Raw genomic sequence first — 288,358 nt, 5'->3', positions numbered from 1 at the left:
CTGATGGCCAACGCCGGTGGCCAATACTCAGCACTCGACTTGGCCTTATCACTCGACAGGCAAACGGCGACAGCCGACAGTCGACAGTCGATAGTCGGCAATTTGCATGGGTCTCTTTGGCAGACGGGACACAGAGAGGGACAGAGGGACTGATATCAGGGAACTCATTACGAATGCGACACTCGCCTTGGCGTTGTGGCAACAAGTTGCAGGCCCAGGCGAGACGAGGCAGGCGTATCTGCCGCAGTCAAATTGGCAAACTTTTAGCACTCTCAGAAGAGATACTTTTTCGATTTACGGGGCGTATGAGCAACGAACGGGTCGGGTCATCAGCAGAGAGCTGTTGAGGCAAAAGCCAAAGCCAAAGCTGAAGCTGAAGCCAGAAGTTGCAGCTGCAACGGGTCTCCCCTCAGAATGAAATGCAAATTTAAGTGCAGCTGGAGCTGCTGCTGCTGCGCTGCAGTGGAAACCTGAACTGGAACTCGAACTGCAACTGAAGCTGAAACAGAAACAGAAACTCAAACAGAAAACTGGACTGGGTGTGTGGGGTGGGCGATGTCTGTGGCGATGTCGACGGGCTATAACTATGGCAATGACGTGGCCGGATCGGCTTAAAATAAATGTTATTATTTCGATAAGTTGGCGTGTTTTTGCGACTGTGCCCACATTTAATTATGCCACAAACCGGACAGCAGCCGTAGCCGTAGCCGCAGCCGCAGCGAATGGATTGGAATGGATACCAAAATCAATATCACTTCGTGCCGAGTTTTTAATGAACAATTGTCGGGGCACACAATTTTAGCACATTGTAAATAAGCAATTGAATTGGTGCTGGAACTGTAGCTGTTGCTGTTGCTGTTGCAGTTGCTGTTTCTGCAGCTGGCACTGGCGCTGTGGCTGTGGCTGGAAGTGAGTGGTATGGATATCTGGTCTCTGATCCCAAAAAACAGACCAGGCGCGAGCCTGCCGACAGTTTTGGTCGCCCCCATTTGGTCTCCCCCCCCCGAAGCCGTTCGCTTTAATCAAATTCACATTAACAACAGCAACTGCAACAGCAGCAACTTTAACTCTAACGCAGCTGCAACAGAGAAGGCAAGTCGCAGAGCAGACAGCGGTTATTGTGGGGTATGCTCGACCAGGCCAACAGCAGAGGTGCAGAGAGAGGGAGAGAGAGAGAGGCGCAAAGTCTCTTTAATTAAGATCTATGGTGCAAGCAGTTCCAATCAAAGAGCTCTGCTAAGATGTTTCCCCATTCATTTCCATTAGATTCCATTTCTCCAGTTGCCTGCAGCAATGCAAAGTGATTCCGCAGACAATTGCATTAAGCATTAATCTATAGATCTCCATAAAGATAGGTAAATAAATAGGTAGAAATTTCATACAAATAAAATGCTGCCTTGATCGATTCCACGGTACAGCGAATATCGATTGATTGGCCAGGCCCATCCCTGGCCACATGTTCGGTTATGGATTTTTATAGTTTTTCTTTAGCTTTTTGCTGTTGTCTCTGGTACACGCCCAAAAGCCAATAGCAATAGCAACAATAGCGGTTGCAGCCGCCGCTTGTTTGGACAAGTTACCAAAAATAGACCAGACCAGACCCGAGACCCGAGACCAGAGACCTGGCCAGGCCAAAGACTGAGCCCGAGACATGGATTGCTTTTTGCAATGGACAAAACATTATGAGTTGGTGGCATGGTTGCGTTGAAACTGCGGATAATTGGTGTGGTTATGAGGCCGCTAGTAATTCATAGAATACGACCAAAAGTTGGGACATTTATGGCGCTGGGCAGGGCCCGCGAAGCAAACGGAAAAGTTGGAAATTGAAAACGGAATCGAAATCGAAATGCGTTTGCGATAATTTGCATGCCCAAGGTTTGGTTGCACGCCCCAGAAACGTTGACGCCTCTAATTGCAGGCCCCCCGATACCAGTCACAGTCTCAGTCACAGTCCCAGTGCCGTGGTGGTTGTGCTGCGTTGGGCAGTTGGGGCATCAAAATTACAGGTTTATGCGTTTCCGTTCCTGCACTGATCTGACAGTTATTATAACCTGCATCCCATTAGCAGGGGGATATGGATGTGGAACCCGTAATGAACTTGTCTAGGACCCCGTACGAGTGAGCACACACACACACACATCTGGGCTGTGGGTCCGGGAGATATTGATAAGGCAGGCGGCGTTGGGCAATGTGGCAGTGGCAGTGGCAGTGCAATTTATGGGATCAACAGACCCGTTAGTGCCAAATTACAAATGGGCTCATGGCAGCAAAGTGCAAAACAGACGTGGCAATAACCAACAAGACATTAACCCGGCACGGAGTGGAGCGGTGCGGAGCGGAGCGGAGTGGTATGATTCGGCGCATGCCTCGCCGCGCCTCACACAGCTGCACTGCATCCAGAGTGCATATGCTGCATGGTCCAATAATTGCCAGGCCCCACAGTCCAGCGGGCTCTCCCCCCTGCCTACCTCCCTCCGCACCACACACATGAGAGCTGCTGGCTGCAAGGCGGGAAGGAAGCTGGAATCAGAGCCAACGGCGATTCCACAAGATACGAGTACGAGTGCAGCGGTTGCAGCAGCGCCGAGTGAACCAGCGGCTGGCCAGAATGCCAGAATGCCCCACCAAAAGACAGACACAGCGACAGAGCAGCCGACAGAACCGCCAAAAGACGGACCAACAGACAGACCGACCGACAGACCAACAGACAGACCAACAGACAGAGCAACCGTCGCTGGCCACAAAAACATAAAACAATAAAGCTGGGCGCTGCGCAAAGAATAATCGCATAAATCATGCGGACTTGCGGCGGCGTCTAAACTGCACTAACGGCAACGGCAACGAGGGCTACGGAGCTTCGTACTATCTCTGGAACGAGGCGCAACTTGGGCCACACGGCACAGTGGGCTGAGAGTGGGTTGAGCTGAAAGTTCCTAGTCTTAGAGCCACAATGAGTCTTACAATGCTCCGTCCAATAGATCCTTATTATGTTCGATATGCATTCATTAAAGTGGAAAAATTTAGGATAAGATACAATAACAAGTAATCGCAAATTTGAGTGATCTTCATTGCAATATTCTTGTATTTTTAGTGCCAATAATCCCTGCCAAATATGCCTTATTCGAAAACCGTTAGCCCACTGTGACTCGGGCAAACACTTTTCTTGCCTTAAGCCAAATTTATAGCGATCTAAGTAGGTACAAAGCGCTCATTTTGTGGCAGAAACAACGAAGACGACGACGGCGACGACAGCGGCGACTTCGTTACGATTTCGAGGAGTGCCCGTGCCCGTGCCCGTGCACCACCAACCAACCAACCAGGAGGAGTGCAACGCGATGGCAATGCCTTTGTTCTCTCTTCCACATCCACATCCACTTCCACTTCCTCCTCTTCCTCATGCCATTGTTGTTGCTTTTGTAATTTCTTTATCCCGTTGGCAGTTTCGCCTGCCGCTCTCTCCTTCTCTCTTCTGCTAAGAACAATAGAAATGCAGTGCACGAAAGCTGCGAGAGCGACGAGGCGGAGTGGTGAGCGCGAAGAAAGCGCGGTCGGAGAAAGAGAGGAGAGCCAAAGCCAGAATAAAGCCTGCGGGCTAGCGCAAGGTGCATTTATATATAAGGTAGCGAATTTCAGTCCCTTTTTTTGTGTGCCAATCTCTCTCCTTCTCTTGCTTTTGCCTTCTGTCACGCACAAACGCAACTGACACCAAATTGTAGCTAAATATTATGAGTGCGTGCCATACCTTGCCCTAATATACCCTGGCACAAATCCACCGTTGGAATAGGTGCATATGCTAGCTTTGAGAGGGGAGAAGCTGAGAGCGGACAGCGGACAGCTTTACCTCTGCTCACTCGTGCGCAATTTTCGACAGAACTTCTCCTGCCAGGGCTTTCCGTACCGCTGCTGGGCCTTTGTTGTGGTTAAGAGGTTTAGCCAACACTCGCGGGGAGCGGCAGTGGTAGCTGGAGAAAGGCGACTAACTGGGACAAAGTTTTTGGTCAGCCAAACAAAAAAAGAAAAAAAAAGAATCGCCTTAGAGCAGGAGTCGCCCTGTGCGCGGCTGCTTACCCCCCAAAAACCCTCGAAGACGCGTTCAAAAAGAGGGCAAGTTTTGCAGAAAGTATTGGGTGAGGTAAGGGTGAATCCTTCGGCGAGGGCAAAACTTTTCCTTTCCTTGATTTAGCATTCCGTCTAATGGCCGCGCAGGGAAGCGTACTAATCAGCCATATGACAAAATTAAATGCAAAGGATATGGATCGAAAAGTGAACCCGCATTGTTTCAGCAGAGGGACCGCGCAGGAGGTGGAGTGCGGGCGGCTGCCAAGAGGGGTGTTAGACAGGTCAAGCCGGTTTACAGCCGCTCCATCGCCTTCTCGTGCCGTTGCTGCGCTGCGCCTGCTCCTGCCACCGCCTCATTATTATGCGCGCATTGTGCGTGGCCCGGCAACAGGAACTGGCCATGGGCATGGGCATGGGCATAGGAATTTGTAAGCCCGGCCCAAAGCCCAGTCGAAGCCCAACATGAAGCGTGCTCCGATTCTCAATTGCAGGCAGCGTGGTGCATATGCCTCAAGGGACAATTCATGCAGCTGACAGGGAGAGCGAGAGAGAGAGAGAGAGAGAGAGCGAAAGCGAGAGGATGGAAGAGTCGTAAAAGGAAGCCGGGCAGGCAAACTGCAGCTCGCAATTAAACAAAGCCCCTTACCGGAGCTCCCTATGAGCAGCAGCGGGAGCTGGAAGCTGCAGGCAGACAATGCTCTCGGTCCAAAACTGCAAAAACCAGTACAAAACTTCATAGTCACCCTACGGGTGTTAAGGTTTGGCAGATATCCCTTACTTTTATATGCATACTAACCCCAAGAAAACTCAAAGATTGCTGATGAATCAGGTATAAGCCCCACCATAATAGCAGGAAGGATGGGGTTTATTTGTGATAGACCTGTAGATATAGGATATACACCATAGTATCAGAGTTCAACCATATCCCAGACTTTTATCTTTGAAATTGTGGAAGAATTTCTAGTTTCTGAAATGGAAAGCTTCTCCTGCTGTCTGCCAAATACTCGTATCACCCACTCGAATACCGTGTACGTGCCACACCAGACCCAACCCAGTGGCAACTGCAGCATGTTGTTAGTGGAGGGCGCGAGCGAGGCTCCCTCAAAGGACTCTAAACGCATTTCCGCCAACGATGACGATGGCCACGTCGCTTTGCATTTTATGCAAAACATCGCCTATCAGCCAGATCTAGCTCAAAACTAGATTGCTGGGACGGAGGGGCAGAAGAGGCAGCTGGAACTGGAGCTGGAGCTGGCCAGAGATCTTGACCAGCAGACCAGACCAGGCCAAAACACAAAGCGAGTGGCGGAGTGGAGGGTCCAGGTGCAGCACCAACACAGCGCTTGTCATATTTAGTTGGCAGAACAAAGCACTCGCCATAAACGCTTGCAAATCGCCGCCAAATCGCAGGGGAAACGCTTTGCTGGCTGGCATGTTGCATTTAAAGCGTTTTTAAACGCTAGAAAAACTGGCGGTGCGCGCTGGAAGGAGTTTTAACCTGAAAAAGGGCAACCAATTTACATTTCGAAAAGAGAGAACTATGAGGCCACATAGGCAACGGAAAAGTTTTTTAAAGCGGAATAGAGAGGTTAGAAGGGGAAACTTTTGGGGGGGGATAGTATGGAAATTCGTGGAATGAAAATATGAAATATCTATGGGACATATTGACTCCTCTGTTGGACTGGAAATATCAGGGAACAAAAAGATATTATGAACTTTGTGCTCACTGATTTAGACCCATTATCTTTAATGATCCCAGACTGATGGTTATCCCCTATTTGTTGATGGTATTGACACAAACTCTGCTTTTGTCCTATTAAAAAGAAACTCTTTAACCTACTCTTGCACATGACTCAGTCAGTCCCTTTATTTATCATGAAGCAAAAAAACAAAAAAAAGGAGCTGGGTCCCCGGCTTGTCCCAATTTGGTTAAAAACTTCAGATGAACTGAGGCGTGGAAAGAATTCACTGGCCGTGTCCACAATGCAAATGAGGTCCTTTCAGCGATACAGCGTACACCGTACACCGTACTGTACCACTTGTGCACACTGTTGTGGTGGTGAGGTCCGGGCTTGGGCCTGGGGCCTGGAGCTGTTTTCATCATCATCTCATCTCCATCAGTAGCCTCATCATTGTCGTCAGGCTGGTCCCGTCTACCCTCTGGCCCAGCCCCGAGGCCGTGTGGCTGGTGACAATTTAACACACAAATTCAGTGAAGCGACAACTTGGGCACAGGCATAAATTTACAACATTCCACACCCCCCCCCCCTGACAGACCTAGCCCCAGCCCCTGATCTGATGGTGCTTTAATTTTCCTTTCCTTTTTCTTGCAGTTTTCCCTTCGGTTCGGCATCGGGTTCGAATGCTTTTTTCGGGGCGCTTATGCTCAAAGTCAGTGAAGCAGAAAACTTTACAATCCATCAAATTAATGGAGCAATGTGTCACGAGGAGCACTCGTCCTCCGCACCGCCTGCTTCGATGGCTCATGGCTGGGCTGACAGCTCTCACTTAGATTCCCTCTGGTCTGGCTGGAGTGACAAAACTGCTCCTGCTCCTGCTCCAGCTCCTGTTCTGTTCCGACTGCTGCTGGTGAAATGTCATCAACTTGAAATTGTAAATCAAGCAAAAATTGATTGAGCAAAGCGCAGCGCTTAAAAAAAACCAAAGAGGCACACAGAACAATGCAGCAAAAGGACACATGGGATGTGGCAAGAAGCAGGGGGCAAGGGGCAAGGCAAAGCTTCAATCTGTTGAATGGATTTGTGCATAGATAGAAGATGCACTTGCCGTCAAGGGAGTTGGTTGTGTGTGCTCAAAGATAAAGATGGCGCGAGTCTGGGCTGACAGTTGAAGTCAAGTAATTGATTAACATTTGTGGATCATGGCTGCAAAGTTTACAGAATATTCAAACATTTTCGAAACTCTTTTGGCCAGAATTTCTTGCCATTCTCCTTTTAAAGCAAAAATCTAGTTGAAAGTTACTTAAAAATAGAATGAAAAATTACATGCACTTTTTTGTGGTCCCTCTTTTCGCCACTTTTGCTCCCCACTGATTGCTCCATCCATCTACGTCTTTGCAGCAGATTACCATTGAATGCGGAATCAATCAATACTGTTTATTTACTTATACAAGTGCTAAAAGCCCACAACTTCTCTCGGGAGCTGCAGACCTAGCCAGCCAATCCCTGCAGGCCATGACACCACAATGCAACTTTCCTGCCTTTCACCGCGGACACAGAGACCTGCCAGACAATTGCCACATATGACATACAATTAACACAGTTAATGTGCCGATGGGTCCAGCCCACATGGCAGCCAGGCAGGCAGGCAGGCAGCCCACTCCCCAACCATCAGCCAGCAACCACCACCAGAAAGTGTCTCCAGCTTGTCCAGGGAGCTGCCGCCTTTCACCAGACCCTCGAGTGGCTTTAAGGCAGTTTTCTGTGGGGCGATTGTGGCTGCAACGGCCACTGGGACATAATGAAAGTCCTACGCGATGCAACGGGTGAAAACTTTCGCAAATATGCAAATCGTCCCACTGCCATTTGCACGTACAAATGTAACGTACATTTTATAGACTTATCACGCGACACTCTGCATGGCCTGACTTTGGCTTCGGGACTGGCTCTGGGGTCTGCTCAGAGCGGTCCATAAATCTAAGCGATATGCCGCCCATTTCATCTCATTGCCGGCCGCCCACTTGGGTTTTGCAATGTTGCTGCTGCCGCTACCAATGCTGCCACTGCCACTGCTGCCTTTGCTGCTGCTCCTGCTGTCGTCGACGTCGTCACGAGTGGCAACAATTAATTTTCATACGCAGACGCAGTTGGATGGCAGATCTGGGAGGCTACTTCCAGACAGTCAGGGGCACAGGAGGAAGAAAGACGGGAGAGCGAGACAGATAGGGGAGGGACTGGGTAACTCAGGAGACAGACAGGGAGGCATGGGTCGGCAGTGGCAGCCACTGGGACAGAGACACACTCACTCCGGGAACGGATGCAGTTTGGAAGTCTTTTTGCAGGCGACAAACAAATTGCACATCGATGCGACAGAGATGGCGACTTGTGGCATTCTAGGAAAATAAATTTAAATAAACGCAAAGTCTTCTGCTTTGGCCATGGTAGTGTACGGAACTCACGTTCCCCTTCCCATTCCTTCTCCTGCTACTCCTTCCAGCAACTTTCTGCCCAAGGAGCTGCAGCTGCAGCGGGAGCGGGAGAGAATTGAAAATGCAAATTCGCGCTAAAATAAAATCAAGTGTAGGGAGAAGTGAAGTGAAATGCAGAGAAGAAAAGAGAAGAGAAGTGGCTGGGGGCCGACACTCTCTTCGGGCCACAAGTGTTTTAACAATGTTTGCATCGCACATTACGTGATTTGGCTGCCGCCCCGCCCCGCCCACACCACCTGCTGCTCCTCCTGCTGCTGCTGCTGCTGCTCATCCTCCCACTTGGTTGGTCTTTGCGTGTAGCAACATGTTCAAATTTGAATAAAACGCAATGCGAAAGCCATTGAGGGAGAGTCCACGAGAATCAGAAATACCCTGCCAAATGAAATTCTTGATTCAAGGAATAGCTCACCATTTTGTGGGGATTTTGTTCAAAAAGATTCCCCCTAGAAGCACCTTAAACGTGCGAAAATATCTGAAAGATCTGAAAGAAGAAAGAACAATATAGAAAAATTCCCAAAAGTTTAATTTATGGGCTGTGGAGAGCTCTAGGATTAAAAGCTGCTGCCAAAACTAGGAGAAAAATTTAATAAGTGTTCAAAATTCGTTTTCGGAATTCCAAACTTGATGCAAAACAGTTCCAACAGATGCTTAGATGCTCTGCCCAGACTTCAACAGACGCTCCTCTCTCTCTCTCCTTCTCAGAGCCTACAACAAAGTTGTGGCAGGGCGGGACAGAACAGAGAGTACCACCGATAAGGACTCCAAACAACCAAGTGGGTGTTGCAGCCAAGGAGCAGACTGCTGCTACTGCTGCTTCTACTCGAACCCATTGACGCCTTCGCCTTGGCTGCGTCCTCCGCCTTCGTTATCAGCGTTCCTTTCTCGTCGCCGCCGCGCCGCGCCTCGCCACGCCTGTTGTCGTCGCAGCGACACTTCGCAGCAACGCTGAGGCGGAGATAACATTCCCGGGACCCGAACCGGGCGACACTTTGCATGTCGGCAGCAGCAGCAGCAGCTTCCTCTGGAGTCTCGCAGAGTCGATAAATTAGCGGCTGCATCTTCATTTTGGGTGTCCGGGAGTGCATTAGTACCAGTGAGAGGTTGAGCTTAAGGCCTCGGCCAAAACCAAGAACAATGGAACAGGGCCGGTCCCTGGAACAGGAAAGGACTGCGGACAGAGGACGGAGGACGGGACAGGATCTCCAGTTCAGTCGCTGTCTCCCTACCACTTTGCTGAGTCATTAGAATCCGCAGCTGCGACTGCACCGGCGGCTCAAATCCAATTACAATGCAGAATCAACTGACTGTGGCACACACACACACAGACACATAGATGCTCGTGGAGCCTGGCATGGATGGAGACCTAAAACCAGTCCCCGAATGGAGTTTGATCTGCAATTTGGGCCCCAGCTTCGGACATGGCCAAAAGCCGCTGGCGAGCATTGTCCACTCCACTCCGTAAGCTCTTTTGCTTTATTATAGCAACGCTTATACAGATTAGAATAAATCAACTTGTCCCCCGTTCACCCATCCTAGACCGGCTCGACTCTCTGCCTGCAGGTTTCCTCTCTTTCTCTCTCTCTCTCTCTTTCTGGTGCTCTCGTTTCGGTTGTCCAGCGATCAGCAAACGCTACCGGCAACAGCATGCCTGCCCATGCTGCAGCTGCAACTGCAACTGCAACTGAGGGGCCACCCTATTCTCCAGATAGTTGGATAGTTGGCAGCGGGATCCCCATTAAGTGCGCAGTGCGCACAGACCAAAGGATGTGCTGCGTAGATAAGCAGGCAAATAAGTTGGCTTAGGCTGCAAAAGGAATTAATAATGCAGAAATGATGGGCTCCACTGGGAATCGGAAATGCGAAATGCGAAATGGAGTAATGAAAAACAAAAAAGAGGGACCCAAGCAAAACAACTTTTAACTGATCTGAAATGGGTTCGGGGGGCTTGAGAGGGGGGCTTCTTTCTCACAGGAAAGAAAATGGTAGAGACTTTCCACGGCTTTTACAGAATGTTCTCCATAAGCATTTGTCTGCGGGATTTGATTACAAATATTGCCACTAATTAATAGTTGATGCTTGATTAAGTCTGGAGGCGTCTGAGGATAGTCTGTCTCTCTGTCTCAGCAAAGTCTTCATTAAAATTAAGAAATAAATTTGATTTGTGCATACATACCTCATATAAAGGAAGGACAGTGTGAATAGGTTTCGCTCGTGGAGCCCCCACCTCTCGAAGCGCTCTCTTCTGGTTAAGTTGTTCCCCTTCTAAAACAAACAATCAATCAATGAAGAACAATCATGGTAGACGCTCAGTCTTTGCATATTCCAAAGTTTAGTCATACATTATATATGTACGTTACCTTACATTCTGTGTGTTTCCACCGTAATCCAATCAGTTCTTGCCGTTCCTTAAGCCACATCCCCCCACAGCTGCTTTCGTGTCAGGGGCTTTTGTGAAACATAAAGTTCAACACTTCCCGTTCGAAGCGAGGCAAATCTTACAAATTAAACGCATTCAAGTGCAAGATCCAGGAATTTTGATTGGGTCAAACGGAGTCAGAGGCGCGCGGTAGCTGAAAAATGCCATAACAAAATGTGTCAAGTGCCAGACATAAATGCCTAAGTAAGAGCGCGACCAGGCCGGGCATCGTCTCCTTGGCCCAGAGGCCTTGCGGCCTTTTTGCTGTTTGCTCTTGCCATTCGACATGCGGTGGTGCCGCGTTCTCGTTGCCGGGTTGCCCGGCTTTGCCTGTTAGCAATGCCGCGCGCAGTGGATCGGCTTCGATTCCGCATGAAACAATAAATTTTCGGTGCGTCAGTTTTTGTGGGGCTGCTGCCAGAGCAGAGGATCGTTGTGCCCTTCGCCGAGGCCTGGGCCTGGAATGGGTTCTGTGCGCTTTCCAATTAAAAATGCACAATTGGGCTGGCTCCGCTTCCCAATCGTGGCGACTCTTGTACTTATTTGTAAGTTGCACGCACGTAAGTCAGCTCCGTCTCCAACTCCGATTCGTGGTCGTCTGCTTTCGGTCCTGCCTACGCAGTGGCCTCCTTCTTCGCCGACTGTTTTCATTAATTTACATAAAAATATCTTAATTGCGATGCTGCGACGGCGGCGATGCAATTTTTTGTGCTTATCAATGCCATGTCATGTAGCCGACGCCATGAGCCTGCAAGCTGCAGGCTGCAGTCTGGAGCGCTCTGCCCCTGCCTCTTGCCTGACAAATTTGTGCAGAGCTTCACGTCAAGATCGCCATCGCTGGCCTGCGTTCCACATGGCATCCACAAGACACATGTTGTGCGACACTTGCAGTCGGCCTTCTCCGCCTCCTCCTCCATTGATTCCTTTGTCCATGCATAATCGCTGATAAATGCTGCTTTCGGGGCTGCAAAAATGATTTGTTGATAATTAATACAGTTGGGCACTCATCTCCTTCCACCAGAACTCGTTTGCCGCATGCCTCAAAAGAACAGCAGCCGCCGACGCCAGCACAGCAATTTGTGCAACGTTTTTCTTATTTTTTTTTTTTTGGCTTTGTGGCTGGTGCTGCTCTGCTGTTGCTGTTGCAATCAGGCCTTAAAGGCAATCAACGCACAGTAATTCATGCCGCCTGACAGGCCCAACTACAGCTTCAGTCGCATCTCCAGTGCTCCCCCATCCCTCCACATCTTGAACTCCAGATGCTGGCGACGCCGACCCACAAATAAAGCAAAAGAAAATCGTTTCCTAGTTGTGGCAAGCGTCACGCAGCTAATTGTCAGCCCCGACCAGGGTGCGGGGTGCGTGATGCGGGGCAAGTGGCAACATGATCGCAATTAATGCGACCAGAGCTAGTCGGCTGCTTAATCACGGCCACTTGATCAATTTGGCACGCAACGAGGAGCCAAAGGAGACAGAGACAGAGACAGAAAGAAAGAGTGGAATGGAGACCAGGAGCTTACCAAAAGGGGCAACAGATCACGCGGCAACACAGTTGCAACAGTGTTGTGGCACCATTCTAATGCAGATCAGAGAAAGTTGTGGGAATCTCTTGTGAAGCACACAAAACAATGCACAAATTTAATGCGCGTTTTCTAATTGCTAAAATCGATTGATACTGATCGGTAATCGGGTGCAGCCATTGCTTTGGTATTTTTTCACTCCATCCCTGCCATATTTAACCGTTAGGTTAGACTTTTGTGACGTCACAAATGCAAATAACACAATTCTTCTTGGATAAGGTGGGATTCCTGAAAATGATTTCAGATTGTATTTAAGCAAATCTTAAAACCAAGGAAAGAATCAAATAATCAAATTATGGCAGGGTATGTGTATATATAAATATGTTCCAACTTCCTTGCAAAAATATATAGTTTTAAGAGACAACCACCATACTAGAGCCTGAATTTACCTGGGATAGATAACTGATAAACACACAAATGAAACTTCTCTGACATAGAGGCACAAATGTCGTAAATAATCAATTAAGAATCTAAATTTTAGAGACTCATAAAAATACTCACAATACTGTGATAAAGTGTGCTATCTCTTTATCAACACTGTAGCCTAGCTTAAGTTTTGCGTTGTCCCACACTGTCGTTAGACGAACGAACGAACTTCATTTTATTTTAATTTGCAACCGCCCGACTTAGCCTTTAGTTTACCAAAATGCAAGTAGAATCTTCCAAATATCATCTCAGGAGAATTTGCGTGGATATATGCAACATGACAGAGTCCTGGCTGTATTATATAAGAAGTGGTCGCGCTGCCATGAACAATTTTTCGCGCCTACGGCTGCACATTTTTGAGTCCGAGAATCGTTTAAACCATCTAACAACTGAGCGGGCCCTTAGAGCGGCGGACAAACAGATTCGCATGCTGTACGACCGTCTAACCAGTCCGATCGCTATGATGAAACGAATTCTGGAACAACTGCGCATTACCCGGGACAAGACCTGTCAATTTTTGAGCTGCACGCGCATGTATATGGACGATGAAATCCTTTCGGAGTTTCAGATAACCCCAACTCTGAGGACGCCGCAGGTGCTGGAGATTCTCGAGTTCCTGCGCTCGCGCTTCGATGCAGAGTGGGAGGTCAAAGAGATGGTAGTCAGTGAGTAGCAGTGCGTGCATTCTCACTGTAGTGCAACTCTTCAGTTTATCCCTTCCGTGTTACAGTGGCTTTGGAGGACATGGACACCGCCCACGAAATGGAACTGCTGGTGAAGGCCTGGGACGACTGCAGCCATGCGGGCGGCGAAGAGTTCACCGAAAAGTTGAACGCATACTTTCACACAGTGGGTGGCGGTCGTCTACGTGCGCAAAATGCTCAATAGCGGAGCCTAAGCTATTTTGTTTAACAGAAGCATACAGCCAAACTGAGAGATAAATTACAATTAATAGTAAGTTAATATTACATTTATTATTAAGCCATAAGAACGTACTCAATCGTCATTTCAGATATGACATATTGTGCGAAATATGTTTATATTTATATTTCGCCCAATAAAATGTTATATCTGCAATTGCAATTGCGTACAGTTGAATTATGCATTATGCATGTATAGATATAATATCATACAATAAATTGAAGTGTATAAAGTGTGAATCTCGCATAACCTTAGCAGCTTGCGACTCCTTTAATTGTGCACCTCGAAAATCAGGCCAAGAGCCGTACCAGCGATGCTAACACTTCCAGAACGTTCCTGAAATTTCTAAGGACCGCATGCTGCGTAGGATATAGCGAATGACCAAAATGCTATCCCCCCACAGCAAAATAAACACCACAACCCACTTCAGACTTTACCTTGGCGTAGAAACGAGAAACGAATGCACATTTTGAATGTTTTTGAATTTGATGTTAGTTTTTATTTGAAAAATGTTCTTGTTTTAGTTTGTTTTGTATTTGGTATCGCCTGTAAAAGGAATTACAAACAATGTCGTCAGTTATTCTTTCGTCATCTTAAAAATCTTGACCCACTTTTTGACCTTTTGCTATACATATAATCGTACATATATGCGGTTTGGTTTTGGTTTTTGTTTTTGTTGGTTTTACTCTGGATTGGTGGCAAAACAAAACTTAATTGTAATTGCACTACAACAACATTTTGTTTTTGCCCAATATATATATAAAGTGTACTTGTATATATAAATGTATATATATATATATATGTATGTATGTATATAATATGCAATTTTGTAGCTAGATGTTCTTCTCTCATGTTCTCATACCGATCCTAATTTAGGTGTGTACATATTATATATATAGTGTGTATGTGTGTGTGTGTGGCGCTCTTTTTTTTGTGTATGTTTTTGTTTTAGAAACAATTGCATCTTCGGGGGTGTGTTGTCTTAATATCATCATCTGTAGCATCCATCAAAACCAACTTGACTTCTTTTAGGCGCTCCAACTAAGTTCACTTAATAATTGAATACTTTTAGGCTAGTAAATGGTTTTCTCTTCCTTCCCCTCCAACGCTTAATGCACTTAGTATTTGTTCGAATCATCATCCTTCTCCACTCTCTGATTTATTCTTTAGTTCTCAAGCCCTTAACTAACTTTACAATGAACATCTCGTGTATATAACTTTTTTTGTTTGCTTTTTGTTTTGTTTTTTTGTTGTCTGCTAGTCCTAAACCGCGCGGACATTAATTGGGTTTACTTATGTAGTTTTTGTTTGTTTTGGTTTTTAGGGCTAATATCTTTTAATTTTAGAAAATTTTCAACTCGTAAATCGAGTTGGCTTATTAAAAAATCTGTTCCCACCATGTTTTTTGGTTTTAATCATTTATATATGTATGTGTATATATATTTTATTTAAGTTTTTGTTTTTCTTTTTCTTTGCTATGAATGCTTGTTGTCAATTGTTGCGGGGTTCTTTCTTTCCATCCATCCATCCTTCCTGCTTGAATATATATATTCTATATGTAAATCTCTATTTTTTTATTTGGTTGTGCTTTACACCTTATTATTGCTATTAATTATTTGCTCTTAATTGGCGACCCCTGGAATATTCCAACCGGGGAAATGAACGAGAGTATGTTTTTTGTTTTTGGCGGCAACTCAACTGAAACCTTAGCTAGGAAAAACTCTTCAAGCGCAATCATACCAATCAATGATTGTTTAAGCATTTTCATATATACAGCAGCGTGTGATAATTCATTTGTGGGGGGGGAAGGATATGGATATGGCTGGATCTAGTTTTGGGATGTTGGAAGTGGATTTTAAGAGCGCAGGAAAAATCAGAAATCAAAAACTCTTTTTGCAAATATGTTTTTTGTTTATTACACAAAAAAAATAGAATAGAATACTAAATGAAAAACCAAACTACTTAAAAGATATGCAAGTGTGTGTGTGTGTTTATTTAGGGGTTGTGGGTTGTCGGTTGGGGGGAGTGGATGTGTGATAATTACTAGAAAACCGTCTTTGTAATCGTACTTTTCTCGTTTATACAATTTATGCTAATTAAAATACACAGGTAAAAATATAATTTCATTGTTTAATAATTGTTTTGTTTTTTGTTTGTTTGTTTTTTTTGTCATTACTTTTAAACTTAAGCCTAGCGAAAATCGTTTCAACGTGCAAAATCAATTTTGTGGTGTGTTTTTGTTTTTGTTGTTGGTGTTGGTGAGTGTTGTTGGTGTTGCAGAAAGCTATCCTTTTTTGTTTACAGGCATTATATATTAATTTGTACACATTTTCATTTAAGTATTTCATTATTTGACAATTGGCTATGTGAGTGGGAAGGAAGGGTGGGGCGTTGGGCTTTGGGGGGGTATGCAGGGTAAAGTACAAAAATCGCCCTAGGGATATTACACGAATATAGGTACAATACAACGAATACAGAAAACAGACGAAACAGAATACACAAAATGAATTTTTAAAAACAAACTGATCCTAACGCTCATCATCTAACTCTACATACTACTCCGATCTCGCTCTCTCTCTCTCTCTCTCTTCCGTTCTGCGCTTGGCGTCCAGATATATATAGTATATATATAATATATATATAGTGTTATATATATGTATATGCGAATTTTACAGTATACCGTTTATATGTTTCTGGTTTTTGGGGATGGGGGTTTTGTTTTGGATTTTTCTTTTTTGTTGGTTGTTTGTTGTATAATTTAAATTTAAACTAATGCTCACTTTGCACAAAAATTTACACAATTTATTAATTTAATTTAATTTAATTAGACTTAAACGACTGCTCCACTTGCACTCCATCCAATTTGTTGTAAACTAATCCTAATATTTGTATAATTACACTTTTTCTTTTTTGCTTTTGCTTTTGCGTTTGCTTTGTTGCTGCTTTTTCAATCAATCGGTTTTGTTGTAAATATGTACAAACTTTTTACTTAATCCTAAAACATGCGCTCTCTCCTCCGGATCCGATTCGCTGCGATCCTCTCTCTCTCTTTTTCGTCCTTTTGCGTATTGTATATGCTCTATGTGTATGTATAATATATGCCTACGTGTGTGTGTGTGTGTGTGTGTGTTGTTGTTGTTGTTTGATCCTCGATCAATGACCTCTGCTCTGATCCTAAGACTCCTGCTCCTCCTCTTCTATGATCATTATCGGTTCCTTCTTGTATATTTATAAATATTAAACACTAATCGAACGCCCAGGCCTATGTATATGTATAAAAAATAATATAGGTGTTAAAAACAAACAATCTTGCAATCGTCAGACATTTTTGACACTTTGTCTACACTTTACACTTTACACTTGACAATTCTCAATAGTTTAATAAATAGTAATGCTGTTGCTGTTCAAGACTTATGGGTAACTCTCTACTCCTCCTCTCTATCTTCTGTTGTTGCTGCTGCTGCTGATTTCTCTCTCTCTCGGTATCCTCCCTGTACCTTTATCGTTCTGTGTTACAAGGCTCTCCGGTTAAGTAATGCTAAGTAATCTGTGCGTTGCTGTTGCTGGTTGCTTCAACATTTGTTTCTGTTTATACTCGTCTTCTAATTTCATCTAAGGCTAATGGTTGTTGCTGCTGCAGCTGCAGCTGCTGCTGCTGTTGCTTTCTTGGTGTTTTGATTCTGTTAACTTCGATTCTTTGTTAATTGCTTTATGTTATTCTTTTGTTTGTGGTTTGGAGTTGGAGTTTTTTCTTGGAGTTTATGGAGTTGTTGTGGATTATAAGGAGTATGTATAGCTAGTGGAAGTATAGCAAACGGAAGCATGCGACTGCGTTTGATTGAAGATTGTGAAATGGTCTTTCGATCTTTCGGTCTTTCATTCTGTGAGGGTCGGTCCTTAGGCTATGGCTGCCGTCAGATAGTACAGATCCATTAGTGTCTGCACATTGATGGGCAGACAGGAGAGGCGGTCGTGCGTATTGGAGTCGAGGGCCAGCCAGGAGAGGGCATTGTATCCCTCCAGTACGAAGCGTAGCACATCCGCCGTCAGGCTGGAGTCCAGCGGATGGTCATTCGCCGACTGATGGGCATTCGTAGAATTGAGAATATCGTCGGCTATCTGTATGTTCGGCACATGCAGATGGAGTGCCGTTTTCAGGAAGACGGGGCACACTTCCTCCAAATGCGGACAGGCAGACCAAAACCAGGCTGGCATGCGGCCCGTCGGCGCCGTTGAGACCATATAGCCCACCGATATGGGCTGCTGATTGAGGGATCCCACCTGGAAAGGGGTTAGAGAAAAGGATGTTAGAGATTCCGCTGATGCTAGCGACTTGTTATTCCTTACCTCCTCCACTTCCTGGGGCGGGGTGCATTTGAAATTGTTGCCTCCAGCGCTCTGCCAGCTGCGATTGTCCTCCATGCGCCCTGGACTGCCATGATTCGACACCCGATCCATGTGTGCTACAAAAGAAAAGAAGATTTGCCATTAGAATCTGCAGCAGATTGGCAGAGCGGAGAGCATCGCATCGACTTACTGTCTCCCCAGAAGAGTTCCCCAATGTCCGCATCGCTAAAGTCCTCATTTCCCTCCTCTTCAAAGGTGAGAAAATCATCATCCACCTGGGGCTCGTTCTGGAACTGGCGGGTAAAGGGCTGCACAGGAGGAAATAGTTCAAATATTAGAAACGAATCCCAAAAGAAATCTCAACTCGTAAAGGACTCACCGCACAGACAGCACTCGTGGGAAAGACCAGAATGTGGGTACAGGTCACATCCTGCGGCGTGGAGAGCGGATTCTGCATGGAGATCTGGGAGAAGCGTTCGTCGGGCGTAAACTGATCGGGCATCACGCGCAACTTGGCATCCGGCTCGAGGGTGACAAGGCAGGCGCTTAGGATGGTGGGCGGATACATGAGGGTGCATTGCTTGCACATGTCCTTGAACTGTTTGGAGGCCTTCTGCAGCTGCTGTTTGCTCAGCAGATAGCTCCACGACTTCAGTTCGCTGTGGCCGATGCGGCCAATGCGTCCGATGACCAGCCGCCACATTTGCGACGTCTGCGAGATGATGCCCATGACAAAGTCCATCAGCTTTTTGAGAGCCACAAAGCGGGCGGGGGCCTTGCGACGACGGGCGCGATTCGGCACATCGATGTTGATGCACACCTTTTCGAGCAGCTCGCCGCGCTCGTCGGTGGCGGTGGCCAGCAGCCAGGCCTGGTCCTCGCTGAGGCAATAGTTGCAGTACATCACCGAGTAGCGATGCTCGTTCTGGCCATGCATGCTGCCCGCTGAGCGCGAGAAGTCCGTCTTGTCCGTCCGCTCGTACATGGGCGCCAGCACAAAGGGCGCCGTGTACATCTTGTAGGCCCGTCGGTTCGGTTCGTCCTTGGTCTTCAGGAACGCCTCCATGTTGGCGGCCGTGCCAAAGCCCGTGAGACTCTTCACCGACTGCGCATGGACCAGATGCCGGCGACACTGTGAGAATATGTTCAAGGCCAGGCACTTGATCTCGTCCGAGAAGCGTTTGCGATTGCCGCACGGCCCCAGCTCCATCACCGACTCCAGGGATATGATCTGGATGTTCATCTGGGCGCGCACCGAGTCCGGCACGGCCTTCAGCAGCTCCGAATAGCAGCGGAGCAGAGCAATCAGAGCGAGGCGCTCCAGTTCGCAGCTGTCCGAGGCGAAGGTGAAGGGATTGACCACGTACAGGACTATGGCAACTGGATTGATGTCCTCCAGCGTCTCGCCCACGCCCAGGGGATCGCCCAGTATCAGGGCTGGCTTGGCGTCACCACCACCGGCTCCCTTTACGCCGTCCTTGCTGTCCTGCTGGTTGCTGTTGCTGTTGTCCAGAGTGGGAGCTGCCGGCAATGGCGCCTCCGTGCCCGGCTCCTGCTTGATGGGATCGCTGTGCAGTGGATCCGTGCCAGAGCCGCCAGAATGGTGGCTACCTTTGGTAGAGTGTCCTCCACTGCCACTGCCACTGCCATCGGGCGGATTGAGCAGCGTCTTGTCGCTGGGCACGCGACTGAGATACGGCGCCAGCTGGTGGAGGAAGGCCACCGCATAGCGACGAATCTGCTCCGCAAGCGGATGATCGAGGGTACGCAGCCATTCGTCCAGTGGTGTCTGCTCTCGCTCGGGCGGCACATTGCGGGTGGCGGCCACCTGCAGGATGCCCTCCCAGCCGCGGATGGGGGTGTGCCGGCCCAGCTTGCACATCTCGTAGGTGCTGCTCAGCTCACGGAAGTAGCTGCGCGTGCATCCCGCCACATGCTCGTTGTCCGGACACACCACCACGTAGACCACGTCCCGGGCATAGGAGTACGGCTCCAGCAGGAACTTGTCCCAGTAGTGGATCGAGTGCGGCGCCACCGATATCCAGTCCTTCTCGTAACCCACCACCACCGAGGGTATTGGCTGTGGCTCACACTGTCCGGAGGCTCGACCCGCCAGGCGATGGAACTGGCGCCACGTGAGCGGCCCACTGACCGTATTGTAGGAGCTGGCATCCTTGGAGCCTGCCGCTCCGCCACGCGACTTGCAGTGGAAGGCGTTCTGCAGCATCGGCTGAATGGAGTTCATGGTGCGCACAATCTCCTTGTTGCTGCGCGTGAAGCCCACGGGCAGATACGGCCACTTGTGGACAGTGAGGCGGCCGCTGCCGAGGATCGACAGCTTCTGGCGCAGGGCGGGCGGATGGGCATGGAAGGCGGTCAGCTGCTGGCTCGAGTTTCCGTGGAATTCCAGCATATTGTCCATGCGCTGGTGCTCAAAGGCCATGCGGGCCTGCTCCAGCGCCAGGCTGATCACATCGTGGGCATCCATAAACTCCAGGACATTGGCGATGGAGGCCATTGAGGCGGCCGGGGCACCGCCAGTGCCGAAGAGACGTCGCTGCCGTGACATGCGTCGGCGGTGGGACTGCAGGGCGCGATGCACAGAGCTGCTGGATGTCTGGATGATGGAGCACTGGTCCAGCAGCAGGTCAAAGATGGCATGGGCGAGATGTTCCAGCTGCCCGGCGCCCGCCGCTGCCGCCGCCGCTCCCGTGACCTTTTCCAGAGCGGAGGAGCTGCTCGTGTCGCCGGGCCCTGCCGTCGCCTTGGTCGGATTCTTGCGGCACAGGCTCTGGATGAGGCTGAGCAGCGAGGGCTGCTTATTCCGGCCCGGATCGTCGGCTATGCCCGTAATCTCCACCTCGTCCTCGTAGAAGAGTCCTGCACGATGCGAGAGCCGCCGATTGACGACGGCACTGAAGCCGCAGGTGCACTCCACGGGATCGTCGTCCACGTAGCCGGTGATGTGCGGATTGCTGCTGGGTGGCGTGCATGAGGAGGAGTTGGAGCCGCCATTGGGCCCGTGGCCGTGCCCGGAGCCAGCTCCGGGCATCGACGTGGAGGCGGGCGATCCTCCAAAGGCACTGATCATCCTTAGGCCACCACCAAACGAGGCGGCCGATGAGGACGAGGAGCTGGGCCCGTTGAGCAGCCTCTGGCCGGCCGTGGCCGCCACATTGGCGGAATGTGCGGGAAACGGATTGAAGCTGACACCCGGCAGGGGAACGTACACGCCAGAGTCGGCACCGCGTATGTTGCCGATCTTCTGGGTGTCCGCATTGCACACGCAGACGCTGCTGCTGTCGAAGTTGTGATCCCGGAAGACATTCAGCGCCGTGTCGTACAGCAGGATGTTCACCAGCACCGAATTGACTTCGGGCAGCTCCTGCAGCAGACCGGAGGGCACCGCCACCGCTGACGCTGGCCCACTGGCAATGCCCGCATCGCCAGTGTAGGGCAACATGTGGCCCATGTGGTGGTGGCCCGCTCCTCCTGCGCCCGATAATGATCCCATGCCGCCGCCTCCTCCGCCTCCTCCTCCTCCTCCTCCCCCGTGCATGCCCGTCTGCATGTGGTGCACGCTCTGCGGCGTGTGCGGATGCGGCTGCGCCTCCTGCGAATTGAGCTGCCGATTCAAGTACGAGGATGTGGACGTAGCCGGACTGGCCACGCCCAAATCATATGGATATGGTGGCGGCGGATGGGTGGGCGTCTGCCGCAGCATGGGACTGCTGCGCGGGAAGGGCACCACCACACCGCCAGGTCCCGGGGACATGGGTGACATGCCCGCCCGCTGCATCAGCTGCTGCATGGAGCTGCCGGGCGGCGCCTGGGGGCAGTTCAGTTGATTGAGCAGCAACTGGCTGCCGCCACTGCTCAGCGGCTGGGGCACGGTGGAGGGTGAGGGCATGGCCGTCTGCGGTGTCCTCGGCGCCGCCGACAACAGTTCGTGCAGCTGCTGGTGCTTCTGGTGCGCATGACTAGCCGCCGCCGCCTGCTGCTGCTGTTGGTGCTGATGCTGCAGCTGCTGGAGCTTCTGCTGGTGCAGCTGGATGCGCTGCTGGAGGGCCTGATGCTTCTGGTGCTGCTGCTGCTGGGCGGCGGCTGCCTTCGCCAGGGTGGCCGCCCGCGACTTGTGGGTGCTCCAGGTGGGCTTGTAGTAGCACTTGGCGGGCATTGCGATGCTCGGCAGTGTCTGGCTGGGCAGATTCGTGAGCGGCGCATAGCGCGACGATCCCACAAACTTCTCCTGCTGCGGCGGCCGGTACACGTAGTTCCAGTCATCGATGGGCTCCTCCAGGGGGCTGCCCAGCTCCACGTTGTACTCCTGCTTGACCAGCTTCAGGCTTGATTGCGTGCTCAAGGCCACCACAGTGGCCACCGTCGTCACAGAGGCAGAGGCGGCCGCAGCAGCGGCAGCAATGACCGCCGCTGGCACCTGAATGGGCGGAGCCGCTGCCATAATACTGCTGGTGTCCACACTGAGATCCGTCATCACCACATCCGTCTGGCAGGGACTCGAGTTCGGGTGCTGCTGCTCGTGCGAGGGCGGCGTGGGAAACATTTTGGTGAGATCCTCCGCCTGGATATTGCCAGCCCCCGAGCTTGCCACGGCTGCGGCTGCTGCTGCGGCAGCCACCACAGCACTGGCCACCGCTGTGCTCCGCTTGAGCTCGTCGATGGTGTTGGTCACGGCACTGCAGCCGCCGTTCGAGGGATTGTTGGAGTCGGGCGGCGTATGGATCTGCACGCTGCTGCACTCATCGTTGGAGCTCGTCTCGAACAGCTGCTCCAGGTCGTTCAGCGAGGGATTGAGGCCCTCGGCGGTGAAGAGATTCCCTCCACCGCCGCTGCTGGCTCCTGTGGTGCCGCCCGACGATGACTTGGTCTCCTTGCACGACGGCGAATGCAGTCCCGGCTCTGTTTTGATGTCCAGTCCGTGGAAGAAGCTGCTGCCCTCGGCCTCCGCATCGCTGCCGTTGGCCGTGCTGTTGGCAATGCCAACGAGGCCACCGCTAGAACTGCTGCCACCTCCTGCGCCTCCGCTGGCTGCTGCCTGTACGTCGAGGGAGAGCAGCTGAGAGCCGTAGACGGCTCCGGGCGAGGGCATAAGCGGCTTGACGTGCGTGTGACCCTCGTAGAGGTTCTTGGCATACCGCGGCCTTCGCTGCTTGGACGTCTCCTCCATCTTTGGCCGCTTCACGGGCAGGTAGTCCCTAAGAGAATGCAAAAGCCAATGTTTAGAAACGATCCTGGGATCAGGGATCACAGATCACAGGCACTCACCAGTTCTCCTGGAATTGAAAGTCATAGATGACCTCCTTCAGCCACTCATCGTCGTAGAAGCTGTCCGGATCCTTGAGCTTCAGCTTTGGCGGCTTGTACAAGCTCAGCAGATTGTTGATGGCGTCCGTGGTGGACGTCACTGTGGTCCCCCGCACCGTGCCGGGCTCTGGCTTGATGGGTATCTGATGTGCTGCCGGTGCCTGCTGCTGCATCTCCAGTTTCTTTACGCTAATGGTGCCGCACTGCATCGTCGTCGTCGTGGCTGCTCCGCCCTGTGTTCCCGCAGGCCCTGAGGCGGCTCCTGAGGCGGATGCATTGGCACCGCTCGCCGTCAGTGTACCGCCCGCTGTGGGCGTTGGTGGCTGCTGCTGCTGGGGCGGCACGCTGCCGGGTCCGGCATTGAGGGACTGCGACGTCGCAGTACCCGCCGCATGGTCCGTGTAGGAGGGCGGCTCCACGCTGGGCGTCTGATGTACATAGGGCGAGGCGGTGATGCTCTTGTTGTCGTGCTGGTCCGTGGGCGTCGGCGCTGGCGTGTTCTTGTCCAGCAGATGGTCGATGGGCGTCGGCGGCTGCTGCAGATTCGAAACGGACGTGGGCGCATGGGGGCTCATGTTGAGAAGCTGTCACAAGAGCAGAGTGGGGGTTGGGGGTTAGTATGGCAGCCAAGCGGCAGAGGTTTGCTGCTGCGTTTCGGGTCGTCACTTGCACTCACTTGCTCTGCGGGCGGCACGGATGTGGGCTGCGAATGCGCCGAATTCGGATGGGGCGAGGGCGCTGGCGTGGCGGGTGATCCCACGGAGGCCACCGGCAACGACGAATCGCCGCCAAGGGAGTTGCGTGAGTACGTGGAGGCGCCGCCATGCGGTGTCCCGTGCGGCGTGCTGCACAGGTGTCTGGCGAGAGAGAAAAAGAGTAGGAGTTTGATTGGCAGGGATATCTAGTGACGCTTTTAGGGGGTGGAGTGGGGGTTATATACAATGCTCAAACTACGGATAAGGTAGCCATGGAGTAAGTATTGATTAATGAAGAGTACATATGTATTTATTGGGGGCAATCCAGCAGGAATAACCCCCCAAAAAACGTTAAGCAAAAGTATAATAAATAAAACCACATCCAATGGCGATTTGGGGGGGAAGGGGATCTCTAAATAACCAAATCTCTAGGATTACACAATATAGTAGCATCAATGCAAAAATGTTATTTACAGCAAAACCATAAAATAAAATCATTCAACAAAATGCATCTATGGGGGGATACTGGCGGGGATGCGCAGTCTAGTTTCAAATGTCATGCAGAGAATGCAGAAACCAAAACCAGTAAAAATAAATCAAAACCAAATTCCAACAATGAGATATGCAGGAGGAGTGGCAGGAGGAGTGGCAGCGTGTGATGGTAGCTACCCCCTAAACTAAAGGAAAAATTAAAAAATAATCATTTACAGCGCATTGAAAAACCCTATCACATCATATCCACATCATTAGCGACAGATCTTTCGTGAGGTCAAAACAGTGTTGATTATGGCTGTTGAGTGTTGCGAAATAACCATTCACCCCCACTGTGCTGTCAAGCAGTGTTTCCTCTTTTTAGTGTTGGAAATTATTTACACTGGCAAGCAGTGTTCTTTTTTTAGTGTTGCAAAATACCATTCACCGAACCGAAAAAAGTGAAAAGGTGAAAAACTAGAGCTAGGAGTTTGTTATTGCAAAATGGCAAATGATTCGTGTCGTTGTATGTGTGTCATGTGTATGTGTGTGTGCGTGTGTTTTGATTTGTTAATTAATTAAAGAGGCAGCAAAGGTGGAAGGAAAAATAATGCTCAAATCTTGCAACCGAACCAACCAACAAAAAGAAAACAATAAAAAAGTATAGGGTTAAACAGAGCGGAGCGTGTTGTGTGTGTGAGAGAGACAGAGAGATAGACAGATGGAAGACAGAGAGAAGAGTGTGTTAGAGAAGGAGAACGGAAGAGGAGAAGCTTTATAGCAGTTACTAAAAACGCTAGCCAGCACTGGCTCTCCACACACACACACACACTCGCACACACACACAGCAACAACACAAACCTTGCTTTTGGTGTATTGGTGTCTGTTGCCGCCTTGTACCTGGCGGCGACGACTGCCGAGGACGACGACGACGACTGCGTCAGCGTATTGAGTAAACGCTTGTGGAACGGCACATTGTGGCGCCTTGGGGCAGAGGAAGAGTTCGAATTCAAGTTTAAGGTGTTGGTGGTGGAAGCAGAAGAAGAAGAGGTTGTGGTGGTGTTGTTGTTGGAATGATGCGTTGCTGCTGCTGCTGCCAAAGCGGCTGCTGCTGCTGCCGCGGCTGGTGTTCCGGGACGCTGCTGTTGCTGCTGTTGGTAATGATGCTGGAAGGACGACTTGGAGCTGCTTCCGACAGCTCCTACGGCAGCACGCAGAGCCGGAGAGCCCAGCGGCTGCTGAGAGAGAGACTGTTGCTGCTGCTGCTGCTGGTGCTGCTGCTGCTGCTGACGCTTGCTGCTGCTGCATTGGGCGCTGAAAGTTGTTTGTTTTAGGTTTTAGACACGTTTTCTTTTCTTTTTTTCACTGAGAACTTTCTTCCCCCAGTTCGTGGCCAAAAGCTGTCTGCTGTGTGATTTAGGTACAATACAACAGAAAAAAAAACAAAAACAAAAATCCAAAAGAAAAGGGGGGAAGGGGATCTACCGCCTATCGCATGCATATATAATAAATATATATATATCGACAAAAAAAAACAACAGTTAACTATCGCGATCGCACTGCTTGCTAGGTGGGGAAAAAGGCATGCCATCAAAGCGGGAGCGTAACGGAACGGAACGGTGGGGTCTCCGTTGCATCGTTTAAATCAGGGCTTACGAAAGATATATATATGTATAATATATATATATAGAGAGATAGAGTAGGAATAGGAGTAAGAGTAAAAGTAGTAGAGAGCGAGGTGTATAGAAGAGGAGAGAAACCTCCCCCCTCCCACTCTGCATTCATCATTTCAACGGTTAACTGCTTGCTGTGCGGCTCTCTCTGTGGATCGCGACTTACTTGGTGCATATACAGGGCGCCTTCTGCATGGGATCCACAAAGTTCCACAGCTTCTGACGCTGCTGCTGCTGTTGCTGCTGGATCTGCTGCTGCACCAACTGCTTCGAGTCCGCCGGAGGCTTGTTCTGCTCATCCTCATCCGGAACGCCTGATGCAGACGCAGACGCTGAAGATCCTGATGCCGCCGCAGCTGTCGCCGCGTCCACATGAAGGGTATTCATGACGCAGTCCTGCCACGCACGCTCCGGCATCTCCACGGCCGCTGCGGCAGGTATATGAGTATTGTGGGTGTTGAAGGAGAAGCCCGAAGTCGGGCGTTGGTCGTAGTAGGGCTGGAAGGAGAGGCGCTCCAAAGCGCTGACGGCCTGGGGCACAGACTTCCGCGAGGCGGCGCCATCCTTGGCCTGTGCGGCACCGGGTGGCGTACCTGCAGATGCAGCTGGCGGACAGGAGAGCGAGGAGAGGACAGCTGCCTCGGCCCCTGACGCTACCCCTGCACTGGCCCTCTGCAGTTCCGCGAATTCCAGGTGCTCCATGTCGTCCAGATCCGTGACTAGTACGTAATTCGTAGGATGGTACATCTTATGGCCACCTGATGGTGATGGGAGTACAAAGCAGAATGAGTTCCAGTTCCAGACAATTGCAGAGGGGGGGGGACAGCAGAGACTCACCCGACACCACCTCCACGACGGGCGGCACGTCCGTGTTGTCCTTATTGCACAGCGGAAAGAACGAGGCCCAGTCCTCCAGGATCTTCTCGGCCACGGGGTCGTTGGCCTTGTAGCTATTGCCCGTGAGGATGGCCGCAATGCCAAAGGGGGCCAGCATCACCTTGCGCGCATGCGCCGGCGGCACGGCCTTCGCCTCGGTGCCCTCATTTGGTTCCGTTCCGCTGGTTCCATTCGATTCCGGTGTCTGGTTCTGGCCTGGGCCGGCCCCAGAGTTGGATCCCGCTCCCGAACCCGAGCCCGACTGGCTGCTGGAGCTGGCTGCGGTAAAGGCTGCTGCCGCCTCGGCCAGATGCTCCTTGGTCAGGGGTCGTACGGCGGGGTGCTCTCGCAGGTCGATGGAGGCGCACACCGTGTCGCCGTGCACGAAGAACGTGAAGGAGAAGGACAGGTGCTGGGAGCTGTAACACAAAGCGAGAGATCATTAGCCATGGACATCCCAGAGGAGGGGCAGGCAGGTGGTCAAAATGTAGCAGGAAGAACGATGCAGTGGCACAGACTGGGATGCCACTGCACAGAGTTCCTGAGATCCTTGCTCTAGGATGCGGGGGGAATGTGAAACGGCTAAAGTTTCAAGCGTTGCCACATCGTATGTCCCTGCATCCAGAATCAAAAGACTCCAGTGGCACAGCGACACTCACCTGCGTCCAAAGAGACGATCGCTCGACGTGCAGGGCTGCACAAACCATTTGCCAAAGCGCACAATGTCCTTGGTGAGCACAAATCTGTAAAGGAATAAGTAATTGTTAGATATTTCTTAGTATTTCTCTCTCTCTGTCTCTCGCCCGATCTCCACTTACCTTTCCATCAGATTGTGCAGCGCTTTGAAGAGCAGCGAGCGGCACTCGTACGTGAGCGCGCCCTTCCAGGTGCCATTCCAAAGCGCTTGATTGGCTGAAAGATAGAGCAGAGCAGTGTTGTAATTAGTTAGTGGATTCCATGTGGATGCTGAGTGGATGGGGGAAAGCTAACGCTAACGGTAACGGGAACGGTAATAGCAATGGCAAGGGGAGCCAGGCCATCATTCCATGCTAGTGACGAAATCAGCTCGAAAGGTGCTCGGCAATGATATCATTCCTGAATCGGAAAACTGTTTAGATCTCATGTAGAAATGTTTCTCTTGGTTTTATTCCAATGTAACTTATGGAAAAGTACCCAAAAAACAACTCGCAAAGAAAAACAACAGTGAGCAACGCAAAACAATCATAGAATCTCGCCCTCGCTCTCTCTCTATCGTCTCTCTCTCTTTCTGTAGAGCAGAGTCAACGACGCAACGCACGCCTCAGAAAACACTTTTGAGGCAATTTATTTTTGTTATTGTTTGGTTTTTCATTGTTTTTGTTTTTCGAGCCGCAAATGACAAATAGGCACAACGAGAGAGTGAGTGAGAGAGGAAGCAAGAGAGAGGGAACTTGGATACATAAGAAAGAAGAAGCAGCAGAGGCAGCGGAAACAGTGAAATATGTAAATGCAACATTTGTAACAGAGAAACGTGAGAAGAACAAGAGAAAACACTCAAACACTTGAATTAAAAGGAGGGAGTGTAAAAACGGAGAAATAGTGCGAAGAGGGGAGCTAGAGTACAGAGAAGAAGGAAGAAGAGTGTAGGGAAAATTAAGGGGAAGCAGCAAGTAGGTTCAAATCACTGGAAAAAGATTACTGAAAGAAGGATGGGCAGAAACTTTGAAAATGAATCCAAGGCGGAAGTGCAAACACTCGAAACAAAAGATTGGAAGCATGAGAAGGGGAGGGGAGCAACACAAACACCGACAGTGAACAAAAAAACAGAGAGAGGGAGCGAAAATTTTTGGAAAATTCCAAGCATCTCTCAAAGACGATGCCTACAAGCCAAGAGAGAAGCAGAGAGGAGCCACCTACACACAGTCAAACACGTCAAACACACACGCACACACATCTATGCTGGCGCTTACAAGGACCGCATTGCTTGCGTCTGCTGCCCCAAAGATAATTACGTAAAGGTAAACAACATTATAAATAACAAAACGCAACAAAATTGAGAGGGAGAGAGAGTGAGTACATAGACAAAAAAAATAGTGAGAAGAGCAGACCACGGAGTGTAGAAAGCAGAGCAGCGAGTAAGAGGCAACAGAAAATAAAACACAAATGCAGCGGCGCCGACTTGGGCAGATTTACAAAGTAGCGTCTTCATATTCGTTTTGCTTCTAGTGGCTACATCTACAGCTATTGCTTTTGCTTTTGTTGCTGCTTTTACAAGCCCCTGCGTCACTGCTTTTGCGGATTACAATATTTGTTTGCATTGGTATGTATTCGTGTTTGTGTGCACATTTCTTGTGCGAGTGGGTATACTCTTCATTCAATGAGATCAGCGTAGGGTTTTTTGCTCACACACACCACACGCAGAGCCATACAGAGGCGAGAGGGCAATGTACGATTATGTTTGTGTGAGTGTTTGTGGGCTTGTGTGCGTGAGAGAGTCTGGCGAAAAAGTGTAACTGTTGGCCGTTTGCCTGTTGCCTCCCTCCGCCCGCCCGCCATTCAGCTCACAACCAAACCAGCCAAGCCAGCAGCCGCCCAAAGCCGGCACTCGGCTCGGCTGTGAGGTCACACCATCGGCCAAAACGGCAAAAGTTCAAAGCTCGCCCAAAAATCCCACAAGGGTAGGCAGCACAGCACGCAAGCAGTGCAGCCTCTCTCAGCCTGTGCTTCTGCTTCGGGTCTCGGCAAACAAGCAAACGAAACTAAACGAAATGGAACGACAAACAAAAAATAAACACACACAAAAAAAATGCCAAACGCAACAACAAGTCCACCCAGACACTATTGCTCCCTCCCTCCACCCAGCCGACCACAACGGAAAGTCCGGCTTCGTCTGCAAACCATACCATCCCTCCGCTCTCACTCCCTCTTAAACACAGCTGCTGCAGCCGACGCATCTTCGGCTGTAACAGGAATCGGGAATCGAAGCGACGAGCCGACGCCGAACGGCGCAATGCAAATTCCACATATATATCTCTCGCATTGTATGCGTGTGTGTGTGGGTGTATTTTTTTAGCACGTGTGGTTTGTGCACATGTTGCTGTCGAAAGACTCGCTCAGAGAGAGCGTCGGAGTGAAAAGAGAGTGAAAACTATAGCGAGTGTCTTTGAAGAAGAGAGAGAGAGAGAGAGCAAATGTATCTGCTACCAAGCATTTGGTGGTTGGAGAGTGAAATGTTGTTTGTGGCAAAAGTGCCGCTAGCTGGGCTCTCTCTCTGTCTCGCTGTCTTGTTTGTTGTTTGTGGTTTGAAAAAAAAAAAACAACATAACAATAATGGTATTTTAGGTTAGCAAAACCCCCCACCCCACTGGCGAATCCTCTCACTCAATTACAGGTGGGATGAAATGTCACACAACAGCCGTTATGTTTAATTGACGGGAGAAATGTGTGGCGAAAGATCGGGCGGGGGGACGGGACTGACAGGCATTTGCGTGCAGCAACAAATGTTGAAATCAAGGTCAATAATCTGCCGCTACCGCTGCGAGAACCGCGCGCGCATTATGAAAATTGTTTAGTATGCGAAAAGGCAAAAACAAAGACACAATCAAATACACAAAAAGCAGGTAGAAGAACCTCCACACGAATGCAAAACTTTGCAACAACAAGAAAGCGCAGTGTAATTAAAGCTTGCTTCCAAACCAGTTTAAGCTCTCAAGAGAGCGACAGTCAAAGACAGAGAGAATGAGAGAGAGAGACAGAGGCGCGTAATTATTGGCTCCAATTGTGGAGCACACACACACACAATGAGAGACAGAACCAAGTGACAGCTGTTTAAGGTAAAAAAAACATGCCATGAGGAATGCAACAACAACAAATGCAATGACAACAAGTAATGATGGTGGGGGAGGTGGCGAGGGAGTCCGAGGCATATTGAGATTGTAGGCAGCCTCTGCCACGGAGATGCGTAGGCGTGTCTACGTCTACTATACTCTAATGACGTCGTCGGCTTTGCGAGCAGCAGCCCAAAGACAGAAGAGACCTATAAAAAGCAAAGCCCTGCAACGCACACAGTGGAATGATTGGCTGGGAATGTGGCCAAGGCACTGCGTTAAAGAATGCTTTGATTTCCCATGAATGGAGGTTTTGTACAGTGGATACCGGTTGAACTAGTATTAGAGTACAGTAAATGCGTTTTCCTAACATGTAAAACTATTTCTTTCTTTCACATTTGAATCCCACTGTGCCTGGGTGCGCTGAGATTTGCGGCGTTGCCATTTTCACCTATGTAGCTTGAAAGCCGCGCTACTTACTACCCACAGCAACAGTAACAGCGTTGGGACGCTTGCTCTCATCTCCCTCTCACGCTTTTTCTGTCACAATTTCATTCACACGCACACAATACGAACTCTCTCACACACACACACACACAAACACAGCAGAGAGACCGTTTTCATGCGTGTTACGGCCCGTTTTGTTGTTTATGGCAGTCCGGTGGCGGCCGCAAAGTAAAAGGCTATAAAAAGAAAATTAAATTTCGCTCACACTCCCGTGTGCACAAACACACAAGCAAGCAAACTCAAGGGGTGAACGGGAACAGCAGGAGCGAGACAAAGTCATGTCAATGCAATTAGTCAATGTCCTTGTCATTACGAGAAGCAGGCGACAATGACAAAAGCACAAAAAACAAAGGCTGCGCCAATAATTTCATCAGCGAGAGACGGGACAGGCAGAGCAGCGACGTCGCGTGCATTCAACTCAAGGCAGCGGACAGAGGCCAGGGCAGAACGCAGACGACGCCGCCGTCGCAGCCAGAAAGCCAGGTTAACGGTAAACGTAAATGAGACACGGCAGAATGACGTAGTCGGACAATGTACACAGATTACGGCGTAACGTTCTGGGGGTAGGGTATGGGTATCTGGTAATGGAATTTGCCATAGTCCCACAGCCCCAGCGCCGGACAAATGGACGGACACACAGAAAACAAAACCCAATTCCGAGTTCCACCATAGTTTTTGTGGTCAGAGATAATGGTGGCAATAGCGAAAATATTGAATAAATAGTAGCCACACGCAATAGCTGATAAGAATGGTGCCGAATGATGGCCGCGCGCACTCCCCGAAGGCCAGCCATGATGTTCGTGTGCACAGAACCAAAACCCTCCCAGTCCGCCCACATGTAGAGAAGAGAGAGCTAGAGCCAGTGAGAGCCGTTTTGCATAGTTACGCCAGAGAGCGTAAGAGTGGACAAGGGAGAGAGTTGGCAAAAGATAGAGAGCGAGAGAGCACCGCAAAAACACTGCAAGTGACAGGTGACGTTTCACTCGTCTTTGTCTTGTTTGTAAGGGGGAGTGAGTGGGTAAGTGGGTGTAAGAGGGACGACCGCCTACGATTGACGTTTGTTGCTATTGCTGACAGACTCTGACGCTGACGTCGACGCCAACGGCAACGCCAAACTCGCCACCATGTGAGTGACGTCGAAAGGAGAACAATAATCATCTGCAGCAATCGAAAATATCTCGCGTGTGTTTGTTTATGTATTTGTGTGTGTTTTGAATGTTTTGAGTTTTCTCATTCCGAGTCACAGATACACACACACACACCAATGCATTGCATGTGCTGCTGCCGCGATGCATGCGATGCGGCCTTGAAGCTTTTTATTCAATTCATCATCGCATGCACGTGTGTGTGTGTGTGTGTGAGAGCGAGAAGGGAAGCAAAAATAATGCATACAAAAAAGGGATCCCAATGATGATGATACGCATTTGGGAAAACCTCCATAAAAACAGAAATTTTGAACATTTATAGCGTTTAGATCATTTTATTAACGTACCAGCTACTCTCAGCAATTCGGGGTCGACCAGGTCACTGAGATCGGGCTCCTCTCCGTACCAGAATATCCACAGCTCCTTGGCGGCGGCCAGCGATAGGGGCGGGTGGACCTTGGTCGATGTGGTAATCTCAAAGGTTAAGGCATTCGGATCGGTGTTGTCCGGCTTGTGGGACTGCACCCGGCGCCACACACATAGCATGTCCGCCTGGATGCACCGCGAGTAGGAGCGTAGTATGGGATCGGCCAACGGATCGCTCGACGCATTCGGCCGTTCCCCATTGACGAACTTCCGCCATTTTATTCCACATAAATCAGTCTGGAAGGAAGAGTAAATGTTTTAATTAATTATCGTCGCATTATTGATTGTCAAGCTTCCTAAATTATTGCTTCAGAAGGTGGGTCAGTTGCTATTGCTGCTATTGATAAGCCCAATCGAAAGAAAATTAATTGTGTAATATTGCCAATCGATACGAATATCAACCCAGGAATGGAACGTGTCTGCGCCATTATCATTATCTGTCATTATCTATAGAGGTCTGGTCTTCCCTCCCTACCCTATTATTTTCCCACCGTATCTGTTATAAATCCACGCTTTAGCTTTATTATTGCAGCTGCAACACAACTTTCACAACTGTAGAGGCAATATAAACAGACGTGCGACATCGTAGCAAACAAATTTCAATCACAGAAAACTCGTGTAAAAAATATCATTAAATGGAATCGAAATCTTATTTGGGGTGACTTCTTTGTATAGAACAGCTTTTAAAGTATCTTTAACTAATTGTGTAAATATTCTCATCCCTTTATAATATATTGGAATTTCACAATAATGTGAAATACCATCGAGCTTTTCGTAATCAAACTTTTACAATTTTAAATTAATAATTTTCCCTCAAACTCTAACTAAATTAAAAATATCTTTTACAATTTCAGATTTTAATGACAATCTCACACATTTGGCCTTTTTTCTGTGTAAGTACTCTTTACAAACGTAAATATTAACATAACTAAAAGATGGTAGATTCCCCTGCAAGCTCTGATACTTTTACCAAATGTAGAGCTGATTCTCTCATATTAATTCTCTTGGGCATCGCTCTTAGAATTCAATGCCTAGTGAACTTTATAGTATTTTTACTTGTGGGTTTATGGCGTTTGAAAGTATGGTTTCCCTAAGGGCATTCTTTCCTGTTTGGAAGGAAGATACATCGTTCTGGGCATGAAAACTTAAATGCTCATCCCATAGTCTCAGGTCTGCCCCATTGCTCGCTTCACCAGTGTTGCACAGCGGCGCAGATTACACATACACAAAAAATTCCACGGCGCTGCACTTGGCGGCGGCGGCGGCCCCAACGGCAACAAAAGAAGAAAACGACCAAAGCGAAGCTCGAATCTGCTCGAAACTCAAAACAAAAGCACGAAAAAACGCAGAGAGCCACAGTAGAGGCAGAGTCAGAGGCAAGACAAGAAAAACTTGAGCAACGAGAAGAAGAAGGACAGAGACGGGGATGGGGATGGGAAGCTAGTGGCTTGGGCCTGGCCAAGTCTCGGCTTGGGGTCGTCATTGGCGGCTTCCGCTGAGAGTTTTTTTTTCAGTTGGGTCTTTGGCTGGAAACAAGTTGCTGTCTGCTTGAATTCAGATTCCTCTGCTTGTCCGCGGCGGCGGTGCTGCTACAAGCAGTATACAAATCAATGGACGGACAGGCAGTGGGTGCACAAGCGAGATAGAGCCAAAATAAATAACTGCACCGCACAGACACAGACAAGTGGACGGACATAAACAAACACATTCACAAACACACAGACAGACAGTAGCAACCGAAAGGTATTCCCCCAAACCACGAATGAAACGGAACGAACCGGCCCCCATCCTCCCCACCGCACCTTCTGCTTGGGCTATACACTGCTCGCCCATCGTGGCTCTCTCGTCGGCCCACCGAAAAATGTTCCACATTCTTCCGTTTTTTTACTGCTTGTTTCTTTTTGCATTTCTGTGTTTTCATTTTCGCTCTCATTTCGTCTGCTGGTGCTGCTACAAGCACCACTCGCTGCTTTCTTGCTTCGTCTTCGTTTTGTTCTTTTATTTATTGGCTTTTATTTTTGGGCCGAGCGCTATCGCATTTTGACCAGCACTTGTACGCGGCGATTCTTTGGTGAATCCCATTCCCCCCACCGAACATTGTATCTGGGCAGAGGCCCCCCAAAACAACAGTTGTATGTAGGTTTCTGCCTGCTGTCTACGTCAGCGTCTCTGTCGCTTCATACCTATTTGCAATATTCATGCGCGCTCTTTCAGTCTTGGCCTCCCTCTCTTTCAATATAAGTGTATAAGTGAGAGCGAACATGCTGCTCTCCTGCTGTTATCACGACACATTTGTTTGCTTGTGTTTGTTCACGCGCGCGTGCCTCTCAAGTTCAAACTGATTTCTGCTCGTTGCTCTCTATCTCTCTCAGAGAAAGTTTGGCGCGTTTGTTATTGTTTCGTTATTTCGTTGGCGTCGAGTCTCTTTCGGGCAGCGGCGGCGGGGGAGAGATAGCAACGGCGAGTGGAGCACGTTGACTTGTACGCACTGTCGTCGACGTCGTCACCGTTTGTTGTCCGTTCCGTTCCGCTTCTCTTTCCGTTTTTCGGGGGAGGGGGGGATACATAGATATTCATTAAAGAAACAAAAGAGAAAAGCGGCAACAGCAATCTCGGGGCCAACAAACCAGTCGCAGTCGCTGTCTCTGTTGCTTGGAGAACCTGTTATGGGCAGAGGCGGCAGTTGTCTCTCTTGTGTCTATTCCTTCGCAGAAGCAGCCACCAAGCAACACTTCCTTTTACACACGCTACGACACACTCTCCAGAAGCATCTACTTCATTCTCCCACGCTCCTCTTCCAGCTAATTCCCTTCACACAAACACGCACGCACACACACCACACTCCTCCTGCAGTGACAGCAGTGTTGTCAAACGATCGTAACACTCGCCGTGTGGGTGGTTCCCTCCCCGCTGCTTCTAAGGCCCTACAATTCGCACTGACCTAGATCTTTCACTCACAGTGGGACAAATGAGTACTTACCAGGGCATAAAAGTTTGTATGGCAATCCTCCAAACTAGCGCCATTCGTCTGATGGTTTTGATGCGTCATAGTTCTTGGCTTTTCTTGTTTCCACGGCAGCAGCACCTCATTTTCTCAAATGTGTGTGTTTTATTTTGTAATGGATAACTACTACTGTCTCTCTGGTATTTTGCACATTTGCGGTTTGAATTTTTATACTTTATACTTTTTTATTGATTCTGCTCCGACAGAATATGCACACATACACAACTACACATAGAGGCACTGGCGGACGAACACACAGATACGAACACGAACGCGAACGCAGAGACGAACACACACAAACTGTAAGAGAGACAGGGACGCAGAGATACACAAAGTGAACGGTTTACTGCTTCTTCTTTACTCCTTCTCCTCCTCCTCTTTGATGTTGTTGTTATTGCTGTTGATTCGCTTTTATTTTGTATTTGTTGCTCTTTCGGTTAAATATTTAATTATATTTTCCTCTCGTTCTCTGCTTTTCTTTCACAATTTATTTATTTAAACGTAAACGTTAACGTTGTTGCTTTGGCAATGACACACACACACTGCAGCACATTTCTGGAAGATAAAAACAGTTTATTAGATTTCCACGCACCCATATCTACCGTTTTATTCCACTCTACACTGCATCCAAACACTCGCACACACACACACACACCCTCCCCCTACAATAATGAACAATAATTTGTGCCTTTTCATTTCTTATTGTTTTTGATTTTGGCTTTTGGCTGCTGCTTATTTTGTTGCTACTGTGGCTGCTGCTGCTACTGCGGTTCGTTCTCACTCACACATGCACTCGCCGGGAGAGCCGCACCACCACACAGATACAGATACACGGCAATTACAAGGGTGGACGGCAACATTCGTTCTCTCGCTAGTCTGTCCATTCATTCCTCTGCTGCTGCGTGACTTTTTTCAAGGCAGCGGCGACGTGACGACTAAAAGAGCGAGTTTTATACATATATATTTCTAGAAACACAGTCAGTCACACACACTCGCACACTCGCTTACACCGACGCACGACTCGCGACGATGAAAGTCGTTGGGTTTTTCGTTAATCGTTGATGTAGACAAAAACCTACAAAAAAAAACTGGCAAGTTTTTTTTTTCAAAATTTCTCATATGCATGGCTTCTGGCTGCCTGCACCACCCACCCCCACCCTGTTAACCCACCCAGCCATCCATCCATAACTCTTTAAATGCGTCGCCATTTGTCTGCTCTGCTCTGCTCTTCCCTCCACTGCACTTTGTGTATACACTTTTTCGGTATTTCGATTTTTCGATCGCCGCTCTGCATTTCTCGAATACGGTAAATATTTGTGGCCGCTTGATGAGTAGGGGGCGAGCGAGAGGGTGAGCAGCAGCAGCAGGCAGATGAGTAATACACACACACACTCCTACAGAGAAACAGCAGCAAAGACAGGACTGCTTGGCACTTTTTTGCACTAAATACCGACAAAAAAAAACAGCAGTGCGATTGCGATTTTTAAATACACATTATTTATAATATTATTACTCAACGTTTAACGTATATGTGCACCACACATCGCTCTCTTTGCAATCGCCTTTTGCTGGCGTTTCGCACAACACACAACACAAATGACGAGTCAGAAAATTTTAGACCGACTGCGGTCCGACCCGAGACCAACCGTGTTCCGTTGATGGCTGCGCGGAGCTGCTGCTTCTGCTCTGCCACACACAATGGAAATTTTGCTCGCCTAGCTTTGCCTCCGTTGCCTGCTGCTGCCACTGCTTCGAAGTAGTTGTGTGAGCAGCGAGTAGCGAGAAGCAGCAGCAGCTAAAGAAGATTTGTCAAACACTCTCGCACACACACACACAGAGCAACAGAGAATAGCGGCTTTTGCTCTTTTTGCAAAGGCCAGAGACGGAGAGAGAGAGAGAGAGCGTCCAAACAAGTTTTATCACACTAGTGTGTGTGATTTGCATGGCGGCGTCTGTTTATTAAATGCGCGGCTCTCTCTATCTTGCATCGCATCGCCTCTCTCAGGCGACACTATCGAATGCTGGTGCTGGTTGGGGATGCAACCAGATCGATTGGTACCCTATATATAAATCACAAACTGTCTGTTTTCGTTTTGTTTAAAGATTTTAGCAAAGATTCAAGACAGATTCCATAATTTATGCACTATACAACACTGCACACACATACGCAGTGCGAAACGTGATACATAGACAGCATTCCTCTCGCATCACACACACACACACACACAACACATCCATAGAGCCAGAGCAGCAGCAGTAGCAACCACTTTCGTAGTTTTCTTTTCGCCCCGTTTTCTCTTGTTTCTTCACAGTAATCTGTGTGTATACATCGGATTTTTTACTTTGGGGCCAAAAAATGTTACAGTTGTTGCATTCCTCTCCTAGACGCCTCTGCGGAGGCGGCATTCCCTTTTGATCCTTTGAACATCACCTCCCACTCCACCACCACGAACACACAAGCAGACAATAGCCGCTATCTCCCTTCCTCTGCAGCGGCAAATCGACCGCTTAAGCAATTAAACTATTAGCCGCCGAGGCAGCAGGAAACATTTAAGTGCAGCAACAATTTGCGCGAAATACATTCACAATCCCCGTGGAACGCAACGGCACTTGGGGCACTATTATTTATATCAATTTGTTGCAGTGCAGCTCGTTTCCCCTCTACCGTTCACACACGCACACACACCACACGCAGTCTCTCTCCATTACACACGGGCATTCGAACGGGTTTTTTTTGTTTTTTCGTGGTACATTTTTGGGGACATTTTCTTCTGGCTTTATTCTGGGTTTTTCCGATTCCGTATTATATTATTTTGTTCCACTTTCTCACCAGCGTGACCGATAGCGATAACGATAAAAATACGGCAAAAAAATAAATACCATTAAGTACCATTTCAGTTTCGAGAAATACCATTTAAATACCATACCATAAAAAAACCAGGACAATCCGGCGATCAAACGAGACTTAACCCACTTAACGCCCCTCTATTTAAAAAGTTGAGCACCCTTTGTTAAGCCGCGAAAAATAAAACTGTTTGTACGTTTTTCTTCTTACCTCTCTTGCCTCTTTACTCACAAACAAATCTTACTACGATAGCTTTTACCTGAAATGCGTAATAAATGTGTTAAGTTTCATAATATTCGTGCGTCAATTGAAATACCCAGTGGGCGACAATAGGCTAAACGTTTTCTGTTTATGATCGGAAATCATATTTCTCGATTTTGATATAACTATCTCAACACTGAACGCATAATTTTATTCGACAGATGAATCAATTTTCTACAAGATTGGCTAGTTTTCAGAAGTCCTTTTCATTGCATTGCTTAAATAAAAATTTTCAAAGAAACACGGCCAAAGCATAAAACGTAAATGTTGACTAAATGGACTGTTTTATACCATATTTCCTTTAATTGATGTTAAATTTGTTGTTCCAAGCTCCATTGAAACATTAATAATGATTTTAGATTCTTTTCTATCTATTAATGCAAATGTTTTGTGTTTCGTTTCATATATACATTTATCCCGGTTCTGATACCTGTTATCGGTAGCCGTGGGATGTAAAATTTTGTTAATATCTTTAAAACAAAGACTGAGTAGTTTCTGCATTAATTGGAGCCTGAAATTACAAACATTACCTCTATTCTATAATCTATAAAATAACATAACATAACCATAATATAACCATAAAATAACAATTCGAAGTTGAAACGCGAAATAAAAAAAAAAATCGTCAAACAGGAAGAAGAAGAAAAAAACTCGTCAAACAGGAAGAAGATCAAAAACAACCAAAGTTGCACAACAGTGCTGTGCAACATTGTCATGTTGCTGAAAGAGAGCAAATTTTGAAAAACGACCACGAATTGCGAGCGAAAAATGTCAGTATTTTTTGTGCGCTAAATGGAGTTTGGCGGTAATTTTGAACTTAACCCACATGACACCTCTCTATTTAAAAAGTTGAGCACCCTTTGTTAAACCGCGCCTCCTTGTAGCTCCATCCTCCTCTCTACTTACAAAACGAAAATGACCACCGAGATCTTTAATATAATAAATGTAATAATATATATAATATAATAGAAATTATAATTTAAAAACCGAACAGTGTAGTAGAAAAACATATAAGGTTGACCGATTAGGATATATTATATACTATACTTTTCTGGATATTTTGACGTCGAAATTGAGTTCAAGTTATATTTACGGTACATCGGTATATAATTAAATTTATAATTAATTTATTAAATCCCAATTTCCATACGGAACATCGGGATTTTCATCGCAGCAATGTAAGGACATTCCATTCCAACTTATGTATTTTACCGTCGGCAACAACCTATACCGATAGGAATGAGCAACATTCTCCTACCTTTGGAGAAATCAACCTTATAGAATTGAGGAAATGTTTAAATTTCTCGGGCTCTAATCAATCCCGAAACTGTTTAATTTTGACAAGTTTTTGTAATTTTCACGCGATCGGTATGACCGTGAGAGAAAAAAGAAAAAATGACAAAACTTTCGTATTTTACGGCAAACTATCGTTACCGTTATCGTTATAGGATAAAATCCATAGCTATCGACCGTTTGACATCTCTAAATCATGGCCGTGCAAAAACCTGTTCCCGCTAAATACCGTCGTCAAACCCCACCACCGCCGCAATCCACAAGCTTCAACCGAAATTCCATGACAAAGCGTGGGGCAATAAAAACAAACAGATTTCTTGGCGGCCACTTGAACAACTGTAAAAGTGGGCCGCCAGCGAAGAAGCAGCAACAACAACACAACACCTGCGGCAGCGCTGCGACGCAACCAAAACGAGAGTCGAGACGTCGAGTCGGTCGGAGATTTCACTTTTCGATGCTCGGAGCGAGCGAGCGGTTCAACGGTGCGCAGCCAACGATTATTTCTGTTAATTGAGACTGAAAGCCAGCTAGCCTAGAGGAGCACTTTGTACCTGACCCCACCAACCGAAGTGGACAAACTCCAGAAACCACCCGAAAACGAGATGTACCGCGCCAGTGGACGGATTATGCAACAGCTGCGCCACAGGATGCCAGCGCCAGAGGGTCGTCTGGCTGTTTGCCTGGCTGCGCCTGCGCTGAAAACTTTCACTCTACCACAGCAGCAGCAGCAGCAGAGGCACGAACAGGTGCGCTGGACTGCAACGTCAACGGTGAGCAGCAAACAGCAAACGGTGACGACACCGCCGCCCAGACACGACTGGAATCGTGCCGTCAGCGAGGCGGAGCGAATTGTCGGCTATCCGACGTCGTTCCTGAGCCTGCGGTGGCTCCTCAGCGATGAGATCGCCAATGTGGCGCTGCATCTGCGCAAACTGGTGGGCAGTGCCCATCCCCTGATGAAGACGGCCAAGTGAGTGCACCTAATCCTCATTTCTAAATCGTTAATCGAACATTCCGTCGGTAGACATCTGCTCTACAATGGCAAGAACACGATGCAGGCCTGGGGACTGATTGTGCTGCTGGTGTCCAAGGCAGCCGGACATGCGCCCAGTGTGCCCGATGTGGAGCAGGACAAGAGTGCCGGTGTCCTGCACTCTCAGCGCGCCCTGGCCGAGGTCACCGAGATGATACGCATCTCCCATCTGGTGCACAATGTATGCAGACCTCATCCACTTTCCCTTGAAACGATTCTCTAACCCACTCCTGTTCCTCCCCTAACAGAGCGTGGTGAACCTGCAGTCCAGCACGGAGGCTGGCAAGGATGCGGCTACCTACGACGACATGTCCTTCGGCAACAAGATCGGCCTGCTCACCGGCGACTATCTGCTGGGACACTCGAGCGCGGAGCTGGCCAATTTGCGCAACCAGGAGGTGGTGGAGCTCATCTCCTCGGCCGTGCGTGACTTCTCCGAATCAGAGTTCATCGGGGAGCGGGACGAGCAGAACAATCCGCTGCCCTACAAGCCCGGCACCTTCCAGCGACCCTCGCTGAGCGTGGCCGTGGACTTTAACGAGCACGACGTGATGACGCCCATGCCCATTGCCCAGGTACTGGGCAATCCCGAGCAGGAGTGGGAGTGCCGCAACATCCTGAATGCGGGCAGTCTGCTGGGCAAGTCCTGCCAGGCATCGCTGAAGCTGGCCGGCCAGAGCGAGGAGCTGCAGCGCCATGCGTATCGGTTTGGCAAGCATCTGGCCCTCGCCTGGCAGGCCTGCCTGGACGCGGAACCATTTCAGTGTCCCACACTGCCGCTGGACGCCACCTTCAGCCTAGTCAGTGCCCCGGTGCTGTTCCACCTGGAGCACGATCCCAGCCTGTACGCCCAGCTGGAGCAGGGCAAGCAGTCTGTGGACAACATTGACTATGAAAAGATCCACAAGGCCGTCCTGGCTGGCCCCGCCCTGGCCAAGACCAAAGAGCTGCAGCGGAAGCACACGGCGGCCGCTCTGGCCGTGCTGCAGCATTTTCCGGCCACAGACGCGCGACAGGCGCTGGAGAACATCATTCTGGCCATGCAGGATCTCTGACCAGCAGCGGGCGCACCATAATTTCCACGGGTTCAGGTTCTAGTTAAGTCATATTTATCACCTCATCCTTAAGGCCACTTCTACATTGGGTCACCACATTAAAGCGGGACGGTTCACATAATTCGATTCATCAAACGTTTAATCATCAATGCCAATGGAACAGCTGAAATGGGATTCGCTAGCGACTGGTGATCCTCATCAGAATCAGCTGACGGCAGCGATCGTAGTCAAAGTACTGGGGAAAGTCCAGGGGCAGGTGCTCCAGCTTCCATGGCTTGTGGACCGTTTGCTTGAGGAAATATTCGTACATGGGCGCCACGGAGTCGCAGTCCTCGAAGGTGAACACCACGCGCTTCTCGAGGGCCATGTAAATGGTCTTGGGCCTGCCAGTTGGTCGGCCTCTGGCCAGGATCTGATCTACAACGGCCACGAGGGCGTCGGTGAGGGTGTCATCGTAGATGACATCCGCAGCCAAAATCACGTCGCTGGCATCGATGGCGGACAGGAGCTCAGGCGCCTGCTCCGCTCGTGGGATCAGAAAATTGAACTCCAGCACCGACACCTGGCCACTCAGCAGACTCGCATTTCGCTGCACATTTCCACGGATTAGCTTCAGGATGCAGCCCAGATCCACGTCCGTGCAGTAGACCTGTCCAGCGTTGTGGATCGCGGCTGCTATGCTGGTCAATCCCACGCCGGCGCCCAGCTCCATTATGGTCTGGTTGGCCAGCTGCTCCCGCTGCGAGAACAAGTAGTCAGCCAAAAGCAGGGCGCCACGCCACACCTGCAGCCCCACCAGCTTCAGCTCCGTGGCCACGGAATGTTCCAGTTCTATGACGCCCCGACGAGGCCTTGGCACGTCCAGTTCGCCATCTTTATCGACGCTGGTCGGCCCAATCCTGTCCAGCGTCTCGTCGGGATACCGGAAACGGAACTTGGAGACCACTTTGTGGCCATCCTCCGTCTTTGTCGGCTGGTAGTTGGTCTCACTGTAGATTTCCGATGTGACCGTGAACATGATCGCGTGTTATGTGCGCCCCGTACATATACATTATTTTTATATATTATATCTAGAATTTTAGGGCCAAAAAAAATTTGTCTCCAAGGCCTGGGACGTTTGCATGCAGTGTGACCAATGCCACAAAATGGTTGAAATATACCAGCATATGGTTACAGTGGGACAAACGGAGGCGCAAACTGTTTGCTAACACTTGTTGTTTCATCAGGTGATACATTTGTAATTATAAAATTGTTTAGTTACATGATTAATCATCAAGTACACATTGTGCACTCAAATTAGACACTAATAATATTTCTTTTGGGTTTCATTCGCTTACGTTTTCCCATAACACTTTTTGTTGCCGAGTTTATGTTCTTCGACCACTGTGTTCACACTCATCAAGTGTTGGAAAACCACTTAAACCACCACTTGTTCCAGTATTTTTATTGTTTTTAGTATTTTCCTCTTGTCGGTATTTAGGCGTGCAGAGCACATCAAATCAAATCATTTAATAATTCATTGTTAACGAAACATGGACGATGAAGAGGATCCGATTGTGGAAGAGGTGAGTTCGAGTGAAGTACCAACGAGGGGAGGCATAAATGAATTGCGAATCCCCGCAGATACCCGTGTTTCTGTCAAAAAACCTGCAGGACAGCTTGTACCTCTTCCAATACCCCACAAAAACGGAACTACCAAACCACGACGAATCAGTGATCATCAACTGCTGCGTGAAGCCGTTCACCCAGGAGGTAAAGGTTGACTTCGCGCTGAACATTGACTCGAAACACTATGACCGCTTCAAGGGCGAGCAGTTTGCGGTGGCCGCCGACGGAAAAAACACATTCGGTGCTGCGCCCACGAAGGGCGGCGAGCGTCCCACCTACAAGCGTGGCATTATGGACAAGCAGGCCTTCACCAGCACCCGCTCGCTGACAGACATCTCCAAGTACATTGTGGGCATCTACACGGACAAGGAGGTGCACCTATCGCCGCTGACGAGCATTGTTCAGCTGCGGCCCGCCCTCAGCCACTTTGACAAGGAGGACAAGCGCAAGAAGGCCGAGCAAAAGGCCCAAAACGACGACGTGGACGATGATGAGGTGCTGCAGCAGGTCACAGTGAAGTTCGCTCGCGACAAGGGCGCCGCCTCCAAGAAGACAAAGGAGGAGCGCGGCACCTACGACAGCTTTGTGCAGCGCATTGTGGACGAGCCGTGGTGCGAGACATATTGGCATGCCCGTGCCACACCCACAGCGGAGCTGGAGCGCCAGAAGCTGTATGCCACGAACCACCAGTCCAACCTGTCGCTGACCCTCAATCCCGGCGATTACCTGCAGAAGCTGCTGCCCTACGACGAGAACGTGCAGAAGGTGGACGAGTCGAGTGAGCTGCTGCCCGTTTACAACAAGGCCATGCTGAAGACAATGCCGCTGCTGGACCAGCTGCGCGTCCTGCTCAAGGATGCCAGGATGCTGTCATTCGGGGACGTTCTCGAGATACTCATGGAGCAGGCGGATCCCCATGTGACGCCCGAAAAGGTGCTGGCCCTGCTTCCACAGGTTGGCATTCTGCTGAACGGCAATTGGGTGCCCAAATCGGAGGTGGTCTTTCCCGAAAAGATGCTTTCCCACGCCAACGGTGTCAGTGCGGAGCAGATGATACGCGCCCGGGACTATATAGTGAGCCCAGCACTTGCCTATAAATCCTTTACTTGTCTGTAATCCCGATATCCCCTCTGCAGCTCTATAGATTCTCGCGTACAGCGTGCCTGTACCGCACCCAGGTGATGTCCGCCACCCAGCTGCCGCCCGCGGAAACCTTCGATGTGCTGCGTACCGTGGGCAAAGTGAATACCACGAAACGCTGGGAGCTGCTGCTGCCACCGGACAAGGAGTTCGAGCAAAAGCATCCGGAACTGGTGCAGCGCCAGGAGCTACACTGGCGCGCCTCGGAGCAATACTACAACGAAATGGACTGGGCCAAGGAGACGAAGCGGGTGCGAAAGCGCTCCACTCGCAAAAGCGAGTCCCAGTCCTCAACTGCCATGCCACCGCCTGCCACAACAACATCAGCGGAAGCGTAGCACCACCAGAGGCTGAGACATGGATGATGAAGATGAAGCTACTTGGGCGCTAATAAACAGACCAATCAGATTATTATGTTAAAAATTTCGACTGTGTAATGAGCTCCGTAATTTGATTGACCAGCGCATCCCGGTTGACCTTGGTCACCTCGTAGATATAGGCGCCAGGAGCGTTCTTCAATTTCTCCACCAGCGGCATGGACTGGCGAGTCGCTTGTGGAATGGTGGCCAGAATGGGGCGGCGCTGTTGCTCGAACACGTTGGCGATGGCAGCTTCAAAGCGTTTGCTCAGCAGCTCCATTTTGCCCACTTCATCGATGACCAAGAGCCCGAAGCCGGAATGACTGCCATCGAGCAGTGGCAGCGTTAGATTCTCAAAGTCCTGCACATAGACCGAGTACTTGCCCACTTTGGGGCGTCGCAGGTTGTCCAGCGGCCTCTCCCGTGCCAGTATTCCTCGCTTGCCGGTCAGGGTGACCACATCAAAGCCAATGCGCTGTCCTTTTCCATCGGCACGCACCTCTTCCGTGTAGAATCCCTGAAGTTTGCTCTGCTCCCCTAACTTTGAGCAGATCTTACGCACCAACGTGGTCTTGCCAACACCTGGAGGGATACTTGAGGCTGAGGGGAGATTGCTGTGTGCATTGTGAGAACGTTACCTGGTGGCCCTGTGATCAAAATAGCCGTTAAAATATTACTTTTTTCCATTTTTATTATTGTTCTGTAGGCCAGTGCTGGAAAACATCAGCAGCAATATCGATAGCATGTTATCGGAGATGCTTCCGAGAACAAGCACCAGCTGGCGCTAGATGTAACTTATTTGATGTGCTTCATGCGCTAGCTGCACTTTTTTCCAATTTAAGGATCAGCAAGGACATGAAGCAAGGAAAATGGAGCACAGACTATGATCGTGATACAATTCAAGTATCGGAAACATACAGATAGCAGGCAAGTTTATTTAACTAATATTTTTTATACACGACTAAATAAACCCCATATCCCTTTTGGTTGACGAACTTGTGGTGCATCGCCGAATAGCCGCATACTGAGCAGCTCCATTTGGGTCTCCATGTGCTCGGCGACGAGAAGCAGCTGCTCGCCACGCATCTGGTGATTGGTTTCCGCCTTTGACTCGTCCACAATTTTGATTTTTTTGCGGCGAAGCAGAAATTTATTCTTGCGCTCAATGTACTCCATCTCGATGCGAATATTCTGGCTGACGGTGCGGTCCTTACGCTTGTATCCCCGCCGAAAGCAGGGCAGGTGCCAGTAGAAATCAAAGAGGCCTGGAAACTCGACGCGCAGGAACTGAAAGAAGTCGAGTTGATTGACCTCCTCCGAGTCGCGTCTCGCCTTGGCAGCGGCAAAGTAGTTATTGATCATCGCCACAAACACATTGATGAGGACGGTGCAAATGAAGAAGCCCAGTATGGCGTACAGTATCAATCCGATGGCCTTGCCGCCGTGAAACAGTTCGGTGGGATGGATGTGGGAGCTGAAACCGAACGAGAAGCACATGCACGTAATGACGCTCTGAAAGAAGTAATTAAAGTACACGCTATTGTTGCCATTAATGATGACCATCATCATGCAGAAGCCGAACAGAAAGATGAGTATCATCATGGCCATGCTGGCAACCGGCTGCCAGGCCATGCGCAGCGTTTGATTGAACAAATGAAAGACATTCGCAAACTGCAGTATCCGCCACAGTCGCAGCGTGGTCAGGCAGATGAGTATTCCAATTACGATATGTATGAGCCCTTGGAGGCGCGATCCACGCCGAAAGTCCACAAAGTCCATGTTGCCAAAGACGCTGACATTCTTGAGCATCGATCGGACCATCGAGGCGCGAAAGAACATTAGCCAGAGGACCAGGGCATTCAGTCCGAATATGAGCAGGTCCATTATGTTCCACACGTTCTTGAGGGTGCGCGAATCGTACCACACCTTGTTGACCGTCGCCTTGCCGAACTGCAGCAGCACCAGTATGTAGATCATATACACAATCAGATCGTACCATTTCAGATGATCGAAGTCCCGCAGCAGCACACAGCCCTCCACATCCACGTGCGGAACGACACTGCCAAAGGGCAGCTGCTCCAGTCGCAGCGTAATCACGCTGAACATATTCATGTCCACATTGTACATGGTAAAGTCAATAAAGATCGCCGATGTGTTACCCGTCAGCCAGTTCTGTTCGGTGAGGAAATCGAGGACCATTTTGGTGCTCGTTCTGCTGCGTGACAACAGCGTAGAGTAGCCTTTCAGCTCCGGATAGAAGTCGAAGGCGCCAATGTGATAGAAGTTCACCAGGACGCTGTCAGTCGCATGCCATTCCATGGGCACCCAGGGCCTCGTGACGCGCCAGTGCAGATCCTCATACGGCACCACTCTGTAGGGTGTTTGCCAGCCGGGCAGGTACGACATGTCGGTGTACTCCGGCGACCTCCAGCCAATCTTGCGCTCAGTCCGACGCAGCTGCCTCACGCGTATAACGCCCAGCATCACCCATTGCTCGGCATGCACCCAGGGGGGGCTGGTGAAGGTTGTGCCCGGCGTGGAGTTCGTTTCGAAGGTGTTGATCAGATTGATCTCGATGTAGTCGAACAGCTGATTGATATGCACCACCTCGTGCAGGCCATAGTAGTCCGTGTGATTGTACAGCAGCAGCTTCTTGATCATCTCCGAGCTGCGGTAGACGCGCGGCTCCCATGTGGCCAGCATGGCCAGCATCAGCCAGATGTAGTAGCGCCCAAACATCCACAGATCCCTGCTGATCTCCTTGTACATCTCGTTCAGTTTCTCGTGACGATAGTGCGAGGTGATCATCAGGTTGCGGCGCTGCCTCTCCAATTTCTGCACCAGAAAATCCTCCATATCGTACTCGGTCCTCCTCTTGTCCATCGGCGGCACGAAATGTTCGCGCGGCCAAATCGTCCGTTCCAATGCCACGATCAAAAACTTGATGGGATCTCCCACAAGGAACTGGAACATCAGCACCATAACAATCCGTACGCCGTTCGTCTTGTCCCGCACCAGTTCCTGGTGGAAACCGAACCGAATGAAGATCGAGCCAATGCATACCAGTACAATCGTGATGGTGATCGTGAACAATATCAAATGCGATTTAAAGGGCGTCATTTTTTTTCGAGTTTTATTTTCTCTGACGCTTGGAGTTCGACTGTAGAGGGGAAGGCGTCGTAAAGGTAGAAGTAACCCTACGGATTGCTTAGATTTTCCATTCCAAAGTTGCGACACCGACGTTTTTCCGTTATTTTTTTTAATAATAATTTCAATCTTGCTCATACTTGAGTCCCATATCTGATCTAATTTTGTTAGTTCAGCTCATCGCACAAAAGTATTGATATTTTGCAGATATCGATATATTTCAACCATCCCTAGGCATCGGTAAGGTATATTTCGGTATATTCCTGAAGGTCAGGGCGGTCTATTTTCTAGATAAATCCGCGGTCACACTGTGCAAGCCACAGTAAACAAACTTTTTTAAATTTGAACGGACATGTACGTTCAGCGTAGTCGCGCGTGAATAAAAGCCATTTGTTGCTCGCGAAACGAATTTGATTGCTGCAAGTGTTTAGTGCATTTACCCAGCGCCCCCAACACCACCACCACCACCCACAATTGAGTGAAACAAAAGTCAGAGGGGCCCCCCTGTGCGTCGTCGCCTTTGTGTTCTTGTGCTCTCGGTGCGCATTTCGGTTTTCAAGTGGCTGGCACTCCGCTGCCGCTCTCCCCCCCGCAGCTTCTTGTGCGCGAGTGCGTGTGCGTGTGCGTGGCGTGGCGCGCGACCATGTTCTGGCCATAAAGTGCAGTCCGCAGTCGCAGTAGCAGTAGCAGTAGCAGTAAAACAGCAGTTAATCCAAGTGAAAAATAAGTGAAATAAAAGCGATTACAACAAATGGATATGTCGGAGGCCGAGCACAAGGCCCTGTCTTTGTCGCTGGCAATCTCGCCTCAGCGCATTGGCATCCAGTCCTCTGCAGAACCCGATCAGCAGCAGCAGCAGCAGCATCTGCTGCTGCATCAGACCACACAGTCGCTGCTCATGGCCAGCTCCATGATGCAGTTCATAGATGGAGGAGCGATGGCCCAACCCCAGCCCCAGCCCCAACCCCAGATCCAGTATAGCGTGGAGGATCTGCTGCGGGAGAATCATGCGCTGCATGCCAGGGTCAAAGAGCTGAGTGTCGAGCGGGATCGTTTGCTCTGCGAGGTCTCCAATCTGCGCCTGGAGCTGGACATGTCGGAGCTGAAGCGATTGCCCGTCGTCGACCTGGACATGGAGGGGTGAGTGCCGCTGCCTTAATTATTTCCTTAGGCTAAAAAATGGTGGTACTGTTTACCTCCCCCTCTGTATTTTTTGGTTGACTCAACGTTGAGTCACCTTTGTCCCTGTGCCCCCGTCTCCGTCTCCAACTCAATCTTTGTCGCCTTGTCCTTGCCCTCACCTCTGTCTGCTGCCTGCCGCTGCCGCTGCCTCTGCTGGTGCTGGTGGCGGGGCAGCTGCAGGCTGACAAGTCTGTCTTTCTGGTTTTTGCAACCCCTTTTGCATTCCTTCTACCTGTGTGCTAATCGACACACTGGCGGCCAAAATATTGTGCGATCAATGAGAGACCGCAAAATCCATGGAAACACAATGGAATGGAATATCCACTGTACTATAGCCGATTTATAATCACCGTAATCAGCGAAATCTTATCTGGTTTGGCATAGGCAAATATTCTGGATTATTTGCCATATGGAAGGGCGCTAATGGCTCTTTGGGGCTGCTCTATTTTCTCCTCGGAAAGGATATGATTATATAATGGATATATTTTCTTGTTCTTAGGAATAAATCCGAAGAGATTTCTTTATTCTTTTGTATAATGAGTAAATGGATCCATTAGGATTGAGGTGCCCTGGAAGGAGATTTCTCATGTTACTTTTGCTCGAATATTACTTGAAAATCCTCTTCTCTTTTAACTACTGGGTGGACTACTGTAGTTGGGTGTGGTATCAGCAAAATATGTTGGCATTTCCGAACATGGCAGCACCTTATCTGATTCCGTAGTATTTTATTTCTATATCTTTACCCTCTAGGTAATCTAAGAGGTATTATAATTTTTAGCAGACGTTTGACAAGCGTACAAATGGAATTTCTACATTAAATGTGATTCATTGCCAGAGTTTTTCATAGATCTGCCAATATAGTAAAGTAAAGATCGGTAGAAAAACCTTTTTAGGTGACACAAGCATCCCAAATTAATCAAATAGTATGGTTAAATATGTAAATGTTGCATAGATCTGCCAGAATCTGTGCTAATCTGAGTTATTATCGTGTGCTTTTGAGCGTTGAGTATAGTTCTAATGAAACAAAGCATTTTTTTAAAATATATATTCACATATATCTCTAATTTGATTGTCATGGGAACCAGCGATCTGCATGGGTAACTAAGGTTCCGTTGGCCAACCCAACCAAACTACATTGTTTTTGCCAAAATTGTTGTGACTCATTTTATTTGGGTTTCATTTATGGTTAGCTAGAACCCTGGGAGTATCCATGTTCTATATATTTTTGCCCCCATCCCCAACGTGTCGCTGTTTGTTTTGGCTTCTTATCAGCGTTGCCCGTTGCCTTGCTGATAGTTCGACTCTCCCCCGATAAGAAGGGCGATCCGAAATAATGCCAACAACTGCCATACGGAAATTCAATGTTAAGTGCAAGTGTTTTGTTTTTTTTTTGTTCTTTCGGTTTCTTTCGTTAGGTGTATCGCAGAGCGGGTCTCTGGGTATCTGGGTGTGCTTTTCTGGCTCTCGGTCTCTGGAACAATGTGGTGGGGGGTGGGGGGGAGAGATTAAGAGTCGAATCCGAAAACCCAAAGGTAAACAGCGCAGAGCACAAGCAGCGCACCGAAGATAAATTAATAACGATATGCCAGGCATTTGCCATTGACAGCCAAATGTATTTATTGTATGTATAATACACATATATGTACATATATATGTACAATGTACATATAATATATATCTTCAGATTTCGTACCTGACTTTGCTTTGCATGCGGTCATGCCCAAGCAGACAAACACACACACACAGTTACAGATATACAAACAAATAAAACGCAGTTATCTTTAACCGTTTTCTTTATTTTGCGAGACCTCTAAGGTCTCTTCTCCGGCTGTCTGTCTGCTAGAAGTTTCGTGGGCTCTTCCAAATTTACGTTTTTCGCTGCTCACCTTCGCCAAAAAAAAAAAAACAAAAAAACAAATACAAATACAAACATTTAAATCTGAAGCAACAGAAGAAGAGATCTCCCCCCCGCATCTGTCTTTGATTGGGATACAGCGACGATTGGATACTCTTTAGGTTTACAGTAGGAAGGAAAAATGAATATACGAGAATAAATTAAACTCTATTTGCCTGCCAAAATGCTTGGGTTCTCTCCATGATTTAGTTTTTGATTTCAGTTTCGCACTTACTCCAGCCTTGAAAATTTATAGAAAAATATTTGTCTTGATTCACCAGCAAGACGGTTAATACGTGTAATAATTTAATTTATTTAATTTGTTAATGCAAACAGAGCTAAGAAGTAAGTTTTAAAATATCAGAAAATTCAGAAAGATTCACAGAATTGACGAAAAAACATTTGTTCCTAACAACGTTCCTTTACAGCCAACGTTTTCCTGCAAAAACAATTGTAAAAGTTGAGATATTCTGGAGACATTCTCCATACCATATGCATTCATCATATAAAAATAATAGAAAATTGGCTTGTTTCTCTTCTACTATTTCTCTTGTAGAACTTGTCTAGAATTGTAGATCAATTGAAGATCGTATATTATAATGACAGGCAAAGCTTAACCCATTTTCGTTGCTCTTCGTTTGCAGCATGGTAGAGAGGGAGAGAGAGAGAGAGTATGCACGAGCATAAGACTCTAAAACTCAAGATCAAAGATGTTGAAAATGTGCGGGCAGCTTTCCGAGTATGGGTGTCCGTAACCCTCCCCCCAGCCCCCGCCTTCTGGATTATGCGGTTGTTCTTGTAGTTGTAGTTTACTTTGGTCTCCGTCGCTGTTTCTGTTTCTCCATTTGGTCAGTGTTTCTTATACACACATACAATGTCGTTGGTGGCTTTCGGCCTGCCGCAGAGTTCAACTCATTAGCCAGTTATCATCATCTAATAAAGCAGACACACGCACAGCACAACTCATCCCGCAGCCAGAAGCAGTGGCAGAGGCAGTGGCAGAGGCAGTGGCAGAGGCAGAGGCCTGGGAGGAAGTAGGGAAAACACTTGCCCATTTTAAATTGTATCTTTTGTGTTGTTTTGTGATAATTAAGTGGGGAGAAGAACAGTGCAGGGGAGTGTGGGGAGAGCGTAGCAGAGAGGCGTAGAAGAGTCTATTAATTTCGTACGCCCCTTGGCAGAGGGGAAGTGCTGTGGGAGCAGTACTCGTAGGGGCAGCATGGGATAACGTTTTCCGACTACTTAATGAGTGCTTTGGCTGGCTACTGTAACTTTGCTAGTAGGTGAAGTTGTAGTTCGCTTGCCCCTCTCCTTTTGTTCATTTGCATGCAACATTTGGAGTGAAGATTGCCGCTGCTGCCGTTTGCCCCATGCGTGCTGAAAATATCTTTGAGGGTTTTTAGTTTTAATTAAAAGATATGCCAAATGGACATGCAGGGGGGGGGGGTGGTGTCCATGGGGCAGGGCATGGGGATCTTCCTGGATGATCTAAATGTTTGCCAAAAGAGGGAGCTAGAGCTAGTTATCGAAACTACTTGCAGCCACTCCCTAAAAACGAATTGCTCCAATAATGTTGATTCAGTTTCAATGATCTGATCCCACATGTGTGTGTGGATCCAACCCCCTTTCAGTGCCCGCCACATTCACATGTGTCCCGACTAGACCATTCCATTCCATTCCATTTCAATCCATTTGTTATGCATGCAAATGAAATTTTTAGTTTTCAATTGAAAGATGAGATCATCTCTCTGGCACTGGCACTGGCACTGGGGCCCATCCACCAGCAAAGAATAATAATTAAAATCATTTATTTATATACTTTCAAAATGTTTAACAAACAGAGTGTCAGCTGTGGCAGCTGCCACAGCCACAGCCACTGCCACTGCCACTCCCAATCCCACTACTAGTGAAAGGTCTTTGGGGAATTCGCGAGGATTAGCTGTAATCAATTGGAGGGCGTACTGCTCCAGTTATAAAACACAAATTTGCATTTGCATTTGCCTTTTTATTTGTTGGTTGTATCTTTTTGTGTGCTCGGTCAGGGGGGAGGGTATCTTTGAGTAAATGTCGTGCAGCTCGTTACTCAGTTTGCAGTCACATTCAGTGATTGATGGGGCATGCCGATGTCCCTGTCGATGTCTGTGGTGCCTCCCCCCCCCTGTCAAGTGACAACTTCCGAGTTGATGGTTTCTTCTTTTCCCTTCCTCTTTTTAGCGGAAATTCAAATCCAAATCCAAATAAACAAATACAAAACTGGAGCTGCTCTCCTCGTTGCCTCTCCAAATGGTGGCTTGTCAATCGTGTCTGGCTGTGACAGCAGCCTCGGAATCGTCAGTCGCTTTACATGACCATAAGAGCCAAGAGCCAACCTGGGCTGGCCCCATCTTCCCATTTCAGGGCTACGCTTGCGCGTTGGCCCCCAAAAATGGCCAACAATCTGGGTTCTGTAATGGCCAAAAACTGTGGGATTCGCCTTTGTCTCTATGGCTCTCGCTGGCTGATGGACGCTGATGATGGGCCAGAAATAATGATCAACGATCAGTGAGCGACACAGAGACTGATCGAGAGAGAATGGGAGAGAGCGCTGTACTTTGGGACGAATGTTCTGAATCGTTAATTTCCCTTGGAAGATATATGTATATATATTTTCTGTGAATAATTGGCAACATCTGCTCGGTTTTTCCACAAAATTTAAATTAAAGTTAAATCTGGCATTACGTACACCTTTTTTGGCCAGATTTTTTGACTACTATAGTATTAGTCACAAACACTGTTTGTATCCCCATGAGTTTTCACTGAATTTTACCCATTTAAATTCTTTATTTGAAGTATTTTTATGGCAGTTTTCTTCGCTGCTTATCGTAGCGCTAATGAATCATTAGTTTTTCTTTTGAATAACAGGAACTGGAGTACAATATCTTGTAAATAAACATATGTAAATTAATCACTAAATGAATAATCGCATCCGTTTTTTAATTGCAAAGCAAATGCTCTTATAGGGTATTTTTTTCACATTTTATAGGAATTAGTTGGCTGCAGAGATCTGCTTCTAAGCAGCCTAACGGGGGGTTTTATTCCACATATCAGTATAACCTCTATATGGATGTAATTTCATCATAAGTTCTTGAGTCTTTGTCTTATCTGTGTGGATGCGTGGTTGGGTTGTTCTATGATATGATATCTATGATATTTCCACATCTTTCCATTTATTTATCTTGATTCTACATGACTTTGTGGGTACCTCCGGCAGCCACCGTGCCACACATACCCATCAGATGTAATGAAATTTCTGCCAAAACTGACGGACAACTTCCGGTTTTAATATGTATTCAAAAATTCCTCCTGGGGGCAGCTGGTCAGAGCAGAGGGCGCGCGTGCCTCTCTAAATCAATTAACGCTGCTGTGTCCAAAAGTCGTTAAGAAATCAGCAAAATACAATAAATGAAGACGGGAAATGGGAAATTCCATGGAAATGAGAAAACTTGAATCCATTGACTTTTCTTGCTGGCCCTCTCTCTTTGACATATTAATGTTGTAAAATTAAACAACTATAAAGAAAAACGTGAAAAATTATTCTTTCTTGTGTGTGTGTTTTTTTTTTTCTTTATTTTTTGTCTGTACATTGACCCAAATATTTGGGAGATCCCTCTTTGCTTTTTTGGGGTCTTTTCAACGCTATGGTTGAGTAGAGTACTCGTGGGGTCCGCCCTGCCACTCCACCCTCTCCGCCGCCCCCCTGTCTATCCGCACGACCCAATTGCCAAGTGCCAAGAAAATGCGTTGTTGCTTAATTTCCTTTTGTCTCTGTCTTCCTCTCTTACAGTCTCTCTCTCTCTCACTCTCACTCTCTCGTTCAATCTATCAGAGTGCAGCGCCCGCTGTCTGTGGTTCCGCTCTTCCTCTTCCTACACTTTAAATATTCAAATATCATTTTTGTACCCTGTACTTCCAAGTGTGCATTGGGTATGCTGTATTTGTAACAGCGAAGAGGATGCATAGACCCATAGACCAGGATCAGGATCAACAATAGTTATCAAGCGGTAGACTTTTCCTTGTTTTTTATTTCTCTCTCTCTCTTCTCTCATTCTGTTCTGCCTCTACCTTTCCCTGCTGCAGCACAAAACAATGCTCAAATGAGAGGATATCCCATAGTCGTGGACATTCCTCTATTCTGCTCTCTTGTTCGAAAATTAAAAGCTCGAAAATTCGAACAGCTGTTTTTGTTTTTGGTTATTGCTTGCAGCGCCTGTTCGTGTGTGCCCGCATCTTTGTGTGCGTGTGTGTGTGTGTGTAGGCGCTAGCTACAGAAACAACAAATAAATTTATGTATTGCGATTTATATCATTTTTTTTTGAATATTTTTGTGGGTTTTTTTTTTGACTTCTTCGATCTTTGAGTCACATTTTTGGAAGGCTTTTTGCCTCGTGCTCATCACTCATCCGCGATGTGCTGTCTGGAGTCTGTCCCTCAATGGATGCGATGATGATGCTGTCTCGACTTGACCTTAGATTGCTCTGCTTTGCTCTGCACTTCGCTCTCTTTTGCAGCTCTTCTTTGGGTTCGCTCCCTCTGCCTCTTGGCCAACGTCAATGGACGCTGCCAGCATCAGCAGCAACAGCAGCAGCAGCAACAGCAGCTGCGACGCTTGCGCAGACGCCAAAGTGATTGGCGGCGGTGACCCAATGGATATAGCGTCGCAGCGGCGCCGTTGAACGCACTCCGTTCAACGCCCACAATATATAATAATTTTGTGTGTGTTTTTAAATGCTGTTTATGTTGATTTCATTCATTCACAAAAAAAAAGCAGCCAAAAAACAACGAGCGGAAGGCTATTCGTCAGAGGTCGAAGTTCTCAATACCCTTGCAAAAAGCATTGTTCTATATAGTCAACCGATCTTAATCAGATTCGTATGAATATTTGGGGTAAAAAACACCAAAGATTGTAGATATTAATATGTTATATTTGGTTGGGAAACAAATATGTTTTTTAAACAAATAATAATATCTTAAATTATCGTTACTAAGTGTTATAGGGAACTCTGTGAAGAGTTTCAGTCAGTTTCTGAGATGGTTGAAGATGCTTCCGTATTTCTCTCCGCTGTTGCTTTGTGTTGCAAACCATCTGCCTCAGATAATAATACCCTCTTCAAGGGTGCAAAAACAAGACGAAACATAAAGAAACGGCAAGCCAAAAAAACGTGAAATGAAAATGAAAATGAAAACGAAAACGAGAAACATGCAAATTGAAAGCGAATACGAATACGAATGCGAACTCAAATACGAGTATAATCCGAAGCTGCTTCGCCGCTGACCACAAGATGGAGGAGCTTGGCTTGGTGCTGGAAGCTGGTGGCTGGCACTGAGAACAGGCCAAGAGTGGCGATTCGAGCGACTAACCAACCAGAAGATAGCCATTTATATGTGCCATTAATCGATTGTCAGCAGCCACTCGTCACGGCCTGCGATCGCCAGTGGCCGCCTGCAGTGGGAGGAGAAGCAGGCGAGTAGGGGAGGGGAGTGTTGGCCTGAACTGACTGACTGACAACCAGTTACAACCACTAGCCAGATACTCTGACAACGCCCAGGAGTTGATTCGTTCTTGAACGAGCTTCGTTCTTTGTCAGAATGTTCGTTAAACTGAACTCGAACTTTTCGGCCATGGGGTATAATTATAATTACGCTTTAACAGTTATATATTACTCGTATTATATTGGATGTTATAGTTATTTTCGGGTATATTCTAGTAGTTTTGGTATATTATAGTATTTTATGCAATATTCTAGTATTTTCGGGTATATTCTAGATTTTCTCGTATATTCTAGTATTTTCTGGTATATTCTTTAAATTCTAAACTCTCTTTTAGCTCCTATCCAAGTTCACCTGCTCACTATAGAGCATCCCCAATTCGTTGTGGCCTCTTTTACTGGCATCGATTACTGATTTGCTGTCTGTATTACTGTTTTTAATAAGTTGCTCTCGTATTCGATTTCTGTTTAGTGTTAACGGCTTTGAATTGGAGAGTTGTTGCATTAGCGGATTGCATTACCACGGAGTGGTGTGGGGGGGGGGACTGCACGGCCTGCAACATGATCATCATATAATCATCATCATCGTCAATCGATGGTCATTATCACCTTTAGCGGCCGTGGGAAGGCAAGCAAATGTTCGCATCGATATATTGACTGTCAGATTTCTCCTACACCTTATATACAGAGGGTGAATGAGGGGTGAGAGGTTGATAGCAGCACAGTAGAGAGAGAGGAGGGGAAGGGGAGATAGCGGGTGAGTGAAAGAGAGATAGAGCCTGTCCCATTTTCCCTCTGGGATGAATATTGAGTTACCGTTAATTGCGTGGCGTCTGTTGCAGCAGCAGCAGCAGCAGCAGCCGAACCGAAAGGCAATCTGCTCGTAAGCCTTGGAACCCGTGTCGCATCTAAGGCTCCCCCGGCAATCTCTCTGGTTCTCTGTTTGCCTCTCTTCACCTGGCCTAATTGCAACACTCAATTAACACTACAGCCCACCCACCACCTCTGCCACCTCTGCCACCTCTGCCACTCCACCAACACCGCGCCACATCCCCCGCTCTGCCACTGCAACATCTCTTTACAATCGCCTCTTCTGCTAGCAAACTCCAGCCCCCCCCCACTCTCTGATAAGCACTCCTAAAACGCCATCACCCCTCCTCTGTCTGGGCCCTTAACAAATTGCACTAAAACTTGTCAAATTGAAAATGCTGTAACTTCGTGTACCCTTTTTCTGAGGGTACTACGATTTGTAGTGCTTGTTTGCCAAGCAGCGAAGAAGTTTTTCCAAGCCTCCAAAGAGCATACGAGTAAAGAAGTGCCAAATAAACCCAATCGAAGCCAAAGCCTATGACTATATCACAGTCACAGTATATCAGCCATAATACATTGATCTCCAAGGTGATCTTGCCAGGGTATTCCATAAGCCTACTTGCTGTGGCTTTTGTTTTCCGCTGTCTGTTGGGTAATATATTTTGGGAGCAGTTTTCGGAGATGTTTCAATAACTTCAGAGCTGGAATTACATGATATTCGTGTTTATGAAATTAACATGCAGCAAGCAGTGCATTAAGGAAAACCCAACACCAAAATATACTGTGGACTGTGTGGAAAAACTAAGCCAACAAGCGCCCCCACCCACACACACACACACACGCACACACAGACAGGCGGGAGGCGGGGGTTTTGGGTTGCTTCCTTCCCATGGCCATTGCGGGCTGCAGAGAGTGAGAGACAGAGAGAGAGAGAGCGAGCGAGAGAGAGGGAGCTCTAAAAATAGAGTTTAATAAACTGTAAAAGTATTCCATTCCACCACATACAAAGAAGAAACAGAAACAGAGGCACGAACACGCACGACACGGCATGGCACGGGCACGGGCACGGGCAGACTCACGCTGACGCACTCGTGTGAGGCACACAGACTCTTCAAATTCTAGGCCTCTTATCTGTGGTACTCTCTCTCTCTCTCACTCTCTCGTTCCATTTCGCACATTCACACATCTCCACCCCTACCTCCTCCTGCCACTTAACCATCTCTCATTTTCATATTTCTCGTCTCGCATTCACATGCATCGGAGGATGCTCTGCTCTGCTCTGCTCTGCTCTCGCCCTTCCCCATGGCTCATGACAATCTCTGTGGGCATGCCAGAAGGGAAGAAATCTCAACGCAGTTTTTTTTTGTCCCTATTTTCCCCCAACCCCCCACACGTCATCGTCCTGTGGCTCGTCCTGCTTTCGTATCAAAAAAAAAAACCACCCCAAAAGAGGTGGCAGACTGGTGACTGACTGTTGAGAGTTCGCTGGCATGCATTCTTCTCCTTTCTGCCCTGCGGGACTGTGTTGCAATGTTGCATGTTCCATGTTCCATGGAGGATGCCCTCAGGCTCAGCCTGCCACTTGGGTCTGGGCACGGGCACGGGCATTCGTGTAACAGCATTTCTGTTTGTTTTATGTGCATCTTCTAAGGCTCAGGGCGCGGGAGTGCTGTTGCCCTTTCTTCATCATCCCGATGATCTCTCGGCTTTTGGGGGTATGCGGATTTAGGAGTTCAGTTTGTGAAAGTAATGGAAAGGAAAGGCAAGGAACGCAACGAACGGAAAGAAATGGTGGAGCTTGGAAATGAAAGATCCCAAAAACATGAACTTTATTGAGACATAAATTATTTCTATTGCTCAAAGGAGACTTCCGTTTGGATTTTACAAATATGAATATAGGAAATGATCCTTCATTTATTTCAGTGCAGTTTCCTGCTCGATTTAGTCAATGAATGTGACGATTCATTGCAGGTTCTCTCCATTGTAATGAAACCTGTAGATTCTATTGGATTTCTCTTGTGCTGCTAACATTATTCCCATCACGATTTCTCACGTGTGTGTGCGTGTGTGATAATTAGAACGAATGTGAAATTATACGCACTATTTTCCGATGGAAGAGGATCGAAATGATTACCGTGCAAGAGAGATTCACTCACTCCCAGGGTAGAGGGTATCAAATCGTGTGTGTGATTCAACCGCAAACCTTGAAGGGCTGCAAGGAAGAGTATTTCTGTTTCCATTAGCATGTTGCTCGTTGATTTTTGGCCCTCTGTTTTTATGTGCTACGCCATGCGCCGCCAACGCCGCCACCCCAATGTTCTGCATCGTGTTCTTCATCATGTAAGGCTCGCCATTTCCCCCTAGCATTTTCATCTGCAGGCCACGGTTCCACTCCATCTGCATGTTGTGTCTGTCGTCCGTGGATACATGAAGTGCTCTTTAGCGTTTGCTGACATTTCTTTCGTTTTTGCAACACAAATGAAACAGCAGCAACAACACAAGAGAGGGGAAAGAAAGTATATATATATATATACTGAGAGTCTTATTATACATATGTATGTACAATGCACATTCATATATTGTCATATTCGTGTAATATATATGCACACAAAATGCTCGACTCTGCTGTGCTCTGCTTTGCTCCATTTCGTTTCATATTTTTGGATGCATTTTAATAATTTGTTTTTTAGTTTATTAGCCTTTGGGGGGTTTGGCTTGGCAGCGCATTGACATTCATATGTATGTGGGAAATATGCTTTGACATGTGGAAAGGAGTCTATAATGAGGATGTAACATATTTTCCTTTGTGTCATTCACTGAAATTTCTAGATATTTCTAGAGTCAGAAGTGCATGTAAAGAATCATTCTTCAGACAAAGAGCAATCCTTCTATGAAAGACAAGGACTGTTTGAATTTCTGATTAGTTCTAGATTTCTAGATTCCCCCTCGGAGAACTACCATCTTGCCGCGATGAGGGGGCTTAGTAAGCGTAAGGAACCCAAGAGCTTTACTGGCGGTAGCGTAATGCTGCCAGAAGGGCCACCCAAGCCAGGCAGGTCTTGGGGGAGCGCCGAAGCTAAAAGTAGTTCACCCTGGCGGTAGGGATAAAACGCATCCGTTATGGGGGAATGTCCAGTAACGAAGAACCAGTTAAGGTGCAGGGAGTCGGAGACCCAGTACCGGCGGTGATTGGGGGTGCGAGCGCAGGCCCCCCGGCGTCGATATCCTGTGACTGCAGGAAACCCGAGATGGCAGTGGAGTGCTTGGCTGCCAAATCGTGTAATGCCACAAGCAACAGAAGGATCCGCAGGCAGAAAGGGACGATAGAGGATCTGGAACCGGGAACCACAGACGGAAGCTTCGTCTTCACTGGTCCCTCAGTGTCAGAGGCAGAGTTGGCTACCGCCTTCTCTCGACTCGGATACAACGAGGAGCCGCAGAAGGCGGAGCCACAAGTCACGGCTCCCAATATCCAGGTCGACTCGGGTCCACTACCTGTGACGGATGAGAAGACGGAGGCTGAGACCCTACGCAAACGGCTGTCGGGATACAGGGCATCGGCAAAATACCTCCGCGGTATTAGCCAAAGACCCCCCGATACGCTGACGGCGAGGGAAAGGAGCCTCAAGAAGAAGCACGAGCAAAACGTGCGGAGGTACGAGCGGCTTAACGGAGTCGCTCCTACCAACGGAGACAAAGCCCCCCCAAGCGCACACGCGGCGGTGACTGAGGACCCCAAACCGTCGACTTCAGCGTCAGCATCAGCTGGCACGAAGACGAAGGTGGACCAACCCTCAACGTCATCGTCTGCGAACGCGCGAGGGAGAAAGGGGAAAAAGTTGTCCGGGAAGCAGAGGGGGAAGACCACACCTCTGACGCAGAACACGGCGAGTGCCAAGGCACCACCAACGCCCTCTGTACAGAAGGCACCGGTGGAACCGACTGGTCGAGAGCCAAGGTTCAAGCGACAGAGAACGGACGACTCCACAAAAGCTTCCGAGTCGAAGAAGGCGAAACCAGAGGACATTCTGGCCAGCCTAGGATCGCCAGCCGAGCTGCAGGTAGCCATTATCGACCAAAGTCACCCAGAGGGGAAGATATCGGACGTAAATTGGCTGAAGGCAGAATCGGAGATCCTGACCGCCATGAAGGATGCCATTGTGCGCGCAGATAACCCGTTTGTCTGCGAGTTCAAGGGTATCAAGTGGTATAAGGGAGCCAAGGCAGTGGCCTGTGGCAATGCAGAAACTCTTGAGTTTCTCAAAACCACGGTCCAAGGTTTTGGTGAACTTTGGCCAGGAGCGGCACTCCGCGTGGTCCCGACGGATCAGATTCCCAGGAGAACGATCATGAAGGTGTGGATTCCTCCCCCGATTAAGGCGGATGAGGACACACTCGTTCTGATCAAGGCACAGAACCGGATCCTGGAGACATCGGACTGGACCATCACAAGAGCGATAGCGCGAGACAAGGGGAACGGCAAGGAACTCTGGATCAGCATTGGTCAAGAAAGCCTGGCCAAACTCCTTGCAACGGACTGCCGCATATCCTTTGGTATGGGCACCCTGGCGGTAGCAGTACCGCGACACCCCAGGTCCGCTGAACAGCATGAAGGTGGTGCAGATTAATCTGCATCACTCAAGTGTACCATCGGCGGACCTGCTGCGGTTTATGGAGGAGAAGGCGGTGGACGTGGCCCTCATCCAAGAGCCCTGGATCGTAAGTGAACGGGTTCGGGGACTGAACGGTCGCGGATACCGCCTTCTCACGCCACACCCCGCGGGTAAGCCAAGAACCTGTATCGTGGTAAGGAACGAGCTTAATGTTCTGTTTTCTTCCAGGTACAGCACTCCGGACCTAACGGTGGCACTATGTGAGAGGGAGGACGGGAAAAACCTATACCTAGCCTCTGCATACCTGCCGTACGAAGAGGAAGACCCACCCTCGGAGGATGTCAGGGCCCTGATCCACCAAGCGCGGAGGGAGGGACTTGATATTGTCTTAGGCTGTGACGCGAATGCCCATCACTCCCTCTGGGGAAGTACGGGCACAAATTCTAGAGGAGAGTCGCTGTTCGAGTACATTCTGTCCACAAATCTTGTTGTGTGCAACCGGGGAGACCACCCCACCTTCCGCAACAGGAACCGTGCAGAGGTTATAGATATAACACTGGCCTCGAATAGCGACTCCCTTACCATCGATGACTGGCACGTGTCCAGTGAGTGTTCCTTTTCGGACCACTACAGGATAGTGTACAGCATCAAATGGAACAAGGAGAGGCCCAAGGCCTACCGCAACCTCAAGCGGACAGACTGGAACCGCTTCTCCGCAACCGTACAGAAGGTGCTGCCTAACCCACCGGAAGGGGGCATAATTCAAACGGAAGCACTAGAGAAAGCTACGCAGACAGTCACTAATGCTCTACAGATGGCGTTTCTCAAATCCTGCCCGATCAGCCGACCCCCAAAGTCCAATCACAACCCGTGGTGGACACGGGAGTTGAGCGAAGTCAGAAAGGAATCGAGGAAACTCTTCAATAAAGCAAAAGTGACAAACACACAGGAAAGTTGGGACGAGTATCGCCGCAGCTTCAATACCTACAAAAACACCTGTAGGAGGGCGAAAAGGGAATCATGGGCAGCCTTCTGCGATGCCATAGATGGTACCACTGAGGCCTCAAGGCTTCGACGCGTACTGTCGAAGGCACCCACCACACCAGGCCTGCTCCGCAGCCAGGACGGTACCTTCGCAGAGAGCAGCCAAGAATCCCTGGAGCTCCTCATGAGTACTCACTTCCCGGGTTGCTCAGATGTCACCGGTGACGAATCCAACGCCACCAACGACACTGAGGATCATCCAGGAGAGGAAATCGAGGATCTCATACGAAATATAATGGCACCAGACAAGATTATCTGGGCCATTAAATCATTCAGTCCCTACAAGTCACCGGGACCGGATGATATCCGACCAGCCATGCTGCAAGCAACTTGCCTGCACCTACTACCATGGCTGAAGAAAATATTCGAAGGATGCCTCCTAACTGGGTACGTCCCCCATGGGTGGAGGGAGGTGAGAGTGGTCTTCATCCCCAAGGCCGGGAAGATAAACCACATCTCCCCAAAGGACTACAGACCCATCAGTCTGTCGTCATTTTTGCTTAAAACGATGGAGCGACTGATGGATCTATATATAAAAACCAAGCTAGACAAACAAGTGTTCAGTGGAGCTCAGCACGCCTACCTCAAAGGTAGATCAGTTGAGACCGCACTACACGAAGTTGTTGGGCATATCGAAAGGAGTCTAAGCTATAAGGAATATGCCTTGGCGGCCTTTCTAGATATAGAAGGGGCCTTCAACAACGTCAGGATCGAGTCAATAACGGCCGCACTGGCCAAGATTGGCACACACCCGACGGTAACCGGATGGCTAGACAGCGTTCTCAGAAGCAGAACGATAAGCGCAAATCTAGGCTCCTCCTCGTCAAGAAAGACGGTCACACGAGGTACTCCGCAAGGGGGAGTTATATCCCCTCTACTGTGGAACCTGGTCCTCAACGACCTCCTTCTTCAGCTGGGGAGGAGCGGATATAAGGTTACGGCCTATGCAGACGATTTAGTAATACTGGTAACGGGTAAATTTCTGCCCACAATCAGTGACCTTCTGGAATCTGCACTGGCCACTACCGCCAGCTGGGCACACCAGAACGGTTTGGGGGTCAATCCTCAAAAAACAGAACTGGTGCTGTTCTCACGAAGATATAAGATACCGAGTTTCAAACTACCAGCAATCGGTGGAACGACACTCGAGCTATCGAGCGAAGCCAAGTATCTTGGTGTCATCCTTGACTCCAAACTCTCCTGGAAGAGAAACACGGAGGAAAGGAAGAAAAAGGCAATGGCAGCTTTCTACACCTGTAGGAAGACTTTTGGACGAACATGGGGCTTACAGCCGCACATCATCCAATGGATGTATACAGCGGTAATAAGACCCATCCTGACATACGGAGGCATGGTATGGTGGGAAGCGGTTAACACCAAATCCCACCTGGAGAACCTCCGTAAAGTCCAACGGACAGCATGCCTTGGGGTCACCGGATCTCTCAAATCCACCCCACAGGCAGCTCTGGACACCATGTTAGGCCTGGAACCGATAGACCTTCATCTTAAGTGCAAGGCTGAGACAAGTGCCGCTAGGCTATTAGCCGCGCACTTCTTCAAGCCATCGCCTTATGGCCACGCCACTATACTCCATATGGAAGATAGTGGAACGGCCAGGTGGAGTGACTACTGTGTCTCAGAGTTCTCATGGAAAAGAAACTTTAAAGGACACATACCGGATAGGGAGGAATGGAAGAGTAACACTGTCCTGGGGCAGAACGAGCTCTCCATTTTCACCGACGGGTCAAAGACGGCCGAAGGGACAGGAGCTGGAATCTTCTCCGAAGAACTAGCAACCAACATATCCCTAAGACTACCAGACTGGTGCAGTGTATTCCAGGCGGAGATATATGCAGTATGGCAAGCGGCAAAGTTGGTATACACCTTGGAGATACCTCCGAGGAACATAGCAATCTGCGTTGACAGTCAAGCTGCCATCAAAGCCCTGGTATCCTGCAGGACCACAAGCAGACTCGTACGTGATACGGTGGACGCACTAAACCAGATCAGCGCGCACTCAATCACACTCACGTGGGTTCCGGGTCACACCGACATAGCGGGCAACGAGAGTGCGGACGAGTGTGCCAGAAATGGATCGGCCAAGCCAATGGCGGACGCAGTCAGCGACATAAGGAGACCACTACGAGACATCATCTCGCAGATGATGGGCCGAGCCAGAACGAGATCGGACAGGAGGTGGAACACCACACCAAACTGTGAGATCTCTCGCTCGCTCTGGCCCCACTACGACCTTAAACGCACCAAGACTCTCCTAAGCTTCAGGAAGAGTCGGGTGCGAACACTGACGGGAGTTATAACGGGGCACTGTGTCATCGGCCGCATGGCCACAAGGTACAGACTGCCCCACCATGACTTCTGCCGCAGCTGCGGGGACGAGGAGGAAATAGAGAGCATCCAGCACCTTCTCTGCAACTGTCCTGCACTCATGGGGAGACGTCACCGAATACTCGGTGGCGCCTTCTACGAAGATCTGGACAGCCTGGCAAACATGCCTCTAGAGAAACTGGTGCTCTTTATAGAGGCCTCGGGATGGTTCGCGAAACCTCCCTAGGCACCGGACAATATCCCGTGACGAGTGTGGGCATCACAATGGGCAGACTTGCCTCCGAGTGACCTCGACTTCAGTCGAGCAGCCCTATAAACCTAACCTAACCTAACCTAGATTTCTAGATTTAGTTTTTAATTCTAGGAACTGCTTCATTATTTACTGCTTCGCACATTATTCACTGCTTGGTGGATAGATGAACTTCTTCTTAGAAGCAGTTAACTGCTTTGATCAGTCTATAAAGGGGACACTGTTATTAATGACTAAAATGATGCAAAATTCACATCTAAAAATCATTTTTTAAACTGTCAGTGGGATATCCGAAATGTTTTCATCCATTTACAAGTGGAAATGGCCTGACAGAGCGACAGAGAGAGAGAGACCCCCACCTACAAATAAAGCACACGCCCCGCTAATAACTTGTCATCTTTCTGGGACTGGGATTCATCTGTCTCTACAGTCTGCCGCCCCACATCCAAACTCCCCCCGTCCCACTAGCCCACCAACCATTGCAGGCTCCCATCAGCTAAGGCTCTTTCAATATTATGACAGCCAAAGAGAGGAAATCTTTTGTTGCCGTTGCGCTTAATTCATCTCGAGAATCTCAAAGTTGGTCTTTCCGTGGTCTGTCCCTTTTCCCTTTTCCCTTGCCTCTGCCCCTGCCACAGTACCATTTCCATTTCCATTTCGAGAATGATAAAGAATGTGAAAATATTGTGGCTGCTCTTTTCTGTTTATTCTCTCCGCAAGTTGATCTCTCCTCGGCTGCTCTTCTGCTCCATCATCTTTTCTGACTTTCTGACTTTTCCACTTCTTCAGCTTGTGTTTGTTTTCATTTATGGCTGGCGAGGTGGATGGAGGGGGGGACTCCCAGGCAAGATTAAAAGTTTTCCCTCTTATCTGCAGCTGAAAATTGTCATTTTCTTTTTGTACATTTTCTTCTTCAGTTTTTTTTTTTGATATCCCACCATGGCTGCAGTTGCATTTTTGATGCGCTTCATTGTCATTTGACCCATTTTTCGGTGGGGCGTGGACCTTCGGCCTAGAAGGATCCCATCCCATCCCACAGTAGCTCCCGCACACCCCCCCGCTAACACATCTCGTCAAGCACTATCGCCTACAATGGGCAAACACCCTCCTCCACCCTACCGCTGCAATATTCATGTCTGAGAGGCGCATTCAAAGAGTTTTGAACTTCTTTCAAAGTTGTTTTTTGTTCACACAATAAAATGCACGAATGAGGGCGTGTTGTACGGTGCAGGGGAAGGGGCAGGAGCCGGGCTGGGGCTGTGGGGCACAGCCTTACAATTGCCAGTTGCAATTACCTCGTGTTGTTGCTGCCCCTGCCTCTGCCCCTGCCTCTGCCTCTGCTCATGCTGTTGATTATTAAATACTTATTGTCCGACTTGTATTTGAAAAGCGCGCACAAGAATTGAAGTTGAAGCTGAAGTCGAAGCTCCGCCAACGAGTGAGACCTTTGTGTGGCTTAGACTGCATTAGGTTGCATGCAACGGGGCCATAGAAAGTGCAGAGGCACTGCCGCAACGTTGGAACTTCCCAATGGAGCCACCAGAGAGAGAGAGAGACCTCTTGAGCACGCACCAGACACGCAAAATATGAAATTCTGCGAAGGAGGAGTAGGAGGAGCAGGCAGCGGCATAGACATAGGCACAACGAGGGTGAAGCTATCACTTTTCTGGGTCTTCGCCCAATCATGGAGGCAAACAAAACCACCCATATGGGAACTGTGTCTCAGCGGCACAGTCCGAGGGGGAGTGTGAGGAAGAAAGAGCCTGAGATGATTGTTAACAGAGTGGGTGGCAAGGCAGAGATGTCGTCGTCGTCGCCGTCGTTCCCAAGTATTCCTATGGCATGGTAACTGCCATGGTAACTGCCTCAATTATTCATTTCATTCTGATTAGCCAAGTAAATAACTCAATCATGGCTCTCTCTCTCTCTCTTCGAAATGGGTTAAGGGAATTGAATTCCCGCGAATACTTTTCCATAGACAGTTTTTTTCTGCATAAATATCAGCTCAAATTTTGCTCTATGAATTTATGAATTATTTATGCTTTAACTTATTATTATTAGGATAATTCATGGAGAATATATTTAAGAATTTATTATTTAAATGAAAACCGCGTTCTATAATATATTTCTTTATTTGCAACAAAATCTTTAACCATCTTTTCATAGTGGATCTAATTATTATTTTAGTATTATTCTAGTATTTATGTATTCAATTCACGCGCCTCTGTTTGGTTTATTTGCATTTCAAGTTTTTATCGGGTAAACAAGTTTTATTTTTCAATTACATTTTCACTCTGAAACCGGAAATTTACTCGTATTTTATTAATGATAAATCGTTCCCAATTATTCATGAAAATTCAGTTTGTAAATATTTACTCAAAAATGAATTTATAGAATCATTAAACCGCGAAACAAAATGTAAGAAATGTTTATACAGTTTTTCACATTGTTTTGTTAATGTTTTAAGATCTGGCCTTTATTTTGCCAGCAGTTTCCCGAGTCCTTTAGGCAATACGAAACACGGGAACACATTTTAGTATTTATTTCCGAATTATTTTGCGTAATTTCTGACAGTGTACTTCAGCTGTAAACCAAGCTGGCAATACCTTTGCTCTCTTGCTGGTCTGTCTGCGCTTGGCCTTCCGGCTCTCTCTCTCTCTGCGCCTCACTAAGGGTTGACTGACTGTCGGCTAAAAGTGCCTCTCCAAGTGCAATTTTTGGCGAGTTTCAAGGGATCTAAAGGGCGGAATTCCTGGAGGTTGTTTTTTTTTTTTTGACTACATTTCGAAAACATCTTGAATTTCGTTCTGGAAGTTGCCTCAAAAGGCCGCTTAGGAATTGCACCCCCTCGCAGAAGGTGCAGAAATCTCTTTGCAGCCCCATTCGAATTCTCATTCTCTCTCTCTCTCAGACGTTGCTCTGCCGCTCAGCGGCTCTGCTTTCTCTCTCAGTCTCGCCGCTCAAACGGAAATTGCTGTTAATTGGCTCTCATTTTGGAATGATTTTTAATGCCATCATAAAACTATTTGCCAAAGGGTTTATGTGCCGCCCATCCACATCGAAAATTGAGGGGGGATTTGATTGAGGGGGGGTTTTATTTTGGGGAGCATGGGGCAGCAGTACTGCTTTTATTCTGATGCATTTCTCATCGTTGCAACGGGGGTTCCAACCCCCAAAAAGACATTCAAGAAAAACAATAGAAGCAAGAGAGAGGAGAGGAAAAACAACCCGCTCTATAGACGAACAACACATCTGTCGCTGCTCTCTCTCTCTCGCTATCTCACCGGCGGTTCAATATTTCTCTTGGTTTGCTCGCTCTCTCTCTCTCTCTCTCTGAGGAGCCACACACTCCACTGTGAGCTCTGTGGCTGCCTTCAGTCGACGGCCTTCAGTAACATTCATTACTCCCATTTATACAGTTATCCGACGTTAGTTTTTCGCAGACGCTTTTCCGCCTAGAAGTATTTTTATACCCCGCCCACTCACACAAACACACACACACACACACACACAAATACGTAGGAAAGAGTATCAGCCATGTCTGTACTGGACTAGACACCCAAAGGAGCATCCTAGTCGTTAGTCCCTAGTCCTAGCTCTGGCGAAAAAGTGTCGTTGTCGTCGCTGAAAATTGAGGAAATTTCGTTTTCGTCTGGTCGCGTGTGCCCTCCTCGCTCCAACTACTTCCGCCCTTCCGTCGCGTCCCGTGTATGTATTCGCTTGTCTGCCGCCACCAACAGCCCCCGACAGCCCGACAGCCCGACAGCCCGCCCCCGCTGCTGCTGTTCATATCCCGTTAATAATACATGTGTGTCTGTGTGTGTTTGTGCGCCAGAGATTTATTTTATATAGCCATATATCGTAGATACATACGCCGTACGATTCCCATACTATAAATATATATCGCAAAAACGAAGATTCACGCGACGGAAATATCTTCAAAGTGAACATTTTTTGGTGGCGCCCAATACCCACTCCCCTACCCCCCATACACTACAACACTCACACACACACACACGACCAATGCTACACCCCCCGCCGCCGCCGCCGCCGTCGTTGTATTGATTTTTTTGCCATCATATTGATGTCCATCACTGGGTGCCAAAGTGTTTTGTAAACCGTCCAAAGAGGAGAACCTAGTTCCACCACGTAACCCTACGACGATTCCATTCCATTTCACTGGGCGGACAGGCCTTTATCGAGGAGGATAGTGGAACTGGAAGAGCGAGAAGTGTCGCCCCATAAGTAAATGACAGCAGCTGAAACACAATGAGCAGCTACACTGCCGCCCAATACTACAAGACCACCAATATGATTACCTCCAATGAGATCTACTGGTAAGTGTGTCCCTACTTAAGGGGTTTCGCATTTCTATTATCCTTCGACACATGTACGGGTTCCCTCCCCCCCCACCCGTCTTGTCTGTGAATGGCTGGTCAGAGTTCAAGGTTCGATTAGCGTGTGGGCTCGAGGACATTTGTGACGCAATTGGTGGATGCTGCTGCTGCTGCTGCTGCCACAGGGATGGGCCCCAAAAAAATCAATGGCATCATTGGGTTTCTTTTCTTTTTCTTTTTGTGGCTGCACTGCCCACACACGAAGCTCCGGCGCGGCTGCTGCTGCAGCCCATCATAGCATAGCTCTGCTGCTCTCTTGATAACAACAAAAGGTTAAAGCCGCCTCTGAAGTCCACACCCACGCGCCTACGAGTTTTCCGCCCCAATCGCAGTGGGCGTCGTCGTCGTCGTCGTCGTCGTCGTTTGGGCCCACACACAGCACACACACACACCACACAGCGTTCGTTACAACAAACAACAAAACAACACTTAAAAGTTATTTAATTTCCGCCCCCCCAAAAGTGGGCATTTATTTCATATATTTTATTTGTTGAAAAATAATATTCGCTGGCGAAAAGTATGCAATAAAATTGTTCGCATGCAGTAGAAATAGTTGCGCCAACAACCACTGGAGGGCGCTGGCCACAGCATTCGTTAAGTTAAAAGTTGGGTAAAAAAAAAAGGAAAGGAAAGAAGAATTTTTTGCTAGGAAAGAAGAATTTTTTGCTTCGATTCTTTTTGCTATAAAAGGTGGCCCTGCCCATCATTACTTCTGGTTGAACTGGCCTCATATACTCGTACTCAGCTATACAGCAAGGGCTTTGTCCTTCGTCCTGCCAGTGTGGTGGATATGCTCGGTGCTTGTTGTACATGTTTTACCAATTAAGAGCGTTGTCCCATACCCAAGGGATTGGTGGGTCCTTTCACTGTATTTGCGTAAACATAAATTCGGAATTCCTCGACCTGTATAATGATATTTGTACGACTGTTTGTTGTCTTTGCATCCATCCACACGCAAACCTTGAACTCTGGCATTTTCCATACATACAATACGCCCACATTTGAATACTGCTATGTGGGCTGGGGGTGGGGCTGCAGATGGGAATGGGGATGGGGATGGGCATGGGGGCTAAACTCCCACGGCGGAGGCACGCGCATGGAAATTCCAGCGATAAACACGTGATTATATGTACATAACCGTCAATAGGCGACCAGAGCCACAAATATTAACTATCTGCGAGTGAGTATCTGGCAGATAGCGCATGCTAAAGAAGCAGCACATTTGTTGCTAATAATGTTGCGGATTATATCCGGGTTTTTGCCACACACACAAGTGTATGGGTGGGGATTAGAAAGAGCAGACTATGTGGGATTTTAATTACAGCCAGAACTACTTAAATATAAGTTCTTTGATTGATTTATGTATAATGAATATTCTGAAATGATTTGAAACCTGTGTTACAATTGGAAAAACGTTTGTAATACTCTTGAAAAATATGTTCCAAGAAAATATGTCTCTGGAAAATGTTTCCTGTGTATACTAACAAATATTTTAGCATTTCTTAGTCATGCTTAGTCACTTAGCCGTTATCTTTCGTTTTGGCCAAAAATTCCGCAGCAATCTATAAAATTCTTGGTTTTTGCTTGCAAGTTTCCAAGCAAAATTCGAATTCTAATTGGGGCGAAAATCTTATCTCATTATTTCTCATTAAAAATTTAAACTTCGATTAAGTTAAGGCCCAGAGACTTGAGTTTTATTTAAAGGGTTTTGCGATAGTCAGAAATTATTTAGATGTCTGCTGGAAATCGATTGAAATTGTATTTCCATTTCGTTAGATGGACTGACACTTCCTTTGAAATGATTCGAAAATGTCTTTCTTTTCATCGTCCCATTATTCCCAGCGTCCACACAACCCCAACCCCAACCCCACTGGGTCTTGCAAGTTGCAACAGACTTTTCCAGTAGTTGAAAGTCGTGGGATTATTTAATGACTTTCTCACTTTTATTGTTGCCCCTCCATCCATTGTTGTGTTCCCAAGTTGTTGCTTGACTGCTCCCCGACTACTGCTGCTGTGTGAGATTGTGGGGAGGGGGCAACCCTATTCGGAAAGGTGCTCTCTGGGTCCCCACGTGACCCATGGGGTGACGTTGATTAGCTTAACTTTAAGTGAGATTTTCAGACGCTCATTTGGCGTCGGCTCCCGTTTGCCCGCCGCTCGTTCGAATGCTAATTGAGCGTTAGCCAAGCGGTAATTGATAAAACCAATTCGAGGCAGCTTGTATCCACATCCACATAGAGATCCATCGATGGATGAATGAGAAATGGAACTTGCAGATTCCCCACTTGCCGCCTCAACTGGATATGCCTGCTCTTCTTCCTCAGGCCTCCACTGGAATCTTCTTTGGCACTGTATCCTCCTCTATCGATTCTTCTGCTGCCATTGGATCCTCCTCCTCTATGGATTCCTCTTTTGTAGGCTTCTGGGTTTGTAGGCCTAGAGTGTAAAAGCAAATAAATTCAGATGAGCTGCAGCCGAAATCAGCAGCAAAACCCGATGCGCACCGCCACATGGAAAAGCATCTAAATTAAGTGCGAAACCAGTTGTTGGCTGTTGTTTGGGGGGAGGTTTGTACGATGTACGGACTTCCATTCGGGCCTGATGGCTGACGTCATGCATGCATGAGGCAGGGGCAGCGCCACAGGGAGGAGCAGGACAGGGGGCGCAGCAGCAGCAGCAAACAGTTGCCGGTTGCCGCTTTCCGCTTGCCGGTTGGCACACACCACACTACACCACACATTAACCAGTTCTTAAAGCTGTTGCTGCTGCTGTTGTTGTCGTCCTAGTTATGTGTGAGCCAAATTTCTTGGAGCCAACTTTAGTTGCTTCCAGCAGCAACAACCCCCCTCCCACCACCCTCTATGTGGATGCGCCAGTTATCTCCCTCCCACTCTTGGTTATATGCAAAGCCCAAGAACCAACTGAAAAAGTGTTTTTTTATTGTATATACAGGGTACTCATGCTTAATAAGGGGTGTATTGGTTTGGTGGGTCGCCATGTACTGTGAGTGATACAGTCATCCCGCAGATTCTACTCTGATAGCTAGAGGGTATCCGGCTTAGTACATAATCCTCTGCAATCATGGGAAATTATCATACCAATTATCATTAATAATTCTCGTATCCATAAGCAATGAAACCAATTAGAGGGTATGCCAGCGCCGAGGCATCGGTCGGTTTTTGCATGTTTTGTTTTGTTTTGTTTTGTTTTTCGATGTTTTCTCGTTTCCTTTGTTTCGTTTTGTCTTGGGCTCCGGCCGGATCGTTGCCCAATTCTGCGGCAGCAATTGCAGACTCGGACGCAGACGCAGCGACAGTGGCAGTGGCAGCGGCGTCATCTTGGGCGTCGGCAGAGCATGCAGTTTTTGTTTTCGTTTGGAAATTTGCATTGAATCAAAGCTCTGACGAAATGCAGCCCTCCCCAAATGTAGGGTATTGTTATTTCTGTAGAATTAATCAGGCTTCTTTTGTCCTCTTGGGTTGCCATGAGTTTGTACCTGAGCAACTATTGTACCTACGTATGAAGCCATTGACCCGTGAATGACCCCATATACCACTCGAATGTACCTATGGACTTCGATGGGAAATAAGATCTTGGTTAGGAGTGGAATACAAATTAAAAGCGAAATTGAAATGAGTCAAAACTGAAGAATCCGTTTGAAATTCATTTATTTATTGCACAAAAACATTAATTTACACAGAAAACATTGTAAAAATTTGACATTTTTTGTGATTAGAGTACTTATAATAGATCTACTTGAGGAGAAATCATAAAGACTGTTTCTTTAACTCTCTTTGACTATCTGCGGAACTTAAATATAGTATAATAAATATTCCCGACTATCATATTTCGATTTTAAACTTCAAAAAAATCTCTACATATAGTAAACACCAATCAAAAGTAGCAGTGTTCCATAATCCCAGTTAGACCGTCATTCAAATGAATAAAAATCAACTAATCGAAACTTGAATTATGTGTGTTTGTTGGAATTATTACAAAACCACGGACTTTTATCTGAATTACTCAATTCTACCCACAATACTGATGTGTCGGTGTCTACGTTCAAGTTCATTAGCTTCTGTAGAAGAAATAGAAATTAAAGAAGAGCAGCGATAGAGGCAAAGATAAAGAAAAGAAGCCTCGACATTCACCAACCAACCAACCAAAAATGGTAAATGAAGAAATGAAATTCGCATAATGAGTGGGAAGTGGGGATTCGTCTTGCGGATTGGGGGATTATGTAAAGCCACAAAATTTGTCTTTCTCCAAAAGGCCATCAAGCGGTTTTCGGCGCCTTGGATTATCCGATAAACATGGAAAAAGATGATGATTGGTGAAGGGAGGAGGTGGCGGCAGAGGTGGAGTGCCTTGAAAAAGTGCAGACAATGGGGAAAAATTGAGAAATTCAATTGGAAAGAAGAAAAGCAAATGGTAAATGGAAAATGAAAAATAAGAAATAAGAAATAACAAATAATAATAATAAGCTGCTAATCGCTTGTAAACATGAGTTTTCCAATGAAAAATGCACACACGAAAATCAATGGAAATGCCGAGACGAGAGACGAGAGACACGAGGTAATGATACACATACCGATGGGGATGGCTGGGTGTGGGTGTGGGGGTGTGTGGAGGAGGTACGTGATTTAGAGCCTAACGGGGGCGGGCGGCACAGAGAACCCTTGTGGGCGAACTTTCCCATTGTCTATGCCACATGAGCGGTAAGCATGGCCAACGCTGCCGCTGCTCGTTGATTGATGAAGGCGCCAGTGGCGTTGTGGCGGTGGCGGTGGTGATGGCGGCAAGCGGTATGGAAGCAAATCTACAAAAAGATTGCCCAGTGGGCAGCTCCATGAGGAGAGGTGTGTGTGTGTGTGTGTGGGGGGGGATTCATTCATGGCCAAGAGAAGAAACAACAAGTGGAGCGATGGGGGACAAAAGCAAACCAAAGCGAAGTGCAAGTGAAAGTGATTCCAAGTCGGAATCGTAGTACTCGGTAGCGTACTTCATGAAACCACAAAAATTTCCCACTAACATCATTTTTTTTTTCTTTCTCTGGGTCTCTGTCTTGTGTCTATCTGCTCCCCCCCATCTTTCAATGGGTGGAGGGGGGGCTCTCTGGGCTGCTGTACTCGTGCTCGTATCTACCATCCATCCGTCAGCAGCTCATCTTTGTCGTGGTCGTCTGCTTCGTGTGCTACACATTTTAATTGAATGAAAAAGCAGAAGATGCGATGGAAAACCCTAATGACAGAGGAGAGTGAATCTTGAACCGATCCATGCCCCGACAGGCAGCGCTGTCAAGCTTCATTAGACCCCCAATCCGATCCGATCCGATGCGATGCGATGTATCTTGGGTTCCATCTTCGGGTTCGTCGTGTATTGTCTCTTAAGCATTCAGCGCTTCAGCGTTCACTTTCTAATGAGCCTAAGCCCCGGACCCAGGCCCAAGCCCAAGCACAGTTGTAGCCATGACCGAATGAACAATTCAATGGCCCCGCCAGCGGTGGCAACACGCAAGTTGAAGGTGGGCCCTCCCCCTCTACACCTGAACCCCTCTATATCTTGCGCTCTCTCTAGGGGAAGCTCTAGGGCCCCTAAGCTCTCGCAATCGTTTTGCTTCTCTGTGTTTTCTCTGTTTTGGGGCGGACTGAAGGTCTACCAGCCATATATGTATGTAGCACCCCTCCCCAGCCAGCCCTCTCTCCATCACTCTCTCTCTCTCTTTCTGTTGCTTACAAATTGGGTTCAAAATGCCTAAGGTCAGGCGAGCTACAACATTGGAGAGAAGGCGAAGGGTGAAGGTAAAGGGGAGGAATAGGTAATCGCTTAGTTAGTAACTACATGCGACAAAGCATTTGCGATGTTTACTAATGAAATATAAAATACGCTTCATATGTGAGTGGGAGAGGGGCGATTGAGAAGTTGATTCGTTAATAGTTCTACAGAAATAGTCATTGAGAGTATTTATTTATTACGTATTGCTGAAGGTAGTGTAGAAATCAAGACAACATGGCAACAATTACATCATTATCAAACATTCAGTCGATTGTCTTGTGCCTAACTTGTATGCTCTTAAGGGTAGTTCTGCAGTTGATTGTTAAAATGAATCTTTGTTCAAATATACTCCAAGACTTTTCTTCAGTTACCGCTCCAAAAACATTTCTCAGCCCCTGCTTTGGATCCCAACTCAATTAAAATCATTCTACCAGCCCTCGCCACAGCACAGGGTTTTCGCTGAGGCACAACTTGTGAGATGCTTAAGGAATGAACAGATGATTCAGGTGCAGTTACAGTAGCAACAGAAAACAGATTAACATACCAAAAGGAGCTGCTCAACAAAAGGTGCTCATCCAAACAAGAGAGAGCGGCAGGCATCGGCATCCCAATGTGCGTCAGAGCAGAAAGCTCATCTCAGCTCTAATTATAGACTTCCCGCTTATTTAGTGTTCCTTGAGCTGGCTATTGCTCCAACCCCTCCTGATGACACCAGGAGCCCCCATTAAAATCCCTCTGGCAACCCTCGATAGTACTGTTGCTGCGGCTGCGGCTGCTGCTGTCATCATCATCGTCGTAGTTGCTGTTGTTGTTTTTGTTGACGGGTTTGTTTGTTGATTGTTTCATAACACGGCCTGAAACGCCGCAGTAAGACGCAGCCCCAGACACAAAGTATGGCACAAATGGGTTTGTGTACCTTGTGCCTAATGCGTTAATATCAGCCAAGTCTAGGCCGCAGGGACAAGGGACAGTGAGCAAAAGTTTTGGCTCATTTATGTGCATACGCGATACACCAAATGTACATACATACATATGTATATGTATATTTTTACGACTTTAGTTTTAACGATGGCCCCACCGACGACTACTATGACAGAGCGACAGCAGGTTTCAATGAAAAGTCAAAACAGGCCTCAGGTCCGGATATAAATGGTTTGTTGGCTGAGAAGCGGTATGGTATGGTTCACACACGTACAGATATGCGCACTCATGCACAGGCGGGGAATACAGTCATCAGTCTTAACGCTTGGCTCAGTCCGAGTCCGAGTCAGAGTCAGAGTCGAAGCCAGTGAGGCATTACGTTGCCCATTTTGTTAGTGGCCCCAGCCGCCGCAAGCTAACGACGAGCGGGAGAGCGACTAACTACCAGAGGCAGGCACTCCACTCGGCCATAATGTACGGCACATGCACATGCTGCCATATGGAGAGGTGGCGGCGGCAGACGTCAGCACATCAGCAGCAAGAGAAGCAGCAGGCAGCAGCAGTAAAGCGCCCCCGCTCGCCCTTCGCTACGATCGTGAGTCACCTGAGCGTAACGTAAGCTCAGCTTACTGCTCGAGTACGAGCGCGGACATGTACTCGTACTCACTCTTTTTAAGCACTCACTAAACGAGCGTTTGATTATCCATAAATGCAGCAAGCTGTAGGAGAGTGCTGCAATGCAGCTGCTGCCTCGTTTAGCCAGTGCTTGATCCCAGCTTATTGTTCGCTCTCCCAGTCTCCCACTCGCAAGCGCTCTCACTCTCGCCTGCAGTCTGCAGTTGTTGTCTGGAGCAGCTGTTAATGCGCTCTCTGAGTGGAAGCCAAGCCAGCCTCTCTTGTGTTTGGTGTGTGTTTCTCTCCGTCTGTGTGCGTGTGTGTGTACTCAAAGTCGTTTGCATACAAATTTACACCTTTTTACGACTGTTTGTCGATTTACGAGCATGTTCATATGTACATACATATATGCATATGTATGCATGTAATGTGCTGTCGGATCTCTTTGACAATTGCCCAATTTGACAATGGGAGTGAAGTGGGAAAGCCCTGAAAGCACCATAAACAGTGGGAGATCAATGCTGCAGAGCCAGAGCCAGAGCCCTGCATTGTGCAAGTTGATTGAGTTAAAAATGCAAATAACTTTGATAATTGCATTGCTGCTTACTACTGCACTATAATGGGGGTTATATAACCCCAATTAGACCCACTGTGCCAGCACACGTCATGTGTCATTTGGTACAGGTGTGCGGCAGAGATAATCTTCTGTATGGCCCTATTATTCGTTTTTTTTGTTTTGGCCGAATATTTGTTTTGTGGATCAATCGGAAGAGTGGAAACAGCAATACAAATTAGCCAGCTTTTTAAGTGGCACACAGCCACAGTGGCCGTGCTCTCACCCATACCACGACATACCATGCCATACCTGGCTGGCCGCCCTCTCCCGCCTCATTCGACTTGTAAGCCGCTCGCTGGAACAGTTTTTCAGACCCCGACGCCATTCTCTCTCAAAGCTCCGTCGAGGTAACACACAGGTTGCTCGCGCGCGCTGCTGTACTTCGTCTCTCTCGAACAGTTTTCGTAGTCAGCCGTTCGTGTGCGTTTCGTGTTGCGATCGTTTGTACGTACGTACGTGAGTGTGTGTGTGTGTCTGTGTGTGTGGCGTGTGTTTGATGCATTTGTTAGTCACTTTGTTGTTGGCTGTCATTGCGATATTCGATAATCAATATTCAATATTCATATTTATACGATATGTATTCAATATTTTGGCAATACCGAAAATTAATATTTCCCAATGGAAATGCAAATTGATTTTGCAAACACAAATTGTGGCCATGTGTATGAGTGTGTGTTTTTGTGCCTGTGCGTGAGTGCTAAATGAAAAGAAAATCAACGAAACAAAAATCAACGCATCACGCAAAGCTTTTATTACAGTTGTTGGTGTTGTTGCTATCCCCGTCTGTCTGTCTGTCTGTTGGGGCAGGGACAGGAACAGGGCCGGTTTATTAATTTGACATCGTCGTGTCCGCCTGCCACAATAACAAAATAATAATAATAAAAACCCTCCATCGAATAAAACAAAACGGAAACCATGAAACAATCAAAAACAACAACAGCAACAGCATAGCGCACAATTTTTTTATGTAAAAAATAAAATATAATTAAAGAGAAAATCGCCTTTCTCCAGCTGCGAGTATCACAAAAACAATAGTGCCGCCAAGCAGCCAACAGCAGTAGCCAGAGAGGGAGAAAGAGCGGGAACCACGGCCACTGCCCCGTTACGTTTCGGCAAACACAACAGCAACAACAACAACCATAAGACTGTGCGCCCCAAACCATATGTGTCTCTCTCTCCTTCTGTCTGTCTGTCTCTTTCTACATGTGTGTTGAACTGGAAATTTCTATTATTTTGTAATTGAAATTGTAGCAAGTGCCGGGGAGAGTATCAGAGAGACAGAGAGCAGCCAATCAGTTTGAACATTCTTCCACCCTTAATGAACATTCGATCTTCTACTGACAGACTTCGTCCTGATGGAGCCTTGAGCTAATGAAACCTTCTTGAATTTCAATGGAAAATTTTTAGTGAACTGATAGGATTGTTGCTAAAGCTACTGAAATGGAGAGACCCTTTGTATTACCTTCCTCTGTAGTGTGCAACGTTGTTCAAGGAATATTTATACAGTTTCTGGAAATCAGCTGATTCACAAAGGAACAAACATAGCTTGGAAGATCCCAAGCTCCAGCCGAATTATTCACAGTCGTAACTCTGGCTCCGAAAAAGAGACAGAGAGAGAGAGAGAGAGGAGTCACCACTTCCAGTGCGCAAACGTCGCTCACTTTTGACTCCTGCTCTTTGGTGCTTTTGGCCTGGCTTGTATAACCGCTGCCACCCAATTACGCCGCATCGTCGTCGTCGCCGTGGACGTTGGTTGCATATTGTATTTCCACTTCCTCTTCCGCTCTTTAGTTGTTGCGCGGAGTGAGAGCCAAATCACAGAGAGACCGCGAGAGATGTAGAGAGAGAGAGCAGGAGAATGTATTTGTGTGTGTGTGTCTGTTTGTTGGTGCTTTCTGTTACGTGCGCCGTTACTAATGACACGAAAGTGAATAAAAAGGCATCAGGCACGGGGCTCTGCTAGCCCCCTCCACCCCCTGCAACATAGTCTGCAGCAGCAGCAGCAAACTTCAGTGCCAGTGCCAGTGCGAGTGAGAGAGAGAGAGAGTTAGAGTACAGAAAATAATTATAAATTAAATAATTATACAATACAAGCAAGAAAACAACTTAAAGCTGATTGTACTGTAGCTGGTGCTGCATGTTGTTGTGGCCACTGTTGCTGCTGCTGCTCGTGCAGTGGAACACCTGTAAAACAAAGGCTGCTCTATCTGCGGCAACCCTAGCCCGTTGTTGATGTCGTGCTCGAGAGCGGATGCAACCCAGTCAGCCCCCAAGTCCCGCTACGCTCCGCTCCAAGCATTATGTACATATATCTGTTGCATTGTTGCAAACCCCGAACCAGAAAAAAAAATCACAGTAACCGAAACAGAAACTGAAACAGACTTTTCTTATAAACTTTAAAACAAACGAAAAAACCTGCTCGACAAAATTGCAATTACAAAACAAAAGTTTCTCAGAAATAGCAGAAAGAAACAAACAAGTTGGAACTGTTCTATGGAGTAGTCGGAAAAAAGCAGCGACAACAACTAGAACACACCAGCAACAACATAGGCAACAACATAGGCAACAACATAGGCAACAACATAGGCAACAACAGAGGCAACAACGACAGCTAAAATGACAACTAATAGGTTGCTAAATAACGAAAATATTCCGCTTTTAGCTGATTTTTAGATACCCTAGCAAAGGCAGAGGGTACGTTGATTTTTACTGGGCGCAGCTTCAGGTCGCCAAGCATCTTTATCCAACTTTTCAGATAGTCTCGTGATTTGATTGTATCGCTGAACTCTTGTCGGCTAAATTCTATATCTTTTGCTATGGAAATCGCTACCATTATCTGAGCTGAACGTGAGCTTTTCAGCGCCACTTTGTAGAGTCGCCAAAGAGATGGATAGAGCATCCAGAGTTTGATACATCAAGAGTTAATTTTCGTTTAGTGTTTTTTTGTGAGGCTTGCGATTCGTGTGTTTTGTGAGTGGGCCTCAGAGCAGCATTCTATTCTACCAGCGGCAGCGAGCGCCAGAATTGAGATTGAGAACTCCCCTGAAGCGCTTATTGGCAGCGGTAAGCAGTAAGCAGTAGGCGACTTGTTTTGGCCAATAATTCCATGACTTGTTCCAAGGCTGGGCCTGGGCCTGGGCACCGCCACAATCGTGAGATTATCGCTTGTTTGCACAGCTTTTTAGCTTGATTCACTCGTGAATCGATGGATGTGAGTGTATTCATGTCCGTTGACTGTTTTTTCGGGCTCCCATAACGAGAGAGACGCAGTCGGGCAAGTGTTGTCACAATTGTCTCCCGCGCTTTAACAGAGATGTCTCCGAGCAGGCGCAGGCGGATGGATCGGATCGCTTTCAAGCTCTCGAAAAGACTCTCAAAAAAGGTTCTTGAACTTGAGATTTTATGGAAGAAAGTGTGGGGGTTGTGACGAGCTGTATTCCCCCTATAAATATAATATTTTGATGTCTGTATGATGCTAGATCTTGATCTTGGGACAAAACACTTTGAGTGTCTCTGTCTCTGTTGTTGTTGTTGTTGTTTCCCTTTCTATTCGTTTGCTAGTCATTCGTTTTTCTATATAACTCATTGTTTTCATGGCAAATTCTCACGCATTTCGCACATAAATTTTCATATGATTTATGGATCGTACGACCCTCGGTCTGTTCGTCATTGTACGAGTATGTTTGCCAAGTGGATCAGGTCATTCAGTCAATTCAGTTGTTGGAGCGTGAGGATCACCCCATCGCTGGGTCTGCGCCTGGCCCTGGGCCCTGTGCCAGCACACACTTTCCCGTCTGAGGCACGGTCATGTGTCTGGGTCTGGGTCTGGATTGGAGCAGTTCCAACACCTGCGTTCCAATCCAATCCGATCCGTACCCACCGCTAGTCGGTCTGTCTGGCACAAGTCGATCGTTGTCTCTGCGTGTCGTGACATGTTCAATTTGAATATTGTTTATTTGCATTCTCCCATCACGCTTGCGCACTCTCTCTCGTTCTCTCTGTGTTGTCTGCTTTTTCCTACATAAATAAATAGTTCTGCAGTTGACAACTTGCGACTTTTACTTGCGTTCGGATCGACTGACTGACTGACTGACTGACTGAATGACTGACTGATCGCTGACCCAAAAACAGAAACAGAAACCGACACAGAAACAACAGCAGCAGCGCTGCAAAAAGCTGATGATTGAATGTGATTGCTCAGAGCTCTCTCATTGACGCTTGGCGCAACAACAGTTCGTGTGTGTGTGTGTGTGTGTGTTTTTGCAAGTGTCATGCTCTTCCATTCGGGATGATTATCATATTATGCGATCAATGGGGATGAAGGGTAATGATGGAAGTAAGACCTAATACATGATGTCTAAGGATTATACTTCAGCCAGGGGTTCATCAGTCCACCCCGATGGATCTAAATCCCCCATGGATTACATTTCCTCAAATAATGTTTCACTTCATAGCTAAGATCTCTAGATCATTCGTCATCCCAAGGGGGGACTGACTGACCCATGAAAATAGAAGCAATATATTGTAAAAATATATGTCAGACCAGTCAAAGACAAAGCACATAAGACACTTGTATTAGAGCAAAGATTAGTATAATCGAAAGGAATTAGAAGCACTCAATCATCGACTCTTGAATGAAATCTGTCAGATGTGGGTGTGAGAGATTTTGGCATATATATTTCCACCGATAACTGATTTTATTTAGAATTTATGAATAGATCTTCTTCTGAATTGTTTTCCCATTATTTACCAGCTATTTTTATACCATTTCTACACGTTTTTCTTCTCAATTGATTTTTTTAATAAATCAAAAACAACTGTGTTCCATTAACATACCATTCACAGCTGTTTAGGGACATTCAGTATCAGAATTCGAAGCAAAAGCAGTTGGTTGGACACCAATCCTATAGTTATCTGAGGTATTTTCAAGTCTATACTGCCTGCTGCAGTCTCTCTGTAAAGCTCTCTCTCTCTCCCTCTCTGTCCTGCTCTATCGCTGTGTTGCGTTTTCTAACCTCCGACTGATCGCAACCACTCATAAATGTTATTCCATGTTTTATTTATACGATTGTGTTTTTATGACAAACGCGCTTTGAAGGGCAGGCAGTCTCGTACGCGCTTCTAGCTCTAGCTTCCCTCTCTCTGGCTTGTTGCTCTCTAGTGGTGTTTGGGTGGGGAAATAAATAAACACTGCAAATTACTATCGCAAATGTGTCGCCGCTTTATCGTAGGCCCCCGCCGCCGCATAAGAATGTAGCCCCATAGGCGCGCCACAACGGAATTCCACAACCAACAAAAACCAAAGATAAAATGACAAAGAACGAGGCGACGCGGCGGCTCAAACCAGAGAAACGCTCGGAAAAATCAGATTGAAAAACGAACCCAAACCCCAAATAAACAACAAATTGATGATCGCGCATTAAAAGATCTCTCGATAACAAGAAATCAATTTAAACAACAAACGAAAGAACAAACGAAAATAAGCGAAAAGCGAAACAAAACAAAACAAAAAGAGCAGAAAAAGCGAATGCTGCCAATGCGTTGAAGGCGAAAGTTTCGCGTATTCCCAAACATCCTTTCCCCACATCGAATGTACGGGGCAGCAATGTCGTCTAAGTGTGAACATCACCACAAATCTCGGCGCCAGCAGCTCCCAGTGCCGGCACCATCCCCCAGCCACAGTCACAGCCACTCCCACTCCCACTCCCATTCCGACCTCAGTGGAGAGTCGTTTCTGCAGTACTGCACGGACGGGGACAAGAAGCCACCGCCCATTGTGGTGGTGGTGGGGGATGGCCGGAGTCGGGTGCGACGCGTGGTGCGCACTGCCACACGGCACGTGACGGTGGTCAGTCTTTCCACACGGCACAAGGAGACGCAGACACACACCTCGCACCATGTGACGGCGGTCAGGTAAGCCCCACAAAAGCACACAAAGCAGATCTACCAGAACCATCCAACAGCGGAGCTCCAGCTGTGGCCACTGTAGCTCTGTGGTCTCCTTCCATGTACTCCAAGTGGTCAAAACTCTCTTCTTATCGTCCAACACACATTCATTATTATCCCGTTATCTTTATGGCTTGGGGGGGACTCGGTTGTCCGGCTATTTGTGGCCCTGCCAGCTGAGTATTTAGCCAGAGATAAACCCTCCGATCAAGTAATTAATAATAAACTTTCAGTATTTATGGGTCTGTGGGCAGCCTGGGTATCTGGGTGGGTGGATAGAGGGAACACCTTACAATGGGCATTACATGCAGTGTTAGTATGAAGATCAGGGCGTTCATATTTCCTGATAATCTATTAGTAAAATAATGGAATTGATAATGATCGCTAGATTTTGTACCAGCTACACCACCCACAACCTTCTTTTGTAACGCTTTCGTTGAGTGGTAGAGACGCCACTTTGACTTCCACTGGCCGGCAATCGAATCTTAAAATATGTTCGTGTATTTTGTTGCATACTTTTATGGATATATTTGTGGAGAATTTATGTTCATGTAGTATTCATGTAAATTACATGTAAAATTTGAAAATTAGCCAAGTTTTTAACCCAAAATAACCAAAAAAAATGCCAAACGTTTTTTTTTTTTCTTTTTTTATGGTGTACGTTTTTTTTGCAGTATTTTGTTTCTGTTTTTCAACTAAAATTTTTGTAATTTTCATATGGTATTTTTTCAATATTTAATAGGGAAAAAAAACTAAAAATAAGCTTTAATTAAAAGCTCAATTAAAAGCTCTTCTTAAATTTTTACCAGTTAAATATTTAGTTTCGTCTGGTCTATACAAATCCCCCTTAAATTTCTATATATTTCTATATTTCTATCATATACCCCTTGGTCGATCACTCACCTACGTTTCTTGCTTCTATTCGTTTTCTTTAGTTATTTTTTTGTTATATTTTCCGTAACGTTCCGGAGCAAACATTCGTTTTTGTTAAATTTTTGTAATACATAAATAATATTCGTAATTTTTCGATAATGTTCGACTGGACCCTTATATTCTTTCTCTATGCGGCCCTGTCCTTTATCATTCTCCTCATGCCGGTGATCTTTTTGGTGCATCGGAAGATGATCTCACAGATGGTGCTGGAGAACCCAGACGTAGAAGCCCCCATGGGCATTGGACTAAGTAAAGACGAGCTGGAGCAGCTAGGAGAAATTCCCGTAGAGATGAAGATTAAGGTTGATATAGAGCAGGGGATGCAGAATGCTGATGAGGAGATTTCAGAGACTCGAGAAAAGACTCTAGAAGCGAATATAGAGACTCACGAAGAGCAAAAGAATCTTCACAATTTAGAAGAGAAGGAGATGCAATTTCCAGAAGTTCAAGAGATTCCAGAGACTCCAGAAGAGCAGGAGAATCTTCACAATTTAGAAGAGGAGATGCAGATTCCAGAAGGACAGGAGACTCCAGAGACTCTAGAAGAGCAGGCGATTCCAGAGACTCTAGAAGAGCAGACGAATCAGATTCCAAAAGGGAATGAGTTGGAGATTCCGGCAGAGAAGAAGGAGTTGAAGAATCCAGTAGAGAAACAGATTCTGTCTGCTGCGGAGGAGAATATTCAAAATCCTGCAGTAAATTAGATTCCCTAAAGCGGTTGCAATCAATTGGCTGACAACAATCCCTGGCATACGGAAACATTAAATGAATAACATTGTTTTTTGCAGTCTACTATCTTTTGTACTATCCGTTCCCGTTCCTCCCCCCTCTTGTGGGTCTGAGCCGCTTTGTGGCACGCTCCATAACGCAACGCAGCTAAGCCCCCATTCACATTCAAAATGCACAAACTAATGTAAAATCAATAATAATTACGCTTTACGCTTCTGGGCGAAAGGCGGATCGGTTCGGGTTCGGGCCTTTCAGGTCAGACATAGACGCGAGCCGCCGCGACACTTGTTGCATGTCAAGCAGGGAGGAAGCAGCGACTGTGGCAGAGACTGCAACTGCGACTGCGACTGCAACTGCGGAAGTTTTGGCTCGCGAGTGCAGGCAGCGGCGGTTTGTGTGACGTTTGTGTGTCGAGTGGAGATACAAGAAACGAGATACACGATACGCGATACGAGACACCAGTCGCACGTCCAGGGCTTGGTCAAACAGAGGGGACAGACAGAGGAGAAGCCAACGAAGCTGCTGCTGCTGCTGCTGCCCCAAACATGTGCAACGTGCAACGGCAAACAATTAGGGGCGACGTGTGGCAGATGTTTTTCCTTGCCCTTAAAATTGAAAGCAGGACCTCTTAAAAAATCACAAGAGTGGAGAGGGGGGAGAGCCGAGAGTGCGGAGAAGTGGCAACAATGACAAGCGGGTTCTCCTCCAGCTGCTGCGGCTGCTGCTGTTGTTGTTGTGTGGCAGGCAAAACTACCTGCCGCCTGTTGTCCTTGCAACAACAACAACAACAAAAACGCAGAGAGATAAAGCCACGGTGGTGCCAGGTGCAGCTGGAAAACTGGCCAAAAGCAGAGAGAGAGATACACAGATACAGAGAGGGAAAGAGAGATGGAGAGGGAGAGTGAGAGAGAGAGAGGGAATGAGAAGGATGCCCCTTTCAATAGTCATATCCTTCGGCTTGAATCCTGTTTTGGCTGATCCTGTTTTGTAGTCCTCTTTTTGCTCGCTAGGTGCAAATCTGCAGCTGCCACAACTTGTGAAAGAATGTCAGAGAGAGAGAGAGACGCAGGGGGAGGGGAGAGAGATCGATACCCCGTTGCGGGGGAAATGATTTCAAGAGAGGATTTTCGTTTTTCTAGCAGCTATACGAAGCGAATACGTGAATAATGAATTATTCGAGGATCTGAGGATCAGCATGCAAATCGAATTGCCGATTTCATGGCAAATCAACAATGGATGAAACGTATTTGGGTGATTAGAGGTAGAAAATACCGATATATTTCAGATATTTGGGTGAGATATTTTGATGGGAAAGATGATGGAAGAAACCTCCATTTACGCACCATCCAATTTTGATGGTGTAAGCGTTGACAGGCAACAGTTGGACACAATTTTAAGTGCCTCACTCATTAATAAATTCTTGTTTTTTCATGGGTCTAAAATGTGGCTAAGAACCGAAGCAGTGCTGAGCCTTTTGAGGCTTAAAGGCCATACAAAACATAAAAAAATAATCACATAAAATTAAGTAAAGGCTTTGATTTTATTCGCTAAATAGAACAAAAGAACGGAGAACAGAAAAGGCTGCGGTGTTGCACTCTTGTTTTGCGGTTGCTTGTACTTCAATCACCTGTCCACTAGACCTGTGGGAAAAGAGGTGGAAAGGCCAGGTTTTCCGATTAGTTGCGGCTGCTCCTCAATGCTGTGGCTTCCGTTGGCAGCTTCGACGGTGTGGTCCTTCCGGCTGTGGACTTGCAGGCCACCAACTCGTCTGCTCATTCTAGGTCAACTTGGACATTAAATTGGAGCACTCTATTCCTTGTCAAGGCGTCTAAATCCACGACATTTCCATTCCCATTAAAAATTTCAGATATGTGTTGAGATTAAAGTAAGCTTAGAGGATTAATGCAACATAAACATACAAATTTCTGTCCTGTTATGTTTATTTCTTGATATTGTTTATACGGTGAGTGTGAGGGGTGCTACTCTATCAACCCACAATTCCCATCAATCAAGTGTTGATCTGTTAATTTCTCAGCTAAAATTGGGTTGGGGGAAATCTCTCTTGCCCTCTCTCTTGAGAGCTCTCTCCGATTGTTGCTTCAGTGCATTGGCATCCTGTGGGTGTCTCCTTTCTGGCTGCTATCCTGATCAATAAGTTTGTCATCGTTGGCTAATCATTCCTCGTTTCCTTCAATTTTCTCTCTCCATTGTGGCCATATGGCAGTGCTTTCTCTCTCTATCTGTATCTGTATCTCTCCCTCTCCCTCTGTCCTCTGTCTCCTTTCAATAATGGATCCTTTTACGCTTAGGATTTCTTTATTTTTGTCTGAATGTTTTGTCTCTTTTAAGGGTAGCACCAGCAGCACAACAATTGTTCTTTCACGGGTAAACCGAACGACGAATACGAATACGAATGGATTCAAACAAAACAGATGCATTTCGTGTGTCTGTCTGTATCCATCCACCGGTATTGTGTGGGATTCCTATTCGTGTGTGTGTGTGTGTGTGTGTGTGTGTCTGTGTGGGCTGTGCTCTCACGAACACCAAACACATTTAATGAGCCATGCGAAACACGTTTCTGCTTCTGCCAGAGAGTGAGGAGAGAGAGGGAGAGAGAGAGAGGAAGAGAACGTAAAACGCCAACGCCAACGCCAACGCCGACGCTGCGCCTGCGCTTGCGCTTGCGCATGATCCCTCGCTATGTCTCGCACTTTGTCGAGCAGTGGCCGAGCGCTCGGTTTAGTTCAAACGCGAACGCCTTTAAGATCGAACGTGCCCTTGCCACCAGCCCCAGCCCCTGGGCCCCAAGTATCTTCCGTTGGTTTAGCGCTTCCTCCGACACTCGGACAATTTGAATTTGAATATCATTTCGATCGCCACTCGCGTCGTATATTAATTAGAATCGATCCATCGGGGGATCTTGTGACTCTCATTTGTCGTCTCTCTAACTGTTTTTGTTTTTTGGATGTGTGTTTGCTGTGAAAATCGCGGCAGACGACTGCTGCCACCAGCACCAGCACCAGCCAAGGCATAAATATCCCATATATCAGAGTATTCTCTCCACGATACGATGATTATTTGCATATCGGGTTTTATAATTGGCGAAAGGTAGGAACCGCCCCATAGCCCCACACCCATATCTGACCCAGAAAACGAAAGTTCTCTCCCGGACATGCATACCCTATAGATAGTAGATATGGATAGATAACTCTCTCATTTCCTATAGCTAATCCATCTCGCCATTCTGTTTCTGTTCCCCTTGCAGCTTTCCCCAAAAGAGCATTGAACGCAGCGGCTCCACACAGTACGATCTGGCTGGGGCGCCGCCACCCGGCGGCTCCAGCACAGCCTCCACCACCGACAGCGGCAGCGTTGGGGGCTATGTCTACCTGCAGAACCACTATGCGCCCGGCGCCCACAACGCCGCCGCCGCCATCAATTACCCAACGCAGCATCACCATCCCCAGATGATCTACCAGCTCCAGCAGTACCCCACGTGCCATCAGCAGCAGCAGCAGCAACAACAACAGCAGCAGCAGCAGCAGCACCTGCACCAGGCAGCTGCAGGACACTACATGCAGGTGACATCGACGACAGCGGGAGGATCATCGGCCTACCACCACCACCAAATGCTCCACGGGGGACAGCATGGACAGCACCATGCACACCATCACGGCCACGGCGGAGCGGTGGTCATTGCCGGCAGCGGCGTGGGCACTGGCATGGGAGCAGGCACCGTGATCATGCAACATCAGCAGTTGCAACAGATGCATCACCAGCAGCAGCACCAGCACCAGCACCAGCACCAGGGAATGTACAAGAAGAACTCGATCCGCAATGGCGGCGATGTTCTCAAGCGCGGACGGGCACAGTCAGCGTAAGTATTGTCTCCCTTAAAGGGAAAACAAAGTGGGGAAAACCGAGAGAAAACAAAGGAATACTAAGGTGTACTTTTTGGGAGGATAGATATCCATTGCTGGAACCAGTAGACAACAGATGATTAGGTCTTACCTTTCAGTGAAACTTACAGCTTTTAACAGGAACAGGCAGACTGATGTGTTATAGAGAGTATTTATCAGTTGTAGGAACATTCTTCATTGTATCTTAAGTAATATAAACTTAATATTGGACGCAATTAGTCGCAGAGGGAATGAAGTGTAGCTTAGACAAATAGGTACCTCAAACAGAATAACTATAAAATCAAGGAAAGATCAAGCTTAAAGTTCACTTCACCTACGCCAAGGCAAAGCTAATCTGAGAATCATTGTAGCAATCAATATATCCAGCAGAACGGTAGCAAACGGAGCAGCATTCCACCGTATCGAATTATTTATTTATGGGCTCGTGGTGCGGCTTTTAATGAGTTTGGACTTGGGCCCCCACCCCCCAATCAAATGTGGCCAAATGACCAGTTCGCAGCGGGATTCACATTCACTCTAGTATCTAAGATTAGGTACCACCACAAAATAGCAGATAGGAGCCAGTCGAGTGGACAAATATTTGCGTGCGACTGCAGCACACATCATCCGATGATCAAAATAATATAATATGGAGCTGAACAAATATGAAATTCCGCAGAAATCTTAAGGGGGGAATGGTATGGGAATGCAGCAGCTGCTTAGGAAAGGAAGGGAGCTGCTCTCTGCTGACCCCCTCTTTGAACTCTGCTGCTTGCAGTCTGATTAAGTATGTGGCAGCCATTTGGCTGGTCATAAAACCCAAATATTCCCAACAAAAGGCAATATTCATGGGCCTGAGATGCGATTTTTTATCGGGCAACGCAGTGACGATGGCAAAAAAAAAAACAGAAATTTTGTATTCCCAAGATACGACGGCGTCGCTTGTTGCTATCTTATCGCGAGGAGGGGAAAACATTCGGCTCGTGTGTGCCCCCAAGCCACGGCTGGGTAACATTTGATTGCCACTTTTAGAGCGACACAGCAGCGAAACTTGCCCAGAGCCCCAAGATAACTTCCATCTACAATCCATCTACTGCTCTTCTGTTGTTTTTACAGCTACGAACTCTCACAAGATCTGCTGGAGAAGCAGATCGAGCTGCTGGAGCGCAAGTACGGCGGAGTGCGGGCCCGCAACGCGGCGGTGACCATCCAGCGGGCATTCCGCCACTACATGATGGTGAAGAAGTTTGCCTCCATCACGGCCATGGCCAAGGCCGAGAAGCGGCTCAGCCGCCGCATGGTGGTGACATCCTCCAGCCTGGGTCTGGCCGAGGAGAATGCCTCCTCGTCGGCCTACGGCAGTGCCACAGAATCTCAATTGGATCAGCAGCAGCAGCAGCAACAACAACAACAGATGCAGCAACAGCAGCAGCAGCAGCCACGTGTCACCATTATGGCGGGTCCGGCAGGAGCAGCCTCCCCGGGACTCTCGAGGACGCCACCCACTCGTTCTCTTTCGATGCGGGAGCGACGACAGCTGGACTGCAGCCCCATACCAAGGAGTCAATCAGGTACGGAATCAATCTCTCCCTTTTTTGGTAGATCATTTACTTAACCTTAATCCTTTTGTGCTTTGCAGGCGCCTCTCCCGTATCGATTACGGGGTCCACAGCCACCGCCGCTGGACTGGCCTCCCATCCGCATGTGAATCTGCTGCACGCGGCCGAGCCGCATTACTACAATGCCCAGGGAGCCGCCTACTACACCAGCTACCACGGATCGCCGCACGACCTGAGCTACGCCAGCTCCGCGGACGTCTCGCTGAACGCCTCGTGGGTGAACGCCAGCGGCCACAGCCCCCACACGCCCTACTACTCGGCTGCACAGATCTACATGCGCCCCAAGGGCGGCAGCACCACGCCCACACCCAGCTGCAGCGGCAGCACGGGCAGCGGCAGCGGCAGTGGCAGCGGTAGCTGCAAGAAGGTGCCCCCCGAGGTGCCCAAGCGCACCTCCTCCATCACGGCCCAGCAGCAGAGTCAGCTGCTGCTGCTACAGCGGCAGACACCGCCTCCGCCCTCGCTGTTGCGTACCAACGGGCTTTGCAAGACGGCGGAGAACGGCAGCCTGACCTCCGTCCAGAGCTCCGGCTCGGACTCGAGCGTCACTTCGGCGGAGAGGAATATGAACAGCGACCTGGGGTCCGATCGCAGCAACTCCCCGCACACGTGGAAGCGGGGAACGGCTCTGAACAGCTCCCAGCAGTTCTCCACGCACTCGGCCGACTCGGTCTCGGTGCCCGTTGGAGGTGGAAGTGGAGGAGGAGCCGTTGTGGTCTCTGGAGCAGCCATAGCTGCTGCTGGCCCAGGAGCGTATGCCGCACAGATGCAGGCAGCCGTGGCAGCGGCGACAGCGGCGGGCGGACTGCCGCCGGCGGACGATCATGCCATCTCATCGCACACCAGCGCCGCGCAGTACGAGCAGCACGAGCAGCAACAGCACGAGCAGCAGCAGCTGCAGGCAGCGGCCTCCGCAGCCGGCGTGGCCCAGAACTACAAGATGTCGGAGACCATACGGAAGCGGCAGTATCGCGTGGGCCTCAATCTGTTCAACAAGAAGCCGGAGAAGGGTATCACCTATCTGATCCGGAGGGGCTTCCTCGAGAACACGCCGCAGGGCGTGGCCCGGTTCCTGATCACCCGCAAGGGCCTCTCCCGCCAGATGATTGGCGAGTATCTGGGGAATCTGCAGAACCAGTTCAACATGGCCGTACTCAGCTGCTTCGCCATGGAGCTGGACCTGTCCGGCCGCCAGGTGGATGTCGCTCTGCGCAAGTTCCAGGCCTACTTCCGGATGCCCGGCGAAGCGCAGAAGATTGAGCGGCTGATGGAGATCTTCTCGCACCGCTACTGCGAGTGCAATGCGGATATTGTGGGGCGCCTGAGATCATCCGATACGGTATGCATGGAATTCTCCTTCCCTTTGGAGGATCTCCCCCGACTAACCCAATTTCTACTGCTCTTTTTACAGATCTTTGTGCTGGCATTTGCCATCATCATGCTCAATACGGATCTGCACACGCCCAATCTGAAGCCGGAGAGGCGCATGCGCGTCGAGGACTTCATCAAGAACCTGCGGGGCATCGACGATTGCCACGACATTGACAAGGACATGTTGAGCGGCATCTACGAGCGCGTCAAGTCGGACGAATTCAAGCCGGGCAGTGATCACGTCACCCAGGTGATGAAGGTGCAGGCCACGATTGTTGGCAAGAAGCCGAATCTGGCGCTACCCCACCGCCGCCTGGTGTGCTATTGCCGCCTCTACGAGATACCCGACGTGAACAAGAAGGAGCGGCCGGGCGTCCACCAGCGCGAGGTGTTCCTCTTCAACGACCTGTTGGTCATCACCAAGATCTTCAGCAAGAAGAAGACCTCCGTGACGTACACGTTCCGCAACAGCTTCCCGCTCTGCGGGACTGTGGTTACCCTGCTGGACATGCCCAACTATCCGTTCTGCATCCAGCTGTCGCAGAAGGTCGACGGCAAGATCCTGATCACCTTCAATGCCCGCAACGAGCATGACCGCTGCAAGTTTGCCGAGGATCTCAAGGAGTCCATCAGCGAGATGGACGAAATGGAATCGCTGCGCATCGAGGCAGAGCTGGAGCGCCAGAAGTCGGCGCGCAACCGGGCACCGGGGAACGCAGAGAACCGCGATAGCGGAGTGGCCGATGTGGAGGTGTGTCCCTGTCCCTACGGCTCCCAGCCCGGCGGCGGCTCCCAGGCAGCCGGCGAGCAGGCAGCAGGCAACTCGGCCGACTCCACGCAGCAGCTGAAGCGCAGTGCGCTCAGCAACAGTCTACTGGACATGCACGAGCAATGTGAGTTCTGAGGTTCAGATTTTGATATGTGAGAGCGTTTGCCTTATTCCGCGTCTCCTTTTAGTTGGCAACGAGAAGCCCCAGCGGCGGGGTAGCGTGGGCTCCCTGGACAGCGGCATGAGCATCTCCTTTCAGTCGACCACCACGTCCAGCGCCTCGCGGGAGAACGCTGCGGCCATTGCAGCTGCTGCCAACGCCGCGGCGGCCGCCAAGATGCGTTTCAACATGCCACCAACGGCAGCGATCGCCACTCCCAGCAACGTGTATGCAGCGCCAGGAATGCAGGCGTACACGCATGCAAACTTTGTGCAGCAGTCGCAGGCCGCCTACATGCTGCAGCAGCAGCAAATGCTCCAGCAACAGGCACAAATGCAGGCCCAGGCGCAAGCTCAAGCGCAGGCGCAGCAGCAGGGAGGAGGAGCCGTAGTCACAGGTCGAATCCCTGGAAGGGAGAGGAAGGCCTCACGCTCCGATGAGAACGCACGGTCGACGGAGGTCTAAGTCATCTACTCATCTACGTATTGTACATTTCCGTTCTTCAGCAAAGCGATACATATTAAATCTATATAGCATATAGAGTGAAATATCTGTATAATCCGAATCGAAACGAACCGAAAGCCATTTTTCTCCAACACCTAACAAACACACACACAAACAACACACCACACACAGCTTACGAGTATATAGTGAATTTTGAATGTTCCTTCGTTCTCTGCTAATATTAATTAATGTACATAAATTAAACAATTGTCTATTTCCCAATATCTACTTGCTAAAATAAGTTTCTAAAACTAAATGTATATATATTCAGCATACATGCATACATATACCCCCATACCCCCTACGATCTACGATAGCTATTCTCTATATATATATAAATTGTATAACACTTGACTTCCTCCAAGAACTTGAAACACCAATTTACCCAAGGCAACCCCTAAGCGACATGCCGCCAATTTTTATCTAATCCTCTCTACCAATTACGAAAGCGATCGATTTATGAATGTACGATTACTAGTTCTATTAGCATATTAGCACTAACATCCCCTGTTGAGTGCGCGCTATGTTTATTAAATATTTTCTTTATCCAACAGAAAACCATACATACATATTTGTTTTGTGTAACTAATAACAACGTTTGTACATGCCGCATGTGTGTCGTGTATATACCCTGAATATTAATTTAAAAGCAATTAGCTATAATATAATATTATTCATATTTATAGAGCCAAAACTACCCAAAACCTAAAATATAAAAATAAAAACGTATATGAAAAAAAATATGTATATGAAAAAGCAAAAGACTTAAAAATTTCAATAAATGAAAAGAAATAATACCAATGATTAATTGATTTTCACTTTATGGATCCTCTGGATCATGCGAAAAGGGTGCTTCCTCACATGACCCTATTTGCGCTAGATATAGTTATAGAAAAATAAGAAAACTTTTAAACAATTTCAGCGGCTCAAATGTAAGAAAACGGTTAAATTCAAATCTGAGATACCAGGCGCACAGAAATCAGCAGAAGGTCGCTGCTTTCTTTGATTTCTATTTTTTCTTGTTTCTCTTTGTATTTCGTTGCTCTCTTTTTTCGATCTTCTTTTTCTCATTTTCTGCCCTCACTTTCCACCGCTCAAATGGCAGAAAACGGTTAAATTCAAATCTGAGATACCAGGCGCACAGAAATCAGCAGAAGGTCGCTGGTTTTAGAATTCCTCGTTTTTTCTTGTTTCTCCTTGTATTTTGTTGATCTCTCTTTTCGTCCTAATTTCTCTCATTTTCTGCCTCCCCTCAAATGGCAGAAAACGGTTAAATTCAAATCTGAGATACCAGGCGCACAGAAATCAGCAGAAGGTCGCTGGTTTTTTTTAATTGTCGTTTTTTCTTGTTTCTCTTTGTATTTCATTGCTCTCTCATTTCGCTCTTCTTTTTCTCATTTTCTGCCTCCACTTTCCACCGCTCAAATGGCAGAAAAACGTTAAATTCAAATCTGAGATACCAGGCGCACAGAAATAAGGACTAAACAAAATCGAGGATTTTCTTCCGATCACAAGGACACGTACGCGTAGGACACGAATGAAAAATGACAGAGAAAGGTAAGTATTTAAGACTGGGGAAAATATCCTTGATCCTTGGTCCTTCATAAGGACTCCACAAAATCGAGGATTTTCTTCCGATCACGAGGACACGAACGCGTAGGACACTAATGAAAAATGACAGAGAAAGGTAAGTATTTAAGACTGGGGAAAATATCCTTGATCCTTGGTCCTTTATAAGGACTCCACAAAATCGAGGACTTTCTTCCGATCACGAGGACACGAACGCGTAGGACACGAATGAAAAATGAAAGAGAAAGGTAAGTATTTAAGACTGGGGAAAATATCCTTGATCCTTGGTCCTTTATAAGGACTCCACAAAATCGAGGATTTTCTTACGATCACGAGGACACGTACCACGTCGAGCCCAACAAATTTTATTTGCACCGTGGCGCCCCCATGATCACCTACGGCCACTGATGGAACTAAAGTATGGTAGTTCCAGAAATAGCCGTTCGTAGCTGGGGGCGCCACTGTGCAAATTAAAATTTTTTGTTGCACAGTGGCGCCCCCGCCAACATCGACGGCCATTGCTGGAACTAAAGCATTGTAGTTCCTAAAACCACCGTTCATAACTGGGGGCGCCACTGTGCAACAAAAAATTTTAATTTGCACAGTGGCGCCCCCATTGATGAACGGCTATTTCTGGAACTACCATATTTTAGTTCCATCCTTGACCGTCGGCAATCATGGGGGCGCCACTGTGCAACAACAAAATTTGATTTGCACAGTGGCGCTCCCAGAATTGAACGGCTATTGCTGGAACTGCAATTCTTTAGTTCCAGCAATGGCCGTCGGTGATCTTGGGGGCGCCACTGTGCAAATCAAAATTTTGCTTTTGCACAGTGGCGCCCCCAGCTTTGAACGGTGGTTTTAGGAACTACAATACTTTAGTTCCAGCAATGGCCGTCGATGATGGTGGGGGCGCCACTGTGCAACAAAAAAATTTATTTGCACAGTGGCGCCCCCAGCTACGAACGGCTTTTTCTGGAACTACCATACTTTAGTTCCATCAGTGGCCGTAGGTGATCATGGGGGCGCCACAGTGCAAATAAAATTTGTTAGGCTCAAATGGCCGAAAGCATAACTCCGTTATTTATCGAACAATCAGGACGTGGTACGTGTCCTCGTGATCGTAAGAAAATCCTCGATTTTGTGGAGTCCTTATAAAGGACCAAGGATCAAGGATATTTTCCCCACTTACTTTTCTCTTTCATTTTTCATTCGTGTCCTACGCGTACGTGTCCTCGTGATCGAAAGAAAGTACTCGATTTTTTGAGTCCTTTTGAAGGACCAAGGATCAAGGATATTTCCCCCAGTCTGCAATACTTACTTTTCTCTGTACGTGTCCTCCTGATCGGAAGAAAGTCCTCGAATTTTTTGAGTCCTTATGAAGGACCAAGGATCAAGGATAATTCCCCCAGTCTGAAATACTTACTTTTCTCTGTCATTTTTCATTCGTGTCCTACGCGTACGTGTCCTCGTGATCGGAAGAAAATCCTCGATTTTGTGGAGTCCTTATAAAAACCAAGGATCAAGGATATTTTCCCCAGTCTTAAATACTTACCTTTTTCTTTCATTTTTCATTCGTGTCCTACGCGTACGTGTCCTTGTGATCGGAAGAAAATCCTCGATTTTGTGGAGTCCTTATAAAGGACCAAGGATCAAGGATATTTTCCCAAGTCTTAAATACTTACTTTTCTCTGTAATTTTTCATCCGTGTCCTACGCGTACGTGTCCTCGTGATCAGAAGAAAATCCTCGATTTTGTGGAGTCCTTATAAAGGACCAAGGATCAAGGATATGTTACCCAGTCTTAAATACTTACTTTTCTCTGTCATTTATAAGGACTCCACAAAATCGAAGATTTTCTTCCGATCACGAGGACACGTACGCGTAAGACACGAATGAAAAATGAAAGAGAAAGGTAAATGAGAAAAAGATCATTTTCTGCCTCGACTTTCCACCGCTCAAATGGCAGAAAAACGTTAAATTCAAATCTGAGATACCAGGCGCACAGAAATCTGCAGAAGGTTGCTGGTTTTTTTTTAATTTATCGTTTTTTCTTGTTTCTATTTCTATTTCGTTGCTCTCTCTTTTCGATCTAATTTCTCTCATGTTCTACCTCCACTTTCCACCGCTCAAATGGCAGAAAACCGTTAAATTCAAATCTGAGATACCAGGCGCACAGAAATCAGCAGAAGGTCGCTGGTTTTTTTAATTGTCGTTTTTTCTTGTTTCTCTTTGTATTTCGTTGCTCTCTTTTTTCGATCTTCTTTTTCTCATTTTCTGCCTCCACTTTCCACCGCTCCCAGGGAAGAAAACGGTTAAATTCAAATCTGAGATACCAGGCGCACAGAAATCAGCAGAAGGTCGCTGCTTTTTTTGATTTCTCTTTTTTTCTTGTTTCTCTTTGTATTTCGTTGCTCTCATTTTTTGGATCTTCTTTTTCTCATTTTCTGCCTCCACTTTCCACCGCTCCCAGGGAAGAAAACGGTTAAATTCAAATCTGAGATACCAGGCGCACAGAAATCAGGAGAAGGTCGCTGCTTTTTTTGATTTCTCTTTTTTTCTTGTTTCTCTTTGTATTTCGTTGCTCTCTTTTTTCGATCTTCTTTTTCTCATTTTCTGCCTCCACTTTCCACCGCTCCCAGGGAAGAAAACGGTTAAATTCAAATCTGAGATACCAGGCGCACAGAAATCAGGAGAAGGTCGCTGCTTTTTTTGATTTCTCTTTTTTTCTTGTTTCTCTTTGTATTTCGTTGCTCTCTTTTTTCGATCTTCTTTTTCTCATTTTCTGCCTCCACTTTCCACCGCTCAAATGCCAGAAAACGGTTAAATTCAAATCTGAGATACCAGGCGCACAGAAATCAGCAGAAGGTCGCTGCTTTTTTTGATTTCTCTTTTTTTCTTCTGCTGATTTCTGTGCGCCTGGTATCTCAGATTTGAATTTAACCGTTTTCTGCCCTGGGAGCGGTGGAAAGTGGAGGCAGAAAATGAGAAAAAGAAGATCGAAAAAAGAGAGCAACGAAATACAAAGAGAAACAAGAAAAAAAGAGAAATCAAAAAAAGCAGCGACCTTCTGCTGATTCCTGTGCGCCTGGTATCTCAGATTTGAATTTAACCGTTTTCTGCCCTATGAGCGGTGGAAAGTGGAGGCAGAAAATGAGAAAAAGAAGATCAAAAAAAGAGAGAGACAAGAAAAAAAGAGAAATCAAAAAAAGCAGCGACCTTCTGCTGATTCCTGTGCGCCTGGTATCTCAGATTTGAATTTAACCGTTTTCTGCCATTTGAGCGGTGGAAAGTGGAGGCAGAAAATGAGAAAAAGAAAATCGAAAAAAGAGAGCAATGAAATACAAAGAGAAACAAGAAAAAAAGAGAAATCAAAAAAAGCAGCGACCTTCTGCTGATTCCTGTGCGCCTGGTATCTCAGATTTGAATTTAACCGTTTTCTGCCCTATGAGCGGTGGAAAGTGGAGGCAGAAAATGAGAAAAAGAAGATCAAAAAAAGAGAGAGACAAGAAAAAAAGAGAAATCAAAAAAAGCAGCGACCTTCTGCTGATTTCTGTGCGCCTGGTATCTCAGATTTGAATTTAACCGTTTTCTGCCATTTGAGCGGTGGAAAGTGGACGCAGAAAATGAGAAAAAGAAAATCGAAAAAAGAGAGCAATGAAATACAAAGAGAAACAAGAAAAAAAGAGAAATCAAAAAAAGCAGCGACCTTCTGCTGATTCCTGTGCGCCTGGTATCTCAGATTTGAATTTAACCGTTTTCTGCCCTATGAGCGGTGGAAAGTGGAGGCAGAAAATGAGAAAAAGAAGATCAAAAAAGAGAGAGACAAGAAAAAAAGAGAAATCAAAAAAAGCAGCGACCTTCTGCTGATTTCTGTGCGCCTGGTATCTCAGATTTGAATTTAACCGTTTTCTGCCATTTGAGCGGTGGAAAGTGGAGGCAGAAAATGAGAAAAAGAAAATCGAAAAAAGAGAGCAATGAAATACAAAGAGAAACAAGAAAAAAAGAGAAATCAAAAAAAGCAGCGACCTTCTGCTGATTCCTGTGCGCCTGGTATCTCAGATTTGAATTTAACCGTTTTCTGCCTTATGAGCGGTGGAAAGTGGAGGCAGAAAATGAGAAAAAGAAAATCGAAAAAAGAGAGCAATGAAATACAAAGAGAAACAAGAAAAAAAGAGAAATCAAAAAAAGCAGCGACCTTCTGCTGATTCCTGTGTGCCTGGTATCTCAGATTTGAATTTAACCGTTTTCTGCCCTATGAGCGGTGGAAAGTGGAGGCAGAAAATGAGAAAAAGAAAATCGAAAAAAGAGAGCAATGAAATACAAAGAGAAACAAGAAAAAAAGAGAAATCAAAAAAAGCAGCGACCTTCTGCTGATTCCTGTGCGCCTGGTATCTCAGATTTGAATTTAACCGTTTTCTGCCATTTGAGCGGTGGAAAGTGGAGGCAGAAAATGAGAAAAAGAAAATCGAAAAAAGAGAGCAATGAAATACAAAGAGAAACAAGAAAAAAAGAGAAATCAAAAAAAGCAGCGACCTTCTGCTGATTCCTGTGCGCCTGGTATCTCAGATTTGAATTTAACCGTTTTCTGCCCTATGAGCGGTGGAAAGTGGAGGCAGAAAATGAGAAAAAGAAGATCAAAAAAAGTGAGAGACAAGAAAAAAAGAGAAATCAAAAAAAGCAGCGACCTTCTGCTGATTTCTGTGCGCCTGGTATCTCAGATTTGAATTTAACCGTTTTCTGCCATTTGAGCGGTGGAAAGTGGAGGCAGAAAATGAGAAAAAGAAGACCGAAAAAAGAGAGCAACGAAATGCAAAGAGAAACAAGAGAAAAAGAGAAATAAAAAAAGCAGCGACCTTCTGCTGATTTCTGTGCGCCTGGTATCTCAGATTTGAATTTAACCGTTTTCTGCCATTTGAGCGGTGGAAAGTGGTGGAAGTGGAAAATGAGAAAAAGTAGATCGAAAAAAGGGAGCAACGAAATACAAAGAGAAACAAGAAAAAAAGAGAAATAAAAAAAGCAGCAACCTTCTGCTGATTTCTTTTCGCCTGGAATCGAAATCTGAAAATACTATTTTTTCTGTCATTTGATCGTTTGACAATAGAATATTGCAAGCCTTATTTATTCTCCCCAAGAAATCATTTACAAATTATAGACTTTTATTTAAAGATATATATTTTAATTATATGATAACTTCATATTGTAGTACATTTATAAATATGAAATATAATTATGTGACTTTTTACATGTGTTTATGTACATTTATATATTGTATGTATTGAGCCAAAAAAATGTTTTTTTGAAATTGAAAAAGGACACCCTTTAATTTTGTTATCTTGAGTTGTATATATGCAATAGATTTTACCAATTATCCAACTCATTCAACAAACAATTTGTTTTTAATTTAAAACCTATGTACATATAAAAATAATCTAAAGTGGAACGTAAAAAATTCATTATCCTTATTGTCCCTGCTGAAAATCAGAATGCACCCCTGGGGGTAAAACGGATTCTCATGATCGAAAAAATGTCCTTGATCGATTGGCACGCAAATTTCATGGAAGTGCAGGGCTCTCTAGTCGTCGTCGTCGTTGATGCCCATGCACCTGGGCAAGATCTTCAAGATGGCCGCGCAGATTAATTCGCACACGAAGTACATATATTGACTCTAAAGTGGAATAACAGTCATTAGATTGATAGAATATGCAGTAGATGAGCAAACTTACCATATTAATGACAATGTAGCAAATGCAGGCGTTGGCCGGGTTCAACGGGACTCCATCTGGGGCAGGGTCGTAAAAGTAAGAGAATCAACATTATTCAAATGAGACAGATATAAGAATGGTTTTTAAATTGAGTTCATTTGGGGAACCATACTTTCCAAGGATCGCAGGACTGTCGTTCGCCATAAAAATCTCTGTTACGATAACGAAGTTGGAAAATATAATTTGGAAATTAATTTTTTTTTGCTGCTGAAGTAAAAAGTGCATCTGGATTTTGTTTTCTTACAGAAAATCAATTTTTTATTGATTCAGAAAAAGTTCAGTTTCATTTTTTTTCTGGTTTTGGATGACAGCTTTTGCTCTTTAGGTTTTAGGTTTTTCTTTTTTTTTCTTACCAAAGAGACGTTTTCTTCTTCTTTTACTTTTATGAGTTCTTCTTCTTCGTTTAAATCTTTTGCTATGTTCGGTTTAACGCTTTCTGCTGCTTCGCCTCTCATTGGGCTAAGAGTGCCCTTTCCCTAGCTCTTGCTTGATTCTTCCTTGCCTCTTTTCTCTTTCTTTTTCTGTTCTGTTCTATACTGATCTATTCTCGTTTCTTGTATTCTTTTTTGTTTACTTACAATTAGATTTAATGTTTTTCTTCATTTAATTTTGGTTTCTTTGTTCAACTAGTCTTACTTTTCTTAAGCGAAATAAGCACAAAAGCTGCAAAATGTTATGCTTAAACTAATTTTTCTTTATTTGATCTGTTTTGGTTTTTTTTATATTCTTTTAACTGTATCTCTTGATCTCCAATTCAGTTTTTCAATGTATGATTTTTTGCATTAAAGTTGAGGGCACAAAAAGTACGCGTATAAATTTGAAAGTTGTAGCAAAGATGTCGCATTTTCGCATTTTTCTTGTTGTCATTTGTCCTTATGTTTTCTTTAGCTTTTACTAGAGTTTTAGATACAATTCTTTTGCCATATAAAAAATGCTTAAAAGCGTCACATTGATGCAAAAAATAATACCTTAAAAAATACACAGAGAGTTGAAAAGGATTCTTATTCATGTTTTCGTTTGCATTCGTTCTTCCCTCAGTTTTTGTTTTCTTTTCCTGGAGAATTACAATTAGAGATATAGTTTTTCGTTTTATTTTTGCGCATTTGCTTTGCTTAATTTTTTTGTGGTTTTTGGTTTTTATCATTGTTAATAAGAAAATGAATAAAGTTCTTTAAAAGACTTTGATTTAAAACTTAAAAATAGCAACAAGCGAAATGTACATTACTCTCATTTAATTATTCTGTTCTAAGTTTAATTAGCTGCTTGCCTTTTACGTTTACTTAAAGTTAGTTTACGCCTTTGTCGTCGTGTTCTGTTCCATTCCTACTCCTCCTAGAACTACGGTTCGCCTCGTTTACGCGTAATCCCTCACCCTATCGAAACTTTTGTTTTATGTGTTTTGTTTTGTTTAAGTTTAATGAGCTTGTTTCTTTTGCCTAGCTTTCGGTCGTGTCGTTCCTGCTGCCTTGCTGCCTTTGACGAGTAATTTTACTTTTATGTATTTTCATTTGGTTTTTCTCTTTTTGTTTCGTTTATATTCTTGGTTTTGTCAAAAAAGTTTCAAAAAAATATATATTCATCATTTCCTTAAATTGGCTTAATTAAAAAATGTTTATTTATCCTCGTCCTCGCCACTCACGCTCCTCGCCAGCCACTGCTCCGCCTCTAAACAACGACTAAGACGACAAAGTGTGCCTCCTCTACTCCCTCTTAAAACACAATTCAATTCAATACATTTTAATTAATTTAATTTATTACTTGGATCTATTGGGTGCGGGATTTAGGGATGTGGTTAGTTGGGTGCGGGCCATATAGCAAACATTTAACTAGTACGAAATCACATCGAAAATAAACACAAAACAGCAACGGAAAACATAAAAGTAAACGCTGATAGAAAAACACGCACACGAAAAAACCGTAAATTATTTGTTTGTTTTTGTTTTTTATTGAAATTTTTGTTGTGTTTAATTTTCCATTTTACGCACTAGACATTTTTTTGCATTTTAAAAATTACTTCAACACTCGCTTCAAATTTAATCGGTTCGCTCCTCTGCCAGAGAGAGGTCTTCAATGGGTGGGTGTGGGGCGAAAAAACCCAAGCAATCTTGTATCTTGAATGGGGTCTCTGCGATTTTAAGACAAATAATAAATTAACTACTTAAAATTAGTTAAAAAACTAAAGTAAAACGTATTAAATTAAAACAAAATACAGACGCAACACAAACAAGTTTCAAGTTTGTAGAATACACAAAAGAAATCAGTATAGGTTTTAAATTAGAACACTCACTACTCCATCACCGCTCTCGTCGATTGATTTTATTGTTTACCCATTTTCTTTCTTGCTGTCCATTCCTCCTTTTCCAAAATTAAACCTAACCTCAAACTGTGCGGCACGGTGCAGCGTGGCGTTTATCAACACTGCTCTGTCGCCCGCTAGCTCTTTCTCTAACTACACAAAAACTACAACTTGCTAAATGTGTGTGTGTGTGTGTGTCGGTCGTCGCTCTCTAACTAACCAGCTAATGGGGCGCTTGTCGCTGCTTCTCTTTTTACTACCCTCTAAAAATCATATGTCCTACCTCGTCGACCAACTGCTATATCGCTCTGTTCCGTTCATTCGCGCCTGTCAACACTGTACTTAGGTTCGCTAAACTTACACGCTAATGCTGTGATCTTATATACTAGCTTACTCTCCTCCGTTACATCGACTCGTTCTCTTCTTTCCCTAAAACATAAATTAATTTCTGCCTTTCTAGGGTGGGAACTAACTTAGATTTTAATGCTTTCTCAATTTGCTTAAGTTGTTTGCTGCTAACGAAAGTAAAATCAATAAAACCTATAGAAAAAAAATTGCACTTTGTGTGTGGTGTGTGTGAGAGTTCGAGTATGTGTGTTTGTGTATGTGAAGTGTGAGGAAATTGAAAAAAGTTTCAAAAATAATTTCGTTCGATTTTTTTATTGCTGTTGTATTTGTGATTTTTCTGCCGATGACAACAAATGCAGGCATCCGCATCCTCTCCATTGAATTTTCTAATTTTTATTGCTTTGCTTTTGGAATGTTTTGGCAAAATATTTTCCGTTATCCCTCGCTTTCTCCCTCTTCCACTAGAAACTTTTCCCGATGCCTGTATTACATATGTCCGTGTGTGTCCATCCTGCATGTCCGTTTGTTGTTTTCATAAATTTTTTTAAATTTTAGTTCGTAGTCAGTCTAAAAGCAAATTAATCATACGAGTAAGTAGTTAGATGAAACCAAACAGAATAACATTTGCATATTTTGTTGAGGTTTTGTTTTTGGGCTTAGGAAGACTTTTGGCGTTGTGTTTCTTACTTTTTGTATATAGTATGTATGTTATGTCTATATAATATGTGTATTTATGACTACATATAGGCAGGTGAACTTGCGGTTGTTGCGACCTGACAACTCTAAACCGAGAAATCGTTTTAGCAATCCCCATACACATTATATACGAAAATCAAATCAATTCAAAGACTTGGCTCAGGAATGTTGTTTGCTCTATGCGTGTGGGATCCTCTGTGTGTGTGTCTCCGAATACAAGTTGGCAACCCTGTCCGAGATCCGGCTATCCCTCAGACCCCACTTGGATCCGCTGCACTCACATCCTTCCTTATTTCCTTCTTCTTTTGCTTTGTTTTTTAAAATTCGAAAAAAATCACAAATACAATGGATGTCTGTCTGCGTCTGTGTCTGAATGTGTGTTAGTGTGTCTGTGTCCATGTGTTGGTGTTTTAAGAAAATAAATATAGGCTAGGCTCTGAAAAGGTGTTCAATTTAAATTCTAAACTTGCTTTTCCACTTTCCTATCTCCATTCTACATTCTCCAAAATCTACTTAATAGACGCTTACAAGACTAAAGAAATCCTCGCTTATTAACTAAGTTTCACTAAACGTAGTTCTTCTTTCTTACTGCTGCTTCTGCTTCGCCCTCCTGTTTTTTTCTTCATTAAACATTAATATTTTTTTTTATATCTGTTCTGCTTCTCTTTCGGTTGTTGATCCTAACTCTGGCTTACTCTTCAAAAAAACCAAACTCCATCATTCCTCTCATTCTACCGTTCTGCCTTTCGGTTTTCCCATCCAATCGTCTTCTTTTCCTCCTCCTCATCCAACTCTTTCACAAAGCTAAACTACAGTTCTACAATTTCAAATTTATTTTCCATGTTTTGTTTTTTTTTTAGTTTTTGCTACTTTTTGTGTGTGTTCTGTTTGGTTGGTTTTTGCTATTCCCTTTTATAAAGTGTTTGCCTCTTGGTTTCCTTGCTAATCGTCCATTTATCTCCTCCCTTCCATTTACTTCTCTTCTCTTGCATTTTGCAGAAAAATATACTATACCTAACTTGGTTTTTACCTTCAGTAATATGTCTAAAAAACAGTTAAACGTAAAAAACTGTAGACAGCTACAAAAAATTCATTCATTAAATCGACTGATGAGCACAAAAAATATGCTAAAAACTAGTACAAGATTTTTCTCTTCCCTCTCTCCATTCTTCACCTTCACTTTCACTTCCACTTCTACTTTTACATCTACTTCCACTCTTCTTGCATCGTATTCTTTCGCTTTCGCTTATTTTCCATTGTTTTTTTTTAGATCTCTAGAGCTACTGAATCTGCTGCGTACTGCAATTTTTCTTATATTCTTTAGTTTTTTTTAGTTTTACTTTTTGTTTTTTTTTTCGCTAAGTCTTAACCTAGTTTTCGCCCCACTTGGGGACTCTTTTTCATCATCTCTTTTGTTTTTCAATTAAACTTATGTTTCGTCTTCTTCTTTGACTGCTTGGATAGCACAAAATGAATGTCAAAAAGGGAGATAGACATGTTTTTTTTTTAATTTTAAAGTTCATTCAGTTTTGTTTTCTTTTGTTTTTGGATCTTTGCTTTATACAATTTGCATTTTTATTTGGGGGAAATAGGTAAAACGAAACAAAAGATCTGATCTTACCATGCTTTTGTCGCTATCTACGCTTTCTGCTTCTCTCTTTCTTCTTCTTCTGCTTCTGCTTTGTGCTGTTTAACACTGCTCAACAAAATACAAAATAAATATTACAAATTAGACAAACAGAAACAAAACATAGGTAGGGGATATTTCCTCCTCCTACTTTTCCTTATAGCAGGCCACAAAAACAAGGAAAATGTTGCCTCTAAGGTAAAAAATAGTTTACCCATTTTTAGCTTTTACTTTTTTCTTTTTTTCTCTAGATTTTGCTGCAGTTCGACTTAAGATTTAGGCTTTTTGTTTGTTGTTGTTTTTGTTTTCATCATCAAACTGCTTTTGGGGTTTTCTTTTTATTTTCTCAGTTTCTTCGATTAATTTTTAATCTTTTCTTTAACATACATTGCACACACATTTATTTTTTGTTTTTGTTTTGTTTTGGGTTTCGGTTGCTTCCTCTTTTCATCAATTAATTTCACAAATTTCTCTCTGCTTAGGTTTTTTGCTAGCTCAAAATTAGCAAAATAGTTTTATATATTTTTTATTCTTTCTTTTTCTATTTTTACATCCCCGTCGATCCGATCCGATCCTCTCCCGGGGGATCCTTCCCCATGCAATTTTAAATCTTTTTCTTTCTCTTAACGAACCTAGATCTTAACTAGAATCTGCTTTCGGATTTTCTTGCAGATGTTTCTCAAGTTATCCATTACCTTGCCCCCCGTTTGACTTCTTCTCCTCATCTTCTTTTATTTTCTTTTCTTTCTTTGATGTTCTGTTTTTTTTAGCAGTTCTCTTTTTGTAAATATTTTCGACTGCCTCTCGTTTGTTGTTCTCTTGAATTTTCTGTTGTTAAGCATCTTTGCTGTTTCCTCTGCTGTTCTCTGTGGATCTTTGCTGTTTTTATTTAGTGTATAACTATTTTCTATTATTTAAGTTTAGTCTTTGCTTTTCTTCACTTTTTACTCGCTTCTTTCTTTTTCTTTCTGCTTGGAAGCTTTGCTTTGCCTTGCCCTCTTCTCTCTCTATGCATTTTCTCCTTCTTCTTTCCTGCCTTACATGTATCTCAATTCATGTATCTTCTAAACAACTTCGTCCTCCCCATCTAACTTATTTCTACATGATTTTCCTTTTCATGGCTTTCGGTTTCGGTTTTTCTAATGTTTTCTGTATCTTTTTTAAACATTTATTTTACTGAACTGCATTGTTTTTTCTTGTCTGATTTATCTGCTTCTGAATGTTCGGTTTGTTGGTTGCTCCTGTGGTGGTTATCTTCTATATCCGATCTGTTGCTGCTTCTGCTTCTGTTTCTGCTGCTGTTGTTGTTGTTGTGTAGTGTTTGATGTTCCTCCTTCTCCTCCTCCTTCATCTTGCTCTGGGGCATGCTCTCTCACTCGTCCAATTTATATAGTACTCAAATGGGGTACTAGTAGATTATAGCTAAAATGAACGAAACTTTCATTAGATATCAGATACAATGGTACACGATTTGCTGTAGTTCAGGGTATTGGGAGTGGTTAAGGGTATCTTTTGGTGTGGGGTGGGGCTGGAGTAGGGGAACTCATGCAGTAGATGGATGATATTTACCTAGTATGGATTACCAGTGATTAGACTGCTTAGTAACTATACTATATATATGTGAGAGAGAGAAAGAGAGAGAAAAGAGAAATGATGTTGTTGATTGTCATATTTTGTTGTTTGTTGTTGTATCAATAAGAAGCAGCAGAAAGAACGAAAATAAACAAGTAAAATTGCATTGGTTTTAGTATTGATTGATTGAAATGATTGAAAAATAGTATTAATTGATTGATTGATTGTTTGTTTGGTGGTGAATGAACAGATATCTGAAGCAAACAGGCAAGCAACAACAGGCAGCACTCAAAAACACATGAAGCCGATGACTGTCAGTGTATCTGTTGTGTGTGTGTGTGTGTGTGTATGTGTGTGTGAGCAGTGTTGGCAAGGGTGTTCAAGTCCTGGGAAACGATGAATCCTTGGGAGAGGGTTCAGTTTCGGTTTCAGTTTCAGTTTTCGGAAAGAAGCTCTGAATGGAAAGCAAATGAAATGAAGAGGCGAGTGATTTATGATCATCTATTTTGGTTATTTGGTGGGTGGGTGGTGGCTTTTGGGTTTAAGAGAGAGACAGAGAGATCTAAGCTCTAAGAGCGAACGGCGCACATGCAAAACAGTGTTGGTAAACGCAAGAGATTCGAGTATCGTGTAGTGTGCTACAACCAAAAAATGGAATAATGGCAACTATAGCAACTAAATCAGTTTTTGATGGTGGGGTGGGGTGGGGTGGTTGGAAAACTCTTCTCTTGAGAACTTTATGGAGTGGGAGGTGGGAGGTGGTCGTGACAAAGAGATTTTGAAGAAACTCATTGCAGAGAGAGTTGGCAACAGAGAAGGGGAGCAAAGACAGAGAGAGAGAGAGAGATTCAGAGACAAAGACTGGGAGAGAAGAGAGAGACATCACTCACCTCGCGAAGACCTACTTGGGAGCGGCTTGATGTGGATACTGTGTGTATGCCTCGTCGGGTGATGCAGCTGTGCTAGCCTGTTCGGAATCTGTCATTGGCATTGTTGGTATAATAGTTGGTTGTGGTGCATAATATGGATAAGTTGGACTAATATACTGTAACGATGGAGAAAAGTTCTATAAAAGAAAACCGAAAAGAAACGAAACGGTAAAAAATGTATATAGAACAAACCAAGAAGAAAGCATAAACATTTCAAATAATAATGAGAGAAAGGAATAAAAGAAAAGAATAGAAAGAGTACAAATTATATATTAAATTATTGAAGATTTATCATTCGAGGCACACAAAAACACGGCCTCGGTTCGAGGAGTGCCGCATCCTGTGTTGTAAGTGGACAGAACTCTCTTTCTTTCTTTTCAATCAAAACAGATTTCAACCATATATACTGCATATATCGTACATATATGGATCAGATACATACATATATGTGGTATATATGTGTGTGTGTGTGTGTGGCTATGCAAAAGGTACACACACACACACATCTTTTCGATAGAAAGAGTCTTTACGGGGGAGGGTGGGGCATAGGGTATCGATCGATTGCTTACAGAGTTGCCAATCTGCAGGGTGGCCAACTGTGGCATCATCGTTCCATATGGCACGGCCGTGTCGCCACTGACCATCATCGAAATGCCGCGGGGTTGCACCTGATTGACAGCCTCCGGTTTGTATGAGGTGACGCCCAACTGCGGAGCGGCAGCCATTTGCATGTACTACGATAAAGAGAGGAATACCCATTAGTATACAAATATGTTACGTTAAATATCCATCATTTACTCACCTGATCATCTACCTGAGTGATCGGTTGGGTCATCATGTAGCCGGGTATCCACTGGGACCCAGCCACTGGATAGCCACCCACCTGGGGGGCACCGAATCGAGAGTACGGCACACCAATGGGAGTGCCCACATTGACGCTGACACCGTTCTGCTGCATGCTCGGGTCATAGGTGACGGGTATGCCCTCGGCAGAGACATCGCGCCACGCACGGGCATTCGGATCGGGGGTCTTGAAGAGATTCTTCTTTTTCGGTCCGCCATCAGCGAACTTCACCAGTAGTGGATCTTTGGCACCCGGTATTGTGTTACCATTGAACATCTGAATGATTTGCTCGCACTTTTCGCGACTCTCCATGCGGGCAAAGCCAACGCCTGCAAAGATCATTGATTTGAATTAAATATATATATATTAATTTTAAGTATTATACGATTTGGCTTACCCTTTGAGTTCATCTGCTGATCACGCAATATTCTGGTCGAAACAACTTGTCCGTATTTCGATAGCATTGCCTCCAGATCAGTTTCTTTGAAGTGGGGCGGCAAATTTGCAATATACAAATTTGTGGGATCCTGTTCCTGTTGCTGTGTGGTTGTTGTATGCGGATTTCGGGTCAGAGATCAACGCACAGGGTTGTGGAGATTGTTGATTGGTGGTTGAAGATCATTCGAATTGAATCAGTTTTTAGTTTGGATTTGTTTTGAGGTTTGATTTGATTTGATTTGTTTGTTGTTGGACACAAATGGTTAAACGTTACACAAAAGCAATTGGCATTAAGCATTGGTGTACAGGTGTAGGTGTAGGTGTTGGTGTGCATATGTATATGTATGTGTTTGTGTGTTTGTTGTTTATTTGTAAAAGAGAGAGAGAGAGGGGAGTAGAGAGAGAGATTAAGAACATAGAGAGATTTTGTCATTAGTAAAAATTCAAATTTCTTTCCAAAAATGTATCTGTGTTGTCGAACTCTTTATCTGTCTGTGGTGGATTGTCTGTTGTCTGAGTGTGTGTGTGTGTGCGTGTTAGTGTGCGTGAGAGTGTGTGTGTGTGTATCTGTGTGAAGTGTGCCTGACTGCTATGAGAATGTATTGGTGTATGAAGGCCTCACAGACTTAAGCAAGAATCTCGATAGAGCATAAAGTATCTTAAACCCCAAAAAAAAAAAAAACGGAGCTCCTGGAAGGAGCATCCATAGACCTATTTGAAATAAAATATATCCCCCCGCCCCCTGGTAGTAGATCTGGTGTTCCCTCAACGCAACAAAATATATGGCACGAGATGGTTTAAATGGCTTAACTAAGTTAAATACCTGATCAGCTGATTTAGTAAGTATATATAGTAGTATGTCTTAGGGTTTAAATGAGATCTGTTTGTTGTTTATACTTAGAGTTAAGATTGGTATTTGGTTTGATTGATATTTTGGCCGGCACAGGTTTGTAGCAATTTGCGTACTCAAAAACTCAACAAACAACACAACTGTTTCAAGAGCAGGTTGCAGTACGAGTAGTAGATGGAGTAGTAGTAGTAGTTGGAGTAGTAGTACAGGTTGGTGGTTATATACTTTTTGATTGGCTGGCTATAACTTCAAAATACACGAGTATACAGTTTATACAGTTGAATATATATAGATATGTAGAATATATATTTAGTTGAATATATATATTTATATATGATGTAGTAGAAGAGAGAGAGAGAGAGAGATTCGATTCATACGCTATATATATTTACTTGTTTCTATTTGGAGATGTTTCATGTGTGTGTTTGTGGTTTTCTATGGTTTTTTCTATCGCTTACCAAACGGTTTAAGGCCTACGCAAATACGCAAGTACATGTGTATGTGTGTGTGTGTGTGTGGTCTCTCGTTTATTGCTGGCCAACAAAAGCTTCTGAATTTAGCCATGTTTTTGCATGTTTTTAATGAGCATTTAATGCCTGCCACGAGAGTGGGAGAAGAGTAAGCTCTTCTTCAACGGACAAAAACTTTTTGAAGAATTAATATATGCAGTAATAAATGGCTAAAAGCTTTCATACGGATACGTATACGGATTCTAACGAATTTCAAACAGATTCCAGCATCCAGCAATCCATAAGCCTCTGCTAAGTGGCTGCTAATTATTGTTTGTGGCATGTTTACAAGTGGAATGGAATGTTTCCCCCAAAAATGGAGATGTTGTCGAATGGGGGGACTTTCTCTACTTAAATCAACGAGTGTTATTTTTGCTAGTATCTACCCAGATTTCCCAGATGTTTAGGAACTAAACTACAATCCAAGAAACTGATAAAAACTATATTCTAAATATTGATGTATATTTTACTTAAGTGTTAAGATAAGTCTTCTTTATAGCTATCTTGAAATGGAAACCAAAATGGATTGAAGGTATGAAAATAAGGCAAATATCAACAGTACAGGTACATGTCTTTATAAAGTACATACCAAAGGTTATAGAAAACATCATAACACATCAAGAAATTAACTGTGAAAGAACCGAATGCAATCATGGCCCAGCTCTCTTCGTTATCTTTTCAAACACTTCACACCTGTGTCAATCTGTGTTTTCAATAATCTTTGGAGTTACATAAATCTTTCCAACTAAAAATCCTCTAAGGGGCATACTTATAAGGGGTGGATGGATTCATAAATATCTAAAAATGTACTTTCAAATATAATCAAAGGAAAACATTATTCCGTACTTTCTTTATGACTAACTTGATGGATAATACGAGGGGGGGGCTGTGTATATAATATATACTGTATATACATAAAACTACACCTGACGAATGTCTTTATGGAGGATTCGTATATGTATACTACGAGTACGAGTATATAACATACATACTGCAGTATATAGTATGTATGTATGCTGTGTATACCTAATGAGCATGAGATTATACGCTATAATTACAATTAAATACCTGTACTATAATGCTTAATGCAATTAATTTACCAAACAAATCTCTCACTTATGGACACTATTGTTATCTTTTTTTTTTTTTGTGGGGGGATTTCTGTATTCAATAATTCAATTGTTTTTTGCAACTGCTAAAGGAAGATTAAAGAGAAGGATTATTTATTTGATGACTTTCTGCTTCATAACTAATGAATGCCATTGATAAATGCATTAATTCTCAATCGAATATATCGAATGTACACTATGACTAGCGAGTTTTTTGTATCCAATGGAACTACCTCTAGCGAAAAAGAAAACCAACAAAAAGGAGCATTAATTTCTAGAATTTTGGTTTCTGAGGTTTTTTTTAAATACTAGACAAATTGTTTGTAGTCTCTATTTTGGTTATAATGGAGGATAAGTACGAGTATGTGTGGTTTTTGGTATACGACAAACGGTTATACAAAGAGAGTCTTGAAACAACACTACGAACTAGGGGATGGGCTAGGGTATCGGGGTTGGGTTTGGACAGGACTTTTTTGGTCTGGGATTCTGGAGGGATATGATACAGAAGTAATAGAAAAATCAATCAAAAGAATACGCATGTAATTTCAAAAATAGATTTGTACGTTTAGTTCCACGCTTTGGAAGGAGTTTAATTTCGTTTCCAGAAGAAGAATAAAATCTAATAGAAACTCAATAGGCCATCAACCAAAATCAAGAAATTTAGATAGAAACTTAGAGAAAACTTAAATAGTAGAAGAGAAGGCAGCTTGTGGAGGCGTGGTCAGTACATAAAGCGAAATGAATAAATGAACAAATGATTTGGAGCTGGATTTGGGCGGGGATTGATGGAGATTCAACTGGGGGTTTCTCAGGTTCTGGGAACTGGGATCTGGGATCTGGGGTTGGGGCTGGGGCTGGGGTGGGGATCTTCTTTTTGGGCGGTGTGTGGGGGGTGAGTATTACTTGCATGCAAACAAACGTACAATGGCCGGCCTATGAAGCACCCAGATACCCACTTTGGCCATCTGAGCTTGCACGCCCTTCCCCTGCAGTCCCTTGACGGCGCACTCGGCAAAGGCTGGCTGCTCGAAGTCGACGAAGCCGTAACCTGCAAAAAAGCATATTTTGTTTTTGTTTTTCGTTGTTGTTGTATTTGTTTTTTGTGTGTTGTTGCGGGTGTCGGGTGGGTTGGGGGAAATTTTTTATTTATTTTTATATATTTTTTTTTAATTGCATGTATAAATATATATATAAGATATACAGAGAGAAATAGAGAGATTGTGTGGTGTTTATTTAGATTTCCAATATTTTTTTTCGCACACAAATTGAAAATTGAAAACGAAATTCAATCAAAAACCAATCAAAAAAATACGATTAAGAAAAATCATGAATATTTTTTAAATTTTTTAAGGGCGTTGGGTCACGTGCAACATAATTGAAACAAAAACAAAATATTTGTTGAGCGAGAGCAAAGAAAGAGAAGAAAAAACGGGTGAAAATTAAATTAATAATTAATTTGGTTTCAGTTAAAGTAAACATAGAATAAATACTACAAAACAAATTCAAATCCATGATTAAAGGAGATATCTTATTGAAATATTAAAGAGAAAAATACTAAACAAATATTGGGAAAACACAAATAGATCCTAATAGTAAATAAAATACTGTTAAAACTATATCAATAAATCAATATCTACAATACTACAAAAAAAAATTGCTCAAAACTATATCAAATAAGATTCAGATATAATCAAATCAAAGAGAAAAAATCTATATTTATATTAATACACGCACAAACATTGACAGAGAAAGCCTTTCATAGTTGTACAATTTTTACAGCTTGCTCAGTTCAGTTATCGGTTATTATATAGTTTGCAGTATATTATCATTATAGTCATTATCATTATCATTAGCAATAGTAGTTGGGGTGCATTTGTAGCAGTAGATAATGCTACTGGTAATACTTGACTGAGTACTGAGTATGTAGTATACAATATATATAGAGTGGAATGCATGAATGACACGATTGCGAAATGAGAAAGAAACCGAAATCATAAAACTCATAGCCAAGAGAAGGAAAATCAAGGGTATATAATCGAAATATTTCCAATCGAATCTTTGATTTGGCATGTTGAAAATCATATAATATCTATACAGAGGGTACACAATGTATACATTTTTATTTTGTATAACGAACAAGCAATAATATTTGACAATGTTTTAAAAGAAACGAAAAAAAACTAAGTTATAAGAACTAAATCAAGGTGTAAATGCTGACTATTCTCCAATGACTAGGAAATCTATTTTTTGTTTGACTCTTTAAATCTTGAAATTCGTTGAAAAGTATTCAGCATTTTCCTCAAATATAAACAAACATTAAATAATATTTCAATGAAATTTTAGTTTTCTCTTTTTTTAATTTTTTTTTTTTGTTTGTTTTGTAGTATTTTTATAGGTATTTTTTGGGTACATAAACACATACTAATAATACATATACGAAAAACACACATAAATAAAATAATGATGAGAATGGTGAAGAAAAAAATACCTTTACATTTGTTTGTTGTTTTATCTAAAATCGCCTTGGTTGATATAATGGTTCCGTATCTGAAAAGTGGGATACAAAGGAGAACAAAAAGAATTAGAGGGTGGAACTATAGTCGAGTCAACAATTTATGGGGGAATGGTAGTGGGGGGAGTGGAGGGCTGCGAACGAACGACCACAAAGAGTGGGATAATCAGATTATAAACACATTCATGTATCTCTCACTCTGCGTGTCTGTTGGGTGCCACGTGGCATGTGCCATACAAATGTTGTACCTTTTGAATAAGTAATTAAAGTCCCATTAAAATTAAATTTTTATGCTCGTGCCGCTCGAAAGTAGGCAATAGTATCTGTATCCCATTTTCACCTCTGCAAAGGTTCCTTTTGGATAGAACGTAGCCCGTATCCCATAGTGGGGGGAGGGGGGACCGCTACCCCTTTGAATTGCTCATTTATTCTTGCCCCATAATTGACTTAGTCCGTGTGTCCTGTGGCGCTCCATTTTAGCCTGACAGCCATCCTGCCTGCCTGCATTGGTGCTTGCTGCCTGATTGCCTGCCCCCTCCCTGGTGGCTTGGGTTGGAATTAAATCGATATCTTCTTAGTTACAACTCCCCTCCTCCCTCCCCGCTACAACCCATTGAACCCACACCACCGTTATAAATACATAGTTATAATAACATTAAAGCCTCGAGCTTCGGCTTTGCCTTTTCCCTCCTCTAATAAGCCGCTTATTTTGATTGCCTGCAGCGGGAGATGGAGACGGAGGTGGAGAGCTGCAGAGTGGAGTCTGCAATTTTCCCCCCCGAGGAAAAGAGCTGGCAAAACAAATTAACCTTCTATTTAATTACGAGACTTATTACCAAGGAACCAAAGCAACCTTCTGCCATCTCCTCTTTCTCTGATGCTTTTCCATTAGTTTTTTATGCTTCTGTGACGCCACTAATAACTTATTTTTTATGCATAAAGGAAAATGCGAAATGGAAATGGCATTCGTTCGTTTCGTTTCGTTCCTTCGTTCAGTCGTTGATGTTGACCCATAATTAAGTGGTGGGGCACTTGTGAAAGGCGGGGGCACGCTGCGTATGCGTAATACCACACACATAATAATACGTTTACTTTCCCCGCCGCATCACCGCCTCACTGATTTTTCCTTTGCTGGTGGTTTTCCCCCCTACCCCGAAAAACATTCAATTTTTTTGTTTTTGTTTTTTTTTTTCGGCCATTGATGAAGCGTGCGCACTAATTAGTGGTTTTTGTTTAGTTTGCAGAAACTTTTGATGGGTGCGGGGGTGGCAGGCTGTCATTTTTTTGGGGGTTACTTTTGGACCTCGACCAACCATCCGCAAAAGAACCAAAGGGGAGGGTGGCTTTGGTGGCTTTTGGGGGTGACGCAGTCACGCGGAAGGGACTGAGGCTTAGCCCCTCATTAGCAGAACGGATGAAGGGGTGGGATGAAGGGGTCGAGTGGGTAGCGTGGTGCGGTTTTGATATGGATTTAGGGTTCATTCCCAGAGAGAGAGAGAGAGAGAGCGAATGAGAGAGTGAGCCCTCAATCAATAGTCCGTCACATACAACATTTCGGTTCCGGATGGCTGGCATTTGGTATGATTGATGTGGCCCCAAAAGCTTGAGCCCCATCTCAAATTGTGGGGAGGGAGGAATATCTTAAAAAAAAGAAGCTGCACATACAGGAAGGGAATATGTGCCATGCCTAAAAATGGCGATGATTTCGCAAATGTATCTCAAAGATGGGAAAATACTAATATCTTGGATTTAACAAATGGAAAATATACCATGAAGCACATGATTTCTGCGTTTAGTTTGCATCATGAAGATACTTTTTTATCTTTATCTTTCGACAGGAAATATGACAATAGTATCCCTAAAATGTATAATTTAAGCCCCTACTAAATTGAAGTTCCTGCAATCTATGGCTCAGAACCTTTTTGTCAAAGGCATCTTTTTATTTTCGCCTCAAATATCTATTAAATCGCTGGCTGCTGCTGCTGCTGTCCAGAGCGTCACAAAAACAATTAAATTAAATATGCATAATGGCCTGCCGGCCGCCCAGAGGCCACACCCACGGGGGCCCACATTCTATCTCCTATAAAACAATTTAATATGATAGGTAGACCGCAGAGACACAAGAGATACATAGGACGACCGCAGGGCATAGAGAATGCAGGTTGCAGGATTCAGGATGCTTGATTGCATTCATATCTTCTTTTTAGGGGGGACACACAGTATATACAGTAATTTTATATACATATGTATGTGTATAGGGGTCTGGTCTGGTCTGGTTTGTGTATATGTACTCACTGTGCACACATATTAACTAGATCCTTGTCGGTTGTGCCTTGCTGCAGTCCGCGTATATAGAGATTTGTCTTTGACAACTGCTCGCCGCCCTGTTGGTTCTGATTCTGAACGGTGCCGTTGGGACCCATGTTCGTGTTGGTGTTCGTCGTGTTGCTCAGGCTGGTGCTCAGTGTGCCGCTCTGGGAGCCGGTGTTCGAGGAGCTGCTCGAATTGGTGTTGCTCGGTGAGGCTGCCGTTGGCACACGCTGGCCGTACTGCAATAGAATGAAGGAAAGAGCATATGAGTATGTGAGTATATGTATGTATATGTATCTGGTATATATATGGTCCAGGAACTGCTTTTGGTATTTTACTTTCCCATAATCTGTGGATGACGATGGTGAAAGACACTTACTCGTAAGCAAAAGTATTTTTATTGAAATTCCATCTGAAAATAGCTGCCATTCGAAGTTATTGAATGCCGCTGGCTACTGCTTGGCTCACACAATATATACGGCTACGGATAGATTGTGGAGAGGTATGCCCCAAGAGAGAGAGAGAGAGGGAGAGACACAGAGAGACATTGGCATGTTGACGACAGCCATGACGATGGCGTTTTTCACTTAAAATGCTACACATGTGCGCCAGAGAGAGACAGAGAGATGGTACTGCCTGCCAGGACTCGGCTGCAGGATATTTTGGCACTCGAAGGAAGGCGTTGAAAATCTATAAAATTTGTATGCAACAAACAAAAGGCTTTTCCTCCTTGCTCATGCCTCCGCTGCCATTGAGATACATTTTTGAAAATTTGCCAAAAAACATTATTTTATTCGAGCGCAAACGCTGAAATATGCATAACCAGGGGGGGAGACAGGGAAGTGTGGGAGAAGTAGAAGAAAGGCAGAGGAAAACCATACCAAAAGTTCAACTCGGGAAAATTCCCGTAAAATGCAAAACCGAAAATCAAGCGAAACATTTCGCCCTCTCTCTGCAAAGGAGTGCAGCAAAAGGGGTTAAGGGTGCGTACTATTTTTTTTTTTGGCAAACTTTTGCACCCAACCACAAATCCATTTGCATGGCTAGGGTAGAGTGTTGGGAAGGGAGGCGGGCGGAACCGCTGCTAGCGTTGCTCTCTAATTGATCCAGAAAAAAGATTTAAACAAGCGAAAACATTCTCAATGGTCGATGCTCATGTCAGCCAGTGGCTATTGCGGCAATTTGTGGGTCAAATTTAAGTTGCAGACAGAAAGCAGATAAAAAAAACCGTGGAATAAGCATTTAAATTTGTATTTCAATTTGGTTTGCAGTGCCACTGAATGCACTTGGATAAAAATGAGATTTTTAAATGAGTTTTCAGTCGGTTTGTTCTCTCATTCGATTGGGAGAAGAACGAATCCACATGCAGACAGCTTTTTCCCGTAAGTCAGTAAAGAAGGATTGAGTGACGCTACTCAGTTGGAGAGCAAATCTATCTATTTTGTCACGACAGGTGCTCTTTTCGAGAGGTGCGACTCCTTGACTTCCCTTTTTGGGGTTTTATTTGCAGTCACGCATCAGCGGCCGAAATTCAGAATCACTCTCCCTCTGCCTTGTACAGCAAGGGGACATCCCCTTTAATCAGCTCTTTAGATCACATCCATGAGATACATTTTAAGTACAGTTTAATCTTCTCTACAAAGAAAATTCTCTCTGTCTGGGCGCATGCAAAAACATAATTAAATAATAAATTCCTCCTCCAGTAAATTGCACGTCTTTTATTTTTCTGTTATTGTTGTTCGCAAAGTCAGCGAAAAAAACACACGAGAAGAAAGAAAGAAGAAAAAAAAAAACACTCATACGCCCTGTTGTGTGCCAATGAACTTTCCGCGCATTCTTAGCATTCGGTTGCCTCTGTCTCTGTCGCTGTCGCTGTCTTTGCCCCTGTGACTCTGTGCCTCTGTGCCCCTGTGGCTCTTTCTCTTTGTGGCCTGTGCCTGTGTGTGACTCTCTGTCTGATAATGAAATTATATCGTTCTAATAATTTTATGCGCACAGCAACCAACGGAACGACGGACAACGAACCGGCAAATCAGCGCATAAACTACACATGAAACCCCCAGACAGAAACACACACGCACACACACTTTCAGATACACAGATACACCACAAACTACAGATACCACTACTATATATTTCTTTTTTTTATGTGTGTCACGCCAAAATCGGCCAAACGACAAGTTGGCTGCCGTTTTCTTTTTTTTTTTTGCATTTTATTTCATTTTCCCCCGGTTCCCTTTGGCTTTGCTGTTTTTATGGTTGCTATTCGTTATTCGCTCGCTTCTTTTTTTTGTGGTTTTTTGTGTATTAATTTTGTTTGAAAAAAAAATTGCGTCATTTGCAAAAAATTTTACGCTGCGAATTTCTGCGCGCAAATTCGAAAGTTGTCTCTAATTCTTTTTCTCTCTCCCTCTCCTCTATTAAATATTTATTTTCTTTCTCATTCCCTTTCTCTTCTATCAACTCTTTGCCTTTTGCTCTCCGATGGCTGTCTTCCCTTTATAATTCTCTTCCGCTTTTTGTGTGTGGCCCACAACGTGTGCCCTGAGACTTTGGACAAGTGTTCTTCCATTGCTCCCCCTCCGGTTCCCGGTTCTTGTGCTACACTTCCTCTTTCTCTTACCGCTCGTATAAGCAGCACACATTAGCACACGATGATAGTTTTTTGGATGTGTTAACCCCTCTCTTTGGGCGATTATTTATGCGCATTTAATTTGTTTACTTATTTATTGCACTGCCACGAGACAGCAGCACAGGATAGGAGTAAAAGCAGATGAGAGGATAGGTAGGGAGGTACCCCAACAAGAGCAGCAGTAGGAGGGAGGAGGCAGGTAAAGGGGAAACCCCCGAAAGCGAAACAAAAAACTAAAAATACCATTTTAATGGCATAAGCGCAACTTTTTGATTGCCTCACAGACAAATGGTAGGAAGACAGCAGAAGAAGGGGGGATAGAGGCTAAAGAATAGTCAAGGACGAAAAGGAGGGAGCCACAAAGGAAGAACAGATGGCAGGACGACAAAACAACAAACGATGTCGTCTTCGATGACGATGGCAAAGGAACACGCAATTCTTAATGTCCTCAAAACTTATGGCCCGCCATTTCGTTTGGTTCGGCACTCGCTTCTCCTCCTTGTTTTTTTATTTATTTTTTAGGAGATTAGACAAATGTTCACGGATTATGATGGCAGGTGGGGATTTAGGAGGCATAAAAGAGAGCTTAATGGTTAGAGGCGAGTAGCAGGGAGGGAGGCAGAGCAAGGACAAAGCTTCATGGAGAGGCAGAGCCATGGGATATGTTCAGGCAGGAGCTGGAGCCCATGGAAAGGTATTGGCACAAACTATTTTGATATGGGTCTGAGGAGGGCTCTGACGATGGGCTCGCTGATGTCTTTTTCAGATATCGATTATGAAGATTGACAGACGACAGTTGGTGGGGTGGGGGCATTTATTTGCCTGTCTGTTGTTCGCTCTTAAGCCCCTAAAATTTTCCACTTAAAAGGGGTCAAGTGTAGAGTCAGGTAAAGGGAGAGGGAGCAGAATGGAATGAGTGGAAATCTTTGAGTGGAAAAAGCCCAAGGGAATATCAATAGAATTTCACAATAAATTTCCATTCATCGAAAGATTGAAGCAAATGACAGATACAGTTGCAAATTGCAAGTACAGTAAGGCCTCTTTATAATGGAAAGCCACAAGGCTTCGATCTAAATACTTTGGATGGGGGCAAATAAGCAAAATAATTATGTCTTGATATCGAACATTCCATTCCCCTTCCCATCTACTTTTTATACTCCGTTCCACTTGCTGTTTGTACCCTTTAAACCAGTTTTCACTGTTAATTGAAAAAGAACAAATAAAACCCAAAGAGAAACCAAAATTCAAAGAATTAGGAACCTGCAAACTTCAAGGTGTGATTGTGATCCATTTCCAACCAAAGCCACACACACACACACACACACATCTCCCTTCCTCCCCATCTCCAGTCTCCACTCATGTTAACATCTCCATTAAAAAGCATTAGCGAAAAGATTCTCAGAAGCAGAAACCGAGATCGGAGATCCATCCGTCGTTTGTGGGGGGGTCTCGTCGAGTCACGTGCCGCCGCCAGAAACAGAAGTGCGAAATACAAATGGACTTTGGGTATGATTTATGGATGTCGCCAGAGCCAGAGCCACAGCTACAGCCACATATAAAATATAATTCATTTAAGTCTTTTCTTGCTCGCCTCTCTTGAGGTTGCACGAGTCGAGCAATATTTCCCAGTCAGTAAATCAGTCTCAGAAATCCACTCCATCAAGAGATTTCTTGACATTTATTAAGCGCATTTGTCCAAGCACTTCAAGGCTCAAATCTGTCCCTCGAATTTGGTTAACCAGAGGAAAGGAAAGCCTGGTCGGACAACCATCATTCGAGGGAGCCACGCTCTTGACTGCTAAAGTAACACCGAAGGACCGCTTCACTTCCTGTTCCAGAGAACACTTCCCCTTTTTTTTGGGGGGATGCGAGGGATGAAAAGTCATCAAATCAAAGAGCAAAAAGCAAAACAGGGCAAGGAGAGGGGAGGGGCCCTAATCCCAAAATTTTCCATCTGATTGCAAGGGTGAAAGGAAAACCCACATAAAAATGCCTCTCACGTGACTTATATAAATTAAATGCGTAGCAGGAGAAACGAGGAGGAGGAGGAGGAGGGGAAGGAGGAAAGCTGACACAAAACTGAAAGATACGATAGATGGCTGAATATTCATGCGAATGCCAAAAAGACAGGAGGAAATGTTAGCCGTTATCCCATCCGAGAAGAGGGAGAATACCATTTCCCCACCCAATAATTGACGCAAGTCATGCTGCAGAGGTGGCAGGTGGCAAAAGTCAGGCGTTCCAGGGGTTCAGAGGCCAATGCCAGCCAGCGAGAAAGGGGGAGAGAGCATTTCCAAGAATTTTCGTATCATCTGCTGCTGTGGCAGCTGGAATTTTCCTCACCAGCCAAAAAATAAAATGAAGCAAAAATGTATGAAATATTTACCCGCCCACAAAATCATCAGAAATATTTGCAGGCACTCAATCGATAGACAGAGAGAGAGAGGTCTCCTTTTTCCCCATTCTGCTCTCTTTATCATCTACACCCACGAGGTTTTTCAGGTTTAAAGACATTTCCATTTCGCCTTTGTTTCCATTTCGTAGCGAAAAAGTTCATTCATCCTTTGACCTTCAATGGGACATGCAGGCTCTAAAAACTCTTTGTTTGCCAGGCTTTTATGATCTGATCATGATTGATAAGGGAAACAGAGCTAAATGATTGTATGATTGCAATGATTGTTGGGTTTCGAAATCTTATCATGGGAATGTGAATGAATTTATGAATCAATTTCCAAGAATATTTCTAATCCCCCATCCGCAATGCAATTTCTAGCGAACCCATAAATATGGGGGCCTCATTTGTTCGAAATCCAAGTTCATTTTCATTTATAAATAAATGAGGAAAATATTTAATAAAATTCTATGCCATTTTTCAGGCAATTAAGTTTTCACTTTTCTGTTTCATTTTGAGGCCACAATTCTGCAGATTATTTTCATATTTTTATACCCGTACTCAAAAAAGAGTTAAGGGGTATATTAGATTTGTGGTAAAAGTGGATGTGTGTAACGCAGAGAAGGAAACGTTTCCGACCCCATAAAGTATATATATTCTTGATCAGCATCAATAGCCGAGTCGATAGAGCCATGTCTGTCTGTCCGTCTGTCCGTCTGTCCGTCTGTCTGTCTGTCCGTCTTGTTGAGCGCCTAGATCTCAGAGACTATAAGAGCTAGGGCAACCAAATTTGTTTTCCACACTCATGTGATATCACACTGCTACAAGTGTATTTCAAAATTTTGCCCCGCCCCCTTCCGCCCCCACAAAGAACGAAAATCTGTGGCAGGCACATTTTTAAAGATACGATAAAACTAAAAACGCAGTATCGTAGAAAATGCCCATACCTACCAGACTGCCGAATCTGAATCAGATCGGATCATAATTATAGCCAGAATGAAGAAATTAATTTTCAGTTGCTTCCCCTGTCCCCCCTCCCGACGACGACAACGAAACTCATTTTCCTTCTCGCTCGCACACTCTGCCGCGTTCAGTGCGCGAGCAACCCCTAGCGGAGGAGATGTAGAATCTAAATGGAGCATGTACATTGTACAATCTACATGTTAGATGTAGAATATACATTGTAGATGTAGATGTAGATATCAGATGTAGCAAAAAAATGTAAAATGTAAAATTTTTTTTTTTTCTAAAATTCTAAAAAATCATAAGATCAAAAATGTATATACTGACTGAGTACGGGTATAAGTAGAGTCGCGTCCCCAGAAGCGACTCGCACGTTCCTTCTCGTTTTCATAATATTTTCTATTGATATTTTTTTTTACTGTTTTTCGTTTATTTAATTTCGGTTTTTATTATCGTTGCTGCTGCCACATGATTGATTCAACATTAACTGTTTAATGTTTAACCAGAGGTTGGTTTTTCCTTGTTTTTGTTTCTGGCTACATTTTGCGAAAATTTTCATGGGGCTTTTCTGCTTTTCTGTGCACATTTCCGACGACACGAATCGTGAATCTGCATTGCCTTGCACTTTGTTTTATTTATAAAACGAATTTCGCATTGTTTGGCATATTATTTTTTGAATATTTCTTGTATAATAAAAATATAAATACATTTTGCGCCGAAAAACAAGAGGAAGATAAACTGTTGACAATATTTTATATACCTATATTTAAGCCTTTTTTTCAATGCAAAAATTTGCATAATTTATGAAAGAGAACGAGAAATTTAATCAAAACACAGAGAGATTGAGGAATCATCAGAGGGCCTCCCCATCGGCCTCTGTGATTGCAAAAGACTTCCCACTTCCAATCAAGCAAAAAGGTTCCCCGTTTCTCTGTTTATTCTACGTGATTCGGCAAAAGTTGGGAGCGGGGTTGCTGTTGGGCTTTTCTATTCTATTATTTTTTTGGGGTTTTATCTGGAATTCGTTGACGGAATGAGCACGTGCTATGATGATGAGAGACGGGAAGCAAACAAACAGAGAGAGAAGAGCGACAGTAAGGGCTAACCAAAAGCACAGATAAATTATCTAAACAATTGCCACAAGATTAAAGCAGACTCTGCCGAATCTCGAAGAATAAGTTTCTGGGGGGAAAACTTCAAGAAAATTGCTTAGAAATTGTTTAGTTTGCTTTGAAATTATATTCTTTAGCTGAAATATGTGAAGAACACATTTGAAATTAAGCATAACTACTTTTTAGATTTAATTATATTTTTAATATTTGATGAAAATTTCCATTATTTTCTTTCATAAATTAAGAAGTGTACATAAGGGAATCTCCCCACAAATGTTGGGTACCCTGGAAATTCCGTCATTCCGCCCCACACCCAGAGAGTTGCACAATCCCCAACTTAACCGCAAACAACATTTTGTTGCTTCACACAGATACACAAAGATACTACACGTACGAGGTAACGGGTAAAAAAAAAAAAGTATATGACAGATAGGAAAAGACATGTCTGATATTGAAATGTGGCAGCAACAGGGAGGGGAGAAGAGACTTGTAATCCGAGAGCATGCCTCACTGGTCGCCGGTTCACAGTTGAAAATTCATGTCACCGCCAGATACTCTCACATGAGCAGCAGCAGCAGGCAGCAGCAGACAGAGATACATATATAAAATACAGTTACAGATACAGCTAGAGGAACAGCCCCTGCCGCAGCAGTGATCTCTCAAGTGGGTGGGTATTTGCTTGAATGCTAGTAGAGAAATGTGTGGGTGGGATATGGAAAATAGTCACAAAACTCGAGACTCGCGCGACTCGATGCTTTGCTTGGGGGCCACTTGGCGACTTGGTGGCTCAATAAAATGCAATAATTTTATTGAATTAAAGAACATAACTCAATTGAGATAAAGAGAGAGAGAGAGAGAGAGAGAGAGTGTGTGTGTGTGAGCGGAGGGAAGTAGAAAAGGAGAGAAAGATGAAGGAAGAACAAAATAATACAGGGAATATGTGGGTACTACTTTTTACAAAGCAACAGCAGCAAAGAGACAAAACAGGCAATGAAAATGGGGAAAAACAATGCGAAAACTGAACAAAAAGCAGAAGCAAAGAAGGACAATAAAGAAACAGACGCTAAGTAGCTATAACCATGATAATTGCTATACAGAGTCTACCAGCTATCATTTATAATTTAGATAGATACTTTCATTGCCACAAATATATCGAAATTTTCCTTGAAACGGGTATTTGGTTCTTCTATTCTTTTCTTTCTTTTGTCAGAGAAATATTCAATAGGAGTATGCGTGATTATATTTCAATTAACGCCCCATCCCCCACACAGCCCTCTCCTTTCGAGTGAATTATTGACGATAAGTGGGTGCCCTATCGATGCTGTTGACCAACGAATATCACTCACAACATTCATAAGCATTCGAATCACATGAATCACTCTTTCAAATGTGAGACTCTAGAAATGTTTGCACTGATTGCACAGTCAGCAGGCAGGCTTTTAATAAATACTTTTGGAATACTCTCAAATATTTCCCAGAAATAACACTCGAAATTATCTGTTAAAATGGGAGAGCGGAACGACACAGGTAGATAGATAGATAGATAGATAGAGAGAGAGAGAGAGAGAGAGGGGTAACTACAAAAAGAGTGAAATTTATCGCTAAATGAAACACTAAAAGCATTTTAGCGCGATTAGTCGTCGGTGGTCCGGTGGCAAAAGCAGACACAAAATGTACAACGAGATTTAAGCGGGGAAAGGCGGAGAGCTGACCAGCAGACAGACAGACAAACAGACAGAAGCAGAAAGACAGAAAGGGACAGAGAGAGATAGAGTGTTAAAGAAAGGGAACGAAAACAAGAGCGAGACAGAATCAGGGGGAGTTAAGTGCAGTGGGGCCAACCTCCGCCTTGTCTGGTGCCTCGTCGGTTGTCTCCAGGTCTTTCTCTCTCTCTCGCTCTCTCTGTGTCTCCCCAAGCGTTTCTCTGTTCTGTTCAGTCTGTTGGCTGAACACATTTAAGCATTAAATCCATGAACGATTGAGCGAGAGAGGGATAGTAGTTGTTGCTTGTTGTCCATCTCCATGCCCTCCGTAGGAGCCAACCTACCTCGCTCCCTTCCTTCCAAAAGAGCATTTCCTCCTGAGGTAAAATGCAAGTAAATAAGATTTTAATTGAAGCTTTTAGCACGGAAATGGAATATTAATAGAGATACAGAGAGAGAGCTGATGATGAGTTCTGCTGCTGCTGCTGCTGCTGCTGCTGCTGCTGCTCCTGTTGCTGCTGTTGCTGTGGCACGCTACGGGGGGAAAACTGCTTATATAATCCATGTTTTTCCATCAATTCCAATGTAAATTTTCTAACCTAAGGCCAAAGTTCATTTGGAGAAGCAAAAAGTTCATTAGAAATGGGGGGGAGACAACTTCTAATAGGGGTACTCGGAAATGCATTAGGGGCCCACCAAGCAGCCAAGAGGCAGAGGCTGGAATCTGTTGTCAGGTGTAATATCAATCCAGAAACATTCCCCCCGTCCCCTCTCTCTTTCTCCATTTTTCATAATTGCTCCTGTCAATTTCTGTGACCCTTCCCCAGAAGGCCTTCCATTTCTGCAGAAAGGTTTTAACCCACTCTGATTGGCATCTGCACAAATTGCTAATGGCAGCAGCAGCAGCAGCAGCATCATCATCAGACCCCCCACCTCCAAATGAAGAATGAAAAGAGGGGGGCAAAGTGTGAAGCGATGTCGGGTTGGCGGGTTGGCGGTAAGGTATAATAACATTGACCAAATTAGTCAGGGAATATCAATCAAATGGTAATTCAATTGAAAAGTGTCCACAACAGAAGAACGAGAAGGAACGAGGGTGGGGGCATGCAAAGGGAAAGCTCCACAACAGCGGAACTAAGAAAACGTAAACATGGAAATGGAAATGGGAAAACTCCACAGCAGCAGCACCAAGAAAAGAGTACAGAGATGGACAGTGAAAATTCCCTCAGAAATGACACTTGAAAAATGGAAACGATTAACACAAAGGAAAGGAAGATGAAGTGAGGGTTTTTGTGAATATTCCGCTGGGGCTTAAAAGGGTTGAAAGAGTTTCCCAGAACCCAAGTCTAAAAATATGAAATATTTCTTGAAATTTTAGATGAAAATTCCCAGAAATTTATCATGAGAAAATGTTATAGAAGTAAACGAAGATAAAACGCTTCAGAGTTGCTTAGAAATAGGTTTAAAATATCATTTAAACGGAATTTCCCGTAGATGGTTTTTATAGCTCCTAAGGGATATGACAAATTTATTATGTTTACTTGGGATATTTCTAGAAATTTGCTTGAATTTAATAAAGAAATTTGCAGTATCTTGGGGTAGGAAATTCCCCAAACTTTCAAGATTGGAGAACTTTTGAATGACTAAAAATGAAGAGAAGAGAAATTTCAAGAGCCATCTTTGAACATTTCTGAGTGTAGAGTCCCATCTAAAAGTCATGAGACTTTCATATATCATAATATAATGTATAAAATTGCGGATGGTTATTGCCTGATATATGGCGCATGATGTTTATACACATTGCCACATTAGTGGCACTGACCACTAATCGCTGAAAGTGTGGGCACAATGTACGTCCAACGGGGTGGGAATGATAGAGAGAGGAAACATATTTCTGCACTTGGGGCAGAAAATACGAGTAATTTATGGGAAAACGTGCAGAAAAAGTCATCGAGTGGGAGGGAAAATCGTCCCTTTAAGGAAGAGAAAAAGAGTGGGGAAACATGAGGGTGAAAGAGAAGAAAAAGGAAGGAAAACGGTGGGGAAAATGTAAAGGAAAGAGAAAAGAAAGAAAAGCAAAGGCAATTGCAAACAATAAATCATATCGTGCAAATACATTTGTGTAAAATATTGCCAAAGAACGTGATCGGAAGCGAGTGTTAAAAGAATGGTCAAATGGATCTCCTCTCCCTCTTCACACTTTCTTTCACTCCCCTCACCACACACAGTCCACCGTCCTCTCACTGGCTCACAATTAAACACAAATATGCCGCCACATTTAAATTTAATTAAGCCTGAAACCTGAAGTCCGAAGCCTAAAGCCGACGATACAATGAGAGAAGAATGAAAAACAAATCCGCTACATATGCATATCCCACCCCGCTCCATGCCACTCTCTTCTCTGTTAGGCTTCTCTGTCACTCTTCGCTGTCTCTCCCCACCATAAATAATGAATGAAACGAGTCTCGACACAATGAATACTTTGAATCTCTGCGAGTGGGAATGTGAATGTGCGTGTGTGTGGAAGTGTATGTGTAGCGGAAGTAACACTTAACTTAAACACGAGCGAAAAAGAAAAGAGGGAGAGAGGAGAGTGAGGCCTAGAAGATGGATGAGGGCACATACACACACAACACACACACAGAATAGTGAAGAGCACTTCACACACACACACACACACACACACACAAGTGTCAATCTCACACACAGATCCAAAGAGAGAAAGAGAGAAAAACACAGAGACCCCGAAAAGATGACAAAATACAAAAAACACACACGCGTTTTGTACTCCTCAAGTAACAGAAGATACAGTGAGGCCTCTTCCCTCTTCAGAAACAGACACACTCCTCTACATTCTCTCTCTCTCACTCACTCACTCTTCCTCCCCCCTCTGTCTTTCATTTGAGTGAGAATCATGCGGGTATTTAAATTTAATTTGCAAGCTGACAAAAAAGAAAGCAAAGACGATTTCTTGACACTTCTTCTCCCTTAAGTGTGTCTGTCTCCTTCTCTTAGATAGACCGGAAGTGAAGAAGTGTTTGTGTGGGTCCCCTCCCCCCTAGCCGCAACCCTCTATCCAGCCATATATGTAATGCAAGGGGGAGGGGTGCTACGGAAAAGGAAAACTTCTGCTAAAAGCCAACATTTCGAGCACAAAACCTACATTTTATGCTGGCATCCCCTCTCTCTCTCTCTCTCTCTCTCTCTCTATCACTCACCATATCTCCTTCCCTTTTTATATTTCTCTAAGTGGTTTTCTGGTCACTCTATCAAATTCTGAGAGAAGGGGAATGGGCTAATGGGTGGGTGGGAGTGTGATGTGTGGTGTCGGAAGTGCCACTCCTTTGTATCTTTAGTTAGTGCAAAATTCGAGGAAATATTTACTAAAGAGGCGGAAAGCCTCCAAGGGGCAAGTGAAAAAAGGCAACTAAAACAATTCCATATTTAAGAATTTGTATAGAATGAGAACTATCTCCTGGCTTCGGGAGTATCCGCTGGGATTATCTAAAAGAATTAAAGGCATGCACATTCCACAGTGCAACTATTCCTCCTGCAACTGAAACTGCAACTTCCACTGCGGTTGCAATTCCAATTCCAATCCATTAACAATTAGCTAAATGCGAAACAACTCCATTTCCCAAACAGAGCCCCAAAACCAAAAACCAAAACCCCATCCAAAAGGCGGAGGCCACAATCGCTGGCCCCTCTACAAAATCAAACACGATGAGGCGCCACAAGAGCAATACCCCACCACCTTGCTGCTGCAACTGTTAACCCTCCCAAACATCCGCGTGTTGCAACTGATTAACCCTTTGAAATTCCCCGCCTTTACCCACCGAAAGGTGCACCTGCTGCAGTGTTGTTTCTCCTCTTTTGGCTTGTGACTGGTTGCTGTTGCTGCTGTTGTTGTTGTTGTTTCTGGGCGAGCGATTAATGGGAAATGTTTTATCACTCATACGCCACATGAGCCACAGGCCCGGAGTCAGAGCCAGAGATAGTGGAAAAGAGAAGGGCAGAGAGAAGGGAGTCACAGACAGACAGAGAGGGAGAGAGAGAAAGAGAGATGACGTTGCCACGAGACAAATGTGTCCCCAGAGCAGCGCTAGCCGGCGGAGTGCAAACAAAACGCCTACGTTAATTACACTGCCCAACAAAACACAGCACTGGACTGGGTCGTGGGGCCGTGGGGCCGCACAAAACAATGAAATTTAACAACTAAAGCAAACTGAAGCTTAATCTAACGAAGCACTACCACTACCCCTGCCCCTACCCCACTCCCATCAGTCTGTGTTTGTATTTGTATTTGTATTTGGGGAGTATCGGTGTATCTGTGTGTGCGTGTGAATTGAAAATGTGACTCATTTCAAAAGCAAACCCCCCCAGTAAAAGCCCACAAAAAACCAAACGCAAACGAATTGACCTTTAAGAGGGAGATAGAAACAAAGAGGTGGGGAAGTGTGTGTGAGAGAGAGAGAGAGAGAGAAAGAGAGAGAGAGAAGGAAAGCCAGAAAAAGAGAAAAAAAGCCATAAAAAGCACCTGACAACCGTTTTGTGGCCAAATGAGAAGAAAAAAGAAGAAAAAATAAAATTGAGCAACAAAATTTCAATCATTTTTGAATGAAGCTGTTGCGGCTGCTGCACTTGTAGGGAGGGGTAGCAAGATAGAAAGAGAGGGAGATAGGTGAAGATAAAATGAAGAAATGATGCAAGAGTAACAATAAAAAAGAAAACCAGCTGAAACCTTAAGAAAAATCTTTGATCTATGGGTCTTTCACTCACCCACCCAAATCTTTTATTCTTATCCGCTTAAAGCCTTAACCCAACAGGGACATAAGTTATAGGCACAGAAAACTACTGGAACTGGGGCCCCTCTAAGTTAAAATTAAATTATATTTTAGCTTAACCCACTGATACAGATCAAGACACATAGGACACATCAAAGTGCAACTTCTTCATTTTGGTATGTGTCCTGTTTTCAGGCCCTAAACATCTTCCCGTTGGCAGATTCTTTCCTGCTTTCCTCTCTTATTCTTTTCCCTACCTATTAACCCTCTCAAACCGCTCTTATGTATCGTTGCAGTACAGTCACAGAGCACGATTCGCACTCGCAAAATGTGATTTCTATTGGCTTCTGTATTGCGGTCTCGCTGACTCATTTCCCCTAAATGTTTCATTATACAAGTTTTTCAGTTGCGTCACTTGATCGCTAGCAAAAGTTGGTGGTGAGGGGAAGTTTCTAACTTCCAGCAGTGATCAGGGGGTATATATCTATAGCTCGTGTTTTTTCAAACAGTTGACATAATTTATGTGTACCGCAATTTCTGATAAGAGAAAACGCAGTCACTTTTTTCTCTCTGTTTCTTTCTGTTATCGCCCGTGGGCGCTGACTAACCCTCGATATTCTTATCAGAGTCCGCTCTGCGTGGTAACTGAGGTAGCGGGGCAGGGCCAGCTAGGTAGGCCAGGTAGAGTAGGAGAGGCGGTAGAAAGTGCCGACGGTGTATTCTGGGGAAACCACAATGTTTTCATTTCAAAATTTATTAGATTACCCAATGGAATAATAAAGGGGACAGGGAAAATACATTTCTGGTACAAAATGGTCACTTGAGACATTTTATTGTTTTCATAACTTAAATTTGATATTTTATCTTAAAAGCATTTCCAATATTATCAAACAAAATATTGTGTTTCTTTGAATAAAAAAAAAGAGCACCATCCACCCACAGCATCCATCTATAAATGGGAGAATACAGAAAAATACGGAAAACTATAAGGCGGGAGAGTCCCAATACATCTCTTTTTAAAAGGCATTTTAGTTCGAGGACATGCTCTTCCTTTATAAGGAAAAGTGGGGGATAAGTCTCAATCAATTTTGTGGGCATCGATTTCAGGGGGAACCCACACCAGAAAATTCTAAAATTGCTACTTTTTAATCGGATTTTGTTGTTCAGATCTTCAAGTGTATCTGAATCCATGTCTTTGGCCTTGGGCTCTGTAAGTATTGTTTAAATGGATTTATTGCTGAGGTTATTCAGAGTATTATTATATGTAATTATTTTTAATGTTTCGTTTTATATATTTATTTGTTTATCTTATTTTTCTTTTTTTATTTAAAATTTTGTTTTCCTCTAATTTTTCTTTTCTTTATTTAATTTTTGTTGGTTGTTTCTTTGCCTTGTGTTTCTTTCTTTTATTGTTTTTTGTGCTGAGTTTGTATTTTGTTGGATTTGCATGTTTTGCGGCACGTAGAAAAGTTCACGCCACACACCACACACACACACACAAGTAAGTACCGTAAGCAACCCCCGCGAGGCAGCAGTCGGCAACTTTTTGCTAACAAATTGCCCTGTCCGATAGCCTCCCCACCCTCCTGCCATGCCTGCTACCAATCTACAGTCCAGAGAGTCAGAGCCGTGCGATAAGTGGAAAGAAAAGCGTTCTAGAAGGCTGCTAAAGAAGGGAGGGGAGCCAAGGCAGCCAAGGGTAGATAGGGCAGGAGAAGATACTGGCAGGGCAAAGGGAATATGTAAATCCCGAAATTGCCAACAAACCATAAAAAATTCTGAGGCTGAGACATAAAACAGATGAGAAGAAAGAACAAGCAGGAGAGGAGAGGAGAGAAGAGAAGAAGTCGGAGCAGGAGCAGCAGAATGCCGAAAATGTTGAAAAGATAAAGATGAGACGCGAGCAACGCAGCAGAAGGAACAGCAGGAGAGACAGACATGCCTCAGATACGGTAGATTGAGAGATGGAAGGGCGGATAAAGGAGGTTGAAGGAGGGATGAGTGTGCTTACGCAGGACATGTGCTGTGGAGGTGAGAGTTCACAGTTTCTGTGTGCTCTGGGCTCTGGCTCTGGCTCAGGCTCACGTTCATCTTCATCTTATTTCTCTCCTTTCCTATCATTTTCTTCTTTATTTTTTACAACTTTTACTTTGTTACAGAAACAAAGAACAAAGTGTGCGGATGGATGGATGGATGGATGAAAAGAGGTTGTGTGGGTGTTTGAGGGCGCTGCAAATAATCCCCCACGTGCCCTGGGGGCATGTTAACGATGTTGTCTGCCACCGTCTTGTTTTGGGGCGTGCCACACACACACACACACACACACACACAAACAGAGAGGACAATTGAGTGAGAGAGAGATGTGGGCACGAGGAGGGGTGCAATGACTGCAACTTGTGCAAAGAGAAAGTTTCTTCCTTCTTGAAGCTCGTCTCCTTTTTGTGCGTTAAGAAATTTCATTGTTGCCCATATTCAAGGGTTGATTTTCTCGTCTCAAAAACACATACATACATACATACACTCACACGCAGGCACACCTTCCCTTAAACCCCCTACACCCCACACCCCTCTTCATGTAGCTTTAGGCGGAGACAAAGAAGAAGTGGAAGAAGCCGAAAAAGGGTGCACACAAAAATGTTGAGCGTCTAAAAAATAAAGTTGCCCCCTTTATCGCACACACACACAAATAAATAAAGGCTTAACCTTGGACTTCACAAGCTTCTAGTGGTGGAGAGAGAGGAGAGGGGAGATAGAAAGCTAATCAGTCGTTGCCTCTCTTGTCGCCGTTGTCGTTGTCCCCCCATATCGGACATTCCCCGTCTGGCCACAACGACGCTGCGGGGACTGGCCGCAAGACAAAAACGAGCGGAAGGGGGAATCGTCTCGCTCTGTGCCGTGCCTGGCACTGCCCTTTAAGTTCATTGAAATTGCCCTGAGACTAAGGCCCCCCCTAAGGCTGTCTGTGACAGATAAACGGGATAAATGCATTCCGCAATGAAATTGAAATTATGTAATGTAATTTGAGCTGGGATTTGCTATAGAACCAATAAAATTGTTCATTCGAGGTTTCCCCAGAAACCAGCTTTGTAAACATAGGCTATTCGTCCCTTTAAAAGTTCCCCTCAAATTATATTCATTAAGATTCCTAAATATTCACTTTAAATATCTATTTTTGGAAGTTTCTGCTTGCAAAGATGAATTATTTATTTCGCTAAGCCAACAACAATCAAATTGATAGAGCATATTTTCTCCTCTTCTTCGGACTATAATATTTATAGAATCTGGAAATGATTTACGTTAGCATATCTAGCATTAGAGGCTTGGAAGTTTTGAAGTTTGATGATTCCATAGCCTATAAAGTGTTTCCCCTCTACGATATGTTTAGCCGCCTACAGTCTGGAGAATGAGTAACGTAAATCTTTAATTTTAAAGCTCTCTTTCTAGTGTGTGTGTTTTCTTCTTTTTCTATGACATTTGGCATTTGTCACTTTTTTGCAAACACAAAAGAAAAAGTTGCTAACCTTTAATCTTAAAATTCTACAAAAATCTCCACAGCCCACACACAGAAAGATAGACAGAGAAAGGGAGAAAGAGAGAGAGAGAGAGAGAGAGAGCGATGGATCGGATTATTTAATTATACACGCAAAGAGGGAAAGAGATGGAGAGAGACAGAGTGAAATACATTTTATTTAAACGAAAGCGTATTGTTGTTGCTTTTTGTGTGGTGTTTGGGAAGAAACAAACAAACAGACATTGAACTTTATGATATTGGGGGGCGGTCTATGGGAAGAGGTTGTTTGTGTGTGTGTGTGTGGGCGCAATGCGAAAGAGCAACACAAAGAGGAAAACCCAACAGCGGCACACAAACACACACATCCACATACACTTGAATACCTTTTCATTTTGTTATTAATTACGGCCCAGGCACGAGGCAATTGGGAAAGAGTGGAATAGAGGAATTTTTGCAGAGTTCAAGTATTTTCAAAATTAATATTATTATGCTTTTTATTTACTTTGTTTTTTCTCGAGCTATTCTGCTTTTGCTTTATGCTTGACAGCTGCTGCGCTGTCGGCGGCGGTGACGCTGGCGGCTTCTTTGCTGATTCTTTACGTTTTTCTCTGTGCTTCCTTCCTTCTTTCTATTCAGGCACGCACTCACAGACACACATACATGTGTGTGTATGTCTATGGGGGGGGGGGGCTGGGGGAAGCTTTCGGCTGTTTACAAACTTTTGCGACGTTTTCAAGTGCGACGCTAGCGGCGACTTCGGCTGCGACTGCGGCTTTGGCGGCGACGTCAGCGACAGAGTGAGAGAGCGCGAGCACAAGCTTTAACTATTTTGCTTTCTGCTTCTCGCTATTTTGCCGTTCGTTCGTTGGTGTTTTTTTCTTTCCTTTTTTTGCAATCGCTTTAAATAACTTTCTATTGCTATTTTTATATATATATTTTTTTTCTTTATGCACACAAAACACACAAAGAGAGGTAGACGGCGAGAGACACAAAGAGGAACAAACGAAAAACCGCACGTACGATAATATTTCACTCTCTTTCAGCTAGATTTTTATATCTTTTAGTATTTTATAAATTTTTGCTATAACTTTTTATTTGCGGTGAGACCGGAGGTAGCGGCAACGTCAGCTTTAAGCTCACGCACACACACAAACACTTGCGGTAGACAGAGACACGAGTGTGGAACGACGGGGGGGACGTGACACGCGAAAAAAACAGAGAGACAACCACACGACTACAGTTTTTACAGTTGCGAGAGGGGAGCTGGGAGCACAAAACTTAAGCTTCGCAGCAGCAGCTGATCTTCGCACAGAGAGAGAGAGAGCGAGAGAGTCGGCCGGTATGTCACTGTGTGTGTGTGTGTGCTTCTGGGGGTTTGGGGGATACTCCGAGAGCTCTGCGAACCTAACGCGACAGAAATGAAAATCAAACTAAAACGCCAGCAGCCAGCGGCCATCAGCGGCAACGTTGGCCAGCGCCAGCGTCGGCCGGGCAGCGACGCTTTGGGAGCGGAATGCATGCGCAGTAGATACTCTCTCACCGGCGGCGACCGAGACTTAAAATGTATGAATGGGCGGCAGCGCCGACAGCAGAGAGAGCGAGAGAGAGAGCGAGCAAATAGTAATGAAAAAAGCGCCGGAAAGCGGAACTCCTCTGCTTGGCGCTCTCAGCCCACCCAAACGCCCGACCGACCCACTCCCTCTCTCTCTCTCTCTCTGTCACTCTCTTTCTGTTGACTATCAGCCCCATCTTCCACTCACAGCCCCCTGCTCGTTCTCCCTTCTGACTATCACCCACACCCTTACTCTCTATGTACCGGAAAAAGGAATTTTGTATGTGTGTGCCGGCGGGGGTGTATTTTTCCAACACAAAAAAAAATGCAAAAGAGAGTCCGAGAGAGAGTGCTGCTGCTCCTGGCGCTGCCTCTGCCTCTGCCGCTGCCGCTGCTGTTGACGTCAACGTCTGGGGTTGAGTCAGCCTGTGCCGGCGCTGAGCGCCACCACCCAAAAAACAAGAGGAAGAATAATGAAAAAAGTTTGCACAGTGGTACGAAAAGCCACCATATTGCGCCGATTATTACTTCATTCATCAATTGTTGTTGTTTGTTGCACGGACACGTTCGACATTTTTCGTTTCGTTGGCTTGCTCGCGTGTAAAGCGCTCATTTCGCTAATGTTTGCCTCTCTCTTTGTCCCCCTCCCAACCCCATTCCACATTCCCCTCTCACCGACTTCTTCTTCTAAATCGCAAATGCCAAAAATACTCGTATGTGTATATGTGTTTTTTTTTTTAACAAGTGGTTTTTTTTTTTGGCGCTTTGTCAGCAGCAGCAGCAGCGTGAGAAACAAATTTGTTGGCTGCGGCTGACACTGTAGTCCACTGTAGCGCGGTGTCTGCTATGTGGCGGATACCCTGCACTCGTCCACTGTGTATGCAAGAGCAGGACTCACTCTTAACAGCTGGCAGACTTGGCGCAGCCTCCTCCGAATAGGTATACTCTTTATTGGCAAAGGGTATTACGATTTTCAACAGATGTTTGCACTTTTACACATATTTAGCTTCCATAAAACATTCTCTTGATCTGCAAGGGTATGAGAGCCCTCGACTCGCCTTTAAAACTAAACTTCCCTTCGAGTATTATTTTCGATTTGATGACTTTTGAGCCGATTTTTGTTTTGTTTTTGGTTCGTGTGAATGTTGCAGCTCGTAAAAATAAATCATAAAAAGCAGAATAAAGAAAAATACGAAGTAAAAGGAGAGTAATGAGTGGAAAAGCTATTAAAATGCGACAGAAAAGAGCCACAAACCCATTGGCAGACCAAAAAAAAAAAAAACCAACCATCATCACCAGCACCTGTCCACCTTGAATTTGAAATCATTTTTCCATAATTTATTGTTTCGGGCGAACTTCAAAGTACCTTCCATAAAGATAAATAAATAGGGGGAGGGCAGAATGCGGTATAAAGCAGCAGAGGAGGAAATTATTGTTTGAGTTGAATGAATCTTCCACTTCCTTGGCTTCCCCACCCCCAACGTAACCCACATTTTGAACAGTTTTCTGTTTTTATTTTTATTTTGCTCAGTCACGTAGTTATTATTTTTTATTTTTTTTTTGCTAACGGGAAACCTGTTTTCTGTTGATGCGAATAGATGCGAATACTGGAATTGCCCATAACTTGAGACGAGTGTAACTTTGACTTTTAGAAAAACTGATTTGATCGATTGATTGATGGGGAATTAAGCAGAAAAAGAAGATGAGGAGGATTTTCCGTTGGCAAGTAATTGTAGAATCATGACCGGATCTACGTAATCCGTAGATCTTACCTTACTTTCCATAGAAGCAACAGAAATTGCGATACAGAAATTAAATGAAAATGAAACAGGGTTGAGAAGAAGGAGAGGACAAGAAAGAATCATGGAACGATGTAGAATGGCTTCCTCCCAAACAAGAAAGTAAGATGCGAAAGATATGCGTAATGGGGACAAAGAAATTTGTAATCGGGATTAAGTAGGAGAATAATGGGAGGATTTTTCCAGCCCTAGAGCTGCCCCATCTTCGATCCGCTCAAAAGCAATCGAATTACCTTCTAGACACAATAAAATGACGATAAAGAAATGCAAAACAAAAAAAGGGGTTAAGTAGACGGGTAGGCACAAAGCAGCCGAAGAAAGGGAGAAAGCAATTTAAATGGCGCTTACGTTTATTTACTAGAGAGAGAGAGAGAGCCAGAGAGATGGCGGTACAGCGAATATCAGCTGATACAAAAAAAAAAAAACAGAACACAACAGAAACACACATAAGGCAGAAGAAAATCGCCTCACATGTGGGCAAAGCGAAGAGAGCTGGTGGTGTGGAAGGGGTGGACGCAGTGAACAACCGTGATAATAGCAAAACAAATGAAACCAAAGAGAGAGAGAGAGTGAGAGAACACAAGGGAGAGAAAGATAGAAGGGGCATTTTCAATTGAAAATGAATGCGTATAAATGCGCCCATATGGAAAAGGCAACACACACAAACACACACAAACACACAGTGGTTAGAGTCTGTGTGGGCATGGGGGTGTACGGTGGAAAATTGCGACTTTGCCTGCCTTTTTATCGGCTTGCGGCATCTCTCTGCCTCTGCCTCTGCCGTTGCCGCCTGCCGCCTGCCTTTGACTTTGCTCTCCTCTGCTTTGCTGATAGTCTTCTCTGCTTTCTCATGCACTTTCATGCTGGTGACGCAGCGGGGTGTGAATGCGGCAAAAAAAAAAAGAATATACACACACACCCGCACACACATGGGTACGCATATAAAATACATTATCAGCGGCGTTGCGATTACAGTAATAGCAGCGACGCCGGCAGAAAACACCCTCTCTCCTCGTGGGTGCTGCTCTTCCTCTCTCTCTAGCTCTAGCTCTAGCTCTCTATTGTGATGCTGGCTGCTGGCTTGCTGGCTTGCTGGCCTGGCCCCAAGCAGCCAAGCATCGTCTGTTCCTACTGCCTGGTGCTTCCCCTCTTTCACTTCTTCTACCATCATATCATCTATTGCTCCAGCTATGCACGTCTTCTTCTTCTAATAGCATTTACTGTTTGTTCAACTGTTATTGCTGGACGGACGATTGCTACTCTGTTGCTCTCTCCTCTCGCGTGGTTCTGCCCAGCTATCCATCCCCATCTTCCATCCTCCCCATCTTGCCATTCCCATTCTGATTCCGATTCCCATTCCCATTCTCATTCCCATTGACATTGTCTTTGCGCCCATTCTCTTATTTTATCGCATCTTGTTCCTTTTGCCTCATTTCATTCCATTTCCATTCGCTTGCAGGTCGTCAAGAAATTAAATGCTCATTATTTGGTGGCTTTTTTCGCTGTCATTCTTCCCATTCTCCACACACACACACACACACACGACATTCGTTTTTCTTATCAGTCTAACTACTCTGCACCACCTCTCCATTCTCTCCACCCCGCCCCGCCGCACAGCATTCTGCTACACTCCTGCTCTCACTCTCCTATTGCTTTTACTCACGCCAGTTATTATGGTGGCGTTGACAGCGCTGCCGGCAGCGACTCATCAATTTCCCTCTCTGGCGCTGGACCATCCATCGCAAGGTGTGCTGATAAAAGGTGAGAAATTCCGGCTTACCACGGCTGCCTATTTTGTAGGCCACTCTCTCTATTGCAAAGCAAATGAAACTATCCCAATATAAGGCAACTATTTTACGAGCACTCTCTAGCAGCACCTCACCTCATCTAAATAGACCTTGGACTAATACCTCTCTCTCCGCCCGCACCCACACTGACTAACAGTTTTATTGCATTGTCGCCTGTCAATCGCCGCTGGACAATTGTTGTTGTCAACGCCAGCAGCGCAGCGGCAGAGCGGCACTGGGCAGAAAGCAGCGTCAGAAATTATCGCAGCAGAGAGGAAATAAATATAAATGTGTATCCAAATAAATAAGTAAACATGTGCGAAAAAAAAGGGTGGGCCATAGGGAGCGAAGGAGTGTGTGGGAGAGCACCAGGGGAGGGGGAGAGCGCGTGTGTAGGCTTGTGGAAGTAAAAGATAAAAGCTTTAACCGTTAATGACCCAGCCAAAGTCCGCACTGATTTTTGACTTTATTCTTTCTAAATTGGGCAATTTCTAGATCCCCCAAAGTGGGCTGCCTAGGACCTATGTATGTGGATAATTGAAAAATATACAAATATTTATTAAATTAATCAGTATTGGTTGGATTTCTCTGAGTTAGGACCTATGTATCGTACATTGCATAATGTTTGCAATCTTTTGAGTGTGCCCCCAATTCCAATATCATTTTTGTATTCATTTCTGATAGGAAATGTATTAATTAATGGTTAAATCTGCCCACTTTCCCTTTAAACATTTGTTGCCCTATTTAATCTCTGCCTAAAACTAACTTCGATGCTCAGTATTCGGTTAATACTTCTGACTGACGTCATACTTTTGGAGATTGGCTATAAATAACCCCAAAAACTAAACAACAAATGGAATTATACACATTACCAGTATCAGAGAGAGCTATACAAAAAAAATGCCTACATAAAAAAAACCAAACAAAAATTCTCTTTAATTTTTTTGTGGGCGTTTGCTTATCGATATTGTTGCTGGGTGTGTTTTTTGTACATTTTGGAAGTAAGCGATAAGTGACAGAGAGAGAGAGAGAGAGAGAGAACTCCAGATAAATATTGCCCGATTAAGTGCAATTAGTGGGAAACTATGGATACAACAATTGTAGGCGTTGGTATGGCGATATTGAGAGAGGAATCCAAAGAGATTCGAAACTATTTTTAGATCTGTGAACTCTGAACTTGCCTCCCGACAATCCTGCGGTAATCCTTAACATTTAAAAAGGCAATCCGAATGGCTTTGCCAGCCAGCATTTGCTCTAGACAACCACTAAGCCCTACCTCAAAGGAGGGCAGGACCAGAGGAATGTGTATCCATCATAATCTCGTTATCCCAAGTCTAGGCGCAAATTTCTACACAGAAAAAAAAGAGTTGGGGGAAAACTCCTGTCAAGACTCAGGGAAATATGCAAAGCGGAAAATTCCGCATAGCTGGCAGTGAAGGCAGTGGCTTACAGCCCCCTTAAAAAAGGGGGAGAGCGAAGGTTTCCATAAAATGTCACAAATTCCATGGTTCATAAGGACTATGCCTCTCACTACTCGTTGCGAGGATGGTTGGGGAGGCGGCGGTGTGGTCCAGGGATGCTCGAGTGTAAAATGTGAATAAAGTACAAGAATTGCCAAGAAATAAACGGAATTGCATTAAGTGCATCCGTTTGAGGGGCCAGGGGGGAATCACTGCTCAAGGAGCAGAGGAGGCTTGCACAGCCAGGAAGGAATTTAGGGGGGGGGGGAGGGGGTTTGGTGTAATGTGAAAAGCGGTCTGGAGGTGTCGTTGCTATGCCTTTTTCACCTTGCCACCTGGCCACATTGCCAAGTAATTTCAAGGTTATGTGAGAGATGGAAATTAGATTACCAGCAGCAGCAGAGGGAGCACAGAGCAGCGACAGAGGGAGCAGTAGCAGAGAGAGAGAGTGAGAGCGTGGGAGAGAACAGTATGTAGCAGAGACAGCGACATAGGGAACAATAGCAGAAGCAGTGATGGTAGGAGAGAACTGTTGTAGGAAGTTTGCACCTTATATAAATATACCCTGGATCCATGAACAGGGAGAGATCGAGGGAGCGACAGCTTTAGCTTCAGCAATAACAGAAAGAAGGTAAGCTACAGTAGAGTTGCCGACAGCAACAGGATCGTCAACTTTAGCAGCAGAAATATTAACAGCGACAGCAGAGGAATAGACTGCAACTGCACTGCTTACAGAGAAGCAGAGCATGCAAGCAGAGGTGTAATGTAAGCAGAGCCATGCAATGGAAGAGCAGCAGAGATGTGAGAGCGACAGCACCTGCAAATAAAATCGTAGCAGAGACAGCGACAGCGAAATGTCTGCGTTAACAGAGGCCACAGCAACTTCAACGCAGCAACGTTAGCAGAGGCAGCACAGCGGTGATCCCAGGGAATGGCAGACAGCAGGCAGAGGGTTGGCAGCGGTAGCGTCAGCGTACACGCACTCCCCCGTCCACTAAAGTCAGCAGAAGCTTAATTTGAACATGGCAACAGAAACCTCCTCCCCGCCCAAAATCCCCTAAAACCTGCCTTTAAGCGAATTTTGACTTGACTTTTCACTCACTCGAGAACACGATAACAACGGAAATATGGCTCCCAGCCATCCACTTCTACTATATATGTACATATATGTACATAAATATGTGTGTATGTATCCTGTATGCGTGTGTGTGCGTGTTGTCCATTTTAATGACAAACATAACCATGAAAACATGAACATTAATGGATATCCATCCATAATGGACATTGGACATTGGCTACGGAGAGTGAAGAGTGGAGAGGGGCATGGGGCATGGGTCATGGCCTGAACAATTGGTTGACATTTGAAATCATGTCTCAGAGTAAATTAGACAGTCCCCCCGCACCGCACCACCTCGTATCCCCTTGCATAAGCACATAAATTGTATGTAATCGGTAATATATAATTTCTATACATACATACATACATACATACATATGTACATATGTGGATGGAAAATTGGTTCTGTTCGGGGATCTGTTCCAGCTGTGGGCATGCATAAAATTGATATCTTAATGGTTGTTATGTGGGGTAGGGGTAGGGGTTGGGTTGGGGATGGGGTTGGACAGATTCCAATGTTCAGGTTAATACTGTGCGTGCTCATCCCACTGTGAAGGGTGTTATCATCCATCAGTGTAGCAGCAGGAGCAGGAACATGAGCAGGAGGAGGAGGAGGAGGAGGGGACGACCCAAAGACTCAAATGGAGTGTAAACTGTTTTACGGGGGAGGCTGAATACACGAACGAATTCAAAGATTTCAGGTGTGCTCCAGGGTTCCTATGGAGACGTTTTTTTTTTATAAATAAAGAATTCGGCTCCCTATCAGAAAAAGATTTTCGATTGCTAAAGGCACGACAAAAACGTTCTGTATGGATTCTTATAATAAAACTTCGATGGATTCTTCTAAGATTTCTAAGAAACCCAAAAGCTTCTCTTACAAAAAGTACCCAAAATAAAAGTCCTTTCAATTTTCATTCCCAAATTGATTTCATTTCATTATCAGATCCTTATTTCTTTGCTTTATTGCTTTCGTCCCACACACACACACACATGTTAAATGTTAAATGAAAATCCCCATCGCCGCCGCGTAACTAATTTAATCAGGAAAAAGCTTTCATCTAGGGAAAAATCTCAGAGAAAATCGAATGGAAAATCGCATGGAAAGTCATGCCCATTAAATTGAGCTCGCAATCGACTTCAAAGCTCATTAAAACGATTCTCTTTTCCACACAAAGAGAGACCGGGGAAAAAAGCAGGGACAGGGACAGCCACAGGAGGGAGAGAGAGAGAGAGAGGGAGAGATGGAAACCCCCAAAAGTATCATAAATCATTTCTGTGAAATTTTCATAAATTTAATGAACATTAAGTGTGTGTCCCCAATGTCGTGGCTCCAATCTCCACATGACTTCTACCCACTGGACAAAAGGGACGAGGACAACGAACGAACGACAGCACGATAGAGGGGTGCTGGTGCTGGTGCTGCTTCTGCTGCTGTATGTGTGTTTGTGGGAGTAGGGGGTGTGGCAAGTGGGTGGCGATTGGGTAAGTAGTGGGCGGCGTTGTAGAATCTGAAACGGTAGTCATCAGTCAAGCGTAATTCAATGTAAACCGATATATTACCACTCTCTCTCTCTCTCTCTTCCCTCCATTTGCCACTAGAAGTACAGAAGTAATGTCTGCCCCCCACAGCACCCCCTTTATGCGATATGGATACGGATACAGGGTGTGTGCTCTGGGTGGGTGTGGATGAAGCGCAACTTGAGGCATGTACGGGGGCGTGGGGCATGGGGCATGGTAGGGGCTGGGCTGGCTGGCTGGTGCCCAGTTTCGGTTGACAGCAAATCTGAATTTGATCACAGAGCAAACATTACAGAAAGCGTTGCAGCAGAAGCAGCAGCAGCAGCAGGAGAAACAGGGACAGCAGCAGCGGCAACAGCAGCAGCGAATGGTGGCAGCAAAAAATGATTTATGAACATCCGCTGTGTGACCAGAGAGTGGCCCTCGCCCCCTGCTCATGTGCTACCCCACCTCCCCCTCCCTTTGTAGACTACCCCTAGTGATGGCTTCCCCCAGTATCTGGCCACCCTATTTCTACCCTCGAACTGCTGCTAATGATCCTACTAGAAATGTGCTTTAAATCTGTTCTATATATTTTCTATAATTAAGAGGGAAATTTAAATCGATAATAATGCCTTCTGCTCTTCCATCGAAACTCTCAAGCTCACTTTATTCATTTGAATATATGCATATACACTATGTATAGTTCTACATTCAAGGACCTGCCCTCTATGGATCTCCTTTTGTCTCATTTTAATGCCCATTCCACGAACCCAAAACCACATCTGACAGCAACCGTTTTGGGTGCGGAGAAAAGGGTTTACCCCACCGAAAAAAGATGAGATTCTGTTTTCTGTTTCGCAACTTTTATAATTTCTAAACAAGCCCCAGCGACGGCCCCCTCACAGGCATGGCAAAACAAAACAAAAAGAAAGTTTATCAACGCTTAAATTGGCCATGTCCGTGGACGGGGCTCTGCATGATGGGATCTGCGTGGGTTTTCGTTGGCCTTTTGACTAACGGTAGGAATGCCACTTAACGAATCAGAGAAGAATCGGCAGCCGCTTTTCCCAGTGGCAGCGGCGGCCCCGCCTGCCCCGTGGTGGTGGTGCTGCTGCTGCTGCCTGTCACTTTGGCTTGGAGTTTTTTCCCCAATGCTACGCTCCTTTGCTGCTGCTGGCTGGTTGGCCTTTCCTGGCTTTTCTTTCACACTTCTTTCCCTTGATTTTTCCTCGCTTTTTCCGCACTTATCCCCTGCTTTTCCCCCTTGTCTTGCCCCATGTATTTCCTTTCATTTTTCTGCGCTTTTTTCCGCTGCCTTTTTTCGGGTTAAACTCTCGACAGGCGAATATTTTTTCCTTCGACTTGTTAAAAGTGTCAATTTTCGCTTTACGACAAGAGGAGCCATGTGCGTGGGTGGAGCGCAAAAGGAGGCAAAGGAGAAACAGAGAGAGACAAGTGTGTGTGTGTGTGTGTGTGTGGGAGGGTAGACAGGGAGTTAACTGTTTGTTTATGCCACATGTTGAAAGCGAGCAGGAGCAGTAGCTCCACTCTCCTCTTGGTTCTGGGTTCTGGTTGAGGGGACATGTCGCGGCTTATTGTGTTACACAGAAGCTGCTTCCTGGTCCTGGTCCTGGTCCTGCTCTAGATCCTGCTCCTTCAGGCTGTCCTTCTCTGCTTCCTGGCTGCCTGTCAGCCTCCACCAAATTGCCAATTAAAATGTGCGACAAGTGGGCAGAGCAGCAGAAGCAGCAGCAGCAGCAGCAGCAGCACCACCAGCAGCAGCAGAAGAGGCAACTCCCTCGTTTGTTTTTTTCTCGTTTCGTTGTAGTTAACTTTGAGCCGATTATAGCCGTGTGGCAGAGAGGAGGCGGCTCCGCCGCCGCGTTGCCTAAGTGCAGGGCAAACAAAGTGATTTGAGCTTTTTTCCCCCTACCCAACAATACTTGTTCCCGTCGCCGTTCCCGTCCGGACTTTAACTTTTGGCTTTTCCGGTGCCACACCTCTTCCAAACAAGAGCGAAAAACGAGAGCTTCCAGTTAAAGGATACAAAGTCCTTGTTGAATAATTAAACAGCAAATTGCAGCACGACAAAGCACAAAGGAGTGTAGAGAGGGGGAAATGGTGGAGCAGGCGGCGACAGTGGAGCAGGAAAAATGGAGAAAAAAAACACAGCCTGAGGCAGGAGGAGAACGGGCATCGGTGCGATCCCCTTGGGGATGCGATTTGTCAGGCTTTTCACTTACCTTACCTTTTTTGGGCTTTTTCTTTTTGTTTAACAAATCAAAATTCTTTGAAACTTACCTGCAAAAAAGATAGAGATAGAGAAATGATGAGTGATGGAGGAAAACAGAGAGAAAACAGACACAGAGAAAAAGAGTCTTAAGATACAGATACAGCGAGCAGATGAGTGATGGATAAAGGTAGAAAGAGATTCATGTCAAAGGAATGGGGGAAAGAGGTAGAAAGAGAGACTAAAATCAAATGAAGGGGGAAAAGGGTACAATAGAGAGTCAAAGATTCAAGTGAACATCAACAAAAAAACAACAAAAAGAGTTTAGTTTTAAGTAGCTCGCAAAGTTCTTCAGAGATTTAGCTGTTGAGTGCAAAAGTTTCTGGCCGATTGTCAAACGATTTCGGACCCAAACACCTGACTTGGTCCAAAAATCATTGCTTAAGCCTCATGGCATATTGATGAAACTTTCAGATTTTTTTTAGGCATCACACGATATGTGAGTCTTTTAAATATTAAAATGATATACGTAAAACTTTATATATCCATATATCCATTTAAATGTTTTCTAAATCATCAACCATACCTTTACTTTCTATGGATAATTTCCATATTTATTTCATACATACATCTAACGATATTTTATTTGCTTTTAATGTATGGATTATATTTTATTTAATTTATTTTATTTCTGTTTTAAATTTATTTTATATGCACATCCACAGATCCACATATCCCCTCCCAACCTTATCTTTTCATACTACTATAGTAGGTTCGCTTCCATTTTCATTCATTAGTTCCCTTTACCTATTCCATTCACATCCTTATTCAGGCAACCTTTCCACCCTATCTTTCTAATAAATTCTGTTCTCTTCCCCATCTAAAATATGTGTATATTCTTCTAGCTATCTATCTTTGTTTGGTACCTCCAGCCATCCCACACCGACCATCTCTAATCCATCCATCTATCGATGGCAATCTTTTTGACTTTACTTGCAACATAATTGGCATCTCTCAAGAATTTCTCGTCTGTTCATTTATAACCCTGACACACGAGAGCTTTCCCCTGCCCAGACAATGCGCTGCCAGATATTCCTACAATTTGTCAAAATGAGAAATAATAAAAATCCCCCACGCACACACACACACACACGAAAATTCCTACCAAAAACAAAAAAACCAGAAGACAGGCGAAAAAGTTTGCTCCAATTTGGCAGAGCACAAGACCCCGCCACATTGATAGAAATGCAAATATTGATGGATAGGCCGTCAGGCCTCCCTCTGTCCCCACCAGTTTATGGAGGGGACAGAGATTGATGATTGATAGTGTCACACATAAATATTAACAATTCATGGCACACACACACAACCTGCCTCTGCCTGCCTGCCTGCTTGCCACAAAGGGAAGCCCAGCCAGAAGATGGCCAAAGCCTAGAGACAAGACCAACAAAAGTAGAGCTCATGAATCCCGCACGCAAAAGTCATAGAATATTAATGAATCTCTCTCGTCTCCCGTCTCTCTCCTTCTCTAGAGACGTGTTGAGAACCGTTGAAAGATGCAACAGAAGCCCAGATTTGGAGACCTCTCTCCCTTTCTCTGTGCGGTGGCATAAATGAATTCCATCGGACAATGGAAACCTTATCGTAGATGGAGGAGATGGTAAATGGTTGATGGGGTATGATGGTGATGGTGTGTCCACTCCTGAGGTGGACAAACGCATCGTTGCATGCAATTCGGTGACTAAGAAAATAGAAAGGCAAAAAACTGCAAAATGAAATTGAACCCCTCCCCAGCCATTCGACCCGTGTGCAACCAACACATTGTTTTGTTCTGTTCTGTTCAATTTGTATACTCTATTCCATGCAGACGGAGAGAGGGCATTGTAATTGCCAGCGGAAGTTTGCCAGACACAGACTCAGGAGGGGAACCCTCGAAGGAATCCTCAATCTTAAATTTAATCTCAAATTATTATTTCTTCTCCCAAGAAAATTCCCCTTAATATTTGTCGGGAATTTCCATAAATAATCCATTGCCCCATCAATTAAGATTTAATTTAATTTCCCTTGGCTTTCTCTTACTTTTTCTCCATTTCTCCTATACATTTATTTTATTTCTCTTAATTTCTCACACTAATTGTTATATATTTGGCACATTTTTCATATCTACGAGTATGTGAGAACATTTTTATAGTTGCAGAAACTGCAACCGTGAGGCGCTACTGCATGACGCGTGACTCATTTCTATGGCTGTTTTGATACAAAAGCACTTCCGAAAGGGTGTTTCAATAGTCGTCTTTATTTCGCCTACTTCTTTCCTTACTTTTTCTTTTTGGGGTGTTCTGTTCTTTTGACTTTTTTGCATTTCAGTCACGTTTTACGTTCATATTTGTTTGGGAATTATATTTTGTTGCACACGAACAGCAGGGTAGCAGGGGGAGCAGCCAGGGGAGTGGTATAGTGAGTGGCAATGGGAGTTAAACACCACCCACCACCTCACCCACAGAAAGGATTGCGTGTTGCCTTGGGTATTGCCATTGTTGCTGCTGCTGCTGCTGCTGCAGTTTCTCGTTTAACTTTGTTGACACTTCGTTTGATGAAGTGCGCTTTAGCATTGAACTCTCCAGACTCCACCTACACCCGCACACCCACACACCCACACACTTTTCCACTACAGAGTTTCCCCGCACATTTTCCGGAACTGGCATAATTGAATATGTCTTCATTTTCCTCGAGTCTTCCTCTCTTTTTGAGCTTGTTTTGAATATTCCGAACGAGCTGTTAAGGGAGAAGGAGCAGGAAAAGAGCTATGCTGCCCCATCGATTGGGGAATTGTGAAAATTGAAGAGGAGACGCATGATTGAGAGGGTGGGGTGGGGTGGTGGCTGATTCTCAACTATAATGATAATTGAAGTGGAATGGAAATATGGCAGAAAAAAAAGAGAAAAAGAAATATATGAAGAATAAGAAAGTTAAAAGGAGTTCCACGAGGGATGGAGTGGGGTGGGGTGGAGTGAGCAACGTGCCAAAGGATATAAAACATCAACGGCAGACACAACGACTTGAGAAATATGGAAAATTTCCTCTTTCCACAGCAAATGAAAAATGTCCCGAGAATACTCACTCGTAAGAGAAATGGAGAGAGAAAAAGTGAGAGAAAGCAAAGAAATTGAAATTGAAGTTGATCTAAATTGATGGCGGAGGGGATGGAAATGGGTTTCGAGTTAAATATGGAATGGAGTACTTGGCAGGGAAAGAAAATACGCGAAGAAACAATTGAGAAAACTCTGAGGAGTTGCTGAATATTTCTGCTCTTTTATCTTTTAAATTTGGAGTATAATAAAGAAAGACTTGTTTGAAATAAGCTTTGGATATAATCTCCATTTATATCACTAGGGATCTCTATCCGCTATTCAGGTATCTTAAGCATCCAAGTGCTTCATCTGAAACCCGCAAAGAATTGATCGTTAAATGTCATAATTTGAAAATTAAACAGAAATTGTTGTCGATCCCATAATACTTACACATAGCCTGAAGCACTTCTTCCCTGGGACTCTTCTTACCCCACACCCCTCTTGAAAACTTCCTGCTTCTTGGAGGCATAAAATTCACATTCAACTAATTTTCAACTGCTTTTCCGCAAGCGCTTTTCACACTGCACCACCACCACTGGCAAGGCAACACCACACCATGGAAAACAATGCACAGAAAACATTCAATTTCCATTTGGCCCAAAACACCAGAATGCAACAAAAAACAAAGTAGAGATGCCTCAGAAGAGGAAGAGGAATAAGTAGAGGAAAAGGATATAAAGCAGTACGAAAGGGCGAAGCAGAATCAGAAGGTGGGGAAGCACCAGCCGAGGAGGAGTGTGAGAAAAACTTGCATTTTATGCATTAATTCAAAAATCGTGTTCGGCTGAAAGGAGCAGACGACCGCAGTAAGCGCTTTTAGTACTACTTATACCCCCTATACCCCTCTGTTGCGTGGCTGCCCCCTGCCATCCACACACACTCACACACATGCTGGCGGGCAGCACCAAAAAGTTGTTGCCAAACTCTGGGTATGCCATGCCCCAGCCCCATTCCCATTCCATTCTGTGTGCGGATCCAAAACTTCCTTTTCTTCTCTGCCCTTCTTCTTCTTATTCACTGACTCTCTCTCTCTTCTCTCCTCTAGGCTGTTTTTACACCTGTGCCACACACTCACACACACACACACGTGGGAGAACTTCAGACAAACTTCGGTTTGAACTTAAAGTTCTTCCGGGAGGACGAGGAGGAGGAGGAGGTTCGTCTCCAAAAACAAAACTGTATGCCAGGAAAGCAATAAAAGAGTGGATCAGAGGAGAGTAGGGGGGCAGAAGAATAAAGGAGGAACCGGAGTGCCAGCAGAGAGGTGAAACAGGGCGAGTTAGGCTAAAACTTGGCCCAAAGAGCACGCACCGTGAATATTACTTATTATGTGCAAAAATATTTGCATGGAACAACATAGCAGGAAGGCAAAGGAGTTCGGGGGGAGTAGTGGAGGAGTGAAAGAGAAAAAAACAAGAGAGTGAGATGGAAAGAGAGAGTGAGAGAGAGAGAGGGAGACAAAGACAGTAGACGGAAACGTTTTTAGGCCGCAGGAACTTCCTAATTTTCACAGAAGAAAAAGAATCAGGAGAAGAACAAGGAGAAGAGGAACAAGACCGTCAGATAAGGCAATATTGGACATATGTTAGGAGAAGAACAAGGGCAAGAAGCAACAGAAGAAAGGTAGGAGACGAAACCGAAACAAAAAGAATAAGAGAAATAGAATAGAAGAGGAATATAAAAGAAAAAGAAGATGAGAAGAATAACGGCGCAGAGTAGAGAGGAAGAAAGGCAGTGGAAAAATATGTGAGACTGAGCCCAAGAGAAGACTCGCCCCAAGGAGGTGGGTTGGCATCCAGGAGGATTGGAAGAAGGAGGAGCATCCACAGAAGCTATAGGAGGAGCAGCAGCAGTATGGAGAAGCTACCAAATGAGGCACAGAAGATGAAAAACAGATGTATGTAGTAGGTTTAGGCAGAGAGAGGAGCAAACAAAAAACAAAACCGAGGAGTAGAGGTGGCAGGTGTCGTGCTGCTAATGGAGACAGTGGTGTAGCGGAGCAGCAGCAGGAGGAGAACCTGTGCACAGGAGTCCAGGACAGGAGTGACAGACACACACACACACACACACACAGCTAAAGCAGCGACAAGGACCCGCACTGGGAACCGGCAACCCCCGGACACAGACAGACGGGACCCGAACGCCGCCAAAAAGGACGACGTGTCAGCAGCAGCAGCAGCAGTTTTTTTTCGCACTCCTGGCTGCTGCTGTTTTTGTTGTAAATATCATTAAGTCCGCGTACGTGCCAAATGGCAGTTTAATTATGCCAAAAGGAAAAACTTCAACAGAGACAACCAGAGAGAGGGGGGGAATGAGGAAGAAACTCCAGAGCGGCGAAAGCCAGCAGGACACACAAGACTCCCGTGAAGAAGTGAAGTTTTTTTTTTGGAGAAGCATTTTGCAATTAAAATAGATATAAACATTAAAAACAGTGAAAAATCTACCGCCCAAAAAAAGAAAATATGAAAATTTTCACTTGGGTTTGCAGCGAGAGACGAAGAGGGAAAGAGCGTGGCAGGCCAAGTTGCATACGTGTGAATTATTAGAGGAAAAGTTAATGAGGCCGTGAAGAAATGCGGAGCAGATGATTGGAAGAGAAGACAGCAGGAAGCTGGAGACAGAGAGAGAGAGAGAGAGAGAGCGAAAGGAAGATGGAGTGGCTGGAAAATTAGATAGAAAATTCCTTGTTTGACAAGTTGATTAGATGGCAAGGAGACAGGCAAATGCGACTGGCAGAAGAGTCGTTGAGAAAAAGTTGCGGCACCTCCTTCAAGACATTTCGATTTTAAATTTAAAGTTTGTCTCTTCAAATTACGGTAAAAATGCCAACAGCAAAAAATGTCGATATTTCTCAACTCTGTAAAAAAGTTTATCATTTATTTTCGAAAGAAAAAACAGTAAATATTCGTGGGATGTTTATGGAACTTGTTAATATGTTTTATTAATTTCGATGCCGAATACAGAATATTAAATATATTAGCTCGTGTCATTGGAAAACGTTTTCTTTGTGTTTGTTTAATTGGCAGCCATTAACCAACCAAGTAATATATTATTCAGGCTTTTCCTTCTATTAATGAATGACAAAAGACATTTCCAGTGCCCCTTCTACATATGAATAATAAAAGAGTTTCCCCTTATTTGTTTTTTGTTCCCCTTTTTTTCTTCCACATTTTCCCCTCCAATAAATGCACCGAGGAGTGCCACTCTGTTGCTGTTGAAGTGCTTTCCATGCCAGAGTTTTCTCAGTCTCTCGCCTTTTGAAATTTCAAGGGTGCAACAACATCCTCTTTGGGTGCATCATTTTGTTAAAAGTTTTCCCTGCATTTACACCTCCACCTCCGTTCTGACACTGCTCTTTCTTTGGGGTGGTGGAAAAATTACTCCCTTTTTTCAACTATTATTAACAACTATTATTTTGTCCAGTTAAATGTTTTTGGAAAACGAGAGGAGCTTAAGTGATGTTGCCACACTTTGGAGCAGGCACACACACAAACACACACACTCCAATCTGTCTCTTCCTTTCTTCACTCCCCTCCTTTTCTCTACCCCTTTCTGGTATCCAATTTGCGTTAACATTTATTACGTACTCGAAGGCGAAACTTTTCTCGAATTTTATTCTCTCAACTCTGTTGAGAGGCAGAAATGGGGCATACCAGGGGGGCGGATTGGAAAACTACTGATGGGCGTGTCCATTATACTGTGCATAATTTTATGACGATAATTAATTTCATGTTTTGTGGAGGGAGGCAGCAATGGGTTAAGGAACACTCCTGCGGCTGTATACGCCTACCATTCCGGAAAATGTTTGTTGTTGTTTCCATTCTCTGTCTGCATTCGGAAAATGCAATGTTTCCTTAGAGTACTTTTCTCTTCCTGTTTAATTCTCCTTCCAATTTCTATCTCTCCTCCTTTCCTCTGTCTACTCCTTCTGCTTTTTTCTCCTTCTTATTTCTTCTCCCCCTTTTTCTCCTCCTTTCTTTTCTTCTGTCTTAATCATTGTGCGAATTCCTGCGAATTATTTTTAGCATTTTCGTTTGGCGTCGCTTGCACTTGAAAATGTTCGCGAAATTGCTGCGAAAAACACCCATCCTCTACACCCCACCGCTCTCTACAACAATTCCAGAGAAATTCAGAGGAAAGAAGGCTTTTGGGGGGGACTACAAGATAAAGCGGATAGAGGGACATTCCTTAGCTCATTTTGCGGTTACGACTTGTCGGCTTTTTCTTCTTGTCATTTCCCGCAGCTGTCGTCAGGGCAGCAGGCCCCCCCCTGTCCATCCACCCCACACCTCTCCCTGCACATTTGAAGCCAAAATATTCTGCGAGATTACCCCTCCTGCTACATCCCTCTATTAACCCTTCTGTACCCACACAATGGCCCTACGTTTCGACATTTTGTCTCGCAGAAAGCTCTACAATTTTGGTGTTGGACAATTTTTGCATATTTCTTTTAGAGGCACGCCCACAGGGCGGCACTCACCGCCCTCCGCCCACTCTTTATATATATACAATATTGAGTTTTTATCGTTCAATGCTCATTATTTGTTGTTGCTTCTGTTGCTGCTGCTGCCGCTGCCATGTGGCAAGTACTGTGTGCAACTATTTGCAAAGTAATTTCATGAGTTTTGCTTTTTCGATTTTTCTTTCTTTCCATCAGCCTTAAATAAAGTTTTCGCCCTTTCGCGCAGGAAATGTGCGGGAATGGGAAAGGAAAACTTGTGGTTTTTCCTCTTTCCTTTTTTTTTTTTTAGAATTTTTATTGTTATTGTATTTGCCACAACAACTGTTGCCACATTTGAACTTTGTTCTGCTGCGGTTTTCCCATTTTCGTTGCCCTTCCCTTCTCTTTGATTGGGATACGGTTTTCTTTTGCTTATTTGCATTATTTTAAGGGTTCGACCAAAAGGGGTTTTTTTTTGTGGTGAGCGGAGGGCAGAGAGATGAAACAAAATATATGTACGAGTATTTATTATTTCTCTTTTTTGTATAATTTTTAATGATTTCTGTTGACCTTAAACTTTTTTCTGAGGTTAAAAGTTGGACATACAAAAAAAATAGGGAAACATAATGAGGAATTCGAATTGGGGGAGGGGGTGTTTTTTTCTACCCTTTAATGACTACATTTCGTGCTGATTATATGCTGATTATTTTGTGGTTTCTATTTCCTAGTACTATTCTCTTACCCAAAAGTGCAATTCCATGGGGTTGTAAAGATGACTTACCTAAAATAAGAAGAGAAAAGTGACAATTTTAGGGAAATTCGATATATTTCTGGTAGTACAAATAAGTAGCGAAATAAAAGTCAACATTATCGCAGTGCAAAAGTGGTGGAAAATGTTGTAAATATAAATCACTTGCAATCAATATAGTGCCAAGAATCAATTTAATCTCTCAATTGAGATCCACACGCAGCCAGCTCCTTCTCTGGGCATCACCCTGCCCACCTGTCTGTGCAAACAATTTGTACACTTCTCCTGGGAAAAAGCAGAGCGGAAAACAGCTGGCACATACGCGTACACATATGGCCATCATATGTTAACTGAAAAGAAAAGCCAGAAAGCAGCAGACAGAGATGCTTTAAATTACATCAAAGATCTACTTCACACACACACACACACACACACAAAATCAGATAAAAAGGGAAAGAAAAAAGTCAAGAAAAGAAATCGACAAAATCTCTGTAGCAAGTGAAAGAAAAGCTATGTATGTCCTGCCCATTGGAAAGTGTCGCTTCAATATGTGTGTGCCTGTGTGTGTTTATGTGTAGGAGCTGTGAAAGATGAAAAATAAATAACAATCACACAAAAATCAATATTGACAAAGCGACCTGAACAGAGAGCAGAGACAGTTGCCTCCCTCTCCTCCCCTCCTTTGCCGCGACAGGACTCCAAAGGCAAAAAAAAAAAAACATTCGAGTGGGCGACTCGGCCTGTGCTCAGGCGTGGCCTCTCGAGGCGGCCATATGTTGCCTGCAGCGTTGAAAAACTTACCCAAACGCAAAACGCAAAAACAACGTACAAAAGTACACAAGTTTCTCCTTGTTCTTCTTGCTCGTTTTGTTTCCTTTTTGGATATCGAAATTTATGCAAAACTTTTTTAATCAAGTGTCAGGCCGAAGGGCAAAATGTCGGAGAAATCAAATCAAATTTCGATGGAATTTTCGCACTCAGTTATGGCAGGCTCCTTTAATGAGAGAACAGCTGTTGCACATGCCAAGCGCACACACTCGAACGGAACACACACACAGATACACTCGGTCGTCTCTGGGTTTATATTTTTCTTTCTCTTATTTGTTGTTTTGCCGCTTAGTCGCACGCACATTCAGCTCGAAACGCTGTCGGATGCTGACTGAAAACCGAACAGGGCCAGGCCATGCCAGGGAGTCGGCTAAAAAGAGTCCGAGAGACGAGTCCGCCATGATTGAAAGCCGGCTGCTGCTGTTCGTTCTGTCGGAGCGAGCGAGCGAGGGAGGGAGGGGGGTGGTGGGCTAGGGGTTGTTCTGGGGTGGGGTTGAGTGGGCCTGTGGACTGGACGCAACCTGTTGCGCAGCCCCCTAACCAGAAAAACCGAAAACCAAAGCAATCCCCCAAGCCAAATGGCAATGAAAATGTCATTGAAAAAAGGACGAAGACACATGCACACAGGAAGGAGCACAGAAAGAGGGAAGGGGAGGGTGCAAAAGCGGATGGCTAGGGGCAAAAGAAAGAGGAGAAAGCAATACGATTGACGCCTCAAAGTATGCAGCAAAGGAGCGATGGAGCAGAGGAAAAAGAAGACTCCTTTCAAACTGTCATCGAGATCAGTTCTCTCCTCCACTTTGTCCCCTCTCCATTTTGTTTTTGTGCACCGGAAACGTGGCTGACAGTCAATTAATAAACGGTTCGACACTTGGCCGCCAGAGGGCGTTGCCAGTCCATTGCCTGACTTTCCTTTCATTTTCTCCACTCCTCTTTTTCTTATACAGTTTTTGTTTTCTATCTTGGTTTTTTCTTCTGCTCTGTGTGTGTGTGTGTGTGCGTTTCTTTGCTCTCTCTGCGTGGGTGGCATTTGCGTCATTCATTGGGCTTGGGCCTTAGGGCTGTGGCTGTGGCTGCCCATGGGCCACCCTCTAATTAACATTTTTTCCCCGCACAACTTTTTCATCGTTTTTCTTTTTATTTGCCTTAGCATCAGCTGTTTTCCAAGGAGTTAACAGGTGCTTTCTTTCTGATAGATTTTCCCCTTTTGATAGATGGTATAATCTGGCAGAGCAATGAATAGATTTTTTTGATGGATTACCCTCAAGAATTACAAGCGAAAATTCTTAAAACTTTGTGTGAATTTTCAGTGGAAAATCAAAAATAATTTACATAAAGGGGTTTTCTTTGGAATGGAATGATTTATCCAAAATGTGCATATAAAATTGGGTTTTTTACGACGTTTGTCAGTTTGATTGATGGGTTTTAGAGGTATGGAAGGCGGATTAATATCGTAAAACAAATGATATTTGAAAGGGGAATGGCAAAAGTACCAACCAAAGTGAAGCAGAAAATATAAAAATATAGAACAATTAAAAATTATAAACAAACTTAAAGATTTGCGGTATTTTTTGTATTGCTTTTAGTTACTCAAGTATAAAAAATAAACCCATAAGCGGAAAAGTCTGACAGAAAATCATTTAATTTCTCTGTTTTGATTCTAAAAAAACAATGCGATTTTTACAACAAATATTCAGAATAAAAAGCATAATTAAAACTGTTTTTTAACACTTAAATTTCAGAGATTATTCGCCGCTGTTTTATGCTGCAAAATACTTTAATTTTTTTGTTCTTTTACACGTCCTCGTTTTGCCATGGCTTTGAAAAACGCATCCATCATTTCCGGTTTAGTCACAGCAACAACATCTGCTGCTGCCCTTCATAGAAAGTCACCAACACCCACATTTGCCCACACATTTGTCACCCATTTTAATCTAATTAAGGCTCTGTCTTCCCCCTGGTGAATGACTCCTGCTCCTGCTCTGCGAAAAACATGCAAATCAAACCCACAAAATGTTGGCCAAAATTTCTGCCCACCGTCCTACATTCCCCATTCCCCATTGCTCACCCCCCCCCAAAAACAGTCGTTATCATTAGCCAACAATACGGACAAAGGAAAAAAGAAAACTATTCCCAAAACATATGTCAAATAATAAAATAAAAACCAATCAGCAACAGCTGCAGGGCATTAATAGAGAGACAGAGAGAGAGAGAGCTCAAAGAAGAGAGAAAGAGTGGGAGTGGGAGAGGCATTAGAGAGAGAGTGAAAGAGTGGGAGAAGCAGGGAGCTACATACGCAGAGCGAAATGGAGACAAATTCACAAATTAGGTTTGTGGGGGGGGGGGGTCAAATTAGCAAAATCAAATTTACATTGTCAGCCACAAGAAAATGCGTTCCACTGTGCTAGAGAGGGTGCAAAGAAAGAGAGAAAGCGAGAGGGAAAGACAGAGGGAGTGAGTGCGAGAGAGGACTCACTCCATGAGTGGTTTCAGTGCTACAATCAACAAATGAATCCTTCAAAAACCACAAAAAGTCATGGAAGAAGCTCCTGTGGCTTTTTTCTTTCTTTACTTTGTTGTTGTTGAACATGTGTACCTCCGCTCCACTCCTCTGGCCAACCATCCTTACATTCGCTCTCTACCATTGCTTGAGAATTTCCCACTTCCGGTTGGAAATGGAAATGGTAGCAGAGCGCAACGAGAAAATATTTCGCACGAAGGCGGGCGGGCACCAGCAGCGTTTTGTTCTCCTAAATGTCAAGGATACAACAATTACAACAGCAACAAATGCAAAAACAGCAAGAAAAAAAGGATAACGGGAATCGAATATTTGGATATCCTAGCAGATCCGATCTGTCTCAATCTACATACCAAAAGCAGCTCAAAAGAAAATACTGCTCAAAGTTGCAGACAGTTATCTAAGAGATTCTTCTGGGATCAAGGATTCCGCCTTCTTCGTGCGGTACAAGCATCACCTCAATACCATAGTACCCTCTAAATACCCTCGAAGAACAACAGGCAGAGAATGCCGAGAGCAAGGACAGCGGCATTCAAGCAACGATGTTGCCGTCGTCGTCGACGCCATTGAGAGAAATGCTGTAATTAATTGTTGTGGCACACACATACACACATGGGGCATGCGGCATGGTCGAGCATACAATATGGCCACTTTGTTGACAATTCTTGCGGCTGGAACAGGAGGAGAGTAGTAGTAGTAGACAAGGGGAGGAGTAGGAGAAGACCATGAATTAGTAAAACAAAACAAAAAAGGCTCAAAGGGCGTGAAAAGCTGCATGCGAAGTTTCAGTGGGAGTTCGAAAGACGCTCTTAAAAATGGACTTTGTTGCCGGGAAATGCCGATAAAGGAGTAGATTTTTCATTAATTCTGCTATCCTCTTTCGTTCTACTTCTACTTCATCTTATTAATATTAATATTAATTTTTTGTACCAATTAATATTCCATTCCCAATCCGAAATGACAAATTCTTGAGCTCATAAAAAAGGTGAATCCGTAATTTTTGCCCAGCTTTCCCCTTAGTCTGACCCAAATGAACTCCATGTCACACGTATCCCATGCGATATCTATGGCGGAATACGTTTCCTTCATCCGTTCTCCCCCCCATGTTCTATTTATAAATGACAAACGCAGAATGTGGGCGCCAAAAGCCATCAATCAAAACCAACAACAAAATACGTAAAAATAAATGCAAATAAATACCCGAAAAACAGACGGAAATGACAAAGGGAAAAAAATTCTAGAGGAGCGAAAATTCTCATGGTTGGGGGAAGCCAGAGGTGAAACGAATTGCATGACAACTGAAAGAGACTGACGAGGAGGATTCAAGGGATCTACCCACGCATTCTAGAGGTAATCCAGCAGGTTGGTGAAGGGGGGAAAGCACTGAAGGAATGTTGGGTGGTTTACTGGAATTAAATTAAAAACGTTTAAAATGCGTGCTGCATACTTTTTGGCGCTGTCTGCCAGACAAGGGATGACACTCCAGTTTTCCTCCCCTCTGTATTTTGTTGGGTACAACTTTTCTTTCTATATTTTGCCGGCAACATGTGTGTATCTGTGTTGCGGAAAAACTTTTCTGGTTCCTTGAAGAGTATTATTTCATTTTGCAGGAAAAACTTAAGTAGCCGCAACAAAAAAACAGAAAAAAAGAGGAAATCTGACAGGCAAATGCGCTTCTGCTCATTAAGCCCAGGACTCAGACGACACACACATGTTGTGTGTGGGGGAAGGGGCGGGGAGCGGAGCTTAAGATGTCAGTCCTGAGAAGGGACACAGAATGGATCCCAGAACCCCGTAAAAGACTCCTAGCAAGGCTGCCGAGCTTCGAGTTAATTGAATTCTACGTAGTTTAAGTTATACGACAAAAGTCATAAACTTTCCCTCCTCATATGCGTAAAACGCAAAGTTCTTTTCCATCCTGCCCCAACCCCCTACTTTCTCCTGCTTGCGGTTATTTATGCCAAGCGTGCACGCACAATATGGGAACGAATGGGCAAAAATCCTGGGGTTCCCTTTTAGTGTCATCTATGGGAACCGAAAAACTGCTTGTGCCGCGGCACTTAAACTGCTTTATTATAGGCACAATAATGATGGGGGGGGGCAACAAATGGGTACAGAGGGTAAAAAGTATGGGGTAAAACAACAACTAAAGTGTAAAGTTGTGCAGTATAAAGATACATTTTACATGAAATTTATATCCCAAAACTTGCAGAAATTAAAGAAAAACATTTAATTTAATTGTTTTTCTGCTTATTTTAACTCAGTTTAAGCCATAGAATGGAATTAAAAGATGATACTTTTGCATCATTTTAATATAATTATAAAAATAAGTTTTCAAAGAAGTTTAAAAAAGAATTAACTCAAAAATAAATAAATATTAGCCCACAATGGTTTTTCATTGGTGGTAAGCTGCCGCAGTTTTTTTATGTGCAAAGAATAATACCATGACATGGATGCAAGATTGATACTTATGTTTAAAATAAATATGTGTTATACAAAGAGAAATCCATGTAATATTTTTTTTTTATTTGATCACCTCTCTTTTTATTATTTCCCATTGAATTGTATTTTCTTTACTTACATATTTTTTTCCCAGAAAAAAACTCTATAGAAATATATTTAAAATGTTCTCCTGTTGACTTGTTACATTTTTGGGACCATAAAAGATGTTCCCTGAAGTTTTTTCAAGCAATAACATATCTTTTTGTATCAAGAAAAACCCTCAACAGTTGACAGTTTAGGAAACGGAAAATAAACGAAAAATAACAGATAGAAAATGAAGGAGAATGAGTGGAAAAATATATATAAATAAAAGTTTGGGATGTGTTTGGTTTCTTTTTGGGGAAGAAGTTTTCTTCTGTTATGACTGCATATGACTTACACACACCCAATAGAGACCCAACGGGACCCAAAGCGAGAGAGAGAGAGAAGAGGAGTAGGTGGCAGTGTGGTACTTCCGCTACAAGCTATTCTTAGACAGTCACTATTCTTGAGCTCTACTCCCTTTTTGCTACTGCTACTACTCTCCTTCTTTCATCCCTGTGAGAGGAGAGACAGCCCACAGCCCACGACTTAATAACACTTTAAATTACTTTCATTTCCGTTTTTGTTATTCCAAGCGCGTCGTCACGGCAGCTGGAGAGGATGCGGCGGCCCCCCCTGCTCTATTCTCCCCCATCTTTTGAGAGGCATTCCTTATAGCTCTTGCTGTTGAGGCGTTTGCTTATTCTTAATTAAGTTGCCTTCACTACAAAGAGGCAGACTGCATACAAGCAGAGGAATAACAATAATAGAAACAAAATACAAAAATCCAATAAAAATAAAATAATAAATAAATTCCAATAAATAGAGATATCAATACCATAAATAGGGCATAAAATAAACAAAATAAAGGAAACAAGCTCCTCTTGATCTCTGGCAAAAATACAAAAAAAAAAAAATCATATGAAATTCAACAGCTTTTAAGTCAAAAGAGAGAGAGAGAGATTGGGAGAGATATAGAGAGCGAGTGGTACTTCAGTCTTTGGTATTTCCTTAATTGAATTATAAAATTAAATTCCTAATTGAATTACCATTCAATATCATTTTAATCCTCTCGAATGCTCTTTGAATTGTCAGATGAAGAGAATCGCACTCAAACTCTCTTAGTCGTAAGCTCACTCTCTTTATTCCACTCCTTCTGCCCTTGCATTCCGAAAACAAAGAGAAATGCGACGCCTGCGCCTCAAGCTGAAATGCCGCCCAAGTCAGCGTCCCATGTCCACGTCCACGTCAGCGTTGGCAGCGCAGTTTGCTTCAGCAGCGCCATGTTTGATATATGCATCTCCCTCTCTCTCTCTCTCTCTCTTTCGTTCTGTCTCTGTTACTCCTGTCTGAGTGTGGCATTTTCTGTTGCTTTTTGTGCACACAAGAAATTTTCGAGGTTAACACGCCGGCAATTAATTTTGTGCATCCGAAATGCACTCGAAATTCAATTTACGCAGCCATAAAAAACAGAAATCCTTTCTCAGCTACAGAAAGGAGTGCAAGGAGTGTGGTGAGAGAATAGAGAGGCAGCGGATTGGCAGATTGCATTTTTAAATCGGCTTAAAGCAGTGTAGAGCGGACGGAGGAGACAGTGTGCGAGCGAGCTTCTCTTCAGTGTTGGTTAGCCAATTAAAAAAAAATGAACGCACAACAGTATTAAGAATGAATGGAAAATGAATATGCCAAGGAGCAGCAATGGGAAGCTAGAGGCAGTTGGGAGTCCAGAGAGGAAAACTTCTCTTGATGCTCAGCATTCACATGCCACAAGTTTCCACAGCGAAAGACAGGGAAGAGAGTGGACACAGAGCCCCATGTCCAGCGGAGTTAGAGACAGAGATGGAGAGGGAGGGTAAGAGAGGGCCAGCAGAAACTGCAATACAGCGACATAAATAGATTTAAGCGCCGCAGGGATTTATATTTCTTATTGGACTTTTTTCTTTTCTTCCAGCAAAAGTTTAGAAATTACCCCCCGTCACCCACCCACCCCACTGAATGTAATTGAAAAGTTTTCATTGGAAAATACATGGCAGCAAGAGGAATGAGGGGGGGAGTCTGCACTACATACATATATATTTATGGGCAGCCAACAAGGAGGATTTGTGCGAAACAAGCAATATATAGTTTTAGTTTTATATACATACATATATATATACCAATATATGTACATACATGACATGCCAGATATGTACATGTACCCCCAGCAATTGTCTAAATGCAATGGTTAAACTTTTCAGTTGACAAAACAGGAAGTGGCCCCAAAGGGTGGAAGGAGGCCTGAAGGGGTGTTGGTCTTACGATAGGGTTTCAGAAGTTTCTTTGATGATAGATAGAAGGATTTATAGGTTTATGGTTTCTCAAGTTCTCTGTTCCAATTGCAATTTGCATGGGAAATGCTGCTGTCCTGGCATGCGGTTTGGCAGAGGATTGTGTGGGATTGCAATTTGCAACTAAAATGAAATTCAAATTGAAACACAAAAGGGTTATGCCCTTTACATAAAGTAACCTTCCATGGAAGGTACAATGTGAGAGGGGAAAGACACAGGAACTGTGTGTTCATTTTAAATGGCAAATTAAAGCGCAAACTTTTATCTCTTTTCGATTACCAGTAAAATGGTACATTAATCATCTCTTTCTAAAATAAAATAAAACTATGAAGAAGCTCATAAAGCCAACAGAAAAAGTCTCATTAAAAAGTACTGAAGTGGAATGGGAACACTCCTCGTAACAGCTGAGGCTATGGCAATTATGGAATGAAACATCAAGCAAAATGCACACAAATCTGCTCTGCTCTGCTCTGCTACTTCTGCTTGCCTTCTACTTAAGCTGCAAACCAAAACCCAAAAGCAGAGGACAAATAAGAGGCGTGGCATGGCAGCAGGCCTGACAAACAAAATAATTTGATGTAAATGCAAACTAAACACCCACAGAACAGCACACACACACACACACACACGGCACATGCATATTAAAACAAACAAACAATTTACACACACACACACACACACACACATGAGTTTTGGTCGAGTGAAACTTTAGTTTTCGGTTATTTGCTTAGCCACCCATTTACCCGCCCACCCTCTTGGGCATGGCTATCGCTTGCAGCTGTTAACTTTGATTTATGCCATTTTGTTGGGCCCTAAAACAATGAGGCATTGTGAGGCATGGTGGCAGGGTGTGCTGGCATTATAGAGGGGCGGGCAGGCAGGCAGGCATAATGGTTGGATCGGGAGGTTGCTATGCAACAATTTAATTGCCAAAATGACTGTTTATTGATTTATGTGGAAAAATGCAGATTAATGCCATTTTGTAGCCGACTCCGAAAGCCCCTTTCTCTTTCACATATGCATATTTCCCGCCCACCCCATATTTATTTGTTATTGAATGAATGAAAATGAATGCAAATTTCATGGCTGTAAAATGGGAATTTTAGCTTGTAAAATTTCATAACTGTAAATCACACACACATACGCACACACACACACACACACAAATTTGCATTATAATTTCGGGTGTGTGTATGTGTTTGTATTTGTTCATTCGTTTATGAATTTTGTGGAGAAATTGCTATATTTTTGATCTATTTATTTAGAACAGCAGCAAAATGGTAAATCCATCCACAAGGCCACTCGAAAATCTGCTTAATTATGGACTGATTTTATTTGATATGTACACTACGTATGTTTATGCATGTACACATACGAGTATCATATCTATAGGGGAGCCACACCCAATTCGAACTACAATTAATTACTTTGGCAGATGGAACAAAATTAAAACTTTTCATTAAATAAAAATTGCACAAACTTCAGATACAAATGTATCCATCTATTATAGAGTGCCATTCACGTTCGATCGCATGATATATTATGCGGACATTTATTTCGATTTATATATGTATATGTATGATGAAATTAATTTTTACATTTTCACAATTTGCCCTTTTCCCCCATGCTCATCCCTTTTCTTCTTTTTGTGTCGATTTTGCTGTAAATAAATTTAGTTTTGTCGCAAAACTTTATGATAAATCACTGCAACAGAAAGTTACTTGTGCCCCAAAGCTGCGACAAGGGCCACGCTCCACGCTCCACGCCCACAGCGCCGCACTGGGAGCAGGCGACCCACGCAACCCCAAAGTGCACCAGCAGCAGCAGCAGCAGCAACAGCAACAACAAAAAGGGAACGGAACTTTGTTCATTCAACGATTGTCGTTTGTTGCAAATGTCCAAATTGCACAGTGATTCAGAAGTGAGGGGAATTTCGTTTAAAATTTAATTTAGTGCCACGCAGCACTGGCTATGATTTATGGATTCATTTGGGAATATTTAATATTTTTTTATGAGTGAGTATTTATGAGTGATTTCTACTATCAAAATAACTTTATTTTATATTTATATTTAAATTATTTTTTTTTGTATTTTTTTTTTAATATTTTATATTTTGATTTTAATTTATTTTTATTTTAATTTTATTTTTATTATATACATTTTTCTGTGGGTTTCTACATCCATTTCAAATTTTTCATTGCATTTTGAACTTCCCATCATAACTTTTTTTTATAAGATTTAAATAATTCTTGCCCCACTGTATCCACTACAAAATTTGCAATGCAACAAACTAGCAACAACTTCTGAAACTCCCTCACAGGGGGAGGAAGGGAGGTGGAAGGGAGCAAGGACTAACCACACACAGACAATGCTTGAACAAGAAAGAGCGTGTCCCGGGCAGCCACGTAACAAACTGTAACCGACGTCACCATCCTCTCCACACCTTTGGGGCGGGGCGAGTGGGGAGCATGACTCCAGGGTATATCCGTCCGTCCCCTCGCCAGCGAAGAGCCCGACACCCAACTAAACAGATTTGTGATGGCGCGGCGTCGCATGAATAATTTGCCAAATTAATAAATAATCACGGATTTTCTGGTTTGTTAGCTTTACTTTTTTTTTTGTTTTCTTGCTGTTCGCCCCCGTGTGCGTTTCCACGCCACGGCTGTGGCGGCCCTAATTCAAATGCTAAGCGCCATGAATTTTGTTCCCCAGTGAGCACAAATTGGTTCGACGGCCATGTGAATGTGAATATTGTGGTATATCTCTCGTTCTCTGGCGCTGGTCCTGCCTCTATGTATGTCCGTGTTGCCATGGACATCATTTGGTTTTTTTTTTTTTTTCGGCATTGAATTGATCAGCCACGCATTAAGCTCCTGCTGCCTGCTGCCAGCGTTAATGGATTGTCTGATATTCCCCAATGTCTCTGTGGGGTGTCCCATCTGCTCCTTCCTATAGGGCTCGTTCTCTATGCTCTCTGCTGGTAATCAAATTGAATTTACATACGATGCGAGATTTTTATTCTGCCAAAACAATTGCAAATTAAATATAAATGGACTATCCCCAGAGGGGAAGGGAATCGAGTGTGGAGTGTAATGTGCTTTTTGGGTTGGAAAGATTTGTAGTTTCGTTTTGGATTTTAGATTTACATATATGTATTTATATTGATTTTATTGCATTATATTTGCTCTGCTTTTTAGTTATTCTTCGTGGAATGGATAGTGTTTGGTTTTATTCGCATTTTTGCAAGCTCAACTGTTTCGAACCGAATTTAAGCGTGGAGTGGGTCTTAGTTTTGTATGTGACTCTGATTTAAATATTAAAAGTAGAAACAGTAGTCTCGTTTTGCTAGTTTCCTGCTGTTCCAATCATTAATTCTATTTTATTCTATTTTTTTTTCATTCTTAAATGTTTTCATTCCCTATTTATCTTTAGAAATTTCTCCTTTCTTGTTTTCACAAATGTGTTTTAATTGTAAAAAGTAATTGATTCGATCGAGGAAATAATTTACAAAGTATCTGTTTGAATAGCGTTCGGAATTTTTAACAAATTAACTTATTAAAAGAACAACAAATAGAGCAACTCCCCCGTTACCATTTCATTCTCCGTTTCGGTACCCACTAGATGCAAAAATTGCATTCCATTTCATTTCATTTAATGCCATTTCGCACAGCCATCTCTCGACATTCTCTCTGGGTTTTCACTCGATGGCTTCAATTAAAATGGCAATTAAGAAATTTTTACTTCCGTAACAGAAACTTTACACATTTCCACGCACACACAAACACACACACACACACACACACACATACGTATGCACTCTCCCATATTAACGGAAATTAATTTCAGTGTTTTCCCATCCTTCATCCATCCGCTGCCGCGCACTCGCCATTTTTTCCACTTATGTGCTCGCTTTTTTTTCTCTTTACGTTTTTCTTTGCCTTTTTTGTTTCTATAACAATGCTCCTCTCATTGCTCAGCGTTTTTCCTTTTCGAAATATCCTCTACTTTTTGCTGTAGCCGCTGCCGCTGCTGCTTTTGCAGCTGATGTTCATTTCCTTGTGAATGCACAACATGCGAATAAATGGGAATACGGAATCGCAATGGAAATATGAAAATGTAAGGCAGGCCAAAGTCAAAGTGAAAGCCCCCCGACAGCCTCTTTTCCCCACCACCCCCACAAAGAGAGTTTTTTCTGTCTGTGTATTGAATGCATCATCATATGCCTGAATGAGTGAATGATTGAGGGGCTCTCTGCCGAGTGCCAAGCCTCAATCTCTGTCACTGATTGATGCTCTGTATAATGAATTTGAATTGTTTTTTCCTGGAAAAAAATACTCTGATACTCTACTGATTCCAGGAATATCAATATTGAAACGATGCACAGGCCTGCACCCCATCCCCGCGTTCTATTTGCGGACTTAACTACCTCTAACTAGTGGCAGTTTAACCCGCTAGTTAATTAATTATTAAACAACCCTGCTAAAATGATAGTCGGAAGCGCAGCCTGGCAGCCATTTCTTGGTAAAAGCAACGACCTAAGTCACGTATTCAACCCCTCAAATGACGCGAAAACAGCCTTAGTTCAACCTTGGTCCTTAGGCCATTGAAAGTTCGTTAAAACTTTAAAGATTTTATTGAAGAAAGTTTTTCTTGCTCTCTAACTATGAGGGAGGTTTCTTCTTTGATTTGCAATGCCTGAAAATCATTTGAAGGAAGTTTTAGCACATTTCTGGACACCCTTTGACAGCAAATTTGGTTTGATTTGAATGGAGGCATTGTCAAAGGGCCAGAATCATGGTCAATCATTAGGCAGTGGCAGGCTCCACTTTAAGGGGCACTCGTTAGACTCCTTTTTACTCCATATATTACTACTTTTTACCCTCTCCCTTGGCTCATTTTATACCCCTTTTGATTGCTCTTTACAACTCTCTTCTATGCATATGGAGGGGAAATGCAAGCCGAGCAATGTTCATGTCTAGAAATGCAAATTGCAGACAATCAATGACCACAACAGCAACAACAACAGAACAAGGGTAAGTACAATGTGTGTGTGTGTGTGTGTGTGTGTGATGGCTGACCCTCTTGAATAGCCAGGCAACCATACGAGTCCTTCAGTCCTGGCACCCACAATAGGTAGCTCCCCTGTAGCGCTGCTTCTACAGCCACTCCACGGCCCCCAACGCCCTTCAATCAGGTGTTGAGGCAGAGTAATTTATGCTTCGTCTGCTTCAATTGTTTTGCTGGAAATCCCCCCATCAGGACAGGGACCAGGACCAGGACCAAGACCAAGACCAAGACCAGGGCCAGTATCTGAGCAGCAATATTCAAACGCAATCTCCAGGTTGTCTGGCAAATTAAAGTCCTTGGAATGGAATTCCAAGTCTGGCAAATAATTAATGTGCAGCAAACACACAGAGCAAGAGAGCAAGAGAGAGAGTGGGAGAGAGAGAGGCAACTCTTGAGCTCTTGGCACTTTGCGGTGCCACTTGATTCGGTTTGCGTAATGCAACAAAGATGCATCTAACTTAATTAGCAACCAAAGGAGTCCCAAGTCCGTTCCCAGTCCTCCTCAGTATCAGTATCCTTTCTCCTTTGGCCATGTTTTGAGGTTTCTTTGGTTTTCTCTCTCGCTTCAGCGCCTCCCTCCCCCTAAAAACCTTTCGTGTGTGTGTTGGCAGGCTCCTACACACCTCGCATGTGGCATGTATTAAAGTACTTTTGTGGCAGAGACAGAGACAGACACAGACACAGAGAAAAGCCTGACAAGCAAACGGAATGGATAAAAGCAATTAGCAAAATCAAAATCAAAGCTAAAACGAAAAATCTATGTCTCTCTCTTCTCTCGGGGGGAAAACTCACTCTAGTCAAGGTCCCGGACCTTGATTATCAGCAGAGATCTGATCTACCTATCAAACATGCAAAAAGGTCAAGCATCTTCAATCTCTTTGCACTCTCACGTCTCAAGTATTTTCCCCCATCAGTTTTCAGTTTTCAGTGCAGGAAAAGCTTAAAACTGTTGCCCGCGAGGGGCAGAAGAACTTTTGTAATAAATCCTTATGGGGGGGACGGTGACTGTTGGTGGAAAGCGGAAAATCTGCGAGCAACCATAAAATATTGTTTTTACTCCTCTGATCCCCCCATAGCAGCGCTTTTCGTTGTGGTATAAAAACAAAATTAACGCAATGCATCGATGTCCGAGGGCTTGGGGAAACACTCTCGCAAGAGTTTGCATGGCGAGAGCGAGTCCAGCGGTAAAGTCCGAGCACGCGGGGTACACGTCCGGCTATCAGACGCTGGGCGCAGGAGGGAGCAGGGATGGTTCGTGGCCACCCGGAAAGAGCGTGAAAAACCGCGTAATAATAAAATATGATACGAAAACCTTGTAAAGCGACTTTCAGACAATTTATAACAGGCAACGGGCAGCAGAAGGAGCCACAGCAGCAGGAGCAGCAGCAGCAGCAAAAGGAGCCACAGCAACAGCAAAAGTTCGGTCATAGGAAGGAAGGAATGGAGGATAGGAATCGGGGAACGAAGGACCCTAACGCTGTATGGCATTCGATTAAAGTTGGGGCCGAAAGAGCAAAAACAACGGCGCAACAATATTGGATTTGCCACATCCAATAACAGTAAAAAAAGGGATGCCAGTGATGCCAGTGCTGCTGGTGGCCCACAGTGGGTGTCAAGGGGATCAACTTTGGGGTTTAGAAAAAAAAACGCCATAATTTTACGATAAATTGATGCTAAACTGAACAAAACAAAAAAAGCAACAAGAGAGGGTGGGACTTTTACTTAAATTAGACATGTTTCAAAAACTAATCGATAGCTGTGACAATTTCGATAAATTCGATTATATTTGCCAAATAGGTATCCTTTGATGGAACTATTAGCATTCGTTTGTCATCGAAATTGCATTTAATATAATTATTGAAACGATTGTTTTTGTCTTGATTAAAATAATTCAATTTCGATATATAACGCGAACAAAAATAACTGCGGAAAACTGTTATCGATCCAATTCTGCTGGCCTTTGCTGACACGTTTCTGCGCGCCACAAAAGAACCGCGCTCGCTCTCTCGCTTGCCACTCGAATCCATTTGCAATCCAATTTATTGCCCCACGAAATGCAACCATCTGAGGCAACAACAACAACAACAGCAAGGACGCTGACGACGACGACAACAACTTGCTGGCGAGAACAATCGACAAGGAAACGGTAGGTGGCAGGAGGCAGGCGGCAGGAAGCAGTGCTGCAGCAACAGGAAGACCCAAGTGGATAATATTACACACCAAACTGAACGGCGGACCAGGAAGACGATGACGATGATGATGATGAAGGGACGGGGGCGGGCGCGGGCGGAGGCTCTGGGGTGGCTCTGCTGGGCTAAGCATTTTTTGGGGTCAGCTGTAGGCGCTGAAGGAAGTGCGCCTTTCGTTTCCATGTCCTGCATCCTGCATCCGCATCCACAGCTGCGGTGGCTTTCATTTCAATATTTTCCTCTCTTTTTCCTCATTCTTTTTTTTTTATTGAAATATTACACCAGTGTCGGGGTCTGCACTTTGAACTTACACCCACACACAAAGAGAGAGAGAGAGAGAGAGCGTGGGCTTCTGCGGCAAAATGTCAAGTGTCAGTGACGATGAGAGGATGGCCAGTTTTTGTGGGCCGCCGCCAAATGTCAGGATGCGTGGCACGTGCGGTAGCTACACAGCAGCAGCAACAGCCCGTGCTCCATGACACTCTGCCACAGTAAGAGCCTACCACCAACCTCCATAAGCAGCAGCATCAACAGCGGCAGCAACAGCAGCTTTGGGCTGTCACTTGCAGTTAAGTTTTATAATTTGGTCGAGGAACAGCAGCAGCAGCAGCAGAGCAGCAGCCTCCTGCCTCATTGCATTAGCCGCAGGACAGGACAGACCAGACGACCGACCCATGGAAATGTTGTGGCAGCTGCACCAATTTGTAGCCGGCCACGAGACAGTTTTAAGCTTTAAGAAGCATTTTAAGAGGCAAGATAAATACAATTTGTGTATCCTCCTGCCTCCGGTAAGCGTGTGGAAAAGTGTAGAAAGGTGAGCTATTTTTTTGTAAAATCAATGATGGACCAATGATCCAATGATATTCGGAATCAGCATCAAATCTAAAGCTTTTTGGTGGCTTGGCAAGTTCTGTGGCATTCGAAATTTGAAAGCTATTGGGGCTATTATTTAATATATCGATTGACACAAAATTATGCCTGTTCCTTTCCAGATACAAAAATTGACGAAAAAGGTTCAGCAGCTACAATTTGTGAATATTTCATTCGGCGTTGAATAGTTCTTCCCCAATGGATCTGATCTGCTTCAGAGGTATCCCCGTAGTCTGATGAAACTACGCAACTAGCAGACCTTTTTTGTTTGCTTTTCCTTGGCTGATTGCACAAGGGTCCAAAGCGTGAAAGCCGCATGTTTTTGGTCGCTTGCCATTTAAGCCCGTTCGGGCGTAGACACGACAGTTCGCTCTTTATTTCCCTTCTCTCTCTCTCTCTCTCTCTCTCTCTGCGTGTGATCTCCTTTGTGCTCTGTTCGCACTGCTGTTCGCTGCTGTTTATTTGCATTGTTCGCTCGTTCGTGTCGTTGTCCGCTCTGCACGCTCTGTGCACTTTGTCACTTTTGTTTTAACGCTTACGCTTTATTGAGTTAATCGCTTTATGTCCCGTTATTTTCCCCAGGGCATCCTCTTTCTCCTCCCCAGTTGTCTCATGGCCCCACCCTCCTCTCTCATTTACCACTACTTTTTTCTCGCATCCGTTCTTTGGCCAATATTTGCCTTTCTGCACTTTTGCCAGCTCAACACTTTTAATTAATCCAGCAGCCAGGATATAGTTGGCACCCCTCTATCGCTCTCTCTATCTCTCCCCCCCCCTTTATCTTTCTCTCTCTAGCTTTATCCACCTGCATTGCTTTTTCAGCTGCTTTTTGCTCCATTCCTCGCCCTCTTTAAGCTTTGGTTTTTTCTTGGGGCATTTGCCTTTTGGAGCACATAAAGTTTAATGTGTTTTTATTGATTCCATCAACGTGTCGATGTGGGTGGTGGTTGTGGGTGTCGCCTCTCTGCCCTCCTATATCCCGCTGTGGTCACTCTATAAATATATATATCACCCTCTTTCACTCGCTCGCTGTTTACTTAACCCTTTGCTGGCCAGCTGGAATTTTGATTGAGCATGTTTGTTGATTTATGTGTCCGCCCCGCCAGTTGTGGAATTTATGGCGCGGTCGCTCTCAAAAGAGTACAAAAACAAAACAAAAACTCCTCTGTAAAAATTACAGCTGAAAAAATTCGAAAAATTTAAATAATGCTTCAACAAACAACGACAAAAAATAGTTGTAAATAAACCATGAAAAATTTGTAATATGATGACAAAAGTTCAAAAGTACCGCACGAAAATATTCAACAGAAAACGCGAATTCAATGCACTATTAACAGGAAGACCCATTGCAAAAGTGGGTACAAAAATTGGTTACAAAATTATTACAATTTACTGCTGGAATCGATTTAAAGATAAAGGATACTGATAACACTACTCGACAAAATCGAACTTTTTTTTTCCTCAAGGATCCAAACCGACTTTTTCTGATAGATATGGGGATTTAAAATTTTTTAAAGAATTATGGTTTTTTTTCTATGGCAGAACTTTTTTTTGAAGAATTTTTGAAGTCTGGTATTTTTTTTAAAGCTTTTTTTAGAGGTAGCGCTTGTTTTTTTCACATAGCTCTAGTATCTTACGTCTGGTTGTAAAGAAATTTGCTATTTTGAAAAGATAATTAAAATAGCTAGAAGTTAAGCCCAAACACAAGATATAATTTTTTTTCGACTTTTCCTGGGTTTTTAAAGTCAAAATTTCGTAAAAAATACCGCACAAAAATCATCATTTCTGCATTTCAATGCTTTATATTTCACAGACGGTAAGCTGTAATCACAAAGTGTTTGGGCTTAAAAAAAACCAATTTCATATTATATAAATCTGAATATTTCCTGTGTCCGTTAAGAGAGCCTTCCTACGTAGGACCCTTTCTTTTAAGGCTTATTTTATATATTATCTGATTAGTACTCAAAGCAAACATACAACTTTTTATACAGTCTTTCTAATGTTTTCTTGAACTAAATTACTCGGAGACTGCCTTGAACTATTTTATGTTACAATCTTTATTTCAAAGAGTTATTTATAAACTTGCCAAACAAAATAATAACCTTAGTGCCGCACCCACAACTTTAATCAGGGCTTTCACGGGGACTTTGCCGCCCATTCAAATAAAGCAAGGAAAACCACTCAACTTTAAGCTTATACAAATATCCAAAACTCTCTTTCTCTAACTCTTTTTTTTACCTCTCTCCCATTCTCTGTCTCTGCCTTCCCTTTTTTCCATGCATTTAAAATTCTATAACTCTCTTTTGAAGCAGAAGCTTTTGCATGCCAAAATAGGAATGGAGCTGAGGCCACATTATGTTGCATTTAGCAGGGCGACACATTTGCATAACACTCATACGACCCGTGAGGATTTCATGGAGATGAAGAGACAGGAAAAATATAGACAGAGAGAGAGAGAGAGAGAGAGTGGCGGGGCAAGGGAATATAGCAGTGAGGGATAGCCATGGAATATGTAAATAATATTTCAACAATAATTGCTTTTGAAACTTAAGTGCCCAAGCAAACGTCCAACTGTCTTAGCCCTACCACCCTCCCACCCCCGCACAACCCCAACCTCTGGCCATTACCCCACAAATTCAATTTTCTCTTGAGATACGAGAGAGAACACCCAAAGGGAATGAGAGAGTGAGAGTACTTGCTGCTTCTGCTGCTGCTGCTTCTGCTTTTGGCAGCTAAAAATAATTAAAATTTAAAACGGAATAAAATGCACAAGAATAACATTTACATTTATGCGTTTCTATCTGCCATTCCATCCACGCCAACGCCAACACCCACTCCCACACCCTGTACCCCCTACCCACTGTACGGTTTCCGTCTCAGCTTTTCATTTTGGCCTAACGAAATACAATTGAAATTCAACAAGTTGAAGGAAAACGCACGGAGCAGGAAGGAAAAGGAAAAAGCAGCGGCAAAATGCTCTCAAGTGTGCCCGCCCAGTGTCCCAGGAGGAGTCTGCCAAAGAGGAAGAAGAGTCCTGCCTGGGCCTGAATAAACATAAACTTGTTTAAAATTAAACTAATGTTTATAGTTATTGCAAAACTATCTAGTGGATGTGGATGTGCAGCGTCGGAGAACAGGAAGGAGGTCCTGCCCAAGAGACTGGAACCAAAGGAGTGACTCAAAACGGAAATGTAACTTGAACATTGAATTGCAATGAAGAAAATTGCAGCTCCTTGTCCGGCGGGGGTGGTGGGGGGCAGCAGCAGGGGCAGTCGCATAACGATTGAAATGATGATGTCTTCTTCACTGACTTTGCCTCCCGTTCCACACACCCACCCGGGTGGGTGCCCCATTGAAACTCTGCTCCTATTTCTCCAAGGACATCGGCGCTGGCCTGCTTCAATGGATGATTATATAATCTCTTGTGTACTCAGGCATTTTTCAAAACGCATTTCCACTCAAGAGAAGAGAAGTCCACTTGGACCTGCTTGAACATCGCCCAAAGACAATTGGAATTGAATTTTATACGAAATATGAAACGATGGCAATATCAGGAATAATATGGATATACAATTATGTATGTATCTATAAGATAAATTGTTATGCCAGCCATGCTGATGTGGAAAGTGGTCAGGCATAAGGATTAAGTGATGCGCCAGTATCCATTTTCTCTCGGTTTATTCTTGGGTAGGAAAGATTGAGTGGCTGAAAAGGCTGAATGAAGTACGACACTTTGTAGTAGATAGTATTTCGAGGAGTACGTAAATTATACGTTTAAAATAAATATAAATCTATAAAATTCCTTGTAAATTTCCCTAATTTATCAAAGGTTTTTTTTCTTCTATTAAAAATACAATTTTTTTGCATACTTTTCGGCCTAATAAATGACACGATCGTGGTAAAATGATTCGTAGATATATTTGCAGCTATTTTAGATGTCAAAAGTGACTTTTTTTTGGACTTAAGAAAATCTAGAAAACATGATTACTCTCTCACTTTTCTTTCCCCGCCCTCTGGGCACTAATTCCAGACAAATCACCTCAGTTTTGGACGCCCCAAAATGAACCACTTTATCTTGGAAACTTTTTTCGGGTACACTTGACAAAGTTTGTCAAGTCAAGCACCAATCCAAGTCCAAAGACAAAGCACAAAACAACCCCCGACAAACCAACAAAAAACTAATTATAATTAAAACAAATTTCAGTTTTGTTTAGTGTTTTTTTTTTTGTTCCGCAACATCAAGTGGAACCATTTTTGGGGGAAAACAGAAAGCAAATGCCGCGGGTCTAACGACACTTAAATCAAAAGCGATAATCTATGAACCCTTGGGCCAGACGACGACGACGACGACGACAGCGAAGGAAGGAAAACCTTTCATACAAATACGAGAGAGAGAGAGAGAAAGATAGAGGGAGTGAGGAGGTGGAAAACACGAAATAAGTAGCCGCACTTTATATTTATGAGCAACATTCGCATGCAGCTTTAATGGCCATCGAACTGGAACTGGACATCAGCAGCGGCAGCAGCAGCAGCACAGACCACTGAGGCAGTGGCAGAGGACGGATACGATGGACGATGACGCCCACAAAAAATACATTTCCCTTTTGGATTATTTAACTGCCATTCGAGGACGTGGACGCGGACGCGGACGCGAACCGACAGCGTTGAATGAATGAATGAATGAATTTCGGGCTGGTTTGATAGTAGTGCAAAAGGGAGAAGGAGGCGGTTCGCGGGGCAGGGCACAGGCACAGCAGAAAATAGAAATAAAAGTAAGAGAGGTAAGCGAAAAGCCACAGAGCCGGAGCGTCAGCAAACGACGACCCGCAGGCAATGAAAATCACCCCCCCACCCGACCAAAAAAATAAATATAAAGAAAAGAAAATGCAAAGACGAAAATCGACAAGAGGTTTGCCACGCCGCCACCCCACCACCTGAGGGGGTGGGCTTGTTTGGGTTGGGGGGAATATTCTCTGACTGGTTATTTATTTGCTCGTTTATTTTCAGCACTTTTTCGGCGCATTTATTAGAAGTTGTTTTGCCGCCAGGCACACCACCACCCACCCACCCACACACAAACACACACACACACACACAAAGGGGTTGGATAAGCAGTTTTTCACCAAGTATTTTCCTTAGACAGACAGCTTGCCATCGAATTGAAAATCATTTGTAAATCAAATTGAAAATTCTACCAAAAGAGATAGCTCTGAAGAGTCCTCAGAAGGAGCTCTTTGGGGGGGGGCGGGGTTACTGCTGCTCCTGCTCTTGCTGGTGGTTGCTAAATTTGTCAAAACCAGCGAACATCATTCGTCATGATGATGCCCGTTGTCTGCCGATACCGCGAGGGGTGCAGGCAGGAGACAGGAGCAGATTATATTTGAACAGCACAGCACAGCAGTGAACTTTTGAGCCCTGGCCTTGGTCTCGGCTTTCGGCTCTGGCTTTGTGTCACAGAGCCCGCAGGGTGGGCAGGGTGGTGTAGGGGAATCCTGGGGAAATGAGTCAGAAGCAGATAATGCTGATTAAGTTGATGGAAACAGCATCGAGCGGCGGTCGTGCAGTCGAGCAGTCGAGCAGTCCAACAGTCGAGCAGTCGAGGGTCTTGTCTGACTTGTCGACTCTCGTATCCACGATATTCTTAATTGTTCGTTATTAATGATGCTACTCGTACATGGACTGGTGCTGGTGCTGGTGCTGCTGCTACTCCTGCTCCTGCTCCTGTCTGTGCCCCTGATTGTCCTGCTGTCTGTGACTTTCAAATTGAAAATGACCCTCCCTCCCTCACCCGACTGACTTTGATGAATGTCCGAGTGTGAAAAACCACAAACAGACTAATTGATTGCCAGCAAAAGATTTGGGAATTGGATACCCCCAGTATCCCCAGTACCCCCACACTTGATCCCGTTCCCACTTTTGCACTTGATTCAGCCTTGAGGCCTTGAGGCCTTGAGGCTTATTCCCCCCCCTTTCACGTTGTGTTGTTTTTGAGGAGGCGACTCTCGTCAGTCTGCTGTTTGTGAGGCGGATGACACAAATCAGAACGAGGCCCGGGCCCAAATTAATGCAACCAACAAAACTGTCAGGTTGATGAGCCATGAGAAGAGGCGGCCGGCCTACAGGCCAACGTAGAGGTGCTAGGAGTGAGCACAGAGAGAGAGAGAGAGAGAGAGCAGAGACGGAGTTGACAGGAAAGACAATCGCATAGGCATAGCCTGCATGAAAGGATAATCGCATGGAAATGCCCCCCCTCCCCACAGAAACAGAGTGGCATCCAAAACAGAGGTTTACAGACACCCCCGAAGGCTGGCTGCATGGCTGGAGCGAGGCATGAAAGCAAATTCCCCAAAAACACTCTCCAAACGGCCCAACAACGAGAGGGTCATAAATAAATTGCTGCTTGAGCAATTTTCAATAAATGACAGCCAGTCCTCGTTCTCGGTCTCGTCCTCCCACTCCCACTCCCACTCTCGATCGTTCTCTACTTCTCTTCCTGACTATTCCTACTGTCTCTTGTCAAACTGAGGAACTCCACTTGACAATCAATAAGTTCAAAAGGAAATGGAAAGGGAGAAAGCCGGCTAAGAGAACTACGGGGAGCACTTCGGCGAGCACAGATGTAATGGGTAAGAGAAATGGAAGAGAGAGGGGAAAGGGGAAGATACCAGTTAATAGAGGTAGTTCTTGGAAGTGTAAAAACACTTGAATTCCATTTTGCTTGCTGCTGATGGACGCACATAAATTTTCGATTATGCGGACCATTACACAGGAATTGAAGAAAATTCATCAGAAGTAGAAGGGGGGCGGTGTGTGCTCTAAAATGGAAGAGTGCTCATTTATTGGATGGAATCAGAGAGAATGCTTTGATATAGATAATGTAATATTCGGAAATTAATATGCATGAATTTCCGGAACGAGAATGGGAGATCAGATAAGAGACAAGAATGTGCCTCAGGATTGAGTTTTATTTTCCAGGTTATCTAAAAATCAATTGAAATTTGGTTATAGAATCAGAAGAAAGCCAAGAATGATTCATAAATCTACGCTTTACTACACTCTTGGGACTCTAAGTACTCTAACCAGCATTTATCAACATTGAAAAGATTAGTTGGAAGCACTGCTTGGAATATTTGGTCTGAAATTAGGTTTATTCTAGAATTTTAATCTATAATTCACTTCTAAATTTCTTTACTTTGAAGCTCTTTAGTACCTTAAACTGCATTTAACAACACTGCCATTTGTGAATGTTTCAGTCAGTCGCTGAAATATTTATACTGGAATTTAAATAGAGTCTAAAAATGTGCATAAAATGTATTATCAAGCGACTTCCCTTCTCATCAACTTCTGTTTATCTAAAATTTAAAATTGTATGTACTCCAAACGGCACTTAACAACACTGTTATCTGTAATGCACAGTTTTAAAACACAAGCTGGACTTAAATCTACTTTAATCGCTTTTCCATGTAATTTCGAATGAAAATTCCTCTACAGATTTCCATTCTAAACCGATTTCCGCAGAGATTAGTGTCCACCCCCCAACCCACACACCCCACAAAAATGAGTACTCACCGTGGTTGTGGCCGGTGTGGTGGCCGTGTGCGGCGTATAGGCGGCATAGGCCGGCTGGGGGAGCGGCGCCGTGTAGCGGTAGGCGGCCTGCTGGGCCACGGCAGCAGCGGCGGCGGCAGCGGCCGGGGCATAGCCCTGTGGGGTCCAGCTGGTGGCACCGCGATAAGGGGCGCCGGCGGCTAAAGCAGCGCCGGCAGCAGCAGCGGCTGGGCTCGTCATGGCCGGTGGACGCTGTGGCAAGGAGCCTTTGAGTGCAACGGCTGAAGCGGTTAGTGGTGCGCCGGGAAAAGCGCTGCGCTGCTGTGTTGACGATGCGGCAGCGGCGGCGGCAGCGGCAGCGGCACTGGACGAGCTCCCCTGCGGGAAGAGAGAGAGAGGAGAGAGAGAAGAGTGGTGGGGTGATGGTAAGTAAGGGGGGCTAGGGCGAGTGGTTCAACATAAATAATATAGTCTATGTTTTTCTGTTTTTTTTTTTCAGCTTTTTTCTATTTTTCTGTTTTTGTCGTAAATAGAAAACCGCAGCGTGCGGCAGCAGCTGTGGCTCAGCCGTAAAGCTTTGCTTACCGCTGGAAAAACCGCCATGGTATCCGTTCTAACACGCACACACCCACACACACACATCCATAAATTCATACGGGACATACATATCTGCATATGAATTACACTCACACGAACACACAGACACGAGCTGTACATTTGGAAAATTGTGGGCTTATGGAGATTTTGTTTTATTGAGTGCCAGGTGCGCGCATTCGTCACAAAAACGAAAACAAAAACTAACGGCACAAACGGAAGCAGAAGCCGTGGCAGTGGCAGAGTAGGGGCAATACATACATCTATGGGATGGGTGGTGATCGACGGGGGATATACTCTTTTTGGATGCGGTAGAACAGTTCTCAAAAAAGAGGCTTTATATGTATAACAGCTAGGAAGTTTTAAAGGTAGTCAACAGTATAACAGTTTAATAAAAAAAAAAAATAATAACCGTATAACAGCTGTTATACACAAATATATATTACGGTATAACAGTTTTTGAATACAATTGTATAACAGATTTGATCCGCAAAGAAAATATAGTTTGCTCTGTATCAGCATACAATTTTTAAGCGATATATGCACATAGTATAACAGTGTAACAATTAATCTTCAGTGTTAAATGTAAACCTATGAGGATGTTTAATTCCCAAAATCCCCTCACCATGATCGTACCGTACCCCTCTACCCATCGACAGGGTATGATATCCTTTTTATGGAAACATAGCCACCTGCTATAAATAATTGTTCGCCTACACATGAGAGTTTCCAAAAAGGGAAGGAAACAACCCAACGGCAACGGCAACGGCAACGGGCACATGTGGGCGGTGGACAGATGCAACAGTCGCTCGGCTCGTTTCTGCACCCAAACGCGGTGCTGTGCTGTGTCTGTGTCCTTGCTGCCTCGTCGCTTCCTGTGTGTGCTCCAGTTTTGCATTGCAAATGCAGTTTGCTGCCAATGCAGCTCCGATGGTGCCTTTGGGCCATTTCTCTTTTCTCTTGCCTATTTTTTGTTTTGTTTTTGTGGCAGGGATCTACCATTCTTTGGGGTCACTTGCCATAAACACAAATAAACCCCCTACCTCTCCCACTCTGTGTGTGTGTGTGTGTGTGTGTGTGTGTGTGTGTGTGTGTGTGTGTGTGTGTGTGTGTGTGTGGGGTGACACTCGCATTCCAAAGCCCCTCGCATATAAAAACGTTCCGAGTATTCCACTGAATTTTGCAAGGTGAAAAATGTAATGGTTTTGTTTTTTGTTATTTTGGAATACGTTGGGAATTCTCTCGTTTGCGTTTCGCGAATCTTTTCATACGAAAAGCAACACGAAAAACCGGAAACAACACAACGCCGCCATTTTATTTTCGTCCAAAATTGAAGTAGAGGCAGGTCCTTTCGTTCTGAAAGCGAAAGAGTGGAAGGGAGGGAGGGAGAGAGAGAGAGAGAGCCTTGCGTGCTGTCGTTGATTTTCCAATTGCAAAATATGGCAAATATTTGATTTTCGTTTGGTTTTCTCCTCTTGTTTTTTTCCCTGTATATTTTTTCGGGGTCTCGTCTCTCACATTTTCCAGTTAATTTTTGTGTGCACGCAATTCGAATGTGGTTTTGCGTTTTGCGAAGCGAGGGGGGACAGCAGGTGCACCACAGGAGTCAGGGATGTGGAAGAGGTCTGTAATTTGGCAGTTAAATGGCAGAGAACGAGTAATAATGGTCTCTGCCCCATACGACATACGTGAGAGTGGAGTGGGATTGGAGTGGTGTGCTGTGTGGCACATGAAAATTTAGAGAAGGACATGGAGTTAAAGTTACGAATTTTATGGGTAGCGAATTTGGCTGCTTAGATCTTAGAGCTGCTAGATCTTAGAGCTGCTAGATCAGAGCTTGCTATGAGCAAATATCCTTGCGAAACGCAGTCTCCACACAAACCTAGAGGTGGCGCCGCATGCCGCCACATCCTCATTAAATGTAAAACCTTCTGACAGCAAAAATGCCGCCACTTTTTGGGGATCTTCTTCTGCCTTAACAGCTGGAAAAATGTTGTACAAATTGCTGCCACACACACACACTGCCACATAGATTTTCCTTAAAAGTTAACTTCAAATCCATTACACATCACATTTGGCCATTTATTTGGAATGAAAGTCCCCTCCCATCCCCCGACATCCCATTCCATTCCTTTTCAGGATGTTTTTAGGGATGTTTTTGTAGGGTCATAAAAGGGAATAGCCAAACATTTTAAGCGCACAAATGCTATAAATTTAAGCCGCTAAATTAGACACGTTTGGCACATTGAAACCCCAAGGCCCGACACACACACACACACACACACACACACACATGGGGGTATGTGCCTGCCCGAAGCCTAGTCATGGATACACATCATACCCTCACTCAGTCCCTCTCCACGCCCCTAAAAATAATCATAAAGGTAATTATTTTATCGCTCGTTCAAATTCGCTTAATTTCAACCGTTGACTCGGCTGCAACGACGCCTCGTCGCCTGGCTGCAAAATTTCTATATAAAACGAGCCCAAAAATAAAAACGTGCAGCACTAATGGAAAATGGAGAAAAATATGAAGCACCATGCACTCCCCATCCACTCCTGGGCTTCCTGTTGCCTGTTTCTATCCTCTGCCAGCCAGCCTGCCTGCCTGCCTGCTGCCTGCCTTCTCCAATGACCAGCTGCGGCTCCTGTGTGCTGCAGGACGACGAGCACGAGCACGAGGACGAGTAAGAGTATGAGGACGTGATTAATTACCAAATTGGGAGCCATTATCGCGTGCACTTGCGAGGGTGTTTGTAAAGTTTTTGTGGCTCACGCACACGTCCCAAAAATATACAGAAAATAGGGGAGAAAGGTGGAGAAGTGGGGAGAGAGTGAGCCACAGAGACTACCACTATAGACTAGAGGATGCCCAGTAATCGGTAATTATCTAAAAATATATCGGTAGACAAAGGATTATATTTCAGAGAGAATATCGTTCAAATTGTTAGTAAAAACAGTTTATTCCATGGATCGCAATGAATATTTAATAATATTATCGATACAGCTGCTTAGTTCTCGGAATTCTTCTGCCCGTTATACCCCAAGTACCGCTGGTGTGTCAGAAAAGTGGTACGGGGGACAGATGGTAGCATGAGATTCCAGAGGCAGTCCCAAAAGCTGGCGCGGTGGGTCCCCCAGTCATGACTTTTCTCCCTATTAATTTTCGTCGCGTCTCGGAACATTTTCGTTGACGCTTTTGTTCCCGATTCTATTAGCACTCAGCCATACACTCACCCACCCAGCCACCCATAAACACAGCAGAGCGAGAATTTTCCCACATTTTTATGCAAAAAACGTTTCGTTTCCGATATCCTGCGATAGGCTATAACGCTGTCTGGGTCTGAGTCCTGTGCTTCCTGCTTAGTCTGGCAGCAAAATCAAGCGCAAAATATTAATGATAATAATTTATTGCCAAGTGACAGGTGGGAGAAGCGAGACAGGAGACAGGAGACAGGAAAGGAGGTGCTGCTGCTGCTGCCACTGTCATTTTGGCTGTGGAATTTCCTTCCTTTCCCAGGAGGCCTTCTTGTCGGTGGGGACGGGCGGGTAGGGCACGGGCCCCTGATAAACGTTTTGTGATTAGCGGTTGTTGTTGTTGTTCTCGTTCGATGGGTTTTCGGTGGCGGCGGGTCTTTGTCATATTTATTGTCGTTTTCTTTTTTGGAAAATTTATGCGCAAATTTCGATTTTGACTTGTCGTGCGAGAGGTGGAACGGAATGTGAAATACGTGAGCGGTTATAATAAGCGTGTGTAGGGGCAGGGGGCGTTGCAGGAACAGTCAGATCCATGGGGCAGGGAGGCCTTATTTTAGATACTTTAAAGATTGACAGAGCATGGAATTAAAAATATTTCAAAGTGAATTAGTAAAACGCGAAAATAATAAAAAATTGTTTAAGCAATCGAATAAATTCGATTATAATCGATACAGCGTAGCCAATCTGCCTTTGAAATAGTTGTTATTGACTTGTTAGATCCGCATTTCCAACAAAAGCATTTTCTTATCATAAAGGTAAAAAAACTCAACCGTTTCCTCGTTTTTCGCACATAAAAATGCACCTCAAACAAATTTTCAAATTACTTAATGCAGAAACTAGTTGCGAAACACAAAGGAAAATTCTACAATAATAAAACACACGCACACACACACACACAGATGCCTCAAGCAAATACAAGATGCAAAAACGAAAAGAAAGAAAATCTGGGACTCTGCCTCAACGATTCACTTGTCATGCAAAGCCGCACCTCAGAGCCTCTCGCCTGGGAAAATGGGGTGGAAAGGTGCAAGGAAAATGCATGTGAAAAAAACACAAAATATTTGCATATTCCTTAAGAAATGTTTGCACACACACTCAGACAGATAGACATACAGCAAACACGCACAGACACACACACAGCTACAGCAACAAATACAGACAGAGATGGGGAAGAGAGACAGGGGTGCGCGGAGGACCGCCTTCTCTTTGTATAATTCATATTTTCCAACCACTTATTGTTTAAACTAAATAAAGCAAAAACTTTTTCCATAATTAAAACCGACGGCATAGCAAGACCGTTGGGAAAAGGGACTCACAGGGGTAAAGGAGTGAAAGAGGCGGTCTCACTGGGGAAGGGAGTGGAGAAAGAAGGCGGTAGTCAGTGGGAAGGGGAGCAGGGACAAACGAAGGGGGTACTCTGGTGGGCGCAAGAGCGGAAAACAAAAGGATTTTACTTCAGTTTTCGCTTCCATTTTTTTTTTTGCTCTCCCGGACTTTTGCCTATTTTAATTCTATGCGGCGGTAAATTTAATTTTCGCCATTGTCCTGTGTCCCCACCCTCCCTCTCCAAGGACGCCCACACCCTGTAACGTTGCAGGAAAATTCACGGAATGAAAGCGCTTAAGGGAATTCAAAGGATATTTCTGTGGTTTCTGGTACCTAAAAATAGGCGTTACACAAGAAGAAGTGGTAGGTAGGGGAAAATGTTATCTACATGCGTATCTATGTGAGTGCATTGTATATACATGTATGTATGTGTGATATGTGTATGCAAGTTTTCCAGCCTATTTTGCATATTTTTCTATGACTCTCGGGGGCTCTTACAGTGCAACACAAAAAAGGGAAAGCACTCGGATTTTCAGTTTCCTTTTTGTACATTATTTTATTTAGGAGAGAGTTGGTGGGACGTGGTCTAAATGCAGTCCGTATATAAATATTCATAGCCATGCAAATGAAAAAAAAACAAAATTTTCTGTTCCTCTTTTTTTTTAAGGGCTAAAATTTTTCAAATTAAAATAGAATTTCAAAAGAGATTAGAGTTAGGGTTATGAATATTATTTCAAGTTTTAAGAAGAGATTAGATCTACCATTTTGAATAATATTTCACGTTTTTAGAAGAGTTGTAAGATGCAACTTTGAGGTTGAAATATTATTAGATTAATTAAAAATTATATTAAAAAAAAATTAAATTTATTCGTTGGGTTTTCATAAGGTTTATTTCATATGCTCTGTAACTATTTTTTTGTGATTCTGGAACCCCTTAATAATGTCTCAAAACTCAACTGAAGAATTCTTAAAAAAAAAAAGAATTACATCCCCATAAAAGTTGTTCAGAATTCTTTAATTTATCTAGCAAATAATCGCCATAATTCTTCATCCTTCAATCTCCTTTCACGTAGGAGAACCTCCATTAAACCCCTTTTTTTTTGTTTTGTGGCAATCATATGCTGATTAAGCTACAACTTTTCCACAAAATTAACCTACAAATTACTTATCCACACATAATCCAAGGACATAATTCATTTTACAAAACAGGAGAGGCCATAAACAAGACCCTGGCTTTTCCAGGCGAGGGAATTGCTGCATTTTCCACCTATAAAATGGCAGAATCAGAATGTCCTACAAATGCCATTATGTCTTGGGTTTTTCAGGATACAGGATTACCATTTCGGATGGATGTTCGAATACATGGAGGGTGGAGGGTGCGCCAGTAGGCCAGGCCAATCCATCTTGGGGCGTTTATTTTATGAGCACGTAGCAAGTGAGGCATAAAAGTGGATGAGAAGAGTACCAGGTACCCCACTCCACTCCACCACTGCTGCTCCACTCTTTCGGAGCGTGCAAGTTTTATGTTAACATCATAAACGATAATATATTACCCCGCGCAGCAAAACATTAACCATTGCGAGAGAAAGGAGAGAAAGGGAAAGGGAGAGGGATCCCCGAAAAGCGCGCACAAAAAGAAAAAACGTACCTCATGCGGTGATGGGAAAAACTAAGGGAAACGCACAGCAAGGATCCCCGACGGCCGGCTCGTGGCCCCACCGACCATGCAATAATCAATTTAAAATTTTCCACGCCTTTCCACGTTTGCCAACAAATTTTCATTAAATGTAACGAAACGAAAAAGAAAATCCAATAACAAAAATAAAAATAACAAAAAAAAAAAGAGTTGAAATGTCTTCTGCAAAAAGGGGGCCTTCGCCTGCCTTTGATTTGAAGACATTTTTCTTGCTTTCACAAAGCAACAAAACAAAACAAAAAACAATTGCAGGGCGACAGGAACGAGCAGAAACGAAACAGAAACCAACATAAAAAATGACATTTACGACAAAATTACATTTCCAGCCATCAAAAAGGGAGGAAAAGGGCGGCCAGAAAGGGGTCTCTTGGCAGAGGGGAAAAGGGGCTGTGTGTGTGTGTCTAAGCCTTTAACGCTTCGCACCAGCCGTCAAAACAACAAAAATTTGGTGGAAAAGCGAAAGAAAGAAACTTTTCCACTAAGTGATTTCTTAGCAGCGGCGTGGAAAAAGAAAACTTTGGAAACAGATGGCTTTTCCTTGCCGGGATTTTATTTATGTGTATAGTTTTTTGAACCGTTGTGTATCGCTTGAAAATATATTATAAGTCAACTATTAAACGCCTTTTATTTGGTTTTAGTTTAGTTTTATTCAGGGATATCCCAAGACGATCCTCTGCTGTGGAGGAAAGGGGCCTGTAGGGTCCTGTTGCAGATCCTCAAGATACAGAAGCAGAGGAGTACAAGATGAAACTGTTTCCAGCTCTAGCGTTCACCCAGTTTCTGTTTCTGTATAAAGACAAGGCTTGAGCGTCCACAAGGGGATGCCCGAGTGGAACAGCAGGAGCAGAGGCATGCATTATCGATACTGCATGGAGGAACTGTGCAGATAGGCGTTTAGTGCTGCACTGGACACTTCAGACATCTGCTGCGAGGAACAGAACTCATCACTCATCGTCCAGCAGGAAGCATCCGTTGGTATCTTGAGGCTTGAGCGATGATGGAAGATGATTTTGCTTGAAGGCCAAGGCAGGATCACTGATGGGAGTTGGTGCCGAAATAATTCCCTAACGTTGGGTGCTTCCACTTTGGGGGTACAAGGAAAACTCACATGAATCAGACGGACACAACAAGAACATGCTGATGGTAGAGCTTACCAAACAACAGACACCAAAATGATGTTCCAGAAACGAAGCCAAGCCACATACATAGACGATGAAGAGGACGATCTGCTGATCCGAGCAGATGTCAGAAGTGTACGGTGCCGCATTGAACGCATTTCGGCAGAACAGAACATCCGAACAAAAATTCACAAATTCAAAACAAAACCAAAAATTACAAATATTTTGAAGTATCAATAAAAAAGAGCTAGTCGTCTAATTTGAAAGAACCGTATTTTTTTTTGTTGATTTTGCGATTTTTTATAAATATTATTTGACACTTTTTTTTGCAAAATAAATATTTTTTCGTCACTTATAATTTATAGAACCAAACTGTACAACGGCCACGAACACACTGAATGGAACTGACTTCATTGGTGGGTACATGGAAAAATCTACAAACAAAGGCCTACTATACTTAGGGGAAGAAGTATCAACAAATTGTATCAGTTCTTGGCTAATCTTGATAGGCGTTTTGGAATTATCTTTCACGGCCTACTATTTCTATATTTTTTTCGCTTTATATTTTATAATATTTTCCCCTGCGTTTGGCGCCTTTTTTGCCTGCTTTTCCCCCTCTGCAACTATTATTTATTTTAGTCTCAAATATAAAATTACATTTCATTTGTTGCTGAATGCCTGCTGCCTGCCTCGTGCCTCGTGGACGTGGGCCAACTTTTGTTAATAAATTCAAATGCAACTGGGGAAAATGCAGAAGGGGAAAATAGGGGTGCACTACAGATAGAGTAGCAGGAGAGAGGAACGGTAGAGGGGTAGTTCTCTGGGCCAACTTATGCCACTGGCCACGGGGCCAGGCACGACTCATTTAAGCCATCATTTAAGAGCCCCAGCCCCCGCCCCAGTCCCCCCTCTTTTCAGCGGTCACGTAAGCATCATAAATTCTCTCTCCCTCAACCGTTATCCCCTGAAAGTTTCTCTCTCTCTCTCTCATGCTTTTTCCGAAATTGCAATTTTAGTTTTAATGAAAATTTTTAACGCTCTCAACGGCTGCTGCTGCTGCTGCTGCCGCTGTTGCTGCTGCTGCTGCTGCTGCTGCATTTATATTTAGTGAGTATTTTTATTGAATTTTTAATGGCAGTTCGCGAGAGAGCGCGGGCAGCCAAAAAGTAGGCAATGAAATTTTACAGCGCAAAAACAATTAAAACACACAAAAACAAATTATAAAAGTAAATTAAAGTTTACACCATTTTCAGCAAATTAACAATGAAAAGGAACAGCAACAAATAACGAGGCGAAGGGGAATACAACACTTAATTATTATTTCTTATTTCATTTTGTCTTTGCGAATTGGAAAATCTTTAAGCGGCTTAAGGAGCAGGCGAAGGAGGAGGATCCACCCTACAGCTCCTGTCGTTTCGAGGGGGTAATCCTCCAATAAATCTTCGCTTTTCTCATGGAAACGAATGGACACCAGCTGCAGATTTTCCTTGTTCCCTCCCCCCCAGCTTTGTCTAGCGCTTGCTCCAACACTCTGTCTCTGTCACACTGAGGGAGAGAGAGAGAGAGAGCGAGAAAGCTCAACATTCAAACCACAAAGAGATGTTGAGGGAGTCCTAGAGGCATTGGGCAAGGGACAGTAGCAGATTAGACCCTTAACATGTCCCCTCCCCTCCCCACCCACTCATCTTTTGAGTAACACAAAATTTAATTATATTTTTCTGCTACTGGTTTTCAAGAGAAAAAGTTGTGCGAAATGTGGAAAATTACATGGAAATTCCCTTGAATATTATCTCATTGCAAGTGTGCAATTACATGCAGAAGGTCTTCGTCAGAAGGGTTTCCCAGATGTTTCATGCAAAGTTTCACACCTGAAAAAGTTTTTCCGCTTTTTTTTTATTTATAATTTATCTAAAAATATATGTACATACATATATATTTATGTAAACACAGTGTAAGCTGATACTTTCACAGAGTTTTATTTTCTTTGAAATTCCGCACACGTTTGTTGTTGGATTTTATTTCACGTCCAGTCAAAAATAATACAACATAAAAAAAAAACAAGTCTAAACAAATGGTTTCCGCTTAAAGCAAACAAATCGAAGAAGAAAAAAGAAATAGAAAACAAATGGGGGAGGGTAGTCGTACTCAAAGTCCCGTACCGTCACCCTATCAATCTCCTCATCAAAAAATTTGATATGCCAAGCGATTTTTGTTGTGGGAGGGGTGGGGAGGAACTTCGATTATGATACCGAGGAGGCGTTGTACCCGAAAGGCAAACACAGGAATCCAATTTCCCAGCTCCTTTGCTGCCAAAGGATTCTGGTTCATGGTCTGGCTGTCGCACGAAAACTCTGCTTCTGCTCCAGATATTTTCCTTTTCCTTAATTAAGGCACCACATCTAAAGGAAAATCTTAAGGGGACAACCTCTTCTAAGCTCCGCTTCCTGACCGCACAAGTCTGCAATTCAAAAGGCCACTACTATTTCTGCTGTCTTTGCTTTTCTTTGAACTCTATTTGCTTTAGTTTTTCTTTCTTTTTTGGAAGAAGCCTTTTCCTAGAGGCCTCTCTTCGCCTCTCCAAATGTTGTTTTAATTAAAAATAATCGAGTTACACGACTTCCATTTTCTTCTATGGAGTGAGTTTCCCTCTGGAGTTTCCTAGTGTTTTTTTTTTTTTACTCTTTTCTTCTTTGTTTCGACTGCAAATTGCAACAAAATGAGTTGACAACAGCAAACAGAAACAACAACAACAACAACATGGTCTGTTGCAAGGCCAAAAAGAGTGTTTGCCATTTGTTGTAACATGTCTGCACCCCTTCTGTCTGTTCATGTGTCTGTGTGAAGGTCTCTCTATGTGCAGCTGTGTGTGTCCCTCTGCATGTCTGTGTACAAAATGAAAATGTCATTGCACATAAAGGCAGGATGGAGCGTACGTGACTCGCATTGCCGGAAATTAAGTGGTGTCCCAACACGTCCAAAGCGCACGAAGACGGAAAAAGCCACAGAGACAGCCAGCCAAAAAGGGGGGTCGTCACATCGAGTGGAGAACGGAGTGAAGTGCCCCTGGGCAGTGCCTGAGATGCGGTGTCCGTAGACAGCAAAGAGAGAGAGAGAGAGAGAGCGAGAACTGAACAGAGTTGAGGTGTGGCCTGCAGGTCTCGGTCTCGTATGTTGCAGGACCCACACAGGATGACAATCAAAGCCGCACAATGTCGCTTGTTTGTCAATAACAATGAACATTTTTTGCTCGAAATTACAATGGAAACCAATTGGGCGGAACAGGAATACTTCTAGACGCTGGAACGGAAAGGGACACATGCTATAGGCAAATGTGGCGCTAGAGTCAAATTTTTAGGTGCAGCTTATTGCGAGTTCTATGAAAAGGTTGAAAGCTCACACAGCACTCTTGAAATTAAAGCCCATACCAAATAACTATGGCAGTAGTTTTGTGCTGTCGAGAGAGAATTCCCTCAGCCTCTCATCACCCACAAATCGCACAACATATTGGGTGCCCGCGATCTCAGTGATCAGCAAATGCAAATGTAAACAATCAAAACTTAAGATGAAAGCAAGCAGAAGAGAAGAAGGGGGGGGGGGGGACATATGAACGCGATATGCACGGACATGTCGCGGCTCCAGAACGAAATATTCTACAAAATATGAGAGCCTAGGATCGCGCTATCTCGTTCTGCCCTGCAGAGCTTATGCGCAAAGTCGCGCTCTCTCGAGATAAGCGCGCTCTGCTTGGGTTTCGGTTTCACTGAGCGGCTCACCTACGCTGCCCTCCCACAGTATGTGTGCATGCGCATAATTTCTGAAAGCAAAGCAGTTGTTGCATTTTACATTGGCTTCTGTCGATCGTCTGATCTGCAGGCAGAAAGCAAAAGCAACAACAAAAAGCCAGCAATTGTTTTGTTTTGCTCTCTCGTTCTCTTTACTGGAGCCTCAAACCAAATGGAGAGTGAGCGCGAATATAAAGCGAGGGATTTGGGCTATAACGGAGTAAAGACAGCAAGTGGTGCGGAGAGGAGAGTGTACAGAGGGGTACTTTCGGATGTTGTTTTGCACGGTGATGATCAAAGGCACGGAGTACCGTGTGTCCGCGAGGAGTAAGTATATTCTGCTGTTCGCAGTTCCCATTACTAATCATTTGAGTGCAAAATTTCTATTAAATTCCCTCACAGAAGTTCATTCCATGTTCGATTAAAATCCTTACAAATTCTCAGATATTTCCAAAGCCATTTCCAAACTTTTCTTACAAATTTAATCCGCTAAAATCCCTCATTACTCATTCATTTGTAATGGAAATGGAATGAATGGTCGAAACGAATCACGTGAGGGAATCTCAGTCGCAGCTAAACAGAGTGTTTAACACTCATTTGGGAATGTAAACCGAAATTTATTCTCTCTCTCTTTTTCACTGCACTCCACAACCCTCTTTCTACTTCCCTACAGAACCTTACTCCCCCTTCTCCAGTGTGTTTGTGTGTGTGTGGTTTTGTCTGCCTCTGTTGTTGGCTGTCATGTTGCACGGTGTGACATGTTGTTGCCGCCATGCCATGCCATGCCACGCCTCAGTCACGTCACAGGCAGTGTGGCAGCGCGGCAACAGAGTGAAAAACTTTTTACTGTTTTCTGCTGTTTTTCAGTTTTGTTGGCAATTAGCAAATAACTCACATAATGTCCGCCGCCGCCGCCAATCGTTGCAGCAGAAGGTTGCAGTTGCAGCAGGTTCTGCAGGTAACGCCTCTGCCGCTGCTGCCACAGAGCGGAGGATGGCAATGGGAATCGAAATGGTAGCTGCTGCTCCTGCTCCTTCTCCAGCTGAGTGATGGCTGCCTCATCCCTAGCTGCTGCTGAATCACCACCACCAGAGGCACCGCGCGATGTTGTTGCACCTCCAAAATCGACAGCAGCAGCAGCAGCGTTTATGCTATGCAAATTGAAATGCCAACGTAGCCATGACAAACGTTGCATGTCGCTGCTAATGCTGCTGCTGCTGCTGTTGTTGTTGTTATTGTTGTTGTCCGCAGATGAAAACGGCTTCATCGTTATGGATAGGGATTACAATTTCTGTTTCAATAACTGAAAAAACACACACACACACGATGTTCACGCACCGAACTCCGGGGAGACACTGACAGAACAGACCTATCTTCCATAGAGCGAGCGCGAGAGAGAGGGAGAGACTCTTCCAGAGCTTCTACCAGAATGAATGAAACCCAAAACTTCAGACATTGCGATTTTTTTTCCATAGAACTTTTATAAACAATTGCAATGGAAAAAAACTGCGCCATTCAATGCGATTCGAGGGGCAGCAGCAATAAATAGAGCAAGAGGGGTAAAGAGGGGTTTTAATCAAATCTAGTGGTGGGGGAAAAGAGGTAAAAATTCTAAGAAATCTACAAAAGTTCCAAGAGACCAAAGAACTTCGGCAAATTTAAATCGAAAGAGGCTTAAAATCTCCTCTCTGCAACCATGGGCATAGCGGATTTTGCAGTGAAAATTTAAGACCCAAAACTTAGATTACATTCCCCCCTGCCGTTCCCTTTCATTAATCTCAACAAACTTTTGGCTCTTATTATTCGTTTGTACCTTTATAAATGATTCATTTTAATGACCACCAAAACGAGTCACGGGCGCACTTAACCGACCATAATTTAAGGGCTTTCCTTTGTTGTACCCCAAACCTAATTTGGATTTACATTTACGATATATTGTATATAGAATTTCCAAGAAATATTCCATGCAAACACAAACAAAAGAAGGAAAAGTAAATCAAGCGTGGAAATTTCGCAGAATTTGAGAGAGAGAGAGACAGAGGGAGCGATTTAAGGGCTGTTGGAGAAGTTTAAACTTTCGGAAAACACTGAAAGAAATCTGAGAAAATAATAGAAAATCTTTAGGGTATATAATTTCACTTTACATGTGATTACACATTTGTAAAACATATTTTAGCAAACATTTTTTTTCCCAGGGTATTTCACGTGTTTATACCCTCCAATAAAAGTACGAAAACCTACCCATTTCATTCCTTTCTATTTTTGGTTGGTTTGTTGGTTGACAATTCGAGATGAATAAAAATCGTATAAATAAAATACATAAATAAAATGGTTGGCAATTATTTAGGCTTTTAACATGTCAGCCACGTGGCAGCCCCACAAAACGGAAACGGAAACACGGACAGAGACAGCCAGAGAGAGGGAAAACAGAATTGAATTTTGATTTGAAAGAATAAAAATATTCACATATGTTTCGATCCGTGAGCAAAAGGAAATGTGATGCTCGAGTGTAATATTTATTTAATTTTCTGCGAATCATTTATTTATTTTAATGATTCCAAGGAGGGACAAAAATCCCACATCAAGTGTCATTTGTTTAGGGTTTCAATTTACCCAAAAGAAATAAAGGTTTATTTCTACAACTAATTTGTTCAATTTAACAAAAAGCCATAGATAGATTGACATAGACAAAGTGACGGGGGGATAGAGATCCGCAGAGCAAGAGAGTGGGTGATTAGTAAAGCAAACAAAGTTAATTACAATAATGAAGCTAATTTGAAGCACACAGCAAAAGGAAAAACCACAAATTAGTCCACAAATAATGCTGAAGAAAGTACAGTAGTGGGTTTGCAGCAGAGTGGGGGAAGGCAGGACAGCTGGAAGGTACAGTAGGGGTCCTACTAAAACAGGGCATCCTTCCTTCGCCAAAGGATGGGGCGGATGCGATGCCCAACTTATCTCAATCCGTGACGCATTTTTCAGCGTCTGGCTTCTGGTCTTTGTCATCAGAGTGAATTTTTTTGGAATTTTCCCTTTTGCCTTCTGCGGTTTTTCACTTCCACCCTTTACACCCTCCTTGCCTTTGAGGTCAACTAAAAATACTTTTTTGCTTTTAAAATTTATGGAACGGTTGAGCTGAACTGCGACCGGCGACCGTCGACCTGCGACCTGCGAACTCTTCAACTCTTCATCCTCTTTCTGCAGCCACACTTCTGCTCTCTTGCCTATCTCTCTTTCCCTCCCTTCTCCACTTTATATTTAATTAGTGCGTGCGGTGAAAGCTCTTTCGTGCCTTCCCGTTCCTGTGGTGCGTGGCAATTCGCCAAAAACAACAACAAAAAGCAAGAAAAGTTATTAACTGCTCCGCTAATTATACATTTTTCAAGTGATACGCATTTATATTCATGCAGTTTTCCCTTTCTTTTCTTTGCGTTTCGTTCCGTTTCGTTTCCTTGCCTGGCAAAGGACCCGTAAAAAGCTTTCCTGGTAATTAATGCCACATTTTTCTTCTCATTTTTCGTGTGCGACTCTTTGGCGCTCTCTGTCTCTCCTTCTGCTGTGTGCTACTCTCCCGTTTCTCGTCTTAATTACAGTGGATTATAAATATTAAAAACGGAAGCAGTTCGCCAGTAATCAGGACATCGAGCAGCAGCAGCTAAAAGGAAGTGCCAGACATTTTTATGTTCTGTTCAGAGCAGAGAACGGAGAATAGCAGGCGAGCAGATAAAGGCCGGAGAGGTGGTACAGGGGGAGACTACGAAATTGAGAAATGGCTGCTTAATGAGAGTCTGGAAAGGGGTTTTTGGGAGGAGGGCTCTCAACTCACGGATATCAGGTTGAAATAATAAAAAGGAATAGCTACAAAAAACGAAGAATATCCCATATATCCTAGAGGAGCAAGCAATTAGTTTGGTGATTAAAGTAAATAATGGAAAATGGGCGGAAGAAATTGGCATCCTAAAAATGAGTAGGTATACAAATAAAATAAATATTGGGGGACTTATTTCCTTTAGAAATTGTCTAAAATATCAGTTGAAACGTTTAAAATGTAACTTATTGAATTTCTATAAGAAATAGTAAATTCCTTCGACATTTTCCATTTTCTATGCTCATTTTCGGAGTGATTTTTCCTATAATGAAATATTAGACCAACAAAAATAATGTCTTATTTTTCGCTCAAGTTACAAACTATAAAAGCAGAACAGAAGCAGCAGCAGCAGCTGTCGATGTCAGGCGGGGGGCAGGGGTGGCAACGCTGCAACATCAAAATCTCATGTTGCCCCAAACAACGAAGAAACCCATTTGCAACATGCCTTACATGCCGCATGCCACACTCTTTTATCATCTCATTGAATGGGACAGGGCAGGGCAGGGGCAGCAGCTGTTAACACATTGAGTGCTGGAAATTTTACACCCTCTAACAAGGGGGCGGGAAAAAATGTACACAAAATCTGTGGAAAATATAAAGAAAATCATGTCTAAAAATAAGCAGATATATTAAGATATGTTAAGGCAGCAGATGGAGAGATGTGCAAAAAGCAGCAGGAAGGAAGCAGCAGCAGCAGGCAGCAGGAGAAAGCGGTGCAAGTGGCATGTGTAGTGCTGGACAATGCGGCGTATACGTGATGTGTGGAGTGGGTTGTGGAATGGCCAGTGGAGTGGACATTCGTTCAAGCCGTTTTGTCCCCACTCAAGGCTCCAGCTCCAGGTCCAGCTCTCGGCTGATAATAATGCACCTTCAAGAGGCAGAGAAAAACAGAAGAAAATCCAAAGAAAAGAAGCACGGAAAAACAGTAGAAGAAGCCAAGAAAAGAAGCACGGAAAAACAGTAGAAAAAGCCAAGAAAAAGTTAAGGTTTTCCTCAGGTATAAAACTGAGTAGAGCCAGAAATAGAAATGAAGAAAGAATCACAAGTGGAATTCAAAGCAGAAGAAGAAGTGAACGGGAACGGGACTGGGGATGGGGATGGCAATTCCTGCCTCAACTTTGACATTCTCTTCCTCTATTTCTGTGTGTGTGTGTGTGGGTGTGTGTGTGTGTTTGTGGCACACACAATGGCATGTGGCATGTCCCAATGGCATGTGGCAGTCACTGTTCTACGTGTGGGCGTGGCAGAGTCCGTCCAACTTGTTTTCTGCCGCAAAATGATTTATGACAATGCATTGAAAAGTTCTCTCTCTCTCTCTCTCTCTCTCTCTCTCTGTCTCCAGGCTGTCAAAAAGGGACATGGCAGTGGGAAGAGGATATGAGATAGAGCTGTTAGAGAGTGGGGAAGAGAGAGGGAGAGAGAGGAGAAGGAGAGCTGTCAATAGCTGCAGGTGGTGGGGAGGGTGTGAGCATCTATTAAAGTGATGAAAGTGAAGCCTGCTCGCCCCCATTTTGTGTCACTTATCTGATTTTCAATTTGCGAATAGAAATTGTTTAAGGCCTCGCAGCAGCAGCAGCAGCGGCGACAGCGAGAGAAGGACTCGAGGCCGGTAGGCAGACAGCCAGCCAAATGCCAATAAGTTGTCATGTGCCGACAACAGCTGCAACACACATATCCCCGCCCAGCCTGCCGCCACACATACATCCTGGTGGCATCTTCCCGCATCTCAATTTCTGCTTTAAGCCACTTATACGTCTTACCGCCCCACACCGCCAGAGAGAGAAGGGGAGAGAGAGAGAAGGAGAAGTAGAATTTGCTACCCGAAAGGAGCCGCGTAAGAGTTGCAGCGCCCGCAGGCTCCTCCTGCCTCCTGTCCCAGGGAGCCACTGTGTTTCTTGCTCTTCTGAGGCTGTGGTGTGTGTTGTAGTGTGTGAAGGTGCCCAAGCACGTCTCTCATATGCCACAAGCCGTTGCACGCTGACACATTAATGTCCGCAAAATGTTACACCCAGAAATACACACACGAGGGACAGAAATAAAGGGAGAGAGAGAGAGAGAAATATTCACCCGCATGTGTACACCTGTCCACCTGTAATGGTTCCTTCTCCCATCCCTCCCCCTTCCCCATACACGCACCCGCACACTTTCTTCTACCCAAAGAAACCCACAAAACTATCCCCACATCCCACACACCTCACACATCCCGCCACACATACGAGTATTCCACATTTCCTTTTCCTCTTGTCGTATTTGTCTTATGAACTGTCAAACTGACATTCATTGAAGTCTGACATGTAATAAACGAAACGAAATGGAATGGAATGGAATGAAATGAATTGAGGATGGAACGGAAATAAGCAGCACAGAGGTAAAGAGCAGAGAGGCAGAGAAATATGATTTTTTTCAACAATGAATTGTCGTGGACCCTTCCGCATATATTTTTGCCACTCTGATTCCATCTCTCTTTTTTACCGCTTCTCCTGATTTTCCTATCTTTCCCTAGATTTTCTACATGTTGGTTCTCTTTTTTTCCCTATATTTTCTCTCCCCATTCTCATGCATTTAATTAAATTAATTAAATCTGCAGCAAAAAAATCGACATCGCGTTTTTTACACCAACTTTCGTAGTACGGAAAATGTATATGTGTGTGTATGTATATAAATTAAAGGGAAATTTAAAGCAAAGTCTATAGTTTTCCTACTTTCTGCATTTCTGATTATTTTCTCATTCTCATTGAAATTCCATTAGCTGCAAAAATTCCATTCTGAAAAACCACGAAAACTAACAAAGCAGTTGGATGGCAGTGAAATGTACTCACTACAGCAAAGGACTCGCCAAATTCGAATCCCAATCTGATTCAGGTGGAAACATTTTTAGGGATGAGGCAGGCAGACGGCAGACGGCAGACAGGCGGGGACGAAGGGCAGAGGCTCTGCTGCACAATGCATACAATAATGAGTTTGGGGAAATGCAAATAATTCGCCATGGAAATCATTATTGAGCACTGAACCAGAGAGAGGGAGAGACGACAGCCAGCAGGCCAGAGGAGGAGAAGCAGCAGCAGCAGAGCAGCCCTGGTTCCAGCGGTCATCATTTGGGGATTGGGGATGGCCAAGAGAAAAACTCCTTCTGTGGACTTTTGTTGCACAAACAGCAGTCGACAGCCGGCCCCCCCCAGAGGGACCTCCCGTTGCAGCAAAAATGTGGATACATTTGGGGCGTTGCAAAGAGTAAAATAGCTAAAGAAAATGTCAAAAAATCAGAGTCCAGGCACCAGCAGCAGCAGCAGGAGAAAGCCTCCTGGGTGGGAGTGGTGTGGAGTGGGGAGAGGCATAGCTATAACCGTTAACCGATTTCCCAGTTTCGCCTGTTTAATGAAGTGTTTCCAAAATGTACGAGATTCACGTGCAAATTTATTGCACTCCCCCAAGAGCAAGGACCAACCCAACTTGATGGGACACGAAAGAAATCGAAGCAAAAGGGAAAGACAGAAAATACGGAAAGAAAATCCACTTTGAGGGCTGCTTGGGGAATCAATCTCCCTCACATGGGGAGCAAGGAGGTGGGAAAGGGGCATGCCTCTCTGCTGATTGGATGACATGGAATAAAAACGTTGCACACACAAAACAGAAGAAAATTGTTAATGCCACATGCACTGGTCTCCCCTCTTCATGCCGACCATCCTCGCCCTGGACTAAGCCAATTAAATGGATACCTTCAGCCCCACAGCCTACTCCTCTCCCTCCTCGAACTCCACCTCAAGCTTCAGTTCGCCCAAAAAGAGGAGAAAACAAAAGGACAATAAAGGGATTGCTCGTAAATGCCATCACAGAAGCAGGAAGAGAGAGACCAGAAAAAGAAGCTTAGCTAAGCAACACTGGGAGAGAGAGGGAACGGAACTCGCTCTCCTGTTCCCCTGTTGATGCTGCTGCCACGTGCGTTTCCTTTTCAATAAACCGCACACACACACAAAAAGGCAACAAAAAAAAAAAAAACACCAAAGAGCGTACAAAATTCTTTGCATACTTTTCTGGGACTCACTCAAGTGGCAAGCCACAAAACGACAACAGCAACAGCAACGACAGTGGCAGTGGCAGCAATGGCAATGTGGCATCAGTGGCAGCAATGGCTGTGTGGCTGTGTGGCTGTGTGGCTGTGTGGCAGCCACAGCACTTGATGAGCTTTCCAATTACATTTAGCTGTTGCCCTGTTAACTGTTTTCTCTGCCTTGCTGTCTGTCTGTGGCAGGATAAGGAATTAACTGCCGCCATCGTAAAAGCCAAATACATATACAACAGGAGCAAAAAGAAGAAGGCGCTGCAGCTGAAAGCAGCCTAGCCTCTAAGTAGTAGTCGAGGCTATTGATACCCTGGAAGAAGGGACAGCAGGATCTTAACTATTTGTCCCTGGATCTGATCTGTGAGGCTCTTTCATGGGTATAGAACTTTTAGGGTATCAAAATGGCTATCCTGCAATTCAAATGGCCACTCTTTGGGCTCTTGGTCGCAGTTTCTGCTGCTCTCTAGTTTCAATCACAAGTCGCCATCTGATTCCAAGTCTCGTGTGTGTGCGGCACCATAAAAATTATCATAAGTTTTCCCCCCTCGAAAGCACGGCACCTCCCTAATGAAAATCAGGGATAAACGTACAGTGGAGTACAGTGGAAAGCGACTGCTGTCAGCAGGTGAGTGTCAATTGGATGCCAATGGAAAAAAGCCAACGAAAGAGCTAATGAAAAGCTGCTTAAACTCGGTAGATAAGTAAATGAAATGAAAGCTAAATGAAATGAGAAAATAGTTGAGAATGCAGCAGCAGAAGGCAGCAACGCAAGAGGATTCCATGCACTTCACAGTTTATCTAAAGGCTGCCATAAAATCTGGTTTAAAGTGCCTTAAAATTCTATTTAAAGTACTGGCTTAAAACTGAAAGAATATATCGAAATGTACAGAGCTAGCAAGTAGTATTTTATGTAGATATATTATGCCTCCCAATCACAACAAGACCTGCACAAAAAAAGTGTCTGCAAATGAGCAGAGCAAAGCCCAAAAAAGGGCTTGCAAAGGGCAAAGCTTAGCTATCTCTTGAGCAAAAGCCCACGCATACATACATAATAAATACCTACATATGCATGAACATATTCAAAGGAAAGCTTTTAGGAGCCTGCGATCGACCAAACAGATTAAAAAACTAGAGGAAAAAATAGGACACTGAGCAAAAACAGAATTTAATGTTTCTTTTTTGTCCCTAAAATAACTGATAATTTCTTTTCGTTTTCGGACACGCTGAAAGTGTTGAAAGTCGCGCTCAATAAATACCACAAACCCCACAATTTCGCTCAAAGTAAATGAAAAATCTTCTCTCAATCCAATCCAGTTCTAGATTGTCCCCCACAAGTAACCTTCTGCCGAAAAGTCTAAGCCTTAATCCTATTTAAAATCATTTCATTTCATATTCTCCAAGCGAAACAAACCGAAACGATTGGCATTCCAAATACTCGATAAATTATTTGTAGATATTTTTTTCTCGGATTAAAATGGCAACGAATCAGCCAAGCAAACGTCAAAAAGGTGGTGCATGCTGTATGCCACCACCACCACCATGTTGTCCGCCATGTCCGCCACGGTATGTACAGGCTACAGGCCACGCCACTCTGGCCATCTGCTTATCTATGTTTCGTCTTTTTGTTTCCATCCCTTGTTTTGCCATTCCAGCGAACGCCTCGTTCATTTGACGGACGTCAGTCCCTGCTCTACGCTAATGTGCAAGCACTTTGGCGGCCACGATGATCCCTTTTATCCGCCCTTCGATGCCAAGGAATGTGCGCGAATGCGTCGCGGCGACTACGACAGATCCTTGGGCTATCCCATCGGTGTGGTGGCCGGCAGTTCTGCGGTGAGGACGGGCATCGCCAATCAGGAGAGCGTGCGCTTTGCGGGCAATCTGAAGGGATTCGCCCACAGCTACTATACGCGACGGGACGAATGGCTGCCGGAGATGATCGATCAGATTGTCGCCGAGGGTCAGGTGCTGTTCAGCGATTCCGAGGGCATGGATAATGCCAACGAATCGGTGAATCCCGAGATCTACGACGAGAATGAGCAGCGCGTGACGCGCCACTTCAAGATCAACGACATCGAATTCGCCATGGAACTGGAGGCGTCCATCGAGATGCCCGGCTATCCGAATACCCTGAAGAATCTGCGCAGAATTATGCGCGCGTTCTTCAAGCATGTGAAATATGGCATCTTCTGGACACCCAATTGGTATCTGTTGATCTGGAAGGAGAAGGGCATTTGGATGGTACTCGATCTCAATGGACGCGACACGGACACACTGAAAGCGAATCACGACAATGGCTATCCCGTGCTCCTGGCCTTCAAGTCGCTGGATAATGTCATTTGGCTGATCAAAAAGGAGAGTAATCTGGAGAAGACGGACAAGTTTACGCTGCGGGAGATCATTGTGGTGCGCCTGGTCACACCGGGCGCCGAGGGACGGTCCTTCGATCGAGAGCATGGCGTGAGAATGAGCGAATTTGATGTGATTGCCTCCGATTATGCGTATGTGCAATCGAATCTACATCTCACGCTCAATCCAAAGGATGCTCTGCGCAATCGCAGTGCCCTGCCGGTGGCCGTGGCCAGTGCCTTGGCCTCGAAAATCGATCATCCCGCCACTTGGGATCAGAAAATGTACGACAAGGTCATGTGCTATGGCGTCAACATGTGCAAGAATTGCTGGGAGCCCTGCAACGATCTGAGTCAACCGATGGACCTCGACTCGTTCCCGCGCCAGATCCGCATGGGCCAGTTCGTGGCCGAAATTCTGCTCTCGCCCAACCTCTTTGAGGGGTGGTGGAAGTGCGTGCCAATGTATAAATTCAATGACTTTCATCTGATGCTGGAGAAGGCCTTGGAGCAGAACGACTACGTCATCTTTCAGATCAACAATCAGATGTATTCGCTGTGGCGGAAGGGGGACTTCATCTACCTGATGGATCCCTATCGGCATCACATTGTCGGCCGCATACTGGAGGAGGGCGAGGACCCCAAGAGTGCCTCGGTGCGCATGTTCGGCAACATCGATCGCCTGCTGAGTGTCTTCCATCAGATACTCTTGGAGTCGAATCGTTCGGCCATCTTTCACATTCACGGCCTGAAGATCCGCAACATCACAGAGTGTCCGCCGGGCACGGCGCCGGCTCTCCTGCCCGCCGACCAGGATGTGGAGGTGGCTTCCCTCAATGAGAACATTCGCTTCGATGAGAACTACGACAAGTGTATGGAGGAGCTGGGCGAGATCAGTGACTATGAGGAGGATCTGGCCTCGGAGATTGAGCCAATTGTGGAGATTAGCTCCTCGGAGGAGATGGTCGAGGAGGAGGAGGGCGGCGAGGAAGGCGGTGGCGGCGAGGGCGATGAGGATGACGAGGATGAGGATTAGAAATTATTTGTAAAACATTTTTGATGCATAAATTTCAGTAAAAATGTTCCGATTTCCGAGATTATCGCGGTTATCGATTAATTATTAATCGATTTAAAAAAAAAAACTGAATTAATCCTTGGGGTGGGTGTATTTCGTTTGAATACTTCAAAATCGATAGCAGCTACCTATTCTATTTCTAAATCCCATAGTTATCGATATTTTGTATCCCTTTTGGCTTTGATTCTTCCTTCAATATACGGGGAAAAATGTTTTAAAAAAATGCTACGAAAGTTGTATAAATATCATCATCAAAAGAATGCCAACAAGATCGTGCTTCAGCGATGGCATCGACAGCTGCACAAGATCCCCGAACATTTGCAGCAAGTGGAGACCGAAAAGGATCCCGAATTCTCATCGATGATCATGTTCTACTACCACAAGGCCGCACAGCTGCTGGAGAAGGAACTGATCCGCCAAATGGATGTCTACACGTACATGACACCCGAACAGAAGGCGCAGAGAGTGGAGGGAATCCTGCAGAGGATCGGCAGTGTGAATACCGCCCTGGAGGTGACTTTCAGCATCAAACGGCAGAATGAGTACGAAGTGATAACGGGGTATCGGGCGCACCATTCGCTGCATCGATTGCCCCTCAAGGGAGGCATTCGGTATGCCACCGATGTGACGGGCAGCGAGGTGAAGGCCCTGGCCGCCATCATGTCCTTCAAGTGCGCGTGCGTGAACATACCCTTTGGGGGCTCCAAGGGTGGCATTTGCATCGATCCCAAGCGATATTCCTCCGATGAGCTGCAGACCATCACGCGCCGCTACACGATGGAGCTGCTCAAGCGGAACATGATTGGTCCTGGCGTGGATGTGCCGGCGCCGGATGTGAACACCAGCGGCCGGGAGATGGCTTGGATGGAGGACCAGTATAGCAAGACCTTCGGCTTCAAGGACATCAGCGCCAAGGCCATTGTGACGGGCAAACCGCTGCACACGGGCGGCGTACGGGGACGCGAATCGGCCACGGGACGAGGCGTCTGGAAATCGGCGGATATCTTTCTGCAGGACAAGGATTGGATGGATCAATTGGGCTGGCAGACGGGTTGGCAGGACAAGCGGATTGTCATCCAGGGATTCGGCAATGTGGGCTCCTTTGCCGCCAAATTTGTCTTTGAGGCAGGCGGGAAAATTGTGGGCATCAAGGAATGGGATGTGTCAATCACCAATACCGAGGGCATCGACATTGAAGTGAGTTCAAGTTTGCACGCACACGATCCCTGAAGATCCCTCCTGACATTCCTCTTTTCCTAGGATCTTTTGGCTTATAGAGACCAAAATGATAGCATCAAAGGTTATCCCAAAGCGCAGGAATCGAAGGAGGATCTGCTGATCGCCGATTGTGACATTTTGATACCGTGTGCCACACAAAAGGTCATCACCAGCGAGAATGCCAAGGACATCAGGGCAAAGTTTATACTGGAGGGAGCCAATGGACCCACGACCCCAGCCGCTGAGAAAATTCTCATCGATCGTGGGGTTCTCATTCTGCCCGATATGTTCTGCAATGCGGGCGGGGTGACGGTCTCGTACTTTGAGTATCTGACGAACATTAATCATGTGTCCTATGGCAGGATGAGTGCCAAACGCATCTCCCAGACCATCAATGCGCTGTTCGATTCGATTAATGAGTCCCTGAGCAAATGCAACATTAAATGTGTGAGTTTTTATTGCAGTATACTCAACGATCGATATATTCCTTTGATCTGTCAGATATAATCCTTGATCCCTGTAGCCCCACATTGAGCCCAGCGAGCGACTGAAACGGTTCCGTGATGCCCGCGAGGAGGATATTATCGATGCTGCCCTGCAAACTGTCATGGAAATGTCCGCTCTGGGCATCAAGAAGACTGCCATTAAATTTAATATCCGCAAAGATCTACGAACGGCTGCCTATATCTGGTCTACCTCTAAGATTTTTCAGGTGATGGATGGTTCGGGAATGTGGTGGTAAATCATTTCAAATGTAGATAAATCAATCGAATATCGTTGTTATCGATAACAAAAAAAAATACTAAGTATAAATTCCATGGGACCTACAGCCTCCTGTATCTCCCCCTTCTTCCTTCTTTTTCCACATTTTCTTAACAAGCGAAACACTAAAAAAAAAAAAAAACATGTAGGTTAGAGGGAAAACAGCGAGCGAGGGCGAGGAAAACATAGAAGAAAAAAATCGTGGAAAACAGCAAGCGAAATGAAGGAGAGGAGAAAGCGGTGTGGAAAACAGTGCGGGGTACAGTACCCCTCCCACGGGGTGCAAAAACATTTTGAATTAAATGTCACGTTTTGCTGGGCGTAAAGTCGCTTGTTCCATCGTGCGACAAACAATGAGAGGCAACAACGAGAGCGACAACGACGACACCGACACCCCGACAACTGACTGATGGCGACTAAAATAGTAGTAGCATCCCAGCCCAAGATCCATATGAGCATGGTGAGGGGGGGACTGAATGGGATGCCACTCCATGGTATTGCCACCCCGCACGACAAGCGTAGGGCGTGGTCCACGTATGTCATTAAAAGTAGCACCCGAAACAACAACAAAAAAAAAAAGAGAGTACAAGAAAAAAAAAAAAGGAAACAACGAAGAGTAGCAACATTAGATACACTTTCCTTCAGCAGATACATTATTTTCTAGGTTAATTTCAAAGATACATCCTTCATGGGGTTCCCTTAAAGATACATAGGGGGTACGTACCCCTGCAAAATAGATCATTTTAAGGCATCAAACTTTCACGAACTTCTGTAACTTATGATATGCTCATGATGCCCCTTTACAGGGTACAGAAAACCCGCACCCATGCGCGCTTGTTAGTGGATGCTGAAGGCCCCACTGTCTGCTCTCTTTCTCCTCGCCATCCCTCTCACTGCACTTGTTCCACGGGAGAGGCATCAGTCACTTAGACAGCGGGGGGGAGGATTGTTACCGTGTGCCGTCACTGCCTCTCCTTCTCTCCCTCTGACGTTCTGTGGTACATCCTCTGCTACACCACCCAACCATCGCACACCTGTGATTATTTGCTTGGCTGACAACATTGTTATTGCTGTTCGCTGAGGAGGAGGAGCAGCAGCAGCAGCAGCAGCAGCAGCAGCAGCAGCAGCACAAGCAGCAGAAGGAACAGCAGAAGGACATATCCCCGAGACAAGTCGCTTTATTTTCTTGTCGCCTGAATGTTTTTTTGAATGTGTCGCCCAAAGTGACATTTCACAAAAGTCGACAGCGCGAAATTAATGGAAATTTAAGAAATTGCATTTTTCGACACATGAGAGAGCGCGAAACGCAGTGGGAAGGCGGTGAGCGGGGGGCTGAAGGAGAATGGGCAAAATGGCAGTCTGACAATGCGGTCGAGTTCTCCCTTGTGTGTTCTCGCTCTTTGGTTCCTCAATGGGCATAATGGAGAGACAAACTGGTTAAAGTGCTGAGTGCTTAAAAATATTTTTGTGTGCCATTTCCCTCATTTTTCATGTTAAAAGTTCAACTTAAATGCCAGCATTTTTACCTTTTATTTGATGGACTTGTAATTAAATTAATTGATTTTTTGTTGGCCGCTTGCAACCAGAAAAACTTACCTGAAAAGAGAAAGAGAGGGAGAGAGAGAGAAAAGAGTGGCATGAGAAATCAGTGATATGTATTTTTTTATTCATAAATATTTTATTTTTTATTATAATAAAATGCATTCAACTCAAATACAATTAAAATTTCATCAGCTGAACAATCAAAGGCGGGGGATATAAAATATATATGTAGATATATATACATTTGTATGTACATATATAATTTAATATTTATATTTATTTTTGTTCTGTTGAGAAATTGTATTAATTTTTAATTCTGTGTGTAAATATCGCACCCTGTGGTATTGCCGGCAAATTGTTGGCGCAATTAATTTGTAGTTTACGCCCATCCCTCTGCCCCATCAACCTGCCCATACTATGGTAATTAAATTGCAACCAGCCACGCCCATGCCAAACATGGGGGCGGCCTCATGTGTCAGCAACAGCCGGACTTTTTTAAATAAAAATAAAGATTGCAAGGATTGTAAGGATTACGACAATAGAAGTATCCCTTAAAATCTTTGAATCTCAGTTTTAACTGTAAACCTTTTAGCTTTCTAAAATTAAACCGAAAAGATAAATTAATATTCCAAATATTATTTTTTTTTCTTTTATTTCTAGCAACATTCTTTTTAGAAATTTGTTTTTTTTCTTTATTTTGTCATAGTCCGATCGTGTTGAATATTGGCATATTTATTTACAGAGGTTTTATTTTATTTTTTTCTTATAAATCTAAATCTATTATGCCCAAGTTTTTATCTATCCTTACAGATGGACATTTCTATGCCGGCTCGACTACTGCTGCTGTCTGTACTTTATAGGGCGGAATAAGAGTGATTTTTTTCTGCTCCTGTTACATGAATTTCCACGAATAAATCATACCCTTTTTACTCAACAAATACCAGGATACCAGGGTACAAAGGACAGCGCAAATGGACACAGGACCCACTGCACCTGCCACACAAACACAGACACATACGCAGAAATATGTATGCATGTATATGTATATTGTTATATTATATATAGAAAATGTAAAGGGTATAGTGAAAGAAGGGTAAACAAAGGGAACTAAAAAGAGAAAGAGAGAGAGAAAGAGAGAACGTGAATTGGGGAGGTGCTGTGAAGTGTAACAGCACGAGGGCAGGGCAGGGCAGGGCATGTGAAGGTGGAAAAGCTTGTCGCAATTTTGCTCTAAGTGCACATGATAAATTAATGATTGAAGGCTCTCCACGTGGGGGCGACTGAGAGGAGAGAGTTGGAACCCGTGTGTCTAGTATGACAAAGTGATTAATTGTCAGAATGCGGCAGAGGAGGCGGGACAAGGGGCAGAGTAAAGGCTAACGAGAGAGAGAGAGAGAGAAACAGCTGTAAATGGAGCACCCGTCAAACTTATCGAACCCACGAGGCACGAGGCACGAGGACACGTGGTAATTTGTACTTCTCTTCACTCTTAGAGAACCACCCACAGTCCACTTCGCCCCTCAAAACAACCGTTTTGGTAGTGTGAAATTTCAGGCAACCTCTGACCGACCACCCTGCCCGACTTTTCCAGAAGGAGGTTCTGGTCTGAAGGACCAGAAGGACTTTTCCAAAAGTCAAAGCCGACAACGACGCTCGTTAGACATTCCATATATGAACTTTTTGACTAATTGATTGGGCAACTTTTCTGCCACAGCAAGGGATGGAGGGAGGAGCAGGGCAGACCCAGAGGTGGAGCCGGGCACACATACATATGTATGTATGTATATCCCTTAATTGCTTAACGTTTAATTGTGCTTCATGTGAAATATGAGTAGAGCTCTTTCTAGGGCTACTGAGAAAAACGATTAAGTGTGGAAATACCAAGAAAATATTACGTATACGCAGTGCAGGGAAACAAAGCCAAAACAATTTGTTAAACAACAATAAACGACGGATATAATCCTCAAATTAAATGCAATTTTCAGCTTAAAATCTGTTCTTTCTGTGAACACTTAAGGCACCGCACCGCACCGAATAATTACAGCCCATCGAAACGTAATTGCTTTTGAATATAATTTTACCCTGCAAAAAGGAAGGCAAATTATTAGAAAGTTTAGCAGCTCAGCAAACGAAAGCAGAAACCACAGCCCGAAAACCCAAAAAACCAAAAATTAACACTAACTGACAGTGACAGTGACAGGGACAGTAACAATGTGTAAACAGTTGTTACATGCAAATGCCCCGCACAACTGTGCAACAAAATGCAACTTTGACAGCAACAAACAGAACCAGAAACAGAAACAGGAACAGCAACAGCAAATTGTGAAAATGGCAACCGAAATGGAAGCTACAACAAAAGTTTGTGATTTAGCTACCCAAGAATAAAATCAAAGTGCAAAACAAAAAGTTTTAGGCCAAAAACTTGAATACCCTTTTGGCCACATTTTCAACTCTGCAAGGAATTTATTAAACGCCCGAATGCTCATAGTCCACTTTTATGGAAATGCAAAAATCGAAGGGTGAATCAAAACCACTTAAGAGATTTCTACAAATATTATATATAGAGGTAGGTCTATTGGTTAAGGCTGATTAAGGAAATCCATTCCTAAATTTTAAGGCATTTTAGATAAATACACATTGGCCTTGAAATAACAGTCAATAATCCAGATAGTTGTTCCATGCTGTTCAGCATTCCCCCAGCCTCTCATCACTCAAAAATTATACAAAACATTGGGTGCCCGTGATCTCAATGCTGATAGGAATCAGCAAAACTCGCTTGCAAATGAAAATGTAAACAATCAACAGTTAAGAAGAAAGCAAGGAGAAGAGAAGAAGGGGGCAGAAAAATGCACGCGATATGCACGGACATGTCGCGGCTCACGAGCGAAATATTCTACAAAATATGAGAGCCTAGGATCGCGCTATCTCGTTCTGCCCTGCAGAGCTTATGCGCAAAGTCGCGCTCTCTCGAGATAAGCGCGCTCTGCTTGGGTTTCGGTTTCACTGAGCGGCTCACCTACGCTGCCCTCCCACAGTATGTGTGCATGTGTGTGTGTGTGCATAAATTCTGAAAGACAAAGCTGTTGTTGCATTTTACATTGGCTTCTGTCGATCGTCTGATCTGCAGGCAGAAAGCAAAAGCAACAACAAAAAGTCAGCAATTGTTTTGTTTTGCTCTCTCGTTGTCTTTACTGGAGCCTCGAATCAAGTGGAGCGAGGGATCTGGGATATAACGGAGTAAGGACAGCAAGTGCTGCGGAGAGAAGCGTGTACAGAGGGCTACTCTCGGGTGTTGTTATGTGATGTTTTGCGTAAGAGAGATGATTGAGGGAATGTTTGGAAATACGTATACAAAATCGATTCAGTTTTCACCAAAAATTATACTATTTCCTGATATTTCCTCCCAGGTATGGGGAGCCCTGTACATGGAAATGTAAGCAAACTATAAATCTTTGAAAGCAGCTTATTTCTAGCATCCGATTGCTGGCGTCTGAGGTCTGGCCGAGAGATATCCTCATAAAATATTTAAAATTCATTTCCAAGTAATTTAATTTTTGTATGCATGAAATTCTTGTTTGTTTTAATTTAAAGTCTGATAAACAATACAGTTGTTTTTATTGAAGCTTTTTGTGGTGGATAAAAACAGGATAAAGAGAGGGGCGGCGGTGCGGGGGAGAGGAATCCTAGCTAATATGCAAATATTTGCTTTAACCTGCGGACAGAACGGAAGAGAAAGAGGGAGAGATGCAGAAGACAAAAAAATGCAATAGAGAACAGAAAAAAAATCCAGGAAAAACAAGGAATAATAACGGCAAGGATATGCATACATGCACACATATGTAGACGTATGCATATGTGTGTGTGTGCAATACAAAACTCTCTTTTAGAGCTGCTACTGCGCTACTGCTGTCCCTGTCCCCCTGCTCGCCCCACACTTTGTGGCATAACCATAACAAGAAAAAACATCGTCAGGCGATTGTCCTTTGGCCATGGCTCTATGCATCCCCGAGAGTCCTTCCCCACCCGTTCCCATACCCCTTTTGTGGCATGTCAATCCACGCTCCCCTGCCCTGCCCTGCCCTACCACTGGCTGCTCCTCCCTTTCACAGTTAACGGTATTTGCATGTAATTAAATTTTCCACTCGACAAATGCAAACTGCAGCTGCTTTTCCTTCTATTTGCAGAAGGGGGGCGACGAGTACTACTCTATGCGCCACAGAATGGGGCATTGTTGCCCTCACTGTGTTCGTCTTCGCCGTTGCTGCTGCCTCTGCCTCTGCTTCGGTGCCTGTTCCCTTTTTCTTTTTTTTTTGGTCAATCATTCGCCGTGTGGCAGGTGGCAGGTCCCTCGGCACATCAGCATTGGTTCGAAAAGTTGTTCATTAAGTTTGTAATTGCCACAAAATGATGCCAAATTAATGGGGGCGAAAGAGTAGAGGAAAAGGTGGGAGTGGGCGGCTGGGACTAGAAAGATGAAAGAGCTGCAAAGAGAATCAATAGTGCCATAGTTTCATTTGCTGTCATGTTACTGGCTGGTACTGGTCCCTAAATTGCCGAATTTCTTGCTTCAAATGATACGAGAGAACCTAAATCGACTCGAAAAGCGTACCCTGAGCGTACCTCAGCCAGCCTTTTTTACATTTTGCATTAGCCTTTGACCCTCTCATTTGTGTGCGTGTGTGTGTGGAGGGCAAATACAATTTTCAATTATCGTATCGAGAGATCTCTCTATATCTCTCTGTCTCTCTCTGTGCAATTTCCACCCACGGAAAAACACAACACAAATGCAAATCAATTTCAGGAGCAAAGCAATCAACTCGAAATAGAGAGAATGAGTACGAAAATGGAAGGAAAACCACCAAAACAATGACAGAGAAAAACAGGCAATAAAAATAAGCCAAAAATATAAACAACAATTGGTAACCGCAAAAAAAAGCAGAAACACACACGCAAGCAGAAGAAGAGCATGTGGCAGCCACAAAAGCAGCGGCAGCGGCAAACGCAGTGGCAGTGGCAGGGGGCGAGGGAGTGGCACCAGGCAGGATTGAAGCACCGTCAACATTTGGCCATTTTGGCGAATGAACTTTTTATGAGGCCAAAAGGAAAACGAGGCCAAAAATGAAGCGCACCAGCAGCAGCAGCAGAAAGCTAATCTAAGCTAAACAATTTTCCTTACTTCTCTTGGCCAGCAATTTAATGCTGCCTCAGCAAGAGAGAGAAAGAGAGAGAGAGAGCGCGGGACAGGAGGGGCACTTGGGGCAGTGAATCGAAATCAATTCCCAGCTAAAATCAAACGAAAAGAAAAATTTTCTATTCAACCAAATTGTTGCAAGCGCATAATAAAAGCCCCAACGAGGGGGTGGCAGGCAGAAATAAAGAACATCAATAATATTGTACGTGTATTCAACGAAAATACGAAAAAGAAATACTCTGCTGAAAAAAACGATGAAAAGGGAAAATACTCCAAAAATAATGCAAAATAATTGAATTTAATTAAAAGTATCTAAAAATAGTTCACACAAAAATTTCTGTTTGATAGAAATGCAAAGAAAATAAATTATTAAAATATACAAAAAATTATCAATTATTAAAAAATAAAAAAATATCAATTATTAAAGAATAAAAATATATCAATTTAAAAAAAAAGACAACCTCCATGGAAAATTTTGGTTGATAGATGAAATTATTCTCTAACAAATGAAGCAAACATGGTTCAATCATTCTCAAAATGTCACGCCATAAAAGTTTTCACATGCAAATTTTATCAAATTAAAAAATTTTTTTAAGAAAAACAATTTTGTTTCCATAACTTTTAAAAAAATTGTTGTTTTTAGTTTTCTTCCCTTTTCTCCCCAAGAAAATCAAAGTACTCGAAATCCTAAAAGAGTATGCCAGAATTGATGGTGGTCTCTTATGGGGGAGGGCCCCTTTATTTTTCTGCGAGTGGCAAGCAGGGGCAGCACTTCTTGGCCTCAAAACCACACACACACACACACACACATGTATAAATAAGCACACGGATACACAGATACGGACAGCACACACTTAATGAATAAGGTGTAGAAAGAAATGTAAACAGATACTTAACCTCCAGCGAAGAGAAAGAAAGGCTGCAAATGAAATAAAATCAACACAAGTGACAGGAGAAAGGAGGGGGAGTGGCACACACACACACACACACACACACACAGTTATGTACAAAGCTAAAGCTAAATGAAATAAAGTAAAATGTAAGCAAATAATAAAAGGAAAACCAGCTAAGCGCTTTTCCACACACACAGAAAACCCAAACCACAAAGCAAAACCACGCGGACAGGAGACCCGACCCAGAGACCTGCCAGAAGGTGTCTTTGTGTCTGTATCTGTATCTGTAGCGGTTACGTTACCCTTTCTGTATCTGTACCCTCTCCAGCTCTGCGTGTATCTGTATCTACACAGGTGTCTACCTTTTCCCTACATATGTATACACGTATGTAATTAAGTGCATGGCTGGAAAGCTTCGCCAAAGTCACGTAGTTATATTTAAGATTATTTAATAAAAAAAAAAAAAGAAGAAAGAAAAAGCAGCCCACACACGAAGCAGTACAGTTAATTAACATTTTCCGTGGCTTGTCGTCTCACACACGGCGTATGAGTAATGTCCGAACACTGCTGCAACATCGTGGGGGGAAGGGGGATTTTCATTTAATTTCATTTTTGTTTTCTGTGTGTGTCTGTCTGTGTGCTCCTCTTAAACACACAACACAAATTTAAATTAATTACAAAACTTTTTTAAATAAAAACAAAATAAATGAAGCAAAAAATTATATACAAATTAAAGAAAAATAAATTAAAAATACATTTATAGAATAAGAAGGAAAGACAAGTGCAAGTGGAGTAACTGCTCCCTGTATTTCTGAAGAGATCTTACATATTTTCAAAAAAGAATTGCAATGTGTGGCACTCGTGGTGCGACAATAAAAAAAACTTTCAGTACCTATGTATATACCTATATATCTACAATCTATAGTTATCGGTAATCTAAAGATACAACGGCTAAGGCACAGTGGGTGAGAGATATATTGAAACCAGATTCGATATATACCAATAGATAATTCATTTTAATTTCTACCATTTCAGTAGGGATCGAATACGAGATTTATGTTTCTTCTAAGCATTCTTCATAGCTGTATCTAATATGGGAATCCAATATATTCGTTTGGGAATTCTCTTAGCCATTAATTACAATTATCACCATGCATACATCCAATACGAGTACACATATAGTAACCATACATACATATGTATGTACATATATCCGTGTCTAAGCCAAAAGGGAACTGAAAAAATGGGGGGAAATGCATTGCATATCAATGTTAAATCTTACTTTTTCCTCTTCTATAATTTATTGCATACAAAAATCGAATTTAAATGATATAAAATATAATTTCTTTATGGAAATTTTCCGGAAAAAAAGTATATATACATACATACATATATGTTTGTATGTATATGTATGTATGTATATTTATGTATGTATATGGGAAAAACAAATGAAAAATATGCAAATTTCATATAAAAAGAATAAACATTTTAGCGTTTTTTTTTTCTGTGTGGCTTTTGGAGGCAACCGCAGAAATGCCAAATGGCAATTTATGTCCATAAAATAAATAAATATTTAATGGAGAAAATATCTCCAATTTGCAACCAAAACCTATCCTCTATGAGGCGTTGCTTTGGGTAGGAAAACGGTGTGAAATTCCATTCTAGAGGAGAGCCAGTTGCACCACAAAGAATGTCAGTCAATGCGAAGCCAAAACAATGTCAAATGGGCCAACAAGTCAGCGGACAAGTCAAGCGACAAGTTGACCAAAAACTTGACCAACTTTGAGGCAGGAGAAGGCGGAGGTGCAGCAAATGGGGTGTAGCTACCATGCAACAGGGGGCCCTAAATCCATCAAGGTATCGGCCTCTCCCTAGCCCCCTTCCAGCCCGCACACTCTTTGATTGGCAAAATTTCTAAAAATATCAATATCTATGTGTGTGGAAGTATCTTGTATCTATGTATGTGTATCTATTGGTTTGTTTGCCACTTGATTGCGGTTTTAGACATTCCACTTGTTAAGTCTCTCCATTCCGCAGACGAGTTTTTGCTGTATTGTATGCGCGGCGCACCTCATGCGTCTGTCTGTGCACCCATCGAGTGCAGGGAGTCGACTCGAGTGGGGAGTAGAAGAGTTAGTTGAACGTTCAAGTTGCATCGTCCGACGTTTGTGCACCTCTTCAGGCTTTAATTTAGAACGTTGAACGGTGCAGGCAGAGTGGAGCAGCGCTAAAGCTAAGGATTACAGCTAGAGGGGCACCCTGGAAACTGTACAACTTTTTCAGAAAATATTGATTTGATAGACAGATTTTCATGGCATAAAATAAGTTGGGCAAGTCTGTTTTTTGACTGTCAAGTCTTCATTTCTTTTAGACCCTGGAGGATATTCGCTCAGGTCACTTTTTAGGCATTATTTGAGTATGTTTTCACTCAGATACATCTATCTATTTTATTTTACATAAAACAGAATGCAAATGTATTAATTAAATCAAATTTAATCACTAGGTTGGCTGGCTCATCATATACATATCTGTTAAATCTATCATCATATAAATTAAAAGATTTTAAAAAAATTTAATTTTTGAGAATTTATTCCTTAAAAAATAAATTTATTGATGTAAATTCTTAGAGTTTCTTTACTGCTTCTCCTGTAACAGATATACCCCGCCTTTTTGAGGGTGTGCATGACGTGAATTGCCTACAAAAGAAACGAAAGAAAAGATAGATAGACCGCCGTCTCGATAGGCAATGCAGACAGAGAGACAAACCGAAAACTGGGTGCAACGAGCGAAAGAAAGTGCAAGAGAGAGAGAGAGAGGGAGATAGGGAGCCAGGGGTATCCACAGAAGACAGTAAGTAGACGGTAGACAGAGGTTTGGTCTGCAGCAGGGCGGTCTGCGGTGCTGTGCGGTGCTGCCGAGGCAATGAGCGTATAAAAAAAATTGCATATCGTTGCAGAGTAGGCTCCGAGCCCACCCCCCTCTACCCTGGCACCCTCCCACTCTCTTCCTCCTCTTTGCAATAAAATAAATGAAAATGCGCTTTGGAAAAAGCATTTTCAAGTGCATTCTGTTGTTGGATGATGAACTTTGCGAGAAGAGGCAGGCGAAGGAGTGGAGTGGAGCCCAGAGCCAGACCCCCAGACAGTTGTCTATTTAAACAGTCTGCAAGTGCGGGGGGAGAGAGTGGCTGTTTTTCCAGGGGAGGTAGAGCGAGAGAGAGGGAGAGGGAAAGCTGCAGTCAGCGAGGCATGCAATTGTTTTAGGCCTTAAATAACTGTATTTTTTTTGCTATCGTGTTCGTACGGTTCCAGTTTTTTGGTTTTGTTTTTGGGGGGCGCTAAGTGAAGGGCAGGACAGTGGCAGTATCATGCCTCTCATAGGGGCACGCACACACCCACACGAACACCCACACGAACACACAAATTGCACATGCAAAATGTTATGTGGCATGTAATTGATGTCATTTTGTATCCAAATGTATCCATGGAATGTGCGCATTCAGAAGACATGGCATATGGACATATAGACATATATAGATATGGACATTGATCGTGGGGCCCCTGTGTGATTTATGGTTCGTTAACTCTCTCTCTATCCCACTCGCTCACTCTCTTTGCCTCTCGTTGGGGGGCACAACCTTTTATAAGGTGACAATGGAATAAGTGGATTCCCATTTGGTTGCATAAATGTTGGGGGGTGTGTGTGGGGGTATACCGCGTATACCGCGCGATTATAACGGAAATTGATGAGGGTTATTATGGTTTATAATTATGACAGCCAGGCACAGGGCGCATTGTGGTTGCGTTGGCCGAGCGTTCGAGCGGTTGGGTGGTCGATAGAACCAGCCACCAAAAGTGGCTGCAAATGCCTCCAAATTGTATACGGTGGGGGGCACTGTGTGGCTGTGTGGTGCTGCATGGGTGGCTGGTTAAGTGTTCGTGCGGCGGCCAGTGATTTATGCAAGTTTTCCGGTTATACGGGTAAAGCGTGGAAAAGACAGGGAAAGGGCTCAGATACATCAGTTTATGTATTGAAAAAAAATATATAAAAATTCATACTAAGAAATATAAAACAGAAAACCTTTTAAAATACGATTCATATTAATCAGTTGTATAATGTACTAGTAGATAATTATTAAATTTTGTTCGATATATACATATGTATATTACACAAGAAACATGTTTATCGATTCAAAGTATCAAATTAATAACACTCTAGTTTCAATCGATCAATTCCAACGACAAATACATTCCTCAGTTTCTTAGCTAAAAAATTTTACATTAATTTTTAGCTTGCATTATGATTTATCCTTCACATTCACCCAGCAGCACTGCCAATGGTAATAAAACGAAGCAAACCCCAAAAGGCTTCCCATAAACTTCCAGCAACGATTCCACCAAACATTTGGTTTTTTTTTTTATATATTTTCATTGAAACGTTTGGGGGATTACATTGCAAAAATGATAAAAACTCAAAAATGAATCACGCGCTTGGAATGTGAAATCAATTAAATGGAAATCCGCTGCAATAAAACAAAAAAAATAGCAAAGAGAATAACAGGAGATGGATCGAAGAGCAAGAGCGATAAAATACCAGACAATAAGAGAGAGAAAGAGTCCCAGAGAGAGAGAGAGATGCCAGGCACAGAAAAAACAAGAGCGCAAGAAGGTTGGGTAGCCAGAGGAGGAGGATGTCCGTGAGCAGGTGCATTGACTGTCAAGCTCTAAACGCATTCCTTTGTCACACCCCATCCCCTCCCCACACGACCGACTGTTTCTGTGGGGCATGCCCCCCTACGGTGTTAACTGGCTTTGGCTTAGCCATTTCCATTCACAGAGCGATGCGATGCGATGCGTGTAGGGGCCCCCCTTTGGGGCTAAGCGGATGCATTAGACGCCGTTGGACAGCGAACGACAAACGCAATGTGTGGACACAGCGGGGGGAAAAGCATGCAGAAAAGTGAAAATCTAGGGGACAAACTAGTTGCAACAAAGAAGAAGCAGAAGGAGAAGCAGCAGCAACCGATGGAGAAGTAAAAGAAGCAAAACAGAAGAAACAGAACCAAAAGACGTGGACGATGGACATGGCGAGAACATCGTCTTCCGCAAAGGCCCAAATGGCTTGCGGGGGGGAAAGACGCTTTGCAATGTTGTTGAACCGTTAGAAAACCAAGTTTTTTCCGCTAAAAGGAGACCAATTGGAATTTGTGTGTGTGCTCTCGCGCTCTCTCTCTCTGTCTCTTTCATCACTTTTGCTTGAGTTTTCTGTTCTCTTCTGGCTCGTTTTTCTCTCTCTCCCTGCAAAAAAAAAAAAAAAAACAAGATTCCCCAACAGTTGCCACATTAGCCAAAGCCACCAGACGCTGTTTGTTGCAAATGCAACTTCAACACTTTGTTGGTTGATATGGCAGCCATACCACATCTTCCGCTCCGCCACCTACCTGCTGCTGTCACACAAAAAAAACGTTGCCATCTCTGATGATTGTCTGCCTCGTCATCGTAGCAGCAGCAGTTTGTGGCAGCACCCAAGACGCGGCGGGGATGTTGCATGGCATATCTGCCTATTAGCCTGGAGTTCGGGAGTACGTGGGGTTCGCGAGTGGGAGCTTTTGAGGGAGTTGCACTTCTGGGTGCGGCATGGCAATTACATTTGATTTGATGCGTAAGCGAAAGCTGAAGTTCTTTTTTGCAGAAAAAAGGAGAGAAAATGAGGTTGCTAGGTCAAAAAAAGCGAAAAGAAAGATCAAGAGTGGGTGGGGGGGTGGGTTAAGAGCAGAAACAGAGACTTCAAAGTTGCTAAAGTTGAAAACTTGATTAGGCTACGAAACCGAAACGAAGGCTAACTTTAAATGTTTATAAATCTAAAGATTAGAGTGGAAGATTGAAGATTAAAGACAGAGAAAACTTGAAGTAAAAGAAATTATTAGAAGAAAAAGCAGGGTAATATATTTACATATGTATGTATATGTGGGAAGGAATTACTTTGGGATTGCAGAAGAAGGCAGACATTTCCGTTCCATTTAATACTCCTGAATAATCCTCCTACTCATTTTTTAGTCAATTTTCCCCGCTTATTCCATCATTTAGATAGATGTTTCAGATACAATGTCCAATGTATCTTTCTACCGCACAAAACAAACACTACAAATATTTATACGGCGGTTGTTGACTCTCTCTCTCTCTCGTCATTTCCACCATTTTCCCGAAAACCTCGAAAAACTTTCATAGAGAAGCTGCCATTCGTTAGTCAAATATATTCACAACTTTAGTTAGTTAGCAGAAACCCCTCTCTCCCCTCACTCCACACGCCTGACTCTCCACAGAGCGACAGAGAGAGAGAGAGAGAGAGAGAGGTTTGTTTTTTGTGCAATTTTACAGCATGTAATTTATTTTAATTAACTGACTTGACAAAAAGACAAACAAGTGGAGTTAGAGAGAGAGAGAGGCGCTGGGGGTGTAAAATGGGTTGATGTTTGAAATTGCATTCATTTATTAATAATTCAATTACGAATGTAGCAAAACATTAAATTAACAACTTTATTAGCGTGCAATTCACGAAATATTTAATGGGATTACAAGGCGCGCGAACAACGAATTTAATTTTGGAACAAACACGATGAGGCCTCTGTCTCGCCGTACCAGTAATTGCCATAAAAAATGGGAAGCATCCACAGCAGCACCAGCAGCAGCAGCAGCAGCAGCAGAAGTGGGAGAGGGAAACCAGAATTGACTGTAAAAGAGGAAGACAGCAGCACTAGAAGTACGAGGGAAAAGACCCCCAGCCCCAACCCCACCCAACAGCGACAGAAATTATGAAGCTGGCAATAAACTTCCGCACAAAATTAGCGCAACTTCCTGACAAGCCCCAAAAGATTGGCGCCCGCCCACGACAGCGACAGCGACAAAGATGTGGGTAAAAAAAAAAACTGAATACGCAGATCTAGAAGAGGAGTGTACACACGGGTAAGCAGACTATGATAATAATGGTGGGGGGCAACATTTTCCAAACTGGGGACATGATATTTCCAGTCAAAAAGTGACAATCAAAATAGTTCTAAAGAGCTCCGGAGCATTTATTGATAGAAATGTGACCAGAGAGTAAAAAAATTATTCTACAATGTCCAAACTCTCCATGTATTTATTTTTAGTGTTATTGGAATGCCAGTGAAATCCTAATAACTTAATTTAGTCAGAATTTCATAGATATAATAAAATGTTAAATTTTTAAAACAAAAGCTATAAAATTAATTGATAAATTCATCGATAAAGATCAAACATCAAACAGGCAATCAAATTTTAAATGATTTTTATATGATCCTCAAAGAGCAATAAATATAAGGACTTATTAGGTTCCCAAAATTCTTTCGTTTAATTTATTTATTTCCTCTATACCTTTACTTGTTCCCCACCCATAAAATATTTACCTTTTATTTAAACTATTGCTGGATTTTGGAGAGCGTTGCCGTCAGTCGCTGTTGCTGGAGTTATTTTTTACAATATTTTTTTGGGAGTGGCTACCCAAAAAAGAGTTTTGCTTGATTTTTGTTTTATTTCTCGTTTATTTTAAAAAGGTGGCAAGCCTGGCCAGACAACCACACACACACACACACTCGTTGCTAAAACGCACCGAACATTAACACACACACAAAAAGCACTCAAAGGGAAGCGCCGTTTTTTTTTTGTTTACTTTTTTCTTAGATTTAACAACAATTTGCGTTTTCTTTGGATTAAATACAACTATAAATAAAATACAATTTTATGTGTTAAATGGAGACAGAAGTAGCGACATTAAAATGGCCAAAAAACCAAGCTAAAAAAAAGTGGCAACAACACAAACAAACGGCAGAGCGGCAGCAGCGACAGCGGCGGCAGAGGCGGCTGAAAAAATCAATAAATTTGTCGACAGCCGGCAAAAACACAACAGGGGCGTCGTCAATGAATTTTGGAAAACGGGATAGGGGGGTCGGGTCGGGTGGGGTGAACAGACAATTGCCGGTTGCCATTCATAGTTACATTTGTTGTTGTTGTTGTTGCTGCAATCAAAGTTCAAAGTTGATTAAAAGTTCAATTCACTTTTTGAAATGGGCCCAGCCAGACAACAGACCTTTTACACCTGCTCTCTCTCTCTATCTCTCTCTGTGTCTCTCTCTCACTCTGTCGCTATTTTGTTGCAAATATTTATAACAAATTGTTGTGATTTATGGCTCTATTGCGCTCTCACTCTATCTCACGTTTTCTCTATTTTAAAGGGTAGTTGTAACTTTATAAAGTTTTTTAGTTTTGCGCGCCCGTTGCAGTTTTTGTTATTCTCTTTTTGTCGTGTTTCGTGTTGTGTTTGTTTTTTTTTTTGGGGTCGGTTTTCTCGTCTCGTCGGCCCGAGCAACGAAGTTCAACTAATTGCCGAACGTGCCCGCCTTTGGAGCTGAAGTCGAGGAGCGTCGAGTCGAGTCGAGTCCGTTGTCTGGCATCGCTGTCGCTGCTGCTGTTGCTGCTGCTGCAGTTTGCTGTCGCTGCTGCTGCTGCTGCTCTCTCAATGCAGACGACTTTGGCAAGCTTTTTACTGTTATCGTTTGCCGCTCTCTTGCATTGCAACTCCAGTGGAGTTAAAGCGGTGAGCAGGCGGGGCGGGCGGGCGTATAGAGGGACATGGCCAGGGACAGGTTTTGCTTTTGGCTAGACAAAAGCAGATGTCGTAGAGTTGCCAGGCAGGTCGGTCTCCACTCCACTCCACTCCATGTCTCCCCCTCTGTCTGTCGCGCTCTGTCTCTGTCTATTGCCGGTTCGTTGCAAATATTTTGCCGGTTGTCTTGCTGCTGCCTCTCTGCGCTCTCTGTCTCTCCGTCAACGTCAACGTCAGCGCTAGACTGCAGCTGCGAAGCCTGACTCCTAGTCGTTTTCTGTTTTGGCTCTCTGTTCTCGTTGTATGTCTCTTCTGTCTCTGCTTTGCTTTGCTCTTTCATGTCTCTTCTTCCTCTGTGTTTGCCAGACCGAAGAATCTTTTGGGTAAAGAATTACTCAATTAGAGAGAGGGAGAGAGAGAGAGAGAGAGCAGCGCCTACATCGGTTTTGCGGTTAATCCCCCCCACGGAAATTCTTCTACAACTTTGTTGGTTTTATGCTAGAGATAATCCTAGTACAGCGGATATGTTGACTTGTATAGAAAGCTTTACTATGGCTGTGGTTTCTAAAATAAAATACACCAAGCAAATAATGTTCTTTTTTTTTATTTTTATTTTGGTTTTATGCTAGAGAAGATTGTTAATTAGCAACGGTAGGAAACGCTTCAAAGAGTTATGGTTTTACCGTCTCTACTCTAGGAATCATGTGCTGATTTCTGATTTTTCGTAAAGGTCTAAAGGTTCCATAGATGAGGCTAGTGTTTTGCTTGAGAGAACATTACATGAATCGTCACCGTTTTACCTCATAAGCCGCAACCCTAAACTTGATCGGGAATCACATTTTACAACCTCTCCGGTTTTTATTTAGTTCTCAAGGTAGCCACAGCCCCCTTTTATTACCCATAGAGAACCATCAAAATCCACACTTCAATGAAGCAACACTTCCCCCCATTTAACTCATACTACAACAAACCCCATTGACACTCAACTTTTTTCCTATTTTCCTACAGCACCCCCGAAAGGTGATAACTTTATGATATAATCCCCAAGAAACCCAAACTCCATTTACAGCACAAGGAATCAAATTTTATTGTACGAAGGGCAACAGAAGAGGAAACTTTTTTCGCTAGATCTCCAATATTAACAACTTGCCAAACCCCTCACCCAGCCTTGTAAGGGAAACCGCAAAAACGAGAAAAGGAATAAACGGAAAATCAAGGCAATGTTTGTTTTAAGGGGGGGCCGCAATAAAAATCTTCAACAAGAAACAGAAATGAAAGGGAAATGGTGGTGGGGCGGGAGCGCTGGCGGTAAGAGACATCGACTTACATATATCGGCAACAGTTTCGAGGTTCCGCTTTTTTGTCGGTTGAAATAATTGTGAATTTGTCGGAATTTCAGGAGTTTTCATGCGGTTTAATTGTAGCCGCCCCCACGCTCCGAAAACTTTGTTCATTGGTGGGCGATGGGCGTTGGAAATTCAGGCGGCAGTTGCAGTTGTGGCAAAAGTTGGAGTCTGGCGTGGCAGGCTTGCTGCATTATTAATTAACCATGAAAATAGCTCTGAAAAGGCTCGGAAAACTCCTCTCTCTGTCTCTATCTCCGTGTCAAAAGGTTTTTGCACATGTCAACAGCAGCAGCAGCAGCAGGCGGCACAAAAAGGAAATCTCTCGCCCTCGCACAAAACTAGGAAAACTTCTTTCAAAGTCTTGCCAAAAATTAATGTGCGTGTAAGGGACACAAAGAGGCAGGGGGCATGGGGCATGGGGCAGGGGTGTCTGTGTCTGGGATAAGAAAACGCCAAAAAGAAAGTTTGCAAAGGCAAAAACTAATCCAAGGGACAAAGGACTGAAAGCCCAACGAAACGAAACTGACCCCAAACACGAAAATGTTACTAACGAGTAGAAAAAATACAAAGAAACAGCAATAGCAATAATAACAGCCACTAAAAGAGCTAAAGATGCCTAATGGTCTGAATACGATACGACTAAGGAATACCCTCTATTCGGTGGGTATTTCTTTGGGAATGTTAAAAAAAATGTAACATGTTTTGTGGCTTTTAAAAAGGTGAAAGTTGATAGAAATGATATACCTTTACCTTTAGACACCAATAATTATCAGATTTTAGTGCTATTGGGATGATTAATAAACAATAAACATCCCAATAAGATTCCCAAATTTCATAATTATATTTATAATTATGAATACGGCAGCTTTTACTGGATTACAAATCAAGAGACAAGCCAAAGAATATTATAAACATAAATAGAATATACCTTTGACACCCAGAAAGCTAATTTGTAATTTGCATGGCTCTAGTTCTCGAGATCTTAAGTTCAGATCATCTTAGTAAGGCATTCCGCATCCAGAATATTTCGAATGAGCAACATAAATATACCCTTGGGCCAACTCTGCACAGAGTACCGGAGTATTACACAACCACACAGCAGGGAGATCACTAGAGAGAGAGATAGCGAGAGAGAGCCGGAGCCAGAGCCAGAGCCAGAGACCAAAGCCCGAGACGACATCGACCGAACGTGGGAGTGAGGCCAAAGGCAAACAACTTTTTGCTGCTGTTGCTTTTGTTTTTTGTTTCTGTTTCTTTTTTTTTTTTGTTGTAGCCTGCCAAATGCCAGCGAAGGCCGTTCGACTGACAAAAGTACCGTAAAGAGTGAGCACAAACACACTCACAAATCCCTCTCGCCAGACAGACAGACAGTCAGAGCAAGAGCGAGCGAGCGTGCGAGCGAAAGAGACCGAATAAGAAATAAAGACAGACCGTCACGGATGGGTAGATGATGAGGAGGAGTGGAGTGTGCAAATAGTTTCGAGCATCCATCCCCTCCAGTGACCAAAGATGGGAATTTGGTTTTATTTTTTTTGCAAGCATCTACTACGTTTTTTTTTTTCTTTCTAGCTTTAAAACCTGACTGCAAAAAAAGAAAACAACAAAAACTTAAGCAAAACTAAAATGGAATGCTGCTTGACAAGTCACATAGGGAGGCAGGTGGAGGGGGGAGGGGCCTGGGAGAGCAGGTGGGTACCATAGGAAGACTTAGCCACGAGCAAAGCCCAGAGCCCAGAGCCTCTACCCAGCTCTCTCGCTCTCTTTTGAGAAAGAAATCTGGATTTGTCGTCGAGAGTTTTTTATGCGCTTTGAATTGCAGATAGAAAACACGAAGAAGAAGAACAACAAACAAAAAGGAACAGAACAGAACCAAAAGATACTTTTCTGCAGTTTGCAGATACTTTTTTTTTTTTGATTTTTTTTTTTTTTGCTGGACCTAAGCGCATGCAATGTTTATGGTCATTTGGTGGGTCGCAGAATCCTCTTTTGTGAAACGTTTATGCGGGAGGGGGGGCGGATCTTTACTCTTTTTCCTGCCATCTCTGGCGCTCTCTTCGTATATCCCCTGTGGCATTTCTTCCTTTATCCTCTTCCTGTATCATGTGCAAATCAGTAAGCTTCAAGTCCTTATGCCTCTGAGGTTATGGTTTTAGGCAAAAGAGAACCCTCATTTCACACACACACACACACATTTCGGGGGGAGGCAGAGCTGGGGCGATGAAGGCCATGGGTTGTGTGTGTGCCCCCCTCCCCCTCTAAGCATTTGCTAAAATTGCTGCCTATAGACGTAGCCACAAGACCTGCCTCACCCACACATCACCGACCCCACTCAACCCACCAACCGCTTGACAAGTAGCCCCATAGACGACGAAACGACGCGTTTTATAAGCCTCCTCCTCTGCCACAACTACCCCCCACCCCATACACGAGTGGCGCCTCTTCTAGTGGTACCATCATCAAGGTTAAACACAGCGAGAGAAGGAGAGATAGGGAGAGAGAGGTAGAGAGTGAGGCACGCACGCACATATGTGGGTTGCAACAACACCACAGACACACTCACACACCCACACACCCACACACACACATACTGACAAGAGGCTTTGTTATTACGTCCGGAGGTGGTTTCGTTTCGTTATTTTTTTTTCCAGGGTCTCCTAACTGTTTTGGCCAGTGGCTTAGTCGACAGGGGATCGGTCTCGTGTTCCGTCTCGACGCTAAAAGGTGAGAAAAAAAAAACTACGGGGGGTGGTATTTATGTAAAACAAAAAAGTTAGACCAAAGTTTTTGAGCAATAAATATTTGAGAGGGAGAGAACTTGATTTATGCCTTAAATTATTTGAGAAGAGATTTGGAAAAGAATAAGCGAATAGATAGGAGAAGCGAATAGATTATGAGAAAGGAATAGATATGGAATAGGTATAACCTTGGAATACACTCTCATTTTTTTGCAGGAAACATAGCAGGAATGAAAATAAGTCATAGAATTAGACTCAACATAAGATACCCTTATTTGAGAACCCTTGAATATGGGATAGATCAATCCATTACATTACAAAAACCACGGAGAATCGTCTAAAGAAATTTAAAAATCGATAAAAAACATCAAAAGATCGATAGAGATCCCATAAAGCACCCTTAAAAACGTCTAATCCATAGATATGTTCAAGAATCAGCATAATTTTATTGAGAATCAATTGAAACATATAAAAATCCGATAGAATCTTATGAATTAATCGTTAGAATCGTATAAACCTATCGTTCAGAGATGAAACGAGGGAAAATGTTAGAAGCCAGTAGATAGAACCAGAGAAAACCCAACAACTATAAAGACGCCATATGAAAATTAAGTCAGAGATGACCTATTACCAATTAACCTGATTTTAGAAGGAAGGACGGAACTCCAGTTCAGTTCCCATTCATCCAAAAAAAAATCCCCACAAAACCTGTATCCAGGAGATATTCTAGTGAAAACACCGAAAAGCAAGGCCCAAGATTATGCTTGTACCACACAAAAACCCACACAACCCACACAACCCACAGAACCCACACACATGTACTCTTCTACGAAAATCCCCTTCCAAAATCTAAGCCACTGTTAGCCGCAGTAGCGTTTCGATCATTACGCATGTAAAGAATCCTGTGGACAGGACACACACACATGCACCACACTCGGAGGACACACCTGGAAGGACATGTAAATATGTTTAGGGGCTACGCATAGCAAAGAGAACACCCAAAAACCTCATCCTGATGCTATAAACTCATTTCGTGCAATTTCACCAATCTCTAATTTTCATGTTTCCAGGAAAGCGGGAGGGAAGGCAGGCAGGATTACCCCGAAAAATGGTGACATTGTTGCTTAAGGCAGAGAGACAAGCCACCAGGACGACAATGAAGCCACACAGCTAAATCATGAGAGAGAGAGGACCAGCAAGCAGGACAGACTACCAGCAGCAGCAGAAACCAGCATCATCATCAAGGAGGAGAGCAAAAAGGGTTTTCCGGGAATTGGTGCGCGTGTGAGTGGCCAATGAAAAATATCCAGAAGCAAAGTTTGCAAAATCGCACTTGCCAGCAGCCCCAAGGATTTAGCACAGTACCGAAAATCCCCCCAAAAAAGGAGGAAAAACTATTAGTCGTGTGCCGCACGCATACAAGAGGGATGGAGTAGGTTCCACTTGTGTGGATTGGATGGAGCGAGCCACTAACTAGTTGCCTCCTAACAAATGGCTTTCGGTTGTGGATTTGTGTGTGTGCCTCAAAAGGCTCGAAAAGGTAGAAAAAGACAGAGAGAGAGAGAGAGAGAAACCTTTAAACATGATTAATTTTGCCAAATGCCTCTCGGCCCTGATACTCGTATATATTTTCATGGCCTGCATTAAAAATACATGAAATTACATGCAGCCAGTGGGAGGGAAGGAAGGAAGGAGGTAAGGAAGGGGGACCACGGACCTCTCAGCTCACCATCTCAACAAGTTTCAAAGGAAATCAATAGAACGTGTGTGTGTGTGTTTCGGGTGCTTTGGGAAAAATGATGAGGAAAATTCTGCCACAGACAAAAATCTCAAACCGAAAAATATCTCGCCACAGGAGATGCGACCGACCATGGTGCAGGCAGGCGTTGTGGCCATTAAAGATCCAAACATGCCATTCAGAACGAATGCCCATGCGTATCTGTATCTTCTGTGTGTGTGTGTGTGTGTGTGTGTGGGTGTTGGTATCCTGCTGAGGCAGCAGCAGCAGCAACACATACAGGCACTGGTTCTGTGGCATCCTCCTCCTGTTACTGTGTTACTGTGTAGAACGGAAGGGGGGTGGCAAAGGTGCGTGTGTCAGCTGCAATGGGGCCTTCGCTCTGGCAATTAGCTTTGACAAATGTGCGGTCGGCAGTTTTGGTTTAATGGATAATGTACCCAGCCCCTGGACATCGCCAGGACACTAAAACAGAAAGACACACCACAAAACACACGCACACACACAGGTAAAAGTGTACATTTTTAAGCCTTAAATATGCAACAGACAGGTGGAAAAATATTATCCGTATGGTTTTTATGCACACAGATTTATGGCGTTGTAAATATATCAAGAAATTGCGTGCCAAGGTATGTTTAAAGGATTCAGCTAATGGAAAATATAACTCTTGATTTTTTAGGAAATAAATTGAACTTTTTACTGTACAGATTATAGTTGCAGGAGCATGAGACACAGAAATATATCTCTAATTTAAGATGGTTTATCATTGGCATGAATGTATCTTCTACTCGTTGGGTATTTCTTTGCTACTTACCTGAAAAGAGAGAAAAGAAGAGAGAAATGTTTCATTAGTAAAAAGTAAGGAATGAAATTGAACTTCTGCTCAAAATAATAAATTAATCTTAAAAAAATGGCCAACAGAAATACTTCAAAATTCGGCAGAAACCCAACAAGAAAAGTTCTCTCCTCAATTGCTTAAATTTCCCTGGAAAAATCAACTTTTATGCCATCCAAAAATGTATCTTCAAGTGCCAGAGACCACAGTTGAAGGATACATATTTACGCATAAAAAGCAAATAAAAATCAAGCGAATCAGCAACAATTTTGCATCATAAGCGACAACATTAAAAGAGAATCCTACCCAAAAAAAAAAAAAGTAAGAAAAAAAAGAAAGAAAATCCTGTCCTGTCGTTGACAGCAGCGGAAAAGGAAAACTCGTGGAATCATTAAACTTTCATGGCCAGAGACAGAAACAGAATCAGAAGGCGAAACAGTCGGACGGACAAACATCTGGTTACTTTATTTTGTTGCTGTACAAGTAACGCCGCACATACGATGCGTGTGTGTGTGTGTGTGTGTGTGTGGAAGGGATTGCAGGAGCAGGAGAGGGAGCCAGTATGGAAAACGGGAAAGAATTTATGTGGCCAAATGGAAAGCGAACTGCCAATTGGCATATAACTCAAGAACAGAATGGTTTTCCACACACACACAAACAAACAGCAACAGAAACAGAAACAGCAGTGACAGCCGCAGAAAGATACACAGTATAAAGAGATATAGATACAGAGGCTACAGATACAGATACAGTTGGCAGATACTGAGATACACAGAGAGGCACAGCTACAGTTGACGATGACGCCTGTTTTTATGACTTGACTGGCGCCCAATGTCTTCAAACGAGTCCTGGGAGCGGGCTGAGAGAGAAATAAAATGTCTTTGCTGCGCCGCAGCTTGTTAGGCAAAAGCTTTTCTTTACAATTAAAAAAAAAAAAAACGTGTAACTGTCTGTCAAACTTTTCCTTGCAAATTAGAGGTGGAAATTTGTGTGTTTTAATTGATGCTACCCAAAAAGGGAAAATATTCCTAAGAACGTGAGTGGAAAACCAATCAGTTTTTCCCTTATTTCAATGATGAAGACCAGGGGCAGGACGGTGGGCAGACAGCAGCAGGCCAGGCAGCCAATTATGTGATTTCCTTTGAGTGTTGGGTGTTTTGGGTCATCAGCAAAGTTTTTCCCCTCTTTTGACACACACACACACAAAAAGTGTGTGCATTTGAATGGGGCAGAGAGGGTGGAAAAACCACATTTTCCATTGGAAATTATTCAAGCAGTGTCCGAGAATCGATGGATATCGATATTTCATATAAATATTTGTGGAAACCCCTTTGAACCTTTTGATAAATACCAAATACGAACGAGAGTACATCGTAAAATTTCAATTTCAATCCCATTAGCTATCTTCTAATATTGACATGCAGGGGGGAGGTAGAGAATAAACCTAACCATGTGTGTTCCCCATTTTCACCATCTCCTTCCAAAGGTAATGTGACCTTTTTCACCCACCTCTCAACACACATGTTGAAAAATCAACAATCCACAAAGTGAGAGAAGTTCCGAGTTCAGATGAGATGATGATGATGATGATGGGTGCCAATGCCACAAGCCAAATGACGGGAAGTGTTGATAAAACGTGTCACAAAGGCACAGACAGTGTGGCCAGTTTCCGCTCGCTCACACAACAATAGCCCACAGGATGGACTGGCTCTAAACAGGACACGAAAAAGCGTGACCAGGAGCTAGCAGAGAGCTGAGCGGCCCATTTATAATCCGATATTGAGCGACAAACTCATCAAGTTTTAATATTATTGACAGACAGAGAAGATGATGGGGCGAAAAACCTTATCGCAAAAGTTTATTTCCACTTTTCATGATGATGATGATGAGGATGTCTCTCGCTTTAGTACACTACACTCTTTTTATCTGAATTTATATCGTACACTCTTTTTGCACAATGTTGGAAAATAATTCAATTGAATGAATGTTTGTTCTGCTGCTGGTTCTACTCTCTTTGTGCTACAACAAACAGCAGCAGAGCAGAGCGGAGCTGCAGCTAAAAAGTTAAAAAAAGAAGCAGGAAATCCAACAGAATAGAAACCCAACCTCTGTATAAACAGAACCCAGGTAGGAGCAGGAGCAGCAGTAAAACTATGCATTGTGGGAGGCAACTACTGGCTACTGTTTGTCTTTCGGAAAGTCGGCGTTGGCAGGAGTCTGTGGGGGGCGGGGGCGAGCATTGGCTCGGAATTGACAACTCGGTTAAGCTAACAATATTTGAATAGCAAAAACCCAAAGGATAATGCATGACTTGGTCAGGTTTTGTGTCTGACAAATCTAGCTAATGGGCAGGTGGCACGTGGGTTGTGGCATGGGGCTTGAGGGCTTCAGGCATACAGGGGCGGCGCTGCACTGCAATGCAATTATCATTGACATGCCCCCCCAAGCTGCCTTTTCTGCTGTCTGTTTGCATAAAGTTTTTTGTTTGGGGGAGATGGAGATGGCAAAGGGAGGTGCTGCCAGTAAGTTGAGGCAGGGGCAAGTCAGGGTAAGGTAGCGGCACGACTGAGGGTTGAGGTCGTGTCGGGTCAGATTTGCTGAGGTGGAAAATAAACAAAATTCTTGAATTTCACACACAATTTGTGGGATCAACAGAACAAAAAAAAAACACAGTTGAGGCCAACAACTTTTGTCATATGTACATACGTAGATATGTACGTATATACATATATACATATGTACATACATACATATGTATGCATGTATATCGATTGGGTGGGGATACAACTTTAGAAAGGTAATCGATTGGTGGTGGAGGTGGAGGAGGTGGAAGTGTGGGAATGACTATTTAATACAGGGAATCCGCTTAAAAGTTCTAGAGTTAAAGTTTTGGTTACCAAAATAAAATAAAATTCGAGGGAAAACTATAGCCAACAATTCTCAAGGTAAACGTAATTTGGGGTATCTACATGTAGTAACTGTCATGATCTAAACGTAAACCTTTTTAATTTAAAGTATTCCCAACCTTCAAGCAAAATTTTCAACACGTACTAAAATTTCTAAACACGTTCTAAAATTTAGATCATGATCTAAAATAACTGAAATTTCAAACATGATACCGCCAAGGCGTGTGTACCAACACTGACCAATTTTGAGAATGTACTAAAGTTTAGCTCATATTATAAAATCCATAACTGGAAGAAATTACAGAGGCAGCCACATTGAAGCACCTTCTGCTTTTACTGCATACATTTTCTAACATCTGCTGCGAACAACTGTTGATTTTAAACGATTTAAGAGAACTCATTTCCATTACATTTTAGAACACATCTGAAGCAGCAGCTTGCGCTTCGCATTCTCTGCCACTCAGCTGTCATTCCAATTGCTCATCTCTTCGCACAGAACTCAGTCATAACAAAAACATAAATTTTCTTTGGAATTTTCAATCAGTCAGAGTCGGGCATGCATTATGCATAAGAATCCATCATCAGCAGATTGCAGCTGTAGCAGTAGCAGCAGCAACCAGCAGCAGCAAATGTGAAAAAGTCAAGTGAAAATTTTCTACGAAAAAGATAGAAATTATTTACAGCACATGCCAGAGGGACAAAGAAAGAGAGAGAGAGAGTGCGAGAAAAACAGCAGGCAGAGGGATACTGAAACGGAACAGAAATGTGGTATGGGTGTGGAATGAACAACAAAGCGATAAAAAGTCAACGAAAAATTTGATGCCGATTTAATAATTCACAAAAATTTTCTGTTCATCGCAAACAGCAGACAGCAGCTGGCAATTGATGAGAAAAATCCATCGTAAAATATATAAAATGCAAATAAAGAGATGTGATGTCCTGTAAATATATCCTGATCCTGCCATATATACATATATATATTTATATATATATTCTTAGCTGTCTGATAAACACGACCGGATGCTCTGTCATTTGGGCATTAAAAATTAATGTTTATTTAAAAAGGATACCGAAAAAAAATCGGCTTTTTTTGACAAAAGGCAAACCAACAAAAACAATTGTCAACGAGAGATAAAAATAAATGAAAATGAAAGGAAATTAAACAGAAACCGGGAAAACCCAAACCCCCCCGGACCCACCGCCAAAACAACTAACTGCGGTCCTTGAAGGTAAGCAGCTTTTGTGGCAGGTAAAGAGGAAGTCCAGTTTCGGCTTTTTGTTGAGCGGTTGGTTTCTGGCTAATGCTATTAGCTTTTTGGTTTGGTCAAAGGTCAACGACGGTTAATGATTCTCGAGAACTCTCCGCCCAGAAAACAAAAAAGCAATCACAAAAATCAAAAGATTAATTCCTTGCCCCAAAAAGGTTCATCAATTGAATCAGAATTGATTTGAAGAAGCTTTTTCTTGTGCACTTTTTCAGGCAGGTTTTTTCTTGACTTTCCCTAAAAATTGTTTTTGTCCTGAAGGTTCTTCCTTTGTGCCTTTGCATTAATTTCCCCCCTTTTTTTTGTATACTTTTCATTAACAACTAAAGTGAATATTTTAAATTTTGCTTAACAAAAGGATTGCGCGTCGAGTGGATTGCCTTCGTGAGCAGGTTTTCGTTGGCGCATTATTTGAATGAAAAGCAAATTTACAAAACGTGCGCAAAATGTGCGACGCCAACGAGATACAAGACAAGGCAGAGCAAACAAAACAAAAAAAAAAAAACGAAAGAAAGAAAGAGGGGAAAAAGGGTTAGAACAAAAAACGCACAATATCGCGGGGGGGTCTCCCACTCAGGGTTGGGGGTTGGTTAGTCGTCTCTTTAGGTCCCTGATGCTGGGGTCTTCTGCTCATTTCTTTTCTCATGTGCGCACAAAAGCGCGCTTCATTATTTTCATTTCCGGCTGCTCTGCTGTGACACGCACACACACACATGAGAGACAGTGTTGTGGGCGTGGGGGGTGGGTGGGGGCAAGTCTTCTTTGTAGGCTTTTCTCATTGCCGCTTGTTCGCATGTAATTTAGTGTAAATTACTTTGAGTAGAGAAGAAAAGCCTCCTCCTCAGTATTAGACATGAGGCACACGCACACACACACACACACACACACACGATGTATGTACTTATGCAGAACGAACACATGTACATGGAATATACACACATACACATCGCTGGTGGGTTCCATTGTCTGGTGGTAGCCTAATTTTTAATTGTATTTACTTGGCGTGCTATAAATTATATGAATTTATGTTCCTCCGCTCGCAGACGCCCAAAAATAGCTCATTTCCTAGGCAGAGTAAGCCACAGGCTCACTGTCTGTCAGAAATTCCTCAGGCAGTTTCTAAACATCTTTCTACCAGAAATTCACTCACTAGGCGCGAATCCGCCGCTTTCATTAAGAAATCCCGTGCCCATGATGAATCATTCAATTCTTCTATGATAAATAATGCCAAATAATCATCCATACGAAATCGAACCCTAAATATTGTAATAAATGTAAAAAACAAAGACAATTGTCGCAACTTTTTCTTTGGCTTATGGTAATACACATTTTCCGCATTAAAATCCCAAGTTTTGGTTGCCTAAAAAATGTATTCTTGTATTGCCAACAAAGTACCAACTAGCCGGACTCATTTGCATGTCTAACTTTGAAAGCAAAATGGCCAGCAAGCACAGCTGTGGCTAAAACACAAGGACTAATCCATTAATGCATTTAATCCTTGGAAAATTACAGTGCTTTTCCTCCTACCTCCACCTCCCTCCATCTCACTCTCTATTCATTTGAAAGTAAGAAAAAAAAAAAATTAAGCACATGTATTCCATTTATGGGTTAATAACCCCTTGCCCCCATCATGTGGCATGGCCAGAGGGACAGGCGGCACTTAATATTACTAGCAATGGAGGAGCACCACTCGATGGATGCAGCTGGTCCTGGTGCTAGGTGCTGGGTGCTGCTACCCCAAAAAGAGGCGGCTGCTGTAAATGCAATGGCGGCGGCGGCAACGGCAGACTTCAAGCAAAATGGCGGCGGTGGCAACAAACATACATACATACAGACACACACACACACACACACATGAAGAAAGAATGGCATAAAGAGAGTGAAAGAGGAGAGAGAATATGGGGGTTGGGGGGGCATATGCACTGCATGGCATATTAATAACACTAAAAACTTGCCACCGTCTGTGGCAGCTAACCCTATCCCCAGCCCACCCATCACACACGTTAGACAGAAGGACACACACACATACACACACACATATATAGCGGCATAGTGGGGAACAACCGTTAGAATTGAGTGTGTGTGAGAATTGAATTGCTTCAAGTGGCCCTTAAATTGCCCTCATTACATAGACAAACACGCACACACACACACACACACACACACACAGAGAGAGAGAGAGAAATGCATACAGATACAGGGCAGCGAACACAGAGAGATACAGATACAAAGCCAGACACACAGATACAGAGATAGATATAAAGTGTTGCTGCTACAGCTGCGCTTTTGCAAAATGGCCACACCCCCAGCCACCAGGGCAGGAGCACAACCCATTCTGCCTGCTCCATCCTCCTCCAACTCCTTCTTCTACTGTTGCACTCACACACATGCCACTTTTCATTTCCGGCTTTCGGATTTTTCTACTCTCCAGAGTTGCAGGCAGCAACGGCAGCAGCAGAGGCGCTTCCTAAACACAGAGCTTTAGCAGATGCAGCAGAAGCAGCAGCAGGAGCAGGAGCAGCAGTGCAACAGCCACTCATCTATCTACTTATGCTTTATATTTTATGTTCTCCTACAACTCCTTCTTTTCCTATGGCCGCTGCTGCTGGATGCTCTTGCCTCATATAAAGCATACGCCCTGTGCTCTCCTGTCTGTCTGTTGTCTGACCCACAGCACTTTAGAGATACCGCTGCTGCTGCTACTGCTGCTGCTGCAAGTCGGCCATTTCACTGATTGTCAGTGGTGGGACAGGCAGCAGCCTTTAGCCATTGGCTTATGGATAAATATTGGCAAGAAATGAACATTTCAGTAGAGGAAAAAGAGTTGCCCCAAGTCAGTACGAGAATTATGGAGCATTTCGGGAGCATTTATGGTGCACTGTTGGAGGAGTTTTAATAGCATTTTTAAGTGCACTGAAGAGCTTAAAGTTCTTTGATTCGAAAACATTGTTCATCTTATTTTTGCGAGTATTTTTAGTAGAATTTTTTAGAGTTTTAGATGTGCTCTTACTGGAGCGCTCATATCTTCTTTTGATTTTATTGAGATTCCGAAAATCATTACTTTTCCTTTACCTTTTTAATAAATGTCTTAAAGCATTTCCTTGAGGGTCTTCCAACAGTCTGGCTGCACTTTGGGGTTCGCCATCGTGCAGCATTAACTAATTTCCTGCAGCAAGAACCAACATCTTCTTCGAGGAAGAGTCTCCACAGAGACAGAACCCAAAGCCAAGTGGCTGGCAGAGAGACAGAACCCAAAGCCAAGTGCCTGCCACGGACAGAGAGAGGCAGACAACATGCAGCAGGGGCAGCATGGCAATATTTATGTTGATTTAATTCTTCTTCTATTTTCTAAGCATTTTTTGCCAAATTAAAAGCAACACAGCATGCAGGAAGCAGAAGGGAAGCAGAAGTGTTGCGGCAGGACGGATTTTGTGGTGCAATTTTTGGCTTTTAATTTGGCTTGGAATGCGGTCATTCCACAGAGTGGGCCACAAATAGTACAGAGAAAAAAGAGCGCAGCAGAAACGTTTATAATTTTTTAATTATTCCAATGAAATTCCTAAGGAAAGGAACCCAAAGACAGACCCGACCGACTCCATCGTTGGTTTTCTTCTTTGAAGGATTTGGGAGAATTCTAATAAAAATAGCTTAACGTCGAGAAAATGTCGACACTCTCTGGATACAGGAATGAGAGGGGGAAAGCGGAATGGAAATGCAAATCCCGAAATGGAGGATCATGAAAAAGGGGACGAGTGCTGCAGTCAGACGACAAGCACAAGCCGCAATGTGAAGTGAAGTGAAGTTTTTGCCGCACGAAAATTCAAACACAAAAGTTCAATTTAACGTAAATACTTTTCCAGTCTGAGAGCTGTAGGATAAAGGAGTAAAGAGCAAAGGTTAGCGACAAGGAGAGGGAGCAGGAGCAGGAGCAGCACTACTCGCAGTAAGCCAGCTGCCAAAGTAGCCTGGCAGTCGCAGCTATCAATAGTCCTTAGACGGCAGCAGGACGGCAGGACGGCACCGAATGCCGAATGCATCGAATGCCCAAAAGTTCGAGTGTGCGGGAAATGCCATTGGGAAATGCGAGGGAAACTACTTACGACAGAGGAGGCTTTTGGGGCTGAAGGATGCAGACGACGATGACGATGACGACGACGAGACAGGAAACGAGCCCTCAGGATGAGACAGAAGGAAAGACAGAACCATCTTGAATATGAAATGCTTGGACCCAGTCGAAAGAGGTTAGGTTAGCCATTCAAAGCCATACCATAAAACGGGTAGCAGCTGCAGCCTGCAACTGCAGCAGTAGCAGCAGCAGCAGCAGCAGCAGCAGCAGCAAGAGGCACATCTTCTACGATTTGACAGAAATGTGAGATATGTTTGCAGAGAATGCAAATAAAGCAATTGAAAGCTAAGAGAGAATCAGAAATGGTCATAAATAAATCACAAAATCGATGCATATACAGATTGATCGAAAAATAAACACATAGATAGCTGAATAGATAGATCGATAAATATATATAATTTAAATAAATTTCAAGCATTTTCCTCATCAGTATCTGCTTTCTCTCTTTCCCACTCCCTCCACCAGACACACACATAAAATTCGTTATAAATCATTATCCGACTCCTTTTTGCAAATATTTTAAGAAAACTTTCATGTGACAAACTTTCCACCTCCCAAACCAATCCAAGCCCTGGGCAACTACGCCCACAACCCTTTCGACGCACTTACAACATTCCCGGGACTCGTTTGCAACATATCTCCAAATGCCAATGGACTCTTTTGCAACTCCCTCCCCGTTCCCCGCTTTTCCCTTTTCCATCGGGCACTGATAAATGTGGGATGTGGCATGGGGCGTGGCACAGACAGACAAAGCACATTTCCCCATCAAACACAATAAGTCGATAAAAAGAAACGAAAAAAAAAAAGAACAGAACAGAAAGAGAAGCAAACGGGGAAAACTATTTTCCAATTTTCCAAAATGTAGCTCCCCACCCTCCACTCACCGCACACACACATGTGGAAGGGGTAAGGGTTTCGCTGCTGCACAAACAGAGATATGCAAAAATTGGTAATGGCAGCACAGACGCGAAAGCTGAGGCAAGCAAAAGTTGCGCCAAAAAAGGAGAGCAAAGGCGATAAGCGGGTGCTGTCCGGGGGGGAGTGTGCCAAAGGAGGCAAAGCAGCCAAAGGATGGATGCATCGAGAGAAGGAAAGCAGCAGCAGCAGCAGCAGCAGCCAAAAGACGAGCCACGAAAAACACGAAGATGAATTATTAGAAAAGTATGCAAAATACGCTGCATATGCATTAGGCGCAAAACCACACGAGTACCGAGTATCTGTGTGAGTGTCTAGCTGTAACTGCATCTGTATCTGTGTGAGCGAGAGCTAGAGTGTGTGTGTGTGTTTGTGCCTCTTGCGTATAAATCAAAATGTTGCCTAAAATGTTACAAATGTGGCATGTGCGATGGCTTCTCAGAAGTTTTCCTTCTTTTTTCTTCTTTTACTTATTTTAAAATTTTATTTTTGATATTTTTCTTTTCTACATTCCTCTTCTGTTTTTTTTTTTTTCGAACATCACAGATAACCAGTCAAAGAGTTTTCCCACTTTTCACGATGGAGCACGTATGTATCCTCCACACCCTCCCCTTTTTTTCCCACCCGTAAAGGGGACAGACACAGCTGCAGTTGCAGCTGCAGCTGGAGATGGTTTTTCGGGCGATGTTTTTAATATGCTAAGCACTCTTTTTATGCATTTTACAACAACTGTACATCCTGCATCTGCATCTGTATCTGTGTGTGTGTGTGTGTGTGTTCCCTTTTTATGTGTATTTGTGTGTGGCACCATTTCACATTGGTAGTGGCAACACATGCGACACAGTCACAAAATGTGTGTGCGCATATCAATGGATGTGTCAGAGCAAGGCATTGCCGAGAGTTAATAATACATTTCGCATGTGGCATGTGTGCTTCTCTCCTCCTGCTACCCCCAAAAAGAAGATGCTGCTGCTGCTGGGAATGGAGTGTGGAGTGTGGAATGCGGAGTGGCAGTATAAATAGGAATGGAAATCCACTATCAACTCCACTACTGCCTTTACTGCCACTCGTCCAATCGCTAAGTGCATGTCAAATAAAAAGGGGGGGAGCCAACGTGTGTGACTGCCACTGCTACTGCGATTGGGATGTGACTGCATCCTGATTATGACACAGACACACACACACACACAACCACACACGATAGAGTTTTCTGTCATAGAATTTGACATTGGCTTCGAATGGCTCCAAGTAATCCACCACACACAAAGGGGGAAGAAAATGCTATGGGAAATGGCATTGGCAATGTAAGTATCTTAGAAATGTGTTGTGTGGACAGTAGAAAGATACAAGGAGTGATTTGTGACAGGGAATTTGGAACAGAATTCCCGATTATAGATTTATAGATTATATATCTATTTATGGAATACAAGATAAGGAACATTTTAAAGATAAATACAAACAGATACCAAAATATATCCGAGAGATGGAAGAGTATAAGGACATACTAGAACAAAGATATCTTTAAATATATTTCCATATCTGCTATGAAAATATATCTACTATCCATAGATATTACTACCATTCATAGATATTTCTACTAACCATAGATATTTCTAAAAGCCACATATTTGTATACAAAATTAAAGTAAAAACACAATAGAAACCCCATTGGAATACAAATAGAAAGCCCCGCACACACACATAAAGAACATAAACTAGACTTTCCATTAAAAGATAAACTCCAAAGCGGACAATTGTCCCCACAACTAAATCAGGATTAAGGCGCCACAGATTGTTAGCCATTTCTCACCCTTTTTCATGGATATGATGATATGATGGGGAGCGGAATGGAAACGACGTACTATGCGTACTACTATATCAAATCTCTCAGACAAAGAACAATCTTTTGGTAATGCAATGCAGCAATGAGACCAACGAGCAATCCGAAAAAGGGGAGCATTAATGAGGAGTCCACTGCCAGAGAGAGGGTCAAAGTACACAGCAGCCCCTCAATTCGTATGACAAACCCCTCGCAATCTTCTAACCCCTAATCATCGAAATCGCCTTCTCCCCTTTACAAGTAGTAAACGATTTATGCGGAGCACGTTTCATGTGGTGGAGTCGTCAGCACGCAGCGTTACACTCTCTCAACAAAACCGTGGAAAAAAGATGAAAATACTCAGCATAAAGAAAGAGGGAAAAAGAGTTTAGAAATTCTCTGTAGATAGAAAGTGGGAAAAGAGCTACAGCTACAGCCTGTGTTGCTCTATTCGGTTCTGTTCTGCCCAACACTAAACACAGTGTCAGTCAGTGTTGTTCAATGCCAGCGGCAATAATAGCAAAATTCCGTTAACCCCAGCAGCCCCAGCAGCCCCAGCAGCAGCAACAGGAAGGAGAAGGAGAACGTCAACGCGAACAAGGATAAAACGCAACAAAGGGAAGCACTTAGCGGTTTACGCATTGGCGGTGGAGATTGGGGTTTAACAGAAGCCCCAAACTACAGATGCGAGAGATGGCAGATAGAATAGGGAACCGAGGAAGTGGGTGTGTCTGTGGAGGAGAGGAAGTATAGCAACCACTAACAGTGGTTACGGTTGCACGACGACTTGTCCATTGCCAGTCCCCTCCCCAGTAGGTAGATTGAGGGGCAACCAGAGTGGGGAGCCACGGAGGAGTGGCGTGGAGTGAAGTGAGGCTCCTGGACAAGGAGCTTCTGGATTATGCAGCTTTTGCGCACACACGTGTGCCGAACGTGACAATTTTCGGACAAAGCTAATGATGCGAGCGCTCTTGCAATTTGTATGGAAGGAAGGCGCACGAGGACGACTCAGGGAGGAGGCAAGGCAGCAAGAGACAGGAAAGGTGGCCAGTAGGAGGGGAAAAGAGACAGCAAGACACTTGGGGCAGGCAGGAAGCAAGAGCAAAGGATAGGTAGGAATCCCAGTAATAAGCGGTGAGGACGCCTCACTGAAGCTTAGCTCAAGTCTAGGAAACCTTAAATACCCTTCAAAAAGGATGTTTGAGTCAAGTGAAAGACGGTTCTTAGTGGGGGGAATTTCTCCAGGTAATATAAGTATTAAGCAGCTATGGATAATAAAGTATTAAGGAATATGAGCGAAACTACATATATTAAAGGGAATATATCTATTAAACGAATATTCTTTGGGCGAAGAAAAAACCCTAGAATTTCTAGATTTTATTCGTTGGTTACCACAATTAATGTGGCTTATATTAATCTGGGTTAGTAGTAGGGAAAATTAGTAGGGAGTATTAATATGAAAAGGAATAAATTCTAAAGCTCTCGTCAAAGAATAATCGTTCTTTACATAGATCTCTCTAGTTATATATTTTCTATGATTAAATCGTATCTACCATTTCTATAGAGTATAGAGTATACAATAATCCATAACTTTGAACTACAACATTTCGTTGACTTTGTAAAGTCATTATAATGGGATTACACATCATTACACCCACCCACATTTATCTCTAGCATGGACATTAGAGATCATATACCAATCAGACATGGAGGAGACAGAGGAGGAGGAAAACAGAGGGCAAGAAGCAAACGCCAACAAATTAAACAAGAAAGCAGAGGAGGGAAAAAGAACATCAGTCGGAACATCACAAAATCACACAAAAGGAACAACGAAACCAGTGAAAAATCATAAGAAAAATCATAGAAAAATCATAAGAAAAATCATTAAAAAAAAAAGTGGCGCCAACACATATTTGTCCCCAAATGTCAAAGTTCATGGCTCACAAAGACAGGAACCGAACGGAAACTTCATAAAATAAAAACATTGATTGAAAACAAGGCATCAAACGGTAGACAGGGGGCGGAAAAGCGAACACAAGAAACAAAATGAGGAATCTGTTTGACAGGAAAACAAAAAAGAAAGAACAAAAATTACAATGATTATGAAATCGGAAGGGCGGTAGGGCGTCAGGGTGCATGGGCGTGGCAAACCTGGACAGAGAGCGGAGAGAGCGTGTAATAAATTAATGAAAAGTTGATGAAGCCAAAGGCCAGGCCAGTCCGTCAAAGGCGTCGTCAGGCGAAGCAAAAACAAAAAAAAGAAGAAAATAACATGAAAATATTTTCTCTCTCATCAAACAATTTCTGGAGCTGAGAATGGTAGACAAGGCAAGGGGAAGAGAGAGGCAAATAGAAAGCGAAGAGAGAGAGTACAAACTTTTTTCATTAACAAAACAAAATCTGGGACAACAAAAAAAGTCAGAGGCGACAAAAGTTGATGATATTAATGTCCACACACACATCCATCTCCTGAGCCTTTTTTAAGTCCGTCTTTTGTGTACCTTGTGGAGAGTGCAAAGGGTATCGTATATTCCCTTCATAAATCCTTCAAATATATATTTTCCAATTCTAGATACTTTCTGATGATCCTTGCGTTTAGAATAAGGAAAAACCATTTTCTTTCTGGGAGTCTAGCCATCTCTTTTCCACAATTTTTAGCAGGTTGACTTCCCAATAAAGGATATTTTTTAGTCGGAATCTGGATTTCTCACGTTTTTATTTTTATTTTCCTTTTTTTTTTTTGATGATTATTTGATGATTTCCCAGCCAACACACACATTGGAAAAATAAAAGGAAGAGGCATATTTGCAGAGCGAAAGAGAAGGCGGAAGAGAGGGAAAGAGAGAGAAAGATGAATGTGTTGTAGGGACCAACAACAAAAATGTCAGCCAAATGTTGTTCGTCGTCGTCGTCGTCGTCGTCCGAGGGCCCCAAGTGTTGAAAGTTGTTTTAATGTTAATGACATTTCATTACAGCACCACACACATGCCCCTTCCCCCCTCCCCTATCTGTACACTGTTGACAAATTGCACAACATATTTTATGCCACATGCCCCGTGCCCCATGCCCCTACCTACCCTCTTCACACCACTAATAAAGCAAGGAAGGATGAGTGGGGGGAAACTGGACACTCGTTTCATTTTGGAGGCAAATTAAATAAATAAATAAAGCATCAAGCATACGCACTGTGGTACCCGGTACCAAGTAGATAAATCTCATGGCACCCCCCGCCCCACTCACCACTCACTCTCCCTTTGTACACTCCTCCGCTATACATTTCTCTAGAGAGCAGAGCAGAGCCCACTTCAGCGTCTCTCAGGCTGTGCTGTGCTGTGCTGTGCCTCTTCATGTGCTATTTTTACAAATTTTAGGTTAAAATACTTTAGCCAAGTGGCTCCTGGCAGCCAGGCCAAGTCGTGTGGCAGGCTCTAAGGCATGTGTCATAGCACACACACACACGCACACACACACATTCAGAGGGAGAAAAAGAAAGGACCAAGAAGCAGACAGGCAGGAGGCAGGCATCACCATCTATGAGGCGTTGTAGCGTAACGAATCTCAAAAGGCTGCTGCTGCTGCTGGCTGTCGCTGCTGCTGCTGCTGCTACTGCTTGATGCCAAAAATAAAGCAAGAAAATGAAAACGTGGCAAAAGCCAAAGAAGAATTCACACGAATCCAAATGCGAATGCGTACCCTGGGAAATCTATTTAAGACTTCAATTTTTTTTTCTAAGAAATAACATTTGGAACTAAACCAAGAAAAATACTCTCTACAAAACAAGTTGCTGAAATTGTCTATATTTTTTAAAGCGTTTTAAGCTAGTTTAAATACAAGTAAGGAGCTCCGCCTGCTCCAGTTCCTGCCACGAAGATTTGAAACTGGCAAAGCTTCTGTGAAACATCTGGCAACGCTGCTAGTTGTATGGCAACCCTTTTCTAAAGTTGCCCTAAATCAAATTGTGTGGAAAATCTGACTTTTTTGCATACCAAATGAGATGCTGCGCTCATTCTCTCCCTTTATTTTTTTTATATTTTTTATTTTGGGTAATTGTTATTGATGTGGAAATATGTGCGATTAGCAGGAGGGTTAAGCGGGTTTTTACCACCCCGAAAAAAAGGGAAAACTTTTACACCCAAAAAACTAAAAAGTGAAATTGTTATGGAACGGCTGGAGAGGGGTGAAAAAATAAAGGGGCCGACGAAAGCGACGCCATATTGGATAACATAAAATGGCGTTTATGATGGGCAAAGTTTTCATCATTTGCAATTTGCTTTTGACCCTCTTCCACCCGTGTGCCCCCCTCACCGCTGGTCCACTGGTTTTGGTTGAGTTTTCCAGCAAATTTAACATAAAACATTTTTTTTTTCTGGTTTGAAGATTTTTTTTTCCATGCCCTTCGTTTTGTTTTCAAACTGTTTTAAATAAATGATTTTTAGCGCACCCAAAACTTTATTTGGATGTCGCTATATCTATGGATATATTTATTTATTTATCTATGGATGTATCTATTTCTCTATGGATATATCTATATATACATATCTATGAACGTTGTTAACTGTTTTCCCGATGTCTGTTCGCACAATTTAATGCCATTGACTGAACATTTAATTAATGTTTTTTCCGCACAAAAAAAATCACAAAAAAAAGGTGGAATAGTCTCGTGTCCTCCCATTCCGCACATACGACAGGAAAACTTTACGAGAGAAAGGGAGACTGAGGGCACGGGGCACTGGGCAATGGGGAAAAAAGTTGTACGAGTAATTCCATGAAAATGGCATTTCATTCAATTCAATTTCATGGCTCTGTAATTATTTTGTACAAAATGTTTTCTGGGTCCTCCTCGTCGCTCTTATGTACAAAGTGCCACACACACACACACACACACACAAGTAACCGTACAACGTGCCACACAACGCTACAAACTGTCCCGACAACTAATCAAGTCGTGAGTCAATGAAGCAAAGCTCTCTCGCTCGCTTTTGCTGGGTGGTAGGTACAAATGTCAAAGTTGAATATGCTTTTGGCTAGGGAAAACTGTACGTGTGTGTGTGTGCCTCTGTGTGTGGGCAAACTGTGCACTAAATTAATGAAAAATACATTTAGAGCCAAGAGAAAATTCACTTGCGAAAATTACGATAAAATATGTACATATTCACTTTATGAGAGTATTTCCATTACCTAGGCCTCTCTCTGTTGGGCTGTCTTTATTAGCCATTTTCATTTAATTTCTGATTGATGGCAGAAGGAAATCGTATAAATTTTCCCATTTTCATTGCACTTCCGTTGGAGAGACGGGAAGGCTCTCCTCTGGCTAATCATCCATCATCAATTCATTAATTTTAAATGATAATTCAAAAAGTTTTGTAATTTCTTCAATCAATTTGTGGTAATCTGCTCTTGATAGTCTTCGTATTTGTTCTTAATTGATAAATTTTGCACTTTGTTAAGGTTCTTTGATGCAGGAAGGTGCACAAGAGTTGGAAATTCTCAAAGGGAAATGCTTTTAATCCTTTCTTTGCATGTAATTGAGAGTATAGCAAAGTAACTTCATGGACGGAATAATTTAATTCTCTTCAATTGTAGGCTTTCATTCACTGAGGAATAGATTTATGAGAGATTAACAGTGTGATTCAAAGGAGGCTCCACAGTAGCTGCAGCTGGAGCTCGGTGCTAGATCAGGGCCCGAATGCAGTGCCAGAACTTTTGTATTACGAGGAAGAATCTTCTAGAATTTTGCTTCACAAAGGATCCAATGCTAGTGTTCTCCAGCGAAAATAGAATAAATATTTATATGAAAGAAGTTACACCTTCTTGGATTCCACTTGACCTCTTGCCACAATTTTGAGGGGCTGTAGCTGCCGTTGGAGAGGGAAAGGGAGGGAATGTATGTCACTTGCTAATTAGCTGCCACTTGACTGCCGCTGCCGCTGCCGCTGCTGCGCTTACATAGAAAATAATAATGCATATGCATAGGCGCCGCCATCACCATGTCACGCATATGTCACATGCAACGTGCAACGTGCAAGCAACCCACTCAAAGGTCCTTGAAAGCAGTGCAACAGTCGCGTCGGCAACAAGCAACAGCCCGCAAGTGGGCGTGGCATAAAGCGTGTGGCATACATTCTGTGTGAGCGTGTGTGTGTGCCCCCAAAAAGATCGCATTAGCCAGATACTTATATGCTGCAGAAAGTGATCCCTTAAATATGGAATACATTAAGGAACAATTTCTTCGTGTGATTTGCATAAAACAAAACGGATTTCCATGGCTAGGAATTTCCCCCATGTAACGTACGATATCTCTTCTGGAATACTCAGATATTGGGACTTTAAAGTGATTTTTCAAGATTTTCCATGCACAGTACGATATTTGTATGTTTGCTGTTAATTCCTGGTAGATCTTTCACGTGAAACCCGTCCTTAGACGCTTCGGAATCCCTATCTTCAATGGTTCTCCAAAATCTTGCTTCTGAATTCCACATTCCAAATATAGATTACTTTTCCGAGCACATTCTCTGGCAATTATTTTTGGGAAAACCCTAAACCAAGGAATTCCCATCATTTTCAAGCCAGGATCCTTTGCTTTTTTTTTTTAGCATTTTCTTTCTTTTTTCTTGTATGCTGTCTGCAGGGCAGTTTGCCAATTCATTTTCACTTCGAGTAAAATTAATTAGAAATCAACAAAATGAGCAAGACGGCGGCAAAGGGTGGAAGGAGCTCAGACAGTGCCTTACATAAATCTTCGGACAAGGAAAAAAAACCGAAGGAGAAGCAGTACAAGAAAACAGCAAGGAAAAAAAATAAACAAAAATAATAAGGAACGAAAAAAACATTTTTCACTCTTGGCAAATGGACAATGAGAAAACCGACCAGCCCCTCCCAACCCAACGCAACCCAACCCAACCACACACCCCTCACTCCGCTAAACAACAATGAAAATGAATGAATAATATGAAAAGATTTTTCAGTTGCATTTTTTCCCATTGGGCTTTGGGCTTTTCCTCCCTCTCTCTTTTTTCCGCGCTTTCGCTGCTTTTCAATGTAATTGAAAACATTTTTGTTGTGGTGGTCGGTGGAAAATGGCTGGCTTTTCTTTGGAGTAACCCAGTTACCCTGGCCCCTCCTGCTGCTGCTGCTGTTTGGGCTCTGGCTAATAATGATTATTATTTCTGATTTATTTGCGGTCATTCTCCAGCTCGATTTTTGTTGTAATTATTGGAAGGAAAATGTGCTGGTTTAGGCAGTTTTCCAACTGCACCCACGCCACAAAATAATTTTACCGTTTTCCGTGTATGTGTGTGTGTGTGTGTGTGTGTGTGTAATGAAATTTCCCCTGTGCTTTGGCCACACAATGAGTGTCATTATCATTCCATTCACAGTCACAGTCTGTCCCTCACAATCGCTCCTCTGGCAGTCCCTCTTTCATTCGCTCTGTCAATCCCTCGCTCCCTCCTTCAGTCACTCATTTAGTCAAATATTTGTATAATTTGTCTTTATTGTCATTCCAACATTAGGCACATTTGTTGCCGTCGATTATCATGGGTACTCTTTAAGTGGACAAACAGCTGACGCAGCTCCTCTCTCCGTGCCGCACATTTTCCGTCTTTTATTTTTCTTATAGCCACTTCTGAGGGTGTGCCCCTCCTGTAATTTGTCCTAAAAGCTGAGAAAGTGTATGTAAATTGGCTTTATTTTCGGCACTTGTTGGGGGGCCACTCACTCAGGAATGGGGGATGGATAAGGCTGTCAGGGGGCGCTCATGAATGTGGGATGGTGGCAGTCGGCAGGGGGCATAAGGAAGTTGTCATTATGGGTCGACATTATATGGGTGAATGGATAAAGAGAAAGCGTACAGAAAGGTTAGGTTTATGGGAATAATATCAATTGAAATTTTCATTTAAAATTTCATCAAATAAATCCCTAAATTTACTGTCACTTTTATTAGATTATAAACCCCTTTTAAGACTTTTTTTCTGAGAATATCTCTCTTGAGAAATAGTAGCCATAAGAACCCCTTTTCCTGAAACATTTTTCACAAATTGAAGCATTTGAAAACCATTGAAAACCCTTCAACAAATCTTCCATAAACTCTGGAAAATCGTAGCACAAAACGAGGACCAATTTTCTTGGTATTTGAATTAAATTTAACATCTACAAGAAATTCTCAACATTTCTTGAAAAAGTTGATAGTCAGCCCCTTCTAAAACGGCGACAATTCTCATTGCAATCCTTTTTTAAATAAGTATCTCTCCCTCTCATAATATCTGCTGGAAACATTGAAAATTAATATACCATGGGGTTTGAGCTCCAAACTCATAATATTCGGGGTATTTTTCAGCTTTGATTCAGCTACAATAACGTTAAATATCATATTTAATGATATAATATTGAAATCATTACACACAATTCACAGAAATTACTTCCAAATATGAAAATTTAACGTAAAATATGTTCAGAAAAAAAACCAAAAATTTAAATGAAACAATCTATGGGAAAATCTCCTCCCAAAAGTTATATACAAGTACACATACTCCTCAAATAAATAAAACCTCCTTCACGAGGAACTTGAAGTGAAAATTTATAAAATACAGCCCAGAAATATACAAAAATGTATGTCTCAATGGAAAACCATATTCTATACCCCTCAGGGTCGTATAAAACCAAAAGAAATTCATTTAAATCCCAAAAAAATTACCTCAAAAAATACCCAAAAAGTGGTAATCCCTAAAGTTGAGGAACTTCCCTTTAAAGCAATCTATGGAAAAGTCTGCTCCTTAAAATAAATAAACTTTTTCCTCAAATGAGTATAACCTCCACCCAAAACGCATCTAAAAGTAAACCTACTCTTAAAACTCCTCCACAGAAACCATAAAGAAAGATACATATACATATATTTTTTGTGAATCCAAAAGCGTGAACAGCGCGAATAATAAATGATAATGAGAAACCGCCCGAAAGAAGCCTAAAACAGGACCTGCTTTCCGCGCGCGAGGGCGGAACAGGATAATCATCCAGGAAGCTACGAAAATTGAAGGAGAACCAGCTGTAAAGGAGCCCCATTTAATGTGGAGAAGGAGGACTGCCTGCCCTCGTAATTATTTTAATATTTAATGAGGAAAATCAAAAGAAATAGCGAATACACGAGTCACGGAGACACACCCGAGGGAGAGAGCTATGCAAATGTCCTTCTGGAGGATGAACAGAAGGAAGAAAGAAAGGGACTTACCAGGGGCACAGGTATGACACAGTAGACACAGGGGTGCCCACCAACAGCAGCAGTCGGCAGACCGTAGGCACCGTTCAAGCACAGCTGATGATGATCCGTTTTAAATATCTTCGTTGGCGGCGGTTGGGCAATCAGCGACGAGGAGGCGCTCGAGCACGTGTACAGCGTCGTGGTGGTGCCGGTGCTTTGATTACTTCTCGCTGGAGTCCTTGATCCCGCTCCTGCTGTCTTTCCTTTCGATGTGGCTGTGGCTTCTTGTTGGACTTCTGCTGTCGGTGGCGGCGGTGGTGGTGGCGACGACGACGGAGGTGGTGGCGGTGGTGGTGGTTGATTCAAAAAGTGTTGTTGTCCTGTGGTGACTCCTGTATTGTCGCTGCTGACCGAGGCTTTAGCCTGAGAATTTATGGGGGATGTGTTCCTGTTTGTTCCTGTGTTGCTGTTGTTGTTGGTTGCTGCTGCTCTTGCCGCCGCTGCTGCTGCTGGTGCTGTTGCTGTTGCTGCTACTGTTGCACTTGCTCCCGCTGCTACTGCTGCTGTTTGTATTGCTGTGGTTGCCTCTTGTATTTGGCCAACTGTTGACACCAATTGCTGGCTGCTTGCAGCTGCTGCCTCCGCTCCTTGTTGTTGCTGCTGCTGCTGCTGTTGCTCTTCAGGACCAAAATTTGTAAGCTTCAATGTGGCTGGTGTCGGCAACGGTGAGGTTTTTCTCTTGATTGACGCAATTTTAATGGCTATTGAGCGGCGATGCGTTGAATTTTCTTTCCTTTTTCTTTCCCTTTGCTTTTCCGACGACTGTCTGTCTGCCTTTTCCTTGCTACTTTTATGGCTTTGTGTTTGTTTGTTTATTTTTTAAACATTTACTAGGTATTTTTTTTTAATGGGATTTACCAACACTAAACACTGACTAACACTGAATATTGGAATATTATTTTTAGCAGTTACTGTTAAAGCACACACAGAGAATGACACAATATTTAAGCTAAGCTTTTTTTCTTATTATTTTTTTTCTAATTTAAGTTTTCTTTTTTTTTGCTAAATTTATTTTTTTTTTTTACTCACAATTTAAGCTAGAATTCTGTTTAATATTTTTTTGGATTTTTTCTGTAATTTTTAATAGTATTTTTAAGTTAATGTCTCAAATTTAATTTGGTTTTTATTTTCAAGAATTTTTATTATTGTCTTTATTTATCGCTTAGTTTTTTTTTTATAGATTTCTTTTAAAAATAATACTGTTTTTTTCACTTTCAAGTTTTTTGTCTAGTATTTTTTGTTGGTAGAGTTTTTAACTCTTTTTATTTTTTAGTTTAGGAATTTTCTTTCTGGTGACAATTGTTGCATTTGGAGACCTACTTTGAGTAGTATTTTGTTTTTTAATTTGATGGGTTTCTTTGAGCAGTTTTTTTTTTTTTTTTTTTTGCAATCTTCAGTGTATATTTCTCGTTTGTATATTTTGTAAATAATACTGAAACTTCACTTGCACTTCATTCTTCTTGCGAGTAAATATATGTATAAGATATATTATCTTATATCATGGACAGAATGTGAACTGATTCGTAGATTATTACGTATACGCACAATAAATCGGGGGAAATCTCTATATATTATTGTAGTAGAACTTTCTATCTTTCTCCTTTCACACACACAGAAAATGGCGAACATGCACTTTTCTCACTCCTCTGTAGCTGTCTGGCTGTCTGGCTGCTGACTCCTCTGTCTAGACTGTGGATTTTCAGATGTTTTTTGGATTTTTGGGTTTTTGGGGACCTGGGATTTCGATTCCGATTTGGCTTTTGGATTTTGCTATTGCTTGAATACTCTTCTGCTTGGGATCTTCAGATCTTTTGGAGGGGGGGCTGTGGCTGTGTGGCTCCTCTTTGGTGTCGTGGCTTTCCGTCGCTTTTTGGTTTTGGTGCGCAAAATGAGGAAAAGGCGGTGTTTGTAACTTAACTTGACAATCGTCGAATGGATTCTGAATTTCTCATTGAGTAAGGTTGGACACGACCCTCTAGCAGCAGGATGTGGCAGGCATTCGGTTTCGGCGTTCGGTTTTCTGCTTCGTTCGGGCCCGCGTTGCATGCCACACACTGGCGGAGGCCGGCAAAATGCCTTTTGTTGGGTGTGCAGAATCCACAAGCCGACGCAGGCGCACAACCAAAAGGGCGGCATTCAGCGGCTGCATTGAAGAGCGTGACTGGGCCCCCCTCTCCCTTGCCCAAAAAGAATCCGAATACGAATACCGGACTCCCGATTCACGACTCCGATTTCCCGCATTCCCCATTTCTCATTCCCCACCGATTCCCAATTGAAATGCATCTCAGCCTACGATTTGTATGCGGTCGCAATTACCTTAACAACTTTCTGGCATTCCGGCTCATCCGTTTTCATCCGTAATTGTCAACATTGAATTTAATCACAAATTAATACGTGACCAGAGCCCCGTCTATATAAACACAAACATACATATATCTCTATATCTCTGTATATTTCATCCCCCTAAAATACTCGATTTTGTTCCAGCAACAACTTTAGTTAGCGCAAATACTATCAAAAGTTTTTTAAGTTTTGAATATATTTTTTGGGCACGAAACTTTAACTAAAACTTTGACAAGAAAAATACTCGAAAAAGGGAAACAAGAAAAAATAGAGTATAAGCAAACACAAGGGTGTATTATGATATAAAAATAGGAATAGATAGGCTTCATCAGTTAGAGATCACATATAGAGTGACAGAATGGGGGTATATATGAGAAAAAGAAACGATCATATAGACTATAGACTTCTGATCACTTGAACGACAGAAAATGATAGAAATAGCAATCTGGATAATCAGGGGAAATCTAACGATAGTATTTTGTTGAGAAATATATATTTTTGAATAAGCAATAACGATAAAACGATTCAATAAACAGACTTTATGGAACAATTAATATGGAAAGAATATAATACAATACAAACACAACACAATATCATCATAAATGCTACAGAAAAGAATGAAAAGTTCCTATAAATAAATATAAATTATTAAGATATAATACATTTAGATAAGACAGAATCGTTATAGAAATGATTCACAATGCATTCCTTTTAATGAAATATATGGCAGAAGGCAGATGACTAATGGAAACAATGCAAATATTATAAAATATACTATGAGAATTGCGCATTAAAAATAAATATTTACAAAATTACAGATTATATTGGAAAATCCTCACAAAAAAATTCTAGCAGTACTTTCTCTCGTACTAAACGCCTTGTAAACTTAACTCCTACTCCAGCAAAAACTCTTCGCAAAACTCAACAATATCCATTACCCAGCAAATCTCTTCGCTCTTTGCTCTTTTGGTGGGAAAACTCTTCCCTTCGCGAGTTCGGGGGAAACCCCACCACCATACAATGCAAAATCTTTCGTCCATTACCATACAAAAAAGAGCACAGAGAAAAAAAAAAGGCACACAAAATGTGGACTAAAGTAATTTAAAATATATCTTCCCTTAAACTCCATAAACTTTAGCAAACTTCAGCGCATTTGCTCCTTTATTTATTTTTTCTGGCGTGTAGAATGGAAAATGGGAAATATAATTTTCATTCCAGGCACAATAACTGTGCGGCGCTGACTAAGCGCGGCGACTGTTTACAATTTTCTAGCTGGGGTTTTTCTTCTTTTCTTATATTTTTCACTCGAATTTTCCTTTTTTTTTTTTTTATGTGGTCTCTAAATGTTGGATGTTTGGCTGCAGCTAGGGAGATGTTGGTTGGTTGTGTAAGAGCTGAAAGCTGTTTAAATGAAAGAACCTCCACGGCCCATGCAACGGCTGTTGGCCATTAGAAGGATGCTGGCCAAAATAGATGCTCTCGGCCTACAAAAGAGGAGCGCCACCATTTCACATCCATCCTCTACTCTACCTGGTGCTCATTCCCTTCCGCACCCTGCATTGTGCAGCAACAGCTTTGAATAGTTTATGTGAAGTACATATATAAAGAGGGAAACGTGAGTTCTATTTACGATATCAAGACTAAAGGATACCCCCAAAATAACAAGAAAATATAAAGACTGAACGTTGCAGGAGGTATAAAATAGCTTATTAGAATATTTTAGCTGCTTCTGAAGACCACTAAAACTTTGGGTTAATGTGTTTTTAGGCAGGAATATCCAGGATACAGCTTTTATATTATCTACAACACGCCGCCCATTACTGATCGACTCTTACGCACAGCAACTTACATACATGCGTGTGCTTACCTAAAGCTGTTCTAAAGTCTTCAAACTCTTTGGGTTCTTGGATTTTTTGCAGGAATACATATAGATATTTCCTCTAACCATTACAAATATCCCCATTAAAAAAATATATACCCCTACAACAGATATTTCTGGGGTAAATACGCAGTTAAAACAGAATTCGTAGGACTGTAGGGAGGAGTGGCAGAGCGACTACCTACGAAAATGTTGCCTTTGTGTGATTTCCATTTCATGTTATATTTTTTTGTTTGCTTGGTTCGGTTTTTTAGAATGCAAATGCATAAATTATGATGGAAATATGACAATGCAGTCCCACCCACATTACAAACCACATGAAACAGAATGTAATTCCATTGAAATTAGCAAGGGAAAAATGGTCTTACTTTTGGGGTTTTACTCAGCCCCCCCACCCGTGAGTGAATAATGATTTATCCAGGTATAATGGGAGGCTAGGATTCTCTCTGTCTCACTGGTTAGGATTAGGGGCAACTGCAACTGTCAGCAAATTGATGGCGGGAATGGTTGGGAAAGAAATCCATATCATTGCCAGGCCATAGCCGCCGCATCAGCGGGAGCAATTTTCCACTCAAATGCCTTCTTCTCTCCCATCTCTCCGATGGATGGATGTGTCTGCGTATGACACATGTCGATTGCAGTGCCGAGTGGCGCCTCCTATTGGCAGTGCAGGCGGCAGGCGGTAGCACGCCCTCATCGCTCAGGAATGAACGAGAGTGAAGGCCCCGTGTCTGAGTGTGATTTGAATGAACGATTGACTGAACGAGCGAATGTTTGGTGTGTGCCTGTGTGTGAGTGAGTTGTTTGATTGCTTGATTGATGCATGGCGCCCACTGATTGATGGCGACTGATTGGTTGAATGCTAAGGGAATGGATTTCCAAAGCTTCAAGTAGTGGAACCCTCGACGAAAGCTTTCGACAGTATTTTCCATCCATAAATAATTATCTAAAATAATCAATTTGTCATATAAATATGGACTTACATTCGAATAATTCTGTGATCGTGGCATCTGTGGTGGCAATAGCTGGGAATTCGAGGGTCCTCCACCTCTCATATGAACCCCACCGCCTCCGCCTCCACCACCCTGCTGTTGGTGGGGTCCACCTCCTCCCATTTGTTGTTGCTGCTGCTGGTGCGGCGGTCCGGGGCTATAGCGGGGATGCATTGCAAGTTCTTGGATTTTTAACTTTTGTTCCTATTAGTTCGTTAAACACACTTTCGATTTTCACTCGCGGCTGCAGAGAAAACAGAAAGCACTTGATTAGGGAGTGGGTTTTAAGAGGAAAGTGGAGCTATTTAAATGAACTTGGATGAGTAATTTTGCGTAGATTTTAATGAAATCTAAGTATTTCAAGTGTAAGTCGAGTTCTTTAGATCATCTGACAGTCATCATTTTTAAGTTTTTCATCACTAATTGGGGTTTACCAACACTGAAGAGAGTTTGTGCCTTCCCTATTCCCATTCTGTAATAGACTTTATTAACACTTTTCCCTATTGAAATGTCAGTAGAAGACGAAGGAAAGCCCGAGAGAAAAGATAGTTTATTTTAAATCTATCCCGCTATCCTTTTTCGACCTCACTTTTGAATATCCTGAACTTTTCACTGCACTTTTAGCCAATCTACTGCTTTTGCCTGCAACTCGGCAACACTGTCCCCCACTACGCACATGCACTTTTGCACCATCATTCATTTGCTCTCCATTTATCTCTCTCTCTCAACACATGTTGTTGGCTCTCTCTCTCGTTCTTTAGTTCCTTCTCTTGCAGGCACCACTTCCAAACCGTCTAATTTGTAATTAATATTACACTTGAGTGCCGTGCACCGTATATGAAACTGCAACTTTGTTGATTTCTTAGTGCCGCTTTATGCGGCATCGAGTTATTTTAGCACTGTGTTGCCACCTTCCTCTCATGAATGCACGCCTTACCTCAAACCCCCCCTCCTTCACTGGCATTAGTGCATCCCGCGGGGCAGTTGCATACAACTTAAAAATAGCACACAGCCAGCCGTAGTTTTTATATTTACGGGGCCAGACATCACTCACACACAAGAGTGAGAGGGACAAACAATTTATATTGAAGCAAACTCTGGCACAAATTTATTCTATTGCAAGCTGTTATTTGTTATTGGACAATTATTATTGCTCTCTTTTTTCGTTTGCTTTTCACTGTTTTTTTTATCAATTTGGGCTTACATCTATTCTAGTTGGCTTTGTGTTTGTTGGTTGGTAAATGCTTATTTTTGTTGCTTATTTTTTGGAATACAAAATTGCAGTAGTACGCCAAAAGGACAATGACAGCAGCAAAAGCAAATGGGAGAGGGAGACTGACAGAGAGAGCAAAAGTACACTTGACAGCCAGCTGCTGCAGCTGACTGATGAGAGAGAGCAGGCTAGGAGAGAGAAACACGCACCCGGCAAACACAACGACAACAAGTGAGCAAAACGAAAATAAAATATTATTTGAGCACGTTTGATAAGATTTCAATAATTACGTTTATCCACCATTTCACTTTTGATTTGTTTAATCTCTGATTAAAATAATAATTCACTTGAACCTGCTGTTCATTCTATTTCATTCACTCCCAATTGAGAGCACAGCGCCGTTTCTTTTTTGCTTATTGGAATACACCCTTCCAGAGGGTATAATGTTTCGACAAAAGTTTGGCAATGTTGAGGAGGAACCATGGTCAAAACTATAAAGTCTATATATTCTTGATTAGCATGAATATCCAAAACTATATAGACACTAACTTTCCAAATATCAGGCAAAAAAATGTTCGATTTCGTATTACTCTATACCTAACAGAGAAACCAACTCTCTGTAAGTGTATCAAAACTTCGGCATCCAACTCAAACATGTTCTTGTTTTTATTTGTGTTCTTCTTTGTGTTTTTGGCGCTGCTTTTTTTTACATTGCCCTCTTCTGTTGCTGTCGCGCCTGATATATTTTCTGTTGCTGCTGCTGCTCATTCTTTCTCACTTTCCTAGCCCCGCTTCTTCTGGTGCTGCTGCATCTCTTTTGCACTTTGCTGCTGTTCTTCCTTATGTATTTTTATGCAATTTTCTGAATTTTCACACCTACAGCGCCGCGAATGAACAAATTAGTGTGTTTGCTGCAGCTGCATTATCGAATATATCGAGTGCAATGACACGACACAAGCAAAAACTAAACAATGACAATTAGCTGGAACATGGGAATCTTTTTGTTGTTGTGGTAGTAGTTTTGTTACGACAGCAAGCGCTGCGGCGGTTGGTGCTTTTTGTGTGCTTACTTTTATTGGAATTTACAATTCTCGTCAGCTGGTACTCTGTTGCTTCTTGTTGCTTCTACTTCTTGTTGCACGTTCTGCTTTCAGCGTTTATTTGACCATTCACACCCACATACACACACACACAAACGGGGAACTCACGCGCGCGCACACACAAACAGAGAGACAGCGACGAAGACAGAGAGACCCGCACTTTGCACTTCACAGTTATGTAGCTGCTTCCAACTTCTTAATGCTTCGATCTTAATAAATCGCTGCGCTCTACGCTTTTTGTTAGTTTTTATTAATGGCAATTCAATTTCTATATTTATGCAAAATTATTACAACGCGAAAATAAGTTTGCGCAGACCAAAAAACGAAAGAAAGCGCAACCACACACTCACAACCGACGGCGACGGGAATCGTTTGCGAAGAAGAGGAATGAGAGGAATGGCACAGAGAGAGGCAAAAGCAAACGAGGGTATATTTAGCAGAAGGTGAGGCACTGACAGGTGTACAGCTCCTACGATAGTTGCAGTAAACATAATTATTTACGCAGGGGAACGGCACGTGACAAATAAAATAAGTGTAAATATAGCGACTATAAAATTCACCACTAATTTAAGCGCTAATGCTGCACCTCTAATTTGTTATACCTTGAGCAAAGCAAACGAAATTTGCTTTGCCAATCGTTATCTCTCTCCCACATGCTCTCCACATTCTCTGGTTTGCTTCGTTTTTGTTGCCGGCAAACAAAGCAGCGAACTTCTCTCCTCTCTGTGCTCTCTCGTTGGCAGGGCCGCGATAGGGGTTATGACGACCGGGCGTATATGAGCCGAGGCGCCTTTTAATAATATTTCGTTTTTTTTGTTCTGGGATGAACCGTATGGAGCCAAAATGGTTAAATTTTGTGAATTTTATTTGACTATGGAAAATGATTTTAAATTAATACAAGCAAGATACTTTTTGTGCTTTGTGCTTTTTCATCTTCTCAAATCTTTCCGTAATAGCGGCAGCGATACTTATGGTTTGAGCTTGCATTGTTTTGATCACAAGATTAGCTTGAAATGGGATGTCATACCAAACAACCAGATAAATGAGAAATTAAATTGGCATATTTTCATCAGCCAAGCATTTTGCTTGGCAACTGTGAAGCGTAATATGTTAATATTGAATAATTGTAATATTAGCGTTAAAGTACCGAAGAATAACTTAGTATTTTAAACAAGAGTACACTGGCCATGTTATAAAATATAAACGAAATATTCCGCACTCCATCAAGCTATACTAATATATAATTTTAATAAATTTCCCTTGGGAATTTGGCGCCCCCTTGCCATAATATCGGCCCTGCTCATAAGTTATGTGTGCCTTTCCCGTTGTTGTTGCTGTTGTTTTTGCCACTGAAATGACAACACGGCGCGAATATAAATTTAAATAATTAACTTAATGAAAATCGCAAAAAATAGCAGTGAAGCTTACACTAGATTCAAATTAAAAATGAACGACAACAAGTGGCTATTTCGTGCCCATGGAGATCGCAATACAAACTAAAAATAAAAAAAAAATTAACTTCATCATCTTGTCGCTCGTTGATCTTTATCAAGTCTTAATCAATTTTATTTTGAATGTTCGCTTGTAGATAACAGCCAGATGTCGCCAGATCTGCCCATTCAACCCATCAGAATATTGATCAACGGCTGGCTGCTGATGGAAGGAGGCACTAGGAGGCTGGCGGCTTGTCCTGTGCGGCACGCGGGCGGAAGGCGTGGCTTTGCCTGCCATTTCGGAGTCACTTTCCGATTCCGAGGATGATGATGATCCATAATTTTTGAAGAGTCCCTGTGCCTACTTTTTGTGCCACTTGGACATTGTGGAGGAAGAGATGGATCTAACCGTGGATTTAGCGGAGTATTTAAATAAATTGTTAATTTTTATTTTTTAACTTTAAACCATTAATTTTAAAAACAAATTAATTTTTTGTATTTTAAAATATTTTTGGTCACACTTAAAAAAAAGGAATTATGAAATATTATAGCTAGAGATAAGTCTGGAAACAAAATTTGTTTGCTCTCGCTCTTAAAGTCTCTGAGAACTAGGCGCTCATCAAGATCACGAAGTCGCGTCGCCCATCACTGGTCAAAAAAGCGAAGATCGGTGTAAAAGAAAACGTCGGCACGACAACACAATTTAATAATTCTGATTTTGTATCTCATATATCTTGCATTTAAATAAATGTATTTCCAAGGGTTTGGAAACTAGAGCTTAAAGATTCTATTTGGTGTTGTTGTTGTTTATTTACCACGCGGAGTGGCAAAAATTTAAATTGGGCGAATTCCCATATGTGAGAGTGCCACAGCAACGGGCTTTGTGTGCAGTTGGCAGCTTTTTTCCGCCTTGCCGACTGCAGGCAGGTTAATCACCTGTTTGAAGCTGATTGATTTGACAGTGCCTTTGCAGAAATTAACAGGAATGAAAAGCTTTGAGGACTGAGAAATCGGCGAATAATGTTGGAGGATGTAAATGAAAGTAAAAAAACGAGATTACATTTTCATACTATTATGCCAACAACTGTGGTATTCTTATCCACTTCATGCATCTGCCAGCTGTGATTGGGATTGGGTTTGATCCCATTTGGTTCAGTTCATTAAGTAAATGCCCCATGCAGTACCAAAAGCATCCATAAACGAAAAAGGCAAACCCAAGCAACTTTGTGTTCGTTTTGAAATATTTAAATAAAATTAATATTCTCAACAAGTGCGAGGCATAAAATGTGACACTCCCACGCAGCCACCAACCCACGCATCATCCGACACCCCTCCTCCCATCTGTATCCCTCAGCTTTTGGCACATCACAAAGGACTAACAAATGATGCATGATGACGAAAAAAAAGGGAGACACAGAGAGAGAGATAGAGAGAGACTCCCACACATTGTAAAGCTCCTCCCACATCAAACCCAACATCCACGAACGCCCCTCCCCCATATGAAGACAGTCTGTAAACAATGTTCGGCATGAACCATACCCATACTCCATATTGTTTTTTTTGTTTTTTTTTTTTTTGCCTACAGAACAATAAATTTGCAATAAGAACAACAAAATTTGAAGAATGAGCAAAAATGGCTGAAGAGGAAGCTGAGGCAAGGGCAGAACAACAACGAAATGAAATTGGAACGCTGCGAAATAAAAAGGCCAAAAACGAAAGAGAATACAACAAAACATGCAAGGAATTTAAATTTATCTTAAATATGCAAATTTAATGACACTATCGAGATATGCAAATGATCACAAAACAGAGAAGAAGCAACAAAATATAAGAAAAATGGAGCAAGAAATCAAAAAAATGCCAATACATGGCCAGCAACGGACACACACATACAAACGGAATGTGTGTGTGTGTGGCAGGATGTGGGTACCCAAGGATGGATAGCGTTGGGGGTGGACAGGAGGAGAATTTGCAGCGAGAGTGAGAACCGTTACAGCCTCTCTGCGGCCAAAATGACGACACGCGTTGGTATTTTCATTAAGTTTGGCACCATTTTCCTTTTGTTCCCACTCCACATCGCTTACACTCTACCTCTTCCTCTTCCTCTCGCTGTGCGCCAACACCTCTCACACACTTGTTCGCTTCGAGTTGAAACAAAAAAGTTAGTTGCCATTGGGAGTCGAAGCTCGGGATACCCTTGCAGATCAATCTTTTTGTTTGGCAGAGATATAAGGAAGAGATAGCTTTATATGTATGTATATCCGGCTATACTATACTCTTCAAAACTTTATGTAGTCTCAAAGATTTTCTCCACACCATTATACTCTCTTTAAGGGTATGCAAAAAAAAAATTCTTGTCGCGCAACAGCAGCAAAAAGGAGCGAATGTAGTGTGAGAGGGAGAGTGAGAGAGAGGGCCTGCTGGTACGTGACCGTAAGCAATTTGCAGTTAGAGTGGTGGAGACTGCGGCTGCTGGCGCTGGCGTTGGCGTTGGCGCTGACTCTGACGCTGACGCTGAGGCGTTCCTCGCTGTGTAATCGCATCAAGAAAGTGAAATGTCAGCCGTTTCCATCATCTTTACGCTGGGTGGTCTGGTCGATGGGCGGCAGGGCGGCCGGGCGGCATGTGACTGCCTGGAATTCAAGCTAGTTAAAAATGGAGAGCAGCGGGAGTGGGAGTGCCAAATAGGAGGTCCTACAGCTACCATCTACCATCTTTCTAACGGAATGCATTCTATAGGTCACTGCGTAAGTCGGACCTAACCAACAGAAAAAAAACGAGAAGGAACGTGCGAGTCGCTTCTGGGGACGCGACTCTACTTATACCCGTACTCAGTCAGTATATACATTTTTGATCTTATGATTTTTTAGAATTTTAGAAAAAAAAAAAAATTTTACATTTTTTTGCTACATCTGATATCTACATCTACATCTACAATGTATATTCTACATCTAACATGTAGATTGTACAATGTACATGCTCCATTTAGATTCTACATCTCCTCCGCTAGGGGTTGCTCGCGCACTGAACGCGGCAGAGTGTGCGAGCGAGAAGGAAAATGAGTTTCGTAGTCGTCGTCGGGAGGGGGGACAGGGGAAGCAACTGAAAATTAATTTCTTCATTCTGGCTATAAATATGATCCGATCTGATTCAGATTCGGCAGTCTGGTAGGTATGGGCATTCTCTACGATACTGCGTTTTTAGTTTTATCGTATCTTTACAAATGTGCCTGCCACAGATTTTCGTCCTTTGTGGGGGCGGAAGGGGGCGGGGCGAAATTTTGAAATACACTTGTAGCAGTGTGATATCACATGAGTGTGGAAACCAAATTTGGTTGCCCTAGCTCTTATAGTCTCTGAGATCTAGGCGCTCAACAAGACGGACAGACAGACAGACGGACAGACGGACAGACGGACAGACAGACATGGCTCTATCGACTCGGCTATTGATGCTGATCAAGAATATATATACTTTATGGGGTCGGAAACGTTTCCTTCTCTGCGTTACACACATCCACTTTTACCACAAATCTAATATACCCCTTAACTCTTTTTTGAGTACGGGTATAAAAAAACAAAAGCATCAGCAACAGCAGCAGCAGCTGGAGGAGGACCAGCAGCATAAGCAGAGTGTTGGAGGCGCTTTTGTTGGCGCGTGATCTAAGGATAATTTATGACCCGCCCAAGGACGAGCGGAGTCCGGGAGCGCCTGTAGAGGAAAAGGCAGAAAAGCAGAAAGGTTGTCAGGGATGACTTTGAGATAAGGGCCGACGAGGCAAGCTCGAGAATTTAAATTCAATCAAATTGCAGTCGGTAATTGCTCAGCCTTGGGTAACGAGGAATTCCAATTCAAGGGCTGCCCGCTCCCCCAAGTAAATACCAAAAGGATGAAAATGATTGATGTAAAATCAAGATTTAAAGCTACAATCAACTTAAATAAGGGAATACATTCAAAAAAAAAATGATTTTTCTTACTTTTTATAAGGAAATATAATGATAAAAGATATTTATTTAATGGTATATTTGATGTATGTACATATCGAGTAATCTATTTATAGCAAAATTCTTACCAAATAAGCACACACAAAACTCCCTCCAAATCCCCATTCATCTCGTCGTATTAATGTCTTCAGATGTCATGCCCGCTAATACAAATTCCACCCTCTTGCGAGTATCCCACATGTATCATGTCGATAATCCATTTTGCACCCAACAGGCAGGCAGACATTGAATGTCATTGGCAAAATTAATTTATATAAAATGACATAGATTTAATATGCGGAATGTAGGAAGAATATTGATGTTGGCTTGCCTGTTAGATGACTTCCACAACCACATGCCGCTCTGCCTGCCCCAAAAATACCCAAACCCACATTTACGCGTAATTACCTCTATAAGGAGGGCGGGGTAGGGGAGAGCCGGAACGAAACGAAATGAGGAAGACAGAATGGAGTGAAGCCAAAATGGCGGCGTCGCCATCATCATCGTCGCCAAGACATCGTTAAATTAAATCTATTGTCGACGCATTCAATGTGCATATAAATCATTTATGGTCTTTCAGCCACAGTGCAGCAGCAGCAACAGTGTGGGGATGGGGGCTGGCGGGGCCAAATGTAGACATTACAACAATTTATTATTTAATTATCTATGCCGCAAAATTTTCATTCACAGGCCGCAAGCAAAGCCCGTCGTCTGTCTCCCCACGAGCCACGAACCACGACACCGAAAAACCAAACTCAACCACAGAAAAGACATTAAAGTGCACCACCACCCAACACCCACCACCCACACCCCACACCCACAGAGCATCCTCATCCAAAGAAAATTCAGACTCTCTCGCTGAGCATTTTCATAAAATTTGATTACAGTGAATGCGTAAAGTTTACGACCAAGTAAAGGGAATTAACTCAAAGTGGCAACACATATACAGACAACCGCCACACATACACACACACACATATGTGAGCGTGTGCTGTGGTGGCAGCTTGTCTTAACTCTATATCAAGGGAATACCCCAGAGGCCTGCCACCATCTTCCTCCCGGAAAAATCCATTAGGCGGAAGATGATTTTTTGGCAGTGAGTGCGTGTGTGTGTGTGTGTGTGTCTGCCACAGCAATGATAATAATTCTGTTATTAAAGCTGCAAATGTTGATTATGATTATGAATTTCGGGGCAATTTGGAATAAATTTATATTCCGAAGTTCAGTCGAAAATTGCTTAAAGATCGGATAAAGACACAAGGAAACTGTTGCACAAAAGTTTACTTTGATTGATAGTTCCGAAGGGGTATGTCTGGTTGGAAAAGCTGTACAAAAGGCACATTTTTATACCCTTCCAAAGTCAGAAGGCAGCATCAGCAGATCTTTTAAGTGAAAAGGGTATCGAACCTTCGGCGCAACGAAATTATATTCCATTTTGATTTTTCTACAAATTGTTTTTTTCCCCCCCACCCATTCAACATCAGGACCAACTTTATTTAGTGGATGAAGCTGCCAGTCTCCTGTCCAAACTTGGACAAAATCAAAGCTGTTTTGAGTGATTGATTTGGTCTGTTGGAAGAGTTTTTGCAAAGATTGCAAAGGGATTCTGATTTCCCTTTGAATGTGTCAACTTTGCATAATTGAAACTTCATTAAATTCATTATTTGACTTGAAATTGATGTACGTACGATGAAGTATGGTTTACTTTAGGATAAAGATAAATAAATATAAGGCTCAGTCTGGGGTAAATGGAATTTGGTATAGAAGGAGTAACTAGCACAGCTTTAAATTGTTTAAAACCAGCTCTCTAAATAAAATGCCAGTTTAAAATCATCCTTTGACGTAGTAAACCCAGCCCTAACTTCTACTCTGTTAACTTTTTTTAATCATTTTAATCCCAATTTAAAGCCACTTTAAATCACAAATAATATGTAAATGGTCAGCAAAAGTTTCGAAACGTTTGAAAATTGTTTAAGTACTTTTAATGCGGCAATTCTCTGGTCAAATCCGCTTATTGTTTTTGCGCATAATTCTGTTGCTATTCCACAATTGAAGCTGCCAAAATGTTGATAACTCTGTTACAGTTTTTGGTTAACTCTTTCTCTCCCCAAAAAAGCCAACATAAAAATTCTGAAGAAAATGGGGCCAAAATGGAGCAAAATTTCCCACGCAGTAGCAGCCGCAGCAGCAGCAGCAGCAGCGTCAAGCTGTCGCATTTTGACAATCTAATCTACTTTGGTATTAATCCTTTTGGCCACAATGCTGCCGTCTCAACCCCTTGTGCTTCGCCAGCCTCATATTTGCGGTCTCTGGTGGTGGGTGGGGTTGAGTTCTATTATCTCTCAAGTCCGAGGCCGCAATGACTTCAAATTGCCGCACAGCTAGCCGAAGAGAGACACAGTTCCGGGATACAGACACCCACAAATGTTTCAGCCAAAGGACCGCAGCAACACCCTGTCCCCCATAACCACACCCCCCCATGTTCATCCCATTCCCGGGTTTCAGCGCTAACGAGCTTTAAACCGCGTAAACATCTGTGCGAACAGAAAACAGCTTCAGAATCGGTAACGTGAAATTCCTTTTATTGTTTGCCCTTTTCACTTGAAAACCCTTTTCTTCGCCAGAAAATGTATATATACATATACATGTTGTGTTACATAAAAAAAAGGACAAATAATAGCTGGAAAATATTTGTCCTCTGTTTAAGAGGTTTACTGCTTTCTTTCTTCATGGCTTTCAAATTGAATTATCGTAGAACACAGAGCGACTCCGAGTGGCTGCGAGTGGCCTGGTTCTGATTCGATTTAAGCTAATTTGATTGAGCATTCGGTTGAGCAGAAATTTCCCTTCACATACTCGTTTATAGCAAGTGAAACCCAGTAAAATAATCCACAATCTATCCCTGCCCCCCTGGCACATCCCTAATCGCATTATTAATAAGCATTCATTAGCCAGAAGGCAAGGCCATAAATAAAATGCCATCTATTATATACAAACGATTGCATTTTTCCTTTCCTTTCCCTCCCTCTCTCTCTCTCTCTCTTTCGGCGCGTTCTCTTCTCTGGCAAAAACAATCGCTTGATTTATTAAATTTATCAGCAAAAAAAATATCTCTATATATAGATGGTAAATGGGTGAAGGGAGGAGGAGGAGGAGGTATATCCGTATATCTTTTGGCCACTTGAGGGCATATTTAAAAAGGGCAAGAGAGCTGCGTTTATCATGCGCCACAGGACATTGCCCACAGAAAATTCCACCTGGAAGCAGGCAGTAAGAAGCCAGGAACTCCTGCCATCCTTCGTATATCCTTCTATAGCCGTATCCCCGTCTTATGCTCTCCCCCCTATATTTTGGAGTGTCTCGCTTGGCTGGGCAGCAAATGTGCCATGCCCCCGCTTCGAATAACGAAACCCCAAAAGAAAAAGAAGAAAAGCCAAGGCCAAGAGCGTGGAGTGGAGTGGGTGTGCGCGAAATGGAGAACTTTAGGCCTCAATGTACTCAATAAATAACGGCAGTTTAAAGTGGGTTTTTATACCGTCCCCACCGCCCCACACCCTGGGTGTGTCTCATTTGGACCTGTCACTGGCAATTCCCTGCTGGCCGCAGGACTCCTGCTGTACTCGTTTTTTTTCCCCGTTTAGTGTTAAGTATTTTTGACAGGACATTCGTGTAATTCAAGGCTGCCAAGCGGTACCCGGGGGGTTATGCCCCAGACAATTTTAGCTGTCGACTTTTGTTGCTGGCCTTGTTAGTGTCTCTGGATCTCCCATGACAAAGCCATGTTTGGATTTTAGTTGCCTTTTTGTTGGTAAAATTAAAGGGTGCACAACAGCAGCTGCGAAATCGGAGAAAGAGCAGACAAGGAGTGAAAGAAAAAAGAAAATAGGATAGTGGAAAGTGCACAGAGGAGATTGTTAGGCTAATTTAAGCCTCTGATTAAATCCCAATTGCTTACATTAAAGCTTAAGTCCAAAATATGTTCTTTAAATTTCTATAAAATATCTTTAGAAATTGCATTCCGACGTATGCTGCGAAGTATTTCAATTTCCCCCTCTCTGTCCCATAAATACATCAGAAAATGTTGCGAAAATTAATATCCTTAGCATGGGCCACAATCCCTGCCCACCCGGCCACCATGTCACACATAAATTCTCAACATTTACAACAGATAAAATACCAAAAATTGCCGCCTGACCCATTTAAAGATCGTACGCCCTTCGGTCGTGTGGCATCCACACAGACAATCGGCAATATACTGCCACGCCTCCATCTAATTACAAACATTTTGGTGGGGGGTGGGCGACCGGTAATAAATGGCATGTGCTGACCTTATGCTTATGACCCGAAAATAGATTATAGTAGTTGATACCCAGCGAAACAAGAAACAAAAAAAATAATAACTGGAGGGAAGGCAGAATTGAGAATCCTATGGTATCCTTATACGGACAGCAGCGAAACCTAATTGAAACGAGTACAAAACGTATCCAAAACGAACTCGAAATCGATTCGAAAATGTACATGGGACCCCTGTGAAACGAGAAATCGAGTGGAGCGGAAGAGCGGAAGAGCGGAAAATGTGCAACACGCGATGAGCATAAATTGCAATTCCAATTTCCGGTTTCTGTTTCAAATGTCGCACGTTCGAGGGGCTCCCGTCCCAACCTTCCACACACACACACACACACACAAACTGGCAGAGCCTATGGAAAAGGCTTTTCTTCAAAATCACCCACACAGCAGCAGCAGCAGCAGCAGCAGCAATGGCAGCCGTGGCAGTGGCAGCAACAGCACCGTGCAACGTTGCACAAAATTTGTTGCAATTCATTTAATATATAAATTTTTGCCTTTTTGGCGAATGCGGAATGGGGGTAAGGGTCTCGTAACGAATGTGCAACATTCTCTTAAGTAGCAAAAGTTTCAATTTGTTTGCCTCGTGTGCAACAACAGCAACAACAGCAACAACAGAAGCTGGGAAATTGCTCATGTTGCTGCTGTTGTTGCTGTTGCTGCTGCTGCTGCTATTGCGGATGTTGCTGCTGCAATTGTAGTTCATATATATTTAACCGCCTAAATACTGTTTGGCAGTTGATGTTGCTCTTTGCCCCACCACGTTACTGATGCTGCTTCTGCTGTTCTGCAGTTGTTATCGGCAGCAGCCAAATGGCGGAAAATGCAGCAGCAACATCGCCAGCAGCAGCAGCAACAACAACGTGAATGAAAATGAAATGAAATTGACGGCAACATTTTTATACACTTTGCAAAAGGTATTTGGACTTCTGCAAGTGTCTAAATATTAGAAAAATTCTTTAAGAGCAGCTGTCAGCTTTAACAGCTGTCTGACTTCCTTTCGCTCGCTTAAATTCTTCTGGCTCTTAGATCCCTTAATGTCAGATACAAGATACAAGACAAATATACAAATACGATCTTATTTATCTTCAAAAGGCATCTACATCGTCGACTCTCGCGTAACAATTCTTTCTCTCTGGTTTGGTATCACTTGTGTTAGGTCCCTTCGCCGCCATCTGGCCCCCCCTATGATGGCATTACAAGCTGCTTTTGTTGTTGCAACTACAAATTGTTATCGAACAACGAGCAGAGAGAGCAGAGGCAGCAGCAGCAGTAGTACCAGCAGTACTAGCAGTACCAGCAGCAGCCACATCAGTAGCTGCAACAGCAACAAAATCAGTAGCTGCAACAGCAACAACAAATTGTTGCAGTAGTTTTTGGGCTGGAATTACAACGAACATTGAAAGAGCATTTTGTATGGCTGCCCCCTTCCTCTCACACACTCTCTTTCGTGCCTGGCCCCCGCATGTTGCATTATTTATTCACATTTCGCTTTTGCTTTGCTCTATTTAATATTTCATCATTAATGTTTTCTCTATCTCTCTCGAATTGCTAATTGCCGAGCATTTTGGTTTGGCATTTTGGTTTGGCATTTTGTGTGTGTTTGTTAATGTGTGATAAGTGCCATGCCACTCCGCCTGGAAAGTCAACCAAGAAAGTTCTCAAGATGTATGTACAGTGTATATTATTTGCAGCCTGATTTCGCATGATATTTGTCTGTCATGTGGGTCGGTTGGTTGGTTGGACATTTTATAATTGAGTTGAGTGAAACATTCTTGGTGTCCTGGAGGTTCTCTGATTAAGTAGTTCCGTTTTGTATTGCAAATGATTGGTATTAAATAAATTAAATTAAATTGAAATTAGTTGTTGAGAGTTCATTCTCGTGGAATAAATGCAATTTGATAATTATTTGGCCATATTTCAATTTCATTTCCCAGAAATAAAACCCCACACAAAATTCAGTGCCTGCCTGTAACTCTCTCTTTAAAGTAAATCCAAATCTGTCTCCCAAAATGTTACTAGTTAAGTAATTGTATCATTTATCTTTTTCCATAAAAACTTTACATATTTGTGCAAAACATGTCACACCCACACAGCCACATGCAACGCCCACTTTTCCATAGATTTCCATAGCCATTCTCTGGGAGTATTCAACTTATTTGATGCGCTGCGCATGATTAATTTTCCCAAAAAAATATGTCCCACTGGAGCGGGAGGAGATGGCGAAATTGAAAGGGATATTATTATACACAGTTAGAAAGCGAGCGGTAAAAGAGCGACATAGATAGCGACATGGCTAGTGAGAGTGATAGAGAGAGCTTGTTTAGAAAGAGATAGATGGATGGATGGAAGGATGGAGGGCAAATGTAAAGCATGCCAAGGCGAATAAAAACGAAAAACGTTGTGCATGTGTATGTGTGTGTGTGTGCCCCATGGTCTATGGTCGTATGTGTTGACTGAAAAATGATTAAAAACTTAACTTTCAAAGAAGTTTTTTGTCCGTCCCCAAAAGGCACCTCTACCTCGTACCCTTTATGTGGAGTCTTTTCAGCCCTCGGATCCCGTCATCCCTCTGCACAAGTTTTGTGGGTAATCCTTTAATGCAGCAAACGCGTATGTCACAGCAGCTGCAACTATTTCTCATCACAGCACACAGATCCCAGACTCCCAGACTCCCAGACCCCAGACGACAAGGGGGGCGTGGACAGCTGTACTACTTCTTCAGCCGACCCCTTCAGCACTTTTTCCGTAACGCCTTGGGTGACATTTTCCGTGCATTTTCCTCGAGCTACTTTTGGCTACAAATATTTTTGCTCACTTGTGCTTGCCTTTTTATTGCATCCTCTTTTTTTTTTTGTACCTAAATCCCGGCAAAACATTTTCCCCAAGTTTTACACACACCTTCTCCTCCCGCCGCCCACCCCCCCAATCTTTCGGGTGTCCTTCTGTCTCAGTCTTTCGGGCTTTCATTCTGCGCCACTCTTTCGGGTGTCTTTCTTCCTGTCTGTGATGCATTCTACCCAAAGATTTTGACATGACATAATAAATTGTGGTGTTGCCGGGAGCCGGTTTTTTTTTCGGGTGCAAAAACACCTGTACAAACAACCGCACACAGACACGCACACACACACACACACACATGCAAATCTGCTTATGCGCCTGAAGCTATGCAAAACTTTAAAACTGTTTAGTGGATTTTGCTTCCATCAGGCTTCACTCCTGTGCTTCTGCATTCCTCTCTCTTTCTTTGTTGCTTGGCCATTTTCGCGCCACAATTTTCCGCAACATTAATTGCTTGTCATTGTCAACATACAACCATACAACCATACAACCACCCAGCCACTACCCATCGTCACAGTGCACTGTGTGTGGGGTACGGAGTGAGGATGGGGTCACAGCCTAATGCCGCCTCGAGATACGCTCATAAACTTTTGCACGCGTAAATTGTAAAATTTTCATTGCGTACTTTCGTGCGTCACTCGAAAAGATAGAGAAGAAGCGATTGCATGGAGTGAGTGAGCGAAAGGGAGCGAAAGTGGGAATGTGGGGGGTTTGCTGCCAACGCACAAAATTCTTCCTCTCTACTCCCTTCCAGAGTTGGGTTGGGTTTTTGCGCTATTAACATTTTTGCCTTCCGGGAGCAATTGCAAATTAACGTGTGAAATCTGCACGGAGGCGGGCGAAGAGCTAGTCGTGTGGTGGGTGGTGGAGCTTCTAGCTAAAGTTGGACGGAGCAAAATACCAGTTGAAGCTTTTGCATAAGTTTGACCAAAAAGTTTGCACCGTGGCAGAGAGAGAGAGAGAGACGGAACGGAAGATGATGTTTATGTGCTTTCCGAGTGCTCATTGAGATGGCTTTAATTAAAGCTAAGTCGAGTGAAAGTTCTTATTGGGGGGCAGAGTTAATTACGGGGCACAGAGAGATCATTTCCAAAATGGGATTCTTATGCGCAAAATATTCATCCAAATTGTCTAGACTGCTGAAGTGTAAGCGTAATTAGTTTACTGAATTCCTGTCGGCAGATGCCCCAAAAGGAAAGTGTTATACAGCAGGGAAGTTATCAGATCAAAAAGGAAAAAGAGATGAAGAAAAGTTGAACTAACGATAACAGAGGTGTAGAAAATCTTAAAAGAGCTTTCTTTCTTTCTAAAAATTGAAATAGAAATAAGTAAAAAGCGAACTGTTATACTAGCACAAATCTGTTATACTAGCACAAATCTGTTATACACAAACAAAATGAAAGAAAAAAATCAAAGTTTAACTAGAAAACAATTGCCTTAAAACTGTTATACACTTCCATTAAAATGTTATACAAAACTGTTATACTACGTAAAAATTATGCAAGTCCTATATAGAAGGTAAATTTTCAATTCCAAATCACTCATCAACAGCTTGACAGACAATTGAAGAGCTTGCACATTGACCTGCTCCCAAAAGGCACACCTACATCTAGCAGCCACCCACAGTCCACAATCACAATCACTCCGATGGAATCCCATTTACCCACATCTAACCCAACCACCCACACATACCTACAAACGAGATTGAAAGCACTGCAATCGCCGAGCTTTATAAACAACTCATTTTCTCGGCACGTCGGCATATTAAATGATTGCTAAGCGCAAAAGGCAAAAAGCAGAAAAACCATTTGCAATTCATAAACCCCCAACGATGGAGGTACGAGTATACCTACTACTACGTCGAATGAGATTCCCAATCCATGGCGAAGTTTTTGCCGAGGACTACTGCTGCAATGCATCGAAGAGAGGTGGAGAGAGAGTGCGAGAAAGAGGGGGTGATAGAGTGAGTGATCGGGAGGGGGTAGAGGAAAATTGCAGACAACGCGCGACTATTAATAAAAATATGCGAACAATGCTAAAGAGCGTAGCGCTCAGCGGACCGAGTGCTGGCTGTAGGGGGGAACAGAACGGAAGCCGCCTTCAACATTGATTTCAATATGGCGGCTCCCACACACACACACACACACACACACACAAACACAAACACACAGAGGCACACAGAGACACACACATACAGCTGCACAATGAATGACGAACGTCGCTGAAATGAATGAAAAAGCAAAACAAAAACTTTAAATCCTTTAGTTAAACAAAAGGAGTCCGTCCGCATCGCACAATGAGCCCATGGGAAAAAGGGGGGAAACGGCATGGCTGTGGAAGGATGTTTGTGAGCCAGGGGGAAGTGTTGAGGGGAACGGAATCTGGCTGCCAAGGACTACACACTGAAATCAGCATATCCTGTCGACTGCGGCTCGCTCTGGTCGGGAACATTTATATTGTTTACGCGATGGATTAGTGGCGACTAAACGTGGCATATTGGCAACGAGACTACAACCGATGATCATCATGATCATCATGATGATGATGGTGAGGGCAGGGCAGGGCGATGGCTGAAGGACGACGCTCGACAATGAATGGGCATGGAACAGAGCAGAGCCTTGGCAGGACTCGGGCTCTGTAAAACAATGCTGACCGCTTTTCCGAAAGCGATTAACTGGCGAACAACATCAAACTTTAAATGAAGGTTTTTTTGTTTCGAAGAGAAAGCCTGCAAAATCAGACTCATCTGAAATGAAAAATCTTTTAAATGCTTCAAGGGATGCGGTTCTGTATCTATACTAGCCTAACGACTACTACTACCCCCCTACTATACCGTTTTCATCTATCGTAATTCTTTTGCTACTTCCTTGTCCATCTACTCCTTCTTTCGATACTTGCTCTTTTTGTGTGTTCTCTTTTAGCAGACTGTCGTCGCTGTCGCTGTCTTCGTCATCATTGTCGTTGACTGAAACCCAATATGCTTGAAATGAAATTGTAACAATGAACCCCAATACACCACACACACACAAACACACACACACACACTTAAACGAAACGGGCAAACCCCCCACGCACATTCAACATCCCACATGGCCTAAGAGTTTCGGTGGCCAAAAACCAATGTTCATGTCAGAAATATCTGAAAAAATATCTCTCCCCCCAAACACTCATTCCCATTCCCATTCCCACTTCTCTTCTCTGAATAATTTTTGATATTTTTTGTTCTTTCAGCTTTCGCTTGGCGTCAGAAATCTTTGCTCATTATTATTGGCAGTCAAACTCCACTACACTCGCTGAATGGAACAATCTAGAAGAAAATTATGCGCAAAAAATTCTAATGAAATCTTAGACATAAAAGTTTGTGCCCTCCCGAACTTTCTCTGTCTCTCTCTCTCTGAGGAAAGGGTTCCAGCGTAGGTAATTACACACCTAATTATAATAAAGAAGGTTTAACCAACAGACAGGATAGGAAAGTAGAACGAAAAACAAAAAAACTAAAAACTTTGCCCATAAACAAAGGCCCAGAAAATTCTATTAATGTGCTCAATTTGTGATGAAGTGAAGTCTGAAGAGAGCGAGGTCCCATAAAATTGTCGATGGGGCTAGAGATGGGCCCGGGGACTTAACCAAGTTGAAGTACTTTCACTCACAAGTCTAATTTGGCGGTAATAAAGTTTCCTTAACTATTGATTTGAGCCGCCAACCCTGCCAAGCCAAGAGCATTGTCTAATGGGCCAGAAAAGAAGTTCAGCAGGCCCTCAAAAAAAGGGATGGGTTGAAGGATATTCATTAAGTGTGGATGTTAACTCTAAAGGGAAATGATGAATAATAATCAAAAGTTTCCAATGAATTTTAGAATTTTTAATTAAAATAAATATCTAAAGAAAGTTTTATGAAAGCAAAATGCACTTAAATTTGGTTTTTATCGGTTCTTCAAGGTGAAACAACTTGGAAGACCATTACAAAAGTTTGAAGAATTTTTGGAAGAATTATCTACAAACCTATCATTTTCAGAAACACTTCAAGAATTCTCACACCCTTCTGAAGATCTTCCCGAATGTCCACCAGCATCATTCATCCGCCCTGCCGTACGCGACAATCAGCCGCAAAATGAAAGCCATGGCATTCATAAATTGCATTATATTACCAAAAAATTACCAATACAAAAAAGAAAGAGAACAAATACAAGCCGGAAATTTATTATATTTAACAAACATCCTTTCGTAAATAAATTTTACTTCGAAGGAAAATTGCTGAAAGCTGCGAACAGGCGTCCGGAAATTTATTATGCCTCGAAAATTCATTCAATGCGCTGCGCCAATGCAGCAAATGTTCCCCCACCCCGTCGTGGCCCTTTATTTTGGCCGCTTCTGATACTGATTTTTGTTGTAAATGCAGCTGAGCCACAAAAACAAGTACAAGCACACAAGAACAACAACAATCAAGCGCCCCAAAAAATGTGGCAATAAAATTGTATTTATTACATTTCTTGAACTTTGCCACATGAAAAATTCAAAAGAAACCGAAAAGTACAAGGGAAGCTTTTGCTGTGGTTTTCTTTTCTGATTGAGAGAAAAGGCCTGGGACGGGTGGGGGTGGGTGTGGTAGGTACACCGATAGTTACTGAAATATTTTTCAATTAAACACAGTAAATAAAACAAAAGGCTGAGAAGTAGCAGCTAGAAAGAAGCCCAATTTTGAACATCAATTGTAAATTGGTAATTGAAAAGTTGTGAAGCAGAATTGGCGTGTTTAATTTGCTGGGATGTCGGGAAAAGGCTTCGAAAAATAAAACCAGCGTAAAGATCTGGCGGCAAGGGTCTGGGGAAGATCAGGAGCAGAAGGCATGGCTCTGCAGCGGAAATGCAGCTGCATGTGTGGCGCTGGAGGAGTAGTAAAAGTCTATAGGAAATGGAATATATATAGGAGAAATACAGGTCTGTAGGACAGTGCCTAGAGAGGCATAAAGAAGGTCTGTAGTTCTCACAGAGCAGTGAGGTTAGCTGCAGTTCGTCTCGTCATTTTAATTGAGGCCACAGCCGAGTGCCATTAAAAGTCGCTGCTGCTGCTGCTGCTGTTGCTCCCCTCTGCTTCCTCAACCGAAAAGCACTTAAAAGATTGCATTTAAAAAAAAGCTAAAAAAAAATACACAAAACGAAACCAAAACCAAACACGAGACGGAACGGAACGGAACGAAACGAGACGAAACGCAAGCCAAAAGCAAAGTGCACGAACCGCTGCCCGCTGCCCTGCTCCCGCTGAAAACCCCAAAAACCCCACATTCCAAATCCAAAAACTAACTAACTTTTTCCTAGCAAACCGGGCCTAAAGTGGCCAGGAAGCACGCCTCCTCCTCCATGGCCCACTCGCTGTTGTCATACGCCCTAATGGATAACGTTATCAACGCCAACGAACGCGAAACGAACGCTTAGAGAGAGAGAGAGAGAGAGAGAGATATATAGAGTGGGAGAGCAAGAGTGCGAAGGAGGGCGCAAAGAGGCTGAGAGACAGTGCAACAGAGATGAGCGCGAAAAACGCCAGCCATGGAAGGGCGGGGATTCGCTCGGGCGACGGCTGATCCCCAATGAATGGGCCCTGGCCAGAGTCCCTGTTAACCAAGTTAAAATTCAATTTTGAACACTCGGCTGCGTGCACAAAAACCGACAAAGTAAACAAATTGCGGTTACCAACACATGAGAGCTATAAAACCCTCCCCCGCTAACCGACAACCCAACGACCGGCCAGGCCAAAAGCTTACTTCCTTTTGCTCGTTTTTCCTGACGGAAACGATGACAAATTCCAGCACACACACACACACACACAAAACACCAACGCTAAAAAAAAGAAAGAAAGAAATGAGAAGAGTAGAAAAGGAAATGCTCGTACCAAAAACCCGATTCGTGCGCTCTGTAAAATATTAAATTAATACGTATGTAACCCGATATGAGAGCCAGGAGCTCTGATTTGAGTGGCGGGGCCAGAGAAAGGTGGAAAAGCGTTTTGGGCAATAGGTGGGAAAAGCGGCCAGGTGGCAAGGCGGCAAAGGCGGAGGAGTTGCTCAAACATTCGACGGTTGCTTTGAAATTCAAAAGTTAAATATTTAGTAAGCAAATAGCACAGGCAAAGTGCAGGCAGGGCAGGGCCGTCAAGGTATGTGCCCTGGAGATGGAGCATGAAGCATTTGGAGCAGCAATTCGTATTTTCCAAATTAGAAACAGACTTTTCCTTGGCCAAATATTTGAGAGCATTTTGGCCTGCCAAGGCGAAATTGACAGTTCAAGTTTTATATTTTCGACTGGTCTTATTTTGTTTTGTTTTTCTTCAAGGGAGTGCTCAACAAATATTAAACCTCTAGGAGGTGTCTTGGTCTTCTCTTCTGCCTATCGCAGGTAAATGTGTTTATTATTATATAATTATTAATGGATGGAAGGCAACTTGTAAAGTCTTTGGCAAATAGAACATGTATGAAATGGTGGCAGAAACTCTAAGCAAACACTGGTGGAGTTACAGAGCTAAAGAAGAAACTACAAGCAAATAAATATCAGCAGTTATGGGTGGGAAGTAGCTCTCAATAAATAAAATGTCATATTTGATTTTTGGGCAAGTTTTAACTTCTACAGAAAATTTGATTGAACTTTTGGGACTGCTCTGCTTTGAGTTCAAAATATGTTTATCCATTTTTACATTTCAGACAAAACGGAACTGGGCCAATGCCTAAAAAAATAATCCAAATAAGGGCGCGCCCGCCCCATCCATTGTAGTGTAGTAGTAGATTTTTCTTCGTTGTTTTTTTTTTTCATATCTTAAGTGCAATATCGTGTCTCAGTTTCAATCACAATTGCTATCAAAGCAAAGTTTCCGTTTTCTGCTTCGGGCACCGCAATAAGGAAAAACTATGCCTCCGGGACGGTTTTGTGTGGGGTGGAGGATGATGTCCAGGGGGTTGGGGGGTGGTGGTTAAAGTAAAATTGTATTTTCCACAATCAACAATGAAAGGAAAACAGAAGACGTCACAAGCAAGGGCTTGCAGGCAGTCATACGCCTGGATACAGATTTTCATTCCCATTGCCACTCGTGTCTCCGTCTCAATTTGCGTGCCATGGCATTTGACTTGAACCGGAAACGGAAGTGTAATGCAAACAAACATGGCACTGCTAGGTGGAATGAATGCACACAATTGGAGTGGAGTCAGAGTCAGTGGCAGTGCCAGTAGCGATGAGTGGGGCTTGATTTATTGTGCCACGATTGATGCCACATGCCACAAGTGCTTCCAGATGCTCCACTGTTCTGGCAAATCATTGGGCATTCAAGTGCCCACCAAAACCAATCAACTAGCTTCCACTATCCCACATCTCTCTCTCTCTCTCTCCACCACATCTCTACAGCTATTCAGTGTGTGTGTGTGGACCTGCTGAAGCTGATAAGCGCCTTTAGCTCTCTACGGCAATTTGATAAGAATTAAAGGCCAACAGAGCCAGTGCCAGTGCCAGAGCTGATGCTGATGCTGAAGCTGAAGCATTGGCAACGACAAGGACGCTATGACTCCATAGCCCATAGAGCAGCTTTGTTGTCCAGCTTTCTGCTCTCTGCCTGACATATGAACGAGCTTGCTGGCATCAGAAAAAAAATAAAATAAAACGAAGTAGCAACCGGGAATAAAAAAAACGTTCACTGCACAATTGTAAATCACTGGAAAAGTAAACTCCATCAAGAGCTTAGCTTCCCCCCTGCGCTACCCTTTAAGCAGCAGAGTTCTTGTGCAATCCCCCTGCAACCCACCACCTGACACAATCCCCATACGTTGGCACATGAAATTTCATCATTCGGGAAAATCCTTTTAGGGTTTTAAGTTGCCAAGGGTAACATTGAGGCTAAAGAGAAGGTCTTTGTGTCGGGTTTGTTCCTAGTTTTTGGGGCTCTCCATAAATTTATTCAATTCCAATTAATTTTTGGATATTTTTTGGATGTTTTACTCATTGATTTTTGCTAATTTTTAATGCTGGGAAGTCTTTTTTTGGCATCACTTATTGTCTGTAGAGTTTCAATTAAATCTATTAAGCAACTTCAAGTAAAGAAGAGAGCTCGTACTCGTACGCTAGTGAAAACAAATTCATTTGAATTTTCCAATCAAAATACCGCAATACCCCCAAATACAGGGATATCTCTGTGGTACCTGTCGTACTTGTGTATTCAAAATCCCGCCAAAAAATTGCAAAAACCTGCCATTGCCGTTGCCCCGATAGACCAATCTCATGTTATACAATCTTTACTCTCTGTTTGGACAATCTCTGCCGCCCACAGTTGCACAGCCAACCCCCAGCCACCCCCCTTTCTATGGAAAACTAACAGAAGATTTGCCACCAGTCTAAAAACCAACGTGAAAAATAGAAACCTAAACCGTAAGAGGTAAACGAAAAAAAAAGTAAAAAAAAAAAAGGAAAACCATAAAAAAGTGCACACAGAGTGGGTGATAGAGAGGGGTAACGGCAGGGGAACCGATGATGCCCAGGACAAAGCTATTGAACGGGGTATTTGGGTCGCTAGGTAACAACGGCGAGAACAAATGTCTATAAAACAAAGTTATCAACAGCAGCAACGGCAACGGCAACTGCAACGGCAACGGCAGCGGCAACTACAGAAAAACCAGAAAGAGAAAATGTCTGAGGGCGAACCGAAAATGGAAAAAATATAAGCAGAAACCAGAAGCAAGAAACAACAAGCAAAACAGAACACTACAAAATGGGGAGAAGAAAAAACTAAAAAAAATTATATCGATCGCCGAAATCGAAACTATAGATACCCTTAAAAGTTCGATCTGCATATCGAACAATCAATCGCTGACTCGCTCTGGGATTTCCGCTCTGGCATTCTAGCTTTTACTCTTTTTCTATCAGCGTTCTAGGCGATTCTAATGGGCAGAACTTAAACTTAAACTGTAGCAATATTCATGGTAATTTTGTTATTACTCATTTATATTTAGTTATAGCCTTTCCATTCGATTCCTAGATCAACTAACTAAGCAGGACTAAGCGCAATTCTGAGTGGTGCATTTTTTAGTACTTGATACTTTTCCTTCCCTTTTATTTGGTGATTTTATTTATTTTTCTGCCCATTATTCAATCTTTCTTTAACGATTGATCGGTCACTCTTTTATCTTTTTTTTTTAGGATAAACAATAGTTATTCCTTCTATTTATTTTCACTTCTTTTGTTGCCCTTTATTCATCCATCCCTCTGTCGATTTGTATATACATCTGTATTGCATTATCTATAATTGTTTTATAAGAACTTAATGCCATTACTTACATACATACTGCTACAATACACCTGCTAATACTATATCCCATTAAATTGCTACATTTCCTAAAATTTCATAGGCCCCTCCATACCCGCTGTACCCTCCTCTCATTGGCAGAGTATAGAACTGAAGATACATGGCAAACGGCTAAAACGGCTGCAATTCAAATGTTCGAGTGTGTGGGTTTTGTATCTGTGGCATCTATCCTGTGCGTGTGTGTGAGCTAACGAAGCTTTTGGTAGCAGCGAATGACAGAAATGTTTGGCCGAAAACGAGTGAAAAGACCAGGCCAAAGAAAACCCCTGCGACGACTGCCCAGGCTAGAGGATAATAAACGAAAAAAGAGTTTCGGGTATTAATTATTGGTTTCAGCTTCGTTTCGTTTCGTTTCGTTTCTTTTCCTTTTCCTTTTCGTTTTTAGTTTTTTTTGTGGCAAAAGGCAGAAAATGCAAAAAACTTTGACAAAAAAAAATCAAAAAACCCGCAGAAACAGAGAAAAGCCAAATGAAGAATGGGAATAAACGAGAAGAAAGGACTGGGAAAAGGCACAGAGAAAAGGACTCGGCTCGGCTCTGCTCTGCTCTGCTCTGAGGGGCATTCAGATTTGAAGTTACGCGCGGAAGGCTTGTACTGAAATTCAAAACTTATTAAAACACAAAAGGGCACAACAAAAGGATAGCCAGGATAGAAAGCCAGGCGGCATGTCCTGGCCATGTCGGTGTAGCCTCCTCCACCACCCCCAGCAGGAGCAGCAGGCGCGTCAGCACCGCTTGTTGAATAATTTTTGGTCGCCTTTTGTGTGTTTTATGCCTGGCTCAGACCTCAGACCTCCAGATGCCACATCCCCCCTCTGAGTCCTCGCCGAGTCGTCCTCGTTTCAATGCCTCCAATGCAATTGTTGTCAGCTGCACTTAGAGACCAGAACGACTCTGTGCCGTGCCGCCCCCACGCCCCGCCAAAGCATTTGAATAAAAAGAAAATTTTCGCTTTTTAGTTTTAATTATGGCTAAAGTTTTGCGTTGGCCTGTTAAATGTGTTAGACAGAGGAGCAGTGGAGCAGGCGTCGAAGCTATGAAGCTAAAAATAATTATGAATGGCAGGCCGAAATTAAAATAAAAAGAAAGAAAACGACCAATTCGAGGGTTGGTGGTGATAAGTTCGGATTAGAACTAGTTCTCACTACTTGGCAGAGAAATTCGATTAGAAGTAGGGGGCGGTATAACATTTAGGAAGTGAACGCATTGAATTCCAAAGTATTATCCATTGGTTTTAAGCTTTAAGACCCTTACTGGGGTCACATTACCAGTTAAATTTATTTGTTCCCTAAGAACTGCTTGCCCACAAGGTTACCCTATTGTTTTTCCAATGTTATATCCATTAAAAGTCCGTTTAAAATATGCAAAAACACATTTCTAGTTCAGTCTGTAACAATTACTGGAGTCAGCTACCAAAAAATCATCTTCTCTAGCAACTTCTTTCCCTCTGCCAAAGATTATTCATTCGCCATGTGGTCAAAATAGTTAGTGGGCCAGGAAGCACACACAGCAAAGATCTGTGTGGCATCATCTGGCGTCAGGGGCCTATAAAAATTTATATTTTAATTAAAAATTGTATTTAAAGTTGGTCCGAAAACTGGACACGCATGGCTTTAATTGCTCATTGTTCTTTTTTTTTTATAATACGACGAGTATTATGCCTCAAGGCATGCCCCAACCAAGCAACAGGAGGAGGAGGAGGAGTAGTAGGTAGTGACAGAGGCAGAATCAGAATCAGTAGCAGTGGTAGAGGCAGCAGCAGCTGTCACAAGTTGACATCATACTCTGCAGAGCGGCGAGAACCGCAAAGACAAGAAATGGCCATGATAGAGATGGCCGATGGGTCGAATGGGAATGGAAATGGTGTGGGGTAGGGGTAGGAGGGCGATACGACTGATACACAAACCGCACGCGACTGAAGGCTAACCGAAAATCCAGAGTGAGACAAAGACACAACGACAGACAGACAGATAGAGAAACAGGGACAAAGAGAGGACACACTCAAGGCTTCAGTTTCTGCTGGTTCTGCAACGCTAACACAACTGGCAACAGCAAAAACATGGCAGCAGAACAAGTGGCAAGGCCATAAAGGGTCTTTCGACCGAAATGATACCCGGAAATAGGGTAAAGTTTCAATACTGGAAAGGGAACGGGTAATACTTCAACAAAAAGAAACCAAATAGATTTTGTTTTCTTCATTTTGTATTTATATAAATGAAATAATTGCACGGATTGTATGTAGATCAGAAGAACAAATTACTAAATGTAGAAAGGCAAAGGGATATATCTTTTCAGATCTGCATATGCACTAAGAACGTCTGATGTACTCTAGCTCTAACATTCCTCTATCAATTCATTTATTTCTATGCTAGCGACAGCTTTTAATTCTCTCAGTGAGCCGCACATACCCTTTCTACTGCTACAAGTACCGCTGGGTATCCCCAACCAACTCTGACATTGACAATTCACAAGAACATGGCATCAGTCTGTATCTCTGTCTGTCTGTCTGTCTGTCTGTGCTCCCCTCTTTTCCCCTTTGCTTGTGCGTGTGTGCATGTGATAATTAAATTTTCCAGTTTTGCTTCCGAGCTGCATTTTTGGATCCTGGACTCTACTCCTTCTGCTTCTGCTTCTGCTCCGGCTTCCTGGTCTACTTGCTACATTTTTTGCTTCGCTTTTTTTTTTTTTGTGATAGCTTGTGGCTGGGGCACAGTTGATTCGGCTGACTTTTGTCCAATGCCTGCTGCTGCCTGCTGTTAGTAGTCCTGATGCCTGCTCACATGATTTGGCCCCAACGAACTCGAAACCGGGCAAATGGTCCATGGCCTTTGGCCTGAAACCGAAAGTGCCAAAACGGTCATTGATGAACGTTTCCGTTATTGGTCGAAGGAAATTGTATTTCGCTGTGCGATGATAGTCCGCACAGAGAGCACAGGGAGAGAGTCCGTCCCTAAGCCTGATGCGATTTGGTCAAAATGGTTAGGAAGGAGCAGCAGCAGCAGCAACAGCAGCGTTAAAGGGATGCGGTGAGTGGGTGTGTGTGTGTGCTGCCACAGCCCTTTGATGGACTCTAAATTGGGAGCTTAGTGGCAGTGGTAACATTGACAGTGCCAGCAGAGAAGCATTCGCTTATAGAAGCATTATGGATGTATCATTCCTTCTACTTGTAGTGGCTTGTGGAGTTCATTTTTAATTGGAAATAATATCTATGGAGAATCTTTAATTTATTTTAATCTTAATATTTAAATTAATATTTAATTTAATATAAATCCTTAAACATTTCTTTCTTGAAGAAAACTCTTTGATGATCCAGTGGAGTTAAAAATCAGCTTTAATGTTGCTTTAAGCCTCTTCATATGTGCGTTTTCTTTGCAAGAGAGAGAGAGCTGGGGGTAACATGTATGCTCCGCATGTCCTTGACGAAATTACAAAAACGTGTTAAACTTTGAAAGTCGCTAAGCATTCGCCACTATCCTCCATTTCACATCCTCCCCTTACCACTACTTTCTGATGGCGACGAATTGTTTGCCAAACAAAAAAATAAAAAGACAGAGAGAGAGAGAGAGACAGAGACAGCGACAGAGATGGAATAAACCTCCTAAGAAGCAGCAAAAATACGGCAGCGGACATTTTGTAAATATTTTCCATGTGTATTTTAGTGGCAAGTGGAGAGAAAAACATACCAAAAGGCAAAGGACCAAAGGAAAGCCGCATGGCAACAGAAATAACGCACACACACACACAGCCAAAATATATATATATATACATATATGTGTATATATAGTTATATATAACTGTACAGCGACAAGCGGCGGCTTATGTTTGGGTTTTGTTTCTGTTGCTGGTTTAAGCAAATATGGCCGCACCGCACCGACCCGCAGCTTTTGGCTCTCATTTCGAGCAGCATAAATAACAGAGACACCAACGGACCGACCGGAGAGACATAGAAGATCTCTCCACATTTTGGCAGTGTCCTCGACCAGCCCTGCCCAGCCCATTCCAGCACATCCCAGTCACAGGGTTCAGTCATTCGTTCAATCATTCATGCAGTCATTCAAACATTGACGCCAGCTGCTGCTGCTGCTGCTGCTGCCTTTCAAAAACTGTCGAGCGAAACAAATGTGTTTGTTTTTCATTTTCCAGTGCTTTCCTTTTCCCCCCGCCGGCTGCCACTGCTGCTGCTGCTGCTGCCAAATCTATTTTTCCGTTTTGCCGGTGGAACAGTGAAACGGTAAGGCGTTTTTTAAGTAGTTTTTAATAATGCGGCAACACACGCGGCAACGGAGCAAAAGGCCAAAAAGGGCTAACACAAGCCATAGAGATGTGGGCAGGATCAACAAATTATATATTTTCAGGCCAAGCCAAAGCCCAAGCCAAAGCCGAAAGAAAACCCAGCAAAACATCTGTTGCCATCGAAAGGATGGTGGAAAATAGAGGGACAGGAAAAAAAGGTAAAAAAATCGCCTCAGCCAGCATAAATAAAGCTTGGATAATCATATATGTATGTAGGAGTATTCCCAGATAGTAGAAGGGACGTGTGCAACCACCAGAGGGAGTAGCTCTGATTCAAGACCACCGAACACCACACCAAAGAGGGAAGGAAACGACCAATTCACAGAGCAAGGACCTACCCAAGAACCCTCCCTCAGATAATCGTCGAGTTTTTCTTTTCTTACGAGTATTCCCCTGACTATGGCCCGTGTCCCGTGCCACTGCCGCAGTCGCAGCCGCAGCAGCGACACAACAACGGAACAGAAATTGAATTTAAATGGTTGTCAGCAACAGAAATTAGTTTTGCTTTCTCAGAAATGAAAAATAAAACGAATAAGAAAAAGATCTGAACAAAACACACACAGCACAACAGAAAAGTGCAGTGGAAATTATGAAACCAAATACATAGCGGCAAAAAAATAATCAAAGAAGAATACTTACAGCTGGACAAGGCTCTAATTAAAAGATGGACAGCCGCAGATTCCATTGCCGCAGATGAAAATGATACTGGAAATAGAAATATGAAATTTATAAAAAACATAATTATCTGACATTTGCAGAGGAAAAGAAAATGAGACAGAGAATGAGAATGTCTTAAAAAAATGAAATCACATCTTAATTACTCTTTGGAGATTTTATTATTGCATGTGACTTAATTTCATACCCACATCTCGGGCTTCATGCCCCATCTTTAAATTCATTTATTTAAATATGCGGCTTATTTGTGCTTCCTCTGGTGCGGCAGGCAGCAACCTCTTTGTCACACAGGCCTCTTGACAAAAAAAAATAAAAGGGAACCCAAAAAAAAGAATATACTCGTACTCGTACGAAATAAATATAAAGGAAGCCAACCGCAACAAAGTAAAGTCTACTTTAAAACACTTTTGCAGTGCATGAAACTGACAAAGAGACAGCAGCAGCAGCAGCGCAGCCAGCAGAGGAGGCACAGCAGAGCTGTAGCCAGTGCCACACTATCAAGACCAAAAGTGGGCGTGAGGTTGAGGGGTGGTGGCCAACCACAAGAGCAGCCAGGCAAGCACACTGGAAAACGAGAATCCGGAGCAACAAGGGGAAGAACAATGATAATGATGATGGGCATGCTGAGGGCTGCTGATGAGTGAATAATGCGGCACACGTTGAGTGCCGGCTAACATATGAGCATCATATATTTTGACAAAAGCCGGAGAGCTGAGCGAGCCCCAGAGTTTTTGCATTGCTCTCTGCATGTGTGTGTGTGTGTGTGTGTGTGTGTGTGTGAGGACACCAGAAACCAGGACACATCCAGCCCCCCAAAAAGTACTCCAATGTTCATGTGTCTTTGTCGCAGCTGGCGGCTGTCACAGCAAACAGCAAGATGGAGCCTCGTATCGTACCTGTGTGCATACCTATATAAATATAAATAAATTTATAATAAGGGTTGTCGGGGCTTATTAAATTTGCGCCAAAGATAGCCCGCAGTGCACTTTGTGTGTGGCGTGGCATTTGTTTGCTTCGTGAGAGGACTGGACTGGACGGGTCAAAAACTCTATGCAAATATTATGACTATTTTGCCATTTTTTTCTCTTTGCTTTCTTTTTTGTTTTTTTTTTGTAATTTTAAACACTGCACTGACGGCCCTGACACGATATGTGATATTTGCACATGATATGTTGAGCAAAAAAAAACTCACACATTGTGCCACAGGTGCAGGTGCAGGTGCAGTGCGACACAAATGCAAATGAATTTTAACCCACAACATACAAACATAAATAGCCACAAAAAAGGTGTTTTGTTTGTCAAACAAATATATTTAATCAAATAAAAACTATAATAAAGTATTGGTAAAGCGATTGAAATTGATTAAAAATACACGAAAGCAAAAGGGATGTGAAATGCGTATGTAGTGAAAATAAATACTCCTTTGCCGTATAAAAAATTTAAGTTTCATTTGCTTCATTGATCGACAAACGTAATGCTAAATATTCTTCAGACAGTGTGCCATTGGAGCTGTGTGCATTTTCTTCTTTAATGATTTCAGCATTTCGTTTCATGTGAATTTTCACGTAGTTTTTTTTTTTTTTGTTCCTACATAGCTCTTTGAGCGGCAAATGAAATGCAAATTAGTAGCTGGAGCCGGAGCCGGAGCTGTTGTCGGAGCTCGTGAAATGTACTTAGCGCCAGTCGACAACGACTGAGTCGAGTCGACTGCTCATAAACTGCAAATGAACTCATTAGAGGTGAGCGTGTGCTGAATCACTTTGTATAATTGAGTTTCAAGTTTTCCGTTTCCAGTTTTCCGTTTTCAGTTTAGAGTCTGGCGTGGTCTCTCTCGCTCTCTGCCTTTGAGCGTGTGGAGCGAGGGTGGGAGTGTGGGGGACTGGCTAATGCTCCGCTGATGGACAGTGTGCGCTCGTAATATGCCTGCGCTCTGGCCACCATATCTGTGGGTGGGGTGGGGTGGGGTGTGGAGGCAGGGTTTGCTGTGTATCTTCGGTGCAGCATTTTTCAATTGTCAAAGCCAGCAGCATATAGCAACCGAGAGAGCATCGCATCCGAGAGCCTGGCTTCATCAGCATCATCATCAACAATGTGCAATCCGCATGCCTTGAAGGCAACTTCCGACACAGTTATTTCTTCGCTGCCCTCCATCTGCATGTGTTTGTGTGTGTGTGTGTGTGCTGGTGTTTTGTATCCATGTGAATGGGTCGCCCACACATACTCGTACACTTTCAATAGCACTTTCCATTGACACCAAACAAAAAAAAAAAACAAGAAAGAGGAAAAAGTGTGAGACCGAAACGAAATGAAACCAAAGCAAAGGGTAGCACAAAATGTTAACATTTTCTTCATCCTTCTGCTACCCGCAGCCAGTGCCAGTTCCAGTGCCAGGGCCAGTGCCAGTGCCAGTGCCTGAGACTGTACTGAGATACTGCTGTAATGGCGTGAGTGCTTTCGCCTGCATTCGTTTGACTGTGTGTGTGTGTGAGTGAGAGTTAACAGCAATTTGTAACGATAATTGTGTGTATTTTTCAGTGACAATAACGTTGAATGCTGATGAGTTTGCCAGACCCAAACCCAGGCCAGAACCAGCATGGGGATGGACGTTCGCAACCAGATATGCAGGCGACCAAGACCCTACACCATCACACCTCAACCATACCCACACCCATACCCATATCTTCCCCCCTGAACCAATGTCCTTTGCATCCTTCACAGCCTGCTGCTCCTCGCTGCTCCCTGCTATAAGTGCTGGCCTAAACGGCAAACATTTCCAGTTGCTGAGTGCTGCGAAAAAGTGGAGCTTGCAGCCAAGAGAAGGAGAAAGAGAGAGAGAGAGAAGTCAAGCGAATGTGGAGTCATTGTCAAGTGTGTCAAGTGGCGGGCAAACACCAATTTAAGGCCAACAAAAATCAGCAAAAAAAAAAACCCCCACACAGGAGCAGAGTCAAGCAACAGCAAAAAGCAGTCTGCATATCCCCAAAGGACATTTTGCGCCCTTAAAATTTCCAACACGTTTCGCGGCAATTAAATTCAATTTGTCATTGACTTTTCTCATAATTGATTTCATTTGATTTCCTTCCCCACATCCACACATTCCAGCCGTGTATTGTCTCACCTCTAACTGCCTTCAATTGTTTTTGACAATTAATAAATGTTCTTGCATAATTAATTTATGTGCCGCAGCCAACACAAAAGGACATCTCGCCTATTGACATTTCTGTCATACTTGTATGCATAATGTGTGGGGTTTTTCTATACAATTATTTCCTATATGAATATGTGTTTGTCTAAGTAGATGTAGGATAGTAATTTACCAACAGTAATTAAACAGAATTATTTAAATTATTCTCGTGGGAAGGCAAGAGGACAAACGACAAAACGTTTTGGGCAGCAAGCCCACAAAAAAGAGAGAGAGAGAGAGAGAGTGGCCATAAATGATGCGCGTAGATAAATAAATTATTTAAATTGCTTAATTTATGTGAAATATGCTAAAGGATGTTAGAAAACTATGGCAAATGGAATGTTTAATTAAAACTGACAAGCAAAAGTGGCACAAAAACAAATAAATTAAAAGTAAATTAAATAATTTTCACACTAAATTGGAAAATTAATGTATTTTTCTACACTTTAATAGAAGCTTGTGGAATTCCACAGTGAAGCTACAACTAAAAGTATTTCTAAAGTGGAATATCTAATTACCATCTGCTACTTTTTATTATCTTTAAAGATCCTCCAACTGCTCTTAGCTTTAATTTCCATTAAACTTAAATCCTTTTCACCTTCATTTATCTGTTAGCCTCGTTACCTCCTTCCAACCCTTACAGCAGAAATCTTGGCAACTCAAACATTTTGTTGCCTTTCGGGCATTTTTAAATACACAGCAAACCTCCCCCCACCAACCCCACAGAGGCAACCCTCTCTGTATGATGCTGAAATATGAGACGCATGTACATAGTTTGTATTTAGTAAAAGGATTTCCCCTACACACACACACAGAAACTCACATGTATGCACACACGCATAAGTATAGAATTTTTCCTCAGGTTTTTCCTATCCCCCCCATTGCTATGCAAACACAGACGAGCGAGTCGCCGCAGTCCCTCAGTCCCCCAGGCTTAGACGAGCAAAACGCGTACCGCGCACTGGCACACCGCATGGAACACGAACGAACACGTATTTTGTATAACGGCATTTATTACATGTTTACTCAATAACAAAACACTTGAGCTTCTAACCCAAATACCCATAAACATGTAAGCCACACCACCAAACATACATTCTACGATATACGATATAGCGTCACACACGCACACCATCAGCTCTCTCGCTCTCTCTCTCTCTCCCCCCCTCGGGCTGTCGTTTAAGCTGGAACTTGGATTTGGAACTGGGATTGAGATTGTGACTGGCTTTGTGGCTGAATTTGTCACTCTTAAAGCGGTTTTTTCTTTTGTTGAAAGTTTAAAATATTGGTAGGCTTTGCTTTGGGTGTGTAAAGAGGCTGATGGAATATTTTTTTAGTAAAATTCCATCTCCATAATCTGGCAGTTCTCTAGTTGACTCTAGAATTTATTCACCAATTTTTTTTGATACAAAAATCATTTCTATAGCCCAAAGTTCACTTTGGTGTTTAAAAAATAATGTCCACAAATATGCAACTTTTTCGAAGTAATATGTTTTGAATTCAGGAACGTTTATTTATTGACCTAAAATAAATTTAAAAAAAAAATTCAGGAACGTTTATTTATTGACCTAAAATAAATTTAAAAAAAACGAGAAGGAACGTGTGAGTCGTTTCTGCGGACACGACTCTACTTATACCCGTACTCAGTCAGTATATAAATTTTTGAGCTAATAATTTTTTAGAATTTTAGAAAAAAAAAAATTTTACATTTTACATTTTTTTGCTACATCTGATATCTACATCTACATATACAATGTCTATTCTACATCTAACATGTATATTGTACAATCTACATCTTCTCCGCTAGGGGTTGCTCGCGCACTGAACGCGGCAGAGTGTGCGAGCGAGAAAGAGAATCAGTAGCGTCAGCAGCGCTGGAGAAGGAGAGGGAACCAACAGAAAATTAATTTCTTCATTCTGGCTATATTTATGATCCGATCTGATTCAGATTCGGCAGTCTGGTAGATATGGGCATTCTCTACTATACTGCGTTTTTAGTTTTATCGTATCTTTAAAATTGTGGCTGCCACAGATTTTCGTCCTTTGTGGGGGCGGAAGGGGGCGGGGCGAAATTTTGAAATACACTTGTAGCAGTGTGATATCACATGAGTCTGGAAACCAAATTTGGTTGCCCTAGCTTTTATAGTCTCTGAGATCCAGGCGTCAAACAAGACGGACAGACGGACAGACGGTCAGACGGACAGACGGACAGACGGACAGACAGACATGGCTCTATCGACTCGGCTATTGATGCTGATCAAGAATATATATACTTTATGGGGTCGGAAACGTTTCCTTCTCTGCGTTACACACATCCACTTTTACCACAAATCTAATATACCCCTTAACTCTTTTTTGAGTACGGGTATAAAAAATTTCAACTCCTTTTTAGTAACTTACCCCAATCCCATATCTACATTCTAGCTTTTCCAATTATAGATGAGATCCAAGTACAAATGAAGGCCAACTTTAGCTCGTATTTCATACGAAAATCTATACCAAATAAAAATTAAATTAAATTCCCCAAAGAGCTTTCAATCTTTTCCTTTCATCTGCATTCTGAAACCGAAAATAAAAGTTTAAATTTCAGCTAAAAAGCCTGGCTCTGGGCAATGGAAGTTGAACATATTGCGAATAGTTTGACCAAAGCCAAAGCGCCAACCTAAAAGCGAAACTTTACAGAAATATTTAGCCCGGTGGAAAAGGCTTTGGCAAATTTGTCTGTAAATGCGGCGGGGCAACATTGTTGAGGCACACAGAATGGCGGATGTCGAAGGGTTGGAGGAGATAGAGGTGTGTGCATACCATAAACAGGAGTCGAATAAATCAACGTCGTCATCATCATCATCATCAGGAGTCCCCACACGCGGCGCGGCCCAACAACAAAGTAGCAGACGACGCACACACACACACACACACCCAGAGAAGTGAGAGGAACATACACTGAGATACACACACACACACACGCAGCCAGAGACAAGAAAGCGGGAAAATCTCCAGCAGAGGCAGACCATAAAGCAGCCAGCGAAATATAAATGCAATAAAATATTTTTAATGGCTCGTAAATGTAAAAATTACGCAAAATATACAAAAAATCAGAAAAAACAAATAGCTGAGGCAGTCGAAGAACTAAATACCCTGGAGAATGGATTGTTATGGTCACACGATTCTGACTAAATATTCAATATAGCAATTGGTTGCAGTTGAACTTGAAATGATACATAAATATGGCAATAGGCACCTCGATTTCTAATGCTTATTAAGAATGCCAAAATACCATACCAATTTCCCGCTCTGCATTGCAAATCATTATACCCTCTTCCAGGGTATACAAAAATACAAAAATATATATATGTGTGTATGAGAACCCTCACAAAATAACGACCACAAAAAATATTATAAGGAAGAACATATGAATGGCCTGCAAATTGTCGCAGGACCCCTACCCCTATCCATAACCATAGGATATGCCAAAAAGTATTTTTCTTCTATTTTTACAGTTTGTTTGCCTTTGTATTTGTGGGGGTGTTTTGTGTGGATGGTTGGGGTAGGGGGTGGGAGGGAATATTGTAATACAATTGAGTGAAAATATACAAATTAGTTAGCATAATAGTTGACGCAACAATGCAAGCGCCGCAGGAGTCGAAATTTGCCTAATTGAAAGCAGCTCCCAATGATGGTCAAACAGTGCTGCCAACAACAATAACAAGAACAACAGTAACAAATGCATATACAGCAACAAGACGATGTAAACATTGTAAAGGCAATTACGGCATATGCCAAAGTGACAAGCTGAAAAACAAACTAAAAATGCAGCAACAAAAAATAAAAGCAGGGGCAAAAAGTAGT

At 43.7% G+C, this 288,358-nt stretch overlaps 11 protein-coding genes, 1 long non-coding RNA gene and 1 other non-coding gene across 44 annotated transcripts; 6 read left to right on the top strand and 7 right to left on the bottom strand.

Annotated features, from left to right (window-relative positions):
* The first annotated feature begins 12,727 nt into the window (after positions 1 to 12,727).
* On the top strand, positions 12,728 to 14,117 carry LOC111074009. Of its 2 annotated transcripts, XR_002607773.2 has the most exons (3): positions 12,729 to 13,314; positions 13,380 to 13,603; positions 13,826 to 14,117. XR_002607773.2 is itself a non-coding variant. In XM_022366627.2 (2 exons), the coding sequence occupies exons 1-2, from the start codon at positions 12,870 to 12,872 to the stop codon at positions 13,535 to 13,537; spliced, it is 603 nt and encodes a 200-aa protein (XP_022222319.2). In that variant the 5' UTR covers positions 12,728 to 12,869; the 3' UTR covers positions 13,538 to 13,603. The 2 variants fall into 2 exon arrangements, 1 of the variants encoding a protein (XP_022222319.2); XM_022366627.2 differs by lacking the exon at positions 13,826 to 14,117 and having other exon boundaries at positions 12,728 to 13,314.
* A 1,258-nt stretch (positions 14,118 to 15,375) lies between these two features.
* LOC111073997 (mediator of RNA polymerase II transcription subunit 13) lies at positions 15,376 to 38,686 on the bottom strand. 6 transcript variants are annotated; one of them, XM_022366604.2, is made up of 14 exons: positions 38,597 to 38,686; positions 35,822 to 36,400; positions 32,763 to 33,078; positions 27,776 to 27,869; positions 27,617 to 27,700; positions 26,919 to 27,376; positions 26,248 to 26,839; positions 25,270 to 25,722; positions 23,919 to 24,099; positions 23,204 to 23,826; positions 18,297 to 23,133; positions 18,108 to 18,225; positions 17,918 to 18,033; positions 15,376 to 17,851 (listed from the first exon to the last, which is right to left on the bottom strand). In XM_022366604.2, exons 2-14 carry the CDS (start codon positions 35,888 to 35,890, stop codon positions 17,468 to 17,470), a joined length of 8,325 nt encoding a protein of 2,774 aa, XP_022222296.2. In that variant the 5' UTR covers positions 35,891 to 36,400; positions 38,597 to 38,686; the 3' UTR covers positions 15,376 to 17,467. The 6 variants fall into 6 exon arrangements, with proteins under 6 accessions (XP_022222296.2, XP_041450556.1, XP_022222299.2 ...); XM_041594622.1 differs by having other exon boundaries at positions 25,309 to 25,722; XM_022366607.2 differs by lacking the exon at positions 38,597 to 38,686 and adding an exon at positions 37,492 to 37,565.
* On the bottom strand, positions 27,441 to 27,583 carry LOC121404665. The gene has a single exon (XR_005968133.1).
* A 1,724-nt stretch (positions 38,687 to 40,410) lies between the features above and the next one.
* Positions 40,411 to 42,452, top strand: LOC111074006 (all trans-polyprenyl-diphosphate synthase PDSS2). Its single transcript, XM_022366624.2, has 3 exons — positions 40,411 to 41,214; positions 41,269 to 41,458; positions 41,526 to 42,452. The coding sequence occupies exons 1-3, from the start codon at positions 40,847 to 40,849 to the stop codon at positions 42,330 to 42,332; spliced, it is 1,365 nt and encodes a 454-aa protein (XP_022222316.1). The 5' UTR covers positions 40,411 to 40,846; the 3' UTR covers positions 42,333 to 42,452.
* On the bottom strand, positions 42,398 to 43,462 carry LOC111074007 (methyltransferase-like protein 22). The gene has a single exon (XM_022366625.2). It carries the CDS (start codon positions 43,348 to 43,350, stop codon positions 42,511 to 42,513), a length of 840 nt encoding a protein of 279 aa, XP_022222317.2. The 5' UTR covers positions 43,351 to 43,462; the 3' UTR covers positions 42,398 to 42,510.
* A 324-nt stretch (positions 43,463 to 43,786) lies between these two features.
* On the top strand, positions 43,787 to 45,504 carry LOC111074005 (DNA-directed RNA polymerase III subunit RPC5). The gene is made up of 3 exons (XM_022366622.2): positions 43,787 to 43,897; positions 43,956 to 45,014; positions 45,077 to 45,504. Exons 1-3 carry the CDS (start codon positions 43,865 to 43,867, stop codon positions 45,416 to 45,418), a joined length of 1,434 nt encoding a protein of 477 aa, XP_022222314.2. The 5' UTR covers positions 43,787 to 43,864; the 3' UTR covers positions 45,419 to 45,504.
* LOC111074010 (nucleoside-triphosphatase THEP1) lies at positions 45,479 to 46,185 on the bottom strand. The gene is made up of 2 exons (XM_022366628.2): positions 46,078 to 46,185; positions 45,479 to 46,021 (listed from the first exon to the last, which is right to left on the bottom strand). Exons 1-2 carry the CDS (start codon positions 46,124 to 46,126, stop codon positions 45,492 to 45,494), a joined length of 579 nt encoding a protein of 192 aa, XP_022222320.2. The 5' UTR covers positions 46,127 to 46,185; the 3' UTR covers positions 45,479 to 45,491.
* Positions 46,186 to 46,349: 164 nt separating this feature from the next.
* LOC111074004 (polycystic kidney disease 2-like 2 protein) lies at positions 46,350 to 48,678 on the bottom strand. Its single transcript, XM_022366621.2, has one exon. The coding sequence runs from the start codon at positions 48,557 to 48,559 to the stop codon at positions 46,391 to 46,393; it is 2,169 nt and encodes a 722-aa protein (XP_022222313.2). The 5' UTR covers positions 48,560 to 48,678; the 3' UTR covers positions 46,350 to 46,390.
* A 235-nt stretch (positions 48,679 to 48,913) lies between these two features.
* On the top strand, positions 48,914 to 95,220 carry LOC111073999 (IQ motif and SEC7 domain-containing protein 3). Of its 4 annotated transcripts, XM_022366611.2 has the most exons (7): positions 78,907 to 79,018; positions 83,806 to 84,487; positions 89,448 to 90,059; positions 91,198 to 91,652; positions 91,721 to 93,039; positions 93,112 to 93,964; positions 94,029 to 95,220. In XM_022366611.2, the coding sequence occupies exons 2-7, from the start codon at positions 84,165 to 84,167 to the stop codon at positions 94,463 to 94,465; spliced, it is 3,999 nt and encodes a 1,332-aa protein (XP_022222303.2). In that variant the 5' UTR covers positions 78,907 to 79,018; positions 83,806 to 84,164; the 3' UTR covers positions 94,466 to 95,220. The 4 variants fall into 4 exon arrangements, with proteins under 4 accessions (XP_022222301.2, XP_022222304.2, XP_022222303.2 ...); XM_022366609.2 differs by lacking the exons at positions 78,907 to 79,018; positions 83,806 to 84,487 and adding an exon at positions 48,914 to 49,726; XM_022366612.2 differs by lacking the exons at positions 78,907 to 79,018; positions 83,806 to 84,487 and adding an exon at positions 70,488 to 70,587.
* Positions 95,221 to 101,439: 6,219 nt separating this feature from the next.
* Positions 101,440 to 106,855, bottom strand: LOC111073981. The gene is made up of 3 exons (XR_002607770.2): positions 101,950 to 106,855; positions 101,799 to 101,854; positions 101,440 to 101,740 (listed from the first exon to the last, which is right to left on the bottom strand). It is a non-coding gene; the product is annotated as an uncharacterized LOC111073981 (long non-coding RNA).
* Positions 106,856 to 106,948: 93 nt separating this feature from the next.
* On the bottom strand, positions 106,949 to 254,780 carry LOC111073978 (protein alan shepard). 22 transcript variants are annotated; one of them, XM_022366572.2, is made up of 13 exons: positions 254,395 to 254,780; positions 252,103 to 252,355; positions 178,631 to 178,987; positions 154,734 to 154,772; positions 117,863 to 118,116; positions 115,544 to 115,602; positions 114,012 to 114,103; positions 110,547 to 110,688; positions 110,108 to 110,478; positions 109,875 to 110,039; positions 109,267 to 109,421; positions 108,374 to 108,414; positions 106,949 to 108,226 (listed from the first exon to the last, which is right to left on the bottom strand). In XM_022366572.2, the coding sequence occupies exons 2-11, from the start codon at positions 252,283 to 252,285 to the stop codon at positions 109,278 to 109,280; spliced, it is 1,806 nt and encodes a 601-aa protein (XP_022222264.1). In that variant the 5' UTR covers positions 252,286 to 252,355; positions 254,395 to 254,780; the 3' UTR covers positions 106,949 to 108,226; positions 108,374 to 108,414; positions 109,267 to 109,277. The 22 variants fall into 22 exon arrangements, with proteins under 22 accessions (XP_022222264.1, XP_022222259.1, XP_022222258.1 ...); XM_022366567.2 differs by having other exon boundaries at positions 109,267 to 109,442; positions 254,395 to 254,779; XM_022366566.2 differs by having other exon boundaries at positions 109,267 to 109,442; positions 113,979 to 114,103; positions 254,395 to 254,778.
* Positions 199,691 to 201,815, top strand: LOC121404658. The gene is made up of 2 exons (XM_041594613.1): positions 199,691 to 199,874; positions 199,964 to 201,815. The coding sequence occupies exons 1-2, from the start codon at positions 199,786 to 199,788 to the stop codon at positions 201,693 to 201,695; spliced, it is 1,821 nt and encodes a 606-aa protein (XP_041450547.1). The 5' UTR covers positions 199,691 to 199,785; the 3' UTR covers positions 201,696 to 201,815.
* LOC111073979 (glutamate dehydrogenase, mitochondrial-like) lies at positions 201,861 to 206,219 on the top strand. Of its 2 annotated transcripts, XM_022366576.2 has the most exons (4): positions 201,861 to 202,931; positions 202,995 to 203,399; positions 203,476 to 203,690; positions 206,067 to 206,219. In XM_022366576.2, coding segments are annotated over exons 1-4 (1,596 nt in total). In that variant the 5' UTR covers positions 201,861 to 201,956; the 3' UTR covers positions 206,068 to 206,219. The 2 variants fall into 2 exon arrangements, with proteins under 2 accessions (XP_022222268.2, XP_022222267.2); XM_022366575.2 differs by lacking the exon at positions 206,067 to 206,219 and having other exon boundaries at positions 203,476 to 203,781.
* Positions 254,781 to 288,358: the final 33,578 nt, after the last annotated feature.

The sequence above is a fragment of the Drosophila obscura genome, unplaced genomic scaffold, assembly GCF_018151105.1.
Source record: "Drosophila obscura isolate BZ-5 IFL unplaced genomic scaffold, ASM1815110v1 contig_30, whole genome shotgun sequence".
NCBI classification, from domain to species: Eukaryota; Metazoa; Arthropoda; class Insecta; order Diptera; family Drosophilidae; genus Drosophila; species Drosophila obscura.
Note: the sequence above shows the minus strand (reverse complement) of the source record. Positions and strands in the feature narration are given on the sequence as shown.

Excerpts from the sequence above, each read along its gene's own strand:
- LOC111074007 (XM_022366625.2), bottom strand. The coding sequence starts at position 43,350 with ATGTTCACGGTCACATCGGAAATCTACAGTGAGACCAACTACCAGCCG.
- LOC111074005 (XM_022366622.2), top strand. The coding sequence starts at position 43,865 with ATGGACGATGAAGAGGATCCGATTGTGGAAGAG. Across the intron at positions 43,898-43,955 it reads AGGATCCGATTGTGGAAGAG|ATACCCGTGTTTCTGTCAAA; the intron begins GTGAGTTCGAGT and ends GAATCCCCGCAG. Across the intron at positions 45,015-45,076 it reads TACGCGCCCGGGACTATATA|CTCTATAGATTCTCGCGTAC; the intron begins GTGAGCCCAGCA and ends TCCCCTCTGCAG.
- LOC121404658 (XM_041594613.1), top strand. The coding sequence starts at position 199,786 with ATGGCAACGAATCAGCCAAGCAAACGTCAAAAAGGTGGTGCATGCTGT. Across the intron at positions 199,875-199,963 it reads TGTCCGCCATGTCCGCCACG|CGAACGCCTCGTTCATTTGA; the intron begins GTATGTACAGGC and ends TTGCCATTCCAG.
- LOC111074010 (XM_022366628.2), bottom strand. The coding sequence starts at position 46,126 with ATGGAAAAAAGTAATATTTTAACGGCTATTTTGATCACAGGGCCACCA. Across the intron at positions 46,022-46,077 it reads TTTGATCACAGGGCCACCAG|GTGTTGGCAAGACCACGTTG; the intron begins GTAACGTTCTCA and ends GTATCCCTCCAG.
- LOC111074009 (XM_022366627.2), top strand. The coding sequence starts at position 12,870 with ATGCAAGTAGAATCTTCCAAATATCATCTCAGGAGAATTTGCGTGGAT. Across the intron at positions 13,315-13,379 it reads GGTCAAAGAGATGGTAGTCA|TGGCTTTGGAGGACATGGAC; the intron begins GTGAGTAGCAGT and ends TCCGTGTTACAG.
- LOC111074006 (XM_022366624.2), top strand. The coding sequence starts at position 40,847 with ATGTACCGCGCCAGTGGACGGATTATGCAACAGCTGCGCCACAGGATG. Across the intron at positions 41,215-41,268 it reads CCCCTGATGAAGACGGCCAA|ACATCTGCTCTACAATGGCA; the intron begins GTGAGTGCACCT and ends TTCCGTCGGTAG. Across the intron at positions 41,459-41,525 it reads TCTCCCATCTGGTGCACAAT|AGCGTGGTGAACCTGCAGTC; the intron begins GTATGCAGACCT and ends CTCCCCTAACAG.
- LOC111073999 (XM_022366609.2), top strand. The coding sequence starts at position 49,338 with ATGGATATGTCGGAGGCCGAGCACAAGGCCCTGTCTTTGTCGCTGGCA. Across the intron at positions 90,060-91,197 it reads CGCGGACGGGCACAGTCAGC|CTACGAACTCTCACAAGATC; the intron begins GTAAGTATTGTC and ends TTGTTTTTACAG. Across the intron at positions 93,965-94,028 it reads ACTGGACATGCACGAGCAAT|TTGGCAACGAGAAGCCCCAG; the intron begins GTGAGTTCTGAG and ends GTCTCCTTTTAG.
- LOC111073997 (XM_022366604.2), bottom strand. The coding sequence starts at position 35,890 with ATGACGCATCAAAACCATCAGACGAATGGCGCTAGTTTGGAGGATTGC. Across the intron at positions 23,134-23,203 it reads TTTCAATTCCAGGAGAACTG|GGACTACCTGCCCGTGAAGC; the intron begins GTGAGTGCCTGT and ends GCATTCTCTTAG. Across the intron at positions 17,852-17,917 it reads CGCCCCAGGAAGTGGAGGAG|GTGGGATCCCTCAATCAGCA; the intron begins GTAAGGAATAAC and ends ACCCCTTTCCAG.
- LOC111073978 (XM_022366566.2), bottom strand. The coding sequence starts at position 252,285 with ATGCATCCCCGCTATAGCCCCGGACCGCCGCACCAGCAGCAGCAACAA. Across the intron at positions 118,117-154,733 it reads CCATGGAATTGCACTTTTGG|TACGGCCAGCGTGTGCCAAC; the intron begins GTAAGAGAATAG and ends ATTCTATTGCAG. Across the intron at positions 114,104-115,543 it reads AACAACAAACAAATGTAAAG|GTTACGGCTTCGTCGACTTC; the intron begins GTATTTTTTTCT and ends GCTTTTTTGCAG.
- LOC111073979 (XM_022366575.2), top strand. The coding sequence starts at position 201,957 with ATGCTACGAAAGTTGTATAAATATCATCATCAAAAGAATGCCAACAAG. Across the intron at positions 202,932-202,994 it reads CCGAGGGCATCGACATTGAA|GATCTTTTGGCTTATAGAGA; the intron begins GTGAGTTCAAGT and ends CTCTTTTCCTAG. Across the intron at positions 203,400-203,475 it reads GCAAATGCAACATTAAATGT|CCCCACATTGAGCCCAGCGA; the intron begins GTGAGTTTTTAT and ends TGATCCCTGTAG.
- LOC111074004 (XM_022366621.2), bottom strand. The coding sequence starts at position 48,559 with ATGACGCCCTTTAAATCGCATTTGATATTGTTCACGATCACCATCACG.